This window comes from Grus americana, chromosome 5 (assembly GCF_028858705.1).
Source record: "Grus americana isolate bGruAme1 chromosome 5, bGruAme1.mat, whole genome shotgun sequence".
NCBI classification, from domain to species: Eukaryota; Metazoa; Chordata; class Aves; order Gruiformes; family Gruidae; genus Grus; species Grus americana.
The window spans coordinates 25,389,949-25,678,306 of record NC_072856.1 but is presented as its reverse complement, the minus strand read 5'-3'; the positions used below and the strand labels follow the sequence as shown (position 1 = coordinate 25,678,306).

Below are 288,358 nucleotides of genomic sequence, written 5' to 3'. Positions count from 1 at the left end.
CACTAGGAAGATCAATTTGTAGCAGACCCTCCCTCCATGCCCACACATAGCTTCATGGGGTAGAAGGGCAGATTTTAGAAAAATAGTACAAATCTACTCCATGGTCAAGATAATGACCCTAACAATTAGAAGCCAGGTCCTGAGTTGGAAGGGCACTTTTCCTGGAGCTTTCATTGAGTGCAACGCTGGGTCCAATCCCCCTTGTATGTGCCTCAGCATCAGCGACCCACAGTCCTTCACCAGTCCCAGCCATCTTCAGAGGAAAAGGACAGGCAGCAGCCACCTTAATCCAATTTCATCTAAGTATGTAATTAGGGCTGTACATCTGGGATCACTTTTTCTCCCCTTCAAAAGTTAAAAAGCTTTATGAACTAGAGGCAGGAAGGAGGGTTTGATCCAGCTTTGGGTGTTGAAAAATTCCTCTCATCTCAGCTCCGCCGTACGAGGCTCCAGAGGCTTGCGCTCGCCGTTTGCTGGCCCTGGGGGAAGCCAAAAGTTTGTGCAGTCGTCCCAGGGCTGTCTCATTCAAACCATTCCTCTGCTGTCTGTGCACAGACTTTCTGTTTCTCCCCAGTATACTCTCCAGGCCTTCTCTTACCAGGGTGGGACACTGCAGCAGTGAGCAGCTGCTCACCTGAGCATCCCACCAGGCTCTGGGGTTTTGCCTTTCCTAGGCACTGGTGTTTGGAGACACGTGCTTTATGGGAGATGTTCCCTTGCAATGTTTTGTACAAAAAGGGACATCTTTGCAATCAACATGTGTCCCTGTTGGCTGTCCATGCATGGTAAGATTCAAGAGAGGATGGATATTTTCAGAGATAGCAGAATTACTCATAATATAATACCTAATGTGAATGCATTACAGGAAGGTTGTCCAGCTCCCTGCTATAGGACAGGGCTTGTCTGGCCTGGCATTCACAGCCAACTTGTGATCTGTGGAAAAACATTTAACATTTCTACCTTGTTGTTAAAGTTTGTCCAGATAAACAGTTATCTGGCACTAGTGAAGGGATTAAAATTTTGGGATGGAGGGAAAAGATGAAGAGGAAGGACTGGGGAACATCATGCTGTGGATGTACTGTTGACAAAGAAATTCTCCCAGCAACATATGTGATCCAAGAGGGTTACTACTTTCTTCCTAGCCTTTCATAAAAGTATCTTTTACCCTTTCTAGTGGGACAACACTGAATCAACTGTTTGTGTGGCCAGGCATCAGCTGAGAAACTGGAAACTCCTCAGGCAAAATACGTGTGGGTAAGGACATCTGACTACACAGCCAGATATGTGGAAGCAGTAGACATGACTGATTCCCACTTGTCAGTATACTTCAGGGCTTAAACATACCATTTACTGCCAATAAGTAGGAGATCACCAAGAGAAGGCAGAGGTCATCCCACGTCTGCTCAAAGGTGTCTCTTCCTCAACAGCACAGAGGCTGGTCAGGGTGTACAGAGGCTGTGTGTGAGAGCTGGGAGGCTGCTCCTGTGGTTGCTCTTGCATTGAGACCTGCTGCATTCGCCAGACTCTCACATGGAGGTTCCGCAACCTCCACCACCGTTGGCTCATCATCGATTCACCACTGGCTCCAAATAAGCTGGAAAGCACAGAACACACTTGATTTTAAAAGTTTACCAAGAAGAAAAAAAAAATCTTTCTGACCCCTCCTTAGGTCTTGCTTCACCAGATTGACTGGGCCAGTCTCAGCCTTTATGGAGGCAAAAATACTCTCCTTTAATAGCAGCTATTGAGCCAAACCCTCAGCTGGTGTGACACTGTGCTTTCAAGGGAGCTGTGCTAATTTACAGTTGTCTTGTGTCTGACCTTCTTCTGGGGAGCAATTCAATGCGAAGAGAATGAGGATCATTGGGGAGTAACCTCAGCCTTTCTTTTAATATAAATCACAGAAGAGCAAAGTTGGCAACTGATGCTGATCAGAGAAAGCTGGTGGAATTGCAGCCTGCAAGAATATGCCCTTCCATCAAGACAAAGCCAATACTGCTGTTGTTATATGAAGAAGAAACCTGGGGAAAGGAAGGAATTTCAACAATGCCAGTAAAAAACACAAGATATTTTAACATTTTGGAACAGAAAAATCCCACTTTCCTTTTTGAAACAAAGTTTTGCTGAGATTTTTTCTAATTCATGCTATAGTTTATATTATATAACAGTTTAAAAATTTGAGATACAAAATCAATAGTAAGTATTTCAGTGAATCCCAAATATATTTTTCTGCAGAATTTTCTTTCATAGAGAGCTTAACCTGGGGAGGGTTGCTTAGATTTGGAGCAGAACCAGATTGCCAAATTTTGAACTCTTTCATGAAGCAAGCATTTCATCCCCTCCACTGACCTATTGGTCAGAAATCTTGGATTTCTTGTAGGAAAAAGGTGAATGCTGACTGCTACTTTCTCACTTCTTTCCATTCTTCCTAAACACTAAAGATGTCTGCTTTAGTTTTTGTTTGAGACTCGACAACCTCAGTCCCAGAGAAGTTACAAAGAAACTTGTCTGAGCAACTTACACTTACCCACTTAAAAAATAAATAAATTCAAATGCACTAAGCAAAGGATTACAAAATCAGATTTAGAGATAGACCCTGAAGAAACTTATTTGCAGATGGGCTTAAACTGTGGATAATAATACTGACTCACTATTATGAACTTCTTTGAGGTCTAGGGATAAAAGGGTTTATGTTAGTACTAGGTATTATTACATTTTATTGTTAATTTCAAAAGCTAGAAAAATGAGTAACAAGCAGAAAAAAAAAAAAAAAACCTTTCAGTAAAATTAAGGACTTAACCGGATAAAAGATCCCAAATGTCAACGCTCTGGCATTATGACTGCCTTTCCAGCCCTTCTTACCTTGCTGGCCGTTTTTAAACCTCTTCAGCATGGAAAGGGTCCAAAACCTGCAGGCACTTGGGCTTGAAAATTCATAGGGATTTTCATAACCTATTTCCTCTGCTGTAGGTGTTGTCACATATAACTTTGTTGCTTGTCACGCTGTCAGAGAGAGCCCCTATACACACTCTCACACACACGCTTTTCCTCCCATACACACTCTTTCCTTAACAGGTAGCACATACAGCACAAAAGGGGGAGAAAAAAGAAAGTATTGGGAAATCGACATCTGGTTCAAATAATTCCTCCTATTTAAATTTTTACTTAGAGAACTCCCATTGGTACCAAATAATTGAACTCAGTTATTCACAGCTAAAAATCTTGGTAGCACCATTCCTCTCTGGTTTCATGTGGTGGATTGTCACACCTAGGCTCCCAAAGGCTCACAGAGGATGTACGTTGCTGGTACTGCACAGCGAAAGGCAGCTCCCTGTTCCTCTCTGCCCCCTCCTCCCACAGGCAGACACAAAAAGATGCTGCCTTGCCTTCTCCCCCTCCTCTCCTTTATTAGGAGACGTTAAACTTATAACAAATACACTTCACAAAAAAGCAGTGTAATTAGCCTTGCTTTTTTTGGCCTGCATGTGTGTGGTAAAATGTCTAGTAATAGTTGGCAAGACTTCTGCAGGGAATGAGATTCCCATGGTTAGATCTAAAGCCCAAATACTTGGAACAAATTAACACCAGCCAAGAAAGTGAGGTTAATTACTGGAACACTTGGAAGAGGAGGTCTCCCTAGTCTGGAAAAATGCAATACACTATCTGCATGTATGGTATGTGGCCAAGCAAGATCTCTCCCTCTCTTTCTCTCTCTCACTTGCTCTCTTTCCTTCTTCTCTTTTGTGTCCCGACTATAGACAAACATCAGAGCCACTTCATCTTCCTCCGACCTGTTCTTCCATCAGGCCAGTGCCACCGATGCCCTGGAAGCTACTCAAAGCTGGGAAACACAGCTATTGGGGGCTGGATCTCCTTCTGTCTATGTTTTCTCATTAGTGGTTTTGCGTTGTTGAAAGGCATCTTCATTGGAGGCCCAGTATTCCAGCAACATGCCGCTTTAATCTGGGGTGGGCACTGAGGCTTTCAAAAACATAGCATATGACCCAACAGGAGAACAGTCATCTTCCCTAATATGTTCTTTGGAGAGCAAATCTGTAAATCCTGTAGGCCCCTAAACATCTGCCTTTGGTAACATTTTAATGGGGAAAATTTGCCTAGTAACCACATTGCCGTTGACCTTTGATGCGTGAGGAATGTATACAAGCATATGCCTGGGAGGGGGATGCATGTGTGCAAAAACCTGTTAAATCGAGGTTGCAAAACCACATAGGTGGAAGCTACATACTACACTTCAGTTACCTGTGCACCTTTAGGAGGGCTCCCTCATGTGTTTGCATTATTCATGACACAGCCCTCCGTGGCATGAGGACACGGCTTTTTTCTGTGGGATGGCTGCCTCACTCTGTGCTCAGGATGGATACTGTTCACTACAGGAATAGCTATTCAAGATTTTGTTTTTTCTTCATTGTTCAGTTTGTGACCTCAAGCCTTACTGACTGCGCACTATTCAAACCCTGCTCCGAAAACAACATCATTTTGTTTTCTCATGGGCTTTTCTATAGCACTCATGACAATAGTATCAAAGTGCCTCATAAAGATTAATTCATCTATTTTTGCTACAGCCCCAGGAGGCAAGTTGGTATTTTCTTCATTCTCCAAATGTTGAACTGAAAGCACAAGCCCTGTCTATACAATTGTGGATGCAGTTTACAGAGCAGCTAAAGCCATGGTGTCGTCTGTGGCCCCACGGCTGCTTCAAGCAATGCCTGCATGGTCCATCAGGCTACATCTGGCTTCAGCGTGTGCACTGCCTGACCCCCTGCCCATGCTTGCAAGCTTACAAAATTGAATCTAGTCTTGAAGGCAGCCTCAGGTCCTTTGACAGTATAGTCATAGTGATATGGTCAACAGCATGTCTACAAGATCAGTAGTAGGCATTAATTTTGAATCCTGTCATTGAGATGCCTAGGTCTTGATTTTTCCTCTTCCTTGTCATTAGCCAGCACTCAGATGTTCAGAGCAGAGTTCCTGCCAACCTCAGTCCCAGCTGAGTCCCCAGGGCCCCAGGCTGGGTCCCCAGAAAATGAGAACCTACAATTAGGAGCCCTCTGTGAAAAGTTCGCTGTAGGCAACAGGGCTTAGCATCTGTGAGGGCAAACCCCTCACAGCACTGCTCAGCTCAGGTCAAGTACAACCCCAGCCCTCCCATTGCTCATCCTGCTTCACCCACCTCCCACTTGCCATGACCTGCAACAAATGCAGCAGGAGTCCAGGGGCTGGTAGCCTCCCCTGTTTGGTGGAGCAGAGAAAGAGACCTGCAGGAAAGAGGGTTTGAGTGAGAGAGACCTGCAGGAAAGAGGGTTTGAGCATGTAATGCATGTTCTGCACAAAAGGATGGAATTAATATTGTGCAGGAAGACCTAATCCAGGTATTTCCTGACTTTTGAGTGATCAACTTGGAAACCTTGGTAATGTTCTCTAACAGAAGGAATGCCTGATTTGCTATGTTTTAAAATAAGCTATGTGGTAGCATAAGCATGCCAATGTGGTCATACCATGGACAGCTAACTACAGGGTTTGCCATCAAGATGGCAACTTTCTACTGCAGGCTGCCGTGCCAGGAGTTAAGCCAACAGAAGTAACAGATCCTCTTCACGTGGTTTTTCTAAACCTTATAACTTGGCCAAATGTGGGTAGTTTTTCACAGGGACAGACAAGGCCCATCCCCAACACAAAAGCCACCTCTTCTGCCAAGTGTCCGATTGCACTTCCAAAGCACAGGGGTTCTAGGGCTTTCCAAATAAAAGGTTGTAAAAAAAAAAAAAAAAAAAGAAAAAAGCAACAAGGCAAACAATGTATTTTTCCAGGCTTCTTCTCAGAAACACTATGTCATTTTGGCTGAAATTTCCGTAAATAATTCAGTTTGAGGCAAACACCCTGTACGTAAAATTTAAGCCCAGACAGTTGAAGCTGTCAAAGTTATAAACAAGTGAAAGAAGGACCCTATAACAGAAAATGTTAGTCAAACTTACTAATAAGCAGTTTCCTAGCTCTGCGTGTTGCTGTATGTGTGCATTTGCACATATTCAATATGGGCTGATACATCAGACTGACACTGAAAGCCGCTCCGGGAGTCTTGCCCTGGGAAACGGACCCACACTGGCGGCTTACTGTGCCACTTAGAAAAGAATATTGGAAAAGGGACAGGGAGAGGAGGCAAAATACATTGTAGTGGCAATAAATCAATCAGTGCAGTCTATATAGCCTGGAGGGGCTCTCTCTTTCTGCCAACCCAGCCTCCAGGGCTCTCCAGCTCCTTAGGCTAAGGAGTCAAGCGGAACATGGGCTGAAAGCAAGGAATTCATCTAGCCCAACCCTCATATCTAAGCCAGGATTAAACCGACCTATTCCTGAGCAATCGCCATCTAAAACTTTTTCTTATAACACGCCAAGAAGATGATCCCCAGTCCCCCCAGTGCTTAACTGGAAGTCCTTAGATAGCGTCACTCAATTTCAAACAGCTTATTTGCTGCAAACTGAACATATTATTTCTACCTCTGCCCAGAGTATCAGGTAGTATAAAAGATCATTGTCCTTTTCAGAAGCTTTACATATCAGAGGGCTTTCACATCACCCTCATTTTTCTCTCTCTTCTGAAGGACACATGTAGAATTCCTTTACTCTTCCTCAGGTTTTTTTGTGTTCTAACTCTTATTTTTCTGGGCTCTCTTCACTACATCTTTCCTGAAGTACAGTACCTAAAACTAGAGAGTCTTGCAAATAGGTGTGTACCAAAATCCATATCTAAGCAGCCCATCTGCTTACGGCGCATCAGTGTCTCTCAGCTAATGGTGTGTAAAGAAACTGCATGATTTCTATCAAGGAATCTCAATTCAAACAGAGCCAGGAGCGTAATTTATAGCTAAGCTAATATAGCCCAGCATTTAGGAAGATCTAGAATAAGGTGAGATCTTATGTCTATGAGCCTTACCAAGACTTCCCTAGTACTCTGGCCACAAAAGCAGAGTACAACTGGGTAATTACCTTGCATAAAACACTCATTTTGCTACATTGCAAAATCTGTTTGGTGGGGTTTTTTATGTTGTGCAACTGCATCATGTTGTTGACTCATGATCCTGTGTTTTTTTAACCAGTTTTGTGCTGTCCTCAACCTGGTCATACTTTTTTGTTCACATGGAAGGATATCCAAAAGCATTCGTGAAGCCAAGGTATACCATAGACACAGGTTTTATCTGTACCCACCAGACCAGTTACCATATTCAAGAGAGAATTCTATTTTAGGTTTCTTATCTGAAACCCCCTGTACAAAATTAGGACCTAGTATGTTTCTCAAGTCAATATATCATTGAGTATTGGCCCCTAATTATCAGAAATATGTCCATAGGGGGATCTGGTTACCCGACATTCCTGTTCTGTGAAGGAGATGTAAAGCAAACTGCCACAGCTCACAAAGTACACACCTGTGCAGTAAACAGCGAGCTAGTAGGGAGACGTACTGCTTTACATTCCAGTTTAGCCATCCTCCTAGGTGGAGGGGCAGCTACCTCTGCTCAGCAAATCATAGAATGGTTTGGGTTGGAAGCGACCTTAAAGATCATCTAGTTCCAACCCCCCTGCCATGGGCAGGGACACCCTCCACTAGACCACGTTGCCCAAAGCCCCATCCAACCTGGCCTTGAACACTTCCAGGGAGGGGGCACCCACAACCTCTCTGGGCAACCTGTTCCCGTGCCTCACCACCCTCATAGTGAAGAATTTCTTCCTAATATCTAATCTAAATCTACCCTCCTTCAGCTTAAGGCCATCAACCCTTGTCCTATCACTACATGCCCTTGTAAACAGTCCCTGTTTACATATACTTCATTAAGCAGTCCCTGTTTACATATACCTCATTAAATCCAACCTTACTGTGTTAGAACCTTAAATCATTTCCCTGCCAAGATATATCTATATGCCCTCTTTGCATTTCTGACTGTACTTTAAAACCACATTTATCTTGTTAAAATTTGCAAAGCACATAAGCACAATCATATACCCAGGAGATGCTCTGTGTCCTCTGTGATGTCCAGAATCTCCTACCTGTACATATATTAACATAGACATATGACCCTGCAGTTTTCTGTTAAAGAAAAAAAATGTTTCTGAGCCCTGTTGAGTTTAGTGAATCGACCACAAAGTACAGGAGGTTTGCAAGATTCCAGATACGCATGGAACAAAGGGAAAGGGAGGCAGGTACAACACTAATGTAAATGCAGCCATTTACCAGCTTCTTTTCCACCTTTTTCATACCCCTTTAATGAGGTGCTGAGGAAGGTGTTGGTCACACAGCAGAAATCAGCATCAGCTGCTGATGTTCTTTGCATTATCATATCCCATATGTTATGGCTATGCACCTCTGGAAAGAGAACAGTGACAAATGTCCCCAGACTTGCAATTGCTACCCATGGAGACAGCAATCCCAGGGTCTGGGCATACTCAGGGCCGGCAGGTTTGGGCACATCCTTGCAAGAGGCAGGGCGGGGGGAAACGTTTCCTTCCCAGCCTTTGAATGGTAAATCAACAGTCATCACAGCTGATCTGCATGGCTCGTGTGTGCTTGTGGACTGATCTGCATTAGGGAAGGGTGAGAAACCCCCTGGCCAAGCCACGAGTGTGATGTCCCATCGGCAAAGTGAGGGCAGGGGTAGGGGCTGCGGGGCTATAGAGGTCAGCTTACCAAGGCACGCAGAGATCCTCCGGTGGAAAGCACTGTGAGAGTGCAAAGCACTCTGATACTAGTATTACTCCATACCACTTAGTAGAAGGTAGTGTGTACAATAAATACATATTGCAAAATAGGTTTTATTTCCTTAAGAAATCATTTCACTCCATTCTCCAAGGTGTTGCTCAAAGCAAATATAGTTTTATTGCTGACAGTTTAGAGGAGCTGAGGCTGTTATTGCAGGGCTGGTGTGAGGCAGCTGTACTTGGCTCCTTTCATCACTTGCATATGGAGAACATTTTGCTATTAGACTCTCTCAAAGTCCAGCTCTATTTCCTTGAACCCCAGCTTCCAGCTTTGAGAAACAGAGACTTCCAGCACTGGTGGCATATGAGGACTAGGACAGGTATCCTTAGTTCAAGCACATGAAAGTCTTGACAGCTGTTCTTGGATTGAATTTGTATCTTCGTGCATAAAAGCACAAAAACTATTTCTTGGTTAAGCTCCCTGTGTGTAAGATAGGAAATGCCCACTGCATTCCCAGAGACACTACACTGAACTATTTGGCTTGGGCCCTGGCTGTGTTTGGAATCCACCGTCCAGATGTTCCTCCCTTTGTAAGCTCTGGCAAACAGAAAAAAGCTTGCCTTTGGTACGCCTGTGAGTGACCCTTCTTTAGATAATTTTACTTGGGACTTCCACAAGTCTTCTGAGAGCCTGCAAACATCTTTTCTTAATAACTGCATTACATCATGAGGAGCAATGTGCATTAGTACCAATTTGCTCTTCATCCAAGACGTCAGACATAGCTTTTCAAAGACGCTTTAGTTAAACCCCATAATCTCTCCAGTGGGCTGATTGGTACTGTTATCCTCTGAAGATGAGGGACCCAAGGTGAAGAAAGATGAAGTAACTTGCCCACAGCCACACAATATATCAGTCACAGAGCTGCAAACAGAGTCCAAGAAGCCCAGCTCCCAATCTTAAGTGTTAACCACTAGACTATGATCTGTACAATATCAGAAATAGCAGGAAGGACCAAGAGGCAGCTACATAACATGAGGAATTAATTCCGCTGGAGGGATATGGAAGAGGCAGAGGAGCAAAGTCCTAGTCAGCACGGGCTCTGCGATGATTGCTGCCTTACTGTTCGTGGGCAGCGGAGTGTGTCTCCCATTCTTACATCTGCCCTGGATCTCATTGATCTTCTCTCTCTTTTCCAGTTTTCCTGCCTCCTCTCATCTTCCCACAATCTCCCCAGATGTTTGTCTTTTCACATCTTTAAAAAGGGAAACTTGTCTTTTACCCAGTTACTTCTTCCTTTAACTCATATTTTTGGGGAAGACCCCTAAAATGCCTGTGGCTCTCCAGCTGCTTCAGGCAACACAGCTCATCTAGAAACATCAGAGTCCTTGGGAAACCAAGCTCTTAACCACTGTGGATTTAAATCCAAGCATGAGTCCCCCTTGAATTTAACATGTAGTACAGTATAATAAAACTGTACAGTATCTTGTACCTTTGTCAGCTGCTTTGTACAGAGAATTTGCATCAGAAATTCATTTTTCTTTAGATCTCTAGTCCAAAGAATTCTAGCCAGTGTCATCAGATTTTCCACTCTGCAGAAATCTCAGGAGGATTTTCAGAAGCTACATGTCATTGTGTATTTACAAGCTTCTAGAAATTCATGGGGAGCCATATGGCAAAAGGGAGAAACCTGTACAATTTGGCACCAGTAGGAGGACACATTTTACAAGCTTTTCAAGAGAAGTCTCCCAGATCGATTTCCAGGACTTGAAGCCAGACTGCCACTCAGCAAGCGAAATTTGAATGCTAGAGTGATGGCCAGGAAAAGTGAAAAATGGTTGTAAACTGTAAATCTGAATGACCAGACCTCTACAGCCTTGAATGAACTCTGAACTTCAGAATCAAAAGCCGTTCTGAGCTAGGCACTACTGCCAGAGCTAGTAAGCAGAAGGCTCAGAATGGGTCTGTATTCCATATTTTGAGTGAGAAGTACCATGTTGAATATACCAACCTTTTTTTTCCAAGAAAATTCTGATATAAAGCATTAGGAAAACTTGTACAAATGGGACTTTTCAGAGGAAAAAAGTCTCTGTTTACAAGAAACACATAGATTTTGTCAGAAAAACCCCAACTTGATCTCATTACAAGTAATACTAATTATAGTAAACTATACCATAACAAATAGCAGTGCATAGAACTCATAAACAACATTTCTTCTGCAAAACAGGACTATCAACAGCATACAGAATGAGTTTGACAAAAAGCCGTACTACTATATTTATTTTCCTTATTGGTCCTACAGTGGTGAGTTTTGCAGGTCACCCCTCAAAGCACTGGTGATTCCATGGAGCGTGTGTTCCTGGCTCATTGCTTCCAGGGGGAAGCATCACAGTAAAGCAATGTGGTGGGCCAGCAATTACAGAGTTAACAGACAGTGGTGTCTCCAGTGACTTCAGGATGCTTAAGGGAATGAGTTCCAGGACGGAATAGTTTTGATAGTGCTGTTTCTAATGGAGATATCGCAATGACGCCATTTATCAACGGGTTTTATTTCCCAGGAGGGTGGGTATAAACTGTATATGGCTACGAACTGCCCGTACTCTATCGTACGATTCAGGTGGTCATAGATCCCGCTGCCTGCTGAGTTAAATGGGGTCTTCGATAATAGCAAAGTGAAGTTTGGCCACCTGGTATTCATCAGTCCTCTTGCCATTTCACGAGTGTCCATTAGAAACCTATATGCATGATCCCTGCATTTCGATTGTTAGAAAAATTAGCTGTTAACCGTCAGGAAATGACCTGTTTCCCCAAGCACAGTCACTCAGACCCATTACAGGCCCTGTTCTAAGTCCTCTTCTTATTGAACACAGTTTACAAGAGGTTCACCATAATCCCTTTAAAATTAGATTTTTGTTCTTTTTTTAAGCCATTCAGATTATTACTCAAATAAAATCTTTTTGTCTGGTTGCAGAGAGAATGAGAAGCTGACACCAGGGTTGGCGATGTGGTATCAGACATGGCCGAGGGAGCGTTGACTGGAAATCTGGGGGGCAAAATAGCTTTTCACCAGAAGTGACTGATTTACAAAGCACATTTCTCACATGTGGGATGGCATTTCTGGTGGCAGTCGGGAAGAGGCAGAGAGAAGTTCAAGGGAGGACAGCCCCAGAACCCCAACCGCAGCAAACCTTCAGTCCCTCTTTGGCCTCCTTTGGACAGAGTGGGATGTGGCCCCTCTCCATACACCTGAGGCACATGGCTACTGCCCCTGCTTCCAGCTTGGCAGCACACTCTCTTCCCAAATGTGTTAGATGTCAAAGAAATATTCACTGAAAAAGTGAAAGAAATGGAGCCACGGCCCCATGGTTAAGCAGGGATTTAAATCCACAGTAGGTGGGCACTTCACCACCAGGCTTACTGAAAATGTTTGGCTGTTTTTCTCTGTTTCTAAGCGGGAGAGCAAGAGGGAAAAGGTAGACAAGGGTTTTGGAAAAAATATTTGTGTGGCCTACTTTCCATTTGGCTGTGCAACAGCAAAGAACATTTTTAAAGCCCTGAAATATTTTGGTTTCAGGAAATGCTCTCAGTTTAAAATTTTTGTTTCCTGCCTACTTCTCACCAACAGCACCTTAAGGAGATTGTCCTGTGCAGGTATTCAGTCCTGGATATCCCTGTGAAAAACTGCACGCACCACCCTGGGGAAACTGGGGACTACAGCTGTACGTCCCATTATAGGACATACATCCCAAACATGGGTGCTTGTCTTCAGTCTTACGAAAATACTCATTGATTGGTCTTGGACCCCTTCCCAAACACTGCGGGGAAAGCGGATGTAATGATTTCAGGAGGCTAAGCCTGAGCTCTGTGTAGAGGCAAGGTTTACATCTGGGCAGTGTGTGTATGGAGGGGAGGAATAAGGCAGCCAGAAAACATGGGCCCTTCAGGGTGCAAACTGAAAGGAACACAGAAAAATCCCAAACTGGAAAGTGTCTGTTCAGAGCGGAAACTGGTTCTGCCACCCTTCTCTATCTGGTCATTGCCCTTCTGAAACTCATTTGCTATGAATTACTCCAGGAAAAATCATCCCAGCAGCAGGCCAGCAGAAGCCAGGGTGGAAAAAAAATAGCTTAATTTCAAACTATAATTAGAGGATGCTGAAGGCAACACTTCAACAGTCAGATGTATCAAGCACTGGAAAGTCTCTCAGGAGAAGCAGTGGAAAGAGTATTGCTTCAATCATAGCGACAAAGCACTAAAAAATGCACACTAGGCAGAAATTTTGCTTTAGCTAGTGTTGGTTATCAAAAGGCAGGAAGCTGGTTCTCATGCCAGCAAAAGCAGACAGCCTGTGGCAGGGGGAAAACCATTTCCCACAGAAAGCCAGACCTCCATTTAGGCTCAGATACTGCACGAGGAGATAAGGAGTCACCCCGGTATTCAGGGAGAGCTATGGGTGATAGCAGCATGATGCTCGGCTGCCCCAATGCTCAGCACCCACTAGCTGCTCAGCCCATGCTCTCCCCAAACTGCCTTACACAAGTCCGGCCTCCCATCTTCAGCTGTACTGTCTTTTTTTTTTTTTTTCCAAGTAAATTTAATCAGGAGTTTGCTCTCATCCCTAACTCACTTCATGTGAACTTAATTTCCAGCTCTGATAGTTATTTTTAAAATGGGATTTTTTTTATTTTTTTTAAATGCAGTTGGGTTTGAAGATGAAGGAAGGAGGAGAGAAAATTCAATTAACTTTCCTTCCAGTGTTTCCGTATTTCTCGGGTGTATGGGAAAGACCATTTCAGGCATTAGAGAAGCTGTTTAGACTTGGATTGTACCTTGCCTGTCAGATCATGTAACCAGGCTTTTGGATTTTTGGACCTTACCCAGTTGGATGGATGATTCTGACACTCCACCAGTCCTCAGCAATGCCCATGGGAGTCCCCAGCTGCAGGGACAGTTTCGTAGCATTGCCACGGCCAACACTCATGGGAAGGTGTCACAGCCTGAAGTTGTTAGTAGGTATTTAAGAAAACACAGAAACAAGGAGGTATGGACTCACTATTTGCAGCTTAAAAATAGAAAAGAACTGTGGAAAATGTATGTATCTTATGGAAAATGGGTTTTTCTCCCTTAGTCTCCAGGACAAGGTTGCCCTTCAAGGGTTTTGGCATGTGTTTTTTTGTTTTTTAATATCAGAAAGCGTAGCTACTCTTAATCTCCTTGTTCAAGGGGAAGGAAGATGAAGAGTCAGTAAAGAATGCTTTAAAATAAAAACATATAGTTTAATATTGTTTTTGTTTCATTTGGAATGTATTTTAGTTTTAAAAAATTAGAGTCAAATCAAATAAAGTAGTTTTGAAACAAAGCTATTACATTCTGATTTGAACCAAAGTTCTAGTTGCAATTTGCAACAAAATAACAATTATTAATTTTGTAGTCTTTCTCCTTTTTTTTTAAAGAAACAAAAAAGTGAACTAATTTTTTTTAAATGTTCTTGAAGAAGAACATTAATTTGCATCCAATTACCTAGCTGACCAAGGGCATGAATTCCTAATGAATATTTTATGTGATCACCGATTTAACTATCTCTCCCTTGGCAGAGATGAACTTCTCTGGGTATGGTCCAGGAGACAGGAATCAGAGAATGACCTATTTCCATTACATTTGCTTAATTAATCCTGAGCAGTCTTCTGATGTGTTTTCCATTCATAAACGTATCTGAAATTTTTCCTTAACAGAAAATCAAAAATGAAAATGTGATGAAAGCCAAACAGATAAATCACACTAATGCAACACACCTCAATATTTTGGTGGTCATTCCTAGAAAATCTGTGTAACTTCCCATTCCTGTATACTTTACACAATATAGTCTAATATGTGGGGGTTTTATATTTCTTCCTACCTTCCTATCTTTCAGAAAGATGTTCAATGCTCCCTGATGATCCAAACTTCACTCCTTGAAAAAAAGCATTGTTGTTTGACTGTTGACAATTTCAAAACCATGGCTCTTTCCAGCACCACTTGCTAGTGGCAAGGAGACCAGGTGCACCTTGCCAGGGTCTCTCTCTCAGCAGGGAGCAAAATGAGATTCTTCTCAGACAACAGGTTCTTACTTGGGCTTTTTTCAGATTTTCTGAATGAGTTGTCAATTCAGTAAGACTGATAAAAATTCACAAAAACAATTTGGTGTGACTCAGTCATGCAGAAGAGGCTTATTTTGTGCATTTCTACTTACGGACTTCAAACCTGTGAATTCTTTTCTCCCATTCTTTGCTTTATCTTTTCAGGCTGCAAATGCTCTTGGGAAACAAGAGATTGCCTTTCTCTCCATGTCTGGAGCTCTCTTAGTTAGAGATCTGGCTAGAGCTCTCTGAGCTGACCTGGGGTTAGATGTAATTTGCAAGTTGGTCCCAAAGATTTCTACCCTCCAGTAGCAGAGGGCTATCAGCAAGCACAGATTTGGGAGGGAAGGCTATGAACACTGCAATCCCCAGTAGTGCTACTTCCCATAGCACAAAATGTCCTGATGGCATGACGTGACAGCAATTGGCAAAGCAATGCAGGCTTCCCAACCCTCTCTACATTAGTAGAGGTCTTCCCAACCCTCTTTGTAGCTTCCTTTCCTTTTCACCCTCTTTCCCTAGCGGTGCCTCTGCTGAATCTTTCCCTGGTACCTTGTTGACTCATTCCTTAAGCCATGTCATGCCATAATGATCCTAGTTATTGCTGCTGAAACTTTTCTAATAAAGTCATCATCATCACCATAGAATCATAAAATCATAGAATGGTTTGGGTTGGAAAGGACCTCAAAGACCATCCAGTTCCAACCCCCCTGCCACAGGCAGGGACACCCTCCACTAGACCACGTTGCCCAAAGCCCCATCCAACTTGGCCTTAAACACTTCCAGGGATGGGGCCTCCACAACCTCTCTGGGCAACCTGTTCCCGTGCCTCACCACTCTAACAGTAGAGAATTTCTTTCTAATATCTAATCTAAATCGACCCTCCTTCAGCTTAAACCCATTACCCCTTGTCCTGTCACTACACTCCCTGATAAACAGTCCCTCACCCGGAGCCTTCTTTTCTCCAGGCTGAACAATCCCAACTCTCTCAGCCTGTCCTCATAGGATAGGTGCTCCAGCCCTCTGAGCAGCTTCGTGGCCCTCCTCTGGACTCTCTCCAACAGCTCCATGTCTCTCCTGTACTGGGGTCCCCAGAGCTGGACGCAGTACTCCAGGTGGGGTCTCACAAGAGCTGAGTAGAGGGTCAGGATCATCTCCCTCGACCTGCTGGTCACACCTCTTTTGATGCAGCCCAGGACACGGTTGGCTTTCTGGGCTGCAAGCGCACACTGCTGGCTCATGTTGAGCTTCTCATCAATCAATACCCCCAAGTCCTTCTCCTCAGGGCTGCTTTCAATCCATTCCTCGCCCAGCCTACAGTTGTGCTTGGGATTGCACTGACCCATGTGCAGGACCTCGCACTTGGCCTTGTTGAACTTCATGTGGTTCACACAGGCCCACCTCTCCAGCCTGTCAAGGTCCCTCTGAATGGCATCCCTTCCCTCCAGCATGCCGACCCCACCACACAGTTTGGTGTCATCAGCAAACCATTTTTTAGCCTTCTGTCTCTCACTAACTTGCTTCTCTGCTTGGTTACTCCAGCAATGCTGTCCTTAGCTTTCACTCCCTATCACAGACCACCAGCACCTGCAGACCACCAGCACCTTCCTGCTGTGATCTGCAGTTGGGAGAGTGACCCGGGTCATGGCAGAAGTTCATGTACTTTGACATGAGACTTTTCCCTGAAAATCCTGAGCAGAGACCTGCTCCTGCTGGTGAATTCTCTAAGCTTAAACAGAGACCGGCTTAACCAAATGAAGTACCTTCCTTGCACTCAGTGATTTCCAGTGTCTTTTCTTCTGCTTAGAAATCTGTTTGTTGGGGAGTGCTGACCACCCACTTCCCCCAGCTAGAGCTGCCTGAACAGTGTTTTCCCTTCGCTTGTCCTCCTATGGTAGAACGCTTTGGAGGCTTTGCCACTACTCTAAGATACTCTTGGCAATGTGTGAAAATGGAGTGAAAATGCAGAAGCTGGTCCTGCAGCATGGAAGGTGGCTTAGCAGCATAATTGCAGCACTGTTATCAGTGTCAGTTCTCCCCTTGGACACTTCTGCAGGGCTTTGTCCTTGTTGACACAAAGCACTTTACAAATAATGGTAAATTAACCTTCAAAGCCTTGGTGCAAGCTGGGCAAGATTTGTCCCCACAGTACATTTGGAAAAACTGAGACATCCAGCAACAAAATAACTTTGCCGAGCAATTCTGTGGTAAATTAAAGGGAAAAAAATATGAAAACCTTCACTCTCAACCTCATGATCCAGCCATGAGCTATTATCTTCCATTGCTCAAGGAAAACAAAGGCATTATCCTGGATGACATCTCTTCTGGTCTCCAAAATTCGTTTTACTGTCCTCTTTGCCTGCTAAGCCTCACCAAAGCCAAAGATTCCCAATGGACATTTTAGGAAAGCATGGGGCAGAGGAGGAATGGAGCAGGGTGGCATTAAGTTTTATCACCCCCTAAACCGTAATACTTTCCTTTGCGTGCTCTGTTTCTTATTCACACGGCTATAAAATTTGCCACATCCGGGCGAGAACATCCCTCCGGTCAACCAGGCGGTGTTTACGAACTGGAAAAGGCGTTCTCTCACTCCTCACCGTAGGGGTGAGACAGAAACGTTAACAAGTCGCTTGTGGTTTTCTCTTTCCAGGTTGGGCGATCGGACCTCTCTTAACACCGCAGGGGGGACGTAGCAATTTAGGGACATTTTATACCTCTGAAGATTTGAAATCAGCAAATTGCCTGGAACATGTTTGATTTCCCCACCCGCCTCCCCTCCGCGGTGTCCCACCACGGAGCCTCTTGCTAGGGACATCTTGATGTTTGTGGTCTCGCGGATTCCTTGCTCTAGCCAAACACATTTCTTGTAGTGCTGGTTCTCAGCCCAGCTTGCTTTACATCATAAATGTAAAAATGTTTCTTTTATAAAAATAAAAAATTAAAAAAAAAAAAAGAAGAAACACACAACCAACCTATAAACAGAACATAAAAGCTGTTTAATGGAGTGCATAATGAAGCAGAGAGGAAACAGACTTGCATTGATTTTCCCTGACATTTCACCTATTAAATTATAAGCTTCTTAAGGAAGAGCCTGATTTTTTTTTTCAGTTAATTTAAGTCCTTTAATGAATAACAAAACCACTATTCTCCCCAGCGAGCTGAGGTTGCGTGATAGGCAAGTATCAAAAAGAAATAAGGCTTGAGTATGAAGACCCCCAGGAAAACATCCCTCCCTGTTTCAGACGCCCCTCGGGCCAGTCTGGAGGCACTTCAGAAGAGATGCTGAAGGGAAACAAGTTGGAGAAAACCCTATCTTCCAGACCAAATGAGAAAGTGAGACCTCGGGCCTGGTAACTGAGCTTTGCAACTTCTTCCACGGCTTTGGGCAAGCTGCGTGGACCCCCGATTACTTGCTCTTGCCCTCTGCACAACAGGAGCAGCAGTGTTGACCCACCTACTGAGGTTACTGGAAAGATTAATTAATCGCACAGGCGCTTTTGAAGGCAGTGTTCACTCCAAGAATTCATCTGGAAGTCCTCATGCAGTAGTTGAGAAAAACTATAAAGCACACCGCGTAGCTGGAAACTGGGGAGTAAAGGGCCGCCCGCACTGCAGCAGGGAGACGCTTAACAAGGGACAAGATGAAAAAAATAGCAGCGCAGCAGGAAAGTGAAAACACAATGTGGGATTCATTCCTTCGGGCACAAATGACTATTTTTAACGTAAACTCGGCCTCACAAGTCAGCGTTTGCCGCGGCAAAGCCGCTCTCACATGGAGCCCTGCGCGAGGGCATGGCTGGCCGAGTGCCGAGGATGCTCGGAGAGGTCGGGGTGAGGGTGGGAGCCCCACGCAATGTCGGCGACAGTGCTGCTGCCAGCCCCGCAGGTCCTGCCGGCACAGCCGCCCTGGCGCTGGCAAGGGGCTGCTGACGCTCGCAAGAGCCATGGCACGGCACAAACGGCAGCCTGGCTGCCCAGCAAATTCCTCATCTGAACACAGGCCAACTGATCAGCTGCATTAGGACACACTTTTTTAAAGCATGCTCGGCACTCCAAAATAAGGGGAAATTTTTGAGAGGCCCTTGGTTTCCATGCAGACACTGAACCCACGCATTCCCAGGGCAGCCCAGCGTGCGGGGAGCTGTCTCACGGCCCGTGCCGCACCACAGCATCTGCTCTGCAGTCGCTAGGCATGGTCGTTGCCCGTTTTATGTCTTGTATGACTACTCAGGGACAGCTGCACTGTGATAAAACTGAAGCTTTGTCTTACCAGCAGGTCAGAGCGGCCGGAGCAAAAGCTGTGAACAGACAGCTTCTTAAAAATGTGGGGTTTTTTTCAAAGTGAATGTTAAATAAACCCAGAGTAAATACTCTTCAATAGTAATTCTGCTAAAAAGAGTAAAATTCCCACTGCTGTCAGCAGTGCCAGGTCCTCAACCTGTTAACTTGCCTTGGGAGCCATATTTGTAACCCTGCAGAGATGTTCAAGTTTGAGGCGATGACTCTGTTCCCCCCAAATCCTCGGATGTGTCACTCACGCAGGTGACACAGCAGAGTGCAACTAATTCCTCTTGTGAGATTTGTGTTCTTTAGGGTCTGGAAGCACCACATAAAGTCTGCTTGAAAGGATTTTCTTCACACAGGTACAAGTTCTCCTCCAAACCACACAGAGCAAACCAAGGCATATAATACCAATCGGAACACCAGTTGAAGTAACTCTGACTTAACTGTGTTGTGATGGCTTACACAATTGTAAGAAAATAGCTGCATGCTCCAAAAACCATCCAGTACAGTAATACTGATTTTCTGGTTTGCCATGTACAAGTGACTCATTTCACTCCTTATGGCTAAATAACCTCAGAGCACTGTAAATCAGACAAACTTCATGAAAAAATAAAGCAAAGAATTGTTCCTAAAAGTTCATTATGTCACCAGACAACACAAGCCTTCCTTAAGGACATGTTTCTGCACTTCTGGAGACCTCGGTGGCCCAGCAGTGCAGGGCACGTGAGCTGTGCCGTTGCTGCTCCACACCACATGTGCCATCACGCAGGTGGGCGGTGATACCACCCCCAGCCTGGACATCTGGAGCAGCACCAAGCAGGGACAACGTGGGGAGTGATGTCCCCGTGGTCTTTCGCAGCAAGCACTCCAGGCAGCGTGCCCACCCGTGGGAACGTGAGTTTCACCGCCAGACTCCACGTGCGCCGCCGTAGCCGTCGCATCCTGCAGGTTGGCAAGGGCTCACCGGCCCCGGTGGCGTGGTGCAGCACAGCACGGCACAGGAGATGGAGCACTCAGCTATGTGACCAGGCCACTGCTTTGTTTGTTTTCGCATAACTTCTTGAACTTATTAGAAGGCTGGGGAAAGGAGCCATTGTTTTGCTTTGGCTGTGAGGTCCTGGATGCTTCGCTTCCAGGCCTCCGCCCCAGTGATCCCAGAGATGAGGACAGATCGAGGGAAGATTAAGTCAATGCCTTAGGAAATTTACAGCTGGGGCCCGGAAGAGAAGACTGTCTTCTCAGGAGAAAAAAGAAAAGTGTTAGTAATGCAAATCAGAATATGTATGCATGTGTGTATATATACACACACACATACAAATGCTGGTTTTCGCATTTCTGTGTAGTTATGTCTGCCTCCATTTATTCCTGTATTTCTCTATTTTAAGGTTCAGGTAGACAGAAGCAATTGAAGAGTTTTCCTCCCACGCATACCCCGCTAGCTATAACGAGGGAATAGCACCACTGTAAAAGATCAAGATTCACTGTTTCACAGCCAGTTTTTTTAAGTGCTTCAAAACCCCATGTGCTTACTCAGACTTTCTTGAAAATTGCTTGCCTCGAGGGCTCCTGGGGAAGAGCTTCAGCACAGCCTTATCTCTCTTTGAATAAGCAGACATCCCCCAGACGATGCAACAACAGCATTGCACCCTTCTCAAGGAGGTTTCTGCACAGCTGCAGCTCGTACCTCCTCTTTGGTCCTGCCCACCATCTCACTCACTTAGGACTCAAGTGGTGCCTGATCCTCTCCACTACTCCCCCCTTTTTTTTTGTCTTTTTTAAAGCTGTATTTTAAGAGCTGTTCAAGGTATAAATTGAACCACCAGACCATGGGTGGCCTGTAAGTCCAGGCAAAGGGGGAAGCTGCCTATCACAGCTGGGTCAGGCTTGTGCAGATGCTGGGTGGGGGCTGGCTTATACAGAGTGGCTGCTGCTTCCCAGAAACTTGTAGAAATTGCCATTGCAGGTTCTCCATGGTACTCTGCCTCCCCTCTTCCCTCTCCTGTGGCAGGAGATCCTCAGCCCATCACTCCTGGGCAGCAGAACTCAGGTTTGCCCATGCTGAGGTGAATCTGAGGGTCCCAATAAGCCCAAGTATCTGCCAGAGCCTGGGACTTTCCTGCTCTTCAGCACATTTGCAGAGTCCTTGGTGGCAGAGCAAGTCTGTTCTGAAATACCACGCCTTGGGGAACAAATTCAGGTATCTCATCTCGCCACTCAGTGATTTTGAGACTTTCTTTGTAGGCCCTTTAAAATTAGGGGCTCTGTCTGCATGACCCAGGGACCCCAGTAGAGGTTTCTCTTTAAAAGCAACATTTCTGATTCCATAGCTAAAATTTTAAAATCTGCTAAAACGTACATGCTGACTCAGATTTTATATGATTAGTATCCAGAGGAAAATCATTTAGCAGAGATCTGTTATTTTAGAGTAATGTAACAATGCCTTGTGCCCTTTACCCACTCCTGGACAAGGGGAATGAGTGTCATGTTAAAAAAAGCAAATTGCCTAGCTGCAAGAGCTCAGGCAGGCAACATGAAGCAAAGGTTCACAGGAGGCAGGTCAACCACAAAATACTGTAGTTTGGGGGAACAGGAAAAAATCAGACATCGGGCCAAACCTACCACGTGACCTTTCTTAAGAGTGACTGTAATAAACTTCAAATGATATTTTAGGGCGTACAGAAAAAATGAGTGGAATGCAGACAAGAATAAACATCAGAAATATGTTTAACCTGAAGCATAGAGGTCTGGCAAGCCCTTCTCATTTTCACTAAAAAGAAAATCCCCAAATAAACATGGTGATGGTGCCATCACATAGCTCCCTTTTTACTCCTGTGCCCCATGAAGGCCCAGGGCTTTCTTTGTGATCACAATGGTTTTACCTTTCCTCTTTGTCTTGTGGCTTACTGGGGGTTGAGTTTAAATGAATTTAGTGTTACAGCAGGCACACACTACACTTCTCGTACCACTACTGTAACCAAGGCAATGTGTTAAAAACAGGGGCTTTAATCCATGTTGTTTTGGGGGGAAAGTAAAATTAGTTATTTCATGGAATTAATATTAAGTTAGAATGAAGTCATGAATTAAAATTAAATTGAGAAGGTTGGACTTGATCTACCAGGTGATCAAAATGGAAATACTAAAAATAGAGTGGAAGGAAGGGGAAAATCCTCATTTCTCTTTATGCTATTACGTGTTTGTTTCACAAGAAGCACAATCCTTGAGCTTTCATTAATATTGGTATCCTTCTTTCCTCCATGCCATAAACTTCTGTGTCTCCAGAGGCATAGCTGCATTTTCCATCTCAGCTCCATAGCTCTGTTTCAGAGGCACGAGAGGCTCACTGTGCTGCTAGCGACGTGTTAAGTGCATCCGGAAGTTTACAGTTAAACAGGTACTCTTTCTAAAGCACAGTGCCAGACTTTGTGCCAAGAGACAGGCTCATTACTTTTATTATTTGCTATTATCAGCTTCCTTGCAATGGCATATACATGTAAATATACTGTAGCATTTCCAAATGCCTTTTGGGGAGCTGGATTGTATTCATGGCTGCTTAGGAGGTGAAGGCTGCTTGGATGGTTAAGGTGAGAGACAGTTCAGGACTGATGCCGTTCTCCTTAAAGCAACTGGGCTGAATACTGAGGCACTGGAAGCTCACAGGGAAGGAGGTATCCTGAAATAGTATCAGACTGCAAAATCCATTTGGAAACAATAGGTGTCTTCTCAAGAACGCCTTTGACCTGACACAGAACTGAACCTTTAACCACTAAATTGGGTGAGTTGGTCCAGGGCTAAAGGTGAAGCTGAAGCACTTGAGACCCGCATGGTTTGGGAAATTATCTAATTAGGACTTTTCAGCGGTGACGTCAAAAGGAGTTCCTGATTCCACAGCTGGTTTGTAACTGGCAAGGTTTTTGTGAAGGCTCAAGAGGTCTTAAAGGTCAGCCAGTCCCTGAAAGCTGGTCTGTTCTCTTCCCTATTGTGTCCTGTGCCCCCTGCTTCAGGACCCCTAAGATGCCAGCAGCAACTAAAACAAACCACAAAAATAGTTTATTTATCTTTTTTTTGCCTAGTGCACTGCTAGGAAGAAACATTTCCAGACTATGGCAATTGTCAGTTGTAGAAGAGGAAGTTCAAACATAATCAAAACCACTGGTGCATCCCAAACTCCCCAGGCCACAGCTGTTGGCTGAATGGGGTTGTTCCTGGCCTCACAGGCATGAACGTGGCTGGTGTCACGGCACTGACCAGGGTCCCCTTTGTGGTGGCCCGGAGAAGTTATTAGCCCTGCTGTGGTTTGCAGGAATGAGTATGGACAAATGAATGATAAATGCCATGTGATGCATCTGTTTAAGCTCTAACTCTCACGGCAGATAGCAGCCTTCTTGGCACTGTTATAGTCCATCCATCCTCCTCTGCCGGCCAGATGCAGGCCGGCAGTGTTAACTGGCTTTTCAAAGCCTCTCTCCTGCATCTCTCTCACACAGACTCACAGAACCACACTGCAGGGTGCACGTCTCTGTATCACAGCATCTCACTGTCAGCATGGGCTTCTCCAATCTCTACTAAAAGAAAGACTCTTCTGCAGCTAACTGTGTCTTTCCCTCTATCTCATACTCCTAAATCCTTTTTCCTGAGGTGCTTATTGTTCACTCAACCTGAGGATTTACAAAGCATAGGTCCATCAGGAGACTGCAAAGAAAAACTATGTGACAACTCAGCACAGCACTGTAATTACACAAGCTGTAATTGGAAAGACCATCTGAGTTGCTATTTAGAGGTCTGAAGAGGGACCATGACCACACCATGTTAGAGAGGCCTCAAGCCAAAAAGCTTTGGACAGAAGATGGAGGTTGGTTTAGGAATCTCACTTCCCCTTCCTTGTCTTTTGATTTGGCCTGTTCCCTGTATTTTATGTCCTCCATTCACCTCTCTCTTTTTTAGTGCCTTTGCTGCATTAGAGGCAAATGTTGAGTAAATGTTCCTTTGCATATTCTGCAGAGAAGGACTACTTTGTTCTTTGTCTGCCTTAACAGGCCCTGGATCTCTGGGTAGCATGCTGCCTGCTCCCCATGACTAACACAGTTTGGAAGGAACAACACGCCATCTCAAATGACTTTTTCCACAGTGGAAATGACTGGATCTGTAACCCTGGAACGTGAAAACAGGCAGCTTGAGTATCCTTCTAAGGCCAGATCCAGTGTTCAGAGAAGCAAGTTTTTATTAAGGGTGCAAATTTCTCTCTGAAATTCAGCCAGTTGAGAGAAGAGGCATCCAAGGCTGTGGCTTTCGTGTGCAACGGAGTGTGACAGAGAGACCCCCAACCTGCCCCAGTCCCTGGTGGTGTGCACACGTGCACAATGCAGCATGGAGCCGGGACAAAGCATAGTTTCTGTAGAAGCACAGCAGTGTTTCTGCAGTGTTGCCCTTGCCCACAGGCCAACGTGGCCACACTGCTTCCATGTTCAGCACTCATTTGTGCAGAGCCAGCTTCTGCCTCTCTGGGTGCAACCATGTGCTCCTGGTCCTGTTACCCAAACACCATTCACGAGGGTGATAAAATGATGCTAGAGACCATCAGCTTTGGGAATAAAAACAAATAGCCCCATATTTCTCTAACCCATCCCCAGCACACATGCCCAGCTGGAGACTGGTCTTCTTTGGTCACATGTGTGAAAGCTCAGGCCCATCAAAGCTTCTCACTGACTTCAATGGAGGCAAGAGTTGCCTCTAAGATGCCACCTCTTCTTGGGAGTGCATTCCTGAAGGTCTGTCTTTCTAGTTTTTCCTGCTTATGAAGGAACACTGCCCCTCCTTATTGCTCCTTGTACTTGGGGTGAGATGGCTCTAGGGCTAACAGAAATGGTGTATCAAAACTAGGTCCTAAGGCACAAATGGAAGCAAGGTGCTGTCTTCCGATTATGGGTCTGTCTTAGTGGGTCTGTCTTAGTACCTGGGGATTAGGTCTCAGTTTCACAGAGGCCGTCATCATAACCATCAATCTCAAGCCATCAACTATGAAGAGGTCTTGGAGAATTGGCCCAGAGGGCACAATAGAAAGGTGGATGTGATCTTACCCTGTTGCTCTGTGGATGGGAATTTGGCTTCTGGGTACATCAGAGCAGAACCTTTGGCCAGCACTTAAAGAATGAGCAAATCAACTATCTGCTCAAATTCTGCAAGATTAAAACTTCATGTTTTAAAAGGCAAAAGCCAGGCAAAAGCATGAAGGTAAATAAAGACAAATTAAATAAAAAAAAAAAAGCTGAAGGCAACTTTTTCCAAAAAAGTTTTTTGTTCTGCAGCAGTGGCCAGTAGCACTAAGCTTCTTTCTTGGCAGATCTTTCTTGGCTTTTGTACTCCCATGTTGGCTCAGGATGCTCTGCCTTAGGTGATGGTGTTGAGGAGACCCGTAAGACCAAGTTATATAAGATAGCCATGGGCAGAACTGCTGATATTTACCCAGACAAGGATTTTTCTTACATGTTGACTTCCAAGATATTCCAAAAATGTAGTGAGTGGGCAGAGACAGGAAGCTGCTTCTATAATTCTGAGGCCCAACCATCAGTCTTGTTTTTCTCCACCCTTGAGCAAAGAGGCTTCCCAGCTGCCACCAAGCCAAAGTTTATGTGTATGGAGGGAGGCTGAAGACAAAGTAGCATCTTCCACCACAGTTGGATTGAACTCAGCTCAGGCCCAGGTTTGAAGGAGCTGAACATTCTTCATTTCCAGCTGACAGCATTGACCAGCCAGCAATACAGGGCCCATAATGCATCAGATGATGTTACTCCATGTCTGGTACTGATGGTTGAGCACTGCCTAATAAGTGTGTGATACAGATCAGGGACATGGAAAAAAACTGCAAATGAGACACTAAGAATGAATGTGGGATGTAACAAATTGATTCTGTCTTCATGCACAGAAATCTTCCTTTAAGTGCTATTAGGGAGCCTGCTGAATATCCTGCTGGATATTTTTTTGTAAAAGGACACTCTTTGGAAGCAAATTCTCAGCAGCTTTTGCAGCCAAGACACACGTGGGTTTCTGAGTGGTCTCTGGATTACAAAGTCAATCAAAAAAGAAGTGTTGTTAAAAACTATCAGCAGAATGGCACCTTACCCTCACTAGCTTTTGGGAAGGACCTCTGCAGTTTCCTAGGGTGAAAAGGAGAGAAAAATAGGCTTGAAGCCCATCCACCCCCATTCACATGCCTGGTGCACTGTACGCTCTACATTTCAGGAGGCATTTGCAGCCCCTTGGATAGGAATCCCCATGGAAAGGAGGAAAAAAGGCATGCCCAAGAACAAGCCCTTTCTTTTCCAAAAGAAACAGCTCTGTGACAGCTCAGACAACAGTTGAAGAGAATAAATATGTGGACATGCATCTCTCTGTGTGTGTGTGTGTGTGTGTGTGTGTATGCATATATGCTCACATAATCACTACCACCAGACCAGTCACACTCATCACACGATGTACCCAATTCCCAGCCAAATTGGGGAAGGAAATTCTAGTTAGCTCAGATGACTTGGTGAAAGGCTTTGCTCAGGGAAGTCTTATTCCATCAAGATTCATACTGTCAGATGATGCCCTTGCTGCATGCCCTAGGATGCATAACGACATTTCCTTTCCTGCATGTTGTATACTTATTTCCCTTCCTCTCTCTCTTTTCTTCTTCCCCCAAAATGTGTCTCCCCTACTTTCCGGCCTGAAAGTAATCAAGCTGAAGCAAGATAGCAGGGTGCGGAGAGTGATCTGAGTCAACTCCCTTTATATCAATTTCAGTTTCTGCTGGGCGTTCTTCTGACATTTCAAAAGACTGCGATCCTAATGAAAACCACACAAGCTCTTGAAATTAAGTTAACTCCTTTTGTAAAAATGAGGGGCGGAGAGGGGAAAGAAAGGAAAAGGGAAAGAAAAAGAGAAAGGGAAAGTGAAGGAAAAATCCCTTACGTGTTGTATTGATGCATATAAGAACCATATTGTCTATCAAGCCACATTTTGCCCTATAAGCAAATACTGTAGTTATTGCAAAGCAGAAAAGGTACAATGATTTCCCCCTCAACCTTTTTTTGTTTTAAGAAACCATAGTGAAATAATTCAGATGGGTTTTTTGGTGCATAAAACAACTACTGGGTTTTTTTCATATCTCTCTTTGTATTCTTTTGTCCATTCATGAATCAGAAAGTTGAAAAAAATGTCTCTTCCTAATGATAGGGTTTCTTAGTCAGCACAAATTCAGTACTTTTTTGAATGTTACCCACTTAGATCATGAGTTATTTCTGTCTTCTTCCCATGTGTACAGAGCTTAGCACAAAAGACTCCAAATCTTGTCATGCCAGTGATTGCATTTGCAAAGTTATTGAGTAACAACTAATGCAAACTGAAGTAAAATAAATATTAACCACATACAGATCTAAAAGGAAGTTCAAGGGTCCCAAAAGCTAGAGGTGAAAAGTAAGTATACAGAAGGAGAGACAGTGGAAAAAGTCTGTAGGTTCCCTAGCCAGCCCCAGGCCCGCAGTGAAAAGAGAACATGCTGTTCTGCTTAGATCCCAGGAGAAAGGCTGTTTGAGTGACATTATTGGTGTATACTGAAGTGTAAGGAACACATCTATCAAAAAAAAAAAAAAAAGATAGATACATAGCTAAGCCGTTGTAACATTTCTTGGCTTATTTTTAAGCTAAATGTTCTTCAATGATCTTCTCTGGTCATAGAGCATGTGTAAAATGAATATCCAAAGCAGCGAAGTCCACTTGTCACCAGATTCCTCTTATCAGAGCTGTTGTGAGACCAGAAAAAGGGTGACAGTTTGGTCCCTCCCATTTCAGCAACCCCAGCTGGCCAGATGCCAGCCCATCAATCGAAGCCGGGGTTGGCAGTCACTTAGTCACTTGGGCAAGCACTTTCCTTAATGCAAGCAATGTATTCACCCACCCTATGTCCCCAGAAGTGTTAAAATTTCACCCCTGCATCATGTCACTTGGTGTCCTGATGGAGTAGTAGGGACATACTCTGGCAACTAGAAGTTTGGTGCTCAATCCTTTTCAGGCTGCCAAGGAATAACTAGAACCAAGCTTATCTGTTGTTGATCCTGACCAGAGGAGGGAAACCAGAATCAAAAATCATAAGCCAACCCTTGGCTTTCCCTGCCTCTCTATTATGTGGGCTTTTGTATGACCACTCCCAAAGAAACCTTTTGCTTTTTACATCATTTGTCAAGGATCACATTTTGAGCACTCATCAGATTTTGAGTCCTATGACTCTCCTTCAAGTGCTCACCCCTTGGTCCCTGTTGGAAAAAGCTCAAACTTTGGTAGAGTACAAGTCAGTCTGAAAGCCCCCACCCCACAGAAGATTTGGATACAGATTATGATTTCAGGCATAGAATGTGCTCAGTAGATCCACTGGTGTCAGTGGATTTGCTTAGAGTACAGGGCTATGGCCTTGCCCTTTCTGAGTCACCTTGTGGTTTAGATAACCATTGACAAAAGAATTGGAAAAGCCTTATCATATTCTTGTTTTCTAACCAACTTGGAGACAACAAAAGATGTTAACTACATGATGATTAGAGACCTCTAGCAGGATTTTGCTTGCGTTTCTCATAATTTCTAGTTTATACAATAGGAAACAACCTCTCATTCCCTGTTGTGACGGGCTCTGTAGATTGTGAAATCCTCCAGAGTTTCAACATGAGAATGTGGCAACTGCTAGCGCTACAGAGCTCAGACTCTTGGGCCTGAACCATAATGCCAAGAAAGCTGAAACTTGGAGTTGCCCCTAATTGTATGGGAATCATTATATCCATTTTCTTATAGTCAGTGTTATCCACTCCAATGCCAAGACAAACAGGGAAAGCAAAGTCATAAAGAAGATTCAAAGGTAAACAAAATTCCCCCAGAAGCAACTTTAGACTCTGGATCTCACCCAGAACCCAAGATGCAGAGACCATGGGTAGATGTGTTCTCCTGAGGTTTTTTAGAGCAAGTAAGTTGAAAGAAAACATGTCACCTTAAGGATGGAAACTTCAAAACAGGCATTTTCTCTCTTTCCATGTCTCCCTCCTTCTGTCTTCACCAATATCCTCAGGCGGCTGGAAGAACCACCAGGGTGATCTCAGTGGTAAACAACGTCCAACATGTTTTTCCCCGCTTTTGATAATGAGTTGGTTTCATCAAAGCTTGGCCCGTTTGGAGAGGCTCATGGGGAGTTCAGACCCACAAGGCTTCCTCCCTTGCAATGTGCTTTCAAAAGTTTCCAGGACAATGACATCATGAGAAAAATGCCTGTCTCATGTTGCCTAGACAAGTTTTGGGAGAGGTGTGCCTCTTCTCACTGCTTTGCTTCACTTCAGGTAAAGTGAGTTGGACACACTAGGCTCAATTCTTCAGAAAACAACAGCAGCAGCAGCTCAGCTGTCCAGAGGTGCAATTACAGCCCTTCAAGAAGTGGCCTGATTTCCAGACACCTCAGACAGCTCACAGCATTCCCCTGCGATGCACGTAGTTTTACAAACCTGGTGATGTAAATGGGAGGTCTTGGATGCTGAGCACTTTTGGTAACATGACCTGTAGTTATGTGATCTACAGCTTCTCTAGGTAAGGACCTAGTACACGGGAGGTATGGCCACTAGAGTGGCTCATGAGCTCCTGGCTCACCCTCCAGGGGTCTCACCATTGGAATCAGCTGCTACCTCCTTGTTCCCCATCTAGGTTGCACTGATGCTGAGACTGCGGCTCACATATAACTCTCCAATGTGGAGTTAAACTACTTAGCTCAAACACTGATGGCTGTGTAGCTGCAACAGTCTGGGATGCAAAGGAGGCCTGGGAAGGAGGGTGAGTGGTGGTGGCTAGCCCACACTGAGTTCCACAATGCTACAGCTTGTCCAGTTAGCAATGGTGGTCCTCCTGGCTGTAACAGAGGAGCTCAAAGCTTCATGGCAGAATAAACCAAAGTGCATGTTCCTGTCCCATGGACCTGGCCCTGAAGCTAAACCTAGGGGTTTTTTTTCTGCTGGTGTAAAGAGTGGAGCTGGGGTGGATATGCCTTGGAGAGCAGGGCTGGCTGCTGCTGCTGCCACAGGAAAGGGAGGAGTGAGGGGTTAGGCACAAATGGGTGGTGCTAGGATCAACATCACTCCTTTGGTAAGCGAAAGTATCTTTGGCTCTCTAAAGCTGTGATACAGGCAAAGGAGGTGGCAGCCAGAGTGTGTTGCTGCAAGCAGCTGCCAGCTTTGCCTAAAACCAGAGTCCTCCCTGTGCAAAACTCTCCAACACATTACTAGCACTAGACATGGCTAGCACTCTAGGGCAGAGGGAAGAAAGTCCCAGAAGATGACACTTCTGACCTGATGAAAGCAGATGTCACAGCAATGTAAATCAGTGGGGTTTATTCATATATATTAAAAGGGCCAATTCCTCCTCTCTCATATCTGCAGCCACACAGCCTGGACACAGCTCACAGGACTTGTGCACACAGAGCAGAAAACAAATCTGTAGCTCCAGAACCCTCAGAACCATGCAGCAGTTTGCAGGACTGGAACCCACTGATGATACCAAGGTTCCTTCCCAGTCACCATCTCACAGCTGAGTTAGTTCTCCTGCCAAGCAATTCCCACAGTCTCTGGCCATGACGAGAACAGCTGAAGAGCAATGAGGGTAAAGAAATCCTGTTCTCTGGGCCCAAAACCGGGAGATGTAGACTGCAGCATTCCCACTCCACTGCATCCCCTCCTCCCTCCAAGGTCTTGATCAAGTCACTTCATTTTCCTCAGTTGTCCTGCTGTAAGGCAAGGATAGTAATGCTCACTCCATAAGGGGAGATAAATGGTCAGTAATTATTTCTACACCCCTGCTGTATGTGCTCAGCTGAATCAGATCCAGCAGTAGTTGAGAGCCCAAAATCCAGTAAATAAGACTGTTTCCCTCTGAAAAGGCAACATTTGCCTGTTTTGCACAGCATCTCTTCCCACTCCATCCCTCTCTCCCGCCAAGCTGTCTGTCTGTTTCCCTCAAAACGGTAGGCTGCAGATCCCCTACAGAGTGATCCATACAATAGCTGCTTTTTTTTTTTTTTTTTTCCCCTGACTGCCACTGCTGTTTTCAGGTAGCTATCATATCTGACTGTCTGGTATGGCCATAAGCCAGCTAAAGCCTGCCATTGAGTCTGTCTGGTCAGGACTGGCTTTTCGCATATATGTTACTTTTGCAACATTTAATTTCCTATTTTATAGCTCATCATTTGTAGTCATGTTGCAACCCTTTCCATTTAGTTTTTGGGTTGACTACCCAGATCAGTACTGTATCATCTGTATTTTATCACCTCACTGTTCATGCCTTTTTCTGGAGGATCATTTCTGAATACCATGTACCACGGTCCCAGAAGGATTCTCAGAAGACCCTGCGGGTAACCTCCTTCTATTGTGAAAGATGACTATTTGAGCCTATTCTTTCTCCCTGTTTGCTTTAACTTGCTATTAATCTATGAGAGGAGCTTCCCTATTGCCCCAAGAATTTATATTCTTTAGTTAGCCTTTGTAAATGTTCTTTTGGAAATTCAAGCGGTTTAGGTCTGCTAAATTACCCTCCATCATGTACTTCCTGACTCCTTAAAGAACTTTTTGCTAGATTCACAGGACTTGCTTTCCTTCTACAAAAGCCATGTGTCTCATTATATTATTCTTATTCTTATGCGTATTAATTTCCATTGATTTTTATGGAACTTTATGAAATCTGCCTGGAACCTTTCCTAAAGTCTCGTGTCATGTTTTCCACATTGAGGGACTTAGATCTAAGTATTGGAATACCCCTCAGATCAGCACCCCCATTTGAGTTCGTCTCAGACTGCAGGGTGAATGCCAGCTCCTCTGCATCCTTCTCTTCACTTCTGGCTCCTCTTCTCCTGATACTCCCACTTGAGCAAGTGTCTCCACTTTAAGCAGTGTAAGAGCTGGGTCTGGCATGAGAACTGCCCACAACTAAACACATGGGTCCTGCTGCACCGAGAAACAGTCATTTATGGGGTCTGACAACGTAATGTCCCCATGACGCTCTCTTAAAACATGGGGATGCACAAAATTCCCTCTTATCATTGTGTTTTCTTCCTTTGCAGCTTCTTTAATTCCCCTTAGCATTTCTACAGACACCACCAAAGTTTGACAGGCTGATCAATACTACATCACAGCCCCACTAGTATTAATTGTCCCTAATGAGCCCCCCACCTCTCTAGAGTTCTGGTAAATAGAGACTCTGTGGTAGGTGTTGATGTGATTAGCCTGTTTCCCTTATTTGAAATTATGCTTTCTGTAATATAGAGGGCCACCCCCCACAAGCACTATCAGATCTGTCTTCCCAACCCCTGGGTGGTAAATTAATGTTGTCATTCATATTTATCCATGAGTAAGTACTCTGAAATGCAGACAGCTGAGGGGCCCCAAATGTCAGCCTAGACCATAAGCTCCCCGGGGCAGAGATGGCATCTTTACTGCGTATGTAACCAAGCTGTACAACTTTCCAGGCTTCGCCATTGCACTTGGTGAAGGGATTTGGCTGAACCACAATGTTCAAAGACTAAGTTGTGTAAATTTTTCCAATTCTCCAGGTTTCACTTAGCCAGCTTCAACGAAAAGGCTCATGAACCTCTCAGAGCCTTTTGATGAACTTCTGCTGAATTTGTGGATGGTCGCTAAAACATAACCCCAGATACATTTAACAGAGCTTCTGGGTTTGCAGCTAAAATTTAAATGTGTGTTCTTTCATCAGAGACACTCTTAAATCAAGCTGGGGTCTCTTATAGCACCATGTCTTAGTGATGATTCTGATCCACATGTGAATTTTGCCATTCAGGTCAACACTCTGTCAAGAGCAGATATTAACATATGTGGTTCTGCATCTGCCTCCCGCAACGCAGTGCTACACTTTGCTAACTTTCTCCAGACCCGGAAAAAGTCTCCTTTGCTTGGAGACAGCCACGGCACAGTGTGGCCAGATCACTTTCAAGTGACTGCTTTATCTTTCACAATTGTTTTTTCCTAACATCTCTTTTCCTCTGGATGAATCTGCTTATATAAAGTCAAAGCTCTGAACATGTTGTATTAGTTAACAGAAAAATTCAACATAGTTAAACTATGCCATAAGCTTCTTTTCTACCCCTTTTCTCCACTGTAGAGGGAGAACAAAGGTTCTGCCCCAAGAAGGCGGGAGGCAGAGGAGGAGGAGGAGGGACCAGTGGGGCTGGCTGCGAGGCTGCAGTCCTGCTCTTCCTGTGGATGCATGAGGAGGGATGGGAGGGATGGGAGGAAGGAAGGAAGGAAGGAAGGAAGGAAGGAAGGAAGGAAGGCAGGCAGGCAGGCAGGCAGGCAATATCACACTAGCCGTAAGGGTGGGTTAGCGGGAAGGAATCTACCTGTGAAATTTCTTCATGAAACCTCAAATTCACTGCAATAAAAAGACAAAACACAAAACCTACTTAGATACAAAGTGAGCACTGCCATTAAACAAACCATTCCCTCTGTCATGAACTGCTATCATTCACAGGCATTTCTCTCATTTTTGGAAGGTCCAGGGCCATTGGAAGAAAGGGTAGAAGATCAGTCACACGAAGACAGTGTGTCTTCCTATAACATTTGGGAGAAAATGTTACCACTTTTAGGCTCTGTAGATGGAGGCTAGCGGAGGGCAGGAAGAAGGAGATAGGTATCTTGTAAAAAGAGAAAATAATCCCCTGCGTTTATTTCTGCTGAACATAGGAGCATTGACTGTCATCTGGTTTTCTAAGCCATTGGGTTATGAGGGGCCGAAAGCAGCTTGGGGGGAGCTGGTGGTTAAGTGGCAGAACAAACATGTCGATTCACAGTTCACGCTACGGTGTGTTAAACAGCTCTAAGTAGCTTGAGGACTGCCTGAAACACAGCCCACGGCTGTCTGTCTTGTAACAGTTCATCTTTTATGGCCAATTTTCTACTATGAAACAGAACATTTATGGCACAGCCCAAAAAAAGAGGCAAGTGATTCATCCACATCCAAGATTTTAAAAGACAAGGTTGAGGGGCTTGGTTAGGTTTTAAATTATAAAGAAAAAAAATAAAGCATGAAAAGATCAGGTGGTACGTTTTGATCGATAGTGGAGGCTGAATTCCACAGCAGAAGACCTACAAACAATACCTCAGTACTTGTCTTCCACTTCTTTCCTTCCTACTGTGCCTTTCCCCCTGCCATCTCAAGAGTCACAACTCATCTTAAAGGTAGGTCACGAAACTGTACTGCTCATCTACATTTAGACATCTTAAGCAACATGGCCAATGTCGCATGAAATGAGGCGAAAGCACAAGACCAGTGTGGTACTTAAGTCTCATGTCATCCCTCAGGAAAACACAGGTGCAATTCAAAATGTGCAAAACCTTCCACCATCCAGGACAGAAATTGATTATTGAAGGCTGTTGGGACTGAAAATTATGCTACTGCCCCCACTTCCAGACACAGAGCAATAATGTTTCTTCTAAAAGAAAATGGTAACAAAGCACCATTAAACATATAAAAGCTCTTACAAGACCAACAAAGTTATTTCTTCAAGCAGCCTACGAGCTGGAGTTGCACAGCTTCCAGATGCTCCCCTTCATCTGGCTGCTGCCTCCCCATTGTGCACCTGCCTTTCCCTTTACCTTGTAAACAAATTATCTCCCACAAGCCAGGGCATATTTTTCCTCCTGTTTTAACCCATGACCTAAAAGCTTGTGATGGAGCTGTAAAAGCTTTTTAATGAAATGATCAGAGGTAAAATGACACAGTAATAATATACCCATCCTACACTATGTGTCTTATCTGAAAAACAATCACCCACATCATAAGGAAGCTCAAACAGCTGAAAATCCAGCAGATGATAGAAGGTCTGCCCAAAGATGCTGGGCTAAGGTCTGCAGAGACGTTGTCATGGGAATGAGGCCCAAGTGCAGAAAAAAGCATGCCTGTCTCAAATACTAGCAGTTTCTGCCTTTTTTCCTGGCATCTTCTCCAAAGACCTACAGAGGGGAAGGTCACCCCATGTCAGAGGCATGTTGGCTAGGTGCTGGTGTGAAGACCTTCCCTTTGCCAAATTTGCAAGTTTCAGCACTACTTTACTCATCGTCAGCTGGCTTGCATTCTGCTGTTCGAGGCTACCTATGTGTGTACATGCTTATGCATACACTGCATACCTGAATATAGTAGCGTATCTGTTTATTTTCTAGTACATGCAGGGAAGTAGCTGCATTAGACTAGGACCTGCAGAGCTGGGCTGGTGACTGCTGGCAATGCTGCAGGTAAAGAGCCCACAGCTGAAACAAGAGGTTTTGCTGCAGGTCAGAGATGTCCATGGTCAGAGTGAAGAGGAATAGTCCAGGTTACGCATTTTCAAGTGCTGGCTTCTGCCCATGTGCAGGAATGCATCGCAGCCACCACTGCAGGGCAGAAAACATGACCGTGGAAACCAATGCGGTATTTTGAGAACAAAATGTTCCAGCGTGTTTGGCTTATGATCCCTTGTGCCACAATCTGACTTTGTGGCTTTCTTTAGTCAATCGAGGCTGTAAAAAGTACATCTGTATTCTCCCACCAAAGGGTAAAGAGGTGGTTTCTCCAGCTCAAAGGGAAGGAGTTTATGAAATGGCAACATTAAGCAATGCCCCCCATTTGGAACCATACAAGGCTTGAACTTCAAGTATCCTGTAGATATATTAACCAGCTCTTATTTAAAATTAGTGTGGCTCCTATTTTCACTGCTTAGTAGGTCTTCTCTGCAGATAAGTATGATTTGGTGGGCACTTTGGTGGGATCCTTGCCATCTGTTCCAATGCCTGGTATTATCTACCCCCTTGTAAAGGGAGATTTAATGTTCATAATAAGAATATCCAGATGGCACTAAGGTAATTAACAATAAGGGACAACATGCTTCAAGACAAGCCAAATTCCAGTTGCCCGAGGTCTGGAGAAAAAAGAAATCTCTTGAGAAAGTTAGCCCAAAAATTGTCCATAAATTATTTTTTCCTTGTTTCTTATGAAGCAGTAGGCATTGGCCACCACCCAGTTTGTTCATCCAGCTAGTTCATCAGATCTAGCACAGGGATTTCTACAGTCAGAAACCAGGCAAACAAGTAGAAGCACCTCAGGACCCAGGGAAAAACCAAAGGCTGGCACCCCAATTCACTCTGATGCTTATCATTGCCTCCGGGAGGCACGGAGTGTCAGCTCAAGGACTTTCACTGCAGGAGGAATTCAAGATCAAATCTTCGGAACGTTGCAAGAAGGATAATTAATGTCCCCTGAATTTATTAAGAGATGTTAATTAGGACAAAAGGCACAGAAATTAAAACTCCACCTGAATTGCAGTTAAACCTTTCCCCTTTCTGCTCTGTACCTCATCCCTCAGCCTTCCTTCCTGCTCCCGTCCACCTTCTTTATTACACTTATCAAGTGTGCTTTCCACCCTACATATCCCCTCAGGGGAAGTTCTGCTGGCCCCTCTTCCCCCCTCCAGACAGCTCAGAGCCATCATTTCTGCAGGTAACAGTATGGCCCTGGATCTGCACCACGCACAGGAGATGCTGACGTGGCTTCTGCAGCCCAGCGGCATGTTGCAGCCCTCCCTGCTGCCAGCCACGGAGAAGCAGAGGTGGCCCCACACGGTGGCCCCACAGCTGGCTGCTTCCCATGACGCCTTTAATTCCTTCTTCAGTGGAGAGGATTTGAACAGAAGGTGATTGATTGTAGATCCATTGAGCTTTGCAGTAACACACTGCATCTTTGTCCATTAACTTCCTTCAATAGCTATCTGCCTGATCAAGTTATTTCAAAAATAGGTAATTTATATTTCTTTTCCCAAATGTACTAGAAGCACACAGCTCAAGCTGGTCAGAATGTCGATTTTCCTTGGTTTTAATGAGGGAAATTGGCCGTTGCAAGGAAAAATGTATATTTTCATTAAAATACGTCACAATTTTACATTTTTTATATTTTCATAGGGATGTAGGAATTGCCGTCACAGAGCAGCCTGAAGTCCTAACAACCTCTTGTCCTGGCTTCAAAAATGACAGGTACTTCAGAAGACAGTGCGGTAAGTGACATGTCAGATATAATCCTCAGATCTTCAGATGAAGAAATTGTTCCAGGTTCCAAAACATAGAGTCTAATGTCTTGGTCACTAAAAGATCATTATTAGTTAAGATAATGTGTGATTTATACTTTACTTTAATGTGTGACAGGAAAGGAACCTCCTAAAACATCAGTGAGTCTGTTGGAATATCAGAAGTTAAAGAAAGACCCTGGCAATGGTCATTTTTCCCTTAGCTTTGGGTTTTAATTTTAACCGGCTACATCAGGTACTTGATCAGGTTCTTTTCAAAATTGTTATTTTGAAATTTAAAAAAAAAAATCAAAAGGAAATCTAATTAGAATTTTTCCAAATAAGGTTATTAAAAATGGATTTCATATACTTTGCTGTCTGGAATTGATCTCATGCTGCCGCAGCAGAGATGCTCTGCCAATGACAGTCCTCATTTTTCCCCGGGGAGCACGGCGTGGAGAGCAAGCGCTCTCCATAGAGAAGTGGCAATGCCTGTTTCGGAAAGGTAGTGCTGCTCCTCTCCGACAGTGCCGCGCACGGCTGGGGATGGCCCTCTTCGGGGATGGGCAGCCTTGGCCCCTGCCCGCCGCCTCTGCCGAGGCAGGCTGCAAAGCACTGGGGGATGTGCTGCGTGCTGCCTCCAATCGCTCACACGGAGGGGAAGGACTGATGCGCTACAGCAAGCTTGAGGATTTCATGGCCTCTTTGGGCGATGGCTATCAGTTTCAGGGGCCTTCTCAAGGGGAAAATGCACCAATTTCATGCGGATTCTGGCGAGAAGATAAATTTCACAACGCTTCTTCCCAAGAGGCATGAAACCCATCAGTCATGAAAAACAGACCCCTATCACTGCTAGACTGGAGATGCCTTCCAAAGAGGCAGTTTGTTCAGGTTGGAAACAACATCCAAACTTACAGGATGCAAAATGCAGCCTCTGCAGGTTGCCAGACAGACAGACAAATTTATCCTCTGCTGAGCAGTCCTTTCATATTCAAGATTTCACCCTCCTCTTATTTGCACAGGTATGTCTTTACATCCCTTCTTTTCAGTCACATTAGCAGGGAGTCACCTCACCCGTCATAAGGGGTCAAAAGCCTGAGAACCCCTTGCACGCTCCTTGTCCAGTCAATGGAGAGAACCCGGCACCTCCACAGGGAGAGCGGTCCCCATGGAGCATGTTCCTCACGGGCGGGTTACTGCCAGGGGTGCTGGCCTCTGCATCGACCATACCTAGCTCTGGTCAGGCTCCTGGCTCAGCAGCGAGTATCGTTATAGGTAGGTGAGATGGAGATGGGGATGCAGTTAAGCAAAGACGACATGCTTCTGACACCTGAGGGCTCAAAACGGTTAGTAGCCCCCACCATTTTTTATTCTGCTCTTCATCCTCAGGCAACAAACCTTATTTTGCCCTGGGCTGTTCCTAATTTTGCCAGATGGACTACAGCTAGAGCAGTCAGCAAGGCAGTGAAAGACCGTCACATTGCACTGAAGACTTGAGCCTATCTACTTCTCCCAGGTCTCTAGGAAGGCATGTGGATGTGTACGAGACCAGGGAAGTAATGTGACTTTCACAGATGAAAGTTTATCTTCTCTGTTGGGAAATATTAGTGCTTTCCATCGTGACAGGGCACTTCAGTGACACCTCCATGCCTTGTTTCCACCCACGGAACAAGGACCTTCTGCCTTGCCCCACTGTGGCCAATGTGCAGAAGAAGAGATATTTTCTGCTTTGACAGATGCCAATAGCTGGACCAGGCAAGGGCTGTTATTCACCAGCACGAGGAATAAGTCTGATACAGTAAAACCTCAGGAAAAGTTTTATTTAGAGGAGTGAATCCTAGGTCTGACTAGGTCTGGGCAGACCATTTAGCTCGGCATTCACACTGCACAAGTGAGGGGTTCTCATAGTTCAGAATGAAAGTTGGGCTAAGTTAAAATTGATGACTTGGCATCAAGCTAAAAATTTTTAAGTTTTAAGGCAACAACAGAAAAGCTGCCTGTCTTTTCTTTTGTTCCAGCTCCAAATGCTTCCTCCAACTCAAAGCGATTGGGAGCTATTTATTTTTCTCCCACTTTCATTTTTTAACTTGTATATTTTTGTTAAAATGCATTACAGTTTTACACTTTTAAAACTATTCATATAATTGCAAAAAAAAAGTTTTTAAAGAGAGTCCTATTTTGATATTTTGTGAGTTTTTCCATCCGGCTTTTTCAGCTGAAACAATTTTGGTCCTTACAGAACTCCCTTTCCTTTTAATTTACCATTTGAAGAGACAGTCCACTTTCACTCCACTAAAAAACATTGCATGTCATTTTGTCTGAGACAACAACAGACAATCTCTGCCTGTCAAACAGATTCTGTCTGGCAACAGAGACTTTCAGAGGCTGGTTTAGAAGAGCAGGTTGCCCTTCTGGTATAAGGCACGTCTGACCTGGTACCTCCATGAGATCATTGTGCCAGGAGAGCATCAGAGCTACCGGCAACTCCATCAGAAGTAAGCAGGCAATGAGAAGAAACTAACCTGTTTCACCGCTCTAATTCATTGCTGCCTGCAAGGATAGGCACAAGGCAGCTGGGAAGAGAAGGGGCAAGACAAAGATCATGTTTAAACAGCTACCTAGACCTGTTGGAAATAATCAGGTTGTTTTTCTCCGGTGGATTATGCCCACTATGTGTCTCTGTTTGCCCTAGCCTTTTCCTGAGCTGAAGCCGAGAGATTTTTCCATGTCACGTCCCGGAGGAGTGTGTTAGAAAAGCAGTGTTTATGTTAAGAGACTTCATTAACATTACAAGTCAGGCTGTAGTACCCAGAGACTATCACTGGCTGAGCAGGACGGCGCAAACGAGCCCTTGTTCCTTTGCGTCATTGGCCCAAGCAGCCACCAGGCTGAAACCTAACCCTGGCTGCTTGCCTTCAGGGGAAAAAATAAGAAGGGTAAAGTAAACAAGGCCCCTGTTCAGCTTTCCTGAGCCTAGATGGGAATTGCTTGCAATTATACATCAAAACTCAGTGCTGACTCTGAGCAGGCTCAGCTCTGCTCCACTGCGGCTGTGACCATGTGGAGAAAATCCATGCCCACAGCTTGCAACCGCTCTGGCCAGTCTCCTCGGTCCTGGGCCACGAATCCAGGAAACTCTTAAGTATATGCTTAAATCTACCATTCCTCAGGACAGCACTGATTTGACACCAGCAGGGCTTAAAAGCAAGCATGAGGTTACAGGCTTTCCTGAACACACTTGCTTTAACGAGCCTAGGTCTCAGCCGTTCATTATTTTATCCTGATGACAGCTGAGGTTTGGGGTTTTTTGCCTGCACAGCTCCCTCCCACCTTGCACTCCCAATCCCCTCTCTCCCCTCTCCATCGCAGCAAGCTCAGCCATGCCGTTCCCCCTGCACGCCTGTCCCTGCTGATTCGTCCTGCTCAGAGAGCTCCGGCATGCCTCCCGCTCCCGCAGCCACACTGACCCCACTCCTCTCGCAGCACTGGCTGCTCCGCTGCCTCTCCTCCAGCAAGGAAACGTGGGGGTGGTGAACAGCTGCTGGCCTGCACCTAGAGCCCCCACCCTAAGCACCTGGCTGGGGCTGCATCCCCTCCTCTGCAGCTCCTGACCACAGGCGGCATCGGGGCGAGGAGCCACAGGCAGGAGCAAGGGCTCTCTGCACGTTTAGCCATAGTTTGGGGGGGTGATGAACATGTACACGGTTACACACAGAATTATTTAGATCAGCAGCCATGCACCAGGGGCTCTCCTCTCTGGTGCGTGGCTGCATATTGGGGTGACAAGAGTCCTGCAGCTGCCTGCTGTCCCACGCTCCCTGCCTGTCCCTGAGCAGCGCTCTTCATCCCCACCACCTACCCAGAAATTGGCTGCAGCCTCTCTTCGTTACAGCGGCACGCTCACCAACACCATGAGTGCCCTGTGAAGGAGAAGGCACAGTATGCCAGGGGAGAGAGGCAGCAAGAAGGCACCCTGGGGTGCAGGTGCACCAGGGTTCCCCGTGCCACCCTGTCCCCTCCTGTCCCACTGGCAGAGAACCAGGGCTCCCGCTGCCTCCTCAGCCCTCCTCACTTGCCAGGCACAGGGCCCTGTATGCACCCATCTAGGACCCGAAAGCCCTTGCTGCCCTAAAGAAGTTGATTTTTCTCACCTGTGCCTCATTCTTGGGAAAAGACAACTGATTTCCACCTGTCCTGTGAGTTTTAAAATTTTCCCCACCTCTGAACAAATCAACTGGATGCAACCAGGGGAAGTGTGTCAAACAAAAGCACTCCTGTCCTTGTCTTGTAGTCTCTGACATTATTTAATGCAAATATAAAGAAGTTCTTCAAACGTAGACTTGCGGAATCTAGAGATACTTGTGCTGGCTAGATTTTATTTAGATGACAGTAAAATTTAAGCTTTGGATTTGAAGCCACTGCTGAAGCAATACAGCCTTGTTTCACCATTAATTTCCCTTCCTTACCAATACTGCATAAGTCAACTAGAAAAGCACTTATGAACAGAGAGAGCTCTGCATGTGCCCTTCTTCTCTCTTCTCTCTTTTCTCTTTTTCTTTTCTCTCTTCTCTTCTCTCTCTGTCTCCTCTTTTCACAATTCATAATGATGCATTTAATTAATAGTAAATGTGCATAGAAGTTTTCTGGGGAGCTGTATGACAGCCACATTAACACCAGATGAGCCCAAAATTGTTTATTGTTATTACTGTGAATACCAAACTGAATTAAGAATGATTGATTGGACATTTATTGTGACTTGACCAAATATATACATATTTAATAATAGGATGTTTCAGAAGAAGAAAGAGAAATGCTGGCAGAAGAGAAATTCAAATATATTTGTCTCCTTTTTTTGTTGTTGTTCTTTAAAAAAAAGAACTAATTAGCTGAATTATGTGACCAGAATTTGAAAGAAACGAAAGTATTTGCTATGTTTCATACCGCTGCGCTAACCCAAGGTGACACCTACAGAAATAACTTGGAAGTGTCACTTGACAATCAATCGATTCCTTATGGTCACAAACCCATTTAAAAAAACTGTAGCACCAAAGGTATTAATAAAATTAATAGGGTATTTAAAATCCTGCTGAAAGACAGAACCGCATCGGGCCGGGAGGAAGCCAGGAGCAGAAGCGCCCTGCCCGGTATCCCCCGCGCTGCCTGCAGCGAAGCGCACGGAGATTCGGCACGTTCCCCCGCGGGGAGTGCCCCCGCACCGCGCTCACCCAGGGAAACAAAAAAAGCAGGAATCCTTATTGAAAAGATTATCTTTCCCATCAATAATCCCCCTCTAAGAGTTCTTTATTAGTAAACCCCATGGCAAAACCTGACATATTTACAGCTTGCAGTAAACTTTATGTATCTGCAACAATATTAATAATAAAGAGCCGGTGACCACAGCAAATCATTCCGGCCTTCAAAATGATCAAGTGAAAGCTTAATTGTACTGAAAACAGAGAGCCCTGACAAGTTGGAAATCCTTCCCACACACCCTTTCCAAAAAAGAGAACTTTACCGAGATGAAAAAAGTGTGTCGGAGGATTGGAAACATAAGAATACATATTTTAAAAAAAAAAAAAAAAAAAAAAGCGCCCAAGTCTGATATCACAGGCTGAGCTGAGACAGAAACCTGATCTTTTACATGGAATGGGCAACATTTGGGTCTGTTTTATGTGAATTGCTCCAAGCTGTTTTGGTTAGAAATGTATAGATTTTAAGGTAAGGCGCACCGTATAGGCAGTGCAGGTCATTCCCACTTTTGGAAGACGTTCCCCATTACTTTTCAGCTGACAAAGGTAGGGTCCGAACTTTTCTTTCTTTGCTGAGGAACTTATTTGTTTTAACGCTGAGCTGGATTTGGCAAGAGAGACACTTGCATTTTGCTGCCTGATTGCGCTTTTCAACACTCTCTTGTTCCCTCTCTCCCTCCCTCTTAAGAATTATCTCATTTTAGTCACCAACCTGCAGAAATTTTTATTTTCCTTGTTTCTTCTGCTGTTACCAAAAAAACCCCCCCACGCTATTTCTCAATAATTCTACAAACTGTCTCTGCTGGGGAAAATGGGAAAAATTATGCTGTTTAGAATAGTATTCTGGAGAGGATAAATCTGAAGAGCTCCAACTGGTTTTATTTGCCTTTCATTTTAAACGGAACAAGAGTCAAGTAGACTTTGTTTCTTATTAGACAGCATTCACATTTATGCATTCTTATTATGATTTCTTCGCTTAAAAAAATGGAACAATACCTTCCCGTCTTGCCAGTCAAAAATATTTCATTGTCTTTATTTTACTTGACATAATGGTTTGTGAGTATCTTTATACTGACTGAAAAAGAGATATATTCATGGTTGGGAAAAGGCAACTAGAAATGCCAAACACAGCATAAAATTTTTATAAGAATTGTAACATCTTCCAGGATGTTTTCTAAAGAGTCTGTTTCTGCTACGAAAAATATCAAACTTAGCTCCACTTTTATTGTTTCAATTATTTAAAACTAGATTTTGACAGCATCATATTTCTTACACATGTATGTTAAAACAAGGGGGAGAAATATTGCAATTTATTTTTTAATGGCTGATATGTCCCATTTGTTGATTCAGAAATTACCACTGAAAAACATAACAAGAAAGCTATAAACCCCTCTTTAATAAGTTACGTATTTATGCTGTGCTTACTTGTAACATTTTGGCTAATAATTATGTAGCCTTTTAAAATGAAAACAAAATGTCTTGGCCATGATGTTGTAATTACGCGTGGCGCGTTCACTCCCGTTCCAGAATCACTCCCTGCTTTATTCTGCTCTGATAATCACACAGCGATGGCTTTGCTGTGCGGTACTTTATTTTTTGTCTTCAGAGTATTTCTCCTCTAACAAGAGTTTGCATTTACACGGAGGCACATGTACAGACAAAGAGCTACAAATACACGTCGCTCTGTCCCCATGTATGCATATACATAGAAAGATCGATGGGCAGCAGGTATAGCTAAGTTTTACTACGAGAAGAAGAAAATCCTTCAGGAACCCGCTCCATTAATTCCCTGCCTTCCAGCCATACTGTTTCACCATTGGGGCTTGTGCGTTCGGCACAGAAACTTCCTCTGAGTTTGTCCCTCCTGATTTTTATCTGGTTTAAGCGTGAGGTTTTTTTTTTCCTTCGAGCATGGTGTCAGATCTTATTTGCTTGTTTGTTTTGTGTCATCATTTGTCACAAGCCATATTTTCACTAAACCCATTTTGCTGCTCTACAATATAGTTTGAAATGTGTGTGTGTGGTGGGAGGGTGGCTGCCCGGTGACTTGGTTTTGCCCACAACTATATTCATAAAAATAGACAGAGATTTCATGAAAAGGAGGAGGGAATAATTTTGTTTGAAACAAAAATAATGCAAGCAGCAGAGATCTGCTGCCTACTGCCCCCAAGAAATTACCAGAAGAGACTTGAGAAAAAGCGCCAGCTATTTTTGCCTATATGATTCTCTTTAATTTATTTTTATTGTCTATTATTATGTAAAGACACATCTGTCCATAAATAGATTGCATTACTTGCTTTCCTAATATAGCTCTGCTAATTAAATCAACCTCAAAAAAGAAATATTTTCTTGTCACATCTTCAGCTTAATTGCCTCAAACTTGGAATTAAAAATTGTTTTAATTTCAGCACAATGGGAAAACTCATATTTTAAAAAATAAAGTAACATTCTTTAAACTTATCATGATTTTCCTTTAGCCCATTAAGCTTTCTAATAATCTTGAATTGCCAATATGGCAATTTTTAAAGACGACACCACTATAAACACAGCCCTTTCTGTATACACATGCACATGCACATATATATATATATTCTAAAGGCAGGTTATAAACTGCACCAAGTTGGCAGCTGTCAGGAAGGTTATTTGTGGAGCGAGTGCTTTAGCCTAGGGACGTAGTGGGCTCTCAATAATAAGCGGGGTGGGGGGGGAAATTAATGTTTTCTTTAAATTAAGACTCAAACAGAATTGTTTTAATGAATATCTAGAGCTAGCAGAGGAACTCACAGGCTTCGGTTTGCTCCTACTCTAACAAAATTTCCTTTGTGGTTTTCACTGTAAGATCAAAAGGAGCCAATTAACTTTTCTATAAGGTAAACAAACGGGGAACTAGAAATATCCCAGCGAATGATCCGGCTGGCAGGGTCCAGCCTTTTGTTTTCCCTTTTTTATTTTGGTGCCATTTCCCCCCTTTCCAGGGACAGGAGGCGGGGGTGCCCCCCACGCTGGGGTCTGCGGGGACCCACGCAGGGGCTGCGCGGGCTGGGGAGGGCAGCCCAGCCTTGTCCCACCGGCGGCAGCCCGGCGGGGCGGGATGGGCGCCCGCTTCCCCTCCTCGCGCCTCGGGGACGGCGGCCGGGGCACCAGCCTGGAGCAGCCCAGGGCAGGATGACATGCAGATCTCCCCCGGGCACACTCCAAATTTTTAGATGCAAGATGCTCAAAGGAGGACAATATAAACTGAGACCGCTGTAAAATAGGGCAATGGGAGTATTTCTTCACCCTCACAAGCTGTGGTCTCTCCCCTACCCGCTGGCTTCGACAGGGCCCGCTGATGCTTGTGAAGCCCAACGCAAGCGTAGGAGCCCGTACAGGCTGAGGGGCTGGGGCACAGCTTGGCCGTGCTGCGCGTCCCGGTGAGAGACGAGAGGGCACACACTGGGTGTGCTACGGGAAACCCGGGGGAGGTGAGAAACAGCAAGTTCACAGGCAGACAGAGGGACACGGGAGAAAGGGCGAGGGAAGGGGAAACAGAAAGCATGAGAAAAATTTTCAGCCAAACCCTCTTCAGTTTTCTTTGCACATCGTAAAATAAAATAACCAAAAAAACCCAACACAAAAATATGGGGATCCTCACCCCCACCTTGCAGGTAACTGGGAAACCTGTTCTTTTTGATTTTTTTGTTGCAGGGTATTTGCTTTGCTCCCTAATGCTGCCTCGCTTGCTCAGTTAGACACGGAGTAGCTGTGCTGCGCTCCTGGGCAGGGGAACAGAGCCCTCGGGAGCACCCCTCTCCACAGGGAGCACCATGCCAATCCCCCAAACCATCCCTGGCTCTGGGGAGCAGCCACCGCTCCCCATCATCCCCCAGGCAGGAGAGCCCGGCCGGCTCCCTGCACCTCAGCAAGCTCACTCTGGTTTTAGGGAGCACCAGCTGTACTAATAAATACAAATAACGGAATGAAATCACCTCCCCCAGGAAAAAGAGGAGGCTTTCTGGAGCTCAGCAGTTATGTTTAACTGAAGTGGCCATTTTATCTTTGAAAGAGCCACGGAAACGGAGCGTCCCACAGGTAAGACAGGAAGCTGCTCGTTTTTGACAGGACTGCAGAAAAGCAGATACTTCAGGAAGGCGACGAGCCTTGCTGATGCCAACGCTTTGCTCCCAAGGTAGCTGTGGCAGAGTTAGCTGAGGTACCTCTGAGATCCCCACCACCTTGTGGTGCAGGGCCCAGGGGTGCTGGTTTGGGAATGATGAGGCTATGCCTCCAGCCCTCCCAGCCCCAGCAGTATTCCTGCGTGGGAGAGCAGCTCCCACCTCAGGCATCAAATTATCGGGGTGCAGAAGCCCCCAAAAGTTTCAGTGGGCACAATGTGTTGCCTTCAGCCTTGGGGTCAGAGAGACTGGTTTTGCAAAGCCAAGCAGGTCTTGGGCATCCCTGTGATGTGATGTTCATCGGCATTAATTGCCTCGCAGTGTCAGAGCTAGAGGTAAGAGCAAATTCAGTGGTAGTGACACCAAACTCCTTAGCTCTTGGATCAGATGCTGCAGTCGCTAGCACCATGGAAATACTGCAGATAGACAGGCCGAAAGATGCCAGGACACAGATGTGAGTCACATACTTTATCACTGTATAAATATCTCAAAATACTTCCAAACCTCTGAACAACACAGAAATGCAGCCAGCTCTGGGACGGAAGGCAGCAGACAGCAAACCAGAGCATTACAGACTAATGGAAGGATTTGGCGGGCTGCCACTCACACCGAAAGGCACCCGTGGTGTTTTGCGTCCATGCAAAACTATCTCCTCCCTCCCGGTAGCATCAGGAAACTGCAGAGCAATCCCCATCTGCGTGCCCTCCTTCAGTGGTGCCAGCCCCAGGTCCTCTCCCTGAGTGCCACCCTGGGAGCAGCGAGGCACGTCTGCGGCCCCGGGGCCCACGGGATCTTGCTGGCTTTCATTTCAGTGCCACAGCCTCGCTCAACAAATGCAGAGAGGAGAGTGATTTTCTAAGAGGTCTCCTCGTGCTGACGCAGGCTTGCTCCTGCACACATGGTTCAGGAGCACAGAGAGGGCTGGGCCCAGCAAAGCGTTTCTGCACCTGGAGAGCGTGCAGGGGTGCCCAGAGCAGAGCGCTCAGGGTCCGCAGGGCAAAGCAACCAACCCACTGTCCTTATGCACCGAGTGCTTTGGGGACAGGGGGAAGCGGGGTGATGACTGCATCTGAGTGAATAGATTGCTATTTTAACCCCCAAATGGGTTTCATTACTAGATTTTTTTTTTCCCCCTATTCCAAGGGGCAGCTAACGGTTTCTGGGGTTTTTTAGAACAGGCTTTCCTGATTGTGTCACCAGTAACTGAAATTAAGAGTCTCTCTGCCCCCCACTCCCAACCCCCACATCTTCCTGCCAGATCCCTTTGGTAGGGAAGGAGAGTTAGCAATATTCACAGATCCCAGTCATTAGGCCTTTCCTGCGTAATTTCTAAAATGCACTAAGAGAAAGGGGTGAGGGGGGGGGATAAAGAAAAACCCCTTTATTGTGCTGAAGCTCATAAATTCACTGCAGGATGATTTATAGCAGCAGAGCGTAGCACCTAACTCAAGTCAATGCAAGAGGTTAATATGAAAGGTTAAGGAACTCGGTTCTGGCTGATTTATGGTTGGTCTGTCGGCTTTTATCCTGACCACAGCTCTGCAACTGTAGCTTGGGACTCTACAAAGCACAAGAGGGGGTGGCGGTGTTAAAAAAATAATGTGTATTTAGACATTATCCCTGCCTATAAAATAAAGACCCCAAAATGCTTAAATGACCAAGGAGCTTTTGTATCACCACATGCCACTGCGAAAGCAAAGAGCCTCCACTCTTTTATTCCCAGGCTCCCAGACCAGAGGGGACTGCTGTGATCATCTTGTTTGCTTCCTGTATTACACAGGCTTTTCCCAGAAGCTGGGTTAAAGCATGCCTTTCCGAAAGCTGCCCAAGTTTGTCTTGAAGTCTCCAAGTGCCAAGAAGCCCATCTGCCCCCAGGACAGGTAGAGATGCCTTCAGTGGCAATGAAATGACAGCTTGCTCCAAGGATGAGCTGGTTTGACTCCAGCATCCAGCCATTGCATCTTATGATGCATTTTCACTTGCAGGATGGAAAAGCCCCATGTATGTAGACATTTCTGTTTGCAAGTGCAGACAGCCAGTGATCTCCCAACCTTTTCTCTCCGATAAGATGACTAGATCATGCGCTACACAGACTTCTACTATGAGATTTATTTGCTTGTCTTGCCAAAAATCTTTTCAACTTCCTCCAGTGCTTGCACAGCCAGAGTAGAGCAGAATTGGGTGCAAGATTTGAGTACCAAGCAGCCTTACCAAGCGTACAACCTCTGCTCCCAGCAATATGCAGTATTACTACTGGTGTCACATTGGTAGTATTTCCATTAAAATCCATGGACAAATTTGCTTTTACTTTAAAAAGTTCCATCATAATTCCACATACTACAAGTTTTTAATCTGGTGGTATTAAGACAGGCATTGTCAAGAAATATGAGTAGGCAGATTTAATGTAAGTTGACTTTACCAAGCAGGCTGTATTCTTGTTTGAAAAAGACAAGCGGTTCCTCTTACAAGACCGTTCCTGTGAAGCCATGTATTGGCAAAAAGCTTTTGTCCATGCTGTTTACCATAACCATTGCACTATTTAATCCATGACCGATATCAGACTACTCTGTCTATAGCTCCCTGAATCTTCTCTTTCAGTCCCAGACTTCATATTGTTTATTCTTGGAGTTTTGTGGATTTGCCCTAGATTTACCTCTGTGTAACTGGAAGCCCAGTCTGGGCAACTGGAAGCAGTTCTGTCTCACCATACGTGCCGGAGAAGGGACATAGCAAGGATACTTTCACAGTAATATTTTGCAGCAGTGATCCAAACCCACAAGAAATTCCTGTGCCTGTAAGTCTGTTGCTTTGTTAGAGAAAATTGCATTTGTCCTTTGATTTTTTTTTTTATAAGAGCATCTGTCTGTCAAAGGTTTGGGGAGCTGGGCTGCGTTAAGGCTCCAGCCCAGTACCGGCCATGAGGCTTTCCCGCTCAGGAGGGAGGAATAACTGGGAGCCAGAGACAACCCTCGGGCACTTGGTCTTCTTTTCTCTGCCGTGCAGGGTGAGGGGTAACTCAGCTGCCCCGTCAGGGCATGCTGTCCTTGCAGTGACTGCTGCAGCCCTTGGCCGTTCTGGTCTTCGTCTGTGCCGTGCAATAAACCCCGCTCCCACAATTGCCGTTCCCAAGCCGCTTTTCGAGCCGCTGCCTCCCAGCACAGCACGGAAAGGATGTTCATGTACCAGCTGGGCAAGCAGCACAGAGGGGACAGTGTCACTGTCTGTTTGCAAACGCTCCCTGCACCAAGGATATGCTCCTGGTCAAAAATAGCCTTGAGGTTTACATGCGTTGACTAAACAAATCATAAAGCTTTTAACCCCACTTGAAACCCAAATCTCCTGAGGATTTCTAATCAGAGAGAGAGAAAGGTATCCTTATGTGTTTGGGAAAGACATTATTTGTTTCTTAGCTGTGTTACTAAGCTTTTTGTTTTCACTTCATTTTCTTTTTGGTCAATTATGGTTGAATGAGCTCAGATTTTAATATCTGCATGTTTATGCTACTAGCCTCTGCTCCTGCTGCTTCTGGAGAATAGAGGATATTGGTTTATGACCCATATGAGGCACAGAAAGAGAGAGAGAGGAAAAAAGTTAACTTCAACTTTAGACTATTCTTACCCAATTTTTGAAGAACAACTCATGGGCATATTCCTGCTCTTGGCTCTTAAATGATTTGCATAATACTCAAAAGGCTTAAGATGTACAAATATTTTTAAGAGCTATTGTACAAAGGTGAAGTACAGAGTAACTTTGCTGAGATATTCTAATCTGGGAAGGTAGGCATTTGCATAAAGAATTGAAAATTTTGTACACAACTGGTAACATGCTTAAATGCTCAATATACAGTATTTCAAGTAAAAAAAAAATCATCGCTCCCTCTTGTCTCACCTTCCCTATCATCTGTTGACATCAATGGTTAAAGGCCTTGACAGAAAAACTAAATCACAGATTAAAAAGTAATACAAACAGAAAGCCTAATCCTGCTGCCAAGGAGCTGAACAGCAAGACTTTTATTGACTTTAGCGCAGGCCAGTTTGGGACCAAACACACAGAAATTAGGACAAGTCACTACCTAGGTTGTATGAACCAACACAAGGCAGTCTCAGGAGGCTAGGGAGAAGATTTCCTTTTGGAAACTTGTCCACCTAAACATTTGAAACACTGGAGTTTCATATGACTAAGGGCAGGAGACACTTCTCAAAACTTAACTTCCCTCACATACCTGGACATATGCTTCCTGGACAGCTCCAAAAAATATATAGATATCTCTTTTTAGCTGGTAGAAAAATAAACTCTGAAGTCCGTGTGCCTGTACCAGTTGCATATATGTGCATGTGTACTTCTTCCGGAAAGATGGGCTGGAGAAATGAGGTTTTTGAACACTTGTCAGAACTATTGCATGTTCTTGCACCCATCAGCTCAGATATTTCTTTACAGGTCACTGGTTTAATACTATGAGCAGCCACTGCTGTAGGGAGGCCACACTGCTGTACGTGGTCCTTCATACTCTTACCAGAGGAATCTCTCAAGAGTTTTAAAAATCAGTACAAAGACCTTGAATTGGCCTTTGGTTCTGTAAGGAGACAACACAAGAGGTGTATTCTCAGCAGATCTGAATAGCAACATCACTGCATTGAGCTTTAGTGGAGTTTTTTTTCTTCAGTGGATTAATTTAATTTCCAGATAAATTCAGTTCCCCATGATCCCCTATTTGCAGCTCAAAGGACAGGAACACAATCTTGCAGCCCTGGTCAAAACCACACCATTTTTCTTTTGCTGCTATAGTTATTTAGGGATTTCCAAGGAGGACAGTCTGAAAGGATCAGCTTAGCAAACTCAGGCTAGCTTCTGTTATCAAACCAAGGGAGTGCCTGGCAGCCTGTCATGTGCAGGTATGAAACAGAGGTCAGGGCCAAGCGTCCAAAAGGACACCACCAAATCATCCCCGCTGCCTCTTGCAGCAGGTTTCCTGGGCAGTTGCCAAAGCCAGGGCAGCAACTCAGCCTGCCAGGCTTGCACCCAGGGTAACACAGAAATGGCGTCCCTGAGGAGGGGGAGCTGGACACGAGGCAACGGATAGAGTTTCATTTTATCCTAGACCGTGGAAGTAACCAGACTCTTGTTTCCGTGGTATCTGTGAGGTCTCTGTTCATCCGTGCAGTTCAGTGATCTCATCCTCGCTGCTTGTCCCGAGGTAAAATAAATTTATGGATTTAAGGGGACTGAAGGTTTTTAAAACAAATCTCTTCTCGTCCCACAAGAAATCTAAAAAAAATCATATTTCAGCTTTCTGTTTTGTTTAAATGGCATAACACCACTCCATTGCCCTCCTGGAAATATCACCCAAGAGCTGCCTCAAATATGAGCTGGAAGAGTGCTGATGCAGTTGAAGTAAATCATGTCGGTCATCCAGAGTGAACTGTTATTCCCATTCTCCTTATAAAAAGAATATTAACCTAGTAAAAAAAGAAGAAGAATACAGAATAAAATGCTGAGTTTCTTGGAACTGGCTATCAGTCCACTGGGTCAATTTAAGGTTTTTAGTGAATATATTTCCTTCGTGCTGCTTGAGGCCTTGAAGAGGAACTACTATCCCTCTTCCAATATTTTGCAGTGCCATGTGTTACATTAAAAAAAAAAAATTCAGATGGACACATTCCTGAACTTTCTCCCCTTGTCCAGGCTGGCTGGGACTCTTGCTGATTCTAACTGTTCCAATGCAATCAACCCAAACCCATGCAGCCCTCCTTCTGAACAGCATTATTTTTAATGCTTTTCAAGCATCATTAGGTTTCTCCTTTTTTGAGACAAATACCAAGGAGTCAAATGCCTTGTGTGGATCACCATGATGTCATCAGAGGCATGCCAATTTCTCTGAGGTAAAAAAACAGCCTGGGTATTCAATGGACTAAGCCTGTTGTAGAGAATTCTGCTGGGAAGAAAGATGGGAAAATACAGAACCGGTGAAAAGATGTATCTTAACCCCTCTAGAAACAACAGGTTCCTATTTCAGACCCATCGGAGCACAAACTGATACATTTCTTAAAATCAATCAAAAATAGTATTTATTCACTGAGCAGATGTTCTCTAGTTAATAGCAAAGACATGTTTGATTAATACTGTTTTGCCAGCGTATTTAACAGCCTCGCCCTACAGAGTTGTAGGCTGCTCAACTAAATTTCTGTTCAAGAGAAGAGTGAAAAGAAAGTAAAGGACCAGTTTCTAGGTGTAAAACTAGTATTATCCTCATTGAAACCACTCATCAGCACTGAAGTCTCAACAGAGCAAGCAACTTGACATAAGGAAAAAATCTGATATTTTCCAGCCCTCTTCTGGCTGCAAATATGGTTTTGGCAATCATTGGCAAGGAGCTAAGAGCTGCTTCCATTCCTGTGAGCAGACAGCTTGCTGGTGGGCAGCTCACCAACACTGTGAGCCTATTGCTTCCAGTAAAGTAGACATGAGTTCACATGCACCTTATGCACACCTTGTATGACATGTGTGTGGCTAGGATTAGTTCAAATGGAAATAATCACATTAGCTCAAAAACGAAGATCAGAAAGCCTTATTGACCCTTATGGGCAGTGGCACCTTCACTCTGATGAGTGTGCTCAGGACCAAGTCTTGATGCTTGTTTCATACCACTGAAAAAACCAGAGGCCCACTGGAAAACACCATGGGCATGAGCAATATATTTTGGCCCTCTGTGATTTGTTTTTTGGTTGGTTGGTTGGGCTTTGCTGGGGTTGGTTTTACTGGGTTTTCTTTCCTTTGATTGCTTGATATGACAGGATGCAATGCAGAAGTCCACTCAGATGGCATGGAAATTTCAGAGAGTCACAGACAGCACAAAGTCCCTTTTAGGAGAAACAAGACTCATTCCTAGTAAGGTGCTGTGAACAATTATTCACAAATCTGTTGTTTACATCAAAATATAAGAAGTAATGTGAGATGATAGATCCCTCCACTTCTGGAAGTCATGACCATAATATCTAATTCATTAGATACCACTTGCTCAATGAATCTAATGTCATAAGCCACACATCACAGTGGGGGTTGAATCTACAGAGCAATCTTATCCATAGAAACCTCAGTGTTGGATGTGAACTCAGGAGTGAGGTTGGCCTGACTGCAAGAAGGGATTGAAATCACCCCTGTGCCAACCATAGCAGAACTGGTTGATGAGATTCAGTGCCCTCAACCCGGGGCTGTGAATCTTTCTGATTTTCCTGCTGAAAAGTGGGGAGAAGTGAATACCATATTTAAGTATTCAGAGACCAGAGAAACCCCGCGGAAAGGGGAGCACTGGTTGAGCTGGTTGAGCCTTCAGGGACCAGTGGAGTTTGTCCTAAGTGAGTGTGTGGAGGCACTGACGGTTCAGTGAAACATCACGGTAGCAATATGGTCAGTCTCTGAATCTGCTTGGGGCCTAGAGTGAGGTGGGGAGAGAAGGAAATCTGGAAAATCCAGATCTAGCCACAGCTGGATTAATACACTAAAAGGCAGAGACACAGCCATACTGGCGTGTGCCCAGGCTACTGGACAAGGGAACGCAAGACGAAGTGTGCCTTGCAGAAAGGGCAACCCAAGGTTGCCAACTGCATCATTTAAATCTGGTTACTCCTTAAGCCCATTGGCTTCTTCTGATCTGATGCACAAAGACGGGTTTCACGTGCTCTGGATGTGCAGTTCTCCAGGCTTAGCCCATGCAAAATTCACACACACATGCTCACTGCAAGCCTGGGATATATCTCTCATTAGTTAGCAACCTGGTTACTTAGTGCTGCTGCTCTCAGCACATTTTTGTTAACCACATCTGAATCAAGTCAAATTCAAGGGTTGCTACTTCTGGGTAAGCAATCAGAAGTTTAAATTGCATCTGGGTAAATATTCACAATTTTATGAGAGTTTAAGCTACTCTCAATGGAGTCAAGAGTCATCTCTTGGAGCATGCACTCTGGTCAGGAGATGCTGTAGCTTGTCTGGGTGTACCACCATCTGTCCTCATGGTTTCGTCCTTTTTTAGTGACAACTGTGGGCTTAGTGCTGGTGCAAGTGAAACACTTGTGGCTTCACAGGTGCTCTGAAAACTTTAAATAGCTCTGCCACGTACTTCAAACATGACTGGCAGCACTCCTAGTATCCTGCCCTGCATTATTTGGCCAAGAAGCCTCAGTCTTTAACTTCCAGACTTGGCTATTTTAACCTTGAGCCTCCATATATCTCAATCCTTTGGAGCATCCCACCACTGAGCTTTGCTTAACACAGGTACGGCTCCCTGGGGTGCTGTTCAAACACTCCAAGGGAGGAGGACATAATGAGAACCCATGGCAGGACATCTGTAATTTAAGCCAGGATTTGAACCCAGGCCTTGGCAGATGTCTGGGAGAATTTTGCCCAAGTGTGCTTGTTTTCCTCCTTTCTTTTTCCAAGTGTTTGTTTCCCAGTTTGCACTAAATTTTATTGAAAACATCAGGCTAATAGCAATGGGGAGAGTGGTTGAGTAGATTTTGCCTCTTTTTCCCTTTTCTTTCTGGAATGCAGCCATCAAAATAAACATTAAATACAAAATGCTGGGGCTTGAGTTATTACTTGTGAGGGTGCTGGGAGGGAAATTTATAGCAACATTACTGTGTTTTGCTAGAAATCTCTTAATGCACCAAAGTGGAGAGGTGTGTGTGTTTTTTATTAAAATGTTACACTCTATAAATCTGAGCAGCAGGGAGGACACAGGTGGCCCTGGGGCTCAGCTGACCGGACTGTCATTTCTAACTTGAGGAAGGTCTGTCTGACTGTCCTCCCGCCCTGTCCCAGCATCAGCACAGCCACAGACTGTCTCCATCCCAGACTGCAATAGCTGTGGAGGCTCTGCATTTGTTTCATTGCTGTAATTGTTGTTGCTGTTGGTTGTAGTCCCTCTTTTTTGTCCTTCCAATCTTTAAGCCACCAAAGATAACAAGTCACACTGAGTCCTTGCTCTTGCCTTGATAGTGGGTTTCCTGATGATGTTGTTCTGACTCCTCTCTGAGCTTTCTTGGTGACATTCTCTTCTGTCCTGGCTGCACTTGTGTCCCGATGAGAAGGTTTCCTGGGTGGATGACCCCTAAAAGCTGAGGATGGCTGCTGGGCAGCGGTCTCTCACTGTGGCTGAGCGAGATTGTTGGCCATGCAATTTGGAGATGGGGTGCACATCACCAGGGTTTCTGACTCAGTAGCCTAAACCACAGCAGCCTGTTTTTTGTCTGAGCTGCTGCAGCTTCTGCTGGCTCCAGGGGAAGATGAAGCAGCTCAGGATCTGGGGAAATCCCAGCCACTTCTGTCCCTGTGTCTGTCAGTAAGTAAAGTACTTCTGCCTGAAACTCAGGGGCTGGCTGAGCTGTTCACCTGGGGGGATGGCTGGTGCTGCTGAGCTGCTTGCTGGAGAGAGGGGCAAAGACCTGCAGGACTCCTGAATTCTTTCCCAGCTCCCAGTAGACAGCAGATTTTGAGGCTTAGTATAAGCTTGGGCAATTACTTGTTTGAGACTCAGTTTCCGTGCCTTAAAACAAGGGTGCTTCCCTCGGTGTGAGACTTTGCAATAAATAAGTGGCAACTCCTCAGCCTGCTCCACTGCTTGCAAAAATTCTTAGGTGCTTTCTATAAGAAAGAGCAACCCTGGGCCATCCTGTGGAGGGAATCTGCGAACCCTGTGAACCGATTCCTCCTTAATTAGGCATGGGTCTGACACAATCAGCCTTGATCAGATTTTTCTGTGGGAGCTCAAAAAAAAAAAAAAAAAAGGAAAAGCAGCGTTCCTGGAAGGCTTAAAAAAATAAACAAGGAAACGAGTAACAGAAAAGAAAAGGTCACAGTTATGGTCCAGAAGGCTCGAAGAGAGGCATCAAGCCCCTGCTAGGAATCACATCTGCTCGGAGATCCCGCCGCAGAAGCTGCGAGACCCGACAGTGCTGGAAAATTGAGCCCGTCGGGGAGCTCCGGCGGGGCCGGGCAGCCCGAGAGCCGGGGCGGTGTGTGCCCGTGGCGGGGCCGCCGAGCCCGGGCCCCCGCGGCCGCTAGTAACGGGACGGGGAGGGGGCGGCGGGGCGGCAGTCAGGCTGCGGCGTGTCCCGAGAGAAGAAGCCGTGCGAATAAGCCGAGCACGTTATTTGCAAATCCCCCTTGTCCTGCTCCTCTCTCTTTTCGGGACATTTGTGGAAGGGACTTTTCCACGGCTTGCCTGAACATTCTCTCCCCCCAAAAAAAACCCCGATGTTCCCCTTCCTGTACCCCTCCCCGAACGAACCTGCTGAAGAAAGGGGGGGAGGGAGGGTTCCCCGGCGACACTGCCCTGAAAACGGGCGCTCCGAGCCGCGGGAATGGGAGCAAAGCCGCTGCCGTGGCCCCGGGGCACGCGTGGGAGCGCAGCGCGGGCGCTCCCCGCCCGGGCCAGGAGCTCCGAGGCACGCTGCAGCCATTGCCCTGAGCTCTTTAACCACGGTGGGTCAGTAGATTTTGGCGCAAATCACACGGAAAATAAGTTTGTGCATGGTGCACTGACCGCCCAACCTGTTGCTGTGATATCTGTAATTGGGACGTGATTATAATCAGGAAAAAAAATCATAACGGTTATTGTTCTTAGCAACGGATCGGGAGTTGCTTTATTTGAGGAGATCTGTTCTTGTTTGGTTTAGGGATGGTTTTGGGGAGCTGTTAGAGCTGCTTGGAGAAAGGTGGATTTTTTACGAACGACCCGGGGTGGAAATATCTGTCAGAGCGTAAGGCGAGGAGAGGAACAAACGAAATTCAACTGTCGGGCTGTAACGGGGACGGGGCTGAGCCGGCCTCTCCAACGCGGCGACCCGAGGGCTCGGAGGCGCCGAGCCGGGCACCGCAGAGCGCGGAAACGGGCGCGGATCTGCCACCGCCTCTCCGAGGCCTGGGGTCGCCTTGCCCGGAGTGCCTCATATTTGTAATTAAAAAAATCCACGTTTCCCTGGGAGCGGTTCGCATCCGCTCTCGGCAGCAGGCACCAGCTGCTCTTCAACGAGGGATGCTGGAGGTGGGTCGCCGGGTTGGGGCACAGGCGTCCCCGGGGCCCGGGCGGCGGAGCCGGCTCTCAGCACCAAGCGTGTCGGGCTGGGGGCGAGCTCCCCTTCGCTCGGCCTCCCCGCCTGCCCCAGCGTGTGTAGTCCCCCCCGCTCCGCGATCCTCACCCCCACCCCCCACCCCACCCCCGCCGCCGCGGGCTGTCCCGGCTCTGCCCTGCTCGTAAAGGTCAGGGGGAGCCGCTCTCGCCGCGCTGACAGGTGCACCAACTGCCACTGGATGCCTTCTGCTCGGACCCCCCTCCTCCTCGACCTCTTTGTTTCGTGCGCAGGGCAAAGAGGACATTCCCAGGCCGGCGCACCCCACGGGGAAATGCCTCCCCCGCGGCGCATCGCGGCCCCGGCCCCGAAAGGTGACTGGCGCAGGGGGCTGCCCTTGTCCTGTCCCCGGGACCAGAGCACGGCGCTGGGCGCTTGGGGCAGTGGGTCGTCCCGGTCCCGTAGCACGGCCTCCCGGACAGCCGAGATGGTACCCAGAGCGCGGCGCCGCATCCTTCGGGCTCCGCTGCCCCGCCGAGCCGCCCGGCCTGCCGCCTCCCGCAGCTACCCCGGGCTCTGCCGTGCACCCTCCCGGGGAGACTCTGGCAGGAACCGCGGGGCAACCCCGGCCGCTAGCCCGCCTTGCCGCCCGGAGAGCCTGCGAGCCGCTCTGCCTTCCTTGCGCCGGGGCTTCCGATTCAAGCGAAAAATAGCCCCTGACTTCAGAGAGAGGTCTGGCAAGGTCACACGCAAACGGAAAGTATCGAGAAAATTAATAGCAAGTGGATTTTTCCCCGCAGGAGGGAATTTACAGATCGCCACTGAAAATTTCAGTGGTAGGATGGCATATTAAATACACACACACAGAGCCCCCTAGACGGTGTTCGGGGTACTTGGAAGCGGGACGAAGTGCGCGGCAGGGCTTCAACCCAGCCCGGCGCGACCTCCTAAGCCCATGCCAGGGACCGAGGGAGGCCGCCGGCCTGAGCCTCCCCTCCCGGCTCAGCCCGGGCCGAGGCACCCGCTCCGGCTGGGTGCGCTCCGCCGCGCCCGGCGGGACCCGAAGCGGGACGCGGAGCAGGGCGCGAGGAGCGCCAGGGCCGCCCCTGCTCCGCCTTCCCATTGGCTCTCACGGAGTGGCGTCATCGGGGGCCCCGGGAGCGCGATGCCAAAGCAGTGATTTTCCATGTTTTTCTGGGGACGGGACCGAGAGGGTCGGGCAGCTGCGGGGATCCCGGGCTCGCCTGCCGCCTGAGGCGCCAGCGCAGGGCACAACCCCCGGGCACCGGCCCGGCCGCGCCTCGCCGGAGCGGGCACAGCCACCCTTCTCCGGCCGCGAGGGACTCGGGTCTTGAGTGCAGAAGCGGGTGAATAAATGCCCTCCGCCGCCTGCAGCTTGAGGCGACCGCGGCACTTCCTGGAAAATAAAACAAAATTAAAACAAAATTAATCCCCTCCAAAAACCCCCACAAAACAAAAAAAACCCCAACAACAACAAAAACAGAAAAAAAGGGGGGGGGGCAAAGCTTGGCTAGAAAGCCTGAACGAAGTCCCTGCGGCCCGGAGCGGTCCACCGAGCCCGACCGCCGTCGGGAGGCGGGGGCTGCCCCGGGGCCGTGCGAGCGGAGCAGGCCGTGGCAGCTCTAGCCCCCTCCAGCCGCCGCCCCCTGTGCCCCACTTTCCCGGGGAAGGAGAGGAGCGGGTCAGCTCCATCTCTCTGTAAGCTCCTTCGTGACACGAAGAACGTGCTTTAATAACAATCGACATCGCATATATACGTTTATCCCCGAGGAAAGGCGCCGAGGGCAGGAGAGCAAAGCCCCCGCCCCGGCGCAGCTCGGGCCCCAGCCCAATGCCCGGCGGGCGGCAGGAGCCAGAGCGCAGGGCGGCAGGTACAAGCGGGACTGTCGCTCGGCAAGCTCCGCTCCCGAAATAAAGATGTAAGTTTCGTCCCGCTGGGAAGAAAAAAGAAAAAGAAAACAAAACCCAAAAGGTTTGGGAGATTAGCACGAATACTTTTTTCCCCCTCTCTCTCCCCCAGCAGTCGCCTTCAGATCTCGGTCCGCTACAAAAGGAGCCTGGCAGCTCTGAAGTGACCACACAAACCAACCCAATGGGGAAACAAACGGGAGGCAATTTCCATGAGCAGGGCTCTGCCAAAGAGCCGGGAGGGAACGGTGTGAAAGATCCCCCTCTCTCTCCATCCCCTTCCCAGTGAAATGAGCCCACTCCCTGAACCGAGATATTTACTCTCCCATGCCCGGATGGAGCGGGGAGGACCTGGGGTGCTGAACCGGGCACCCCGGAGCCGTGCCGTGCCTCGCCCCAGCCGACCCGCCGCCGCGCCGGCTGCAGCCGCCGGCACCAGCCCCGGGCCGGCCCCGAGCGGCCCTAGTCCCGGGACGACGGTGGAGGCTTAGGGAGGACACGGCGGGTTTCTCCCGGCTATGGCTGGGAAAGAGGAGAAGCGCATTCCTGCCTCCTCCCCTCGGCCCCCTGCGAGAGCCGGGCTCGTCCCCGCCGCCCTCCCAGCTGCCCGCTCCCCGCAGCCCCGCGCTGCCGAGCCCGGTGTGCAGGGGCCGGCGGGCACCTCTGCCTTTTCCCTGGACGTGACACAAGCGTAAGTGTCTAAACGGCACGGGAATAAAGATTTTTTTTTTCTTGCAGAGATCGAGAGGTAGGATCTGACCGCTATCGCCTGCCCCTCTCACCGGGTTCTCACCCGGGAGCGATGCCCGCTCCTGCCCCGGTGGAAAGGAACCGGCTTCTCGAAAACAAGCCAGGCAGGGCTGCCCTGCGCTGCTCCCTTCTCCCGGGGGTGTCTCCCAGAGAGGACACCTGGATCGCCCGAAGCGGGAGACCCGGGCGATTCCCCCAGCAGTGACTCCCCGGTGGGAGCTGCCGTCCTTAAACGCGGGACCAGTAGGCTCTCACCTGGGGTCCCCAGCCCGCAGCCCTGTGTGGGAAGGGACCCTCGGGACTGACCCCTTCCAAAACCAACAGCGACTGTACCTGAAAATGGTCTCGATATAAAGTACATATACATACAGAATTGGCAACCGGTTGCTGCGGAGCGCAGACCGCTCGGCCGCTCTTTCGCCCTTCCCTTTTGGAGTCATTTGGTGCAGAGACAGGGCAGGTTTGGGGTCATTCGGAGGAAAAATGGTGAGATCGGGTTTCAAGTGGTGCGTGTCCCTTTCTGCCCCTGCTCTGCCGATCCTCGCTCCTGCAGGCGGGGATGCTCCCCTCTCCCCGGAGCCCTCAGCACTCCCGGTGGATGTGCGGCGGGACCGGGAGGGCAGAGCCCCACCGCCGGACGGACACGGCCGCCCCGGCAGCGCCGCGACGCGCAGCCCCATCGCCTCGTTTAACGGGGAGGGCGGCTGCAGACTCCCGGTTTGCTTTTATGTTCACAAGGCTCCTCTCCGACCTAACGGGGGCTGGGGGAATCCCCCGTCAGGTTTACTGAGAGGACTTCACGCAAAACCCAACCCAGCCAAACGAAAACTGTCAGGAAAAGCGATTCCCCGGTTATTGCCCCCACCCCCTGCCAGATCGCCAGGTATTTGCGAGCACCCTTTCCCTCGGTAACGATTCCCGAATTAACCTCCTGCTTCCAGGGACACAAATTGGCCATTAGAGAGAGGGTTTTATTGCGGTCCTTTTCGCGGGGCTGCGGATTAGTCCTGATTGGGAACTAATAGACTTTTCGTTACAGTTTAATGCAAGCAGGGGCTGGCGGAGCGCCCCGACAGAGGCAGACCCCGGGCAGCCCTCCTTCGGCTCGGCCAAGCCGGAGTAACTCTGCGAGCCCCTGCACCGCAGCGCTTCTAGAAAAAAAAACAAACAAACAAAAAAAAAACCAAAAACCCCACAAACCACCAAACAAACAAACAAAAAAAAACCAAAACCAAAAACCCAAAATAAAACAAAAAATCATCCCCTGCCCGATCCCGGAGTCTCTCCCTTCAGTTTTTGTTCTGGCTGTTATTTAGCTCTGCCGAACAGAAATCCCGAGGCCGAGTATAACGCCGCAGCATCGAGGACTACCCTCACATCATTTCTTTCAGGCTGTTTCTTCGTTCGTCAGAATAATTGCTCGGGATGCAACTGGCTGGAAAACCCGTATTTAACGTGCTCACACCCTCAAATATTCACCGCCGTGAGCGCGGCGGAGAGTCCGCTGCGGCGGAGCCGGGGATGCGGGCGCCGGGGCGCTACCGGTAGGGGTGCGGGTACCGGTAGCGCCCCGGCTCCCCTGGCCGCCCGAAGTGGTTTTTAGAAAGGCTCTCCTGCATTGAGTTGGTTTGCTTTTTTTATTAAGTCGTGGAGGGGGGGGCTGCGGTGGGGTGGGGGAGCTTGGAAGGGGAGACAGAAACGACGAGGACAGAATTAAGCAAGGTAATAAAGAGAATAAGGAAGGCAAATCCGCTGAAAGCTTTCTTGGACCAGAAAGCTGAGCGAGCCCAGCGCTGCTCTGAGGGAGACTCGCAAAAATGGTTTGGAATCTAGTAAATTAATCCGTCTCTGGCTGTTTTTAACGACGACCTCGCTAGAAATCCCTTCTGCATCTGGGGGGCGGGGGGGGGGGCTGTTCTTGTCAGATCTGAGCTAATGAAAACTGGTCTTGCTCCTGGAGAAAGGCCCTGAGGGTAGGCGGCGGACACAGCCCCCCCCCCCGAACCGTCGCTCCAGGGGCCGCACCCCCGCCCTGCCGCCCCGCGCTCCCCCAAGCCGCATCCCGCTCTCCCCCGCGCACCCAGATACACACACACAGATGAAAGCCACGAGTCTCCCCCTCTCTGCACGGGGGGGGGAGGGGGAGGAAACCGAGGGGAGAAGGGAGGACGCATGAGCCGGGCCCCGGGGGGAGCCCGTTGGGAGCCCAGAGCCGCCGCCGATGCCCCGGCTCCCAACCCGCAGCCGGCTGCGCCACGGCCCGCGCTCCCGAAGTAGTTAAGGGTCTTCTTTTCTTCCCTTTCCTTTCTTTTTTTCTTTCCTTTCTTTCTTTCTTTTTTCTCTTTCGCTTTTTTTTTTTTTACTGAAGAACTGTGGATGTAGTTTGCGTAATATCTTTATTACTGAAAACTTCAAGGTAAGCGAGCAATAGAAACCAGATGTGGGGATGGGAGGAAGGCAGGGTAGGAGTAAGTGTAAGGGGTAGCAGGAGTTAACTGGGGGAGGAGGGGAATCAGGTTGAATGGCGGGAGGGGGGCACGACGGAAGGTGAGTATTGATTTATTTTTAAGCCCTTTTTGGGTTGCAATCGACCCCTCAAACCAAAAAGGGGTCCTGCCAGCCTCTGTCCCTTTGCAAGTTCACCTCTGGCAGTCCCAGAAGCCGGGGCCAATTTTGTGTGCTTGGCGACCCTGTTAAGATCCCTCCCTGTTGCCCTCCCGCTTTTGACCCAGTTGTTTCACACCTGGAGAGAGCACGTTTTTAGAGGTAAATAAATAATGACGGTCATAAACGTGCGGCGGGACGCCGCGGAGAGCTTGCCTGCCGATGTGCTGGGCGACCGCGGCACCGCCCTGCCAAGGGACGCAAAGGGCTGACGGCAGCGCTGCGAGAGCTGCCGACCCTGAAGGGGTTAATGGGGGGGGAGGCCTAAAGACATATAGCTGCGGGGGAAATCCGTATTGCCTTTAATACAGAGGAGGGGGCACGGAGGCGGGGGTCCCCGCAGGTGGGGGCAGTGAGCAGCGGAGAGGGCCGAAGCGAACCGAGCGTGTCAGGACCATTAAATCGTCCCCGGTGCTTCCGCCTGCGTGGATCTCACATCTATCCCTTCGTGGTGTTCATGTCATCTGTCTGATTTTTTACTTTTTTAATCATAAAAACTTTTGAAGTTGTTTGGGTTTTTTTTTAACGCAAAAGATATGACCTCCATCCCCCCCTGCTTCCACACACCCCCATACACATACACACACACCCCTTCCTCGGCCCCCTCCCCTCCACTGTCATCATCTACATATTAATTGGGGGAGAGGTCTCTTTTTTTTTCTTTTCTTTTTTTTTTTCTTTTTCCTATGTGTGGGGGGGAAGTGCGGAGAAGAGCCTCTTTAGAGTGTAGATAGTTTGGAGGGAGAGACGGAGGACAAGTGTGTGAGTGTGTGTGTGTGTGTGAAAGCGAGAGAGGGAGGGAAAGAAAAAGACCCCTTTTACTGTGCGAGATCTTAAGGGGGTTTGGAGATCTGGTCAGCTTTCAAGAACATCTGAATCCTCTTAGAGCTCCCTGGCCCAGCTGTGATTGTGTGTGTATGAGAGAGGGAGAGAGAAAGAGAGGTTCCTGGTGCCCCTCCAAGCGCATTAAGGACACTCGGGCCTTTTAATTTTAGGAATGAATGCTGATACTTGTGTTTCTTATTGTGATCCGGCTGCCATGGATTCCTACTACAACGCAGCCTCCCAGGGCACAGAAGGCTCCTCGCCTTTTAGGGCATTTCAAGCAAGTGACAAGTTCAGCCCTACTTTCCTGGCCAGCAAAGGACAAGGCTTTGGTGACAGCAGCACTAAGTGCCGGAGCCGCTACAGCCAGCAGGAATGTCAGTCCCTGGATGGCAGCGTACAGGCTCCCGGCTCCGCCGGGGCTCCGGCCTCCTTTAACAAATACCCTCCGCAGCAGCAGCCGCCGCACCTCTACATGCAGCGAGGCCCCTGCAAAACCCCCCCGGAGAGCAACCTCAAGCTGCAAGAGAGCAGCGGCCACAACGGAGCTCTGCAGGTCTCCTGTTACGGTGAGTCCTTGGCGTGCGGCGAGGGGAAGCACCGGGAGCGAAACCGGAGAGATCCCGGGGCTGGAAAGGGCCTCCCGGGTGCGGGGGGGGTGGGGGGGGGTGGGTGGCGAGTGGGGGTGGCTGGCCGGCAGGACAAGTCCTCCTGGGGTCAAGGAGACCTTGCCCGGCTCCGGCGCGCCGAGCAGCCCTGCCGGCCGCGGCGGCGGAGCGCAGCGCACCCGCGGGCAGCCCCATCCCGCCGCCGCGGTGCGGGGCTGGGGACCGCTGCGCCCCCCGAGTATCTTTATTCCCAGCCGGGTCTGGAGCCCGCGGTACCCGCGGGAAGCGGCGCTTCCGCCCCGTCCCGCTTTGCGGTGATTTTAATCGTAATTTCTGAGCGGGGCAGATGCGCTCCTGGAAAGCGTTAGCAATGCAGGGAAATCCGCAGTAAACGGAGAGAGAAACAGAAAGAGAAAGAAGGAGCGGACCGCCGGGCTGCGCAGAATATTCTCTATGGGACCGTCTTCCAGAGGGAGAATTTCTGGGAAATTTCACCGAAATCTTAATTTTACGCTGTAACGGTCTCTCCTTTTTTCCTGTCTCTCACTTTCTCCCCTAATTGTCACTCCCTTAATTGATTTTTGCCCGGCTGTAGATAACCCACTCGCATCCTCTCCGCGGGTCATTAGCGGCAATTAAGACACTCCCTTGCACTGGCTCCCGGCAGGACAGCCTGGAACGGGGTCGCTTCTCATGTCGTCTTCGAGCGTGGGTTTAAAAGGCTTCTTCGGGAGGCTTCCGCTGTATCGAGGCGATTAGGCAAAAGAAAAAAACAAACAACCCGTCCCCCAAAAAACCCCAAACCAAACAACCACCCTTCCAAAAAAGAAAAAAAGCAACTCAAAACAACAAAAAAGTCAACAATCAAACAAATACGCACTCCTACACCCTCCCCCAATAATTTTCAGAGGAAGAGAAAGTGGAAATGAAATCTCTTCCTCTCCCTCCCGATAATCTCTGTGCGGGCAGAGAGGCTGACCCGGCCTGGATTCAGCGCGTCGCCGCTGACGGGGGCGGCCGTGTCCCCATCCTCGATGAGCCGGTCCACCGTGACCCCGCCGGGCAGGGACACCGACAGGGCTGTGCCGGGGTCTCCGGGGAGCCCCTAAGACGGGCGGTGACTGCGGAGTGGGGGCGCTGGGAAGCCGGGAGAGGCCCGGGTCAGGCCGGCAATCCCACCTCTACGCCCTCGCCGTCATTTTGGGTACTTTTTTTGCCCACTTTCCCTTTCCTCCATCTCTAGACTTAAAGGCGGAGGCGCCTTCCCCCTGCCCGTCTCGTAAACCCCGGCGTGCCGGGCTGTGTCCAGGCGTCGTCCATCACCCCCTGCATGCAGCCAAGGTGTCCCCGCATCCAGGTCCACAGACCCGGTTCCCTCACACACAGGTGACTCCCTTCCCGAGGAAAGGGCATTAACTCCTTGCCAGGCAGCCGTGCCCGGGAGCCGCAGGCAGAGCCTGGAGTACCCTGCGCTCGGCCCTGCTGCCCGCTCTCCGCCGGGCCGGACAAGGGTCAATCCCGTCCCCCTCACCTCGGGCCGCGCTCTGCTCCTGCCTCGGCCCGCACGGCTCCGGCCCGCACCCGGGTGGCGCACCCCCCCCTCCCACGGGTATTTCCCCGCCGGGCCGCGGAGTGGCAGGAGGGCTCTGACTGGGGGGCTGCTTTCGCGCTTGTTCCGGCCAGGGCTTAGGCTGGGGTTTTCTCCCTTTCCTCTGCTCCCTCTCTTCCCCTGCCCCTTACCCGTGGGCGGAGAACCCCACGCCGGCGCCAAGGCACGGTCCGCATCCGCGGAGGCCTTCTGGGGCCAGGCCGGGGCGCACGGGGAAGGGCACGGTGGGGCCGAGGAGCCCCGCGGCCGGGAGGGACCTGCTCTCCGCTCCTGCCAGGTGCCTTCCTGGGCCGCGGCGGCGGTGCTTTCCCGGCCACCCTGCTATCCTCTCCCTGCTAACCGGCTCTCTTGTTGTAGGTTGCAAAGCCCAGGCTGCCGGCTTAGCCTGTGATGACACATTACAACCCCCGGTAGAGCCACACGAGTTTATCTCCCTCCCTAACACCACCGGGGTCCCCCTGATTTATTTTAAAGCGGGGCTCCAGGCTTGACTTCAGTGGGAGCCCCGCGTCGGTGGCGGCGGGTGGCCCGGCCCAGACCCGTGCTCGTTGCGAGCCCCGTGTGATGTGGCTACGGACGATGGGCTGTAATAAGAGACACATGGATCCGCGAGGGTAATTAATAGCAATAATAATAATAATAATAATAATAGTTAATGATTGAAGAGAGAGACTCGCTAAAAATAGCCAGATCGGGGGTTCGCGGAGCGACTGCAGCACCCGTAGGCGCCTTCTCCCAAATGGCTAAACCCACCGCGCCCGGCTAAAGGGACCGAGTCCGAGTAAACACCCTCGGCGTGGGTGAGAGCGGGGGAAAAAAGAGCCATCCTATTTTTCCACAGCGAGCATAAGCGCGGCCCGCTAACCCGCAGGCGGGATGCAAGGCGGGTGGGGAGAATTACGGGAGGGTTTTGCTAGGGAAGCCGGGGAGCAGGCGGCTGCCCCACTGCCTCCCGCCGAGCCCCCGCGGCCGCTCCGGTGCTGGTACTGCCGTGCGCGTTGTGCAGACGGGGAAACAGCGTGGCGGGGACTGCTGGTTCCCCTCCTTCCCGGTTGCCCGGAGCTGAGGAGGATGCTGTGGTGGTGGGACGTCGTGCCCGTAAGTCCCTCAATTTAAAAAGAAAGCCACCCCCTACCCACCCACCCCCGAAAAAAACCCACCCAAACCAACAACAAAACCAACAACCCCAAAACCGAGGCTGACACAACGGCAGGCTCTTCTCTCAGGCGGCCGGCTTCCCCCCGCGCCCAGAGCCGTGTCCGGAGCTACTGCGGGCCCATCGCCCGGGCCTGTCTTCGCACTGCCCGGGGGACGCCGCTCCGCGCACAGCAGCCCCGCAGCCGGCCCTCGCCTCCGCCTTTTCCCTTCTCGCTTGTAGAGCCGCCGGGCGAGGCCAGCGTGGAGTGGCCGGGCAGTGCGGCGGGGCCCGGGCCGGCGGGAGGCACGGCGGGCACGGCAGGCACTCCACGAGCCGGCGGGAGAGGGGGGGTGTGTGTGTGTGTCCCCTTTTTTTTTGTTTGTTTAATTTTATTTTAATTATTTGATAAACAAGTCGTTTCGAGTTATAAAAAGCCCGTGCCTGCCATCTATTGCTCTCGGCTTCTATTTCTAGATCTAAGCCCTTCCATTGCACTGTATGGATAAATATAGGCCAGGGAGAGCTGCGGCCGTAAATACACGGAGGACACGAGCGGCAGTCGCTGAAGTGCTTCCAGCCCGGCTGCTGGCATGGCCGGTGGCACCGGGCGGCCCTGGCTCCCGGCCGGGCTCCCCGCGGCCCCCGCGGAGAGGCGACTGCCAGCCGGGCTCTGGAGGGGGCTCCCGGAGGGGCTCCCCGCCTCCCTCGCCGCTCGCTCCCCTGCCTGCGCGCTGCCGACGGTCCGGCGGCCTCGCACGGCTTCCCCCGCCGTACATAGGGGTACGGGTTATCCCGCAGACCGGCACCGGCAATTAAAGTCGAAATCTTAAATAAAACCCCTCAGAACAGGTTATATATCTTGGCTTAGGAGGGGGAAAAGCTTTGGAGTGATTTATGTGCTGTAGTAATCTGACTTGCTATTTCTACTGCGTGGAGCTGAAGTTATATGTCTTGAAACATATGTATGCATATACCCATATACACACACAAATATATACGTATATTGCTGTCTAGAAATACGGGCTGAAAAAAAAAAATCCTGTGGGGAGTGAAGGCGAATGTGATGGCGATGTTTGCTCAAAGGAAACAGGAGAAAGGAAACGGGCTTTCTCTAACAGAGGAAATTCTTTAAGTGCCGGGTTATGCAAATAGCGACCATTTCTTTTATTTAGCGAGCAAATAAAAAGTGCAGCCTAAAGTGCGTTATTAATAGAAGTGCAGAAAGCAACTGCCGTAGGAATCAGCGGCTCGCTGGGTGCTTTTTTAAATTGACACTTTTAATGCATTTCTCCTCCTCCTCCTCCCCCGACTGTAATGTAAACTGCAGGCACGGCAGGAACGAGCTCGCTGGCGGTCCCCCCTCCGCCTCCTGTGAGAGACCGCTCGCTGCCAGGCGCTCGGGGCTCCCCGCGGCGCCGCGCAGAGCCCCCGCCGATGTTCAAGGGCTTTGCGGGGCTCGCCGTGCGCCGGGGAGGACTGGCGGCATCTGCACTCTTCCCCCGGCTCCAGCTCGGGGCGAGAAGGGGCCGTGTACTCTCCCCGGGACTCTTGCAGGGCTGCTCCACATCGGGCGATGCCGTGCCTCCCCTCCGGGGTCTGGGACTGTTACGGCCCCCCACCAGGCCTCCGCCCGCCCAGCTGCGTATCTCCGCGGGAACCGCTCCGCCACCGGCCCGGGGGGCGGCCGCTGCTCCTCGCCCGGCCGCGGGGTGCAGAGGGCTTTGGGGGGCTGTGGGTCATGGGGTGCGGCGGCCGCCCCGGTCCTATCCCCCCTTCCCTCTCCCCGCAGCTTTGATCTCGGCTCTCGGCTCCTGCCCGGGCCCTTCCCGCGGATAAAAGCGCCGGCGGGGAGGCAGGCGGGGTGTGCGCGGGCTCCCCCCGCACCTTGGCGGAGAGAGGTGCGGGGGGGCCAGGGGTGGGGAGATGCTGCTGCCCTGATCCCCGCGGGGAGCAACAGGAGAGTATAAAGGGGAGAAGTATGCGGAGGGAGGCGCGAGTAGGGAACCGGGGGAAGGGGGGACGGGACGGAACGGGACCGGACCTTGGCGGGCATCGGGCAGAAGAATCAGGCAAGCGGAGCCAGCGAGAGCGGGGAGGCGAGCTGGAGGGGAGCGGGGCGGCAGGGCCGGCCCCTTCCCGGGTGCTGCAGGGCCGGCTGCCCGGCGAGGCTCGGCGGCCGGCTGCCGGCGTGCTGCTGACGCCGCCCTGGCAATCGCCCTCTCTTTTCCACAATAGGGCCACCAGATCTGCCATTCAAGGGCTCCGGCACCCTCCCAGGGAGGGGAGGGAGCTCTCGCCAGGAGTTTGGCTAAGCCTCTGTTTGAACAGACACTCGGAGGTGCGGGATCTCTTCCGCGGAAACCTGCGGGATTTCCTCAGGGAGCAGGACGCGAAGGTAGGGCTCACGCTCCTTACCCCGGCTGCGCAGGAAGATTTATTCGCGGCTCTTTCCAAAGATGTTTTGCGCTTCTCTTGACTTGGACGGTAGATCTGGCTGGAAGCTTTTATAGGATTCCTGACCCGAGCTGTTTATAACACTCATGTGTCAAAGGACCGGGAGCCTCCCTCCCCCTGTATTCCTGCCGCTCCCTCCTTGCAGGAAGATTTCTTTTCACACTAGAGCTGTTTATTTTCGACTTGTCCGCTGCTGATTGGGATTAACTCCGTTTTAGCCTTTCACTTCTGCAGCGCACGCTTGTAACCCCAGCAGGACGTTACCAGCAACAAGAAGGGTGCGGAAAGAGAAAGAGTCTTAAAACTTTTACTAGTCTTAATTGTTTTGAAAGCAACACGGTGCGAAGCAGACGAGAAAAATACTGATGGGGAGAGAGATTTGGAGATGCTTACTGAGTGCGTCTTTTCCTAAGGGTTTGGTGTAGGAGTCCTATTAACAATATATGCTGATGCCAGATAGTGCAAATGAGCTGTGTGTGTGTTATCTGGAGCTGCAGGCTGTTTATTTTGTGCTGCCTTTTGAGTGTACATTCAGTGTGGTTGCATGACTAACTGGCTGGAGTGATTCACTGGCTGCTTTATGGGTGACTGCTCAAAACAAGTTGTGAATCAAAAGAGATTTCTTTGGCTGTGGTTTCTAACCTCCCAAGTTAAATGCACTCGGGGTTTAAGGGGAGCTAATGTGCAGACTTCAGTCCCTCAGATCTTGAAGATTTATTCCTTTTCCAAGCCCTTCGTTCAAAGCCACGATGAGTTTCCTTTTGTAAGAGGGAGGTGGTGTCTGGGAGGCTCGTAGCCAAGGTCTGCTGCTAAAGGACATCTCCAGCCGCAGCCCTGTCCATTCAATCACCCTAGTTCCCGGCTTTTTAGCCAGTTTCGCTCCCTGGAGTCCTTCAGTCTTGTAAGTCTTGTTCAGGGCATTTGGGTAGCTGTAGCGATTTCCCCAGGTAAAAAGCGTGATGCATCCTGTAGCAGTAAGGGACTTCTCTTCCCATTTTGCAGCCGGAAAAACTGAGACTCGGAACCTGCGAGTGGCTTGTGCAAGGTCAAACTGTCGCCGCTCACTGGCGTCGGTGTGACCTTCCCAGGGCCGTGGCTCGGGCAGGAGGAGGATCTCCGCGGGCTGGAGAAGGAGCCCACTGCCGCAGTCAGAAAACTCACAGAGCAGAGGTCTTGTATTAGATTTTGGAGGGGACTGAACTTAGGTTTCCCGATGGCCAGGTCTTTATTCAGTGCAAGAAACTGTAGCAACAGGTCTCTCAGTACATAAAGTAGGCTCAACCTGCCAATCCACACAAATGGTCTCATCTTTAAAACATTGGGCAACCTATATTGGCCAAAACAAGATGTGGGTTGGTCACTGCTTTTCAGAAAATGCTGAGAAATCTCTGCCCCAGAAGTCACGTGTTTCTGAGGTATTCCTCCTACACATTTGAAAAAAAAAAAAAAAACCAAAACCACTCCATCTCAATTGTTAATCAGCTTGGAAAGCATATGTCTAGTATCTTCATGTAGATACATTTTCAAAAGGAAAAGAGAAAGAAGTCTAGATTAGGAGAAGCCTGAGCAGTAACACAGCTAATATAAGACCCCTGTGACTTGAGAATCACTGACTAAGAGATGGATGGGAACATTTCATATGAATTAAACGTTAGAGTAATTTACCATAGTTACATGTCTGTCAGCTGCCTCAACTTGTAAATGAAAGTTCATAAGTAAAGCAGGAAAGCTGCTTACATATATTAAATAAATGGCCTCCACTTTATTTTCTGTGTAAGTTCAGATGAATCAATACTATTATACATATTGGTGATTCTGCTTGGTCATGTCTTCATTCATACTTGCACACCGTCTTCGTATTTTGACTGTTACATAAATAGGCATGATGTGAAAGATCAATTGTGATCACCGTGATACTTCTAGGGCCATTTTTTGATCAAAGAGAGACGGGTCAATGAGGAATAGGGGAGAAGGATGGAAGGAGGAAGGAATAGAAATGAATGGGAAGAGGCAAGGGAAGAACAGGAGCTATCTTGGAGGGATGATGAGCAGTGACAGACTGACTACTATTATGGAGAGTGGTCTGCAACTGATTTTATGGACTATATAAGTATGAATTTACCAGCATCAAATTCTTTATCTCTCTGTTGAGAATAGCTGTGATTCAATATTTAGTAGCTACTACCTTCAGGTCCCAGCAGGATTTAGCCATGACAAGCTGGTACGTTATGAGCTATGCTCTGTCCTTATCTGCACTGATCGAAGACCATTGCATTGCCTAACTCAGCAGTTAAATGCCAATTTAAATCTGATTTTCTGTTTTGTTTTCTGTTTGGTGGGTTATTTGGGGGTTTTTTTTGGTGAAAATGCAGTTTAAAGGTTTATCCTGTGCAGTTAATCTGCTTGCTGGAAACAGATGGTTGAATCAGTATTATTTCTAAATCTATTCTTTATTAGCAAGAACTATGTTCATTAGCTGTCAGGCAAGTGGGTTTTTAGCTGGTGATGGAGCCTGAAAGGTAAGCTGGTTTAGTTACTGATAGACATGCTGTACGCTGAGGCTGGGTGAAAACTCTGTGGGGATTGTGAAGGTAGCAACCACCTTTATTCAGTAAAAGTCTGAAAACACTATGAAACCAAAGAGGGGCAGTCAATAGAAAGTCAAGGGCCATCAGAGAAACGTTATCAAAATGAGGAACCTGAGGAAGAGATAGAACAAACATTTGGGCAGGCTTCTGTCTTGTGGAAATAAAAGAAAGTTGTAATGTCTCAAAATGACTCTTATCTGTTTGCTACCTACTGCATTTAGGGAGATGGAGCTTTGTGTGCAAACACCGCTGCATAAAACAAATACCTTGGGTCACCTCAGTTCCTGCTTGTAGTGAAAACTGCCTCCTCAAGACTCGGTATATTGGCTGACCGCTTCAGTCACGAGCGGTGATGCTGGTGTTGGGTAGGATGCAGTTTACAAAGAGGGAAACAGGGAACTGTATTAATTCTTTTGATGCAAGAAGGATCAGATAATAAAGGTGTTGCAGCTGTCTAACCTATTCAGGAGCAGTAGAAAGTGACAGGAATTTACATCAGAATCAAATCAAAACAAAACAAAATTGTAAACTGTGCACAGGGAGTGAGGGCAATATTGGGAATTTTCCCAGAAATGGTTGAAAACAATCTGAGAATAACTCTGTGCTGGGACAGTGCCCAGAGAGATCCAAAGGCACAGTTGCAAGACCCCAACTCCACGAGATGCTGGGGAGTGCACATGACACAGGATGTTTCACAGAAGATGTTTCACAAAACAGGGGAAATAGGAAAATGTTGTTCAGCCTGAAACTTAATAGGAGGCCTGAGTCACAGCAAGGTTTCTGAAAGAGTAGAAAATCATCTCAAAAAGGAAACCAAAGGATTATTGAGGTACCAGACTGCTGGGCGTGGAGTTGGTCTCAGGCTGTCAGGTCTGCCACCCAAGGGCTTGGGTCACCCGTAGGACTGGCCATTTCCAGCACGTGTGCTGTGTAACACAAACACGAGGAGGTCCGCAGCATTAGGTTTTTCCAGCCCCAGCAATGCCACTTGAGACAGGACGCCGTGGGAAGCCAACACACATCTGTGTGGCCAGCTGGAAAGAGGAGCCAGACCAGACAGAGCCCGACTCTGCAGCACTTGTTCACAGAGAAGAGCCTGAGGCCAAACGTGAGGGCACACTGGACTGGACCACGGTGCTGGTCTCTGTTTTGGGAGGCTGTGAGACCTTCTGGAGCAGTGTGGAGCACTTTTTCAGCCTTCCCTGGGATGGTGCATGCCCAGACCTTATCCTGGAGCAGAGTCAGGAGCACAACTGTGGCAAGGACCCATACCTGAGAGCTGAGAAGCACTGTGTTATAGACATAACCTGGCTTATCAAGATTTGGTCTGAACCTTCGTAAGCAGATTGGAGCCAGATATCAGTCTGAGCTAGACAGGACACAGCCAAATGCTAGAAGGCAAGAGGAAGAAGAGACCCACCTAAATTGGCAGAGATGCTGCAGACATTTTGTGTTCCTTATATCTCCAGATGCCAGTGAGGACTTCCAAGATAAATAGCCGATGGACCAATTGCTAGACACTTAGGCAGATTGTGGGGTAAGAGGAGGCCAGAAACACTCTATGAAGCTGTGGGATTTATGGCAGAACTTAAATAATGCATTTCAGCCCTTGAACAGGAGTCAGAGAGCTGCTACTGGAAGAGAGGGAAGCTGGTTGCTTTAAGTCATACCTGTGCTAGAGAGAAGAGTATTTCTGTGCAGTTCATACCACTTCAGGGTATTAGAAAAAGGGGACTTATGCTAGATAGAAAGCAATGGGGGATTGGCTACAACATCAAAGATGAGTGCAGCAGCTAGGTTAAGTGCAGCTTTGATGGGGAGGAGAAATATCCACAGAGAGAGTTGTTATAAATATATGGCTAGTCAGGACAGAGCTTCATGAAAATCTACTGAAAGGCCCAAACTCAACTCAGGAAACAGGGGGACTTGAAGCTGCACTTGCAGAGCTGGGTGATACTGGTTTTAAACTAGACTTGAGGCTGTAGCAAGGCTTTGTGGTGCCCAGGACTGGATATTAAGTTGGAGTTCAGAGCACCCCCTTCTTCCCTGTAGCCTTTAATAAGTTTCGTTTTGGGAAGGGTATTTTTGTGGCTGGTTGTACGGGAAATCCCCTTTTCCTTGGCCTTGGTGGCAAAAAATGTAGTTTTTGGTTGAACAACCTATTTGTCTCCATTTGGCAGCAATTCAGTTCAGAGGGATGCCCATGGGGGAAGCCAAGCAGCGAGGGGTTGCTGCATGTGTAATTAATAGGCATTGCAGCTGCTCATTCAGGTACTGCAGTTGCTAATTGAAACTAGACAGAGAGAGAGATGATGGAACAGTCCAAAATGGAGCTACCCCATGGGTATAAGGGAAGGCAAGGACTGGGTAAAGTGTCCTTGCTGGAAAGAAATGCATGCAGGAGACTGGATCTCCGGGATTCAGGAAAATGCTCAGCATAGCCAAGGTGGGAGGTGAACTAACACTGCATGCACATCACTGTGGTTGGTACTTTGTCAGTATCAGGGCCTTTCAGCCTGCAGTGTTTTATTTAAAGACATGGCTCATGTGAAAGAAAGAGGTTTGGGCAATCTGTTTGTGGTGCCTGCCTCCGTGGGCAGGCCCCTGAGCTGTCTTTTTGAGCTTGTAGCCAACTCTTGGACTTTATCTGTTGTCCTGGTTAGAAAAAAAGGCTAGCAAGAGCTTTGCTGTCTAATATGTTAATCAAAGGGTGCTTATGCCGTACCATTAATAGATAGTATCTGGGATGTGCCTTACTAGGTTCATTTTGGTTTCCACAGTGGATATCTGGAGGTGAAAAGGCTTTCGTGTTAGGACAAGTCCATCACAAACTGTAGCGTGGGTGTCCCACAATGTGTATAAGGCAACCCTCACTCAAGAGACCAACAGAGCTGGCATTGTATGGACAGCCATCCAATCCCTCCATTATAGCTGAGGGTATCCTGGTGTATGGTAAACCTTTTAATAGGAACTGATAATGTTTTATGAGCAGGCTGTAATGCACTCAAGGCTGCCAATCTGAAATTGAACCCAGAGTGAGGTGACCAGCTGAAAAGAGGTATAACACACACGCTGGGCAAATGCTCAGCCAGGGGCCATGGGGCAGTGCTTCCCCGATGCGAGGGAGGGCAGCAGGGCGCTGTCAGCCTGCCTGGCCTTGCAGGGCACTCATCCTGCTGCTGGAGGCTCAGCTGTGGACTTGCCAGGGTTACAAAAGCTTCACATGCTCCTTGTGAGAAGGGAAAGCTGCCTCAGTGGCCAGAGGAGAGCAGCTGGACATCTTCAGAGCAGAAGCAGTTTCTGTTGAACACAGCTGGGGGTGCTTGTAGGGTGGGGATGGCACTGACACGAGACTGAAGTCACCAAAGGCTAGTTCTGCCAACACCTTGTTTAAATGGCTTTTTTGGGGCAGACACCTCCCTCAGCAGGACAGCAAGAAAAGATTTGAGATCGCATCCTTTTTTTTTCTCCTTTCCTTCACAGTCTGCAGGAATGAAAACGCTCCTGCTTCATCCAGTAGATGTTGGTTTGCAAGAGCAGAGTTCAAGGAGCTAAAAGTATCCATCAAAAAGGGTCTTGGTATCAAACCAAGGTGTAATTGAAAAAAACCAAACCCCTCGTTTGGTAACCATATCAGCTTTGGAGGATAGACTGTCTTCAGAGTAGCAGGACAAAAGCTCTCTGGTCATGGTGGGAAAGCTTGAATTTAAAGATGAAATGTTGTATAGGAGATGGGGAAATAAAACAATGGGCGATGAGTATTCATGAGAGCTCATTATACCTGAAACATTCAAAAAGGAGGTTCTGAGGTTTCGGTGTGATGTCAAAACTGTTGGACATCTTGAGGTTGCAAAATCCTTAGTCAAGCCAGGAGAGAACTGGTTTTGAGGAAAATGCTGACAGATGATGGAAAATTACTACAGGAAATGTGATGCATTTCTTGCATATGATATATCTTAAAAGTGGGTCCCCAAAGATGGGGAGAAACCCTACTGAGCAGGGTCTCCTAGGGACCTTATTGTGATTCATTGCTGTTGATGTTGTTGGGTCTTTGCCTGAGATGGAATCTGCCAGACAATATTTGTTGGTAGCTATGGATTTCTTTAGTAAATAGCCTGAAGCTTATCCAAAAAGGAACCAAGAGGCTGTGATTGCAACCAAACTTCTAAGGGATGAATTTTTCACCATATTTGGGGACCTAGACATGAAGAGCGTGCAATAAGGCAGAGGCTTTGAGGCCAAAGTATTTTGGCAGGTTTGTCAGGTGCTAATAAATGCAATTGGAGGTATCCAGGATCCTACGGATGGTGGAGAGGGGAAGCTTGGCTGGTGCTGGGAGGAGGCACTGAGCCAAGTGCATGATGCTTGGCCTAGATGCCCCCACTTACATTGCCTGGTCTCCCAGTGCTGCTCCTCAAGGCCTTGGTATCTGCCTACCCCATGTCAGCATCTGAGAGACTTTAGTGCATCTTGCACGCCACCAGAAACCTGTGAGTGCGCAACTGAATCACGCCACAGATATTTTACATGAGATTGAGAGAAGGACCAGGACTAATCAAGCCCATTGTCTATTTTGTTGATTTTAATGACTTTCAGAGAAGTAGAAAAGGGAAAGTGCAGTCTGACCCCAGTCCTCCTTTTTAGACATTAGCCAAGAAACATAGCACACTCCTTGCAAAAGGTTCCTAAATTTGAGCCATTTAGTATGCGCTGGTCTGCCCTATCTGGACTCTGAAAAAATCAAGTGGAATGACTCGGGTTTTTCTAGAGAAAAACAAATGCGAGTATTGCCTCAGGCAGCATACGCATTCTCTGAAGTAGGCTTATGTGTGGAAACCTGGCTGATTCCACATCCTGTGGAGATGGAGAGATCAGGACCCCAAAGCAGATAAACCATGGTGTATAGCAACGTCCACATATGTGCATTATAGAGGCCAGTGGGTCCTGGCAGAGGAGGAGTTATATGGGGAACTGAGTGGGTCCCAAAAGCCAAGAATGCAGATGTGGATGTTGAGTCTGACAGAAATTAGCTCCCCACTGGGAAAAATAGGGAATGGCCTGGTTTAGCCCACAGATTTCAATAAACCAAAAAATTTTTCTGATAACTCCTTCTCAGGGGGTCAAAAGGAAAGGGAGCAGCAGCTGAAAGCCTGCAGTGGCATCCCAGGGGTAGCAGAGTCAGTCTGAGCTGGCTCTGTGAAAATGGCCTGACAGGAAAACACAATATGAGTATGTAAGTAGCTAAGTCAGTTGCTCTGACACTCTTCCTCCCCATCTATCTGAGATGAAGCAGGCCCATGGGCCTGGGTTCTGCTGGCAGGAGGCTGAGCAGGGGGTGGTTTTGCAGGGGTGCCTGGCGGTGGTGGGCGAAGCAGTTCCCTTTTGCTCAGTCCCATGCCAGACGTACTGACACAACAGTGTGACCATGGGCAAGCTGATGAAATCAGCAGATGAAGGCACTGAAAAACTGAAGACTGCTTGAAGCACATCCCAGAACAGGCTGGATATGCCCGGAGCAGGGGGCAGGGGTAAGCAGGGGACCCGGTGGTGCAGCGACGGTAGCAGCATAGCACCGTGGTTGAGCCCAGCAGGGCTGTCCCTGCTCACTCCTCGCCCTGCAGTGTCCTGCACAAAGGGAGGGATCTTGTGCCAGGCCACCCCTCTCCCAGGCGGGCAGCCCTGCTCCACAGCCCCCAGCCCTCCTGGCTGAGCTTTCCACTGGGGGCAAGACCCATTAAATAAAGAGATGGCATGCTGGCTTCCAGACTGTGCCTGGCTGGTAATAATCTATAGAGCTTCTCACTGTAGCATCTGAACATCACAGTCCATCCACTGACAGGAGGTGGAGCACCAAAGTTTCCTTTTCTGCTCATGTCGGATCATGTTCTTGACAACGTTACACACACACATACATCCCCCATCCCTCTCAGCTGGGAGTTGTTTTACAAAGGAGTTACTTACAGGGGAAGGTTATTTAGTCCAGTGTGTAATACGGTTTGAAGCAAATTGGGCTGTATAGCACTCATGCTATCCCTGTTTATAAGCCTCAGCTTCATCAGCTGTAGGAGGTGTCAATGGGGAAGAACAGTGTGATTTAATCTGATTTAGGAAGCTTCATCTTTGCTTTGGAAAACAGAGGACACAAGCTGCAAATACTCAGAGAGTCTCTAATTCCAGGCAAGCCTCTCGGTACCGGCAGGTGCAGCACAGGAGCTCTCTGACCCCTTCTTCGGGATGGAGAGCTTCTGCAGTTTCCTCTAGCACTAAAACCTTGACACCTTGGCTCTAAACCCCTGGCTTGTTGGAAGCTACAGCCTCGTAACTGTGTTCACTGAAGGAGTTTTGTAGTTTGGAGCCCCATTGTTTACATCTGACTGTATATCTTATCCTGAGAGCCTTATGAACAAAATGAATTGCAGCAGAAATCACACATTCCCGTACAGGCATGTTTGCCTCTTGTGAAGTCTGCAAAATCATGACCCAAATGTATGGTGAGATAGTAAATCTGAGAAGACAGTGTGCAAGAAGCCTCTTCTGAGATGAGAAGGGAGGAGAAAGCAACCTACTGCACCTCTCAGCAGTTTTCCTTGCAGACACTCTGAGCCCAAGAGCTGGGGATGCTTTGGGAAGCTGAGGCTAGCCAGTGCCTAGCGGTCCCACAAATACCAGGAGTCCTCAGACATTGGAAACTGATGCATGTATCTGTTCTTCCCAAATTTTATTCTTTCCCGACCCTTGCAGATAGGCTTATTTCTAAAGAGTGGAGGAAGACGGAACGGGTGAAAAGGGGTCTTGCTTACTCTCAGCTGGGAAACTCTGAAACAGTATGTACCTTTCAGACCAGTGCATTTGACATGTATTGGTTCCAGCCCATGTTTTATAATTGAGTATTTTATTCTCCTGTCTAGGCCATCCTGCCTGCAGTCACTCTTTCCACGTGCTTCCCACCTTGCTAGAAAAGGCAACTTTTAAACACCAAAGCTCTGGTTGTGGCACTGGCATAGGGATGGCATCTTCTTTAGGCAGAGCTCTTCTGAGCTGGGGGCTGTGTCAGCACGAGGACATCCACATGTAAATCAGAAATCTTCCAAAACAAGGGCTCTCCTAAGGGAGTATTTTGGGAGACAGGCAGCAGGAAGAACGAACACCCCTTGCGTTATGTTTGCAAATTGTGAGCCAGGTATGATTTTTCGAGGTCTGCCTTGGACCCAGGATTGTTGTTGGGATGATGTTTATGAGTAATCTTTGGTCAGCAGGTTGTGCATGTGTGTCAGCTGGTGCAAGAGGTAGGCAACTGAAAGGTGAACTGTGCTGGTGAGTGGAAGGTAGATACATGGTGGACACATAAAATAAGAGTCTTTTCTGTTCCCTGGATGGATGACCATCACTGGCAGAAGCATGTTTCTGGGGCAAATACTCCTTTTCACGAGTTCCTAAAGATGATTTCTGTAAATATGTGCTAATGTTTACTTGACATTTGCAGTCACTCATATCGATATGATCCCATCCTGGAATGTTAACTGGAAACAAACACAAAAGTGGGCATGAGATCAGCTGATGTGGATACAGTTTTTAATTTAGGCCGATTTTCATGGTCATCATCTTTCACGTAATCAGCCAGTTCTGCTGAGAATTAGCAGTGCTCCAGGAGCTTCACTGTTTCCAAGATTCATGATTTTTTTTGTTCTCTGTTAGGAAGTGTATTACCAGAGTCACTGTTGTTTGTGTCTACTGTCTGACACTTCCTACCAAAGTCCTGCCTCTGGTTGCTTCTAACTTAATCAAAACTTAACAATTTGGCCTAAAAGTTCCCACAGCAGTTGTTTGCCTCTGGCTGTTTTTATAATACTATTTTTTTAAAGTTCTTCTGAATCAATTAAGCTGTTTCCAAGAACCTAGCTAAAACTAAGCACATTTTTGTTTTCTCCGTGTCAGAAAAAAATGGCAATGACTTTTTCAAAAGTTCTGGTGCACTCTGCTGTGGAGCAAGGACATCAGGCTCACAGTGGAGCTGGGCTTTGGGTAGGAAAAGTGCTTCCTGTGTTTCCTCTGAAAAATTATCTAAGAACAAGCCCTAAGGATCCATGGTTCTCACTTGCTCAGTCGTGACAGCTTTGATTTTCGCACCTAAATACACTGCAAATTTCCCATGTTCTGGGTGTTTTTCCAGGCAGGTGTGAAGTCACTCTTCTTGCAGTGGCCGTTTATTCAAATAGATGGTCCAGCCTTCCTTGGACCCAGGCAAAGTAGGGGAGCACATAGTTTGATATAACTACAGACACGAGAAAAGCTGTATCTGGGGAAGCAGCAGAAGGCTGGGATAAGAAATCTGGATGTGGCAGAATGGTCTGAAGGCTGGGGAGTGTGTCAGACTGAAAGGGGGCTTAGGAATGGGTGGCAAAGATACAAAGGTATTGCATGATTCAAGGCATCTGAGAAGTATACTGAGGCCAGCAGGACATTCATCTCCAAGGTGCAAAAATATTAGACAATGCTAAGTACTTTATAAAACTCAGGCATAAGTATCTCAGAGCAGTTGTTCTGTGCTTGGTCGCTCTCCGTCTTGGTTTGCCATCCCTACAACATGAGCAGTAGTGGTGTCTTGTCTCACTGGGCTTGTGGCACAGGCATCTCTGTGCGACCTTCTGATATAGCTTGGTGAATGCTGCAGGAAGCCCAGAGGACACTACTGAACGGGGTGTGGATGCCATGCAGTAAGGCTTGCCTTCACATGCTGGATGATGAAAAGAAAATGGAGAACTGTTCACCAGTGGTAGGGATGCGATACATATGATCTGAAGATCCAGGAAAAAAGAAATATGTTAGAAAAGAAATACAAGAAAAGGCACAAAAACTCTTCACATGGTGCTCTCGCTGCTCATTCTCCTTGTGTCCTATAGACATGTTTGGTCCCTGCATTGGGTGTAATCGTGGTGCCAAGCAGCCAGGGGCCACCCCAGCTGGCAGAGGTGGCTGCAGTCCATCAAGTCCATCAGTGCTGGTGGAGCCACACTGCTTCAGATGCCATCCACAGCTACAACAGCGTGAGGGGCAAATGTCCTCTCCAGTCCAGTCTGTCTCCAGAAAAATTTGGTCCCAGAGTAGCTTCATAAAGGAATTCAGTGCTGCAGGTGATGGTGAGAGATCCACATCCTGGGCTGGTTTGGTCACCACCAAGTGCAGTGGCCAGACCCTGGTAACTTCAGTGGTCAGGGTCGAGTGGCTGGAGAACACACATAGGGCAGGCGGACGCTGTGGGAGTGCGGCTCGCTGGGCATGGGCAATCTGGGGGGAAAAGTGAGCCACAGAGGTGGAGAAGAAAGTAAAGGTTGAATTCTCTTGGCTCATGCAAACCTACTTCTTTCTTTTTTTCCCCTGGTGACAGTTAAACATCTTGCAAGGTGAAGTAGTCCTCAAGTGAAACGAAATCTCCCTTCTCAGGCCTCGAAGTGCATAATGCATAATTACTTGACAAGCACAGTTTACCCTTTGAGCAATTCACAGCTCCCCTTTCGCAAGTAAGAACACACTTTTGTGGATGTTTTCCTTGTTCAGTACTACCTAATGGATTTTTTTTTTCTTAATAACTGTCATTTGTCCTGCATCTTGCTATTCTCAACTCAAAATGAAAAATGTAAGTTGCTGGCTGTGAATACTATTCATTATTCCTTTACCAGAGGAATCTTAGACACATTCATCCCATTTCCTCTTCGTGCCTCATTGTCAATAAACCTTTGCCTTGCTGCTTCTGTAAATCATTTTCATCCCTTTTCTTTGTGAACCATGTGCTCGGGCTCTTGCACAAATGTCTCAGGAGAGTAATTGGCCAAGTCATGTAGTATCGTTTTTACTCCTTGATAAGCTGTCAAAACTTCATTAAGAGGAGATTATTAAACTGCACATACGTATTTTTTCTGGATGAAGAAAGCATTGCACTTAAACTGTGAAGCAAGCAGGGTTTCCCAATATTTTCCTGAGCAGAGCGGCTTGCACCAGCGGTTGGTATTATTCAAAAGACTTAGATGATCCTGGCTTCCATGGGAAACACGCACCTTATCTCTGCTGTGATATGAAGGATGCAGAGCTAAGCCTCCAGAGAGAAAAGTGCACTAAGCTGGGGGTTAGATTTCAGGGCTGAGGATAAATGGGGGAGAGTTTCAAACATCCTTCCCTTCCTCCCCATGGCCCCAAGAGAGAGAGATGCAAGGCGTGAGAGCGTAGCAGCCGCAATTGATGGTGGGCTCCCATCAGAGGCTGGAGCAGTGATTACAAGCCACTGCCATGGCGGCTGCTCTTTGTGACAAATGCCAGTGGTGGACGTAGACCCAGACCCAGGCTGGGGCAGGGGAGGACCAGCTGCCGCAGAGGCTGGAGGGAGCCTACAGAGGCCAAGAGTTTATTAAACTTCAGTTTAACTGGAGGTGAAATACGTTCCTGTAATGCAGGGCAACAGAGGTTAATGGAGTCCTTTCTGTAGACATTTTATGACACTCTTTGGGGATACATATAAGAAGACTGGGGCGTTCTGAGTAATTTAAATAAATATTTGTTTAGACTGTGTAAGGGCAACTGGAGTTTCCTGGCAGGTCAGTCTTAGATGGATTTTTTCTTTCTTTGCCCTTTCTCCCCAGCTATAGCGTAGACACGCTGCGGTTCACGGCCAGGCCGCACAGTGTAGCTATGTCCCCCCAACGCTTTGAAACAGCTCTCCCAGTCAGTGAGACCTTGAGGCCACTGTGCACCCCCTGTACTGCATGGGGGGCTCATGGGGACCAAGGACGACAGCCCCTGGCTAGCAGGGGTGGCCAGTGCCCTCAGACGCTGTCAGGAGTCCAAGCTTCCCTCTCTCCCTCGGCACCAGCACCTTCTTGGCAGGAAAACCCCACGGGGCTGCTGCACCATTCCCATCTCCTGACCCCACGGCAGGGAGATTTCATGCAGTGGGTCACCTGAGCAATGGAGTGAGGAGGGGTATAGAGGTTGGGGGAAACAACCTGCCCGATTAGGTTTGCTGTTAGTTATTTTGTCTTCATTCTTGGTTGGCAAATTCCCAGTTTGGTTGTGCTGCTTCTTGCTTCAGTTTGTGATTTTGCTGCCCTCTTTCTCTCTGCCAGTAAAAGCTGATGCCAGCCTGTCACGCAGTCCCGGTGACTGTGAATTGGTGGGTTTGGTAGCCAGAAACCTAATTTCTTTCTGGAACACTTCTAAAAGCCTAGTGCTTGTAGGAACATTAGCAATTCCCAGACCTGGCCAGCCTTGAGTTTTACAATGTGCAGTCAGAATGGAAATAAGTTTTAGCTGTGCTTCCAAGAATGGGCAGGTTTGGGGAAGGCTGAATGTTTTTCTTCCCTTGTCCAGGCCTTTCTTTACTAATCAGCTGTATAAAACTGAAGAACAGCAGAACTATTTTCTTAAAGAACCGGCCCAAACTTTGGCCCAATGTTTAAACTCAACCCTTTCTGTGGTTCAGTGAGGTTCAGCCAACTTTGGGTGTTTTCTGTTTTTACTTCAGCTTTCCCATCACTACTGCTTTCCAATTTCCAAGCAAAAATGGTAGCACCCAAACCCCCCTGAGATGTGCTGTACTTCGGTAGCAATGGGGCTGCTGCAGCATCTCATCCAGACTCGGAGTCCCCAGTTCTTCTCCACAGGGGCATCTGGGGGTCCACGTTGGAAAGCATGAGAAGCAGCACAGGAGCTGTGCTGGGCGGATTTGTTTGGGCTTGTCTGACTGCCTGTCTGAAGTACATAATGCGTCACTTTAAGCATAAGGGTAGTCCAGGGACACACATATGCTGCAGTGCTTTGCTGGATTAGGGCTGCAGGCTGGCTGCTTCAGCTAGGCAGAGCCCGCTCAGATGCCTCTCCAGCCAGTGCCTGCAAGCCTTTTGAAGTTCATCTGTCACTAATTTGAAACAGGACTCCATAATGCAGAGGCAGCTGAGCTCTTGCTCAGCTCGTGACAAAATGGCTCTAATCTTCCTCCTCCTGCCCCTCTGCTCTGCTGGTTATTTCAGGTTGCAGCTTCAGTCCTGTCACCAGCAGCACAAAACAGGCCACTGGAAGTCACCTCTGGGAGGCAGCTGAACTTCAGCAATGCATTGCTGCCTCTGCTGTGAAGAGGTTGCTTTTGCAAAGCAGCAGACGGAAGAATGCAGAGAGAGACAGACTGACGGACAGACCGACCGACCGATGGTGTGAACACTGTCCAGGCAGGCATAGGCACATAGGATGGGGTGAATCACTCTCCAAGCTGGCAGCAGGGAATTAAACTGTGCCATAGCCAGACATCAGAGCAAGGCTCAACTCCCTTCCAGCTGTTTTGCCTCACCAGGCCTCCCCACCAGCTAGAAGGAGCGTCCCCCATTCTTCTCTAACTCAATGGCTGATTTGTATCTGCTGTCATACGTGTTGCTTCGCTTGGCATGCGGTTAACGTGGAAGGCAAACACGTGTTGAGACTGTGGAAGGTTGCACCAGTGCCTTGTGCCTCCTCTCTCCCCGACCGAGCAGATGCCCTGCTCACCCAGCACCCAGTCTTGGATGGAAATTGTAGGGCAAATGTCTGGGGCGTGTTGTGGGGAAGAGGAAGGTGCTGACTGGTTGCAGAGGAAAGCTCTGGAGGAGATGACAACTTGCAGTGAAGAGCCCCCTTTTGTCTTGCAGTGCTCAGGCAAGGGATCTTTTCCAATCCTTGCGGTGGCCAAAGGGCATGGGTGAGGTTAAGATGAATACATAAATCAGCATCCGATGGGGAGGCTTATGCTCTTCCTTTCAGAGTGAGAGCTTGGCCCTAAGCCCTGCATCACCCTCATCTGTCACATCTGAACAACACTTCGTATTTCCACAGGCACTGAATGTCACTGCTTGCCATCAGCCCCAAAGCTCCCCAGTGCTTACCTTCCCCTGCTGCAGTTACAGGGCCTGGCTTCACAATGCCTCGGAGCAGGGAGGAGGGTTGAATCCTGGCTACCTTAAACACTGTCGCCATGTAACTCAGCTGGAGATAACTTCCAAACAGGGGAGGAGCAACCTTGCAACCTTGCTGTCTCTAGATTTTTCTAAAGGAAACACAACCCTGACAGAATTGGATGATCCTAAAATAAGGCAGACAGGTGGATGGGACAGATGCTTCCCCAGATGCTGACGGTCAGTTAGTGACACTCAGCTCAGACAGGAGCGGGACAGAGGCCCCACATGAGGTCAGTGCATCCAGGTGTCCAAAACCCTATAGCACCTGTCTGTGGAGAATGGAAGTCTTCAGCAAACAGCATGAGGACCTGCCCGTTCTGCCTTTCATTTACCCAAGGGTCTGTGGATCTTTTTGGACCTGGCTCCCAATAAACAGCTACTAGCCTGTGTGTAGGTATGAGTCTATGACTGAGACCATCCCATTCAATACTTTGTCCTATATTAGTGATGCTGATTTCTTTTTCTTGATGAGCTCCCATATTTTGCCTTATTCAGCATTGAGCCCGATCTTCAGAGCAGTTAGGTGCTCACATCTGGTTCTGAGGAACTGGAGAAAAGCCAAGACCCTCAGGTGACCATGGCCATGGCAAGGCAATGCAGGATTGCTTTGGAAGGAGACTACTTATGCAAAATGTTTCAAATTCAGAGCCAAAAGGAAACTGAAAGCCCTTTCAAGCCCCCTTCAGATCCTTGCCTGCTTCATCCATCTTCCTTGGCAGACGAGCACTGGTGATATATCAGTTCGGAGGTACTAGGTGGCTTTTGGTTCACATGCACTGTTTTAGGTGGAGACCCAAGTAGGACATAGCAGAAACCCACAATTATTTCCCAGCTGTTTGTGACATGCCTACAGTGGGAAATAAAAGAGACATTTTAAAATGCTGTCGCTGACCCATCTTGACTGTCTTACTTTCAAGCAGGACTTTGCATGTAGCCTGGCGTGCTGAAAACCCGTAGCTGACCACCCTCAGCCCTATGCTTGGGGCTGCATTTGTGGGATCTCCTGAGGGTCTGGCTGCCACTGAGCTGCACAGAGGTGGCTGTCACCTCCCTCTGCTGTCACTTAAAAAGCCATCTTGTGGCTGGTCCTGGCACAGCAGACCACATCCCCAAGGCACTGTGTCATCTCCTGTGGCCACTGAAGGAACATCTTCAGGTGTTAGAGAGGAGAGAACCAGGTCACTAAGAAATCAATGAGTTCATCAGAGAGAAGCAAGATGCCCAGCTCCAGAATATTTGGTATAAACAATAATCTCCTTTCATATTCAGTAGTGAGGAAGCTGTGATATGCAACTAAGCAGTTTCATTTTTCTCCCCATGGAGGCAATGGCTCTTTTCCTATATCACATTCTGGGAACCAGAAAGAGAGCCACAATTACAGAAGGTTGCTAGAAACAATTTTGTGTCTTCAAAATTTGTTAGTCAGCTCTTTCCTGCTGTTCAAATGAATGTGCCACATCCAGAAGGACTTGGGGCATAAACTGTGCCTTTTTGCTTTAGCCACAGCTTATATGAGGAGTTTTTAGAATTGATGTGTTTATATAAAAACCAGTTTTGTTAGTGTCCTTTAAATAACATGAAAGAGCAGTAAGCAGTGCATGTTGCCTTTATACAGATGGTGCTGAGCTCTCCCCAAGTAGCCACAGGGTGTGTGAATTCAGCTAATCAACGAATAAAGCAATACGTGCCCTCAAAAGCAGATGTTTGTATGGGGAAAAAAAGCTAGTTCAGAAAAAACCCAAGAGGAGCAGCAACTTCCACAAACAAATAACACACATGTGGACACACGCACACGTTCCCCAGGCTTGCTGTGAGGTAAACTTCTCAACAGTGCTAGAGTTAATGTTTATCAAGCTGTCTGTCCCCAAACCCACACAGTGGTTTACTCCAGGAGAACATAACCAGCCAGGCACAAGAGGGTCTAAGTGCAGCCAGGGCTGAGGTGGTTTTGACTCCTGGGGAAGCATCTCCGAGGCACGCAAAGCAGAGACAGAGCTGGTGACTTAAGTTATACACTGGCTGCGGGGCGGCAGAAGGCCTATGGAGCCATGGGTGCTGTGTGGCACCTTTGGCCATGTCCCCAGACTGCCTTTCAGGAGCAGAAGGAGTTTTTGAGATATTTCTGCTCCAGGCCTTAGTGTTGCTCCCACTGTATCCTCTCCTCAGAAAAATGTCTCTTCTTGAAGAGAGGGGCCCTAGGTGCAGTCAGGAGAAGCACAGTAGAAACACCTCTCTCTCCCTTCCTTCCTTCTACAAGTAGATATTCGTACAGGAACCAGTTCTGCTTTATGCAAACTCAAGGGAACTGCTGGTAGGCTGGATACAAGGAGATGTGTTCATCCTCATCCAGAGTTGAACTGGAGATGCTCCAAATGGTTTCTGCTTAGCAGCAAGGCTAACTGGCTTCCACAACAATGTCAGTGGCTTATGTCTTATGTAGACTTCTACCACTTGCATTTAAGAGGTGAATGTTGCCCAGTTTTACACCTCAGTTGGGCTCAAGAGTGAAGGTATGATCATTGCTAATAAAACCGGTGATTCTAAATTCTAGGTCTTCTCTCCATCTTTAAACTCTTCTCTAGATCTGCAGGTTGGAAGAGCACTCACTCCCTGAATGGAAATAAACCTAAAGATTTGGGCCTTTGTACCTCTAAAATCCAGATGCTCCATTTTATCCTATATAACCCAAAATATGGATATTTTTAAAATGATAGCCCTGTGCTGACTTCTGGACTGCAATGACAGACAGGAGGCAGAAGGCTGCAACAGACAATTTGGGAACAAGTATAATGGCTTCAGCATGTGTTAAGGCAGGATCACGACAACTGGATAAGGTTACTACGGCCGGCCAAGTCCTGGAGGTGTGCTGGCTGGGTTGGTGGTGAAAATCTTCCTTGGTAAGAAATGTAGAATACACTGCCCAAACCATATCTAGGCAAAATTTTAGCACTGGTATTTAAGCAAGAGTTGAGAGAATCACGTTAAGAGCCAGGACTGGATTTAAAAGGCTTTCTTAAACATCTGCACTAGAGGTTTTGGGTTTTTTTTAAAAAAAAAAGCATCATTGCTATGAAAAGTAAGAGTCAGACCACGACTGTGCAGGGAGGGAGAGGCACCATGAAATGGCCAGTGTTAGGAATCCATAGGGATCTGGGGATGGCAGGGGAGAAAACCCCTGGGCAGGAAGGCACGGCTCTGACACACGTTGTTTGGTGTGGGAGCAGAGAGGCTGCCTGGTGCAGCCACACGCCACCCGTGCCACATGCTTTGCATGTGGGTCAGCCACCTGTGGGCAGCCTCTGTGAGACACCTCGTGCCAGTAGGTGTCCAGGTGTCCCAGGCTCTGCTCGGAGCCCCCCAGGGCTGGGATAGCGTGGGGGTCCTCACTGAGACCGTAATAGCTTGGACAAGATGCTGCCGGAGCAGTGCATTAGCAATGCTAAGATCCTGCTGGCTGCTTTGCCTGGTGCCCAGGGCAAACAGCCCTGTGCTGGCTGTGTCCCTGGGTTTTGCTGGCCATGTAGCTGTCTTGCAGCCTTGTAGGCTGTGGGGCTGCAATCACAGGATCTATGTGAAGGAGTCTATCATGAAGGAGTGTGGCTTGTCATTCATGTGCTGTGCAAAGGAGACCTATCATTTCAAGTTGAGCCCAAAGTTGTGTGTTTGAAATGTCCCACTCTCCATTGCCATGCTTGCATGCACCAAGCTGACTTTGCTCTAAATTAAATTTCATGGATAAGATGATTGTACATAGAGAAGATTTTACTTCATAGCCCTCCCAAAACAGCACACTTCAGGAACAAAAGAGATATAAGCTGTGAATCCAAAGATTGAGACACCATGGTGAAAATGACCGTTCCCCCCAGGAAGGTGTCAGCAGAGCAGCACGATGCTTGGCTGTCCCGAGGGCTCACCGCATGGCCATGTGTGCAGCATGGTCTGTCTCCTGCACCCCCTTCCTCCTCCAAGGGCAGATGCAATGAGATTGGAAAGGCATATCCCCTCCAGGTGAACTGGGGATGCAGGTAGCTCTCCTGCACAAAGAGGAGCAGCGTGATGCTCGGGGCCCATGTTCCCAGCTGTCCTGGGCTGTCCCTGCCCATTGGCAACTGACACAGGGTGACTCAGGGAAGGTCTTGGAAGTTCTGATGGTCTAGCAGGCAGCCAAGGCACTGGGAGAGCAGGGTGTAAGTGTGGGAAGACAGAAAATATTCTCCTCCTACTGCCGAGGGCAAGGACGGAGTTGTAAGCAGTGCAGGAGGCACCAAGCAGTCCTGTCAGGCTTGTAAGGGTGCAATGATGCTCACATTACCTCCTTGTCACGGAGATCTTCACAACATGTAACTCAAGGTCTCTCTAGGTTTGATTAGAAACAGACACCCCAAACTTTGCACTGAAACTTTGAGGCCATCTCCAGTTACAGGAAGTCTGGGCATATCCATATGCAGATGTATGCAATTTGTTTCACTTCAGCAGTTAGCATGACTGTTTTGAGGTCAGGGAGCCTGTTCCTAGGGAATGAGAGTTACTTCTTGGGATGCTTAGCCAAGGGTGGATGCACGCCATCCCCTCCCTACGCCACCATCCGTGCTCCCTGCCTCCTGCCCTCTATCCCACTGTCGCTGCCCCTCTCACAGAGACAACTCATCCCTGCCAGTGCCCACAGGAGCTGGAGGTGAAGGAGCCTGTGGGAGCTGCAGCGTGGGAGCATGAAAGCAGCATGGCTGAGCCAGCAAGGAGGGCTCTGGGCTGGTGGCAGGCAGGCATGGGGACACCCACCATGTGTGCAGCGGGGACGGTCACTTGCTCCTCGGGGCTGATGTCTTGTGGCTGCTGAAAGTCCTGGGCCCAGCTCCCAGCTGCAGTTTGAGCTATGCAGTCAACGAAATTAGATTAGACCCAGAGCTTTTCTGTGTGTGTGTGTGTGCTTGTGCAGACCCTTCCCCACGTAGCTGAGCTGCTTGAGCAGATAAGAAACAACAGAGGAGTTCCCAAGAGAAGACTTCAGGTCTTGTGTTTGCTGCTGCTGGAGTCACAGGGGACCTGGGAGTTAGGAGGGCAGCCAGCACAAAGGCATAGGGGAAAAGGTACTGAGCTTCCTGACATCATAAATAATAAAAAAAAAAGGAAGAAAAAGTTTCCTGGAATACTTTTATTTATGTATTACTCCACCTCTGCTGACTTTCATAGGCAGTGGTCCATTGCTGCAGACTTTCTGGAACTGTTTTATTATCACTAGTTTTGAAAATAATAAATATAATGGCTGTAGCGTACAATTTACCCAGATTGTCGGGCAGGGCACTGTCTCTGGCCATTTTGGATGGGCCTGTCCACCTGCATACCCCAGGAACGGCAGAGCAACTTGGCCCGTTGGAGAGCACAGGTGCAAAGAGGAGGCACGGTGGCAGTCACCGGCCTGGACAGCTGTCCTGGTGCCCAGGGAGTATAAATCTTGACAAAATGTTCCTAAGGAACAAAGTGAAGAGAGTTGAGGTAGAAAACATCAGGCTTTGCTGAGCTTTACAGGGAGCTCCTCAAAAGCCTGAGGGAACAGTGTTAGAAAAAGCAATAGATCTGAAAACACAGTAGGGTAGTAGTGGCAGATAGCTCCTGCATCTCTGGTGCCGTCGTCCCAGTCCTGCCCTCGACTCCTCTATACTAACTGGGCAATTGTTTTTCTCAAATCCCTTTGATAGCTAATCCTTCAAAGCTTAAACCTGGGCCTTCCTTGCCCTCATACCTGAGAGTAACAGATACATTTCATCTTCCTGTTTTCATGCCAATCACCTCAATGCAGTCTTTCTGCTACGAAAGTGAGAAAAGGGCGAGGATACGTGCATCTTCTCACAAGCTTGCACATGGGCTTTTGGCTGTGAAGCCATGACAGAGCTGTTCACAGAAGGGCTAAACTGTAAATATACAGTGAATTAGGTGGTAGGATGTTGTAACAAGGGATGAGTGCTGGGAAAAATGGCGACTTCCAAAGACATGAGCTAAGATGCCTAAGCTGGAATTAATGACCCTGGATATGACACTGCTGAGGGAAATCTTCCGGTGGGGATGTCACTAGATGGTGGAGCTGTTTCCCAGAAAGATCAATCCAGGACTGAGACCATTTAAAAACAGGCTAATGTGAAATTTAAAAAACAAAAGATTAGCCAGTTGGCATGATCTTGGCTTGGTAAGGAGAGCACGGATAGGAAGTACCATTGCACCCTTTCCTTCCCAGACTTTTAGGAGCCGAGTGTAGCAGCTCAAGGTTAAACCCTGCAGTAGGGCTACCATGTTTTGTATTGAAAGATCCCAGCCAGAAGTGTGGGCAGGCAGGACACCAGGCTGCGCAGCACATGCCGGGTGGGCCAGCTGCTCACACAAATCCTTCTTTTTCTGTTCTGGGGACGGCCTGCTGCACGAAGCAGTGGCAGCAGGCAAAGGAGAGCCACAGCCACTTGTCATCAGAGGCACTACATGCCACTGGGTCCTCACCAGGATCCTGCTGGTATGGCAATGGTCTTCCTAATGAAAGGGACACCACCCTTGCTGGAGGCAGTAGGTGGGAAGGAGAGGACACCCCATCACAGCACCCTCTGCCTGCACCTGAAGGCATGCACACCTGGTTTCACTCATAGCTTAGAGAGGAACCAGCTCACTGCAGTGGTTGAAATATCCAACTCCTGCTTTGCCATACTGCTCTCGTATGTCATGGCCCGTTAATTATTAATTGCTCAGGGCAGTCAGGCAGGAACAGCCTCCAAGGCTGCAGTCAGACTCCTCTCGTTTCTCTCTGCCCCGCACACAGGCTGGATCATTTCCATAGGTGTCCCACACCAGCCTTTTCTGCGGCGCTGCGTGCCATTCATGGCCTCTTTGCCGAAAGCAGCGCAAGTCCTCGCAGAGGGCTGTGGGGGTGACTGTGAGGCATCAGTTGGGAACACTCTGCTGGCACACCATCATTACCTGGGGATGTATGAGCAGAAAACAGATCCCCCTGAGCGCACACATAGCTGCTATGTGCCCCTGGCTTTCTAGCATGTGTTGGTAGGGGTGCACAGATGGGCTGGGGACTAGGAACTGTCCTCTGAGGCCCAGGTTTGGGCCTCTTTGTCTTCACAGACCTCTCCTGTGGCCAGGACTAAGGAATGTAGTGCTCAGTGGGGTTCAGTTCCACTGTGGGTGGTGGGAGGGTGAAGGAGGGTCTCGCTGGAGTACATGCACATGAGTATGCCAGGCTTAGCCTTCCACCCATCTCCCAGAGGGGGACCAGGAGGAGCTGGCAGAGCTCACGTCAACCTCCCCTTCCCCAGCTGTGTTGTCACCCACAGGCTGCGATCAGCCCCCTTCCATAACAGCCCCCTCTTCCCTTGAAGAGAGCCCAGCCAGGTGCCTGTGCTGCCCCCGAGCTGAGCTCCAGCACCCACTGAGGCCAGCAGCTTTCCTGCACCCAGGGCAGCCGTCTGCCTTGCCTCGCCTCCCTCCTCTGCCTCTGCCCAGAGTGGTGTCAGCCTCTCTGCCTGCATTTGGGGGCTGCTGTCCAGCTGCCATGGCTAGCTTTAATTGGTTGAACCAATTAATTGGTTGAAAGATTTACATCTGTTTTCTTCTCTCTCTCTCTCTCTGTCTCCCCCTCCCTTCCCTACCCTGCTCAAACCTGCTCTCCTCTCCCCTCCCTGTCCTCCCACCCAAATAGGTAAGGAGAGCAGTTTGGGAGAGGCTGACTTGCAGCAGAGCTCTGACCCTTCGGGAATGGACAGCAGCTACCTCAGCGTGAAGGAGGCTGGGGTGAAAGTGCCCCAGGACAGGGCTAGCACGGACCTCCCCAGCCCCATGGACAAGGCTGACTCGGAGAGCAACAAGGGCAAAAAGCGGAGGAACCGCACCACCTTCACTAGTTACCAGCTGGAGGAGCTGGAGAAGGTCTTTCAGAAGACCCACTACCCAGATGTCTATGCCAGGGAGCAGCTAGCCATGAGGACAGACCTCACTGAGGCTCGTGTACAGGTAACGGGGGATGCCCGAGGGGTGGGCGAGCTGCAAACCAGCCCCTGATCTCTGGGGAATGAAAACATAAGCCCTGCAAATGTGTTGTCCCATGCCATGCCTGAGGTCACCTGCAGCCCCACCACAGCCTGCAGGCAGCCGAGCCCTAGCCAGAGCCCGTGCTGCAGGCTGGCACGCTGCTCCAGTGTGCTGAGGCACAGGGACAGGACGGGGAGGCACATCCATGCCTGATGCTAGTTGGGCTGGTGTCCTGAGCTGCACTGTTCACAGAGAGGTGTCTTGTCCTTCAGCTAGCAGGGCAGCAGGCAGGTAAGCCTCACCATCATCCTAAACAAATCTATTACAAAAACTACTTTCTTCAGAAGACTTAGCAGGGGACACAGGCTCATTAGTCTGAGTGGGAGGATGCTCTCCCACAGTATGGCCTCTTTCTGGCAAGATGGGGATGCAGAGCTGACCAGGACGTTCAGTACCAGAGAGCATGAGGTGATACAGGAGAGGCAGCTCTTGCTGCTTGCTTGGTTAAGCAGGCACTGAGACTGCACAGAGCCTGGTGATCTGGAGTAAAGAGGTGCTCCCACCATCTTGAGAGGAGTAGGAGAGTGAAACAGCCATGCTGCAGTCTCACTGCCTCCACCACACAGGTGCCAGCTCCCATGAACCAGCTCCCCTGAACTACCCTGGGGGTTCAGCAGAGACAAAATCCACATTAAAGGGAGTGAATGATTCTCTGAATGCTGGTCTTTCCTCTGAGTCAAGGTTAAACCAAAGGTCTGGAAGAGCTCAGAAGCATTTGCTAAAGAGAGCACCATCACTTGGAGTGGACATCTGCAGCTCATGCCTTGATGGCCATCAAAGGTCCTACTGAAGCTTAGGCTCTCATTCTCCAGTCTAGCTAATCCTGTGACTTCCGTCTGCAGGCATTTATCAGCTCACCACCCCCAGAACCTGCATTAGCATTGAGAATAGCTGGCGTGTGGAGGCATCTGATTATCCTCTCATACCAGGAAGACTCCCAGGTCCCAGGCAGCCCAGCTTGCCCTCTGCTCTAACCTTTACAAATTGTTGTTGTTAATAGTCAAAGCAGTCAGGCCAGCATCCTTGCATAAGTCCACTTTTCTCTGTACATTCACTAACAGTTTCAACTAGCTGCAGGATTTTTCTTGTCTGCTTGCCTAAATTGGTTTGCAGGGCTGGTGTGCTCTTCTTCCCCACAGCTGTTTCTCTTCAGGCTGGATATGGCTGCATTTCAGTAGAAAGCAGCGTGATTCCCGTTGGTCCTGCACATACGTGCAGAGCACTGCGGGATGGGCAGAGGAAGGCAGCACTACAAACGTCAGCTCTTTACTTCTGCCACTGGATTTCCCAGCCCTTGATTTCCCAGGGACACATCACAAGTGCTGATTGGGGTCTCCTGGGAGGCCAGGCACAGCATCGGGTTACTGACTGCACAGTCCATGAAATTCCTTTTCCTCAGGAATGAGAATGAGGTGCTGGAGGGTGGCGAGCTCCTCCTGCTCGCCTCTGAGCCAGGGTGTGCAGCTAGCATGTCCCAGCTAGTGCGCAGGGCTGGCTAGCAGAGCCAGGGCAGGTGAGGCAGATGCAATCCACAAGTTTATTACATATGACCCACAATCTCAGGGTTTTTTTTCCCCACTTTACCCTTGGATAACACTGTGGCTGGGGGCAGAAGCACTTCCCCATGCAGCCAGGAGGAAATCTGGCAGAGGGAGGGGGCAGCCTGTGGGTTTCACCCTGCCCTGAGATAAGCGCCCCAGCAGCCTGCCACCATGGGCAGCCAAGAACAGCCTCTCTCCTCTCACGACTGCCAGCTTGCACCTCTCACTTCAGATGGCGATGACAGGGCTCGTGTAATGGAGCAGCTGAAAGACTTGTCAAAGTGGCTTGGCCGCTTGAGCACTTACCCCAGGGTGAAAGGGGTTAGCACTTGCATTTCACTCCTTCCCCCAGCCCCACTGGGAAGGACCCCATCCCTTGGGCTGCAGGCTGGCACCCAGCCGCTGGCACCCAGCCACTGCCCCATGACGAAGGGCTGCCACACCATCAGTAGAAATGCTGGCTCCCTGTCACTGGAGAGCGAGAACCAGCAGGCTCGTATCAAGCGCTGTGGGTGCTGGCTGGGCTCAGGGGCACCCCAGGTGCCAGGTATTTCATATGGGTTCCCAGGGTGCTGGGGCTGCCAGCTGGCGAGCTGCTTAGCCTCGGCACAGTGGTGGCAGTGCCCGGGAGGCACGGGGACACAGCCTGGGGTGGCGCAGGGCTCTTCTGATGGTGCGGGGCTGAGCTTCCCATGAGGGAGGCTTTCAGGACTAAGGCCTTAGTGAATCACCCTAGCACCTGTCTCCAGCTCAGGGTTGTGTTATAGCGTGTTTAGTCTTGGCTTTGGCCTCCCACTGCTCTGGGCAGCTTTGCTTTGCGGGGGCCTCCCCATGCCAGCACTGCAGCACCGAGGGCATCAGCTTACAGCTGAAGAGCAGGCACGGACATGGGGCAGCAGCCCAGGAGACCGATGGCGAAGCGAATCCCTACTGCAAGGACCAAGGACCCAATCAGGGCCAAGGCAGAAAGCGGAAATCACGAATAAGCCACGAGTCGCTTACTTCTTTCCTTCTGCAAGCCAAAGAGCAGCTATGTACTCAGATGCCCTCCATCAAGCTGGCAGGGACTCTGGCTGCCGTGGGATGTCTGGGCACACACAAACTGCAGCTCCATGGACTTTGAGGGGAGCTCAATTGTCCCCCTCCTAAGGAAGGTACAGTCCTCTAAGGGGTGGGTGAGTATCCTGTGATAATTTCATGGAGGCCACCTTCAGCTGCCTGCAAGACTGAACTAGGCAAAGCAGAGCGGGAGGAAGGTGAGGTGCCCAGCAGGTTTGAGGTGTGATGCTCCCTCCCACGGCTGAGCCAGCTTTTGGCTGGAGGTCATCCCCTTTGGCCAGGCTCAGCTCCCTGAAGAGTGCAACCAGCCGCTGCGCTGCAGGCAGGAGCAGATGCGGAGCCCGGACAGGCAAGTGGCAGCTCTGTTTTTTCCCATCCCTTTCCCAAGCTCACGCTTCATTAGTGAAATAGCTGACAGAGATCTTGGTGCCTGAAGAAGAGCTCGTGCCAGTAGTGGGCACAGGGAGGGCCATGCTGTCTGTGGAGTGGTAGCATCCTGCAGCCTGATCTCTCTCCTGCTCCGTTTCACTGCCTGCCTTGGTCTCCAGCTGTCAGTGCTGGTGTCCGACAATGCCAAAGCTAATTCCCCCTGCAGTGCTATGCAACATTTTCCCTGATGCCCTCCACGATCTTGCCCCTTGTTGCCAAGTACTATTAAGCTACTGCAGGTCCCTCTTTTCTGAAGTGGGAGCCATGCGTAAGTCCTGCGCAGAGGCAGAGCCACCCAGCCAAGGAGAGGCTGCTAGGGCTCAAACAAATCTGCAAGGGTGTGCAGCAGGCACTGTTTTCATGCAGGTCCTACGCAGCGTGCATATCCCATTCCTTTCTCCTCCTCTTCCATGTCGGGGGCTGCGAAGCCCCAGAAAGAGCTCCTGCTTGGTACCAGCAATTGCCTGAGCTTCTTCCAGCCCATCCAGTGCTGCAGCAGATGTCCGAGGTGGTGACACTAAAGAAACATGGCAGGCACACATGTACATTCACATGTGGCTCCTTCCCCTTGCATGCACACACACATACACGCCTCCAAGCCCATGCCAGCCTGGCCCTGGCTGTTCATCTCTCTTGGGCTGCAAGTATCTCTGCCTCCTGGTCTGCCCTGTGGCAGAGGAGAAAGAGATGGGGCTGGAAGGAGGCTTCATGGCCAGGGAATATAACCCCTCAGCCAGCCCCCCCCTCAGAGCCAGCATTATGATTGCTGGGACCATTAATGAAATATTTTCGGCGGTGACCCTGTGATGCAGCAGGGGCTTGAAAGTGAGAGGGAAATGTCAAACTCTGCTGTAGCAAAATCACCGCCTCAGAAAAAAAAAGAAAAAAAGCAAAGCAAGAAGTAATATATCTTGATCCCTTTTCCCCCATAAAACCCTGGGAGGCTGGTGGAAGGAGCGGAAAGACTGAGCTAAGCCTGCAGGAAATTAAACATGAAATGAAAACAAGCTCAAGTTATTCAATTCTCTCATCCCAGGCTCCAATTTCCCATTCCAGGCCACTGATAAAATGGTGTCCAGTTTCAGCACTCAAGGATGAATTCTGGCTCTGTTCTTGCAGGCTGGAAAGCAAAGGGCTGGTGGCCATCTCTGGGAAGAGGGGAGACGGCCTGGCCTTTAGCAGAAGGATGGGGTCCTGGAGACAGACAGACAGACAGACAGACAGACAGGAGGCTGAGCAGAGGGAGGAGAGCAGCGGGGCTGGCGGACAGGGATGGGCAGAACAGATGCTGTGAGGCTGCTGGGGGAGAGCGGGAGCACATGAGGCTTGAACGCGGTGGGCAACTCTTGCCTGTAGCCGGGCAGCCATGTAGCGAGGGTGGCTTGAGCACAGGGCATGGGGCACCAGGATGGATCCGGCCCTGCAACTGCCACCAGCCCGCTGTCACGTGTGCAGTGGCTAGCCTCACCCCCCCATCGCTGCACTGGGGCAGGCCGGAGAGAGGGGAATTCACCTTCTTCTTTAACTTGGAGGAAGGATGAATGCAGCCATATAGTCCCCAGCCATGGCCAGAGGGGCCTGGGTGAGGTCCCAGTTCAGCCCATCTACCCGCACTCTGTGCGGGGCGCGTGGGGCTTGGTGGCAGGGCCGGACCGGCAGCACCGGGTGGGTGCCAGGGTGGCCGCAGCAAGGCAGCGAGCAGAAGCCTCCTGCTTTCTTTGTCTTAGGCTGTTCCTGGCCTCTCCACCCCCCTGCAGCATGTCAGCTGTGTATGCATATGGATTTAGGTACCAGCATATGGCTGAATGTTTATGGAGACATGAAACATTTTCTGTTCTGTAGATTTTTATAGGGCTGATTGGGTACATCAGGGCTTATCAAAGCATTGTCTGCAGGAGTCAGATACATGACATTACCCTACACTCCCACTCTAATTGTTAACACTGAGATGCAGCCCGCAGCAACTGCTTATCCCTGCACGAAGTACCCCATCCTGACTCCAGAGGACACGCTGCACTGACTGCTGCAACCTCAGCTGTCACACCATGTCCCAAAGCTGCTTCTCTTGACGAAAGGTGACAAGCAGTGAAAGGAAAATGGACTTTTGTTGGGTTTTAGATTTGCTTTTTAAAAGCAGGTGTCTTCTAAGGTTGAGGAAGCCAAGAAATTAGGATTAGTTGGTTTTTTGCTGACATCTTCGCATTATACATTGCCCTGTCTGCCCTGTTTCCCCTGGAGCACTGGAGAAACCTGACTGCAAGATACCAAATGGCCTAAAAGGTCTTGGACCAGAGGAGAAAGGCGAACTTTAAAAAGAGATCCAAACCTTGTCGCAAGTGTTTCAGAGCAGTGGCTCACTGCTAGCCCTCAGAGCATCTCCAGTGCCCCTGGCACCAGCACATGGACTGAAGACACTCTGCAGCCTAACAGCTTCCCAGCCCACCAGCTGCGTGGGGATTGCAATTTGGGAACTGCCAGTTTAAACCCTTTTGCTCTGCCAGTGCCAGTTAAATCCAAGGTGTAAAAGAGAAGCAGGAGAGGAAAAGCCTGTGCTGGAGACACTGTTCCACCTCAGCCGGCCCAGGGAAACCTCCCAGTGGCTTCGGCAGGGCAGCTGCTGCACTGTCCTGGGGAATCCAAGCGCGCAAGCCCTGCGCTGATGGCTTTGGAGGTTGCACTGTGGAGCCAGGCACCACCGTGGAAGCCTGCGCTCAGCTGCCCCACTCCCGGGCAGGTGCCCCAGGTGGGATGCTCAGGTGGGCTCCCCTGCACGGCAGCGCAGGTGTGCAGCCACGCTGGCGGGCAGGCCAGCCGGTGCCTTCGCCAGGCAGAGGAATGGCCGCATATGCCTGGCATATGTTCGCCCCAGCCTTGTGCACAGCCAGTGCTCTGCTCCCTACCTGCTCTCCACCCCTCTGTGCACAGCGGGGCCTCCTCCGCCCGAGGAGGAACCGGGTCACCACCGCTAACTTTGAATCTGCAGATCAAAGCGGCATGATCTGGGCCAGCCCTGGGACTGGCCTGCAGCTGGGCTGGAGCGTCTGTGCCAAGAAGATGTAGAAGAAAAGCAGACAGATGCCTGGGGCATCAAACCTGCTCCAGTAGGACGCTCTTCATGTGCAGCGTGTGCTCAGCTGGGATAAAGTTAGGACCTTTCTGCTGGTTCTTTTTGCACCTGCTGAAAATCCTCATAGGGTTTTTGACTTGGGGTGGGGGGTTAATACCAGGTTGCTGCTTTGGGTATGGCTAGTCTGGCTGGGTTGTGGATGGCCCATGCCAGTGACATTGCCATGGCCGTGAAGCAGGGCACTAAACCCTACACCATCCACAGCCCACATGGGGACAACATGCCCGGGTGCTGCACTGTCCACTCCCTGCACCGAGCAGACCACCGCACGTGGCAAGATCCTCAGCTGCCCACTCGTATCGTGGGGCTGGCTGCAGTGGGGATCTGCGAGAGGCCAGCACGAGGTTGCCTACATGGTGGGGGGGGAAACTGAGGCAGGATAGCCTTAAATGACTCTTCCATCACAAGCAAGAAGGTCGGCTCAGACCAGAAACCACAGAACCTTGAGCTGATGCAGGCTGCAAATGCCACCGCTCTCCTGCCCCCCCGAAAGCTGTCCTGCCGCCCCTACCCTGTGCCGAGTGCCCAGCTTGCCCCACTATACTCCAAAGACGTGAGCTTCCCACCCGGTGTCTGGTTTCCCTAGGTCCCTGCCAAGCAGCGGAGCTGCCCCACGGCCAGGCACAGGCAGGGCCAAGCTGTTCATTACTGATGCCCCCCCCCGCCCCACGAGTCACCGTGTAAAACTCGAAGCAGAACCGAGCGGCGCTAGGACTGCTCCTTTCATGCACTGGCGTGACCTGCACAACCCAGCCCCTGGTGATCGCCTGCATCTCTCAGTGCCTTCAAAGCGGCTCTTGATTGATGTGTTTCCCTGACTCACAAGCTTCAAGAGGCTTTGAAGACACTGGGCCAGGCTCTGATCTCTCTTATGCTGATGCAAATCAGGAGCAATGGTGCTGACAACAGTGCAATAATCCACACTGATGTCAAGCCAGTAAAAATAAGAGCAGAAACAGAGTTTTGGTCTTTCCTCTGCCTTGAAGGGATCTGAGCAGCACTGTGAAGCAGAGAGCTGCAAACCCTGCAAAGAAAATTTGGTGTAAAGCAAAAGACGTGTAACTCTGTAGAGGGCACGTGTCCTTTCCTGCGGCTAGGGAGGAAAGGTGTGTTATGCTTTTTATTTTTTTTAACAGTTTAGAAAAATAAGACTGAGAGTTCAGTGAGAAAAGCAAGCTCTCAGCCAGTGGCACTATCATAGCCAGGATTAGGCTTGGGGAAAGCCTCAGCGCTGCTGGTTTCAGCCTGGCAGCAGCACACATGGATGTATTCACACTTCTTGTCTGAGGCTGGCTGATGACATGAGAGCTGTGGGCAGCCCCGGGTAACACTGATTTAGGGGCACGAGGAAGATGGATTATCCCAGGGCAAACCAGGCTGTGGGAGGCAAGAGCTGTGAATGTCTCTAGACAGGCAGGACATCAAAAGCTGGGCATCGTTTGTCTGGGGTGCTCTTAGTTTGGGAGTGCAGGCTGGCCCCAGATCCTCCTGGGTACGCAGGGAAGGATGGCTGCTCCCCTGTGGCGCTTGTGTGCAGAGCAGTGCCCTGTCCCTGCCAACGCACATCGACTTGCCTGGTGAAGCCCTGTCTGCTGGTGGGGTCCCCAGGTCTGCCAGGCTCCCAGCCACTGCCGGCCGCCCTGTTCACAGCCCCCTGTCGCCCTCTCCCCAGGTGTGGTTTCAGAACCGGCGAGCAAAATGGCGCAAGCGGGAGCGGTTCGGGCAGATGCAGCAGGTCCGGACCCACTTCTCCACTGCCTATGAGCTGCCCCTGCTCACCCGTGCTGAGAACTACGCCCAGGTGAGCACATCACCCCACCCTGGTCCATCTCTCCCAATGCCTTCTGGACACACCGCCTCTGCTCCCAGTGCCCCCAAGTGATGCTTTGCTTCTCGGGTTCATCCACCTGCCCTCAGGCAAGGCTGCAAGAACACCAAGGCTGTATTGCCAAGCACTGAAGGGTCAGGAGCTATTTAGCTGGGCGTCCTGCCCAGCTCCCTCATGCCCTGGCCCTGAGCAACCATCTCTAAAGCAGACACCAAGCCCAGCCCTGCGTGACATAGTGCAGCCACCCTTTGGACACAGGTCACTCTGCTCAGCATGTCCTAGTACACTGTCCTCCTCCCATCACGTGCGCTGCCACCCACTAACTTCCTACTGGTTTGGAAGAGGTTGCAAAGGCTATTCCATGTGTAAAAAAACAGCAGTTCCCAGGAAGGCTTCCTGTTGCCATGCCTAGGTTTCCATGCCCCTTCTTCAGGCAGTTGGACAACAGCAATTTTCCCTGGCAAATTCCCACAGCTGTCTCCCAGGGATGGGCTGTGGTACCCGCAGCACCTTGGTGACGTCTGGGGATGCTTCCTCTTCCTACCACCCAGAATTTGCTTGAGGGCGCAGTTCTGCAGGCGTGATGCTCTGGACCCAACTTGTCCTCACAGATCTGCTGGGAGTCCTCCCCCTCTGACACCCCGGCTGTCAGCTACCTTCCCAGCCAGCACCGCACCAAAGCCCCTCGCAGCCAAGCCAAGAGCGTTTGACCTCTCTCCTGCTTGGTGTCTCCCCTGAACTGAACAAGAAGCCCTTATAAAACAGCTGAGAGATGCCAAAGCAGCTTTTCAAGCAGAGGACACTCTCAGCAGCCTTTTCAGCACTCCATTCTCTTGTCTTTGTAACTTACACTGCTCCCTCCCTCCACACTGCCCTCCTCTCCCAGCCTGAGAGATCAAAAAAATGAAAAGCAATTTGCGGGAGGTAAGAGATCAGAGAGGGCCCAAGGGCGAGCAGTGCAGCAGGGCGGTGGGATGAAGGGCCCTTTGCCCTCCTGCTCCAGCCAGCTGCTTGCCTTGTCCCTGCTTTCATCCTGCATGCCCATGTCCGTCCCCACCACCCCGACACAGCACACCTACTCCTGCTGGCAAATACTGAGCACCCCCCCCCCCCGCCTCTTCTGCAATAGCATTTTATGAGTGACGCTGCAGGAGCCCAGACGGCCGTGCGAGGCAGCCCCGAAAGGCTCTGCTCTGCAGCAAGGAGGGTGACGCTTCTGCAATGGGGAGCAAGCCCTGCTGCAGAGAGGGGCAGGGAAACTGCCTGTACTGGGGGCTGCAGGCAGCTCAGCTCCGATGGATATGTCTGCGTGGTACAAAAAAGCCTTTGCCTGTGCAAAGCTACCCCCAGCTGGGGCAGGAAGGCAGATCAGCAGTCTTGCAGCAGCTCCTTCTGCCTGTTCCTTCTGTAGTGGGTAGGCCCACAGAAACACCGTGGGTAGCACCAGGTTTTCTGTACTGAGAGCAACCCTGCTCCAGAAAGTGCTCATGGTGCAAAAAAAATAAAAGATAAATGGCTGGGAGGGGGAACAGATTAACAGGGAGATGCTATGTCAGAGGAGGGCACAGTTCTGCTTCCTTGTGAGCTAGTCTCCCGGACTCTCTGCCCCTGTCCGGGCTAGCATATGGACTTTGGAGGGGACCCACTGGCTCCAGGAGGGCTGTGGATGCTGCCGGCGGGGGCCAGTGTACCGCATCTCACAGCACCAGCTGCCCCTCATGCACAAGGCTGCCCTGATGCTTCTTTTCCCACCCCCAGATCCAGAACCCCTCCTGGATCGGCAACAACGGAGCTGCCTCCCCCGTGCCCGCCTGCGTCGTCCCCTGTGAGACGGTGCCCTCCTGCATGTCCCCCCATGCTCATCCCCACGCGGCTGGCGGCGTCTCCGAGTTCCTCGGCGTCTCTGGCCCCGGCAGCCACGTGGGACAGACTCACATGGGCGGCCTCTTCGGCACAGCCGGGATGAGCCCTGGCCTCAACGGCTATGAGCTGAACAGCGAGCCGGACCGCAAGACCTCCAGCATCGCTGCCCTGAGGATGAAAGCGAAGGAGCACAGCGCCGCTATCTCCTGGGCGACATGACAGGGTTGCAGCGCAGCGCCCACGAGACACGGAGAGAGCACACGGGGACAGCCGAATAAATCCATCCGCTTGGACTCCAGACAGCAGTTGCCTCCTCGGGGATCTGAATGCAGCACTTTTAGCTACCCTAGGCATATAAAGTACATATGTTAACGTAAGTGGAGTGTTTCCAGCATGAACACGGCAGCTCCCAGCTTCCTGGGATCAGGCGGGGAGAGGGAGGCTGTGGAGCAGCACTTCTTCCAGCGAGATCTGGGTTGGGATGCATCCCCTCTCACTGCCACCTCCCCAGTAACCTGGGCATTTTTTCTCCCCACTCCTTTTTCTGACACCAGTTCTGCTTTTCCAAAGAGCAAGAGCCCGCTGGCATTTCAGCGGCTCCCCCCATCCCGTCACCCCCCATAGACACACAGACACAACCTCCCCTCCTAATTTGTCGACAGTGTTGCTCAGATCTGTTCTGCCCTGGGCAGGGGACTGGATGGGGACTCTGGCACCAGCAAAGAGACACCTCTGAGGCTGCTCCCGTCCTCTTAGCAGGAGCCACGGCTTCCCACAGCTGAAAGGGGAACAGGGTTTGGAAGATACCTGAGGCTAGAAAGCAAGCAATATTATCCCGTCTCCTTCTACCCTGTTTCCTCTCCATCTTGCAGTCTGAGGTGAAGCATGGAGCTGTAGACGCCTGTGAAGGGGATGCCTCTCTTCCCAGCATAGCATGGTCACACCACGCTGGGCATCTTTGCCTGCTCTCTGGTCACCTGGCTGGAGGTGCACCCCAGCAGACAATAGCTTCCCAGCACAGCTCACTGCCCCAGGGAGCGCCTGGTGTTTGCTTTGCCACAGTCATGGTCAGTGTTGAGGCTCATGTGCATGGTGAGGCAACAAAACGTTTCCTCTGGCTTTCACTGGGTTGGGAATTACTCTCCTCAATTTAGAGACAGCAGGTATGGGAAGGGAGTACAGTTGCTGTGTAAATCCACAGGTCCACAAAGAGACTGCTCTGAGAAACAGCTCAAGCACTAGCACATGGCCATGGTTGCGTGAGGCCATCGTATTCCTCATACACCTTGTCCTGGGGCCAGAGAAGTGCAATGACAGCCCCTCCATGCAGCCCTCCATCCTAGGGCCCCACTGCGCACAGCCTCTGTGAGCATCTCGGGGGGTCGGGGGGGGAGCAGCACAGGGACCAGGCTGGGAAGGGACACAAGGTTGGTCGAAGCAATGCTGCCCCATCTCCAGCCACCTCGGATCCTCTTCATCTCACAGAGGATGCAGGAGACACCAGAATTTGCCTGGTGTGCCTGAGACAATGTGTCTCCCCACTTTTCCCTCCCAGTGCTCTTACCTGCACAGCACTAACTGTTAAGTAAGATCTCCTTTGCAAGGCTAAATCTTTTACAAACTTTTCAATGATCTCATAGTGCCAGGAATAATTTTGGAACGTCCTTTTGCCTCACTGAATTAGCAATGTGGCTATGCAAGCTCAGCTTGAGCTGAGGCAGCCGTCCCCGAGATTCAGAAGAGAACTACAGGATTTTACTCCCATAAAAATTTGTGTGTCACCCTACCCTCCTTCATCACGCTCAGTGTTAGGGGATCTTGTAGTTCAAGGTCCAGGAATATTTAGTGGTCTTGGAAAAGGCTCCAAATAAGCTACAACCAAATGTCAGGTTTCAGGTTAACAAGGTATACAAGTATTTCTATAGTGCCTAGACTGCCCTACGCTACATAAATGATACGCCATTGCTAGATCAAATGTCATATATATTTATTGGAATAAGAAAAGACCAGTAGTACTGTCTCTTTTCTCTCCTCAGAAATGCTAAGAGGTGCCTCCCTTGGTACTCAGAGGGAACCAGTTCGCATTTAACCACACCGTGCGTATGAGCAGGGCTTCTCCCATCACAAGCTGCCAGGACGTATGTCCCAGCCTAAACATTCAGCTGAGCAAACGGGCCTGATTGCTTAGCTGCTAAAAGTGATGCTGATGGCTGAGCCAGACAGGATCGCGCTGACTGGTTGGAGGTGTACGTCACCCCTACCAGGCACCCCAGAAGCCACCGAGGGTCCCGGGCCACCCAGGGACCGGTGGCAGGAGACGATGTCTCCAGCAGATTTTGTGCAGGCAGCTGAGCTCAGTGTCGAGAGCATTTTCTAAGGTACATCGGTGAGGGGGATGGTTCCCACGGTCAGCAGGCAATCCTGTGAAGGGCCGCTGCCCGAACACCCCAGTAACATTACTGACACGGCAAATTAGCAACAGGCAGAGCTGAGGAGCAGGTGGTGGGGCGGGCGGGCGGGCACATGGGAACGGGTCCCACATGGCCTGCAGGTACCGAAGGCGGCTCCGACAGAGGGCTGTAGCCATTCAAGAGGTTAGCTGCATTCCCTACTGAAGTTAAAGGGTAGCTTTTCCTCATGGACTTCCGTGGAGCCAGGATTTCACCCGAGCTGTTTAACAGCCCAGAGGATTAAGCGCTGTATCCCTTGTCTTGTTAGAGAGAGAGGAGAGTCTCCTGGCAGCAGACTTGCATTTACACAGGCTTGGCCCCCACTTTCTCTCACCTTAAAATCCATGTGCAAAGCACATGTTAGACTCGCTCAATCTATTTTAAATGCTATCACACGTGCCCGGTCCTGAGCCTGCCTGAAAGCATCACGAGGCGAGCGGGGATGTTGTTCCCCGGAGCCCCTTGCTACAGGGCTTCCTTCCCACCCTGTGCCGCAGGCAGCCCCGTGGATTGCCAGCCTTCGCCTTGCCTCTCCGGGTGCTGCCGCTGTACCGGCATGGCCCCTTGTGCCCACACCTGTGGGCCACGCCGGAAGGCGCTCTCCTCAAAAGCTTCCAAATGCAGCTATTCAGGAGTTTTAAGCTACGTGCATCTGTATTTACACACATTTTTTAATTAATTTAAAAGTTTTTTTAAACTAGCTGTTAAATTAACAAGAAAAACTGTATAAATATATATATATACTTTTATATATATATATGTATCCTTATCTAGTCAACCTGCGGCTACTGCATTTCTTAAGGGTCACAGGGTCAGTGCTGTTCTTGCAATCTCAAGTTGCCATGATGACGCCTTTTTTAATTATTATTATTATTGTTATTATTTTAATATCTTTCAACTCTATTTATGACTTTCTTCTCTATTTATTTCTTATTTAGTATTTTACTTCTGTCCACACATTGAGTTGCGATTCCCTGGCTTGGACTTGCCTTTGAAGCTGCAAGTTTCGTCCCCAGCCACCATCAAAATGTCTCACAAGCCCCAGCCACCCTGACACCCGCCATGCTCATGGTGGCATCCTCTGTGGGTGCAGCGCCTGCAGCACCGGCTAGCTGGGCTCTCTGAGCTGCCCTCTCCAGCCTCACGGAGGTAGCAAAACGTTTCTCCCGAGCAGTCCTGGCCCTGGCTGTGCAGCAGGTACCCTACAAGGGGGCTGCCTTACATTGCCCATGGTTAGACACACCAGAGACGTCACAGAGCTCTGAGAATGGGAGGATGTAAACAGCGAGAGCAGCGCAGGTTCCCAGCACCTGCTTAAAAGCGGTGGGGTACCACTCGCTGCCGAGTACTCGGAGGCACTTCTTGCCTATGAGCATAGTTAGTGCTTTGCTAGCAACTACAAACCAGCGGTGAAGCAGGCTTGGGGCTTGCTGGGCCCTGCAGGGTCCAAACTCCACAGGCTGCTGTGCCTGAACAAGCTCATGGAGAGGAGTGAGATGGGGGCCAGGTCAGCCCCCAGCACATCGCCTACCACCAGCACTGCTGCCTGCCCACACTCCTAGCAGGCTCCGGCTGCCTCCTCCTGAACACGCTACTCAGTTCAGGTCTCACTGCCCCAGCACATACCTGGGTAGAGCCCATGGGGAAGAGGACCAAGACAGCAAAGTGAAGGAGAACCAGCTTTCCTCTCCTAGTCTGGAGTGCACGGCAGCGCGTGAGAGAGCGTGCATCCCTGTCAGAGCACGCATCCCTGCCGGGGCACACATCCCTGCCGGAGCATGCCTGGCTTCAGCCATGAGCGTGGGCAGGCTGTGAGGGGAAGGCCACACACAGGGACAGCGTGTCACACCTGGGGTCGCAGAGCTGCAGCGCACGTGGCTTTACCTGCCCCATCAGCCGTGGGGATGCAGCGCCAACCCGGGCTGGGTGTACCTGGTGTGCTGCCCAAGCGGGAGCTGACGCCTGGGTTTCTCTGGCGGTGGAAGCATTTTGGGGCAGGGAGGTGCGTTTCCCTGATTCCCAGAGTACACCCAGACCAGGCAGCAAGTTGTAAAACACTCTTCAAACAAAGGCAAAAAGGTAGTTTCCTGGAAAAGGTTTGAAAAATAATCAAGCAGAGGCAGAGCCCCGTGTTTATTTTGCTGCTCTGACTGACACAGCAAAAAGCAAACAGACCGAAGGAGAAATTGAACCCAAATGGGAAGGGGGGTGGAATCGGATGGAAAGTCATTCAGTCCTTTGCAGCTTCCCAAAGGGAGCTGGGAGGAGGCAACGGCAACGGAGTGGCCTTGCACCCCCTTAACTCTTTGCTGGTAACACGGTTCCCCACTCCCCCACATAGCTAGGTAGGTAGGTAGAGCTAGGACTTTTGTACTACTGATTTTGAAGGACAGTTTTCAATGTATAATAATATATCGGTTTAGGTGTGCAGTGTTTGAAAGAGAGACTGGGAGAAAGAAAGAAAACAAACCTCAATCAATATTATTGTTTTTTTGTTGTAAAATATTGTAACCTTTTATAAACGCAAACTTTTTTTTTCTTTAGCTTAACAGCCTGGGGTAGAACATATTAAAAAAAAAGTTTTAAAAAAGTTCAGGAAAAAAAAAGAATAAAAAAAATCATTAAAAATGTTGCCATGTGAGGTTTGTGCCATGCAATGTTATTGCCTATGCAGCCATGTATTACCAGTTCATTACAGTGGAATATTAAAAAAGAACAAACAGTCTTGCAGCTTGCTTCTTTTTACCTTTTTTTTTTTTAAGTTATTGCTTTTTTGTTTTCTTTTTTTTTGGGGGGGGGGGGAAGGTGGTAGGGTCTGGCATTTCTGGGTGCCAGTTTTCATTTTTCCAGTTTTTGAAAGGAGTGGCATTGCTGGGAGGTACCCTGCTTCCCAGCCGCCCCGGGCAAGGGGGCATAAACACTGTTGTTGTTTTGGTTTGCAATAAACTCCTTCTCTTCTCTCCTCTCAACTGCAATCTGGCTGGTTTGTTCCTGACTCATGACAGATGAAATGTGATCAGAGGGGCCTCCAAAATCTCACGTTAATTGAAGTTGGCAAAAAATACTAACAGTGCCCTTTTGAACTGCTGACACAGTGCAGAATGGATTAGCTGGGGGTAGATTAACAACAGGTGGCAGCTCATGGGCCGCTGCCTCTCCCCGTACAGAGATGGTTAACAGCCAGCAGCCAGGCGTGGGAGCATCCTGCCAGCCAGCTCCTGGCTAAGGAGGGTCTCTCCATCTCTGAGAGCGCTGTTTGGCATCGCTGCTGGCCAGCACAGAGGGCACCGTGGCCGCAGGGAAGAGAGAAGGATGGTCTCCCTTGCTTGCTGCTCAGGAGCTGCTGCTTCTGGCAGAGCTTAAGCCTTGCAGGGCTCCTGCAGGTCTCCCAGCCCTTCCCAAGCAGTCTGTAACAAGGCAGCAGGTAATCCATCACGGCTGACGCAGGGACAAGTGACTTGGCAACAAGATGCCATGGAGCTGGGGAGCCTCAGCCACCCAGCTCCCCGTGCCACAGCACCACAGCACAGCCGCACTTGAGGCATCGCAGCACGAAGTCTCCTGAAGTCCAAAGAGAAGATACCCGGGGCTGGCAGTGGGGGGACCTTCCCCCACCAAAAGCGCTCCTTTCTGTGTTCCCGCTGGTCCACCCACACTCCCTCCTCTCCCAGCTCGGCTCTGGCAGAGGCCCCCAAGCCTCAGCCACCCTCTCCTCTGCCGCAGCTCTGCCAAGCTCCCCAGAGGCGCCTGCTGGCAGCCAGACGCTGCTGACCGTGCTGTAGGGCAGACCGAGCCCTCTGGGCTCCGCTTCTCCCCACACCAAGGGGAGGGCTTGTCTCGGCCCCACGAGTTCCCACAGCACGTCTCTTGCCCCATCCCAACATGGGGAAAAATGGGTTCTGGTCAGGCTCTTTCTGCTGTTTTCACTCCATAAACTCAGCTGAGACTGCCTTTCCCTCAGACTCCACAGAATCATCGGTGCCAGGAAGAGCCCAAGCTCCTGCACCCAGATGCTGGGTGAACCAGAAAGTGCCCTTTGTGTTCAGGCAGAGCCGAGGAGGTGCCCAGCAGCTGTCAACAACCCACTGAGACCCGCAGAGCCTCTCTGGCCTTTTCATCAGTTAGCTGGGAGCATCAGCTCGGTTCAGATGGAGCATGGCTGTTTTCCATCTCGCAAAGAAACGGATAATGCAGGTGCTGTTGCAAGCTTATCCATTCCTCTCACTTGTAGGAGAAAAATTCCTTCCCTCCCCAAGCACTCAAAGCCAGATTCTCCAGATGTTGGCAAAGCTCAGGCTGTTGAGAGCCTAAAACCAGTTTCAGTAACATCCTGGTTGTATGGGTTTACATCAGAAATTGCTCCTGGCCTGAACATTGCCAAAGAGCTAAAAAGTCTCTCTATGAACTCTAGACAGTGGCAGATTAGAAATGTACATTCTTTTCTTGAAGCTACACTTTCTTACTGGCATTACAGGAGTTGTTTAAAATGGACTGAAAAATTTCTTTCTGGGAGATGGGGCTACGGCACCTAGGCTAACGCATTCCTTCTCCGCTGGAAAATACAACTTTGAGGCAGGGCAAAGTTCGGGCAGTTTTAATGAAAAACAATTTTTTCTTCTTGTAAACTAACAGATTTACCTTTTTTCTTCCTCTTTTTAAAAGCAGGTTATTAACCTTTACGCAGATGGATGTACAGTAATCTTCTCATTGGCAAGAAAGGTAACAGCCATGCAAGGTGCATCTGCTTATGGCCAGCTGGAGCCCACATGTATAGGTGTTGCATTTAATCTGAGACAAACAAGTGTTTATTATTTGTGAAAGGATCTTCCACTTTCTCTTGCTTTTCAGTTCGTAACTTACTCATGGGGCAAAGACAGATGCTCTGAGTTAGCAATCTGCTCCTTTCGCTGCAGCCTTGCTGAATTCCTGGATCTCATTTTACGGTCCTTTCTGCTTCAATCCTTTTCCCCTGCCTGTTTGTATGAAGTGTGGCAAAGGGGGTATTGTTCCTGTCAGACTTTGGCTGAAGGCACCCAGCACTAACTGCGCCTACACACTGCGGAGACCTGGCCCTCCCTTCAAAAGAAATGTTTCACAAAAGAAGAACCTGGAAGTTTTCAGACAGCCAGACCAGCAGGTGAGAAACAGTGGTTTTCTTCAGTACGTGGCTATATGGACATGCAGAAGGAAACAAGTGTGCATAGGGCCTTTGGTTTGAATATCTCAGGTATCTTTCCAGGGGACTACAGGCTCATCTACTGGACGAGCAGTAGAAGTGAGATGCTTACGCTGGACAGGAGGATATCCTTAAGTAGCACTTTTCACCCAGTCCCAAGGTTTGGCTTTCAGTTTTACAGGTTCCCATTGCTGCACAGAATGGGGTGGGGGTAGAAGAGATAAATTTAATCCTTAAAAGCACAGGGTGCAAGAGCAGCCACATCTCACAGTCATACATGGAAAACCTCACGCAGGTCTGTACATCCCAAATTCTTTGTTGGGCAAATGGTCCAGCTTTCACCTTTTCCCAATCCACCACCAACTAAAATTTAGGTTAAAAATCCAATAGACGTGACTTAATAATTAAGCTAATATTTTCTTTTTCTTAAGACTCTGTAGAAATAGTTACAACAAGGATTATTTCTCTGTATAGATGCCTGGTTCTCCCCTTGCCCATCTTATCTGTTTTCTTCCCCCCTGCATACAGTCTGGTACTGAGCACTGATTCAAGTTCATAGACCTAATGAAATCATGACCAAATTGAATTGATCTCAGTCCACAGTCACTGCAGGGTTGTCATGCTTATCTGGAGCAGGAGTATTTCCTATTTATGCAAGTAAACAGATATTTAGAATGAGTAAAGGAAATTGGAAGAAGAATTACTGGATCCTTTTCCAGACAAATGAAGACAGTAAACAGGCAACCTTGCAGGGAGAAGCTTTGAGCTCTGCTGCCTGTTTTCAGTCGGAAAACTCCCCGTGTACTGCTAGCTCCATGCCACTCCACTTAATTGCCTCAATTGTCGCTGTTATCCTTTAATGGGAAACATAACTCGCTTTCAAAGCAACCACAAGAAGCTGCAGACAGGGGAATCCTGAAGATCAGCAGAGGTGGGACTGCATTACAGCCATTTCCATCAGGCTGAAATTACACAGAGTGTACCAGGAATGTCTCTAAATAGCTTCAAGCCAGGGCAAGCTGAAGCATGCTGACACTGAAAGTCAAGGCTAACGATCCTCTACCTTGGTACTGAGCTACCTAAAACTCCAAACAACCAACAGTTCAGACAAAGTGTGGCCGTTCTGCTAAAACACAGGCTTGGGATAACGGTATTCAACCCTGGTTTTACCCACACAACTCCTCAGGCTTTGGGTATATCACAGCTTCTCTCCATTTGCTTATCTGCAGTAATAGGTAAGAGGCTGATCTTACTCAAGCAGAAGGACTGTGAAGCTCAGTTTATTGTGCTCAGATACAGTGGTGGCAAGCTTCATAAAAAGAACTTGTGCAGTCCCACATGCACTCCCAACAGCATGAGATATAACTGAAGGATCCACGACTCAACAACAAAGCCAAGTCTTCTACCTGATTTTTCTGCTAAGCAAATGCCATCTCTCCCTACAAACCAATGTTAGCAAGAGGTTTGAAGTGACTATCTGCTTACGGGATAACTTTCAGATCCTACAGAAAGATGTAAAGAATACTGTGTTTAGAGTTTTCGGGCAGTTTTTGACAGAAATAATTTCTTTCAGTCTAAAAATAATAAAAAAACAAAGCAAAACAAAACAAGACAATATAGGTGGAATGTTTGCCTAGTATTTGCTCTGATCTCCCCAACTCTTCAGGGCCAGACTGAAGTTAGCAACTGGACCAGCTCACTTTCTAGCATAATCTAACACAACTTTGCACAACATTGGGGTTTTTTTTTTTTCTTCCTTGAAGTACCTGGAGGAGACTATCCATGATTGCAAGAACTATCTGTAGTTTACATTTTAGTTTACGAAAGAACGTGCTTTGCAGCAGTCCCAGTAAAATTTAAACATGCAAGTCTTTAAGAAGAATGATGAAAAAAATGATACTCACTGCAAACAGAGAGCTGCCACCAGACTGAAGCCCACCATCTCAATGACTCAGCTAAAGCTCTTTTCTCAAAAGCACAGTTCTTCAGTATTTGCTGTCTCTCTTCACAAACAGAGAAAGGATCTGTTCCCTATTTCTCTAAGATAAATGCTACTGTCAAATCTTGGCAGAAAATTAGAGTAACAACTACTCTCTCCAAAAAGGTGACTGGGATGAATTCGTGCAGAGCAAACTTCTACTTCAAAGACAACCATCCAACTCCAGTTATGAGAAAGACAAAATTTGACAGAATAATTGACAGAATAATATTGACAGATCTTTCTAAAGTACACTGTGGATATTCAAGTTTAACACAGATTTATGTAGCAAAACAACCTGTCACTGCAATTCTCCCTTCTAAATGCATCCATGTTTCCTTGTGCAGCTCCAGAACTGAAATACAACAAACACTCCATGGATTTATTTTTTAATATACCAATATTAACCTTTTTTTGATAACATATATACAATGAAAAGTTAACAATTATCTTAATTTAAAGATTGACAACAAACCCATTCCAAATCAGACATACAAGAATATCTTACTTTTACAGATTTTGCATTAAGAACACAATTATAAATGTAGAAGGGAAGGAGGTCACTTTACAAATTGTTTTTTTACAGTCAATTGCCCAATTTTCTCTGTGGCACAAAACAGAGACAAATTACCATCTAAATGAGATGGCCCTATAAAAGCAACTGTAAAACGCCAAAGGAACAAAACATGATTGATAGGGGTCACTGGGCATTTTGTGGAAGGGGAATCCACTCAGATGCTTTGGGACACAGGCACAAGGACCTGTTGCCTTTTTACTGACCCAGGACTATAGATCAGTTCAGGAAGGTTGGTTAGGCTGTCCCCACCATCAACTATTTCCAATCCTCTTTGTCTTTTAAGACTGTGCAAAATGTGTACTTTCTACTGGCTTACTGAGAAAGAACCAAGAAATCATAGCAGCTTCACAACCCTCTGTAAGGAAGATGTAACTCAGTTAAACTGCTAAGGCCAACTACCAAGCTGAGATCAGCCTCAAAAAACAGCCAAAACTGAAGTGACTACTGCAGTGTCACAGCTACCCTTTTAAAGCAAACTTCTCAAGGGAAATGTGCTGGTATCTCCTGATGCTCAGGCACCAGGACATAAATCAACAGGAAGATTCAGAAAGAAAGTTCATGTGAATGAACCTGAGAGGCTGCAAAGGAGAAACAGCGAGTGACAAACTCTCCTTTATCTTGTGATACCCACTGTGCAGACAGCAGTTGTCACTGCAACACCTATCCTCCTAGCACCCCAATACCCTCCTCCCACAGCAAGTCAGGAATGAAACAAAGACTGCAGCAAAAAACATTTACTAGTAATTAAACGTTCCCAGAGAATCGGATGATACAGTTTACAGGCAGATCCCAGGGGAGTTATGAAGTGAAGCATCCCCTCAGAGCTATTGTTCCAATATGATTTTCATTCACAGCACATCCACTGCATTGGGCAATAAGATAAGTCTTAGTGGGGGTGAGACAAATAGGAGCAGATGTTTCCTGTTTCTAGCCTGACTTTCATTTGGTTTCTGTCACTGCTGCCTATCCAGCTTAGGAGAGGGGGTGAACCGTGATGCCTAACACTTGTCCTATTGTTTGGGGTTTGGCAAAATCTGAGGAATAAGGTTGCTTGCAGTGTAACAGAGAAACAGCCCATCGAGTAGGATGTCTCTCTAACTGGCAGCAATGGAGGATTCAAAAGACAGTGAAATCACCCTTACTTGGTAACAAACATTGTATCAGTGGAGCTGGAACAGAGATTCATTTCTCAGCCTAAACTGGGATCATCTTTATTATCGAAAGGCAGGAGGTAATGGTCCAGGCAATTTCATTTCTAATTTTGCTGCATTTAATTTTCTAATTCAGGTTAATTTCAGTATTGAGAAACAATTCCAATGCTCCTAAGAAATGTAAAGCTTCTCCAAAAGCCTTCCTAAGCTGTATGTTTCAGTGGCAGCCTGTGGCAATGGCTTCCTTAGTTAAATTACAAGCAAAGATCCAGCAGTTTTTCCAACAATGGTAATTTATGGGAGTTTGTAAGTGTGCGTTAATAGTGTCTTGCACATACACATATCCCTGCACATTGAAGGTGTAACTGGGAATTTCTGTAAACTGAAGCGTTTTACAAATCGGTACTACAACACACTGCTTGCTGAAAAGAATTCAGATGTGAAAACCTTACTTCATAGCTGTTGCTCCTATGTATGGCTACGATGTAAAACTGTAACCTGACTGCTGTTTTGATAATGAAAATAAAAAAATACAGTAAGAGTGAAAGATACATCTTTTTCTGTGTAATACAACCAGCTCTGATACAGAATCACAGTCTCTTGCATGGACGTGGCAGAAAACCTGAGATTTATGCAAGAAGAGGCGTAAGCAATTGGAATTCTGTCCTGCAGGTGTCTCTGCTTTGAAGGAGACCATCCTCCCGGCTGCTTTGTGTCTCAATTTACATCAAAATAATTTAAGTAACACAAACTGTTTTGTCCTTTAAACCACATGACAACACACTGATTTTTGTTGGTGATGTTGTAAAAAAATAAACATGTCTCACTATGCAGAAAAAAGAAAAGTTTGTTACACAGTTACTTAAGCCAACAATTAAGCTCAGAGGCCCACCAACTGCACAGGCAATAAGCTCCTCCCAAAAGAGAGCAGCTACACATTGCAGACAGTTGCTTTGAATGGATGGATGCTTACAAACCAGAGAACTGCAGCACATTCGATAGAAGAGGTCAGTCATGCCAGCCAGACCACGTGGAGCGAGATTCTGTTTTATTCTTCCAGGTGCATAGCCTCCTTTGGAGAAAAGTGTGTTTGACATTTATGGGAGGACCCATGAATAGATTCAATCATCTGTGAGCAACAGAGAAGCAGTTGTTCAGCTTTCCATTACATCTTTGTGCAACGTAAAGGGGAGATAACATACCAGAATACAACATTAATTCCCATCTCCCTCAGATGTAACCCACTCTCTAGCGACTTTTTTCTTCAGGGCCTTATTTTCCTCATAGCACCTTTGCGGCCGTCTTTTTCATCATTCAGGTTTGTCTCACAGCTGCCTTTACAAGCTGCCGATATTGGGAAAGCTCTTCAGTTTCTCAGGAAAGTCATCTTTGTACAGAACAGGGTCAGCACGGTGCTCCACCACTTTCAGAGGCATGGTCCCAAAGACAGAGGCAAACTTATTGATGCATTCAGATCTGGTAAAAGGGAAAGCAGTTTAATTAAGAACCCAAACAACTGGGCTGGCTACCAGCTCCCACATCAGCATAACTGGTAGAAACCTTCCCTCTTACTCTTGTAAGTATTTCAGCCATCCTGGCTACTAGTAAATAAAAAGAGAGCCCCACTGCAGAGAGAACTGAAAAGAAGCTGGTGTTCTTTGATTTATCCATTTAATCACAGAGACGAGCAAGGGGATGCTGGGAGCAGCACATGTGCACATGGAGGTCAAAGCTTCCCTTCTCCCTCCCCCTAGAATTCCAGTCATTCTTAAAGCAATGTACATGCTGTAAACCAGAACAGATTAACTGCCAACATGGCTCTTAAAGGGCCACTGTTGGGTCAATTTGGCTCACAACGAAGGTTTTGCAAAAAACAAGCCTTTGTGAAAATGGAGTTCTCAAAAAAAAAAAAAAAGTCTCTTTTTTTTCAGGCTTCTTCAGAGGCTCTATCTTTTCCCACAAAAATAAACATGCCTCAGCGTATAGGCAGTGCTGATTGTACTGTAACTTAAAAGTGAAGCTGAATAAAAACTATAAAATGAAACCAACTAGTTTATTTTCCTTGTCTAAATAAAGAGATACTGAGCAATAAGACATCACATTAGCACAAAAAAGATCAGACTGTTGATGACTCTTTCAGTTTTAATAATCTCAGGTGTCAGTAATGCTGTGGAAGGGAAGAGCCATGTGCTTCAAAAAACAAGCAAACAGATGTTTAACCTTACATCGCTCCCTTAACTTTTTCACTGAAAGGCACAGTACCTGTGGAAGCAAGGCAGGGAAAACTTGGCTCATCTCACCTCAGCCAGCACTCAGCTAACATTAACTACATATTTTGTAAAACAGCTTTTATGACCTTCAGATACCAAAAATTGTGACCACAGTCCCCAACACATAACATGAGACAGCTACAAGAAAACAGGTCACATTTCTTTTGCCATTCAAAAGGGAAAACAAAAAAGAAATAAGTACTTCGACTCAGCTACAGAGGCTGATGTGCTGCAGGCAGTCACAGAGAAGGTCTCTCGCTATCCAACCACTGCACCCTCTCCCGACCCCTTCGAAGGGTTAGGGGGTCACTATGGCTCCAGGATAATTTTCCTCAACAGCCCCGGTCAATCATACCAACTGAGTGTGACAGTTTTGTGATGGGGACTGCTCAACACTGCCCCAAACACTCTTTTGAAGTAGATGGGACAGCAAGACTGGTTTTCAAAAGTAATTCTTCAGCCTCTGAGCAATCCCATTGCTCCTTCCTTAACTAAAGTAAATGAATGGAAAACATAAAGCCTAGGTTGTTAAAGTGGTACATCTCTACATAGCTGTTTCAAGCTATAATGGTCATATTTCAGGCCATTTTCTGGCCTGAGAAAAGTGTCAGAAAACTACTTCATATAGGTGATACTTGAATAAGGTATTTAATACAGGTAACTGCAGATATTTCACTTTCTACTACCTTCTCATCCCCTCATACTTCTTCCTACCTCCAAGATTCCAATATTTGGACTAGAAACAAATGAAAAGGAACTCAGAATGTAAGAGGAAACTGTGTGCAGGGGAAGCAACCTCTAAACCTGGCACAAGCACTATTTGCTCCAGGGTAGCACAGATCTGAAACAGCAAAGGAGCCATCAGTCAGGACTGAAGCAAAAAGACCCAAGTAGCTGTTCAACGTCTGCAATAACAAGGTGAACCATTGAGAGGGTGAGCTTTGGGCCCAGGGCACAGACACGTTACAGTAACAGGCAGAGCAGGAACTGAGTGTTTTCTTCAGGAACACTAAGTAGTTTCTGTTGCCCTCGTGAGGTGCCCAACATGAGATACCTTAAAGTCATCTGATTCTCAGATAAGGACAGACTTCCAAATCATCTGTTACTTCTGAGAAATGCAGCTATCGATAATCCAAGCTGTGAGTACTGGAGAAGTCTCGTGGCAGGAAAAGCACAAACTTCACAGGCGAGGAGGTAGATGCACTGGGAGATGTGCATGTGAGAAGTTTGCACAGCTGCTGGCCCTCAATGGTCTTCTGGAATACAAGAATACTTCTAGTCTACTGGTTCAAATCCTGCCTCTGCCTGTAATGACTGAAAGACATTGTAATGTAACAGCTGCTTGGTGGCCGGTGTGAAATGAATTAGTTATCTCAGCCCGCTGCCTGGTAGGCAGGTGTTCACATCAGATCAGCCATTGTCACAGCCGGAACTAAGCAGCACCCTCAGAGCACAAGACAAAACTAAATGTATAGCGGAGACACAATTGACCTCTTCCCTCCAGAGGTTATACTCCCAAGTCAAAGATGAGGTCTTATGAGAAAATATCAAGATGGAATCCTTCTACAGCCAAACTTATTCTGATGGCAATACCATTCAAGCATAGCAGTACAATATCTTTAATGACCAGAAACCACTTCATTGTTACAGAAATGAAAAAATGAAAAATGTAAAAGTCGGTATGTTCTAATCATTCTGGCTGAATCAGAAAAGTTAGTCCTCAGGAAATATCAAAGATCAGAAACAGGCTTTTTAAGATGAAAGACATGTCATACACAAGCCACAAAATGTGTTTGAAGGAAAGTTGCCTGTTTCCAAAAATTTCATCTCCTGCACTGAACTAAATCACTTGAATTCCAAAGTCTTTGCCACTTTTGGACAATATAAACCAGAAAGGATATCTAGAACATTAAACATTCAAAGCTAGGTAGCCAAGAGAATGTAACGTGTCATCTGAACATGGAGGGAAGGTGTTTTTCTTGGCTGTGTCAACAGTTTTGCAAATTCATACTAGCAGAGGCACGTTTGCATCCAAGAATTATTAATTTTTTTCCTTGCTCTGCCGACAACATGCAGTTGTGCTCTACAAAGAATTAAGACTGTGTGAACTGAGAAATTGAGAGCCCTGTTGCCCCTGGCAGACTGGGTGAACTTCATGTCTGTTAAGGTCTCTCTCAATCAGTTTCCTTTCCCTTATAACCCAAATATTTTTTGGCAGGGTAACTGCAGCTGCAGCCTCTGGCCAACTGTTACCTGGTCAGTTTGCCTCTTAGGGAAATGGCTTCCTATTTTAACTGTAACAAATATTTACATGTCCCAAATAAAACACTGCTGTTAATGTTGCTGCAGAAGCAACTCAGCCCTTTGTTGTATCTACTGTACAGCCAGTTGCCCTCTAGGCTGCATTTTACAGAGTTCTCCATTTTTGAGAGCCAGATGCAAAGATGCTAAATGCAGAAAAGTTGTTGCTACTGAAACAGCACTCGTAAATATAGGGATTATGAGATCCTCCTACAGCTTCTGCGATTTAATGTAAAGGCTAACCTAGGGCAAGAAGGGATTCTTGGTTCAAAGCTTTCTGTAGTTAATGTATTTTAATGATGGAGCTTGATAACCCTGGGGATTGAAGTCTTTTATTTATCTCAGAAATTGCACATCAGGAAGAATAGCAGCATTGGCTTTCCCATGATTCACTGTAAATATTCTTGAGTATTGGTAAAAAACCCCTAAATCTCTTAATAAGAGACAGAATTCAGCTGTACCATCTTTCCTTTGTCTCTGCTGAGAGTGTCAAAGGCCCAACAGAACTGGTTAGTAACACGTCTCTCCTGGACAGACCTCCACAACTGACTTCTCAAACCTTTTACACTTAGAAAACAATCATCAGGCAGTTGCTGGGCATCTCTCTGCTATTTCTGAACCAGAAACCTAACACTAAATGTTGTGCATGGCCATGACAACCCTGATAAACTGTTTGTTTCACAAACAGTAGGTTGATCCCTGGATATCCGGGCAAGTAATTAGCTTGGACTACCTGCTCGCTATTTCTGAATGCTAAAAAACAAGGAGTCCGGCACTTTGGGAACCTGCAAGTGAAGCTGATAATGGCTTTTTGGCTGATACCCCTGGTATTGTTCTCAGTACCCAATACTGCAAAGTTATCTGTACAAAGTTATTCTTTTATGGTATGACAAAGATTCCCTGATGCACGCACTTTTTCCATTCAGCTTCTCTCCTGACCCTGAAAATAGATAGATACACACACACACAATCCTATCTATATGAGCCATAAGAGCCTTACTCACTGGTAAGTTAGGAAAAATTGCTCTAGGAGTTGCTATCATTTATTATCCACTTAAAATGAATAGCTAGCTTAGAAGATTCAAAAAAAGGAACCCTTTCAGATTTTCAAATAACTCTTATATTGAAGGTAGATAATAACAACACATGGCAAGAAGGTATTAGGTGTAGCATTCACTTTCAGTATGATATTAATGATCTTCAGAATGAAGCCCGAATACACCCAAACTGTATATCCCCCCAGATTTTCTCCTGCACCCAGACTCTATCCCAGCATGTACTCCTGTGGCTGGGCAAATAAAAGTACGTGGATTTGCAGTCTATCTAACATTTCCCACAACCCAGTTATCTCCACTGTTGGAAACTACAGAGAAGCAAAGCAACAGTTTAAACATGTTCTCAGTAAACTGTCAATGATACTTTACTCTGAGGATACAAGGATTGCTATAGACATGGAAACATGACCTTTACCCTGCATCATAATGCAGCCGGAGCAAAAGGCACTTTTTAATCTTCTGCTTTTATAATGTTTACCTTAATGAGAACCTAGTTCATGACTAAAATTCCTATGTGCTGTTGTAATACTACTAGTATGATCATAGGAAAGCTCAACTGTCTTCAGGTAGTCCATCCTGTAAGCCAGTGCAGAATTGCTAGACACAGGACAACCTCCATGGGGTATGTTTTACATCTGACTTGTGTGCTCCTTTTTTTAATCCAGCCTTATTATACATACAGTCTAAATACTTTGTCACTAACCTTGGCAGTTATGCTCTTCAATGCTTGGCATGATGCTTGGTTAATAATCAATCAGCCAAACTATAGATGTGTGTGTGTTGTATAATGTGTGTTTACACATCAGACAGATACATGTAAGCACTATTCTTGTAAATAAGCTCCCAACCTACTAACCAGTTTTGCATTAGTTCACTGCATACATTACAATACATAAATATCATTTACATTGCTAAAGACCAGTGAATGGATACAACACTTTAGATTTGCTGAGTACTGCAGAGAAGGACAGAAAAAAGCTCACTGTTAAGATGATAACCATAGTAACTGGTAAGATAATTATGTTATGTGTCTCAGTACAAATATGAAATGGCCTATTTTAAATGCAGGTCAGATTTTTTTAATTTTGTCACCTCTTCTGCTGGTCTCTTTCAGCACTATGGCTACCCCTGCTTACCTACCCCATCAATTCTATGGCTGCAAATTATTTTTCCCAAAGTTTGCAGGAGAGATGCAACAGCCCAAGAAGCCTAAGGTGAAATGCCTTTGTCAGTCCTAGATCTCAGCTTAATTTCACCTAATTACCAGTATGTACATTTATTGTCAGATAATCCTTTTCAAACAAGGGTGTTGAACAGCTTTGTAAAAGTGAAGAAACTTTCCCTTATTTTACACATTCAGAAACCAAGGCAGATGGAAGTTTAGTTGTCTTGGTCAGTGTTGGGAAGCCATTTTACTGTAAAGCAGGGAATGCAAGTCTTATCCTTACAAACTTTCAGTATTTCACTCTAAACATTCACTGCCTTTCCAAATACATACTTAATTTCAAAATTAAATTCTCACAAAAATATAATAATACTGCCATTGTAGAAAAATGTGTCATGCAATTGTGCAGGCAAATGCCTTTCATTAGTGGAAGCAATGTGCTTAACGATCTTTGGAGGAAAGACAATGTACAACCATCAATTCGAATAACATTATTAATAAATTTATATCCTTGTTACTCTTTGGTAAGCTAGCAACGGGCTGGTTTGAAAAAAAATAAATCTCATACTCATTACAGTTGATGTTCCATGGTAAACCAGAAATGTGGTGTTACTGAAAGTACTGCCAACAACCTGAAATTCATTTATGTGTCCTATATGCTTTACAGCAAAGCTGCTAAAAATTGTGCCCTTCTAAAGTCCTTTCTTGTCGTAGTCCACTTTTCAGTGTCACATCATCCATTGTAGGAATGACTTATGCTGATCAAATCCAAGTGACATTCTTTCAAAATTAGTAATTTACAGAAATATAATCAGTGAGCATTTCTGATCCTAATTTAATGAGGCACAGGTTAAGATTTTAGGGATCAGAACAAGGCAATCAGAGGAAAAAAGGGTGGTCACTCACCTTTCCACCATGTGTGTCTGGTCCAGTGATAACCCATCAATTGCTGTGCATTCTGGACATTTGAACTTCTTCCGTGGGGTCACCTGCAGAAAGGCATGCCAGATATCATCAAATATCAACAGAAGGGACATTAATCTCCTTGCACAGAGAGCAGCACAATACCTCTGAACATGCCTGCAGTGTAAGCTGAGCTCTCAAAAAGGGGGGGGGGGAGGGTGTTTTAAAAAAAAAAAAAAAAGCCACTCCATTTCTCCATTCAGCTCCATCTGGCCCAGCTGACTACAAAATTCACAGGGGCCCAATAAAAATGGCTTGGAGGGGTTTTTCCTTCTGTAACTGAAAAGAAGTGGCGATGACAAGCTCCTTAATTCCTGTTTAATGACTGTTTTCTCACTGCCAAGGTCCCTGTATAAACACCATTTGTTCTTGCAGCCATAACAGCGATGAAATATAGCTTCCCATACTTCACCGTAACGTTAATCCAACAGACGCTCTTTTGCTCACTCCAGTTAATAGCTGACTGGCAAACTCTCCAAGACTCTCCGAATCGCACAGAGGTGCCAAATTACTCTGCTGTGCCCTCATACAGCTCAAAAACTTTTTCAGCAAAAACACACACTTTATCTTCTAAAGACTTTTCTAGGAAATGCAGCCACCAGTCCCAGTAAATGATGATGGACAGATGGGAAAATGAACCCTGCTAATTGAAGTAACGCCTGGTGGCCTCTAAATCTCATTCCAAGTTGACACACTTTGAAATGAATGTACAGAGTGAATGTCCAGACCTGAAAACGTGTCGAAACATGTCAGGAAATTAATTCAGGGATAAAAAGTTCATTTAAAGCTGATCTTGCAATTAACATTCTTGCAATTAACATTCCTATAAATCAGCTGTTGCCAGGCTATGACAGAGCGAGCTGCAGACAGTTGGCAATTTCTTTCCTCTAGTGATCTCAAATAGTTAAAATATATGTATGCGGGCATGTATATATACACACACATATATATATAGCGCTATCCTTTAAATTACCTTTTTTATACCTCATCTAGATGGCTAAAATAACCACCAGAAACAACTGGTAAAAAACAATTCTCTGTTCCCAGTTAGCATAAAAGTTTTACTAAAAGGGCTTTTCTACCATGGAAAGAGAACAAGACACCATACCAGGGGTAAATGAGAGAGAAAGGAAGATGAAGTAATATACTGAAGCCCACTAAATAAATTTATATGAGTATGTACATCATAGTTTTAAACTTTGTAAAGCTAAACTGCAGAAAAGTCCCACCTTAATGACTGATTTGCCAGTGACATTTGCCACTAGAAAATTCATGGCAATATCTTCACAGTTCATATGGGCATCTACCCAGTTCTTGATGTCTCCAGGCATTTTGTAGGTGTAAAGGTAGTTGAAATACTGGAGGATAGGGGGAGAGAGAGAGAGAAGATAATTTTAAATACAGTAACTATAAGACTCTAAATATTTCAGTCACTGAACAGCAGGCAGTTGAGGATGGATTATGGGCAAACTCTGATACTGCCTTCAGCCAAGGACTACTTTAGCAGATAGAAAATAATTTTTGGGTGCTTAATTGCATAATTACTCCTTTCCCGACCAGCACACAGACTTCTTAACAATCAGTTTTCTTTTCTTAAACTCCTAGCTATAAAGCTGCATTCACTGTAAAATTCACTATGTAGTTCCAGGTCATGCAGAGACCAGAACTGGCCAGAGTTCTTCTGTTAGTTCCTGAAGGTAAGGGTTTTACTTTACAGGCAGAGACAAAACAGTTGTTTCCACAGCAACTGAAAAGGAAAGAGGCTTATGGAAAGTTTGCAACTGGATCTCTGATTGTTGTAGAAAACAATCATGGCACCACAAAACACTCACAGATCAATGACAAACACATACAGCTCTTTAAAAAAGGTTCATGATGTACATTAGTATACTACAAGTTGTGTATCACCTTGTGATAAAACGCTGCCCCAGTGAGCACCATTGAGACTTCATTGGTCCATTCTGATTCATACTTCCATTTGTTCATCTCATGGTCCCAAAGATGCAGGCGGCCTGGATATCCAACCAACCTGTCCGGGAACTCACGCCAAACCTGAAGAGAAAAAGACGTGACGCTGTGCTAACCAAGCCTGCACAGCAAGCAAACACAAATGTGTGGATGCAACAATCTACTTTGGGAGGGCAGAGCTACCGTGGTGGAAAGACCACTTCAATTCTTCTAAGTGCCAATTCTTGAAATCGGAAACTGCCTGGAAGAAGGATGAAAAATCCCAAGCTTGCTTTGGATCCTGCAACTCAGGGAAGGAAGCCATACCCCACTAAAGCAATACTAACTTCCTTGTAGAGAAATACAACCGACTATTCAAAAAGATTTTAACACTAACTAAAACCAAGCATGACTGGAATGGAACTTTTGATGTTAACTTCAGTAGAAATGGCTACAACCTAACTACTTTCACAGCTGGCTTTGGATCTAGCCAGCCTGCTTCCTTCGATAGGAACAGGCTTAAAACAGGCTTATATTTTAATATTTCTGGTATTCTTTAGTGGGTGCTCGGATGGATCTACTGCTACATGGAAGGCCTCTTTGCCCTTGACTTGTTCCAGACAGCTGGATACAATCAAGATACCATCCTTGTCACTCCATACATTATTTTGTAGCTGACTACAGGATCAAACACAGTAGACCAGAACAAGGAGAAGGGCATCATTAACACAACCCCAGTTCTCCACACTGCTGGCCACATTAAATAATGCACAATTTTTGCATTAGGAAGAAAGGGAGAAAGGATTATAATTATTTAGAAGGGTCTGAACGCTATTTGCTTGCTAAATACACAGTATGTCTTTTTGCTGATCAATAACAAAGTTAGTATTTATCTGCATTATTTGCAGACTAATTACTCAAAATTTGTCCTTTAATTCAAATAACTGCTAAGTTTGTTGGAAGAATGCGAGTCTTGACTCTCCGATACGCAGTGTTAGGTCACAAGAGTTTCTGTTTCAGGTTGGTAGTAACAAACACATACCCAAATTTCATTGTGTATGCAAGATCAACAACAGCAACAACAAAATATCTCATAAATCCCCAACACTTCACTAGCAAACCTCTTTTCTCTGTACAAAAGGCAAGGGAACCCTACAGTTGAATTTGTGGTAAACAACGTCTTATCTGGAATTCCACCATCCTGCAAACTTCACCTTGTCAGCAGTTCACTTTGGGGACTTTTTACGTGCCAGTATGTTTCAGTTGGGAAGTCTGGATTATAAGGACTCTGTGCAAGTATTTTGTCAACGTAAATATGATAAAGCAATCAGCTTTAACTTACTGCTTCTGCATCAACATTTCTGTGATTTTGCATTACTATATACCTTTTCATCTATACATCTCAACACATTTTATTGCTGTCAGTTAATATAGCTTCAGAATCCCATGATGAGAGCAGTTATTATTTCAAACGTACAGATGAGGAAACCTGCCAAAAATCATACAGGAAACAAGAATGGGAACCAGATCTTCTGACTCCCCGACTTGTACTTTCTCCAGAAATCAATCTTTTTAGACAGTTCTAGGGCACAAGTACTGGGAGAGTATTGAGATAGGCCAACGCTCTAACACAGAAGGCTCTTGAAAGCAGAGATTATTTGGAACTCAAGGAAGAGAATCCATAGGACGTTGTTACAAGTTGGTACCATCAGATAACTAAAAAATACAGATTTTCAGCAGGCAAGCCAGTGAGGGCTTGAGATACCTTTGTTTTTTTGTTCTTTATTAATGATTTTGACATCATGTCAAAATAGGTATGGCAACTTCATCTTCCAAAATTTTATTCTTCACTCTCTAGGACTCAAAAAATTAATGACTGAATTTTAATATTTTTTTTAAACCTGGCTATTAAAACACCCATCTCCCAGCTTTTGGAAGGCACCACCACATAAGCTACTGAGGCTCAACGAAGGATTTGACAGAACAGTACAGATCTGCACTGTACTGGACCAAGAATTCTTGTAGAGGGAATGGCATGCATATTAAAGGCAGCTGAAAGAAAGATTAAACTCAGCTACTGCTTCCCAAGGGACTTCAGTGCCTTCACAACAGACAGCTGTAGATTCATATTCCTTCTCGTTTTTGCTCTCAGTGTCATCTTCATCTTTTATGTCCAAACGACATAAAGTAAAAGCCAAGTATAATGCATGTCACTCATACAGATTTCTTTGTACCACCGTAAAGCTCAATCCTACCCTGATTCTGGCCTCTGAAAATTGTCAGTTCAATGCATCTAAAAAATAACTTGGTTGATTTAAACAAAGATTCCTTTTAAAAGTAATGCTATCAGTGTCAGTGGAAAAGCTTGACTTTTTCATTATGTTCATCACTAGTTCACTCAATAGTAATTCCCAGAAAGGCTCCAAATAGCTGCATCCAGCTCACTGCCCAAATCCATACATATGTTTTGTGCCAAAATTAATATATACAGCTACTGCTTATAAGGAAGCTTTCAGAATAAAAATAGTGGTAAAGATTCTGACAGTACTCTCTATTTTCACTACCATCCATTTTCCTGTTTGATGGTTGCCTATAATTTATTATTCTGTTAGGAATACATTCCATTTTAGCCAGTGATCTTATTAGCTTTCTCAGACTAAAGAAGGATAGCCTGATTTAATACTGGTAAGGGACACATCCAAGGAAAAACATATTGCCAAGTGAAGAGGAGGTATGCTTCTTTGCACACAACACTATTCCAATGACTCTGCTAGACAACCCTGAAGATAAATATTTTTGGACAAAGCATCTCCCAGAGGAAAAGTCAAACGGAAGTTCTGACTTGGTGGTTTTACTAAAAATCTTGTAAAAGACACCAAGAGAAAATGATAGTAATTTTGTTTCCAAGTCGAGTTCCCCAACTGACATAAAGAGTCTAGCTAAAACAACCTCCAGTCTCACCTCTCCACAGTTCTCTCTGCCTCCTAGCCTCAACTATTCTGTGCTGCTTTGCTGTGCCATCAGAACAGCTGTCACAGCTCATTCTCCATGTAGCCAGAGGACAGAGAAGCACTTCCTTTTCCAGAATATACTCCGATATTTATGCATTAAATGTATTAGACTATATTAAATCAATGCAACTTCAGGAACTGGCTAATTACAACTAGAAAGTTTTTAAATTTAATAAACAGAAAAATAATCAGCATTTCCAAAGCTACCATGGCAACGTTGTAAGAACAAAACACTAACTATCCCCTATAAATGACAGAAAACCCAATCAATCAGTATTCCTTCTTTCCTCCCAGAGCCTCATACGTTTAATTCTCCCCAGTCCTCAAAGGGATGGCTTGTACTATTACTAAAACCCAAAACACAATGTAAACACAAAGCCCATTAAAAGATAAGCAATGCTTCATGTGCACACAATTTGTAAAATAACTTCAATTTGAAGAAGAGCTTTGGATGTGGTCAGATTTACCCATAGTAAGCAGAGTTATAGTATTCCTCCTACAAAGGAATGCTGAAAAATATACTTTTAACAGTCAAAATGGGTATGGAAGAATTCTTCTAAAGAAGGCATTCAAATTTTATGATGATTTTAGCCTAGTGAAATCTGCAATTCATCAGAGTGTTGATTTTTTTAAAAGAATGCCAGAGACATGAAGCACTGAAAAAAAGCTCTGAGAGTAAGATCATCTAGCAGAAGGCAAAAAGCTTCTAACAGAAAAAACACAAACTTAGCAATGCACCAAACAATATTTTCTATGAACAAAAAACATGGAGTCAGAGCAATAATCCCAATTTAGATTATTTCTATTATTGCTGTAATAAAAATACTTTGTCTTTGAAAGGACAAAGTGCTACATAAGTACGTAATAAGAAATCTTCATGAACTTTGTACTTGGAAACTGCTACCCCCACTTTCAGGGTGACAGAAATGCTAAGCCATCTGCCCCAAGGCCAGCTGAGACACAGAGGTAGGAACACTATGACGTGTGCTTTCAGTCTCGCATTTGAACACCAAACATTTCAGGAGCAGCCAATGGCTCTGCTTTAATTTTTTTAAGATTATGATAATCTAAATACTTGCTCCTTTTCTTGGGTTGCTCTGATACTACCTCTGTGAACAACAAAGATCAGTAAGCAGGGAAAAAAGTCTCGCCCTAACAGGTTTTTTTTCCAGTGCCCCAAGTCACGCCTGTGATTTCATCATGTAACTTAACAGAAATACTTTTTTCAAAGTCAGAATGTCATAAGTATTCTTCTGCTACCTTAATACAGCAGCACACAGGGAGTATTTTTCTGCTTGCTTCAACAGATTTACGCAATGTCATAAATCACTGTACCATAATAGTTCACTTTTAACAAGTAAAAAATGTCTGACACTTTGAGTGTTACTATAATTTTTTATGGCTGAAAGTGTACAGAGATCAAAGTTTTCTGTTTTTTTTAGGCTTGCTCTATACATTCAGACAAGTCTGTGACAGAGGGGGTTTTGCCACATGTTTAAATGTAAAGTCTCAAGGATGTCAGGAGGAGAAAAGAAAATTACTGAATGTCACGTTTCCAGCCCTTCTTATGACCAAAGCAGAAGCAGACATACTTTTAAAAGAAAACTTTCTAGTAACATTATATGCTGCTACTGTTCCCTCTGGATTCCCCTGCAAATGAGTCAAGATCTTGAGAGATACTTTACTGGTAACACACATAAACAGATAAATAAATTATCACAGGCTGAGGACAATTTAAACATCTGGGAGCCAGCTCAGGCCTGTCAAGCAAGTCACAGGCACTCAGGGACAGGAAAGATCAATCTTCAGCCCCTGATTTCTGTGCCAGAGAGTAGGAACTACATCACCCGCCCTCTATACAAGTAAAATTGTGTATTTATAAAATAATCCGCTGTGCTTCTGTACTCAAAGACTTTTTATTAATTTATTTTACAGGGGGGAAAAAAAAACCAACTATCTCAAAATATAAGAATTTAAACTACCCACAGGTTTGCCTCAACTATCTGCTCAATAAGGCATTTTAATTTTCCAACGAAGTGGCTGTGTAGTAAGCTGAATTCCCAGCATCAAAATGGAATAGGATTTATAATTAAAGGCAAAAAAGCCTGCAAAAGAAATAGTTTTTCGTCTGCCAGACTGAACAACCTCATGTCCAAACAGTTACATTCACACACTGACTATAAGGACTGTTACTCAGATAGTCCCTGCAACCAATGTATATGGTCCACAGAAGACCAATAAATTAGCAAGCACAGTCCAACAGCTAGACCTGGGGATGAAGAGTTGTAAGTCCCAACTGCCACCTAATAACAGTGACTACAGGGGAATTCACCTTGACTTTTCTTTGCCTCTTTTTTTTTTTTTCCCCATGAGGATAACCCTGTCCTTCCTAAGTGACCAGAATCAATATATGTGAAGTTACAGATATTCTCCACTGAGGATGTTTAAATTAAGACTTCAGACATATGAGCGCCACAGTTCTACTTCTCGTGACTTCTGGCTGACAGAACTGAAACTCAGCTGCAGTTTGAATCTCTGCATTGATGCCCTCCAAGCCTGCTTTGCCAGTAGCAGAGATTCATTTGGAACTACTTACACAGTCACTTAGGATTTTACAAAACTTATTTTTATTTACTTCGAGACAGCTTGATGAAAATGAAAATCAAACTGCAAATGGAGCCAGGATTTACACAGCATGCACTTTATAGTTTTGCTATCTTTCACCCCATCAGTTCACCCTCAAAACCAGTAGTTATAGCACCAACACAGGAAAAAAGTAAGTCAACTTGCACAACTTCCTACACTTGGTTGCTCTGCTTTTGCAGTGCAGTGCTTAAAACATTCACTGTAGACAACAGAGTATAGAGAAGGCATAAGTGGCTAAAAAACCCCTTCCTTCAATTGTCTTCTCTTCATTCCATCTTTCACACTTCATGTATGAACCCGATACTCTTAACCTGGCAAGAGAAGTATTTCCTTTCTGGAGACACACATGATATATTAAACCTCTGTCTCCACTACTTAACATCTTTGTTATTACATCAGCATATCTACATTACCACAAGTCATTTACTGAGTCCAAAAGCTCGTTACTTGCTAACAGTCTCTTTCACTTGAGAGGGAGAAAGAGCCATATTTTACCACATATGTATTAACATTAAAGAAATACTTCCAACATCTCTTAAAAAATATCTTCTTGTGTTAACAACTACACTTAAGATTGTTAAAAAATGAGACAACTATCACATTTAGTTTGCTTGTTACCCTTTAGAAAAGTGGTTTTCATTATTTCACTCAATTTAGATAATAATTTCATGTTCTAGCTCTCATGTATGAAGCCCGGTGTTGTTTTGCTCTTGATATTGCAGGTACGGGGTGACTAAATAATTAAAACCTTTCTTAAAATATATTCTATTTTCTAGTGTTCCTGATCTGTTTACAAATATAGCATGTTTGTCTTAAATACACACATATAACAGTAATGTCAGATTTTGGACTGTCTCATATACTGAAATACAAATGGAAGACAAAAATTAACTCATTCAAACCAAAGTTTTGGAAGGAAGACAACAGTGTTGCTTTAGGTAAGGGCATTTTTTAACAGGCAACTAAAATACCTGTGAAGACTTTCACCTCTTTGTACTGCTATGGGTAACTGATTTGGACAAACTTTCTCTTCCGTTGATGCCCTCATTACAACAGCAGCTGTTGAAGCTTTGCCATTTCAAGCATATGACACGTGTCCCCTCCTTGACATGCTTCAGTTCCTCTTTTCATTGCACTCCACCTTACTTTGGCATGTCCTCAAGAGGCCTCCTCTGTTCTCAACACTTAATCTCTGAAACTTGTCTTGTCCATCAAGACACATTAACTTGGACAGCACTTCTGATTTTTCTGAAAACTGTTTGAAACTGTTCAGAAGAATGCAGTTCACAGTCTCCAGACTGCTGCCATTACACCAATTACACAACATTTTCTGGAGTCTCTTGGCATCACTGTGCCAGTTACTGAAAATTTTCTGTTAGCTGACAGTTTTTCCATAAAGTAATGACTATTTGTAAAAATATTTCAGTCAGCATTGAACTGTTACGGTAAAGAGATGCAACAATCTGAATAGCAGTCTGTGCAGTGATTCCTCCACTTTACATACACACACGATGTTGAAGTGGAAAGTCTAAGAGACAGGAAAAATCCAATTCTCTTACCTCATAGCCAAACTGGAGTTCATCTGAGGTTAGCATAATGATATCATCATCAATAGCCAATACCGCTTCTGTTTCAATCTCATCATAGGGGAAGAAGCGGTTACTAAGCTTGTTTTCTGCAGTCCTAACAACTTTCAGGGGAACACGAATCTTTGGCCAGAGGGAATCTAGAGAGAAAAATTAAAAGAAATAGAATTCAATATTATACATTGCTTCTTAGCTTCTCTTTACTCTTTTTTTCTTCACATCTTAAACAAAAGCATCCTAATGGCCAATTTACACCTGACTTTCAGTTAGGCATACATGTAAGCATATGAAGGCAAGAAATAGAAGTTCAGCTACATTTCCCTCCTGTGCTCTCTACAGAGAGCTTCACAGACAGCTATATGGGGGATAGTTGGCCCAAACCAGCAGTCTGCAATAATCACATAACGAGAGTCAGTGATACTATGTATTGGTTTAGGATACACAGCAAGAAACGATATTTTACTCAACTGCAACTATTTAAAAGAATTTGAAGCAGCAGCATACAATCACTGACTGCAAGTCTAGGGTCACAAAGAATTTGAAAAAGAATGTTAATTCTATGAAGTGCTGAGAAAAATAAATTTTATTATATCAATTAAAAATCTAGATACACCTAAAATGTTAATCACTACTGACAGTTAAGGAGTAGATTCTGTGTATGAGTAATTTACTTCAAAGTCCTAAGTGACAGTGATAAATTAAGCTAGATAAATGCAAAAGGATTCTACTTGTGCCCTACAGAATCATTACAAGTAGAATAGAGCACTGGAGTACATAATCACAAAAATTCACAGGTTAAATGATGCTTTAACTAGTAACAAAAAACCCTGTAGTTACAAAACTGGATCCAATTCACTCTACAACGAGATTTGATTTCCATTTTGTGCTATGTATTTAAAATGCAGCACCTTAAGAGTCACATTAACAGTTTCAGCAAGGCTTCTGTATATATTAAAAAATTTTCAAAATCCTTTTCTATTGCTACAAATGTATAACTGCAGGCATAGGTATAGAGCACCAAGCTAAAAGATACACAACTAAGGACCCAATATTAAACATTAATTCTAAATGCACATATTTAACCATATACATTTTCTAGCACAAAGCTTAACAGTAGTCATTATTACTGTACAATGTATCTCAAAAGAGCACCAATTCATCAAAAAGTAGTTTAATTAATAGCTAAACAAATAGCTAAACAAGTACAAATATGATTTGTTGGTTTCCTCCACCTTTCACAATAAACATATATTTTAATGAAAATTTGAGAAGAAAGAGAGCGTTGTAAGATGAGTCTAAGTACCTTGTCAACAGTAGACAGATGAACACTTGAGTTTCTTGCACTGGTGAAATGGAGGGGATGGCAATGGTATATGATACAAAAAATAAGCAAAAATATTTTAAATCAACTACAAAGTGACTGCTCAGAGAATTTATAAGTTGTTCTCTGTGTCAAATGAAAATGTGTGTAAGGATACACCCTGAGGGAGGTGATCCTTCCCTTCTGCTCAGCACTGGTGAGGCCACACCTGGAGTACTATGTCTAGTTCTGGGCTCCTCAGTACAAGAGAGACATGGACAGCAAAGACCCACAAAGATGATGAAGGGACTGGAACATCCTTCCTATGAGGAAAGGCTGAGAGAGCTGGGTCTGTTTAGCCTGGAGAAGAGAAGGTTCAGGGAGGGTGTCATCAATGTGTACAAATACCTGAAGGGAAGGTGCAAACAAGATGGAGCCAGGCTCTTTTCACTGGTGCCCAGCGACAGGACCAGACGCAATGGGGGCGAACTGATATGCAAGAGGTTCCCTCTGAACATGAGGAAACTTTTTCACTGTGAGGGTGACTGAGCACTGGCACAGGTTGCCCAGGGAGGCAGTGGAATCTCCATCCTTGGAGCTACTCAAAAGCCGTATTGAGATGGTCTTGTGCAACCTGCTCTAGGCAACCCTGCTTGAGCAAGGGCTCGGACAGGATGATCTCCAGAGATCCCTCCTAAGCTCAGCCATTCTGTGATATGAACTGCCACTGGGGCTGAAGCCACTGAAATTTTCATCAGTGATCTGAAATACATATAAATTGCCAGTGCAATTTGCAAGTGACACAAAGCCTGGAGACATGAAAAACAGCGAGGACAGTAAGGTCATACAGAGCACTCTGGGCTGCTTACTAAACTAGGTGCATCTGAACAAAAACCAGACCGACACAACTCAACACACTGTTAAACAGTAGAACCAAGGCAACTTTTTCCCTAAAAGCAGCTGCTGAAAAGGATTAAGGGGTCAGAATGGACCTTAGTTCTCGGCATGCTGCTGGGGCAAAATGGAATTGCGTTACGTAGATGGGCAAGTAGTAAGAAATGGGGCCGGGGGAGTGGAAGACAATTTTCCCTGTATGCAGACATAGTCAGCTAGATGATAAAACACTGTTTCATTCTCGTGTTTTATTTTTCAAAGCATGTTAAAACACTGGAAATGGTGTAGGAAAGAACCACTTATTTGAGGGCAGGAGAAAATGCCTTATGGTGGAACTTGGAGATCAATCTGTTTAGCTTATTAAAGGAAAGAATGAAAAGTGGATTTGATTAACATGTACACAGGAAGAAAAATGCCACATATCTTGAACCAACTAGAGAAAGACATAACAAAAAACAATGACTGGAATCTGAAGCCAGGCAAATTCAAAGTATAAATAAGGCAGACATTTTTAATAGTAACAGTGGTTAACCTCTGGAGGAAGTTAACAAGGACATCAGCTGATTCTGTGCATCTTGTCTTTGAACAAGACGGGGTATTATTATAGAATATGTGCTCAAGTTAGAGAGAAGTCACTAGATTGAAAAGAAAGGTGAGGTGGTGACTCATGACTTACAGGTCAACCCACATGATCTTACCGTCCCTCCTGCCTCAAACTGTATGAGCCTATAAATGCGTACAAGTAAAACTTGCTCCCAGGAATGAGTGTCCACATCCTCATTGCCACTGGGCCTCTCAGATTTAACAGCTCACACAACATTCTTAAATAAAACACAGAGCTGCACACTGCTTAAAGACACCAGAGTCAAAATACTACTTCACTGGCAAAACAAAGTAGTGTCTCCAGACCACACCAAGAGTCTTCAAAAGTCAGTTTTTCTTGGAGCTGTACTTTAGAAAGAAGGATTGGCATGCATGGGTGGCCAAAAGAAAGGAGAAGAAATACAAAGCGATATCTACTGGCAAAATTTGTATTGTTTCCTGCCCTGAGGTTTTTCCTGTGAGATTGAAAAAGTGACTGTAAAATCTACCTTTATCCGGGTGGTCTTGCAGACCATGGCCTGTAGTTGACATGTATGCAGCTTCTTGTCCAGTTTTACTGACTTCTTTTCCTTCTAGTACAAGGCAAGAGGCATCACCCCAAACACCGCTGCACGCTTCAGTAGCTCGTAATAGTGATTAGTAGTCAGTTGAAAGGATTTAACCACGCTACTGACGGGCGCCAATAGAAGGCACAGTCACCCAGCAGCTGGGAAAACACAGCAAGTGGCTTGGGGCCACAACAAAAATGTTCAAGAGCTATCGATTCCAATTACAGTGCAATGAGCTCATTCTCAGCGTTGCAAGGTCTTTGAAATCCCCTGCTTGAATCATAATCTGAAACAATGATTCCAGTAGGACACCACTGAAATTCAAAAATTTTCATCTTACTAGTCAACCTAGCCTCAGGAGGAGGTAACACTGTGTGCTGGTTTTGGCTGGGATAGAGTTAATTTTCTTCATAGTAGCTAGTATGGGGCTGTGTTTTGGATTTGTGCTGACAACAGTGTTGATAACACAGGGATGTTTTAGTTACTGCTGAGCAGTGCTTACACAGAGCCAAGGCCTTTTCTGCTTCTCACACCACCCCACCAGTGAGTAGGCTGGGGGTGCACAAGAAGCTAGGAGGGGACACAGCCAGGACAGCTGATCCCAACTGACCAAAGGGATATTCCATACCCTATGACGTCATGCTCAGCATATAAAGCTGGGGAAAGAAGGAGGAAGCGGGGGGGCATACGTTCGAAGTGATGGCGTTTGTCTTCCAAAGTAACCGTTACGCGTGATGGAGCCCTGCTTTCCTGGAGATGGCTGAACACCTGCCTGCCCATGGGAAGTGGTGAATGAATTCCTGGCTTTGCTCTGCTTGCACGTGCGGCTCTTGCTTTACCTATAACTGCCTTTATCACAACCCATGAGTTTTCTCACTTTTATCCTTCTGATTCTCTCCTCCATCCCACCACGGGGGAGTGAGTGGGCAGCTGTGTGGTGCTTCATTGCCAGCTGGTGCTAAACCATGACACACTGAACAACTGGAACTGTTTATTGCGAATTAGTACTCTCAAGTCAACTCACTGGTTTCTTACTGGTTTGCCATACAACATGCGAACATCCGTGTTTATAAGACAGTTACGTGTACCTCACAAAGACACATCATGGCCTCATAAAGACTGTAGACTGTTTAATGTTTGCAGGCTACTTAAAGACCTTAGGCTAATTGCCTATAATTATCCAAATATAATCCCAGTATTGGCATCAAATAATTTTAAACAGCTTGCTAGATCCCCAAGAGACTCCACTGTCACAAATGTTTCAGTAGCCATACGCATGTAAGCATTAGTAAATTTGTATTTATAAGTATCAACAAAATTTACTTTTTATACGTGTTAAGTACTCTTTTATTCAGGCTTTTCTTCCTTTCACATCCACTACACACACAAACACACACACACACAAAAAAGACAATCAAATTGCAACGAAGGTCTTGTTGCAGTGCAGGAATACACTGAAATAATAATTGAAACAGAAAACTCACTAGGATTGAAAAATAATAATTCAGAAAAAGCAGGCAAGCATGGACATTTTAAACTTCTAGCTCTTTGGAAAATCAACTGTTTGGTAGCTTAATAACAGATATGCCACTTGCATAAAAATATGGTAACAGAAGAAGAAGTAATGAAAAGTGTATGAAAAATTAAAGCATAATCTAATTATAATTAGCATGCATCTCAGATGTCAGTAAATCCTGTTAAATCCACATGATTTACTAAGTTCTTGGAAAGTCTCTCAAAATGACCAATTCTCAAAAAGAGGTAGGTTACTGTAAAATATTTGTGCTTTGAGAAACATAATACAAAGTTTCTGAGAGGTACTCAACGACTTCTTCGCCTCAGTCTTCACTGGCAAATGCTTGAGCCACACTGCCCAGGTCACAGGAGGCAAAGGCAGGGACTGGGAGAATGCAGAACCGCCCACTGTAGGAGAAGATCAGGTTCGAGAATATCTAAGGAACCTGAAGGTGCACAAGTCCATGGGACCTGATGAGTTGCATCTGCGGGTCTTGAGGGAACTGGCGGATGAAGTGGCCAGGCCACTCGCCATCATATTTGAGAAGTCTTGGCAGTCCGGCGAAGTTCCCACTGACTGGAAGAGGGGAAACATAACCCCCATTTTTAAGAAGGGAAAAAAGGAAGAGCCAGGGAACTACAGGCTGGTCAGTCTCACCTCTGTGCCTGGCAAGATCATGGAGCAGACCCTCCCGGAGACTATGCTCAGGCACATGTAAGACAAGGAGGTGATTGGTGACAGCCAACACGGCTTCACTAAGGGCAAATCGTGCCTGATAAATTTGGTGGCCTTCTATGATGGGGTTACAGCGTTGGTGGACAAGGGAAGAGCAACTGATATCATCCACCTGGACTTGTGCAAGGCATTTGACACTGTCCCGCACGACATCCTTGTCTCTAAACTGGAGAGACATTGGATGGACCACTCAGTGGATAAGGAATTGGCTGGATGGTCACACTCAAGAGAGTTGCAATCAATGGCTTGATATCCAAGTAGAGACCCCTAATGAGTGGTGTTCCTCAGGGGTCAGTATTGGGACCGGCACTACTCAACATCTTTGTCAGCGACATGGACAGTGGGATCGAGTGCACCCTCAGCAAGTTTGCTGACAACACCAAACTCTGTGGTGTGGTCGACACACTGGAGGGAAGGGATGCCATCCAGAGGGACCTTGACAGGCTGGAGAGGTGGGTCCACGTGAACCGCATGAAGTTCAACAAGGCCAAGTGCAAGGTCCTGCACGTGGGTCAGGGCAATCCCAAGCACAACTACAGGCTGGGCGAGGAATGGATTGAAAGCAGCCCCGAGGAGAAGGACTTGGGGGTATTGATTGATGAGAAGCTCAACATGAGCCGGCAGTGTGCACTTGCAGCCCAGAAAGCCAACCGTGTCCTGGGCTGCATCAAAAGAAGTGTGACCAGCAGGTCAACGGAGGTGACTCTCCCCCTCTACTCCGCTCTGGTGAGACTGCGTCCAGCTCTGGGGGCCCCAGTACAAGAGAGACATGGAGCTGTTGGAGAGAGTCCAGAGCAGGGCCACGAAGCTGCTCAGAGGGCTGGAGCACCTCTCCTATGAGGACAGGCTGAGAGAGTTGGGGCTGTTCAGCCTGGAGAAAAGGCGGCTCTGGGGAGATCTAATTGTGGTTTACAAGTACCTGAAGGGGCCTACAGGAAAGATGGTGAGGGACTGTTTATCAGGGAGTGTAGTGACAGGACAAGGGGTAATGGGTTTAAGGTGAAGGAGGGTCGATTTAGATTAGATGTTAGAAAGAAATTCTTTACTGTGAGGGTGGTGAGGCCCTGGAACAGGTTGCCCAGAGAGGTTGTGGAGGCCCCATCCCTGGAAGTGTTCAAGGCCAGGCTGGAGGAGGCTTTGGGCAACGTGGTCTAGTGAAGGGTTTCCCTGCCCGCAGCAGGGGGGTTGGAACTAGATGATCTTTAAGGTCCCTTCCAACCCAAACCATTCTATGATTCTATGAATTTGGACTTAAATCAATGAATGGAAAATATTACCATTTTGGAGAAACTCTGAATATGACATTAGGGTACCAGTTACTCTGCAGCATGCAAAATGAAAGAAAGCATAAGAATACTTGCTGCCTAGAGGCTGATCTGATGCTGAAGGTTGCTGTGCCTACAGAGATGGAAGTGCATGGGAGACACCTGGGTAGCCACTTTGGCAGCCTGAGCAAAAATGACCATCAGAAAGGACAGCAGGCTCCATGCAGAGATCCAAGTATTCAAAATTAGCCCTGCTGCAGGAACTCCAAAATAAATATATAGACAATGAAAGACAAGACAACAGCTACTTCAGAAGTCAAAGTTTTAGAATCCATCAGGAAGGTTAAAACTGTCTATGTTTATTTTAAAAGACCACAGAAAAAGAGCATTTGTACTTTTCTTTTTTACACATACGAGGAACGTGGCTTAAAGAGAAATTAGAGACAGAGTCTGTCACTTCTGTAATATCATACTCCGAATTTTCAGATAGTGCTTGGAAAGTTGTGAGAAACCTCATCACTAGCCAAACACATAGGGGAGAAATTCTCAACTTAGTAGACTTTATTATAGCCAAGGTAAAAGCAAATGCTTTATTCTTAGAGGGCACTGCATCATTTAACAGAGTATGACAAAGATAAAAGAAGCCCAAGACAAGAAGGTAGATGAAGTCTTAGAGGACAGCATGAGAATTTTTAAGCATACAAAAGTTAAAATGCATGTTTGGACTAGGAATTATTCTTGCTACTTTTAAAACCAGTGAGGACTTTCTGTGATGCAGCAGAAGACAGCAGTAAAATATAAAAATAAAGCTCTCTGGAGTGTCTAAAAGTCTATGTATATATGGAGTCTGAAGAGAATGACAGGCACCTCCTATCGCACATCGTACTGAAATAATTATGAGAAGGGTGTTTGAGTAACAGTTACACTTGCTCTTTGGCAACAAGACTCAGGGCACTCTTGGCACTTCGTGCTATTTAGGACTACTGATGCACTGATTGCAGGAGCTGCCCACAGAAGACAGCATGTGGTCTTCTAAACACAAAATCAGCAGTTTCCCAACTTTTCCAAATGCAGCTTCCACTTCTAATGGACTTACAATCCCTAACCACCACATACACAGCTGTACTTCTGGCCAGCCCACAATCCCACCATTACATCCTGCAAGCCCACATCTCACAGCAAATTTTTCAAGCATGATTTCAACATAATTTCCACAGACTGCAGGATCAAAAAAGTGTCATAATTACATTCCCATTTAAAACACTCATATATGTAACAGCAGCAAAACCTGCCATCCTCTAAATATGCATTTCTCATCTACAACTCCCAGTGAATTACATGAAAGACATAATGAAGAGAAGGGAGGACAATCATGAGAGAGAGGTAACTTTATTTTAACCTAAAGGAATACCCTCTCACACCAAAAAACTCTCACTTTCCACACCTCCTTAGGCTTGCCATCAGATGTTCGTAACAAAAACGTAAGTAACATAAGCTTGCAAAATGCTTATATACAAAAAGGAATTCTTAGCCCTGTTTCTCAGTTCTAAATGAACTGTTACATCATACATAAAAGAGGGATCATTAAAAATAACAGAGTAATATTTCTATTGAGTGTATTATCTCTTTTCAGAGAGAAATGGCACCATCATGTTGTTAAATGGCATCACTCTCTGCATCCTTGCTTCTGAGAACTGGGAAATTAATAGCATCTGAAGGGGTCCTTCAGCAGCAGATGCATTATTATCTATCTAGTCAGCAGACATAAGTGTATTTATATAGGAAATTACTTGTTCTAATTATTAATCATCCGTTTCCAGTTTCAACTTTCAACCTATGGAAAATGAGAATCAATACAGCTGCTGTACAAAGCTAACCAATATTCTTGGGACGCCCATTCTAAGTAGTATCAAGTTCAAAAATAGCAGGTGATACTTGAATGCAGATGGTTTGTTGCATTTGCAATTGGAAGCAGCAGGTAAGGATAACAAGGAGGAGCTGGAAATAAAATGTACACTCAATAGCAAGAACTGAATGCTTGCCAGTATTAAGAGCAATATGACAAATTAAAATTTAAAAAAGATCCACTTATTGGCTAAAATAATGGCATTTTGATGACTCATACAAAACTGCTCAGTAACAAAGTAACAACAGCTAGGAGTATGTCATGACTGCTGATAACCTGGCACCAGAGTATTAATTCATATTAACCTCAGGCTTCCAACAACTGTTATGGAGCCCACTTGGAACTGTAAGAAGAAAAAACCTTTCCAGAAGTTGTGCAAGGTACACTAAGATCATTGAAAAGATGGCAGAAAGCATCTCTAAACATGCTCCTCTGTATGTAACAGAGGAGTTGCACAGAATCCCACACAACATGCTCAACTCTCATACCTGATCTTTTATAAAAATTTTTATTTGATGCTCATTGTAATTGGTCTATAGTAGTTTGTATGAATTCAACTAATTGAAGATGGATGACGGAAACCTAACAAGTACTTTTTCAGTCTCAAAGACTGAATGGCAGAACTCAGCTGGAATCTTAAGTTTTGAAAAACTGTCAGAAAATAACATCAAGCATGTCACATCTATTTATTACCAGAATTCCTTCAATAATGGCTGATTGAAAAAGTCTGTCCAGGCTTTTCAACTGCTTCAACTTAGAACTATCTGTTCAAAACAGGTGCTTTCTACTTACATTACAATTTTTCTATTGGTCTACTACAATGCATGGAATTCCTCTTACATAACAAAATAGAATACTGGTTTCTACGACATAATTTAGAGCCCAGTTTTGTATGCTGGGTTTTTTAAGCTAACTTCCTAAACTTCCTTGGGAAATAACATTCAAAAATGTTCATTAGATGATTCATGGAAGACTAAAACAGTGATCAATTAGTTCTCTAGCTAATCAAGGAATATGGCATTAAGTCCATCGTCAAGAAGCCAAATTAATTCAAAACCTAAAGAGAAGTTAAAAAAAAACATTCCTAGCAGTGCTGACCATTAAAGACACAGTATACAAAAAACCTGCCACTGAAGATTTCTGAATTATTTTTTTAAAGTTAACACTTTCTTAAGATACAGTAATCCAAAGGATTCCTTATCACCAGTGTTTTATATCAATGTTGTCCATTCATAGTATCAAATTGAAATACAAAGATGATGATTACAGCAACACCCATTAACTCTTATAGTCTGTATCTTATTCCAAGTTTATCAGCAACTTTGCTCCAGGAATGACTACCAATACAACTACACAGCAAGTGCACATTCTATTTCTATCACAGACTATTTTCCTGAATTTCACAACTAGCAATTTAGACAAATACCAATGAAAGGGCAAAAGTATTTGGCTGATGGAGAAAATGAAAAAAACATCCTGTCTACACAAATATTCCCAGCAGCAGACACCTTGGACCACAATATTTATTTTAATGGATGCAGAGTAAGTGACAAAAAAAAGTTTTTTTTCCCATAGTATTTCAAAGCTTTTAATCTTTTTATAAATATTATACAAGCAGTCATGGGCCTCCTGACATTACTGCTGGGTTGACAAGCTTCTTGCATACCCTGTACAGCTCAAAATACATGCAAAACTCAAAGACACAGAGCAGAGATCACATCCTCTAAATACAGAGAGCATGTAAGATCAGCAAAATGATTCTATAAAGCTTTAAGGTTCCAGATTAAAATTATCATTGTATGTGATATTTTCTCTCTGCTATTTCACATAGAAGATCCAACATTTTTACCATCACAAGGGACTCGCTTTGAGAAATCTGGCTTGCTGGGGGCTGATGGGATCCGTCTGTCAGAGAAGGGGAAAAGCATCTTCAGTCACAGGCTTGCCAACCTGGTGAAGAGGGCTTTAAACTAAAATTGCCGGGGGAAGGGAACCTCAATCCATCCGACTCCTACCAGTTTGATGCCAGTGCCAGCAACAGAAGCCCAGAGCCTGGACAAAGATCACAGGTCAACAGGAGAACACTTGAAGCACAGCACAAAGGAATTCCAGCCAGTAGGTCATCTTCATTGACCAACTTAAATGCTTCTACGCAAACACACGTAGCATGGGGAATAAACAAGAGGAGTTGGAGACCTGCACACACCTGCAGAGCTGTGATCTCATTGGCATCATGGAGATGTGATGGGATAGCTCCTATGACTGGAGTGTTGGGATGGAAGGATACAGGCTCTTTAGGAAGGACAGGCAGGGGAGACGAGGTGGGAGTGTCGCCCTCTATGTCAATGACCAGGTGGAGTGCATGGAGGTCTGCCTGGGGGTGGATGAGGAGCCCACCAAGAGCTCATGGGTCAGGATTAAAGGCAGGGCAGGGACCGGGGACACTATAGTGGGGGTCTGCTACAGGCCACCTGACCAGGAAGACTAAGTGGATGATGCCTTCTGTAGACAGATCGGAACAGTCCTCATGGGGGACCTCAATCACCCCAATATCTGTTGGAGGGACAACACAGCAGGGCAAAAGCAATCCAGGAGGTTCCTGGAATACATTGATGATAATTTCCTTCTTCAAGTGGCAGAGGAGCCAATGAGGAGAGGTGCCATGCTGGAACTTGTTCTCACCAACAAAGAGGGGCTGGTGGGGAATGTGAAGCTCAAGGGCAGCCTTGGCTACAGTGACCTAGAATGGTGGAGTTCAAGATCCTTAGGGCAGCAAGGAGGGTGCGCAGCAAGCTTGCTACCCTGGACTTCAGGAGAGCAGACTTTGGCCTCTTCAGGGATCTGCTTGGTAGAATACCATGGGACAAAGCTCGGGAGGGAAGAGGGGCCCAAGACAGCTGGTTAGTATCCAAGGATCACCTCCTCCAAGCTCAGGAGCGATGCATGCCAACAGAAAGCAAGTCAGGAAAAAAGGCCAGGAGGCCTACATAGATGAACAAGGAGCTCCTGGACAAACTCTAATCCAAAAAGGAAGCCTACAGAGGGTGGAAGCAAGGGCATGTAGCCTGGGAGGAACACAGTAATTGTCCGAGCAGTCAGGGATCAGGTTAGGAAAGCCAAAGCCCTGATAGAATTAAATCTGGCCAGGGATGTCAAGGGCAACAGGAAAAGCTTCTGTATCAGCGATAAAAGGAAGACTAGGGAAAATGTGGGCCCTCTCCAGAAGGAAACGGGAGACCTGGTTACCCAGGATATGGAGAAGGCTGAGGTAGTCAATTTTTGTCTCGGTCTTCACTGGCAAATGCTTGAGCCACACCACCCAAGTCACAGGAGGCAAAGGCAAGGACTGGGAGAATGCAGAACCGCCCACTGTAGAAGATCAGGATCAACACCATCTAAGGAACCTGAAGGTGCACAAGTCCATGGGACCTGATGAGATGCATCCGCGGGTCTTGAGGGAACTGGCCGATTAAGTTGCTAAGCCACTATCCATCATATTTGAGAAGTCCTGGCAGTCCAGTGAAGTGCCCACTGACTGGAAAAGGGGAAACATAACCCCCATTTTTAAGAAGGGAAAAAAGGAAGACCCAGGGAACTACAGGCCAGTCAGTCTCACCTCTGTGCCTGGCAAGATCATGGAGCAGACCCTCCTGGAGACTCTGCACATAGAAAATGAGGAGGTGATTGGTGGCAGCCAACATGATTTCACTAAGGGTAATTCATGCCTGACAAATCTGGTGGCCTTCTATGACAAGGTAACATTGTTGGTGGATAAGGGAAGAGTAGCTGGTGTCATCTACCTGGACTTGTGCAAGGCATTTGAAACCATCCTGCATGACATCCTTGTCTCTAAATTGGAGAGACATGGATTCGATGGATGGACCACTCAGTGGATAAGGAATTGGCTGGATGGTCACACTCAAGAGAGTTGCAATCAATGGCTTGATATCCAAGTAGAGACCCCTAATGAGTGGTGTTCCTCAGGGGTCAGTATTGGGACCGGCACTACTCAACATCTTTGTCAGCGACATGGACAGTGGGATCGAGTGCACCCTCAGCAAGTTTGCTGACAACACCAAACTCTGTGGTGTGGTCGACACACTGGAGGGAAGGGATGCCATCCAGAGGGACCTTGACAGGCTGGAGAGGTGGGCCCGTGTGAACCGCATGAAGTTCAACAAGGCCAAGTGCAAGGTCCTGCACGTGGGTCGGGGCAATCCCAAGCACAACTACAGGCTGGGCGAGGAATGGATTGAAAGCAGCCCCGAGGAGAAGGACTTGGGGGTATTGATTGATGAGAAGCTCAACATGAGCCGGCAGTGTGCGCTTGCAGCCCAGAAAGCCAACCGTGTCCTGGGCTGCATCACAAGAGGTGTGACCAGCAGGTCGAGGGAGGTGATCCTGCCCCTCTACTCTGCTCTTGTGAGACCCCACCTGGAGTACTGCGTCCAGCTCTGGGGGCCCCAGCACAAGCAGCTGTTGGAAAGAGTCCAGAGGAGGGCCACCAAGCTGATCAGAGGGCTGGAGCACCTCTCCTAGGAAGACAGGCTGAGAGAGTTGGGGTTGTTCAGCCTGGAGAAGAGAAGGCTCAGGGGAGACCTTATTGCAGCCTTCCAGTACCTACAGGGGACCCACAAAAAAGCTGGAGAGAGGCTGTTTACAAGGGCGTGGAGTGATAGGAGAAGGGACAATGGCTTTAAACTGAAAGTAGATTTAGATTAGATTTTAGGAAAAAATTCTTCTCTATTAGGGTGGTGAGGCACTGAGATGGTTGCTCAGAGATGTTGTGGATGTCCCCTCCCTGGAAGCGTTCAAGGACAGGCTGGATGAGGCTTTGAGCAACCTGGTCTAGTGGAGGGTGTCCCTGCCCATGGCAGGGGGGTTGGAACTAGATGATCCCTTCCAACCCAGGCTATTCTATGATTCTATGATAAGCACTCTGAAAACTTCAAAATGTTTGCACAAGACATCTGTGTTGCTCATACATCTGTCTGTTGCAGTTGTATTTTTTCCTAAGACAATGCTCATTTTAAGTTCAAAACCAAAAGATTAGACACTTGGATTCCAGTCTCACCCAAAGCACAGTGTTCCTACTTTGGCACACAGATTCAGTAATGACCTCAAAATACACAGTAAAGCTTACACACCTCTTTACACACCTTTGCCTATGTGTATTATCTCCCTCAAATAGAAAGTATGGGGAGGCAGTGTGTTCAACTAAGCAAAATAAAGGCCAAAGCATGGGACCTTCTTGAATTTCTTCCTTGCCCTGAATCTGAATTACTGAGTGATGGTGAAGACTTCACCTCTGTGTACTCCAATTTCTAAAGCTGTAAAATGGGAATGACCAGTTAATCTACTGGTTATATAGCCAGGATACATACATATTTCTAAATGTTTTGAAAGTACTCAGATGAAATTAAACCTAAATCAGCAGTTTCCTTTATTATTTATATTTTAATATATTGATATTTTATTTTGATTTCAAAGTAGACACTTTCTAATTAGAAATCTCAGCATCTACTTAGTAATGCCATGAATAATACTATTTACATAGCACTTTTAAATTATAGGTCTCAAAGCATTTTATCTAAGACAATACTGTTGTATTCATTTTACAGACATGGAAACTGAAGCACAGTAAGAAATGAGTTGTTCCCATTTAGCAGGCAGAAGTTGTGTTTGGTCAGTGTCCCAGCTACAAGAACTATCTACCCAAGAAAAATAATTAAAACTTTTTTTTTTTTCAGTGCTCACTAGATTTGCAAGGAGTTTGTTTTCCATACACTTTGCACCCTCCCTGCACCCGTTACCTTTCCATGGCGCAGCTGCCGAAATCAGCTACAGCCTCTTACCCGCACTGAGGGATGCTCAGCAGTACTGATGTCAGAGTGACCACAACTCAGCCTTGTCAATTGTCTGACAAAAATCACCATTACTTCATTTTCAGATCATGCTGACAAATATATCTTTTCACTCAAACTTTAATAAATGCTGAGGACAAGCCCAAAAGAATTTTTATCTTACAGAATGTCACATTTATTGAGGGGTGCAGCATCCCAAATTTTGTACAATATTTAGAATAGCATATTTCATTTTTATTCTGTTTTCCTCTTAAGTCCTGAGTTTGCTGAGTTCCATTACATAGAGGCATTATTACAAGCACATAAGCATTCATTAAAAAAACAAAACCAAACCCCCCCCCCAAAAAACAAAACCCAACACTCATTTTAGAATTTGCATGTACTTCAAAACTTTCCATTCCTAGGGACAGATTCCCTCTATTCCCAATACATAGTGCTTCGATAACAATAACATTTTCAGGTTGGGGTTTTTTTTTTCTCTGGGGTTGACAGAGGAAAGAAAGGAGCAGCCGCATGTCATATTTGCGTGGCATTATGCCAGCTATCTCAGGAGACCTAAATCCAATTCTCAATTTACCGCACATAATCACTAAGGAAGACAGCTCGGATGTTCTTCACCCAACCCTCCCACTTACACATGGAAAACAAAACAAACACACAAATGGTTGCAATGACAAAAGCCAAGATTTGCTTCTGTACCAAAACGTGTCCCTTACATGGGAACGGCCAGGAAATACAGCACTTGATGCTCTGGGAGGTTAAGCACCTCAGCTTTACTATAACCAATTAAAAGCGAATAGCCATAAAAGTGCAGATACTACTGTAGGGTAATAAACCAGACTTTATCAGTGACAGTGGTGCACATTACAAACTTCAAACTCATTCCTTGCTCTAATCCATCAGAAACTTCCTGGCTTTAACAGGCTATAAACAGCAGAAGCTTTGAAGTCCAAGGATTAGGATCACTAATAGACTGAACGAGAGACTGGCTGAAGAGCCAAGTGGAATGTCCTGCATGGATCTGGAATAAAACAAGTTAATTTAATCAAACTGACCTCTCTCTAGCCATGGGCCAAGAGATTACAATGGTTATAACAGCAATAAAGGCACAAAGGACACTAGAAACAAATAGTTATTTGCTTCAATGCAGTGCTTAGGCTAACATAAGGGCAAAACTGCCTATGCTTTCAACTGTGCTCTCAAATCCACAATTTTAAGCTCTACAGGCAAAGGCTGGGTTTTTTTTTTTTAAATTAGTTTCTGACTTAGTGTTAATCGAGGCAGAAAAAAAATTAAACACTGTAATTTTCAAGAATTTCTAAATGCAAGATTAATAGAATGATTAAAGAAAAGATCATTCTAATGATTTATTTCCTTCAACTCTCCTGTATCTCAGTCTCACCCAAGGGAAATGTGGAAACAATCCATTTCAGTTAAATCCACCTGCATTCAGTGCTCACATAACTGAATATAACACTAGGCATTTTTGCTTTCAGAAAAGAATTTCTTACTGCAAAAATTCCAGTTATTATCAATTTGTACACACCACTTCTCACTCTAAAGGACTGAAATACATTTAATAAACCACTAAACTTGAAGAGTTTAGCACAGCAGTATTACCAAATGCTTTTTAAAGCAAACAATAAAGCAACCCTGCTTTAAACTGGAGCAAGTTGCCAAAATGGCAAATGAGCCAAGTGAATGGTAGCAATAGCTTGGCTCTGAGAAGCTGTTAGAAGATGGTAAATTGAGACAAGTGGTCAGGGATTAATTTTTACATTGTATCTTGCTGCTGTGCAGAATAGCTAACTTCCAAGAGTGGAAAACTGCAGCAGCTGAAGCCTCTGAAAAGAGAATTAGAAAGCAAGGAGTGCTAACGACACGCTTCATTCGCTATGGAAGACAGAAGAACCCACAGGGTTCCATACCACCAAACGTAGCATTTTTTTTTAACATGTATTCCTACAAGGCAACATTTCTTCTCCCACAAAATCACCACATTTTCAGATGTATGTACAGCATATGGGAAACAAACTCATTTACAGCTACTGTATCTACAGTATTTAATCAAGAATGAGAAGAGGAGGCTTTAATTGCCCAGAACAATGCTCAGGATTTTAGTGCTAGCGTTTGGACCCTGGAAGAAGCTCATCCTAGGAAGCAATAAGCATGGAAATAAAATGAGCAGCGTTGGAGCAGCTGTCTGGCACCAGAGAGGATTACCAGAGGCCAAGCCTAGCTACCTTCCTTTACACAGGGCAATGCCTCCTGGCTCTCCCATTTACTCCACAGTGATTTTGTGAAGGAATTCACCAATGTCAGGACCTATGCCTCCAGCTGAGGACCTGGGAGAAGAGTAAGAGCAGTGTGATCTCGTGAAGCAAACAGCCCAGGGATGGAAAAAAGGGAGCTGGTGGGAGACAGAGCAGCCATGTCATGTGCAGTGGTGTTACATGGAAGGAGACAGAGAAACATAGGATGAGGATCCTGGGTTTGAAAACGTAGGCAGCAAGCTGTGAGGACTGGGCAGCCCGAGGTCCTGGCATGAGGGGATACAGTACAGCAGCATGCCAGGCCAACAGATACCCTCGCCAGCAAAGCACACCTCAGATGCTGAAAATTAAACAAATTAATTCAGAGATTTACAGCACTGAGTTCACACTGGAGTCATTAATATACTTTTGAAACCAAATAGTCTTCCAAAAATCTACACATTTAAATCATTTGGGAAAAGGTCTATGAATGTGCCCTCATTTTCCAATAACCGTGAATTAAAAAATGTAAAATATCATGCAGACGTCACCAGACTCATTCATAAAGACTATAAAAAGCAACATAGTATCATATGTGTTGGAAACAGAAACATTTAAATAAAGGCACATATGTCTTGTCTTACTGGTCTAGCTGTATTTTCACAAGATATTCTGGTGGTGCAGGAACTTCTTTTCAGACACCCAAAACGTCCCAAGTTTTCATTTCATCAAACTTATTTTATAGTTCCAAGCATTCAAACTACTTTGCTGCTTTGAACCACATTTGCCTTAGAAAACAGTCTATCAGAAGTAGTATTCGCTGCAATGAGAGACTGTCTACAGAGAAATAAAACCAAGCATTGACAAATCAAAGATGGGTCTCTCCTTACCGCTCCCCAAAATAAAAGTTAAGGACAGAAATGTTTCTGTAACTATTGCATCTGCTACTTTTGATTCAGGAGTTAGCACCACAAACACTGGTACGCTTTTTTCTTTAATTCTACTTTGGCTTTCCTCATTTCAGTTTCAAAAACATCGCCACAAAAAAAATTTCCAAATTTATTATTTTGAAAGTAACCATGAAATAGTTTTTGAAGACATATTAATGAAGTAGAAGAGAGGTCATGCTGTAACAGGTGCAAGTAGGCATGCTACCCCCAGTTTCACCCTCCTCCGCCACACCTACCATGGGGTCTTACCTTCTGGTGGATTCTTATTCTGGTTGTTCCAGACAACTAACAATTTGGATAGACTAGGCACTTTAGACACCTCCGTGATGACGCGGAAAAGGCTCTCCACCCGGTCGTAAGTCAGAACTATGGCTGTGAAACCTTGGGACTGAGGTGGGATCAGTGGAAGGAAGAGTGGGTTGCTCACACTGCTCCATTTCTGTGAAGGACAACAAGAAAACAGGAAAACAATTAGATTAAAATGAATTATCACAGTAGGGAGTAATTGTTACAGTAAAGCGTAATTCACATAGCCAGGACCTAACCATCAGGTTTGGAATTTGTTCAGATCAGGCAAGTTGACTCTCCAATTCGGGCAAAAGTGGACTTCAGCAATTTTTCAAAACATTTATTCCAATCTCTGTTTTAATTTAATTACATTTTTGCCCAGCCGTAGTGTTGCAAACAAGAGCGGTTTTAGGTAGAAAATAGAGTGGAAGAGGCAGACAGATTTGTGGAGAAGGAAAACCACGGTGAATTTTGAACCCAGCTAGCATGACTCAATTCTCATTTACTAATGACTATTTCAAGACATTTGTATTTATAGTGAGGACCCAATAAACAAAGAGAAACTTGATCAGCATTATAATTTCAGAAGTGAAAAAGAGTTAACAAGGAAAATCAAAGCAGCAAATACATAATGTACTAGCTTCCACAAAACTCTGTTTATTCAATGGTGAAAAAAACAACTATTGCATTAAAAAAAAGAGGCATGACATGCAAAGATGCATTTCAGAGAGTTAATCTACTCCTCGTGAATTTTAACTAGAGCATCCCTTTTAAGACTTTGAAGGTCTTACTTCAATACACTGCCAGCATAAGGAAGCCAGCTCAGCTGGCAAAAGACAAGACAGACAACTAAATTCTCACTGAATGTGCCAACCTCCTTTGGAGCCGACAACGTGGGGGAGGAAGCAGTGAAGGGACCATTCGACAGGAATGAAAGCGCCGGCATTTCAGTCTCAACTTTTCCATTCCAGCTGACGTTCCAAGCAGGGGTTGGACAGAGAAGCAAAGGGAAAAACAAGACCTTTGGGGACGAGGTGAAAAGGGGAGTTGGGAAAGCAGAAACCGAGTGATGCTGTTTTGCAGGGAAGTCTTGAATCCTAGCCTGTAAAAACTATGAATGCTCAGAAGAGGTTAGTAACTGCCAGCAGTTTACAGAAATACTGCGAGAATCTCCAGCTAAACTCATACTATAAGCCTGCTTGTCTTAGAAGCAAAGCAAGTTTTACAGACTCAAAGTTATCAGCTCATATTTGCAGGAAATTTGCAATTTTCCGTTTCCTTATTTAGTCTTTGGGTTACTTTATACACCCAACAATCACCCTCATCATGTTTAGTGGTTAGACACCTCTAACTAGAATAACTTCAAGGACGAGGAGAAGAGAGAACCTATTTACTAAAAGAGATCATAACATTTTGACCATTTTGGCAAAGGAGAAAAAAAAAATAGGATATGAATATGATTTCCTTCTTTGAACACATCAACACCGAAGGGGGGATAAATATGTGAGGTGCAAAAGAGACACTTAAACACAGCACTGGCACTGTTTTATCCAGGATGGTCTAAGGGTATGTTCCAGGTAAGCATCTGTCAGTAGGAGTAATACCCTTCAGTAGACTTCCTGAAATAGTTGGAAATACAGACTAGTCTTCAGCTACATGTACTTTATCAAGTCTGATACAAGTAGCTTTCAACATAAACTGTGAGGTTCCTAATGGAAAGCATGAAGTTCTAGTTTTTACCCAACAGGAGTAATAGAATAATGGAGAAATAGTAGCAGCATAATATGGAACTTTGGTTCATAAAAGGGACACGGCTACCTGTGATAGCAGAGGACTACATTCAGTAATTCAGACAATATCTATCCATTACTTTAGCAACTGATATGTGCAGAGACAAATCTGCTTTCGGATTATTACATTTTCTAAAATTAACAGTTCTATAGATACTTTTGCTAATTTTACAAGATGACTAGTGTTAGAAGGGGACAGTCCTCTGATTTTGTTCCAGCTTCAGTAATTCCTACAGCAAATCACAATCTAAATGTTACCAGAGCATAATCCATCTCATTAAAGCTTTACAGACTCATTTCCACACAACCCCCACCTCAAGACTGCTATTACCCAAATGACCCTTATGACGTTGAGTAGCTTCTTAAAACAACTTTCAGAAACCTCTTTCCATTAATATCTGAAGCAGAGGTTTAACATCATACTCAGCAGTGTGCCAAGAAAATCTTATGTTTCTGCCCTACAAGACGCAGTAACTGGTAATCTACGGGCAATGCTGTATTTACTACTCATGGGTGAGTATTGCTACTTAAATTAATGGCTCCCACTTGAAGTTTAGCTAGCAACTCTTTCTCTCTGGCCACAGCATTTCCTAACAAATTACTTGCTATAATACCCTTGGAAAATTATTCTTCCTCTACTATCATCTAAGACTATTTTAGGTACTTCCAGGAAAAAAGACAGATGCATGTGTGTGAGCAAATGCATATGTGCCTAGAAAATGATCGTGCCTTCTCTTAAAAACCTAACTTTTAGGTACATCACTTAAATTCCAACTTTTACTACTTTCAGAAAGGCATGAAAATTCTTCCCTGCTGGTTCTAACATAAGGAAAAATAAGGCAACTTTTGAGGTGTTTTTGCTCTACTAAAGGATGATGGAAGGAGGGAAAAGCCTAATGGATGGGAGAACCAAGCCTCTCATTTGAGAAAAACATTTCAAAAAGGCAATTAAGCATCTCTCAAGTGCCATTAAGAGCCAACCCCCTGCTGCCTGCCTGAAGAGTGTGTCTACAGTCTGAGACCTATTGACCCCACTTTCTGCAGGAAATCGGGCAAATTCAAGCCTCCATAATTTGCTAAAGTCTTCCAGATTTCTGCTTGGGAAAAGCAAACCATACAGGCAATTAATTCAACAGCAACCTAATTAAATCTCCATTATGGCAGCAAAGCATGAAATGGATAATGACATAGGGATGGGTTCTCCTAGTCACTGCTCAAGAAACCAAGTGAAGGAACATTTGCTCCAGACCCATCTTTATTAACATTCTTGACAGAAATTCACAAGAACTTTCACTCTCAGAAGAGCAAAGAGCAACAGTGGATTGATCATCCATCATCCTTCTTTTACAATGGGCTGACACTCAACTACGGATAAGACAACCTTTCACTCTTGCCCTGCCAGCTAATATCATCAGAGGACCCAGGATAATTAATCTAAGATTGATAGGTTGTTTGATGTGAATAATTTTTATGGGCAAAAAGTATCAAGTTCAAATGCCAGTTTCGTAAGAGTACTCTCATGTCACTTAAGTCTTGCAGTCTCAGTCGTCTGACAGCTCTTTGCAGTTCACATGAAAAGTCAAAGTAGTGGAACCTGAACGACAGTGAGAACTCAGGGATAGCCTGAAGCTGGGGAGAGAGAATTCATAAATGGGTATGTATGGAGGGAAGGATTCAGACTGATGTAGCTGTCCTGTACATGCTTTCCCCAAGTGTGCATGTGTAATAATGCCTTAGAAATAGGGCACCTTTTTTTACTATAGATACATCAAATATTGCTCTCCCTCTTGGTTATTAAAACCAACTTAATTCTATTTTAGGAAAAGTTAATACATTAAGGACAAGGTATCAAGGGAGTTGAATTCTTATTAAGTTGGATGCTTAAGGTTGGACTCGATGTGGACTCTTCAGGTTCAAGTTAGCAGAGAAGTTTTAAACAGACTGTTCTTAGCAGGATACAAAAGTGAAAGAGATGGGAGCTTCAGGACATCAACGAACACAACTGGACTGAGAACTGGCCAATCTCTATAAATGCTATGGAGCCTCAAAGGTATTGGCAAAATACCAGACATAACTAAGACAGAATCCTACCCCAAAACTTTTTATTTGGGTGTACACTGAGTACCATTGAAAGAGACTTGAAGACAGACACAGCAGACACATTACAAACTGCATCATAGAATGGTCTCTAGGAAAACAAGGCTGTGAAAGATGTCCCATATTATAGGAGAGAGTCAAGTACTTCCCAGCTATCGTTTAGTGGGAAAACTCAACAATAGCATTTCAGAAGAATAAAATTTCACTGCTCCTATGAACAAGACAGCGGGTTTTCCTCCCTGTGTATTTTATTTTCAACAACTAGATTCAGTGCTTGTTGTAACCAACATATAGGAGAAACCACACAGTTTGAACAACAACTCACTGTCTTTTAAAAGCACAGAGGTAAGGACAACAGTGTGTTAAACAGTAGCTAAGCAGTTGTTCTATACATCTAAGCAAAACAAGGATATGTATTTCCCCTGTCTCTGTGGGTAAGGCTTTTTCAGCTGGGTTGTTCTGAATATCAATCTAACCTCAATGTGGTTTTAATCATGAATTACCAGACTAAAAAAAAAAATCCTTGATTTATTCTATTTTGCTGCAATTATTCATGACAAGTTTCTATTGAATACTTTCAGAAAGTGTTTCATCATGCTTCCCATCCTCAAGTGGTCATAGGGCAAAACCAAAGGAATTAACCCTCTCTACTTCTCCAGAGCCAACCACAAAGCTTACATTCTGCCAAATCACAAGCCAAGTTGCAGTGGCCACCATTTCATGTTTTGACGAAGATTATAAACCCTCCTTAAAAACATTTTAGCCACAAGACACACAGGAGTTTCTACCTATTTCTTCTTGAGTGATGAAATCTGATACCATCATGAATTCTGATTGCCAAAATACATCACATAACTATAACACTGTTATTCAGCATCTTTTTTTTGTTTTGTTTAGCCACTTAAATCTAATCAGCTGAGCTGTTCTAACAGAATCTATTGGCTGAACACATTCTTTGATATAAAAACTCAGCTTCAGGCTCACGTATTCAACTCCTTAATTTCAATAATGTGTTAAAGGAATAGATTTGCAGTAGAAGAGGAGAATTATCAAGAACTGAGTTCATATTTACAGTTGCCATACTACTTATACTTTTTGGAATCCCTCCATCAATTTTATTGCCATTCTTTTGTAAGAATAATAAGAATATTGTAACATTATAACCTTAATAAGAATATTCAAGCAATTTGAAAGAGAACGAGGAAAAGGAAAAAGGATTCATGTTTTTCTGGTTTTTTTTTTTCATTCCCTCCCCCACTCCTGCCCCAATATAAGTCAATGTAGTCCCTCCTGACCCAAAGAACCCAGGGTATGACACAATCTGAATTGGGAAAATGGAGCTTAACATACCTTTCATGCTCCCAAAGCAAGAAAAGACAGGGAGTACTGAAAAGATGACTTGTGGAATCCAAAGCAACAAGGTCCCATTATTTTTATTTTTAAAGTTAATGACTCCCACTACATAAAATAAAGCTGCCCAGTTATGAACTCATAGGAGGCACCAGGCAGTGCAACAAACAAGGTAAGAACAACGAGACTCTCACCTTTGGCCAGCAAAATTGTATAGTTTCTTTGGGTGCATCTCAAAATCAGCTTTGGTAAGATTAAAAACACTTGTATGTTTAGGTGTCTACTTTTAAGCTAACGACAAAGCAAAAAGCTCTTTGAGAAAATAAAACTCAACAGTATTAAATGGTTAGGCATAGACTTAAGAACTAAAATGTCATTCAAGTGAAATATATGAAATCCAGTTTCCTACTCTGTCAACCAAATCCAAAAATCTGTTGTTCATGCCTCAAAGGATATAATTTACAATGGAAATAAACCTACACACTAGATACTAGCCACACAACGTAGGATATCTGTGAGGTTATCTATCACTGTGTAAGAGAAGAATCCTAATCTCTAGGCACGTAAGTTAAATAACCAACTGTTAATTCATGTTTCACACAGGCACGCAAATATAAATATTTATAGCTGAATACACATGGTAAACTTGTCCATAATATCAACAATGGAAAAACATATCAATAAACTGAAATTCATTTAGTATAAGAAACAATATCTATCTTCTAACATGGTAAATAAAGTAAAATGTCACCCAGCTGATTCAAACCATCACACAAGGTAGCTGGAAATACAGCAGGAACTGAAACTAATATTGTTAAATGGAAAAAATAACAGATGTTCATTGCCCAGAAAAGTACTAGCTTCTTCTCATTGACAGGTAAATAAAAAGTGTATGTTAATATTTGCTTAATGCTTTGAAGATGAGCAATGGTACTAGGATGGAAGTACAGTTATAACAGTAGCATTATTTGGAGACTGAGGGCGGTAAAACACTGGTCAAAGAGCTTAGACATAGTTTAATTGTTCAACAAGTGTCAACTGCCTGGTAATTGGCAGAAGCCCACAAAGTATTCTGTAAATGAACATCCTACTTAGGCTTTGTTAAATGAATGGCACTTTTTGCACCGAGTTAACTTGGCTATCTTAGTTTAAACCAAATGATGGTGCGGTTTTCTGGCTCACTGGGAGAAATGAAATCTGGTATGTTTATTGTTCAGCATACTGATATTCTCAAGTGATTACTAAACTATGGTCTGTATCATCCAAGGTCAAAGCTCAAAAGCAGCCTCTGACAAAAAAAGCTCTAACGTTTTATAGGTCTACATTATGAACAGGCCTGAAAGAATTTCAACAAAAGCGACCAAAGAAATCTGGAAAAACCCTAACTCATTTTTCAGAAACTCATCTATGTTAGCAAGGTATGAGGCAAAGTAAGAGGAGAATTTAAATAATCTACAAAGAAGCATAAGCGAGAAAGTAATTTACCTCTATTAGAGCCTAACAATGTACTTAATTGGAGATAGCAGATCACATCTCAAACCCAGGTCATTAGTTCTAATCTAGCCCAAACTGGTAACCATCAGAATGCAGACTGTAGAAGCGGTCATTTTCTGGTTTACTTGAATGTAACTGACTGCACTGCCTAATGGGTGACGGCTGCACCAAGAAATACAAAAGGCATTAAACTCCTATCATTGCAGTAAAAGACCATCTGAGATGTAAAGGACTCAAGTGGTCCAGGAATTAATTTCAGGACCCCAAAATATAATTTTCCCCTCTTCATTAAAAGGAGGAAATATCTTGCAGTGCATTTTTATTGAAAGTACTATTCCATAAAATATTAGCATGTTATATGCTACAAATCTTCCACTTCCTCAACAGGATAGTGGATGAGTAGGAAAAAATCCACTTTATAACACATTTTTTTTTCCTTTAGAAAAGACCAATAGTCTTCAGTCAACCCATACAAACAGATAAGACTGCTTGGGACCACTTCCTCAATGTAATGTACTAAGTACAGAATTAACTGCATATGCATTTATCTTCTTAATTTTTAATTCACTCCAAGTGAATTAAAAAAAACTCAAAAAGAAGGCAGCACATAGAAAGAGAAATTGTCATCCAACTGTAGAAGAGTGCAGGACTGCCTCTTTTGGCAACAGTACCTCCTTATATAGTGGTTTAAAGTGTTTAGGAAACTACAGACAATGCAAGGTGAGCTGCTGTTTCTTTGTGTTAAGACTTGAGAAATATATGGGGAACAGAAATAAAGCTAGTAATTTTGTCTTCTTATCAGAGTTAGAGGACATAGTTGCCATCTTCTGCTACCTCAGATGCACATATGTTCCTGCTTTCCAACTATAATGTTTCATCCAGGCTTACTAGAAATTGTGACAATGCTATGAGTGGACGTTAGGCACGAACTTAGATGAGAAACACTCAGGCTCAAATGAATGAATATTCCCCTGACAGGCAGACACCAACTCCGGAATTTCAACTAGCACAATTATTTAAAAAAAATATTAAATTTATTAGCAGATATTGTATATATCATCACCTTCTAAATTGTCTGAAGTTAGAAATTAGCTGAGCTGTGAAAAATATGCTCCCCTATAGACCGCAACTGTAATATGCCCTCACCTCAAAGAGATAATATATTCACGGGGAAAAAAAATAAAATAAATCTCACAGATAAATTGGAGAAAGCCCCAGTTATTTGCTTCAAATGAAAGAACAAGGGTCAAACCCAAAGACTATTGCTGACTTAAAGAAAAAAAAGTAAAGAGCCTAATGGAAGAAAATGTTCATACATGTTCAGAGTAGCTATCAAAATCCCCATTTAAAGATACCACAGGATTGTGTACTGCTGTTCTACAAATTTAACTGCTCTTGAAAAATTCCCGATCTGAATTCTATTTTCTTTAACTGACCCTCTCAGAAAGGGTCACAAGCACTCTGTGTTGCTGGCTAATACAGAGCTTACACAGCCCATAAAGGAACTTTTAATGACATTTCTGTTTCATATTGAAGCAAGAAATGAATTCATGCACATATTAAGCAATTTTCATAGACTAAGATAAACATCAAATTCTTTCAACTGAGACATAAAACCACCAAGGAACTGACCATTCGTAGCATGAGAGAGGCACGATACGAGGTGTTAACTCCAACGTCCTGGACAAATTCCAGCCCATCTAATCGCAGTCAGCTTTCAAACTTTACTTTGCAGTTGCACGTTGATACAATATTCCTGCTTACTTGTACTGCCCCAGCACGGTACTGCTGTTATGTGTTCCTCCACGGTTTCAGAGTTCTGTTCTGTATGTTGCTGTGTCTGTGGTCATAAACCTTCTGCTTAAGAACCTCTAGGTTGAATGACTAATATAAATATTTTTCCAAGTATATATTAAAAAAAAAAAAAAAAGAAGAGCCTGCTTGTTGCTTAGAGTAAGATTACTTCCCCAGAAATGGAGGGGTTTCTGGTATAGAAGAGAACCCAGGAGAAGGAGTAATTCTAAAGTCTTTTTCTTCATTTTACTAGGTGTTTCAAGCTGCTTGTTTTGCTAGCATAATCTAAAGGTGTTAAGATGTTCTGATCCCCTTCTTGCGCAGCTTAATTTCTTCCTTAAATATCAACAAGTGCCACGTTTGCTCTCTAGGCAATGACAACAGTAGATTATTAATGTCTGGCAATGGAAAATCTTCTGAAACCCAGCAATGACCTTCTAACTCTTTGTCAGCAACTGTTCACACTCTATCGGCCTGAAGAATTTAAAGTAAAACCACACTCTACTCCTGAGCACCCCTACCCAGCTTTCAGAGAAACTCTCTCTAAACCATCGTAAAGTGAGACAATTAACAAGTTTGTTTTTATTAGAAAAACAAAACTATTTTTTATATTTTGACACAGAGAAAATTAACTGATTATGAGTGAAAATCATCCCAGGCTTTTATATAGTAAAAAATCAGAACCAGCTGCTTGGTGCAGAAGGTTAATTACTGCTCCAGTGTTTCTTCTTAACAGAGGTGGGTTCAACCAGTGAAATAAGAAAAAAAAAATCCACAGCAAAACTTTGATCATCAGTTTCTGTATAAGAGAAACTATGTAGAAATAACATGGAGAAAATTGTAGGCATAGGAATAATTAGCTATTTCATCAGAATTACATGAAAAAGCCTTGCAGATTGTTTAAGGTCTTCAGTATTTCCACTGACTATTTCCAGTGTAGTTAGTCATTTTTAAGAGCATAAACTGACACTAAATTCAACAGAAATAAAGAAGTGTGTGTGTATGCATGCATGAAAAATAAATAAATAAACAGGCAAGCAATTTAGTGTGTGCAACAGCAAAAGTTAAAAGTTTGCATTTCACCACCAGGACATAAAATGAACTGTTACTTATTTTGCCAGTGTCATAAAATATATTAGCTTCATCTGTGCAAGTTACCAACACAACACAAACACACATACACAGAATTATTACCAAGTTTCATGGTGCATACCTTTTATACGAGAGGAAAAAAAAAACAAACCCACAATTTGTTTTATGAGTGAATCAAACGTATTTACTTACCACAGCTGGAGGATCATTCCATTCTTCATAAGAAATGGCAGCATATGGGTAAATTCTATCATTGATAATCTGAAGAGTAGCAAGAGCAATTGCTTTCATCGACCGAAAATATGCTTCCCAGAACCACCTTGCCTGTAAAGAGAATAAAGTTCACTTTCACACTGCACAGATCCAGTGCTTATTAATGAATTTTGGCTTGCCATGCACAATCTGTTCCATGCAATCTACAAGTCAGGTGGAAATTAAATTAGGAGGCATGTTTATTGTAGCTGGGATATTTTCAGAGCCTGAAGGCCTCAAACCCAACCCCACCCCCCCAAAAAACCCAGGATTTATAGCCAATAAAAAGAAGCAACAGCATTAGTTTGCAAGTGATTAAATAGAACAAGAATACTTGAAGGAATCAGTTACTTTCACACTTTTATCATATGTTTTCCTCTTGAAAAATGTCAAAAACAGTTTGACTATAGAACAGAAGAAATTGTTTTTATAGTCAGTTTTTCCAAGGCAGAAAAATCCACAGTGCAGCTAAATAGCCAAATAAAAGCAAGCAGCTTCAATGGTGGAACTTAAAAGTCACCTTTTAACATCAATATTAGTGACAGCTGATCAGTAGAGAATTTCAATACTCATGAACCCTACCAAACAAATACCTTCCCAAGTCTTACAAAAATAATTAAAATTATTTATACAAGTAAATATTAAGATTTTTACATAAAAGTACATGCACGTGCCAATTTGTTAGAATCATTAATCCAGGCTAATTTACAACATGGGCAGTGTAAAACTGCTGAAATGAAGCATGTGATTTTCTTGCACACTGATGCACTGAATTTCACAGATGAGTTGTTTTCAAGCTACGGTCCTATATGGCCAGTTTTAATCTTGTCCCAGTTTCTATGTAAGACAGAAATGCTGGAAGAAAAGCAGGGGTTTGGAAATGAAAATGCTGACTTACCTGGTTCTGTTAGACACATAAACATACTTTTTAAAAGCCTAGATCCATCAAATGATCCTGTAGGACCCCATCCAACCCAGAAGGAAACACGCTTTGCCAATAAATGTAGTTCAAGTGTTTTGGCCCAAGAGATGTGAATTTTTTCAACCTAATTTTTCTTCAGGAAACTCCAGCACCTTGAAGTGTACAGAAGGTAATTTACTTTGCAGTCTCCCTGTGGTTCAGTATCAACTATAAGAGTATGCGTTTGCATCTAGGTTGTAGAACAATTAAAACAAAAGACACTTTTTTGATAATTAGAAGCTTAAGAAGCTTTCAGGGCCAGAATACAACAGCTGAAGACAACATAGAAATTTGGGCAAGTGCTATTTTATTCTTGCTATGGATTCCTTAAATATCAAAAAGGCTCTACAGCCAGGCTGGTTTTGATCACGTGCTATGAGAATATTAAATAATATTCTTTGGAATATTCAGTTCCTGAAGGAATACCAAGCTTTTGGAGGTACAGACTTTAAGATGAACCAAAAATAACTCTAATTTAATTGTTGTTAACAAGTTGCCAGTCATTACTTTTTAATAGAAAAGGTCATTACTTTTTAATAGAAGTCAAAGAGTGATTCCTAGATGTACTTTGTGCTGGAGCACTCCTAGGCTAAATAACAGTGTACAGGGAAGATTACAAGTAGGGAAAATGCAAACTCACAAGTGAGCTTGCACATACTCATACATATGCTACCCTGTACCTTACTTTGAGTGTAAACTATAGGATTCAGAACTAAAGACCTGTTGCCAAAACACTGGCCCTAAAACTCTACTCTGTGGGTAGTTTGTAAAGCAGGTTCTTCAGAATAGTTCTGTTAAATATTTAAGATGAAAAAATCCATGTTACAATTTAAAAAGCAAGTAGGAAAGAGCCAAGTGTTCTCAGGAGCACTAGTTTCATTGTAAGAAAATGTTAACAACCATAAGCCTTACTATTTCAGAGTATTTCAAAATTTTATTGAGACTGATCAGTATGTCCAAAAATTACACTCCTCTGGAGCTTATCATCCACAAAGAGTGCAAAGCAATTTCAGTCTAGAATGAAATCACTTCCCTCTCCTTATTTCTCTCCCTGGTAGGACTTAACAGCTGGGTAACAGGCCAATTACCAAAAACTTAGAACAAAATGACCATTATGTCCAACTGTAAAAGCAGAAGAATTATATAAAAGGTAAGAATAAATAATGTCTGCCTTCCTAAAATACCAAAAGACACTAAATAAAGCAAACACCACATGCTAAGCAAAGGCTTAAGTATTCCTTTCCCTATGCCCCATTTCTTAAGAAAAATGTATTATCTAGAACTCAGCAACTGAGAAAATCAGAAGTAGATTAAGAATTAAAATTGACCAGAACAGTGAACCTCTCTATTAAAGTATCCTAAACAAACAAGAGTAAGAACACAGATTTCAAATTTCATTTTCACATTAGGCAATCGTTTAGAACCACTGCTATAAGCAGCATTAAGTAGGAAAGAGAAATTATTTTATGTAGCCTTTTAACTTTATAAAGCAATTAAGTAGCTATTAATTGTGTGAAATACACACAGGACTGTGTATTTCATTGCTATTAAATGACAGCATTCCTATACTGTTCTAACTCTATGACTGTTTATTAATACTGTAATATCTATGATTATCTAGCTTTGTAAGACTCAAAGCTGGTTTTCCTCCTTTGGCAAAACTAGGATGGATCTGATCTAGCTTCTCTTTCCTGAAAGAACGCTTGCAATGTCAGGCAAGATTACACCTTTATACCAGAAGCAAAACTGGAGAAGAGGGCAGAGGGGGATTTACTTTTTATAGACTAATATTTATGTAATTAATTTTTTGTAATGAGCTAGAAAATGTTCCCACAGTTGGTTGTAATTTTTTGGAGTTGTATTTCTTTAAGGCAGAACTCAAAACCTTCTAAGGGGATTCAAAGTCTCCAAACAGATGTTTCAGGGTCTCATTACTTCCTTCCCACCTTGTTTGCTTTTATAAAGCAGAACTGATTAACATGGCTTGCTAGTGTCTGCTGCTCAGCATGCTAAGTTACTAAACATTTTGGGAAAATTTTCTATTGGGAAGATGTATGTTGATACCATTTGAAATGTATTTTCTGCTCTACTTGGTGTGGTTGAAAAGCTTATGCTGGAATGTAACAAATACCTAGGGGGGGATAAAAATACCATGAACACGTTTGGGATACAGGAGAGAGAAACAATAACACAAAAGAAAAAAAAAAAAGAAAAAAGAGAAAGATCTGTTCCTGACTCCTATGCCAACTTTCTTAGTGTTCTTATATCGCTTTTCCAAGCTGTCCATTTCTCTTTTCCATATCTATGAATTCAGAAGACTAATGGCTATACACTCAAGAGTAGCTTTAATACACTGGGTAATGTTTGTAAGGTATTGCAATTGTTACATACTAATTAGAGCTATCTGAAAGCCTTTCAGTATCTTGAAATAAATGATCCATAATTATAGCTCTTGTCTTCCACATAGCATTGATTATACACAGTCTACAACTATCATATCGTCAGGCTACCATTCCTTGCGACTTGAACTGAAATTAACTTCTGGTACTCTAGTAGTCTGCTTGATGAGGTTTCAGAATTTTCTAAGGAAACACACTATGTGGACCACAGACTTGTAGAGAATGCTAACTTTGTATACACCTAAATACTGCTTAGGTCACGGGCAATCTAAATTGTAAATAGAGATCAAACATGTACTTTGTACAACTGCCAAGACGACACAGATGAACATATGTTAACCTTTGGGATCTTGTTCTGGGTGTATAGCTTACCAGGAATTGCAAACAGGTATTTAAGAAACACAGCTTCTCTTCGCCTTCTAAATTTCTAGATAAATAGAAAGTCTAGAACAGCTACAAGATGAAAGACAGAACATGGTTAGTCTTTATAACGGTTTTACCACCGTGTGGAAAAGTCAAATGTAGAGTACTGACTTGACTGAGAATGAGAAGTACATGATATTATTGCATTGTCCAATGGGTTGGAAGTGACTAGAATCTCTTATAATACAATAGATTTCCCACAAAATTAATTCACTTAAATTCAATTTCTGCAGAAAACTTTATAAAGCCTAAGACAGCTTCACCACGGAAGCCAAACTCTCCCCTCTCTCCAAGTGGTGAGCTCCGCAGACCAAGGCCACAAACATGAGCATGCCAGTAAGTAGTTCTAAATTGGTTCCCTTTCTTCCTCCCCACTTCCAACTGCTGCATCCTCCTTAGATGGGCCATGAAAACCCACCACTTTCTGTGAAGACTAAAATTGCTTAATGTAATGTAGAGGTATTAATTTATCTCTACAAATACATATGTCCACTTAGAGGAACTCTAGCAATATGTGTAAGACAGAAGAAAAAGGTTAGAAACTTTGTTTAGTTTTCTTACTTGAAACTGTAGATGGTACAGGAAATTTTGTGTTCCTTCAACCAAGTAAGTTCAATTTCACTTGTCAGTTCCAGGATTTTGTTCAGATAGGCTATGAAGAAACTAAACTGACAATATTTAACACATACCGGTACAGGCAAGAGCTTGGGACGGAAGCATTTGCAGTTATTTTCATAGGAGACAACATGCGGTGGCCCACAGCAATAGGGTAGCCTACTCACAGAAAGTAACATTTATTTAGGTAAGGTGTTATTTTCCTTGGAAATAAACACACTTGGGGGCCTAGCATCTCTTTATAAGCTCTTTACAAGCCAGCATAGCATCAGGTTACAAAGTCCATTCATATAGTGTTTATAAGTTCTAGTGTTAATGCCACTAATGGTGCTCCGGTGTAGAGTGCGAGACAGATCAATGTAAATCTTTTGATTAGTTTGTGAAAAGAAAAACACTGGGCATGAGGGAAGGAAAGGAATACTTCTGTAACATTTAAATCAAGGGGAAACACAGTCCATGAAAAGAACTTTCTAGCCTCCTGTCTTTTCACAGCCCATGATTTGGTGGAGTTGGTAAAGTTAGCAAAAGGGGAAAAAACTAAATTCTCAAAAGAGCAGTAAAAGTTAACTGCCCATAAACCACCACTTCTCTCAGCTTTTAGGTCAGGCGCCATGATGCTGCAAGATTTTGCCCCACTGCAGGAGTTCAGTGTTTCCAAAATGCCTTGAAAAGGTTTACAAGGCTTTGAAATATAACTATTTTCACACTGGCTGGGGTGACTCAAATGCTCTCCCCTTCTCAACAGCACTTGGTGTTCCTGGTTTTTACTCCCTGACCAGCTGGGTTAGGGAAGTCTGGCCAAAGCAAAGAGCATGGCCTAGCTGCTGCAGCAAGCATTGGCCTGGAAGCTTAGTTATCTTACTTTTAATCCTGGTTCTGTTACTTATTTTCAGATAAATGCTTGACATTCATTTGAGTTCTTGCTTCTACTTCAGCGTCTTGGCAGTATGTGTAATATTCACCGCAGAGAGATATTGTGAGACTTAACCATTCTAGACCTTTCTAATTTTGGGGTGGATAGAAGAACAGAAAACCCCCCACCATTTTATCCTTTCATTATTTGTAATAAGAAACCTTAAACTAATAAAACTAATATTTAGCTAACCAATGCTACCAAAGTAACTGACTGTGGCAACTCTTTGCTACAATGTGTACCTTCAGCAGAAATAGAAAAGATATTACAAGAAATACCAACAGCTCTGCTGTGTATCTACAGCTCTGGGCATGGAAGTTCGTCCACTGAGACCTCAGGCTCTTAAGTTACATGTGATACTGTAATATAATCAAAGGTTAAATCTAACAAGTTATTGCTCATCAAGTAAGCTACTATACTTGGTCACAGGTAACTACCGCTCCATAACCTCTTTCCATGGTGCAGTAGGATTAGATAGGCTACTAAGGTTCAAGATAAACTGAATTATTATATATGTGCCCCATACTAAAGATGCATATGAGGATAGCTGATGATACGTAATAATCAGATAGTAAGCCTGAGCTCTCAAGCCCCCTTCTTCACTCCTCCAACCCCCCAGCAATGTAAAATGGGACTGAACAGAGAGGAACAAGCATTTTATAAGAAGTTTCTCAAGACAAGTTTTGGGTTCAGACTGAGGACCCTATAACCCCAAATTCCCACTTTTTTCTGCCTATGAATTGTAATCTGCCCCCTCTTTCTGGACAGTCTACAGCTGGTTCCCTGTTCAACAACTTCTTTGCTGATCACACATATCACTTTTAGTATGCAGTTCTTCAGCAAAGATGATACCAGCTGGGTCAGCCAAAACCAGTGCCATCTATGTTTCTTTACACAGGCTATGAGAAATTCTCAGAAGATTTTATACTAGGAAGAATTAGACAGTAATTTGTTGTTTCAGGAAAGCAGTAAGAATTTGGGTTAAAAAAAAAAGTGCTTATTTGTTTAGGACCCTTAGCAGTGTCACACAACCAAATTCACATCTAAAGCTGGCTGGCTCAATCTTTTCTCTGTAATCAGTGCAGAAAAAAAAAAAAAAAAAAAGAGTCATTCAGAGAGAAATTTAGAGCTCTGGTACCTTAAAATACCTCCTGAACAATCAATTCTCCTCTCATTAAGGAAGCATGAGAGGACAGAGTAAGTGACCAGCTGTGGGTCACGATCCTTCTTCATCTTAAAGCCCCATCTTCAAAAAAGATCTCAGGGCCCTCTCATTTTCCCAGAGAGGTACAAAGATTTGAAATGAGAAAAACCAAGAATGTAGGGTACATTTTTGAAAAATAATTCATGTGTTTCAGACTACGGAAAAACGTAAGAGCCATGCTCTGAAAAGCTGGCTCACTTTTGGGGTGCCAGTACAATTACCCAAAACAGGAGGTAACCTCTTTAGAAATTGCAACCCAAAAGTAAAAATTAGATTCTTGTCCCCATACACAGACTACTACGTGGGAATTTTAAGAGTTAATCCATTAAATCAATGCAACACTGGTAAAAACATGCTAACTTGCGTAAAACTGAAAAGCTTTCTGAATTATTTTCACATTTTATAGAAGATCTGCTTAAAAGCATCTTTCAAATTTGACCAAAGCTGGTTGTGTTGTGTCTATTTGTCAACAAGGACCTACCCAAGAAAGGCAGTATAGGCGTTGTATAAAGAGTGCTCATAACATCAGCATGCCACTTGTAAGGCTAAAAAATGGGGGTAGCAAGGAGTTGCACTTTTGGGGGTATCTGATCACTTCAGATAAAGACTTAATAATTCATAATTAAAATAAAAAAACCACCAAACCCATAATTCAACACTGAGTTTTCCCAAAGCTCAAACCAAAACTTTCTCCAGAAGGGAAAAAGAGGAATGAGCAGTAGAACAGTGCAAGGGCACATACAGTTTTTCCCAGTTTAACTAAGGTTTGCTTCTAATGGAACAGGACAACTTTCTTTCAATATTGTTTCTGAATTTTCATTCCATCTTTCAACTCTTGTTTCTGAGCTATGCATGATTCCCAAGTAAATATTTATCTATTTAACTTATACAAATTGTATGAGTGGCCTATAGAGGAATATTCCTTAATTACAAGGCACTTCTGAAGGATGAGCAAGCAAAACGATAATTTTTATCATTACAGTCCTACATTTTAAGAAAAAGATTGTAGACAGACATTTTATGGTGCTGGTTTTTATTGTAAATCAGTCTCAAAAAATACCTCTTCAAAAGTAAAGCAGTAGGTAGATTTAATCACCTGGCTCAATATTCTCCACTGTAGTAATTTCAGCCATGAAACAAGCACATTTGCCTACTTCAGATACAATAGAGTGTGAAAACTAAATCTTTTCACTACCCAAATTTTTTTTTTTTTCTTTTTCAAGCTGCCGATTCGTACGAGGACAGAGGTCAGAGTTCAAAATGCTAGTCTTACCCTTCAGATACCAGCCACTTGGGAGTAACTCACTTCTCCTGGCTCTCAGTTTTATTGCTGTAAACTACTTGACAAATGCTGACTCATAAGAGCTAAGGGTAAAGGAAAATGTTAGTGCAAGCTCAGATATTAATCTTAAGCTTCTTGCACTGTAGTCTTCCTCAGATTCTCCTCTTTGGTGTTTTGAAAAGAATCATTTATATTAATTATAGCAATCTATACGTAACATAGGAGAATGGGTCTTTAAAACATACCCGTTAAAGTTAACATTTTGAGTCTTGCTTCCATACTTTTAGGTGATTTGTGGAGGGTTTGGGGGTTTTGTTTGTTTTGGGGTGTCTTTTTGTTATCATTTGGGTTTGGTTTTGGTTTTTTTAAGGTTTTCATCTTGTGTTATGAACAAGAACATTGCTCTGTTTAAAATCTGGCTCAAATATATGACGCGGAAGCAGCTATTTTTAATAAAATAGTTCTCATTCTCTCTCATGAAATGATAACATTTTATATGGTTTTGAAATCCTGCATTATCTTGACCCCTAAAATAGAGATTTCTGCTACTTCTTGTCCTAGTGATAGTAACTTAGTTTTAAAAATAGCAAGAACACAAGACTTGAATAGACAAAAATACCACTTAGCACTGGCATTCTCCCCTCCCTCCACGTATTTCTGCACCTCAGAATTGCTTCTTTGATTAATGAGTATGTCAACTTCACAACTCTGCTGTAGAAGGCAACATCGCACCAGCTGGGAAACCTGACTTACTGCCCTGGTACCCTACAAATCCACTGCCAAACTACATTTCAGTTATAGAGCCAACTAATAGGTATCAGCACTACAAGCAGCAAGGAACCACTCCATTCTCGGCTGTGGCTGGGAGTTCTGTCGCAAAGCATCCCGGAGACAGAGCCAGCAAAGTAAGCAGCAGGATGACAAAAAAAGCAAAGCTTCATAAAGCACTTAGAGCTTTAAAAACATGTAATGTAAAAATGGCCACCATTTACTGAATTCCCTTTGCTCCCAAAGAGCTTTCAGTTCTGTCTTGCTATTTACAGGCAAACAGCATGTGTTGACACCACAGAAATAATACAGCTGTAAGACAGTAATATAGATCCTACTCTGACTTCCAGATAGTCATATCTCCATAATCATCATTGATAATCATGTAAAGACACAAAAAATAGCCCACACTCTTCCCTCCAGTTTCCAGGGCTCCCTAATTACTCCAGTTTCACCAGGCTGTAACTGTGAAGGGGCAGGCACACCTAACCTGAGGAGCAGTCAAAATTACTTGGACCTGTACCATCCTTTTTATGATGTTTGTCCTTTGCACACTACCTGTTAACAACATAAACCAGACCTACAGTGAGCTAGACTTATGCTATCATTGGTTCAACAGCAGTCTAGAAAATAATAGAAAACAAATATGTGTATGTAATTGCAGGGAACATTCAACTACTATATGACCACAAGTTGGGGAGGTGGGGGGACATTTTAGCCACATTTCTTGACAAATGATGGACAGCTCCTGAAACTGAAAGCAATAGGTTTCTAGTCCCAGGGGTATTGCCTTCAAATATGTCTATGTTCTCAGGGTAGATCGGTTTTCCCTGCTGCAGGCGTCCTGCTGAGAGGTGAGGTCCTAAGCAAAACACAGGAATCTGACTGCAAGCCTTTGAGGTGGCAGGAGCCAAGGGAGGTTCAAAGACAAGGCTGGCTGGTGGGCAGCACCTCCGAGTATTGCAGAGGTTAGAGGTTAGTAAAGCAGGAGCCACTGGCCAATAAAACAGTGTTTGGAGAGCCCACTCTACAGATAAATTTGGGATCTGTTTACACCTTTCCCAGCTTTCTGAGTTACACACGCTGATGCTTCCCACTGCGATCTTGTCCTATGTCCACTAGCATCTCTCGTCCTCAGCAGCTGCCCTGCTCTTTGCTAGTTGGCTTTATAACATGGCTAAAGGATGCTTGAAAACTTTTAATCAGCATCCAGCTTCAAAAATAAATAAATAAAAGCACAACTGCTTTTAGTTGTGTCAACTGCTGCAACAAGATCCGTCTTGTTTGAGATTTCCCATGACTGCTGTACTAATGCTGGGAGAATAGAAGTTTAAATTCCCTTGATTAGAGAAGTTAAACACAAAGCAAACCTAGTGCCAATCACACACATGAAAGGACAGCTTTTTCAAGCAAGAAAAAAAAATCTAGGTAGGGTTACCACCATATTATAGCAGTCAAAAATCAGCACATACCTCAGTTTCAGAGCTTAAGCTCTATACCAGGAAGAACTTGCCCTTTTGATGAAGATATGTTTTGCTCAATTTCCTGTAAGCTATATAGTTCTATTTTATATAAGCATAAACATACACATATTCCCATACACACAGTTCTCAACCTTGGACAACTTTCACCACAGACATTACTGCCAGCATTGCTTAAATACAGACATGTCTTACTGACTTTTACGAGGATAAAAGCTGAAGGACTGGCAGTCACGGGGTTTTTTCTGTATCTATGGGAAAAATTCAGTTTAGGACATGGTGCTGCTTTTTTCCTATGCACCTTAAAAATAAGCAATGACAGCTCAAGCTATGTAAAAATACTTTATCCTTCATGATTCAAACTGTGCACGGCTGTATGGATGTCTGATGAAATAGACAAGGTGATTAATAATTACTGGTTGTAATAATACTATGTGATGGTCACAGTGCAAAGGAACAGGGTTAAAATAATTTTACATGGAAAAAATAACTGATAGACATCAATAAGAGTTATTTATTTCTTCTTTATTACATCTGTAATAGCATGCTGAAGAGGAATATTCTTTACAGCATGAAGCCAAATTTTGTAAAAAAGAGAAGTAATCTCAATGATAAACACTAAAGCTTAATACAGAAGTCCTTGCTATCCCCAAAAAAGATGGCAAGTACACCAACTAGTGTTTGCAGTTATTCTTTATTAAACTTTAGCTTCACCTGAACAATAAAAAAAAAATCCAGAGGAAGGAGTTGTTTTCCCCCTCGCCTTGATACATACATAACACAGCCTCTGCAATAGATGGAACTCATGCCTCAGGAGATTCCTTGGAGCACTGGCTACTAAACACAGGTAGCAACAGATCAGAAACAAAACAAGTGGTGAGGGGAAGAGTCCAGGGTTTGGTGCTGCTAGCTTACTGAAGCATTTGAGACAGATTCAGGATCAGGAAAGCTTTTCCCCAATGCCTCAACAGGCACCATTGATATTTTTTTGCTTTTGTGTGCTACGCTGTTGGGAAGCATTTTATGGTAGACATTAGTATCCTGGAATACGGACACTCTCTATAATCCTCGTCTCCAGAGGGTCTACAGAGATTTAAGCCACCAGGATAAAATATGCATTCAAAGACAACTAATGCCAGGTGCCATTTTCATTTCTAAAGCGCATTCAAAACTGTCAGCTAATGGAAAAAGTAAAAAGAAAAAAAAAAAAGAGGAGCAGAGGGGAAAGGTAGGCACCAACCCCCAGATACAAGTTACACCATTTGCAAGCCAAAGGGCATTACAGTACATCCCTAGCACAGCCCACTTTTCCATTTGAAACAAAGATACAGAATTTTCCTATATACAGACATCTAAGAAACTGTTAGATATATCTGCATAATTTACAGACAAATATTAAAGGAAAGCCATCTAAAGATTATCTGGCCGCAGTTTGTTTCTATGGAATATGTAAAAAAAACCCTTTGTGACTTAAAAGCCAAACATTCCTACTATGCTGTAAGATACATTTGATTTAGTCGTTAAAACAGGACCTAGGGCTTCTAAATTCCATTACTAATATTGTGACTTGACCTTGTGTAATTTATGCCTCTATCCACTCATTAGTAAAATGGATCCAAGACCAAAGTGTATTTACTACTAGTATTTAATATACTCACTTGCAAATTACTACATCAATGCAGTGTATTTATAATATATAGGTAAATGCTAAAGTTTTAACACTATCAATAATGAAGGGCTAAGTGGAGCAAGTGAGTTTGATAAATAAATGTGATGTGGTACAGACTAAGCAGCAGCAAAGGGAGAGCACAGAGTAACAAAGAATGAGTGGAACACCAGGAGAGATGCTTAATCATCCATTTATCTGCAGCTAATTACTTCATGTGCATAACAAAATATTTTCAAATATTCTTTCTAAAAGAAGTACATGCCTTTCCAATTTTTGGATCATCTGGGTTTATCTGTAGTCTATCCAAGCTGTGTATAGCAATGTGCAAAGGGTAAGTATCAAAAGTCCACTTTGCAACAACATAGACTTAAAATACAGACTCTTAGAATGTAATCTTAACCCCCCCAAACCAGTACTGTCTTAAAATAGCATAATTTCCCTCTTACAGTTGAAGTTTAACCTTTTGCTGTTTAGAGGCTGCAAACCTAGATACAAAGGCAGCACTGCATCCTATAAAAACTGAGGTGCCGATTGCTCTCAAATTTCTGAGCTCTTTCTCAGATATGCCACAAAGACCACTCTGCAATACAACAAGCATAAAAACAGTTTTCTTCTTTCTGGAAAGCAACAGGGCAGGACAGACAACAGGAAAAAAAAAAAATCTAGGATAAGGATACTCTCCACAACCAATGAAGAGGGGAGGGGGGAGCAATGAAAGCCTCATGTATAAATGCCAAGGATTCTACAACTCCCCTGGTGATCCTGGCAATAAGCCAGGAAAAAGTTTTCTCTTCCCTTTGCTGTTTGCAGCAACAAATCTTTCCTCTGGGGGAGGGGTGAGAGGACTGGAACTAACTTCACTGCATCTGATAAGATGGCAAATTGTCCAGGCCTGACATTTATGGGGAACCCGGAGCTCCACTGAAGCACTCTGGGAGGATTAAAGCAGGGTTAGCCTCTCCAGTTGCACTCCTTAAAATGCTACAAATGGCAGGCAGATGAAAGTTCGTTTAAATTTGATAATGATGAGTCTAAAGAACCCCGAGACAGAAGCAGTCCCCTGTCAGAGAAAGAACTGCAGCTGGAAGTTGAATATTCTCATTAAAAGAACTTGTAAAAATCTAACTACGGTCAAAGAGCTTCCAGTGTCCAGATACTGAAATAAAGTTTTGTTCAATTGTCTAACAAGAACTAAATCCCAACTCTTTTATGTGAGCTGCACCACCCACAGGAAAACTCCACCACCCATTTGCTTTAACTCTGTCCAGGACCCTTTCGCTGTAAGAATGGGATGTTTCACACGCCGGCAGTGATTGCCTGGAGCCAGCAGAAAGGCTCATATAGCTGTCAGCAAGCTGATAAGAGCTGAAATTACTCTACAGAGCCCTCTTTAAAGAAGAGCCAAAGAAGCACATTAAATGAAAGGGAGGAGGGGTCAGAAAAGCCAGCCACTCGTGTTGTTTTAACATGGCACTAAAACAAGTCATTGATTTATGCATGTGTCTTCAGCTCTGTTTGACCCAGAGCCTGAACTTTTCTTCAGGTCAGGGCTGAGGCACATGGGATGTGCACTAGAAAAACCACAATAGCTTGTTCAGGTATTCCGACTGTGGGAACAAACATTGCAAACTACATGTTTTCTATCCATATTTTTTAAACTGAATTTACATCCCTTTTTAGCTTTTAATTGTCTACACAGGTTGAAAAGATAAGAGGCTGTGATAACCTAAAACTTTAATGAATAAAAATGAAGAATGTTGCGTAGCCACCATTTGAAAGAGTATCTTGTGGGACTTCAGGAAAGTGAATTATCCATGCATCACAGTCAATATATTCTCACTGAAGTGTTTGGTGGCCAGTGAAATTAAGATGCATTTTAAAAACCACTGATGATCTCACAAGTATATTCCACAAGGTATTATAATACGAAGGTCTCCTGAAAACCTGAGTCCTTAAGTTGCATCACTGTGACTGCACCAGGTCTGACCGAATGGCTTTCTGCTCCTCTATTCTGTCTCCGACAAAGATGCGCAGCTGTTACGTTAGGAACTCCCCCACACAGACACAGAAAGTGTAGGGCACCACTTCCCCAAAGTAGTCTCTGGCTCCAGAAGTCTGCAATTCAGGAACTTCCTAAGCGTTCGGGTATACCTTTGCATTCATCTCAGACAGATTTTCCTTCTCTGGATTTCTTCATTCACCCTTTATGCTAATGAAGACCCTTCACCCACACAAAATGCTGAAGCAGCGAGTTCCACAGATTACCCACTAGTTCTCGGAAAAAATTACCTCCTTTTTTATTTTTTTAGACCAGATTCCCGATAATACAAGTCCTGGGGAACATCAAATGAAATTGTATCAAACAACGTACAGTCATTTCCATTCACTTTCTTCATGACCTTCTTATTTTATAGTTCTACATTATATTCTTGCTCCTCATCTTACCCCCAATCATTCATCTTCAAGATGATCTTTTCAAAGTGACTGCAGCTAGCTGACAGGCTATCACTAATTATGAGAAGGCTGTTTTTCCTTTCACATATCCCATTTCTTCAATCTATAGTGAATTTTGTCACTATCATTTGATCGTGTTATACCTGAATTTCTTTGGCCTAAAATGTGCCAGTTCCAAATAAAACCTTTCCCAAAGCAGACTTCATAAGGGGTAGCTGCAAGGGTTTTTCTATTACTGTTAGCTTGAGCTGCAAATTTTCCCTTAAAGGCCATGTTCTTCTGGGGTGCTCACCTTCTACATGGCTGCCTAATTTTATGGAATTTACCTCCAAGATCTCCACCTCTCTAAGTTTGGTTGAAACTAGACAGTAACAGAAATCGGAAGAGAACTCCGCATACGCTTTGTATGTTATCACACCCTTGTTTCCCTAGGAAACCAGGATGAAAAGAATTCTGCACTCAAGAACACCAGCTCTCCATTCTTGTACCAACAGAGCTCATGAAGTCATCCCATCTTCCAGACTAGATATTAATTCAAGATTTTTATTTTTGGGAGGTGGAGAGTGTTATAAAGTCAAAAAGGAAGAGGCACACAAAGCCTTCTTTTGAAAATAAATTCCTTACCTTATATCCGTTCAGTGAGAAAGAATGCCTAAATAGAACAGCTCTTCCATTCCCATTGCAGAGTACTTTCATATTCTGATCCTATGCCTTAATGAGCCTATCCTATCTGTGCTAAAAGACTTCCAAGTTGTTGATATTTAGTGAGGAAAAACATTTACAAAATGTCTGTGTATTCAGATAGATTCATTTCAGAACAAGAAGGGAAAAAAGCACAGAAGCTCAGATATAAGTTGTGGAAAACTTTCATATAAGTTAAGATATTTGTGTATCAACTACAGTGGTGAAATATGTTTCTAGAGATTAACAGGCTTTCAAACAAAACATTAAAAGAACCCTTCTATTGGGAGGGAAATTATACAAGGCATGGGATCAGCAGATACCAGCAAAGTTTTGGGTTGCTTTTTTTCTTTACCTATTTTACTCTTCTTCAGGAGCAAGAGGAAATTTCAAATTTCATTCTCCATCTTACAAAGTCTATTACATTTACTTCTATTTCTGGCTGCTCCACTCTACAAGTTTGCTATTACCTGGGTGCTGGTTTGTGGGGCAGAGAAAATGAAAGCATAAGGATGCAGCATCAGGTCTGCTGGATTAGTAGCTGTGCAGCTGAGCTGCTTATTGATTTGCCTCTGGGCATTTCGGCCAGTGTTTCAGACTCCATATGGAACTATTTGTGAGAGGGGGATGGTTCAAGGAAGCTTCAAAGAAAATGAGAATGACAACATTACTGTAGAAAACAGACAAGACAGCAATACCAGAGATGCATAAGTTTCATCCAGACTGCTATTAATTTTAGCAGCTCAACTAGCAGAGGCTCTTTTTGATGGTCAACATGTTGTTTATAAGAGCTATCATATGCTAGTGTCTTGTTCTTATGGACATAGGCTATACATGTAGTATTGAAAATATGTAACAATTTTTCACTGCAGCATAGACTAGGCTATGAGCACAGAAAGTACTCCCTTTTGCGAGGAAACACAGGAAACTAAACCAGGAATCGTTGAGGGCAAATGTTCTGCAAGTTTGAACAATAAAAGCGTAAGTTAATACGGCTAATCTCCAGAGCTCTCAGCACAATCAGGTATAATGCAGGACAGTAGAAATTAATTCTGATTTCCCACACTCCAGCTCTGCTCAAACCACTAAACCTCTTTCTTGGTTTATACCATGTACTGTCTGACAGAACAATTGAGTAAAACAAAGCTGTATTATAGGATATCACAGCCCAGCTCATACCAGCCATAGATCCTAGCAGATGACAACTCCAAAGCTAAAGCACCTGTATTTTATCCTATTCATGACAGTATTGTGTGATGCTCATGATCAGTGTACAAACTATAAGAAAATATTTTTCAAATACAGGTTCTTACATATTTTAACTGTAATTTGTCTTTAAGAGCCTTCCTCTTTTCTCTAGCACGTGTATGGCTAGAAGTACTTCCAGAAACAAAGCAAAAATTAAGCACAGAGAAAAGTTTACTCACTAAGAGCAAACTATTTCAACTTGAAAAAAAATTATATATACATATATGTCTATATGTACATAAATTAACCTTGATGCATGATCTCCAGAGAATCAACTGCAATAAAATACTGCAAAAAGAACACCTAATCAAAGAAAACTGGCAAGCTAACACGACAAAATTTGTTTTAATTATGAGGTTTTCCAACTAAAAATAATTATGTCATAATCAAGACAACTACTGAAACCAAAGTAGTTGGACAGCAAGGCTTCAATCCCACAAAGGTTATCAGACCCAGAGAGTCTGATAGATATGATGAATGCATGCTTCATCCTACTAAAAACTAGGAGAAATTTAGAGCAAGGATTTGTTCTCTTTGGCTAAAAAGAGGATGATCTCAACCATACTCACATCAGAACACATCAACTGGTTTCTTAATTTACTGAAAAAGTACGTTAATTGACAGGTACTGGCAAAGCATGTTTCACAAGTCTATCAAAAACATAATGTCTAGTGGAATTTTATGTGCCACAAAACCAGTTTTTGAAATAAAACCTAAACACATCCTAACTGCAAAGGAAAGTAACATGTTGTAAAAAATTTTCATACCAATTTTAATAAAAGCTCTTTGCAAAGATCACTTTTTCCTCATTTTAACATCAGTTATGGACCAATCTTTCTGTAACTGCTATATCAAGCTCCAAGTGTTTCACAATGTAAAAACAAGAATGAACACGATCATTGTGATCTAACTATCTTTGTTTCCATCTAGATAAGAACAATGCTCAGTGAAAACTAGAATGGACTGGTAAAAAACAAGCATACCACAAGATCAGTTTCAGTCAGTCCTCTTCCACTTGACAAAAAAAAGCATAAAAATACTGTATATCAAGTGCTATTAGACCTTGAAGTTGACTGAAGCAGTAAAACAAAGTGGTTTAAATATTGAGAAATATAGGTTACCTGCAAAACAAGAATATTTTGAAGCTTTTGTTGCCCTTACATGGCTAAGCAGAATCAACAACTTTTATAGATCACATCTGAAAACATGCATAAATCACTGCAGTTCACTTGCGTTCTGTAAATGGGTATTAGTTGAGTTTCATTTTAGTAGTTTCTTGCCTGGGAAACAAAATCAAGCACTTATGACAAACTCGCTTTCTTTCTGAACTACCTTTAGCACCTGCCTCCTCAAAAGGTTAATTCCAGCTTCAAAATCTCTCTTTTCCTATCATCACTTTAGCTTTACTTTGTGAATCTTTATTCATTAATTCCTGTACATTGATGCTGAAAAAAACTGGGAAGACATTTTGGCTACCCAGAAAGTCCTAAGATACTTTCCAAACCATTTAAATCAAAAGACAGGAAGTGTGTAACTGCTCCCAACTGTGGGGTTGATGAGGAGGAAGGAAACAAAAATCTGTAGCACAGGTGGAATATTACTGCATATTTATCAGTGAAGAAAAACAATCAGGTCTCTGGGAGCCATACAGTCTCAGTCACCATATCGGATAGCTAGAACACAGAACCATGTATCAAGTGAATTTCACAGGTGCTTGCATTGGGACTTTACCTTGTAAAGACAAGTGACAGGACATGAAATGTATGGATAAAATGTTTAAGTAACCTCAATATGTAGACAGAAATAAATTCACAAAGACAAGAGAAAGACTCATAATTTCATCCTGATACACCTACTACCAAAACAGACAACTATATCCTCAACAAAAAGATGTGAGAGGAAGCTTTAGAAAAAACGTATTTCCCACCTTCAGTCAATATGTTCAGTGATGCTTTGGACCCGATGACAACGACTACTGCAAGCCATCTATAATCCAACAAAATTCACTCTAGACACAAACTAGAATTGTATTCTGGGTATCAAAATATTTTCTATTTTAACTTAATTTTATGGAGTTATAGATAACTAATAGATCATCTGAATTAAGGGGGTTTTTGTTGGTTTGTTTCACTGTGAATGTTTGGGGGGGTTTGTTTGGTTTTGTTTTGGTTTTTTGTTGAGTGCATTCTCTGCAGGAGAACACTATCCTGAAATGATTATTTTACGATACTAGTAAAATGGACAAGAAAATCAGTGCACACTTTAACAGATTATTAATGTCGGTTTTAAAGCTTTATTAGGCAAACCCCCCTAGCGTTAACACCTCTACATTCATGTCAGAGAAAAAAAGAAAACAAAATCATGTTTCTAGAAGCTGTAACAACAAAGCTACTTTTCACCTGCCATCCCTGGTGGCAACTTGGTGCTGCCAGTGGGCAATTTGTGTGAAGGGACTAAAAAGAAAGTAGACCCCTTGTCCTGGTTTTCAGCTGGGATAGAGTTAATTTTCACAAGCAGCTGGGAGGGGACACAGCCAGGACAGCTGACCCAAACTAGCCAAAGGGGTATTCCATACCATGATGTCATGCTCAGTATATAGGGAGGGAGCTGGCTGAATTGCTGCTCAGTACTGACTGGGCATCAGGTTCCAGGTGGTGAGCAAATTGCATTGTGTATCACCTGCTTTGTATATTCTTTTCTAAGTACCATTGTGGTTATTTTCCTCTTCCTTTGCTGTCCTAGTCAAATGTCCTTATCCCAACTCACAAGTTTTACCTGGGGCGGGGGGAGGAGTGAGCAAGCGAGCAGCTGCATGATGCTCAGCTGCCGGCTGGAGCTAAACCACAACACTCCTGACGGCTGCTGTGATATTTGCAGCCTCTCTGTACAGAGAATGAAGTGAAGCTGGCAACAGAATTTAGGCGTGTAAAGATTTACCGCTAAATTTGAAAGTCTATTTTCTCCACGCATATCCAGTATTAATATACACTGGGCAGCTTTTAGCACTGTCTAGGTAGAAAGGAGAGTGTTGTAGGCTACACCCTGAAAAACCGTGCCTTGGGTCACTTTTTACAAGGACCACACAAAAGATGATTTTGTCACTAAAGTTGTGTAAGCGAATTTCAGAAACATGTCTTCACAATTCTTGCAGAAATTCGACTACAGAAATCCCATGCATCTTTAAAAGCCACCCAAGATCAGATAGTTTACTTTTCCCTCCATACCTAGCTCTTACTCCCTCTATGCCTCAGTTCCTCATCAGGAAAAGCAACGGCAACAGCATCTCCCCACATTCTGAGTGATTAAAATTTATCTACAAACCAAAGCTCACATGAGATAAAGACTTCTTTAATACAATTTAAATACCACGTAGAAAAAAAGAATCAAATATACACTGAGATTTCATCAGAGACATGTTAATACATGAGAATAGGAAGTACACCTGCATTCAGGGAGAGCTTCCACTCTAGTGTGCATTAAGAAAGCAGAGGGCACACAAGAAAAATGGAAACTAATGAAAGTGGAGTTTGACTACATTGGTAGAAACTGGCAGTCGCCACTCGTGGCAAATACCACATCTTTAAATGAAAAAGCAGATAGTCAAAATCTCAATTTCACATTTCAGGAGATCTGTGGCAATCCAGGATGGGGAGGCTTTGATCATTGTGGATACTAAAGATCCTATCATATATTTCCCAACAGTATGTACATTAACATAGTAGGTTGGAGAAAATCCCCTCTGAGTACCTGAAGTCTGCCTAACAAAGTGTTCTTCTGCAATTGAAATCATATGCAATATTCTTAACTTCCAGACCTGATGGGTAATGTAGTACTGATCAACAGCTGCTCTTCAACCCGTTTAGCTGCACCAGTGATGCGTAGAGACACACGTTGAAAAGTAATGGTGAATTAGTATGTTTAGCATAAAGAAAGAAGAGCTGAATCATCAAAATATTAACATGAGAGTACAATGGATGCTTCTGCATTCCAACAGATTTCACAGTAAAGCAGGTGTATGAACCTACTCTCCAACAATAAATAAAGGAAAATAATTTAAATACAGTACATTATTTTACCTGTCTTTGCATCTCTTCAATCTGTCGCTGGGGAACACTCTGCAGAATACTGTACATTTCAGGCATCTTTTCTTCAGGGATGACAACAGAGGCCCTATGAGGAAAAAAAGAGAAAACAAATGATGAGAAGTTGTTCTACATTAAAAGATGTCAACAGCTTTTCCAACCCAGAATTTTGTCCTATTCTAGTAAGACACATTCAGAAGATATTAGCAGAAAGAAACAGCCTTCTCTCAGTGCAATTAATTATTCGGTAGCTGTTCCTTCACAACACCAGCCAGTCTGCCCACAGATAATGCCACAAAAGTCTGTGGACTGATCTACACAGACAATCTAATAAATATGGAAGAGACACAGACCCAGAAATCCTGAATTATCATCTCTGGATTGCCACTGACTTGCTTTCAGCTGAGATTTTTGGAGTGCCCAAACAGTAATAGCATGTACAGTGCTATGTATACAAATTAGTAATTTTTGTATGTATTATCCGAAGTTCACATAACTGGGCATAGTGCATGCATGGAAAAATAATCTAAGCTCTTAACACAGTGTACTCAGCTACAAAATAATTATACCTTTCAGTCTCAGATGAGCTTATGAATCATGATACGATATAAAGAATTTTAGCATTTATGTGATGCAATTTTTTAGCATATACTTTTCTTAAAAGAGCCTGACTGCAGACCAGTCCTCACAGAATTCAAGCACAAGGTAATAAAGCAAGTCTGTTTTAGAAAATACATGATCAGCTATAGGATAACCAAATGCTCTGTCATCTCTGCCTCATTTGTTTTCCTTTCCTATTTTTGATGCATAATATATTAAGGGCAAAGACTGTACGTATCTTTCTCTGTATTCTATTCCCTGTAACCCCCAGCACACTCAACTCATCACACAGATTTTATTCAAATCACTGAATGCAATGAAGTCTCTTATGCAGTGGTTCAATGTACAATAGTGAGAGTACAGACCTCTTCCAGTCCAGAACCTCAGAGAAAGGTAAAATGTAGGAGTCAGCAATGATGACTGGGACACAGCCAGCTTGAAGAACATCGCTTAGCACAGCCTGTCCCAGGCGGGCTCCACGTAGAATGACACAGAACGTAGACTCCTGTCAACAAATGGTACCCAACACACAGAAGAGGGAAGAAAAGAAAATGTTAGATTTGCATTATGTGTGTGTATGTATGTATGCATTATGCTTACCTGCCCTCCCCCTCGTAAAAAAACAAGTCAAAAGGAAAACAGGCTTGCTCCGTGCAAGCAACGTATTCTAAATTACTAGCTAATTCAAAATAATTATGCAACTTTATCTTCCAGAGGCTCAAAAATATCATGAGTGGAGAGACAATGGGACTATTCAGCTAATGGGACTATTCTATGCTTTATTTTAATGGCCAAACTTCAGAATTCTGAGAAAATTCAAGGGGAAAAGTTAAACATTTTGAAAGTTTGGCCTAACAAGATGAGCAACGATCAACAAGAACTTATTGAGTACAAACTGTATGAAGCCAACCTAATGTTCTTCCATTAATCCAGCCCTATGGATAGCAGAGAAGTAACAGATTTCATATCTCAACTTTAAAAGGCATTTGACATCACCTTTGGTAGCATTTTCATAGGCAAATTAAGAAATCATGGGCTAGATAAAGCCATCATCAGCTTTATAGTTACATAACTTAGAGTTACAGAACTCTAAGTATAAAAGCAGTTAGTGGTGGCTCACAGGTAAAATAGCGATGGACCAAATAATCTCTCCTAGGTGAAACAGTATTCAATGTGTCCCTTAGTTAACTGAGCAGCAGAATTAAGAGCATACTTATTCGATCTGACAATACCTATGATTTTGTAGGATTAGCAAGCATAATGGATAACGGGATTAGAGTTTGACATTATATGGATAAATTGACTAAAAAAATACTGATACATATAGGGTTCAACACTTAGATAAAAATAACCAACTGCACAAATATAAAGCATGAAGTAACTGGCTAAGTTTTGCACTTTGCAGAAGGGGACATTTCCTACAAAAGGACAGGAACAGAAATGGTATTCACGTGTTCAGTAATGTTGTGCTGTTGAAAAAAAACCAAAACCAAACCACTCCACCCACAGGTTTTATGAGAATGCAAAAAGAAGTACAATCTAAGAGACCTGAAGTAATCACTAACTCTTCTCAGTAATAAAAGACCTCAGACAGAGCAGTGTGTTCAGTCTTGGGCAACACACTTCCAGGGGTTTAAAAAAAAAAAAAAAAAAAGGATGATTACTTACCTTGAAAGCAGGATCTACAAGGAAAGACTGACTATACCAATACTACTTATTCTGAAGGAGTGAGGCCAGGAGGAAAACGGCTAAAGGGAGCTTCAAAGATATGGAGTGAGGGCAGGAGGAAGATGGCTAAAGGGAGCTTCAAAGATATAAAAAGTTGTGGTAAAAAGGAAGAATATAATCCACTTACTCATGTCCACAACATACAAGACAAAAAGCCATGAGTTTAAACTGCAGCAGAGAAGACTTCTTGACTATGCTGCACTCACCCTATAAATAGGGACTTTAGTTCTCACTGACACTGAGGAATCTTGCTACAGATTCAAGATCGCAAAATAAACGCTTGTAGAGTTCAGCTAGACAAACAAGGAAAAAGCCCAAGTCAGTATTATCCCTAAGTCTAAGAAAGAAAAATTATAAAGTTGACACAGGGACTTCCACAGATAAGAAAACATCTTTCCAGCTTGCATTATGTGGCCTGAGGAAAAGGAGCCAGGAGGCCCAGCAGGGCAGCAAGACATCAAAACAGAACTAGGAAATACAAGGGGGTTTGCTGGCTCTTCACTTGTTTCCTAATGCAATCGTAAGACCTGTGTTCATACCCATAGAGTACTAAAAGCCTTGAAAATCTCATCCAAGAGAAGACTGCAAACAGGAAGCATTAGCAACCCAGAAGCCCAAGAGTCTGTCTAGTAGGAAGCCTGTAAAGGCAGCGCTGGAAAGGATGAACTGTGATCACAGTCCCCCTTCCTCCCGCTCTCAGACAGGAAGAGAAGGAAAAGAAGGGTGTGGGAAATAGAAGGAGTGGAGAGAATGAACACACATTTTAACCACTGACTCACTAGATCACACAGCAGCAGGTGGAAAAGACTCTAGTAAGGACTGGGAAAGAAGAAAAAGAAGCCCAGATGTGGACACACATGCTCATCTGCCCAGATAACCATTTTTCCTGTCTAGACAAAGGTTACTATAAATACATCTCCTCGCATCACCACTGTTATCAGCCAGACATTCCAAAGGGAGATGCAGGGCTGTGCAAAGGAAAGTTTTTTAACAACCTCAGCATGTGTCAGCTCTCTTCTGAGTTATAAAATCATATATGGCAAGATATAGATTCCCTGACTTGCTATCCTTGAGCAATCCAGTCTATACATATAAGAAACAAAGCAAACAAGTATTTTTTTTTTCCTTTTGGCTCAAAGTTTAGGACTCAGGATGATCCTTTCCTCCCTCTCCCCCCTCCTCCACATGGAATTTTAAACATATTTCCTACAAAACATAACAGGAGGGGTGGAAACTTTGCCTTTCCTCAGCTTCTTTGTTATTTTATCATTATTTGCTGAAGTTCAAAGACAGATTATGTGTTGGTGGCCACAGACGGAGCACAGTGGCCTATGGCATAACTCACTTCACCACACTGCATGCCAAAGCACCTCTCTGTTAGTGAATTGCCAAGAGGCACAGGGGTCTGAGAACACTATCTAGTTTTATCTTCACTGACACATCAAAAGGCCTCTGGAAGTTGGGCGAAGGCCATGAAACACGTTTCACCTAGATGTTTTCATAGCTGCATGCTGACAAGTCTTCTAGCTCAGTCTGTCATATCTATACAGAGAATTTTGTATGGTTTAACTACTAAGCTGCATACAAGAAATACAATCTGACCAACTCTCCTTAAATGTAGCGCTCTTTTTGCCCCAAAATAAATCCACGCATAAGCTCTTTAAAGTTCATTTCAATCTTCCTTCCAACTGACAAAGCCATCCTCTACTCCAAGCTTCAGGCCTAGAAGCAAGGCCTGGACTGCCATATGTGAGAAATCAATTCCAAATTCATGCCTGCTGAAGGTCATTTTGCCAGTTGTTCTGGAGGGTGTAGATTCCAATGTACTTCCCCAATTTTAAAGTGAACAATTTTGTCTGGCCTCCAAAAGTTTCTCCTCCCATTCCTGCTGGATTTGGCAGTATCTTTGTATCAATTTTTTAAGTTTACACGATGTTGTCATGTGTTTCTAGAAGACCATCGTGACCAATCTCACAAAATTGTAATACATAAGCAGTGTTTTCAAATTGCAGTGTAGTCTGCATATCAATTTGAGTACACAGCTCTTGACTCTCTTAAAAATAAGAATAAAGTTAGGGTATAATATCCAAGCTAACATAATGAATTATGCAGTTACAAAACATAGCCAGCAAGCTAGCTAAAACCAAGGAAGTACCGTACCAGTGTTAAACAGGTACAGCTCCACAGCTAAGACAGTCACCAAAGGGAAGAGAAGTTTGCAGGAGAGAGCGCCTTACCTGAAGCACTTGAGGATAATCAAAAACTTGATTCTTGTGACAGCGTTTGCGAACAGCAGGGACCCCATCTGACAGATTTGTACATTTGTCTAGGATCAACACTGATTCCCCATTCTCAGCTTGAAGAGCTTCCAACTCAGAACGGTATTCTGGGTGCAGAGCCATTTGAGATGACAGAATGAAATACCTGCGAGGACTGAGAAATCACAGCCAGGTTACCTGACAGCCTGTGAGTTTACTTCCAAGATGCTCTAGAACACATTTCCTTCCATCTGGGAAAAGCAGAGCAAGATTAACTAAATGTGGACACACGGCCAAGACTGTATTTTCAGACAAGGCTGCAAAGGGTAATGATGCAATATAATTAAATCGTGGATAGTAAGTGGCTCAGCATTATTTACAACTTCAAATAAATCTGTACTTGGGAAAGAGTGCTTATTACATTAGAATAGGCACTTGCATTATAACCTCTATTATAAACTGAAATAAACATAATTTAGCTACATATTAGAACAGCTTGCTACTGGTGCCAGGATTGTCTGTTCTTTTGTTTGGTATTTGTGTACTATAAAAAAGTAGATAGGACACTGAATGCTGCTGCTAGTTTCTCCTCCCATGTATTTTCTCATCAATTTTAATTGAAAAATGATGTTGAACTGACAACTCAGCTACTCTTGTGCTTACTTAGCCTTGATATAATGACAGTAAAACCAGGACAAGCTCATACCATTAGCTGTGATTCACTTCTGTCCGTTTTAGGCAACATAAAGCAGCATTTCCAGGACAAAGTTGAAGGCCCGTTATCCCATTCACTCTCAACTCCTACCATGTTCCAAAACCCATTAATATTTTAAATGTGCCTTAATACTAGATGTTAATTCAGACTAGATATAAGAAAGAAATTTTTTTACAATGAGGGTGGTGAAACACTGAACAGATTTCCCAGAGAGGTGGTAGATGTCCCATTCTCAGAAACATTCACAGTCAGGTTAGACAGGGCTCTGAGCAACCTGATATACTTGAAGATGTTCCTGCTCATTGCAGGGGAGTTGGACAAGATGGCCTTTAAACATCCCTTCCAACCCGAACGATTCTATGACTCTATGAATACTGAAGTGTTTCAAGACACTAATTAACACTGGAGGTAAAAGACACAGGAATAGTGTCTCAAATTGGGTGCTCACAGCTTTAAAAAGTTATGTTCATGTTGGAAAATAGCACATCATATAATTATTATACTCATTCTGATCTACTTTGGTTTCCTTTTTAAAGGGGTCAGCTAAGTCAAAGTGTTCCACCGCTCCCCACTGAAAGGAATACACAGCGACTGCCTGCCCTCATGCTGCCAAAAGAACACAGGAAACACAAGGCCTGCACTTAGGATTCCAGTTCTACTCCACGTGATGCTATCTTTAATTTACAGCTCAGAAAACACATACAAACACACACTTTATAAAGTCAGACCTCTCTGGCTGCTCTTCTCACCTATTCTACTCATTTTCATGCTGGTCACTTTAGTTGCTTCAATTAACAGATGAGACTTGCATAGAATTTTTTTGAAACATTCTTTTTTCCCAAGCGTCCAGCTGCTACCAACTTGCTACCAGCAGCTCTATAGAAAATATATTTCTATCAGAGGTGGATTTAAAATATTTTAAACTCTCCAACCAAAAAGCAGAGTAAATCAAAACCCCTCAGTTCAGCTCTGTAGGAGGAATAAAAAAGGATTTGCCTTAAAAAAAAAAAGAAACACTGCTGCAAATGAGTGATAACAAATGCCTGTAACCACCCAAAAATTATGGTTTGTTTGTGTATACGTTTACAACCAAATTTTGCCTTGAAACTCATCATCCCATGACACTCAAAATCTAGCTATCAAATCTTGCTACAAAAGAAAGTACATTCCACCTCCCAGGAAGTAACATAGTAGCATACTGGAATGTAATAATTTATCCCAAGCAAGCCTAAATTCTAAGCATCATTCCCTTGTCACACTCCTGCATAAAGCAATCGAACCGCAAATGCGTTTCAATTAGTAATGCTAACTGGCCACTAGATGGTACTCTGGAGACTACAGTCTGTTCCTCACAAAAAACCAAAACCAAACACAACCTGGAGAACATGGAAGCTCCACCAGTCACGTTCACTGAATGCAAACTCATGCATTGCATCAGCTCCCACATAACAGTTTCCCTTATCTGACCTAAAACCACACATAGCATTTAGCTGACTACATGAACATTATGACTGCATCTCTCTTTACAATTGGTTCTATACATGTTGAAGACTATCATCACGTTCATACTTTCCAGGCAGAAATGAAATACAAAGCGCACTTTCACTGTCTTGGACTGTAATAATACTTGAGATCTATAAAGAATCAACTGGGATGCATCCAGATGCCCCTACACTGGCCTGATCCGGGAGCATCGCAAGCAGGAACATATAGAGGTGTGTGAACAAAGGAAATCACTGCCGCACAAGTTTGTCCTGTGATTGACTGCGATATCTTACTTGGAGCCGCCCACAGCAACAGCAAGAGCATTGCCCTTACCAGAGAAGACAATTGAAGCCGAAGTACAATAATTTTTTGTGTCTGATAGCAGCAGGACCCTTTCAATCACAGTTTTCAACTTTAATAGTTCATATTCTCCACAGGATGCTGTCAGAAAAAAAAGACCTAAAATTTCTCCATTTCTAAACTTGATCTTCACAATCAATGTACAAGTCATTTACCCCCATTGCCTCAGTCCCATCTTTTAAACCGTAACAGAGGTAAGACCTTGCTTGCTACAGGGAAATGTTTTCAGCTGTGTAATTAAGAGGCTTATGAAATATTAAAAGCACAGTCTTTCATAATCAATTAAAACATGTCTTCCAGGCTTCTATCTACTCTTGTTCTGAAGACATGAATGGATTAGAGAAACCACCACTTTCCAGTGCAGCTCATTTTAATGGCTAATTACATTCTCTGTTAAAATTAGTGCTTTACTTCCACCTACAAGGTTGGGGGGGTTGTTTGTGTCTTACTCCATTACTTTAAAAAAGAAATAAAATCAGTATTCTAAGCTCTGGATGTAACTATTCCCATAATCAAATCAGCTCTCATTCTTTGTTTTCGTGAGCTAACACACTAATCTCAAGATTCGTTCTGTAAGAACTTCTTCCCTTCAGAGCTGTATTTACAGGTTTCTCCTGTTCCAAATTCTCAATGTCATTCTGAAAGGACCTCAGAACCACAAAACCATCTAAACTGATTTACAAAGAATGTATACATAAGAGGTAAAGATCACATCCTTGCTCCTATTCTCCTGCTACTCATTCCAAGTTTGCACTGGCTGATACTGAGGCACTCATGTTGATCTCCATGATCCCTTCTCTTTCTTTAAAGTCACAATGGAGGTATAGCACGCTTCATTTATCATCGCAATAGCAATCTTCTGCCATTACTTCACTTTTAAGTATCCTCAAATAAATTGTCTGAAGCGATCATTTATTAGGGAGTCTATATTGCTTTGAATTACTGCCCTGCTTTACTTAAAGAAACCAAACATATTAACAACTACTTTTATTTGTATCTGAAATATCTTGTCAGCTCACTAGAAACACTGTCATATTTCACAGTTCAGTTTCTGGAACGGGAAAAAAAAGAATCACTCCAAAAAAGATCCTCCATTCATAACTACACCACACATTGGCAGATGAGCCAAGGCCATTAACATTGGACTCATCATATATTTTAATAGTAAGAGCCATGCATGAGCCCAGCAACTCTTATAAAGTTGCCCAAGCCCACCAACACGTTAGTAGCTGTATTTATATTTTATCAGCATCAATATTAAACACGATATTGAATATACTTTGTCCAATTCACAGGAATTGCTTTACCCTGGTCCTCTTTCTGGCAGATCCACTTCCCCCGACAACGGGCTGTAAACAGGAATACTGACATCATAGCCTTGCCGGTAAGTCCATGTGGAAAAGCCTCCACCAGCCAGCAGAGCTCTGAAAAATACAAGAAAGTGACTTTAGAGTATGCACACCATTCAAACTCCGAGCACATATGTTTACTGATTGTCATTTCCAGAACATCAAGAAGATGCATGCTCTGAGATAAGTTTTTCCCTCAACTTTTGTCAGTGACATTTTCCATGCAGTTTTTAGGTTCACTTTAGTTTTTGTGAACTGGGCTTACTGCCAGATTAGGTCTAGGCATCAACAGAATGCTTACGATTGCATATGATCACTGAGGAAAGGATCATTTTTGCATTAATATAAGGAAATTTAATCTATTGCAGTCATAATGATAATTTTGCACTTTTGCAAGCTTACATGTCCTAAGTCAATTTTAAAGAAATATATTCTTAATTATTTATACTAGTTAACATATTCCTTGATGCCTGCACTAAAATAGGGTGCAGCACAGCTCTCGAAGTGTTAGAGACAAGCTATATTTCAGATACAAGTCCAGGTACAATATCATAGTATTTTGGCAGCTTACGGTAACTCCGGACTTCTCAGGCTGGAAAATAAAATGTAGTTATTTGCAACTGGATTTTCAAAGTGATCATACAAACTAGCAAAATTTATTTTGGTTTTATATTTCACAAAATGCTATAAACAAAACTAACTTCCAACAGTAGAGGCTGCTTGGTTCACTTAGTGATGGAGAGCATGGGAATCATCAAAGATTGATAAATTAAGATGTAATTCAACCTCCCAACAGGATGACCCTGATTGTCTGTGGCTTTTCCTAGATGGGACCACACAGAAGAGCTTTAAGAGACAGAAGAGAACAATGTGTACAGAAGAAAGCAATGCATCATTCACAATGCCAGAAAAAAAAATGGGCTTGTTACTATCTCCTATCCCAAACCAGGCTTCTTTGAAATACACTAGTAGAGGACATGAGCTTTTCAGTTGCCATTTCATTTCCAGTGACCAGGTGGCACCATAAACACATCATCTTATTTCCAAAAGAAGCTCAGATTCAGCTGCTTTAGTGAGACTTCTCAGCTGATCAAACTTTCAGACCTTTGTCAGTAAACAGCAGGGTGTTGCTATACTTTAAATTGCCCCAGGGATAGTGGGTCTGCTTAAGGTAACATATGAAGTAGTTTGGAGAAAAATATTTCTCTGATTCCAGTTTCTCTCCTCTGTGGAAAGAAGCAGAACACAAATATACCACTACGCTTGGCACTACAGAAAGGATCTTGAGGAGCTGTACCCATTGTAGCAGCTATGATTACAGCGAAATGCTTTATTATCACAAGCTTGCATACTGTCACAGTTCAGATGGGGGGAGGCACACGTCTCATCAATAATAAGATTACACACACGAGAACAAAAAGGTGAGACTGGAAGAGGCACTGACAATCCATTAGCTGATATTCTTGTTTTCAGATATCACTGAATGAAATCCTTAATACAGTGTTTGGAGAAGCATATTTTCCACAGCTGTTATACAACAGATTATCTTTATACTTAATTATCATCCAAGACCTATCATTTGTTCCCATCAGAACATGACACCCTGGATAAACATCAGTATGTTCTGCTCATTCTAACCCCCATCAGATGTCCCACAGGATACTTCACTTCCTGCTCTAAGCTGCAGCACAGTTGTTCAGTGTTCAAACACCACGATTGCACTTTGCCATAAATGTGACTTCACCCAAGTAGTCAAGCAAGCAATCCTAACTGTCATTTAAGAAGCTCTTTGAAAATCCCAGGCTCTGGATTAAAGATGTATTTCAGCTTGATGACAATTACAAAATCAAAACGACTTGCACTTTATTACCTTTCACTCAGAACACAAAATGCAGTAGGAGCAGAAATCAACTCGAGAACAGGATGATAAATCAAGTACATGCTGAGTGAGAATTTATGTTCCAAATCAAGTGATTATTTTGGATTCCTTTCCAATGCTCCTTTGCTTTGATGACATGTACAATGGTGCTATGACTAGGTCTCACCCTTGATGCTGCATGTTCTATGTCTTATCCATATTAACTCAGTCACAAGCAGGGAGAAAAAACTGGCATGGGTATTGCTGTTCTTGCACCTCATATCCCCCTCCTCTTTTTTTAACCCCCCCCTAATTAGGAAACTACAACCAGATTGTTTTAATTGGATCCGGTGAAAACATGACAACACCTCATCAGCCCTGAGAAAGCAGGTGTGTGTCATGCAGATTTTTACCTATATAAACCCACAGGGAACCAACACCAGTTAAATAACTCCACTCAGATTTTCATTGTACAGTGCAATAAGGGAGGAGAGATATTAACTCCTAATGTACTCAAGAAAAATAATCTTTAAATTGCACTGATCAGTGAGAAATGAGCCTGTTCTTGAGCAACTTTTCACTGCTTTTCAGGTATTGATCCTTCTTTCTCTCCAGAAAGTGCCCCAACTGGTCTGTACTCTAAATGTTTCTGCCCAGCTGCCATCATCATCAGCTTTCTGCCGAACTTCACAAATCAGTGAAACCAAATTCATCAACTGAAGCAGAATGAAAAAGTATCTTAGTTCATATGTTCAATTCTACAGCTACAGAGTAGCTTTACAAAAGAAATCCTTTCATCCTCATTATTGTACCAAATTCAATAGCACTTATTAACAAATAATAAAGAGCTTATTTGTTAAGTTTTATGGCAGGAGATTACATATGTTACAGCAGCTAATACCAGCAACATAGCCTCCGTGCCCACAAGGCATTCTTCCATCTTTGAAATTATAGAATAAAGCACTTTTACGCTGTCTTTGAAAGTTGGATTTGAAGATTCAACAAACAAACAACCCCTCAGTGACGTAACTTAGCTAAAGACTTTTCCAGATGTAAAAATATCATATAACTGAATTCCCCTTTGCATATAAAGATCTTATTTAACCTGGATTAATATTCTGCAGCAAATCAACAGAACACAACTCTATCAAACCACATGATCCACTACCATTCAACTATGTATGATCTCAAATATGTGCTAAATTGTGAAGGCAGGCCACACTCCCTGTGCAAACTTCACAAATATTACCTGTGTATTTCATGAGCGATCTACAAAATCCCACAAATCCAGTCTTTCTGGAGTTGTACTGGTGCAGTTCAGACCAGTCATTCAAAGCCAGCTGAACTCTGTCAACATACCTTCATATTGGCCTGCAGCCTCTCACCCTGTGACACTATGAACAACTGTCCTTCACACTTTGTTAACTACCCATTCTGTCACACCTGTGGACGTTCCCAAATTAAGAAAACACACACAGGTCGCTTGTTCTGTTAGACACAACCTAAGATTTCCAGAGGTCTCCAAAATCGTACTGTAACCTCATACTGCACCACTTGGGCCCTTCCAGGACTAGGTCCACACTATTGACTTTTTCACAGATCCTTTGTCTTCGCACCTATGACCTGTAGTACAGGTTCTGTACTACACTGAATACAGTCTACCTTTTGGCTGCCTACAAAAAGGAGTTTCCACCTTTTCTCCATCCCAAGCACTGTTATTGCCTCTCTTATGTATTACAGCTACTGATTGTACAGCTGCAGGGTGAGTCAGTTTGGCAAGCTACAACAACAGCTGTATGCCAAAAAAGATTTGATTTTTTTTATTCAAATTACTCAGCTTTCCATGTTAGCATGACAAACACCTAGAACAAACACCTACCAAAATATTACATTTCCTGCATATTAAGCCAAGACACATAAGGCCAAATATAAATGGACCTTTGACACAAAAAAGTAAAAAAAAAACCCAACAGTTGTGCAGTGTAAGAAATCTACTGCATTCAATTAATAAATCTACTTCTTTGATAGACACGTGCATCCACGAACACACAGTCCCAGAGCAGTCCATTCCATTAAACAGAGTATTGTCAAATGAATATTCCCCTTAAGAAGTATAAATCTTAAGATAACAAACACAAGTATTTACTAACAGATTAACAGGTTTGGTTATGTAAGAATGACGCTTGACTGCCCTCTTCAGGCTAACTCACATGCATATAACATTTCATACAGAGAAGTAAAAAACTAAAGCGTTACTTCACAGTCAGTGATGTAATTACAATGAGTAAACTTATTCTTTGAACATGTCCAAAAAAACCATGTTCTGTTCTGGCATTGAAGGATGTTTTAAATCGTCTTTTGTGCAAAGAAATCAAGATATACTCCATACACAATCATCTTAGCAAAGATCCCATATCTCAGGCAAGATTTTGTTGACATTTGGCAGAAGAAAGTTAACCTTGACCTTCAAGGGAGGGACTAGTTACACGGGACCTAACTCAGCAGAACTAAGCACATATAGACTAATCTAGTAGAAACATATTCAGTAACAGTATCTAAGCTAAATAAGTTTCTCTTACTCATATTACAATTTTTTTTTGCCTTACAACCTTCTTTCCTCTTCCAAAAGTAAACTATTCTGTGAGTGAAAAGTCAGCTCAGGATTCACACTTTTTAAGTTTCTGACAAATATTTTCAAAACACACTTGTCAGAGAATAACTAAGCACATTTGTCAATTACTAATACAGTGTAATTGTTAAGATAACAAAAACTATTGAAATTCAGCATAGTTTTGTCAAGTAGAGCAGCTGCGTTAAAATGCCCTCGAAGCATCTGACTTCTATTAGAAAGTTGCAGCTACAATCAATCTTGAACTTCTAATTTAAATCAAATGGCATGTTCTGTAAAGCATTCAGGTTCAGTAACACACAAGATACAGGTCTAACCGCAAGATTCTCTGTCCTTACAGCAAGCTCAACAGTTAGGAGCAAACACTGCCAGCCCCAGGATGGGGCTAAACTGTCAGATTTCAGGAGCAAACACTTGTCCTATATATGACAGGGACTTCTTTACCTCCCTTTTTTGAGAAGAGATGAAGTCATATTCCAGCTTTGTAAAGGTTAAGGAGTATGCCCTTTGCTATCAGCTGCACTTCTGAGCTTGTTGCTTCTTCAATGGCTTTTAAACCCAGATCTGTGGATTCAAACACAGCACAACACGTACCTATCTCTAGGAACATCTAGAGCAGTGTTATAATCTGGTGGCCCTCCAGGCAGCATATTGAAGAGCAAGTGGTTTGTGCCTCGATCCCACCTAAGGCAAAAGAAGAAACAGACAACAATTAGAAAGGTGTTCTCTACGTATGGATGGTATGTTCTGTCAAAGCCTAGCTCTGGCACTGACTCACTGCATCTTCCCCTCCAGCATTAACCTTAGTTTTTTTCCACTTTGTGTTCTTTAAATTCACACACTCAAGTTTCAGTAAGTACCTGGATAACTGTGCCAAAGCCTGAGCTGTCTCCTTGATACGGAGCGCATTCTGATTGAGGACATCTATGGATGGCACAAAAAGGCAGGCCCGATTGACATCGTCAGTGTAGAATTCACTGTCAGAGATGGCAGTTAGCAGCTCATTGTATTCCCTGGAAATGGTGTTGCTCACCGACGTCCCATATTCATCCACATACTTTTTCAGTGAGTAGATGTATACCTTGATTTTGTTTTTGGGATTGAAGCCACATCGATAGACATCAAAGCAGGTGTGCATCCTGCAGCTGAGGTCCCCCCGCTCAGGAATGGGGCTATCAGCAGGCAGCTTGACCACAGGCACATCATGGACACTGCGTTTTTCAACTGTCCAGTCACTGGATGACTCAATGGAATGAGGCCAGAACTGGAACATTCCTGTGGCAATGAGGCCAAGCAGAACTATGGAAAAGAGAGTGATGTAGTAGATGCGATGCTTGGTTTTCATTCTTGGGATGAGGGCTGGACCCCGGGTGTTATATTTGGCCGACGCACACATAATGGAATCAATTATCTCTTGTCTCTACAAAATAGAAAGAGAGAGGTTTTAGGATGAACTCTGGAAGAGACAGTTATCACAACACAGAAAAACATCCAGTTAACCCTTTCAAGTGAGGTTCTTTGCCTCAGCAGATTACAGTAAAATTTCTTCAGATGCTCACGTGTCCCACCAGAATGTAAGATACCAACTGGGACTGCCACTTGGCAAGGACAACATGAGGCTGATCTGCTGGGCCTGGTTTAATGAAATGATGTTGACCAGTTAAAAACCAGAAGTCATAAAGCGCCCATGGCTTAGGCAGCAAGGGGAGGAGAAGAAATCTCAAACACTGCAGATGCAGGGAGTCCTCATAGGTGCCACTTCACTTACGTCTGAGTATATTCATAGTGAACACTAATAAAAAAATAAAATGCTCATCTACAAGTGAAGAGAAACAACCTGGATACTCCACACAAAGGGTTTATAACGGGGCATCACACAGAACTTAGGATCATGTACTGTAAAGGTTGCTTTCAAACTGAATTTTACAGGAGCCCCAGCATATCCAACTAGAATCATGCTAAACTACTTCTGGCAAGAAAAAGGAATTAATTTGTCATCTTTGTCAATATGGTTTCGGGGGAAAAAAGTGTTCTGTGAGCTGCTGCTGCAGCCACGTTAACAAAAGCATTTAAATAATACTTCACTGTAGTCTGAATAACACTTGTAGTGAAAAACATGATGTAATATAAAGTATCACAGAGTCATGCAACTACTGTCATCTTTGATGTTTCTTACAAGTTTTTACACACAGAATTGTGGTTCCTGTGAGAGGCAATTTATATTAACTACAGATTGAAGAATCAGCTATTTGTTGCATGCAAAAACCTGTATAGGTTTTCAACTAAAGCTTCCAACCTGAACTCTCCACAGTGGAAGCTTTTTAAAGGTAGCAAGCATGTTTTTCCTGAAGAAGAATGTGAATGGTATAATTATGTTTTCCTTTTGGACATATGGGATGTTTTCTTGCTTTGAGAGCATGAAAGTAAGTCTGTCAGTCAACTGTACAGTAGACAACATATATGAATAAAAGAAGTATCGTTAAGGCATTAAATGGTCTTTATAACGAATTGGATTATGTTTATTTGGCAGCTCTTAACAAAAGACAGAATGGGGTGGCTAACACATGAAGTGATTGCACTTACACACAGCAGCACAAAAATAATCTCAGACACTAGTAAATATTCCACTTTTAACAGTTGCTCTCATCAATTTATATTCACACTCTGATTCTGAAGACAACTTTTAGAGACTACTGTACAAGACAATACACATGTGATGCTGTTATCAGGACAGATGCCAGAATACTGCATTACTATCAGTTTTATAACTAAAAACTTTCCATACATTTCTGACAGTTAACCACGTTATTCCTCCTTCCTGAATATAGCACCAGAACCACCTGCACTATGACAAAGATTACACATTTGCAGCAAGCATTTGAGTCACTCAGCAAAGCTGTCCAGACCCAAGCCTGGGGCGGGGGGGGAACCTCAATGAAATGTAACTCTCCATCTATGGAATCGCTTAATCACTTTTATACTGCACACTTGGGCAACCTGCAGCCACACAAACTAGCATTTGGAGTATTAGAGTTAACAGGAATAAGACAGAGCAGCTAAACAGGTGGCAAAAAGATTCCGGGATGTAACAGACGCGGTAACAGCCGCCTGTCGAGGGCCGCCACAGGCTCGGGAGGGCCCAAGCCGATCCGGGCGGCGCACTGCCCGGAACACAACCGGCAGGAGCTCGACCCTCCGCGGCTCCCCCACCTCCTGCTTTCCTTGCCCACCCGCAGCAGCCCAGTGGACGGAACCGCCGCGGGCAAGGGGCAGGAGACACGGCACGGCCGGGGCTGCCGGCAACACCCGCGACAGCCCAGCCCAGCACGGCACGGCCTGGCCTGGCCTGGCCTCCCCACACGGGGCCGAGCCAGAGCGGGCCGCGACCTGCCGCCCAGACTCACCTCCGCCCGCAGTCGCTCGGGCCCCACCGCCCGCGCCGCCAGCTCGCTGGCGGCCGCACGGAGCGGGGCTCGCCCGGCAGCCACCGCCGCCGCCAGCCCCTCCTGCTGCCGCCGCCGCCGCCGCCTCCCGGCCTGGCAGGGGCGGCGTGCGCAGGCGCAGGACCCGCCGGCGCCGCTACCCAGCCGCGACCGAAGAGCGTCACAGCCCGGCAGCGTCACCGCGAAGGGCGCCCCGCCGCGGCGGGAGGGCGGCGCTGCGGGGGGAGGTCGCGGCCCCAGTGCGGGCTACGGGCCCGGGCCGGGCCGGGCCGGGCCGGGCCGGGCCGCCGTGCTGCCCGGCAGTCGAGGCTCTGCCAACACCCACCGGGTGCGGGGGTTTAACACCCTTTTGAATTGAGCTGGGACTTTAGCCCTGGTTTAGGGAAGAAAACCGGCGTTTTCAAACTGCAAACCTTTCCAGGCCAAGGCCATGCCCTCTCCTCCTGCCCTACCTCACCTTCCTGCCTCCACAGCCCCGGGTGCTACGCCCATGTACAGCCACGATACACTGTGCCAGCTCCTGGCCCTGGCTCCCCTCTGAAGCCAGCTTTACATTTTGGGGAGTTTTCTTGACTGTTGGTGATCTTCCTTCCAGCACTGTGCCAGATTTAGCCCCCCCCTCCCCAGTGAGAGAAGCCCGGCTGCAGGATTCCGGAAGGCCTCTTCCCACCGAAGGGGCACCTCCCCGGTCAGAAGGGGTGCTGGGGCAATGGTAGTGTTCATCTGGGTGTACAAAATCTGTACCGATGAGCCACCACAACCCCGTTTTTCCATACGTTTGCATTCCTGGCTCACTTTCTTCCAGTTCTCTGCACCTTTCCAAAACTGTTTTGAGCTTTCTCATTGACCGAGGACTTTTGGGTCACGTGTCACTTTCCAGCCTGCTGGATCACACTACTTCAGTGAGAAAAAAAACCCCAAACCCACACCTTTCCCAAACTCTTCTCAAGAGTAACTTGAACCAGCCCCTCTCCTGACAGAAGACAGAGCAGGACAAATTTGTTGCAAAAAACTCCAGCTGTGCCAGAATCACAGACATCAGTTTCACTCCCAAAAACAGAAGATGACTTTGTTTGTAGGCAAACTGACCCTTTGCAAAAAAAAAAAAAAAAAAAAAAGTAGGTAAGATGCTGCAGCTGAACCACACACACTGCAACCACGCAGCGGAGATGTTTCAGCAGTACCAGTGTAGTGTCCCTGCACGTGGCACCCATGTTCTTCACCTTTCCCTGCTCTCTGGGCTGATACCAGCAGACCCTGAGTATGTTCAGTGCCACTGAGGTGAAAAAAAGGACTTCTGTACATCTCCCACCTGTAAACAGTTCTCACTTGTTTACTGTCTCTCCTCTCCTGCCAATATGAAGACAGATACGGGCTGTTTGAGGAGCAAGTCCTCTGTTTAGTAAAGCTGCAGGACTGTAGGGCACGTTGCAGCAGCCATGGAACTACCAGAGCTCAGCAATGTCCTGCCATGTTGACTTCTCCTGCTGCAGCCCCTTCAGCTGCCTGACTTCTGGGCCAGAAGCATCTCTAGTCTGCTACCTGCTTTCTGCTGCCTGGGATACAAGGCATGCAGGATGGGGAGACAGGCCAGGTCTGGTCTTATCCTGTAATCCTTGGTTGTTTAAAAGACTCCTACAATGTGTATCTCACAGTGTCAGCTTTTGCTGGCCTGAAATGTATTATTCCCCTCTTCAATTTTTCTTGTATCCATTTTTATATATTTGTATCTTATGTACAATGGTGTACTATCCTATGATGTATATCTGTGAAAGGATGGGGGATTGTACCTGTCTAAACTGAGTCTCTCTCTCACACACACACACAGAGTACAGTGTTCTTAAGGAGGCTTGACTGTCAGCAATGGATTAGTTCTCTTTCACTTCACCTGCCCTTGGGAAAACTGCTTTCTGCAAAGCCGTCCACATGCACGCACAGAGACAGCTCGGTACTCCCACAAGAAAGGAGAAACGCTGTCACTGAAGTGCTTTCTTGTCTTTCTCTCAACCTCTTCTAACACACGTTGCATAGCAGGTGATGTAGCACTCTCCTCAGGCTCACTGCTAACTTCTTCATCCTGTCTGTGACATTCAAAGCCGACAGCAGAAAGGACTCAGATCTTAAAGCGTCTCTTCTGAGCTGGTACTGGCTTTTTCCTCCTCCCTAGTGCAAGTTACTAGGGTTTGTTAGAGCATATGATGTATCTGGTTTTAACCCATCAGCTTGAAATTGCTGCAAGCTGCCCCATTCATAAACCAGAGGCAGGAATTCTCCTTCTGGAGGGTGACTGGACAGTGTCCACTTTTATGAATCGGAAGGGGCACCATTCGTGTTGGGGCTGCTGGGACGAGCGCGTAGATCTCTGCAGCAATGGTGTGGATCTCATCAGCGTGAGCCTGGAGGTGACTGAGCTGGGGAGGGGGACGCACAGCCCTGTCGCATGACGGGGACACTGGCTGGTCCACGTGCGGCCGGGGGGGGCTGGGGGCCGCCGAGCGCAGCCTGCGCCAGCCCATGCAGTGCCCACAGGCTCTTCCTCTGCCTCCCTGCTCTGTCAGGGAGAAGAAAGTGCATCGAATCAATTGTAGCTGAAACGTTTAAGGAGGCTTGATGATCATTTCATCCATGTGGGAAAATTTGGAAAGCAGTGCAATTTTATTAGAAGGTAGAATTAAAGAAATGCAAGCAGCATCAGCTATTTTATTTCAAAATAGCAAGAAAAATGGAGGATGTAGTCTGCTCTGATAGAGATTTCCCTGAAACCACATCAGGGAGCCTGTTTATATTCTAGTGATGTAGCTAAGCCAGACAAGTCTGCAGCACAGCGTCTATTTTTAGACTCCAGGTTGCCATTTATAGCTTGTAAAAATATTCATCAGCATCTGGATAACAGGCTATCAATTTTTATAAATGCACAAGAGAAATCAGATATTTTACCTCTCTCTGCTTTGCCCTTTTATGTCCTACCTTATATGACTCTTTGGGGGTCATCTGGGAATTTGTTTTTAAGGGCTTTACCATCACGCCATACATTTGCCTGCTGTCGCATACAGCATCATGTATTTTCTACTGGGATGATCAGTATACAGAAGAGAAAGAAACACTCAGAGACCCTTCTGATACTGTGTCTCATAAAGCAGCTGCATGTGAGGTTATGGTGCTGGAAGCACATTCTGAAAACACCTTTATAGTAAAAGGAGATAATTTTAAAAGGTAAATATGAAGGGGAAAACTAATGTCTTGGGGACATCTTTTATGTTTGGCATAGCATAACTAAGAAATCATAGCTCAATTTTTTTCTTCTGAAAAAATTGTTAATGGCTACTAGCCATATATAAGGTATTGGACTAAATGAAAGAGCTTCTAATGTAAGAAAAAGCAGAATATTGTAACAGCCAGGTCATTGCCTTGGTTCACTATTTTGGTTTATGTCTTACAACCAAATGATGCCCTCATTTATATCACTTGAGTTTATAATTAGTCTGATCAATAAACTGTGTCTAGCAGCCCATTGCACAGTTTTATCTCTTGAGCCAGTCCATCATACACCTCCAGTGCTGCTGGTTTGTGACAGATGCCACTGGTCAATACAGTGATCTGCCTGATGGCTGTAACTCTGCGTCCTCTACTGCTTTCCTGAATTTAAGGGAAAAAGAAATGTAAATATACTTTGGAGGTCTGCTGCTATAACTTACATTGAAGGATGTGAAACGTGAGGATATTCAGTTAGGCAAGTGTTTCCTTCAATAAAATGGTAATGTGGGAGAAACATGCAGATAGAAACACTCTGTCAGTGTACTCCCCCTCACCCCCCGCTAAAGTTTTCAGCTGTCACGGTTTGCAGATGCATTAATCTTTAATCAATTGGATGCTTTCTGAAGTGAGGTATTCAGGGAAAGAACAGGTCATGACAAGCGTTCGCCTAGAATAACCACGTACTCGTGCATGAGCTTTGCCATCAGACCTTGCTGAATAGCAGCAGGGAATAGACAGAGACCTAAAAATAGCCTTTCCTTGCAGTGTTTTTCCAGACTATTTTTGATTCTTCATTTTGATAAGGTCGACTGGCTATTTGCTAAAAATAACCAATCCGGGCAAACTGAGGACAAAAAGTAGAGTATTTATAACCATCTCAGACTCTTTAGTACATTTGTTGGCTGCAGATAATCTAGGATCTTCTCATCAGTTGGTTGCCAGTGTTTTATGTAAGTTGGCAATAAATAAAGCATTAATTGGAATGAAGAACGAGTGTATCTTGCCACTCTGATTTTCTCAGATGGAATACACATCTCTTTGTGTATATATATATGTCCTTGCAGGTTACTGTGCCCTGTTCTTCTTGATGTGGACTGAATTGCTACAGAAAGAACCAAAACAATTCCCTGTTATGACAGCCAATCTTACAAAAAAAGCTGCATATGCAATTAAAAGTGCAAAAGCAGCTTTACCCTTTTGCACACCTGATACTTGAGATGCAGAATTTTTCGACGGGTGATTCATGTAGCTTCCTCCATGAGAAGGTTTTTATATCCAGCTCTTGTGTGCCACCATCTCGCTGATGAAATGACATCACCACTCTGCCAGCAGCACGAGAGTGACAGAAGGGTTCTGTAACCAAGTAACTGGAGGAGGACTGCAGAGAAATTGTCAATATAAATGATAATTTGACCCCAAGGCAGGTTTTAAGAAACTGGGTGGGTTTGGCGATGGGGAGGGAGCACACAGCAGTCAGCCCAGCTGCACGCTCTGTTGGATGCATTCTAATAGAGAAAGACAACAATTAAGGTATTAGCATTTATTTAGAAAAAAAATCTATCATACAGTACTTTTGAGCAGCTGCCTTTTTTCAGTTAAGGTAGAGAACTATTAAGCTTTTAGTGAATATTTTCCCTTACAGATATCTTGCTTGGGATCTATTCAATTTCTGTAAGGGAAAACTCATCTTCCCAGATTCATTCCTTAAGTGTACATGATCCTTCATAAATATTTAGAATGGGCCCCACCTATGCTGTTTGCTTAACTGCAGTGTAACACAGGTTAATGAATTGGAGATTCATAGGTTCTTCTCTCCCACAAACATGGACACATCAAGGATAGACTTGAAAAGTATGTTAGGGAAGTTTCTATGACCAAGAGCTGTGTTGTACAGGCAATTCCCACCTCTAACCTGAAAAAGCTGAACATTTCTCTGGACCAGAGAGAAAAGAAGGAAAAAGAGAGAGACTGGAACATGGCAAGGACTGTCAAATCATCTAGGATCCTCTCTGTGCTCAAATGATTTATAACCTGAACACAAAAATTCTATGCAAAGTGGATTTTATCATCCTGTTTAATTACAGCGGACACAAGCAATGAAGGCACAGTGTTATCTTGATTGCATTTCTTATTTTAGACAAAATGCAGCAAATTTTAAAAATATAAATCTGACTAGCCTCATCATTCTCCTGGAGAAACTGGCTGCTCAGGGCTTGGACAGGAGTACGCTTCACTGGGTAAAGAATTGGCTGGATGGCTGAGCCCAAAGAGTTGTGGTCAATGGAGTTAAATCCAGTTGGTGGCCGGTCACCAGTGGTGTTCCCCAGGGCTTGGTATTGGGGCCAGTTCTCTTTAATGTCTTTATCAATGATCTGGACGAGGGGATCAAGTGCACCCTCAGTCAGTTTGCAGACAACATCAAGTTAGATGGAGTGTTGATCTGCTTGAGGGTAGGAAGGCTCTACAGAGGGATCTGGACAGACTGGATCCGTGGGCCGAGGCCAGTTATATGAGGTTCAACAAGGCTCAGTGCCAGGTCCTGCACCTGGGTCACAACAGCCCCATGCAATGCTACAGGCTTGGGGAAGAGTGGCTGGAAAGCTGCCCGGCGGAAAAGGACCTGGGGGTGTTGGTCGACGGCCAGCTGAACATGAGCCAGCAGTGTGCCCAGGTGGCCAAGAAGGCCAACAGCATCCTGGCTTGTGTCAGAAATAGTGTGGCCAGCAGGACTAGGGAAGTGATCATCCCCCTGTACTCAGCATTGGTGAGGCTGCACCTTGAGTACTGTGTTCAGTTTTGGGGCTACAAGACAGACATTAAGGTGCTGGAGTGTGTCCAAAGAAGGGCAACGAAGATGGTGAAGGGTCTAGAGCACAAGGCTTATGAGGAGCAGCTGAGGCAACTGGAGTTATTTAGCCTGGAGAAAAGGAGGCTGAGGGGAGACCTTCTCGCTCTCTACAACTCCCTGAAAGGAGGTTGTAGCAAGGTGGGTGTTGGTCTCTTATCCCAAGAAACAAGTAATAGGACAAGAGGAAATGGCCTCAACTTGTGCCAGGGGAGGTTTAGATTGGGTATTGGAAAAATGTCTTCACCAAAAGGGTTGTCAAGCATTGGAACAGGCTGCCCAGGGAAGCAGCTGAGTCACCATCCCTGGAGGTATTTCAAAGAGGTGTAGATGTAGCCCTTAGGGACGTGGCTTTGTGGTTGACTTGGCAGGGTTAGGTTGAGAGTTGGACTCAATGATCTAAAAGGTCTTTTCCAACCTAAACAATTCTATGATTCTATGATCATTTCAGGTACTGCTCTGTTTGCCTACTGCTTGACAAACTGGTAAAAGAGAGAAATGGGGGGGGGGGGGAAGGGGGAAGTCCTTAATCATTTCTCTATCAATTTTGTTTGTTTGTTTTTCCTGTAGAGATTTGCCACACAGGAAGACCGTTAATAACAATGATGAGAAATAGTGAGCAGAGAGAGCAGCTAACATGGAGGTAGCAGAAAGAACAAACAATTTCTACAGGCAGAGCCTGTGTTTTTTCTGTCAGGGTATTCTTACAGCAAATAAGAGTTGATTTAACTTCTATATAGTTATACACAGGACTTTCTAAATGTTTACCAATTCTTTTCAACCAGTAAAGGCCATTTTAAAAATTTATGGGGTTTATACAGTCAAAACAGATGTTGCTTTTTCCAACAGCAGACTTATAACATCATATTTCTCTCTAGCCTCATTTCCAGATATTTTGAGTTCCTGTGACCAAATTAACATTCCTCAGTGGAGAGCTCCTCAGGCAGGTGTTAAATCTGAAGAAAAGCCATGGAAAAATATTCCATTCAACAAAGTGTGTATCTGTCCTGTTATTTTGAGTTACAGCAAGCTCAGATGGAAGTGACTGTGGGCCATAATATATTAGCTGTGAGGATTTTGAAAGTGTATTACACCCTCTTTCCCACACAGAGGTGTGCTTTTCTAGCTGCTTCCACACAGAGACAGTACGATAAACCCACTTTCTGAGTGGTAAACATCTACGGGTGAAAACCTTATTATATTAATTGTTACTATTTTATATTAACATACTCCAACCATAGGAGTGACCAGAAGACCAAAAGAAAAGAAAATGAGGAGCAATTAATGGGTTGAGTTTGATAAAGGAATCCCCTGAAACACCGCTTCAACTAATGCCTATACAGTCTTACCCAGGTCTTCAAAGAGCTTTCCCCCTCAATTTTTGTTGCTGAGACCCTCCTTGGGATACATAAATAAGAGGGGGCACATGAGTAAATCCATTTGTGTTTTGGCTGTACATCTCACCTCCCATTCCATTAAGACCTGTCCTGTGCTATAACTTTCTTTGTAGAAACCCAAGAGCAAATGGCAAATAAATTATAATAATCAATGTACTTAAAGATACTGTACTTGGACAAATGCCAAACTAATAAGCAAATATAATGCTTATAACTATCCCTTATAGTCATCTTAACAATCACCTCACCAACCCTGCCTTATCGCTGGCATCTGAGAGAGGGACTGGTTACCTCTAACAGCCACCAGATGCAGCACTATCTTCTCCCCAGCCACTGGTCAGACTCTCCTTCTCACTGTCCAGGCAATTCTCCACCATCACTTCACGAAAATGCAGTCACATTATTTGCTACCTATGCCTTGGTAATTTGGTTTATGATATAGACATATGTTTTTGTCACTCATTATGACATGCTCATCTGCCCAAATCTATGATGCCCAAGAACACACCCAACAAAGCCACAATGGTACCGCTGTAAGTCATCGATCGCTGACATCCCACCTCACAAAGTAACTGTAAAATGAAAGCTGTTTTACCTGAAGATTGAACCAAAGAATAATCTGAATTTTCTGTTAACTCTCAATACTACCTTTCTCTTACATGATCTACAGAGAAGAAATCTAAGCAAGATGCATGTTTTTCAAGGGACCAAGGATTTTTTCCCTGCCTTTCCAATTTCATATTGGAGGCTTGATCAGAAGAGTGGAAGATGGTTCTTCACTTGTGATCAGCAAATTCCAGCTGCTTTGACAGCACAGAAGTTAGCCTAAATTTTATCTTTCACCTCTCTAACTCATTATATAAACAGATTTCATAACGCCACCAGGATGAAACTTGCTTACTATTAGAACAAATTACAGGAGGAAAAAGGCACACTTCTATTCAGTTTTCATGGGCAATTTCCTTGAACTCTGGATTAATATATATGCAGAAAGACAAGTTTAAAGTCCCTTAAGATACCTAAAATTTTATAGTACCAGAAATTAGAGAGCTTTGTATCTATGAAATAAGCTTTCCAACTGAAATACTTTATCACCATCATAGAGGAAACAGTGTCTTTTAAAATGGAAAAGAGAGGAAAGAGAAGAGAATACCATTTAGTCAAAAAATTACCCTGCAAATTGACATAGCTAAAAAAATGCCTTAATTACCCTAATAACGGTGGAAGGTGCCACCTTGGAAGCCTGTGGGCTTAAAGGAGGTACACGTAGCACGGTGGCACAAGCAGCATTCTCTGCATTGTCCTGCCAATATACCTCACTGCTAACCAGAAGGGATGAACTTCCAGGAACAGGAAGGCTGCAGAAAGAACATCTACTTTCAATCGGTTCTCCATTCTTAGCTCTTTGTGGACACTGTGTCAAGACATCAATGGATGCTGTTTATTTATATGAATACAAAAAAAGAAAGATAGAAACAAAAACAGGCATTTCACCAGCCGAGTGTTGTATACTGTCTGATCTGAGGTTAGACTGGAAACCAGCTCAATATGAAAAGCTTCACAGAACTCAGACTAGATAACCACAGTCCTAGGAGCCTCACCCATGCAGATGAACCTGTACACATGCTTATCTACTCTTTGCTGAGGCTAAGTTAGGGCTGACACTGGGTTCTATCTCCCAAAAACACCTCTTTACAAAAGCAGTCATCTTCTGGCCCAAAAATAGTTAGTTAGATCCGATCATCATTTGGGAAAAGGGAAACTTTACACATTTTAACAATCTCAAGCCTCTGTCTTCCCGGAAAGCGTGAAATAAGAAGCATAAAAAATGACATCACAGGACCTTGTAAGAGAGTTAAGAGCTTATTCATTAGAAATGAAATACAAAATACAATGATGCCGCAGGACAGGGGGCAGCAGGCGAACACGACCCCCGCCATTCCCCACCCTCACCCCAGTCCAAGGAATGCACCTATATAATACAAATTAAGAGATCTCAAACGGGGGAGAGGAGGGATTTTACAAAGTGATTTTCTTGCTATACAGAAAATATATTATTTGCTGGAAGTCACTGCTGAGCTGTTAGGGGTCCAGGGTCAGTCATTGCTCAGGACACCCCCTGAAGGCACACTGACCCCTACTGCTTCCCCACCAGTTTGCTGAATACATCGTAGATCTCTGGCTTTTCCTGTGCAAACTGCTCGGCTGTATTTTTCTGTAGCCAGTCAGATGAACGCATCTGTTGCTGCAGAAGGCCAATGAGGTCACCAAGGTTGGAGCTACTGGCACAGGTAGGCTCCTGGTGGCGGGACACAAATATGACTTCATCTGTGCTATCTGCTTTGCCATCCTGATCTGACTGACAAGGCTGCTCCTTCTCCTCAGCCAGTATCTCCTGCTCCCGCTCTTCCAAAACTTTGCGGATCCGTTGCATACCTGCAGTGGTATAAGGAGGAGAAACACTAGTGGATTAGTTTACCCACAAGCATCCCCAGATTGGTCAGATCCAGAAAAAATTTGGAGGATGGAAGGAAAGGGAGGAAGAATGAAAAAGACAAGAGGATAATAATAATAGAATAAGTTTAGGATTAAGGAGAGGAAGAAACAGTGCTGCAGGAATTCAGGAGGGAAGAAAAAAAGAAGAAAACATTACTCACCTAACTGTAGCCGGTGGGTCTTGTCAGCAAAGATGATGCGGAACCATCCCGGCTCACTGCATTCAAAAGCTTTACCGCAGGACAGGAGGACCTTGTTATCCAGAAAACGCCTCCAGAGCAGCATCTCCTCCTCAAATGTGCCTGTCCTAAGGTACTAAGAGAGTCAGCAGAAGGGCCAAAGGTTAGTAACATATAGGCTAACTCACTGAGATCCTCATGAATTTGTGATTCCCATGAGGTCTGCAAAGGCCAGGGGAGACACCTTTTACCTCTGGAGTACAGCAGTTGTGATATAAAGGAAGAAATGGGGAGGAAAGTAGCTTGAGAGCAGTAAGATTCCTGCAAGGAGGGAAATGCACAGACAGACGAAAGGAAAAGAACGGACAGAAATACCAGGCAGCCCTTCCCTCTGCTCATCAGACAAATTTGTTAAAACAAAATGCTTATCACAATATTAAACTTTCCTCTAGATACAGATGCACCAGGTACCTGCCCTCATCCCAGGTTCCTAAGACTACCAACCTTTCGGAAATCAATCCAGACAAAGAAGCCTGCATTGCGGTTGAGAAAAGGAACCCCAAGTGTCTTCAGCTCATCTGTCACATACGTATGGGCAGCTTTTAGGCGGGCATGGTTGGCCCTCAGGTACACCTGGTTGATCCAGTCTGACCAGAAGAAGAAGAAAAAAAAAAAAAACAAACCACAAACTGAGAAAGAGTTTAGATCTGTTCAAGTTTCCAAGACACTCACAGTGCCTTTTTCCATTTCACCCTTCATCTCCTGTTTTTGTTTTCTGTTTCCTCAAATAGCAAAAAGAGGGACAAGAACTATTTAGCAGTTTCATGGCTGTGCAGAAGAATATGGTCTTTACCTTCCTGTGGAAGTTTCCCTACATTCATAGCTCTCAGTTGTTGTGGACTGTTAGCACTCCATCCAGGCAAAGCTAGAAATCCAGTTCCATTTCCTTCGTCCACAAGCCTGTATTCTTTGTTTCCGCTCAGCTGGTTCTACACAACACTGGCTATTTCTATACAAATAGCTATTGCACTTGTTCAAAGCTGCTCCTCTAATTCTGCTGATCAGGAGCTCTCCAGAAATGGTTCTTTTCTGTAGAACTGTCAGCCTCATGTTAAATGGGCACCTCTGGGATTACAGAAGACTGTCGATTTAAGTGTACAAACAGGAGACCACTTGGGAAAGTAAGGGGAGGGGATCCCCCGGGTACCAAGACACACAGAACAGCAGAGGATCATACACGGAGCTACTGACTCACCTCTGTCTCTAAGGAGCTGGGCAACCTTGTGCTGGACAGGTCCACAGACCCCATGGAAATAACACAAAGAAGCCACTGCATTAGCAACATCTTGGTTCTCTGTATATAAAGTACCAAAACGAATCCCAGAGACAGCAAAATCCTGCAGAAGACACAGAGAGACTACTTTATTACTTTATTAAGACTGGGATCCTATTACTACTGCCTTGTTCTTTCCAGCATGAGGAACCTGAGGACACTAGGCCAACCCTACCAGCCAGGAAGCCACGGCGTGGTGGCCACTAGCACTCACCTTGCTTATTCCCCACATCACGTGAGTCCGCTGTGGATCAGGCAATCTGTATGTAGAAGGATGCAGATGGCAGTTAGTGTCATAGGTGCTGAAGCTTTTGAATCACCAGTGCAGCATTGCAGAAACAGAGAGGCAGCATTACACAATGACAGGCGGCGCAGCACAGAACATCAGTCAAGTAGGGAAAATTCAAATCCAACCTAACTTTAGAAGCTAGGAACTCCCCAGAACTAGTTTTAGACACAATTTTTAAATATTTCAGATACACAGATACTTGCAAGTGCTACATTTCATGCGCAGATTTCCTGCATATATGAAGCTTGTACATATAATGCCAGAAATCAGGCCTGTGCCAATGTATTTGCCAAGAATTAAAAGTAATTTTCTTTCTTTCAAACCCCAATATTTTGCAGGAGCTAAAGTTCTTCTTTTGCAATGTTGTGCATCCAAGCCCAGCAACACTGGGCTCGTACTTAACCAAGTGTATTTTATTTCCTTGCAACTGAGCACAAAAAGAAAGATGGCACCACTGGTGACAACTAGAAATTAAAAAACAAAAACAAAAACCAAAGAAGCCACACCATATTTTTAAAAGGTGAGATTCGAAAAAATTTTCATCTCATTAAATCGATACATAATAAAACCCATTCTCCAGTCTGTAATAACACTGTGATCCGTGACTACTGTATGAAAAAAAAAAAAAAAAAGAAAGTAAACAGCAACAGAAAGTCTTTACAGGCATCAACAGAAATGTGGGAAAGAGGTAACAATCTTTAGATAGGAAGAAAAGCATCACTCTCAACAAATGAAACATTTCTTTCCAGTTTTGGGGACTGTCACAAGCAAATACTGAAGCACACACTGAAAAGCACACCACAACAGGAAACTAACTACCACTTTTTACTTGCTAGATTGCACTTGACAAAATGCATTTGCCATTCAGAAATTACCAAAAAAAAAAAAAAAAGAAAAAAAGAAATCAGTGTAAGGCAGATTCAGAATTTGCTAGCTCATGACTTAACTTCCAGTCACAAGTTCTCAGCAAGGCATCATGTTGAACTGTCACTGGAAGATGGCCAGGGAAGTAGGAGCTGATTTTACCTGTCCATGCCTAGGACACTGTGAAACGTGGCTGATTCATCAAAAACTGACAGCATGTAGATCTCATCTACTATCACATGCAATTCATGTCTGCAAAAGGACAAAATAGAGATTACGAAAGAAGGATGCTTCTGGTTTAGAAGCTGAGATAAATTCAGGCATGCAAAGACTCGCTAACAAGGTAAACATTCAGTCATTTCCAATGCACTAGTGAAAATTAACTCCTGTATGTACTACTCATCTAGAATAAGTTGTATCACCATCCACTCAGAATCTCATGGATTCTGAATCTCTGAGAGTATCCGTGATCCACGATGAAGCTGGGAACCCATATTCATATATTTCTTTGCCTGTGCAGATGCAGAGAAACTGAGAGGAAAGGAATTCAGCTTCCTACCAGAGAAGCACAGCACCACAGTGTTTGCTATGACCACCAACAAATAAAACTTGTATTCCTTGATTCAAGTTGCTTTGCCACTCCAGACGACTACACGGTCCATGTTCCCTTGCCCCCAGCACTCCCCTCTCCTCTCTTAAGCCCACTGCTGCGTGTGAAGAATAGACTGTTTTCCTGACTTCAAAGATATTCACAGATAAATTCAGGGACAGTGAGTAGTCCACCCGATGCTGGAAGCCATATCCAACTCAGGATGCCCAAGCCTTCCAAACTGACATACCTTTTAGCAAATTCCAGGTAATCCCGTAGCTCTGTCAAGGAGTAGATGTCCCCAAGGGGATTTTGGGGATTCAGAAGAATTAAGGCCCTTACAGTGACACCCTGCAGAACACAAATAATGTAGTATTAAGTATATTTTCAATCCCTGTACTTCAGCAGTAAGTGTGACACAATTCCCTTTAAGCTTCCACTGTGACTTTTCACCTCTAAGGTTAGATTTGTATGAGAAAACTTTTAGCCTCAAATTAAGCGTTTTTTTTTTAACAATTATATCACTTGCAAAGTGAACTGAGGAAAAGATTATAGAATGAATCTATGATTTTGAAAAGAGGGAGTCTGCCACAACTGTTGCCATCTGATCAACCAATTAATGAGAAAGATGCTTTCACATGTTCTCAGCATGGAAGAGAACTTTATCTGAGCTGCATCAGTAATGGGGAAGTAACAAATTACTGAAAATTGCCCATGAATGAGGCAGGAAAGACAGGACCTTGAGCTATTTGGATGCAAACTGTTCTCTTTTAGAGCACACTTGGATGGAGATGTCAGAGCTGGTAATGATCTAAAGATGCAGCTAAACATATACAGGGCTTAGGACAATGTCAAAACTCACAGACTAACTCTTCAGAAAGGTGATACTCATCTGCATTTATCCTCTAGATTTGCACCTCTCTCCCTCCTGCAAAAACTCTCCGCAGTCTTAGTGGATTCATCTGCACTACTGTGTAGAGCAGCCAGTTTTGGGGTAACTCAGCTGGCCTTCCTGAAGGAGAAACCCTGGGTAATCCCTACGTTTTAGTGCATGCCCAAGTACATTTTTTGGGGGTGACATAAATGAGTTCCAGTGCCTTGCAAATGGTCTGGTACTCCTGGTTTATCCTTTCTGCTGTGACCAAAATTGGACAAGCACAACACCAGGGGATTCCCCCTAAGACTGCCCCTGAGTTTGCAAGCAGCCTATTCTCAGGTGGTCTACAAGGACAACCGGAAAGCCAGGTGCTAGGTTTTGAAAATATTTTGATCTTTAGGCCACTAAAGGACCTGGCGTCTCAAACCTATTGTAGACTTAACCTGTAATATGAAGCTCAGCTGCACTCACCTCTGCCCGGGCATCCTGCAAGGCCTTTTCCAGTTTTTCCACTGTAAGCTGAAAAGGCCGAGTGCTTGTTCCAGTAATCTGAAAGACATCACAAAGGTAAAAAAGGCCAAGTTATTTCAATAGAGTCTGCCTTGAGCCAATCCCCTGATGAATGTTCCTGAAAAGAAAATAAAACCCCAACAATAATAACCTAGCATCCATCTTTTTATCCTTTTATACTACAGAGAGAATAAATAAATAAATAAAATCAAAGAAATGTTCATCATAGACTGGCCACACACAGAGAATTCTCTGGTTATCCTTGAATAACTAAAAAAAAAATGCAAGCTCTCCATCTGCTCTTCCACCCTGGGACCATCTTTAGTAAGACAGCACATACTTCTGTCTCCAAGGCTCAAAACGTCCATTTTTTCCCCTCTCAAGAGCCTTTATTGGGAGTAAGATACAAGAAAAGGACAAGACTGGAATCTAGATTTTGGTCTCGAACAACTTTCTTGTAAATTATGTGCCCAGTTTCCCAGCAATAAATTGGGGAAATGTCCACGGGCTGCAGCCTACCCTTGGCTCTGAGGACTGCTTTCAGAGGTTCCCCAAGCTTGGCACTTTCCAGTATCAATTATTTTTTAACTACAGAGGTTGGTAGTCCCTTCCCTCAGGTCTTACCTTACTGTCTAAATAGGCATACACCAGCTTGACATTCCCATAGAGGAAGACACTCTGGGTGATACCACCATAAAAGGGAGTAGCAATCAGAACAGCTTCTGGAACCAAGGAAAAAAACCTGGTTACCAACAGGTCACAGTCTTTCTCTCTCTTCTAATCTACTTCAGCTAAACATGAAAGCTTTTTTACAGCTGTGCCCTCTGGAAGCACTGTAATGTTACTGCCTTTTCCTCTACTTTATTTTTACATTAATTCTTTAATCTTCTGCAAGAACTCAGGTAAACATAAGTACAGCCCACATTTAGTTTAACAACTAAAACAGGGCACCACAAAAACAGTGAAGGCAGATAGGGCAAGATACCAAGTGTGAGTGTGTGACATCTGCAGACCACAGAGATGACAAATTCCACAGCACAATCTTGCAGGAAGCAAGAAATTTGCAGTAGGCCAATGCCAATTCCACTACATCATTTCCAACAAACAATATTTAAACAGAGTAACACATTATTTCCCAGCAAAAATAAACATTAAAAACATCTTCCAACCTTCCACTTACCCCCTGGATCACAAAGGACCGTAGCTAATGCAGAAAATAAAGAGCCGCAACCATTTAAAACAATCACCTACAGAAGAAAGAGAGAGGCTAGTGATAAATCTGTCCATAGAAAGACAACACTATAAAATAATAATTTCTGACCACATAACTGAAATATATTTTCTCCCCAATACTCTAACATGGATGTTTTTCCCAGAATGTTCCTGCTGAAATCCCACTTCTACCAGAAATACCTTTAATCCTATTCTTTGCTTCAGAAACACTTTGTCCCGGTGCTGTTCTTAATTCTAATAAGCAATTTAGAAAAAGAGTAGGCTTGAAGTAGGGAAAAAATTGGGGACCTGTTCTGAATGGCTAGAAAAACAAAGCTAATATGTGTTATTGTCTCTTTGTGGTAACAGCAGCTCTGACCTCCTGCCAAATTCATACAAAAGTGGAAACCACTATCTCGTACAGGAGCAAGTTTGACTCCTGCTTCTAGAAGACAAATGCTTACAGGTCCCATGAGCTTCAATCCACGTATGAGGCAGAACGTGCTGCCTTGGAGAAGCAGTGATCAGCAAACTGATCAGTGGTAACTTCACTTCACGTGAAATATGGGCTTCTGCTGAATTACTGCAGCCAGAAAAGCAATGGCTGCACCAGCTCCTGCTGCCTTCTGCACTCAGCAGAGGCAAGAGTCCTGGATCTCCCAGCCTGCAAGTGTCCCAAGTCAGCAAGTCCTGCAGAGACTTGGGTCTTGATGCCTTCCTTACAACACTGCTGCAAAGTTTGAAAAGGTCTGGTTTTACAGGCTAAAACTACTCTTGCCTCAATTACAGATTTTTGTCCTGAGGTGTAAAACAGCAGAACAGGACGAAATTAAACTCGACTGAAACAATGGGAACTCTTTATCAAGGCTGAGGGATACAGGCACAGTAGGTCCCAGAGCTGAATAAGGACATGAAAACATAAAGCTCCACTGAGAGCACTGGCATTAGGAATTGGCACACAAAAGTAAAACATGAGGCAAATATACAGCAGACCCGAAGTGTTTTGGCTGAAGTGTGCATCATAAGCTACTGAAATGGCTATGAATCAATCTCATTTACATGATAAAAGGCTGTCATCTTACCAAATCATTTGTTTAATTAAAAGACGACGAAACCGTTTAATAACAAATGGCAATACATTAAAATAGACACCAATGGAAAGTGGGTTACCCACATTTTCTGCCTTAAGAGGTGCAGGAGCCTTGCAGTAATAGGTCAAAAATCGAGCCACTTCCTCTCGTAAACTGAGAAAGACACAAAAGCAAATATTGGTACAGCTTATTCTCCAAGAGGCTGGTCTTCCCCAAGTCCACATCTCAGGAAAATAAAGCCAGGGCACAGCAAAGTCTGGTGAAAATAGCTAGAAAACAGAAGAGCTCAAGGCCATGCCACAGACATGACTTTTACACACGGCAAAGGTGTCACAGATAATGTCTATAACAGTGCATATGTTTCTGATGAGCTTTAATCAAGGCACAGAAGAGAAGATTAAAGTCCCCACGTGTTCACTATGTTTCAAAGAACTGTTTGGAGTTACCTAATTTGTTAATGTATACACTGCTTTTAAAACTGTTTGCTTTAGAAAATTTGCATCTTCTCTTACATAAAAGGATTTTTAACTGGATGAACTGGTAGGGCAGCTAATTTACAGTTTTGCAAAGAAAAAGATGATTAAACAACCTAGAAAAATTTTAACTAGCGAGTGTAGCAGAAGCGGTTTATATTCATCCATTCTGCTTATCAGACAAGAAGTCAAAAAAGAGAAGCGTTAGAGAAAAGAGATGACTTACAACATATGTCCTTTCCAGTCAGGATACTGAAGCAGTGGAGGCTCCATCAGATTCATATCAGTCTGTGTCAGCTGGGAGCAATAAGGAGAACCATTAAAAGCACAATCATTGATATCAGAAACATGGAGATAAATGGGATCCATGTACAGACACATACCTGCATAGACACACACATACACACACATGCGTGACTCCAACAGTTGTAAAACTGGATTGAGAAAGCCACTGACCATCAAAATTAATGCAGCTTGGAGAAGTAAGGACCAGCAAACTGATCAGTGATAACTTCAGGTTATGTGAAGCAGAGGCCTCTGCTAAGTTACTGCAGCCAAAACTTTGCTGCAGAGATCTACACAAAGGACGCAGAATGGGCAATACACATGATGCCCATAACCAAGACACCTGCAGAAGACTTTCTCAGCAAATCAAGCAACCCAAAGAGTCCCAAAGAGTGTTTTGCCCAAGCTCTGAGGACAACAGCTTGCAGCTGGGAAGTAAGTCCCAGTTGTGAAAGCTCGGGTCTAGACTGTCAGAAAGAGACAGAAAGGATTTTGAATCACAGTTAGGTATGTATTTTCTTTAATAAATTTTCAATATATTATTTTTTAAAATTAATTCTAGCTTTTGTTTAGGTCTCTGTTCCAAGTTACTGCAGCTCCTTCAGATCTATAATTCTGATAAGTTTTGGTAAATTTTAAAGCGTAAAGGGAGCTTTCAAAAGACAGGAGAAAATTTAAATTATCTTCTTGATAATTCTTCCCCATGGCAGGTACTTTGTTCCTTATTAGGAGTTCATTCTGATCTCAAAGACTGATTCACCTGAACTGCAGAGCCCTTTTTAATGTTTATATTTAGATAAAGTATGCACACTGCTTTTATCTAAATATTTTCAAGGTCGTAAATATCAGGGTTTCACATAATCCAGTTCTATGAAGTTGCGAGGGAAAACACAGTGGTGATACGGGCAGAGAGAAGAGCACATTTTACATAAACAAAAAGAAAATAAACAAATATTATGTACCATATACCTTCCAAATATTTAATGGCAACCAAATCTATGAGTTAATACTAGAAAAGGTGAGGGTGGGTGGACATGACAAGTAGGTGATAGTGCAAGGGAGGAGGGAAATTCAACATGCAGTGGGAAAGTTTCTCACATAATAACAAAACCACAACATTCTGTATTGGTGTTTTAATAACTAGTGCCAAGCTCTGGAGTTTAAAGACACTGTCCTTATCCCATGCAGAATTACAACCTGATATTATGGGATTAAAGTTCCTTTATTCATCTGTAGATGTTCTTGAAGCCTATGTAGCACAGAACTGTGCCTCCTTAGATCTCTCTCCTAAACTTATCTAGAGAATGCAACATAAAACGTATCAGCAGACTTGGCCAAAAATGACTATGTAATAATAAAGGGGAGAACCCTTAAAGGTAATGCATTAAGGGCTAAGGAAACCAGATGGGCCAACTGAAAGGAAGACCATCCAAGATCTCATGCCACAAAATATTCTCTAATTAAGGGTCAAAAGTTGAAGACAGAAATCTGATACATTATTAAGTGGAAACAGTAAGTATTTATTGTCCCAAATAGCAATAAATTATTTGCCTACAGTCCCAGCCGTGCTTCATTCAGTGAATCCATACTGTAACTCCAGGCTGCAATGACTGGGAAGCTGACAACAATATCTTTGCTCAGCGTGTTTCCACAAGCGCGATGGCTCACTATAGCTGACCAAGTCTTAACTCATTTTCATAATAAGGGTAATTAAGATGCAGCTGACTACCATCTCCCTCTGCACTACTTACTGCAGGCTTGGTGTTAGTTTTAAGGGGAAAGGACAGCAAAGGAAGGAAGGTACCACCTACACAGCCTAGAAGGCACCTTTTTCGTGCAGGCAGCAGCTCTGCCTTACCTGTTCTTTTAGCTGGAAGGCGGAGTGGTGGGGTAGCGTCCCCCCGAGTCAGTGGAGTGGCGGGCAGAAATAAAACAAGGAACATTTTGAGGGTGGGAATTGGTGGAACGGGAGCAACCATGAACTTCAAACCGCAGAGGCCGACTGTCCGACCCTGAGCCACCTTCCCTCCCCACAGACAGCTTCAGGTAGGAGACACTGCCACCTGCCCGCCTCACACGCTGCACCCAGGCAGCGATTTTCAGGGAAATCAAGAAACACTCCTCTACAGCATGGTTCTGTTGTTTTCTTTTGACTTTTTCTACTTTTTGAGTTGTACCATGTGTTTCATGCCTCTCCCTGGTGCAACTGAACAAAGTGAGCAGGTAGCAGCTCACTCATCTGACTTTGAGATATTTCAAGAGCTGCCGCCGTTCACTGCTGCCACCCTCACACAGTTCAGAATTGGGTGTCCAAATTGTGTGACATTATAATGGACAGATGTGAAGATCCTAGAAATTAAATAGAATTCAAAACTATTTTCAAAACCTCTGTATTAAATCAACTACTGTCAGCGGGAGAAAATAAAATGTGTCTTATTTTCATTTAGTTTTCTGAGCCAAGTACATCCCCAAAGGGAAACCCATCAAGAAGAAGAACAGAAAAACACCCTTGTTCCTATCCTCCTGGAAAAATAACACAAATAAATGTACAAATAGCTGGATTCAAAAGTGACTTCCAACAAACAAAAAATTCATGACAAAAAACTTTACCAGAGAAACCTGAGCAACAGCAATAACTCCAGGAAAGTGCAAGCACTAAGGAGGAACTACACAGCAAATTCAGTATTTCTTTTTTGGAACAGAACTTACCCGCTTAGACATCAGGTCAAAGCAGAGCTTATTCTCACTGGTGCCAAAGTTTATTATACCCTAGAAACAGAAATATTTTATTGTTTATAGACAGAAAAAACATGTGCATATATCACCTTCACTATCACTTCACTAAATTGCCTCCAAAAAGCTTACCAAGGAAAAATCAAAACACAGTTCACATAAACTTCACCATATATAACTTGAGACACGTATCTGTGTGTGTGCATTTACATATATGTATATATCTCCCAGGCACTCAGCTTCTTAGTCAATAAACTGTCTGCAAATGAATATGTACTAATGGTTTATACTTCTTTACAGAATGTGTTTAACTTAATCTTGAATTCACTCACTGGTATGTATCTAATTACAAAAGAAACCCTAAAACAATTCTGAGAAAACCAAGGTTTACCCTTCTGCAGCAATTTTAAAGAAGGTTTTGGATACATTTCTTTATCTAAAAGCATTTGTTTATCAGTCATTACCAGTCCACTCCACTGATTTGCTCAGAAACCACATAAACATGTAGTCATGAAAAGTGGTTAAAACACTGAACTTTCCCCTCAGTTCCAGGTTTAGGATTTGGCAGTGCTTATTTAGCACTACATTAGATCTTGCGGAGTTCAAATCTACTAGCACATTTTCATTATTGGAAGAGGTTGGGTAAATAACTTTTCAAAAATGCGAAAGGAAATCTAAGCAACTGCAGATTTATGAAGTTACGAAAGTACAAGTCCACTTCTAGGCATTTGTTTAAAAAGCTACCTCCTACATAAACAACAGTTGGTAGAAGAGGCAGTTTGTGCCTCATAATGCACCTTGTATCAAAACCTTCGTTGTGGTTTTCTATCTTAAAAATCTAGTTTCCACCTCCCAACACAGTGTGACTAAAATCAGGGCTAACAATAAAACATTTTAAAAGTTTCAAGTAGTTCAGTATCTGAATGCAGGATTTATTTAAAAGTAATCCACATTTAAATCATTATTTATATTCGCTATACTTGTTACTCAGTAATAACTTGCCATGAAGTATTAACACACAGCCTTTGTGCCACAAGGGGGGTATGATGAGCTACTTACAACTGAGCAGCCAAGTGTAAACAGGCAGAAAAAGTGCTGAGTGTTAGTTAAAAGTAATTAAAAAAAAAAAAAGGTCTACTACTTAGTTGTTGTATCTCCTGCACCCATCACCTGCAATAAGCAGGTATAATCAGATAATCAGACATGGTCTTCAGCGGGCAAGAGGAGATGAGGTGAAAGGAGGAACAGGAGCTCTGTTCCTGAAGATTTCTTACATCTTTCAAGGTCTACTACTGCTACTATTTCCCCAATAGGGAAATCAGACCGTGCAAACCTGAGCTCAACGTGACATTCATCTCTGATATATAGAAATCTGCAAAGCTACTTTTTCTTTCGCTTCCTCAAACAAACAGCTTGACATGCCATGTACTAGTGAGATCAAAAAAAACCACCCGCACTTTTAGCATATCTGTCAGCAAACCTCTAAGAAAGTTTTTTTCCTAGCAAGAAAGCCAGGAAAAGACTTTGAGGCTCTCACTCACATTGGGGTTCTTGTCTTCATCATACTTGTCAGCATGGTAAGCTTTGTACCCTTCCTCAGTGGAGCCACGAAAAATGTTGGCAATGTTGCCACGAGCAGAGAGGTAGGGGCTTCTCTGGAAGTCACTGGGGTTACAGAAGCCATGCATGTCAACCCGCCTCTCGGTGAGGGGCCGAGCCCTCATCTCTTGCAGGTCGCCCCCTCCTCCTCCCATTCCTGCAATTTCAGACAGTGCCTGGCTGAAGTCCAAGCCCCGAGGCATTGCAACGGAGGAGGAGGAGGAGCCGCTATGGTTCTGCTTTAGGATGCTGAGCATCTGAGCAAAGACATTGAACATGCGAAACTCATGCTCCCGCTCCAGTTCAAACCGGCGCTGCTCCAGTTGCATCCGACGCTCCTCCACATCCAAATCTCGCTGAAATCGGCGTTCTTCCATCTGCAAAAAGCGCTCTTCCATGGCCCGCTGAGACGTCAGGGTCTTCAGCAAGAGATCATCAAGTGGGTCCTTCATGCGTTGGCCTTTCCGCTTTTTTCTCAGCCGATGCAAGGCAGAGAAGCCGGGCCGGGGAACCACGTTCTGGATCCGTGATGAGTTTGCCATGTTGGGCTCACTGAAACCTGTGAATATGTAAAAACAAGGAAGAAAAGTTAAACAAGCAGCAAGTAAAGTGGTGTGGACATGTTTTGCTGCCTTCCCCTGCCCTTCCTAGTAAACACCCTTTGACCTACTGCAGGGTTTTACAAGAGAACCAAAGTAAAATCTGTCGGGTACATCTTGGAAGTATGCGAGTTTGTTTGAAGTTTGTTTTTAACTTCACACATTGGGCACCCCATTACTCTGCCAGCCCCAGCCCAAGCTCTGTACTTGGCTTCTGAAGTAACCTTAATGATCATCAATTCCATCCACTGGGCTAAGCAACCACCACGGTGAAGAGGACATACATAGCATTTCTTCCTGATCTCGGACATTAACCTCACGCTGGATATCATATTCTTTCCAATCATGCTGTGCTCATCCATCAACCTGTCCTAGACTGGTGTGAAATCCCCCCGATTTCCAGATTGCACCCTTCATGGCAGCCAAGCAACAGCCCACTGCACTTTCAGTGTAGGAGCCTCATCTCCTGTAAATTGATAAGCTGTTTCTGCCAGTGACTTTCAAAACTATCTTCCGAGTCCTAATGAATAGCTTAGAAAGCCAGCCAATGATTATTCCCAAGTATTCTTCATTGTTGAGTGTCCTAAAAGATTAGATCTGGAAAATATTTTAAAAGAACGCAAGGGAAGTTTCACCTGCAGGTTTATAGTGTAGCCATGGCAGAAGAGGGTCTCCTGATACAATTCAGCATGAGGACTGCAGACAGCCCTGGTGATGTTCAAATGATACCAAAAAGCATGCAATTTTTTTTTTCAATAAGGTAAGTACTGTCAGCATTATATGCAGAAATCTAGCACAAATGCCTAGCCCAGCTTATGGCAGACGTGCCAGCCCTTTGGATTTCATACACAATATTTAGCCTAGCGCAGTAATTTTATATTTACCTGCAGCATGATACGTTTCGGGAATGACCAGAAGACTACGAATGCAGATACCAGCCTTCTACTTTAAAGCTTTTTGGGACGTGGAAAAATAAGGATCCAAACGTCAGTGTGAAAACCAGGTGTCTATCTCTGCACCAGATATAATCTCTCTTTCTGGGAAACCAGGCAGAAACCTTATGCTGGAATGTAAAAGGCTATCCCTACCTGAAGGTGAAACACTGGTTTCAATGGGAATCTCCACCCTGGAGATGGGAGAGTCGTTCTGGGCCCTCTCCAAGAAGGCTCTCTCCATCTCATGTTCTTCAGGGGAGCCCTGCTGGTAAGACATGGATGGTGGGGGCTCTGGGGTCAAGCAGTGTTCATCAGAGTTCACCTCCTCACATTTGATTTCCATCAGTTCAGGGTGCTGGGAGTGTCCAAAGGGCAGGGCCGAGGAGGCGAACTGGTGATGGTAGCTCTCCACCATGCTGCCCTGCAGCACCTGCTGAGCCATCATGCTGCCGCTCAGGGAGCTGTAGGCCAGGGCAGGCCGGCTGGTCAGCACCCGGTCCATCACCTCATAGAACTTCCACGTCCGGCCGCCCCGCGGGGCCTTGCTGTTGTCCTTGATCCGCCGGTATTCCAGCTTCATCTTCTTGATCTTCTCGCGGCACTGGTCGCCCGTCCGGTGGATGCCCTTCTCCCGCAGCACCTCGGCGATGCGGTTGAAGACGTGCTGGTTTCGCAAGCAGCTCTCCAGCTCCATCTGCACCGACTCGTCGGCCCAGAGCTGCAGCAGCTCCACCACCTCAGGGTCCGACCAGTTACTGCCGCGCTCGTACTTCTTCCCCCGAAAATCCATCGCGCCCGGGCCCCGGCCGCGGGACGGCGGGGCGGGCCGGGGGGTGCCGGCGGCGGGCCGGGGGCTCGGCCCCCGCGCTGCCCAGCCCCCCCGGGCCGAGCCCCGCCGGGCCAGCGGCGGGAAGGGGCGCCGAGGGGGGCCGGGCGCGCCGGGGAGGGGGGGGAGGCGGCGGCGGCGGCACCGCGGGGGCGCCCGGGGCAGGCTGCGCCGGGGGTCCCGCCCGCCGCTCGGCCCGGCCCGGCCCCGCCCGGGCGGCGCACCTGCACCTGCCCCTGCCCCCGCCCCGCCCCCGCCCGGGGGGCCGGGCCCCCCGCCGGGCCGGGGCTCTCGCACCTTGGCCCTCGAGGGCGCCCGGGCGGCCCTGCCTCCCCCCAGCCCCTAGCGGGCTGTACGGCCGCCGGCACGGCTCGGCACGGCTCGGCACGGCTCGGCTTAGCCCGTCCGCTAGAACCGGGCGGAGCGAGCTAGCGGGGAGCCGGGCCGGCATGTTCACATCCGGGGTGACGCACATGCGTGCAGCCTTATTCCGGGATAACTTTAGTCCGTGCCAGGCGCTCGCAGCGCTCCCGGGCCGCGCCGGGCCCCCTCCCCCGCCCGGGAGGCAGGCAGCACCGTACCACGCCGAGCCCTGCCACAGCCGCCCCGCCCCTCACCGCGCTCGGCACCGCTGGCCCGCCCGGCGCTGCCAGGCACGGCTCGGCACGGCCTCGCCCGCAGTCGCGCACCCAACCCCCGCCCCCGGCCCAGGGCGAGGCGGGAGCCCTCGGGAGCCGTGCTGGCGGGGGCAGGGCCCCTCCCCCCGATAGGCGATAGCCGGCGGTGAAGAGACCGAGACCGGTCACGGTGCTGCCGCTGAGCTGCTCCCCCGGGTCTGGTTTACTGGCGGAGCGGGTCGCGGGGTGCCTGTGGTGGGACGCGGGCCCGGCTTGGCTTGAGCTGCCGCGTGTGCGGTATCGGGCGGTGTTAGCGGCTGTCCCGGCAGGTCACTGCCTGCGGTCCCCGGACGCCAGCGAAGGACTTCTGCCTCCGGTGTGGCTGACTGCCTCCCGCACCCAGAGAGCTTAGCAAGCAGCGGCTATGGAGGGACCAGGCATTACATCAGGTCACTCCTCTATTTACCGCCCCCCCCCCCCCGTCAGTTACTCGCATGGTTCAGATCCTTCCAAGTACCCCCCTCCCCGTGCTCTGCTACAGCCCTGGATGGGGTGGAGGACTGCAGAGAGCAAATGCAGGATTTCTTACTTTCCCTCTGCATCACCAGGTCAGATTCCTGACAGGGATCTGTAATCGCAGCACTCAAGTCCTCACAGAGCTGTCCTGCCGCATCAGCCGCGAAGACGGCCTCAAGCCGCGCTGCAGGACGAAGCATGCTGCACCGTAGCCCACAGGTTTGGAAATTTCAGTCCAGACCCGAGCCTGGCAGGATAGGGACTGAGCCCTAAGGCAGCGAGTATGAACATAAACCCAGTAATTTATGAGAAAAGCAGAATGAAACACAGTGTATCCGTATCCTGCATCACAGTTCTCACATCTGGTGTACAGGTTGTGAAGCACATACTGGGTTCATGATTTTCCTTTGAGATCAAAAGATAGCTTCATTGCAGCACTGTTTGGGGTTTTTTATCCAACTCTTACTAATTCCCTCTGGATTTTAATAAAGCATTCACGGCCTCTATGATTCCATTTCTCAGCCTGTGAAGTGGAAATAAAGATCTTTGTTATATTTTGTGAAATACTTTGAATACTGTCGGGGGTGTGCGGGGCAGGGAAAAAGACAAGACTTAGCTTTAAAAATGATACTACCTTTCCTAATAACTTCTGATCAGATAGTAGTTTGGATTTTTTCCAGTAGTCTGCTTAACTAGAGTTTGTACTTCCACACCCCCATAAGAAAGATGTGATTATCCTTTCCTAGGGTTTTTGATGGGAACAGCACTCTGTTCTACAAATACAGACTTAATTATGTAAGGACATTTACATTGACTGTACTGGAGTACACAAAGAGTGGGGCAACCATGAATAGAGCCATTGGTGATATAAGCTTAATAGTAAATATAAATAGCTTAAAGGCAGCATGGAATAGTCCTTTTAAAAAGCTTTTCAAAGAAGCCCGAGAGCCTGGCTGCAGCCTGTTATACCTGAGGGCCATAACTTAGCCAGGCAGCAGTAGAGCATTCTCAAAAGTAGCTCGACATATGCTCTGGCTTCAGAAAGAGCCACTATTTCAAAATGCAAGCATTAAAAGGGATGGAACCTAGGTTCATGATATAAAAAAATAATAATAAATCTTGAACTATTGTTCATGGTTCGGTTGTTTCCACCTTTTTATGCCACATGAAGTGGAAACCTTATTTTTTAAATTAAATTAAGGGCTTCCCTTGCACTCATGCAAGTCAGGCACGTATGGCATTGAGGACAAACATATCACATGGTGTTATATTGCCGAGATGATTGTTTGAGCTGCCAGTTCTTTGAGCTGCCTTCCCAATTCAGATGGAAAAGAGGACTGACTAACAGGGGCTGCGTTCTCAAAGTGCAAGAAGTGATGGTGTTGAAATGCGCACAGTGCAAGCCACTGAGAACTGCAAAACCGAAAAGAAAGACTTTTATTTTCTGAACTGGTTTGTATGCCTATTTCAGTGACAAAAGTGTAGGCGCCACCTAATTTGATGTATCCAGGACACTTGTTTGACAAAAATCCCTCTTTATCTCTCCTTTTCATGCAGCAAGCTCAGGAATGCAAACCAAATACTGTCATAGAGTACCTTCCTTATTCTCAGGGAATTTCATGCCTCAGTTTCGTCTCAGCAGATGACAGCCGAGTGCCACAGTCACGGGGCACTCCTTCCCTGCGCAAATGGTGTACCACAACTCCTTTTCTAACAAGTCGTGACATGCGATCCCGAAAATACAACTTTTAAAAATGGTGTTAAGCTTCACTATTTTGTTAAGTTTACTTTACTATAGGTCTCCAAGTCATTGATGCAACTAGTTGACGATCAGCTAAATCTTAGATAACAGCCATCAGAGCATGGAACTTTCCTGCCAGTGTCTGTAAGCAATGATATTCAAAATAAATTTTCATTAAAGTTGGAGTCTAGCTCAATGGCACGGTCACAGATGGCACTGAAATGAAAGCCCCGGAAGCCGAATTTTCTGTTTATTTCCAGCACATTTGCAAGTTGAGCAGAGGGGGCCCACTGCATATCAGGCCTTCAGCTGGGAGATGTGATAACCAACCATCACAGTGGTTTTGGTAAGGAAAACTTTCACAAAAGCAAACAGAGGCCTTGCAACTCAGTTAAATGTCAGACAGTAACAATAAATTCTTTTGTTGTAACTACAGCAGCTCTTTTTTAAAAATAATAATAAAAATCCTTAAAATTAGAGTGGCCTTCGTGCTGCAAAGAGGATGGCTAAAAATGAGCAGCAGTTTGGGTTAGCATCCCCGCGATCGTTGTGCTCTCTACCCCTCTCCCAGAGAAAGGCATTCGCATCCCCTCCCAGCGCAGAGGCATTTAGCAGTTCCCCTGCTGACACGCCCCGCGCTGCAGCTCTGCAGAGCAAAACCTCTCTGGCCTTTTGGCCCGCGCCCAGCTCCACCCTGCGGGAGGAGAGGAGGGGGGATGGAAGGGTTTCTGGCAGCCCCCCGCCCAGGCGGGCGGCTCGGCGGCCAGCGCGGTGATGGGAGGAAGGTCCCTGCAGAGGGTGCTCCAGCCCCGGCTACTTTCCTCCAGCTTGTGCAGGACACGTTGGGTCTGCAACCTGCTTCGGGTTTTTGTGGGAACCCACGGGTGGGAAGGAGCGCATGCAACCAGAGGGACCTTGGCACGTTGGGAATGCAGCAGAGAGAGATTCAACCAGAGGGTCAGTTGCCCGGCAGGCCTATTTTCCAGGAGTTCAGTACATGGCTGTCCACGGTTCGGTATAAAAGGAACTTTCTGCTGCAGTGGAGTAAAACTCAACTCTTTTCAGCAGCCTCTGACATGGAAAAACGACGCTGGTTAAACTCTTACAGTGCGGTAGATCAGAGGAAGGTTACTTCCCTGGGATGTGTAGTGGCTGCTGGCAGCACTTAAAGCCCAGCGCTGCCACAACCGAAACCACAACCATCCAATGCCTGTTTCCAGACTGACTCAGAGTCAGATGAGTTGAGCAGACTCGGGTCTAGCTCCGGAGAGATGACACTGGTAAAAATTCTTCGCAATAATTGCGGTTTAGAAATTAAAGTCCAAATAGACCGTTGAGACAAAAACGTTCTTGCATCTACCTAGTTTGGTAGATAATACAAATAAAGATGAGATTTTGCCACTGTTATTGGACAAACCACAACAAACTGAAGCTCTCTTAATTCTGTTATTTCTGGATCTGAGCTGACACCCTGGCCAAAGATGGTGCAGAAGACCACCCCCAGGCACTGTCTGTTCTGCATCTCATTCTCCAGATTGCCAAGGGGCACTGAGCAGCTGAAGCCATCAAGCAGCATTTATTTTTACATTCTTTAAAAATTGTAGAGAAGTGCTGGAAAACACCGTTTCTGCTTCACAAAGTTTTTGATGTATAAACCTTATTAGTAATATTGATTATCCACTCAATCCTCCTGCAAAAACCCTCAGCCCAGCCCCTGAAAAACCACAAAATACCAACTGAAATAAGGCACCTACACAAAAACTAAAGCACGATCTCATATGTACCAGGATCTTCCTTCCTAACTCATTATGAATTCTTCCATCTCTGTCTCTTTCTTTGGAGATGAGTTTATTTCTCACTGGTTTTCAGAGCAAGCAAGCCCCGACAACCATTACAGATGCCTTCTCTTAGGATTCTTATTGCACTGGCAGGCACAGCAGGGGTACAGTTGGTCTTGTTAAATTAAGACATCATTTTAATAAGCAGCTTCAGCACACGGACATGAGAGACGAGAAGGAAAAGTTTCCAAGGGACACATGCTCCCAACACGTGCCCAAAGGGTTATTTAAGGTACTTTACAGTAAAGCCCACAGAGGGCAGTAGGACAGCCTTCAAAAAACTTTTGTAAAGCAGAGCTGGACAAGGAAAACTGCAGAAGGAGAGTTTGGTTATTAAGCACCTAGATTTTTCTGGGACTGATTTTTTTTTTTTATCTAAGTGTCAATTTTGTAACTGATTAAACAGCACGTTGTGTTTTCTGTGAAACTCTGGGCAGACCCACAGGACCTGCCCTATTGCGCACAGAGGGAGCTATTGAAGCGCTGAGTGTTTTCCACCTGCACAGTCAGTGTAACATCCACTCAAACAGCTGAGAAACTGTGTTTTTCCTACTTCCGGGCAAATTATTTTGGTAAGAGCCAAGCCTGCTTACTCATCCCATGCAACTAGTTAATGGTATTCCCTGGAGCAGGAAGCGGTGATTGGGTTCGGGGTGTTCTAAGTACTGGCTAACCCTGTGGCACGTAACAAACAGAGTTAAAGTGAATCTGAGTGTCAAAATTCATATGTTCGAAGGATTCAAGAAAGGAAATGGATCCAGATTCCTATGACCAAGTCTACTTCTGCAATTCCAGCTCTGGACAGGACTAAAATGAAGAGAAACCAATTCTCTTCTTCAAAGATACCTAAATTCCTGTAGATTCAGCTGCCATAATACAATTTCTGTAAGTCGTGACTGAATAAGACACTATGCTACGGATGAAATGGTGACAAATTCCAGGGCAGGAGCAGATTGCACTTCTGCTAAACTGATGAGCACACCACAGTTAACGGTGCCTGATGCCCTGGGCAAGAAATCAAACCCAATGTGTCTATTAGGGCAAACAGATTTAACTTTCCATATGACACTGACACTTGTCATGCTGTATGTACAGGAAGCTCTTGCAGTGCTCCACGTCCTGTGCATCTCGCTGCTAAGGCTTGCCAGGCACCTTGTGGCCAAGGCAAGCAAAGGCACTCATCGCTTGCAGATTCACGTGTAGGTTTAATTTCCTTGCAGGACTGGTTGAAACCTTCCTTTTCTAAACACAGAGATTCTGCATTGCCCTAGAGAAAGAAACCCTGAGAGAGTTCACCATGAAGGACACACAGTGCGGCAGCTGATGAAGTGACCTCTGTTTGCAGCTTCTTCATGGTCACTGATACTGGAAGAGGACTTCAAGGAAAAAACACGTTGAAGAGAGTAGAGGAAAAGAAGAGGTACTGGCTAAAGCTGGAAAATGAGCACTCAAAGTTGCTTCTCTCTTGACATGCTGTTTATATTAGCTGGTCAGGCATTTTTATTTGTCTGATTTTTTTCTTTTTTGGCCATGGCTGCTTCTTGGGCTGGCTCTGGTCTGTACTGTGAGTTCTTTGCAAGGAGACATGCAAATGTTTTCTCCCTCTTTGCTGCCAGAAAACAACGTGGGTCATTTCAGAACCAGCAGACACTGAGCCAGTAACCCTTCAGCCCCTTTTGTGGCCTCCAAACTCACATCTGCAGATCACAAACATCTCAGCTTGATAAGATAAGGTTACTGTTTTTATCACAGAAACTTAGGTGTTTTGATGGTATTGTCCTTTATCCTGGAAGATATCCTTTATCCTGAAAGGGATATTAAAACAGTAGCTAATATGCTCAGGAACACAGCAACAACCTGCAGGGATATATGTGTTGCTATGTTGCTCTACAAAATCAGGAGACGCTAACACCAAAATTGCATCACTGAGGTAAATATAAGAGATAAAATTCCCCAAGTAATGACACAACAAAACCAGGTATCAACCCGTTTTCCTCCCTGTGGCTGGCTGGACTGTGCCCTTCAATTGCCATAAATTTTTTTGTCCATCTAGTTTTAAATAAGGTGTATTCAGCATCTGTCACCATTTGCCTTCAAAAAGAAAAGCCAAAGGCAAGGAGAAAAGCAAGCTAGCTGGCCCTTATCTGATGCTAAAGATAGACACAGAGACTTCCATGTTTGGTCTGATACAGAAAATGGTCATGATTAAATTTCTAGATAAAACCATGGGTGAGAATTCTTCTGTATTTTAATTTATAATAGTAAGGAGTTTATACTGCTTCTGCCTGAAAAAACTACATGAGCTGAAATTGGGATCTTGTTTCCTGTAGCATGGCTAAAAGCCAAGCAGGATACTTCTAACGTGCCCCCAGCAAGACCTGTTCATTCACACTAAGTCTTTTCTAACCGTGGGTCTGCGTGTGTGCGTCAGTGTAGGGTTTTTTGCAATTACAGGAGAAATTAAGAAAATTTGCAATTACAGGAGAAATGAAGAAATTTCCATGCAGTGTGAAACCAGGTTCATAAAGAAGACTTTCCCACAGAGCTGTAATGCTGGCGTGCAGCACCCACTGCTACGGGCGTCCTTGGTTTTCACAGTGCTCTCTGCCAGTGCAATTCAACCCTACGTGCCGTAGCCCTGCAGCTATTCTGCTCCAGCCTCTGCACTGACAGCAGATCATCGTCCTCATCCTGACCTTCTTTTCTGCTCTGGCAGGCCTGAGAATAACAAACGACGCTGACGTTTACTGGTAGCCTTGTGTCTCAGGCTGAGGCCACAAAACTCACATCACTGCTTGCCTTGAACAGAGAGCTACAAAGGCAGCATCAGCGTACCCATCCAGCTCAGCTGTGCTCAGCTTCTGCTTTCCTGAACCAAGTATAATCCTCAAAAGGGAACGTTCCCCTCTCATATTGTCAGTGCTATCTATCCTTTCTTAGTAACTGCTAATAAATAGTCTTTTTTTTTTTTTTTAAATCTTTCCTTTGCAGTCAGTTCATGAGAGCTGGAGACCTTTCTGTTCTCCTTCTCTCATCCTCCCCATCTTGTGCAAGAGCTTCAGTGATGTTGCCCTTAAAAAGTCAGTAACTGGTCCCAGGAACATTGATTGTCCTTGTGTAACTACCAGTGCACTCAGAAAACAGCCTGAGACACTGTGGGGCAACATCAGTCCTGCTGAACGGCATAACGCCAGCTGCCTGTGCTGTACAACTCTTCAGTCCCTCATCCAGCTAAGCTATGTTTATCTGAACTTGATGTGGCCCAGAAAAGAAATGCCAATTTTTCAATACTATTTTAATGCAAACTTCCTGAGAACAGGCCGGGGAAATCATCGCTGTCTGGCTGTGCAAGGGGGTGAATGACAGGGAGGTTTTTGAGCTGCCTGATATATATTTTTAAGTAAGGCTAGCAGAAATTCTATGCTAACATTTGAATTCAAACAACCACATTGGACTGATTGCGGTCTGGAAAGGAAACATATCCAGAAGTTAGAATAGCACAAGGATCTGATACTTTTAAGTAGATATTTGTCAGTGCTGCTGAGTCTGTCTTCCCTTCAGAGTAGTGTGTGGATGAAAAAAAATTGGTCAGGGAAAGAAGTGGTTGGGATGGAAGTCAGTTCTCCCAAGACTGGAAATCCTTCCAATTTCCCACATGGACCCAGAATCTGAATTCCCTTTAAGGCTGGTGGCCCCCAGACACTTAAACTGAAGCCAGGGAGAGGATCCTCTTGTCCTGACAGTTGTGCAACCTGTCATGAGTATTTGGAGAATAAAATAAGGCAGAAACAGTCAACAAAAGTCTGCAGGTGCTGCTGCTACCTTTGTTTCTAAAAGGGCTACCAAGCACCTCTTCTTTTCTTATTGAGCGATTTCTCCTGCCCCTGCTGCTTGTCTGGCACAGACTGGCAGGGACACTGGTCTGTTCCACAGCAAGATTAGCAATAGCTTGAGATGGGAAGAGAAACTTACTTTCCCAAAGGCTTGTGTGGTTTTTACAGCTATACTATATGGGCTCTCTGTTGTTCTCTTCTGTTATTTCCATCTCTACCTGTGGCAGCACTACTGTGACATAATTCCTGGAAGATGTAAAGTTTTTGAAATCTCCCATAAAAGACTCCCAGCCTCCCTAAGCAACCTGTTCAGTGCTTCACTACATTTGGCATGAGAAGGGTTTCCTAATGCCTAACCCTTATCTGCCCTACTACAAGAGAAGCTGTAAGGGAGAATTCTGGCCCGGTCTACCACTGACACAGAAAACTGTTTTGTCGTCTTCCTTTCACAGCAAGTTGAGGGGTTAGCATACAGCCTTCTCAAGAAACTCAAAAAATGTAGATAATATCTTCTCTAGACTTCTGATTATTTTTGGTTTTCTTCTCTCAACTCTCAAACCCACCTACAGCTTTTGGGAAATCTGGCATCCATGATTAGGCATAACACTTGAGCCAAAACCCCACCAGTGCTAAGCAGAGAAAGGAGACTGTTCCAGAGACTGTACTCGTGTCTGTCTGTCCTAGGATAATGTTAATCTCTTAACAGTAGCAAAGCATTTGAAACACAATCATTTTGTGATCCCTTATAACCACTAAAACGTTCCCTACCTGCTGTCCTGCAAGCCATTGCCTACCTTGTATTTGTGCAGTGCATTATTCATTCCTATTTTGTGCCTTTCCATATCAAATATTTATCCGTTTGGTCCTCCAGTGCCTGAAGACCCCTTTGAATTCTGACCCAGTTCTCCCATGTGCTTGCATGCCCCTCAGCATGACACTGCCATCACATTTGATAAGCATTACCTCTGTTGCACCTACGAAGCCATGAATGACAAGAGTGACTGACCGGTGGGCGACCCTGCAGTTCCCTCATTGCTCCCTTCCCATTTGATGCAAACCTCCGAGGGCTGTTCAGTGAACAGGCTTCTCCATGGGGCTGTGCACCCATATTCCATGAGTTTCACCTAGGGTGTATGTCCGTAGCTGGCTTATGAGTATAATGTGAAGAAGCATGGAAAACCTTACCCAACTCAGAATATAGGGCATATCCTTTTTCTTCCCTGGTTGGTTACTCTGTCAGAAAAAAAGAGGGCAGACTGCTCTGATAGGATTTCTTCTTGACAGGCCTGTATGCCTGCAACTTATCACCTTGTTATCTTCTATATGCTTACGCACGGCTCATTTGTTCCACTTTTTCCAGGAAATGGGCTGTCTACTACCCAGTTCTCTTCACCTCGTTCTCTCCTTTCTTCAAAGGCCATCATTATACGCACTTTTTCCTACATTTTGTGTTCTCATCTATTTCCCGTGATATCTCAGAAATAAATCTTAACGCTTCCGCAGCTGTCTCAGCCAGTTCCCTCAACACTGGACTTCATCAAGTGAACACAAAGATGTATCTAAGCAGTGCCTCAGCAATCCTTGGATTGCGCTGTGTGCCGAGCAGTGCTACACAAAGCCAGCTCCGATCTGTCAGAGGTCCCTTCCCTCCTACGCTGGTCCTGAGCCAACCCAGTCCTCAAGCAGAACAACCACATCAGCGCAATGCCAGGTCTGACCTCATTATCTCTGCCAGACCCCACTGTTTGTTCTCACTCCCTGCGTGACGGTGGTGCAGACCCATCCAGGAGGCTGCCACAAAGCTCATTAGATCTGCTGGTCCTGGGCTGGTTTGGTCCAACATGCAGCGCTCCATCCCAACATCCAGTGTATCCTCCCCTACCAGCCAAATAATGGTGAGTTGACTAACAGTCATCCCACTACGCTGGTCCAGTTCCAAAAACACTGGGAGGGAAAAAAAATTACTCTTAGAAATACGGCTGTTGGCCATGCCAATCTTGTTTTCTGCTGTAAAGTAGGTGAATGCCTCATGCGTGTTTATGACTGTAACCTTACAACACAGTCATGCAACTTGCTCCCACTTTACATCTAAGAAAGAGAGGCACAGAGCAATCCAGTGACTTGTCACAGGTCAGAAAGAACATGTGCAGAAAAGTACCAACCAGAGATGCTGGCTGGCTGTCTTCTCCGAGTTCAGTACCCCACAGCAACAACAGCATCATTTATCCAGAACTAGGATACCCCAGAAATTAACTATACCCATTGTCTAAAGCAAACAAAAATAGCTCCCCGTACCTTACAGCTGAAGCAAAACACAGTTGCAGTAAGATACTAATATTTTGCTCTTACCTGTGGACTTTGCTGGCAGAAATAGAAATGAGCTGTCAGACAGCCAGTCAGATTTTGCCTTATGATCCTGGGCACAGCTGCAATTATAACTCTGGCAAAAAGGCTGAGGAAGTGCTCTTTTGTGTTTGTTTACTTTGTCAGGTGTGTTCATTAGACTCAGATTGCATCAAGGAGCTCCCAGAAAAGCATGTGTGAGAATCACACCCCCCCCTTGCAAGGTTTTCCCAATCAGAGGCTGTGTCCTTGCGCCCTTGGCCAGGGTCACGTGCCTTCCTTGCAGTATTTAAAGAGCAGCATGTGCGCTGGTTATCAATCATCAGGTGTGAGCCTTCTGGGGTGGAAGAGAACATTCAGAAATCATAGCTACTGCTAGAAATTTCTGAAAATCAGATTCCTCAGAGGCTGACGGGGTTTTATTGTGTTAAGGAAAAGAACAGAGTTTGTTTTGCAGTTTTTGGCAAATCTTTTCTTTGAGAACTCAATCTCAGTTCAAACTGTACTGTGTTCAGTTATTTTAACTATGATGTTTACTGAGCTGTTGTTAAACAGTGATTCATTCTAGGGAACTTCACAAAAGGTTCTAAAAACATTTAAGAAAATATTTCTCGATCTTCAAGTGACAGGCTGCTCAGCTACTCACTGGTCTACATGTCAATAACAATCAGATGTCAGTGCCTTGAAGAATGCCAATGCTAACAATGTTTGCCACCAGATTTGCAAAGACTAGAGGGTTTCTGCTAACCTGAGACTGTTATGGCAAATTCCCATCCCAGAGCCTGAGGGAATACTTGAGACTCCTCTTTCCAATGCTAAGAAATCTCTGGCAAGTTGAGGCCTGGCACCCTTTGCAGGGACTCTCAAGCCTGCCAAAAGCCAGTCTCTGCTGCTGACATGTTGACATCATTTTCCAAATATGATACATGGTGGGAGCAAAAATACCCTGCTCTCATTTTGTAAGTAATTTTTAAAAATAGTAGGTAAATGTAGTGCCAGTGAACTGAGTCAGGGTACTTGTGCCCTGCATACATCCTAGAAGGAGCATGTCATACTCAGTTGACAAAGGAAACTTTCCCCATGCTGCCCTGCCATCGTTGCACAGCTTGAAACTGGTGGGTGACTGCAAGAGATGAAAGAAATTCTTTAGTCTCTATTTTAGTCTTCATTGCATCTGGCAAGACTTCAGAAAGGGAACTGCTTTTGTGCCATGGAAGTTGTGCAGCAGAAACTGAGCAGAGGCCAGTTCCACCTAAACCCCCCATCCAGACTACTGGAACGTATCCAGGCTCATCGCCACCCTTGCTGACACAGGAGAGGAAATGGAGATCACCGGTAGTAAAGACGTGAGCTGCTTGGCTTGAACTTGAGTCAGGTGTCTATGACCAAGACTGTAGTAGCAGCCTCCATCCATTGTAAATCAAGGACAGGTGGGAGAGAGGAAACATGATCTCACCCGCGGTACTGTCAAAGACATAGGAAAAAAAAGGCTTCGCATCCCATTCCCAATTTCTCAGCCTTTCAGTCTGTCCTGTTATCATCTGACTGTACGGTCCAGTAGTATCTTCCCCACTCTTAAGAGACTTTGCTTTGAACCCAAATTTGAGCCTACCCTTAAAAAGTTATCTTCCTATCCATATTTAGTTCATGTCCCTTCACCTCTTCTCCTCTGCAGTTTTGGATCCATTGCAACCGAATACGGTAATTATCAAGGAGGACACACATAAACCTTCCCTTTGAAATGTGTGCGTTATCACCATCTTTCTTCCCTCTGCTTTCCCATTTTTCAGTTTGGCTGAAACTGCTTTGATTCAGAAGTGACCAAAATTACAGTAACTTTTATGAAGGAAATTAGTTACACTTCAAGCCAGTTATTTAGAAATGATGAATACCACACAGGAAAACCATTAAGACTGTTGCTGTCTCAGAGGTCATGACTGAAGCAGGCTGTTCATCCCCCAAGGAAACCTGCCTCTTTCCAATTGGAAACAAGAAATATTTTGGCAAGCAGAGGCAGCATACGTGGAAGTGCATTCTGCCTGTGCCCAGGCTGCTTCAAGTCTGATGGATAAGATTTCATTCCCTCTATTGCCATGAAACTCCTTAAACTTCACTGAACTCAAACATACAAAAAAGAGAGAAATCAGAGTACAGTTAGGTTCAGAGAGGCAGCACAGATTTCCAGACCAGCTCTCCTTGTTAGTATACTTTGAACCTCTTTGCAGACGGAAGGATGCCTCTTTCAGAAAGCACCAGAATCTGTTTAAGCTAATATTAATCTGCTTTGATAGTAGTAGCTAGTTCTAAACCATTCCAAATCTCATTTGCGTTACCAACCTTTGAGGCAGGGGCTTTGCTAAATGGCAGTGCTTGCTTGGTACCCAGGAGGCAGCATCATCTGTCACTTACATGTCTCCAGGAGCGGAGGGCACTGGCACGGAAGACCTCCTGTGCCAAAGCAGGAGTCACCTCTGAGCCATGTTGTCTCACCAGGCTCCCTCTTGTGCTCCAAACCATTGGGGGAGGAGTGAGAGATCATTGCCATCTCCCTTCCAAACTCAGGTACAAGCCACGTGCCTGTCCCACGTGGAGAACGCGCCAGGTGCTCCCAAGTGATGCTGGGGAAAAAGCACAGGTGATCCCCTGATTAAGTGGTCAAGGTCTGGCCTCTGGTTCAAAACCAATTGTAGTTATTTACAGAACAATTTGTAAGAAGAAAGGAAGAAAAGAATTTTTATTTACAGCTTTCATATATTTTTCTCCATCAGCTGCTCAGTTAAAAGAAAAATGTGTATGTTAATATCCACAAAAATATGTAATTCCCTGAGGTCTGTGTATCCCCCATTCCAATTAATAAAACCAGAAATTAAAATCAGCATCTGTTTTCCACCAAAGATTTTATTATCAATATATTGAGATAGCAAACATTCAAAAACAGTCATTCTGACTTCTCCTTTTCCAGGAGACTTGCCTTAAAGCTCCATTTTTTGAGAAATAATAATAAATTTGTTTTTTCAGGATGTTAGTGAGTTTAGACTCACTGCACTTCTAGCTTCACACTACCAACACGAGAGCTAGGAATGCATTATTTAAATATGAATAAACAAACACTGATTTCCATGGAGCTGGAGCATTAAGAAAAGCACAAACTATCACAAGGTTGACATAAAAATCCAGACTTTGGCAGTGCAGAGCTGGTTCACTTTCTTTCCCATTTGCATTCAGTCAAGCTGTTGGCTTAGCTCTCCCTCTCTCCCTTTCCCTCCCTCTCATCCACTGGGAATATTTATTCATGTATGACCAGGCTTCAGATGTTTTCCATAAGACTGATGCGCTAACAAGTAAAATGTTGGGCCAGGCTGGTGCAAAGGTATTGTACGTCTGTGTAACTAGTAGTGCTATTTTAATACTTGCCTGTAGCTCAGAAACAAACAGTGGGAGCGCCTGATGTTGCCGATCATGTGTCTTGGGCAGAGGCTGGAAGCAGGTGTGCAGTGTTTGTCCTCCCTCTCCCAAACTGTTTCAAGACCTTGTGCCAGCTGACAGGCAACTGATTAGATAGTGTTGTCCTTATTCAATTAGAGAAGTGTTAAAAACCTTTGTGATGGGCAGGAGGCAACTGGAAGACACAGCATGCTCTAGCCACTACCAGGCAGGGCAAGCACATGCAGGCAGATGGGCTTTGTCTTGTCTCACTTATCTGGACATGAAGGACCCTCCATGTGGAATTACTCCAGCATCACTGAGGATAAATTGGACCTTTTTCTCCAGAATCCCATTTGCTTTCAATTTCCTCTACTGCCATCATGTCCAGGACATGTGACAGTGGAGGAGAAAGAGCTGCTTTCATGGACATGTCCAAACTGAAGGATTGGATCTTGATTCATACAAGCACTCATGTCCAGAAGCTACTCCAAGCCTCTGGTTCTTTTTTCAGACTTTGTGCTCTGGTTCACAGCCTCTGTCAAAATTACCTACAACAGTGAAAGGCAGACAGTCCTAGCTGTCTGCTTTACTCCTCTGCTGAAGGTCATCACTCCTGCGGGCTGTGGTTACCTCTGGCAAACTTCCGGGTCAACTTGTAAGAGAGGTTTAGAAATGTCTGAAACGTTTGCAGGTAGAGTCACTGGTGCCAGATTCAGAATTCATAATAGTAGGTGACATTTGTCTCAAGAAAGATGATCTGTACAGCACCTGTACTCCAAGTGAAGTGTGCTTTCTCATGATTTCTCTCCGTGTTCATAGAAAGTATAGAAAGATTTAAAGAGGAATGTGCTAAAGAAACACAAAGATGCTGATCTTCAGTGAAAGAAGTTGATCTGTGCCAGGAGGGGTCCGGGACCCTACTGGCTTGAGAAATCGGCACCACACTGTGAACTTTCAGTGGTCTGGGGTTAGAAATGAGTTGAGTATGGTGGTACCTTCCTCTGATAGGAGACTCAAGTGAGATGCTATGTTGATCACAATGGTTGACGGTTTAAGCATAGGCTTTTCCCAGTCTGCTCCAAGACTGCTTCATAGAAAAGGTGTAATACATCTTTTTCTGCACATACTAAATAATCTCATTTTATTCTGAGGGATAGTCAGAGCTTTTTGGTGACACAGCTTCATTGCTTTCTCCTAAATATTTAGCTGTGCAAGCTCATGCTGTTCAAGTCTGGAATGTCTCAAGGTGGAAGAGGGAAATGAGACTGCCTGGAGCTGGGCCCAGCATTTCTCTGGCAAATGTACATCAAAAAAACCAAAACATTTACAGACATAAATAAGAGACTAGAGATCAGAGGGGAAGAGGAGGGGGGAACCCAAATCTCTCTCCCACTGTGTCCAGCTTTAACTCAAACACAAATACTAGAGATGGGAGGAAGGTGGCAGAGGAAGAGGAGAAAACAATACACAGAAAAGAATGTGAAAAAGCTGTACGATCCAGCACAATCTCAAACCTGCCAGGGATACAAATGGAAATAAACAGGTAACAGTGCGTGGCCTTTTATGCGAAATCTTCCATTCATAGGAATTCTCTTCATTTCTGCATGACCATGTCTCATTGGTCTTTTTTCCCACCATTGGCTGATTCTGGATTCACAGATCCTGCCTACAGTTAACCACAGCAAATATTTTCAGCAAAAGTCACTTTGCATCTCACACAGTATTGGAGAAGAAACTTAACAGACACCTACCACGAGAAGCCCCAGAGCTAATAGCTTTATTTCAATAATAAAATTATCTCTTTTAATCCAGCATGTTTAAGACAAGTGGAAGAGGATGCAACCTTTCATCTACAGATCAGAAGGGAATTAACTCCATCTATCTTTCAAACTTCACTTTTCTTTCTGATGTGGTCAATGAGACACTAGCTGTGGTGGTGGCTTCTGGATGGAACAGAACTGGCCCCTAAGAACATGATTAAGATCTGCCACTAAAGAGCACCAGGTGAGAACTTGATCACTATGGCCTCAAGAAAGAGTCAAGGAGATGGCAGAAACAAAAAGATTTGATCTCATTTTGGAGGTGTCCTAAGATAACAATGCTTTCAAGGACTTGGAGTCAATGTGTTATGTTCTTTTAGGGAATTATGTCTTTAACTTACTTTCCATGAACCCAAAACCTCACTGTAGCCATATGTTTTCTAGAAAGCAGAAATGTCTGTGAGTTGCTGTAGGGGTGACTCTCAGAGATGCATAAGTAGGTGCTGGTATTTTTTTTCTAGTTTCCCCATAATTAAGTGATATTGGGATAGGAATGCTAATCCACATAAATTCAAAATACCCACTTCAGCAAAAAGGCAGCAGGTGGAAATCTGGCTTAAGCAGTTATTTTTGGCATGGAAGTATCTGAACTAGGGTTGGCATTATTTACCCCTGACATCAAGAAACGGCAACTGCAAGTCTCAGAAGGTCCTAACCTGCAGAGAGAACTGGGCAACAGGAGACTAGGAAAACTGCCTTTACTAATTTAAAAACAAAATTAAACCACTTACAAATTATTCAGTAAAAATATTGCTCAAGTTTCAGCAGTGGTCAAAACCCACCATCAATCTTAAGGCATGCTGAAAAGATCACAAAGATAATACTGAAAATATAACAAAGTGAATGATAGTAGTCCATCCTCTGAAATAACTGTGTTCAGTTTTCTTTTTCAAAAGAAACAGCCAACTAAAAATAGAAAAAGATGAAGGAGGCACTAGGAAGATTGGAAAACTGTCCATATGAAAACATAGAGGGATCCAAAGAAATGGTTCTTTTAGAAGAGAAAGAGAGCAGTATAGCAAGGATATGAGAGGGCAGCCATGCGTAACTGTGGAAGACATCATTTAGGCATACCCAATGACCTCACTTTAAAACGTAAGACCCAGAGAGCACCCAGTTAAAGCAGCTCCAAGTGTCCCACCCACCCACAGAGCTTGCTGCTCACTAGTGAAACAGATAGAGCTGAAGCAAAGTATTTTGAGTTACAATGTGCAGAGCACAGTCGCACAGATAGCTCCACAGGAATTTGAAAGACAGGGACCTTGTCCTGAGAACTTGCTTGAGACAAAGTGCTTGCAGGAATGCAAAAAATCCAGTGGAGATTTATGCAAGCAGCAGAAGTAATCTCCGTAGTTAAACATGTTTATTAACGTGGTGCTACCCAGTGTCTATTTTAATAGCATTTTATGCTGCTCTCTGAAGCAGCGGAGGCTGGGCCCAGTGAGTGACGAGCTCTTGGTTGAAGCCAGGGTGGCAGTTCCTGCCTTTCAGTCCTGCTAGACTGACACTGCACTGAGATGGTGCGGTACACCCTGGTAGGCATTTCATTTTCTAAACCACTTCCATGAAGAGAATTCTTTTTCCCCGCCCCCTCCCTTTTTAGATCCCAGCAGTTTTCCTTCATCCTTCCCATTGGAAAATTCATCAGTATTTTGCTCAGGGAAGTGCCTGCGAGCGGTACCTGCTGCAGCAGTGGACAACGGGGCAGCCTCCTGCCTGACTTCCCTGAAGCAGCCGAATTTCTGCTTCTGCCGCCTCACATTTTTGGGAGAGACAGCCTCACATGCGAGGTCCATCAGAGGGGCTGCTACTATCCACTGCTGAATTTGAATTAACAAAAGGCTTTTTCTATTTGTCATTATTCAACGACTTTAGAATTTTCAAGAATAGAACAAATTGTAATGACCAAATTTCTGCATTCACGACAAACTAGCACCAACAAAGGGGATAATTAGTCAGATGAATTAGTCTGGGGAGAGGGAGCCAATCTGGGAAGCGTGTGTTTAACAGAGCAATCACGCAGCTCTAGGGATGGGCTTGCGGGTGGGTATTCCAGGGACTGGGGGAATTATTGAAGCAGCCAGACCAGCAAACAGCTGCAGCAACAAAAGCACAAACCAGATACCAGGCCGTATGAGCTCAGGAGAAAATACGAATAAGGATCCGACGCTCAATGAGGCATGGGATGCTGACGTCAACAGTGTTGCACCAGGAATGCGCTTGGCCCCTGTGCAAACCCAGCTCCACCAGAATTCCCCCTGCAAATTCCCTGTGACTCCCATCCAAACCCTCTGCCGTTTGGAGATACTGGACCCTTCTTGTGTTTGTCTGTCAGGAGTACGAGGGGCTGAAAGCCCATTTTCCACTTTGTGTCCTACTGCACAGAGTACGGCGTCCATAGCAATTAAACCCAACCAGCTCAGGCCGCTTGGGTCCCAGCAGCTGAGCGAAACCCAGCCTGGAAACATCTGAGGCGCCACTGGTTTGGGGTTTCATTACAAACTGCAGCAAAGGCCAGGTCTGCTCAAGTTCACAAATGCTTTGTCAAACTGGCTTTGATCAAGTCTGACTGTTTTGAGAGGAAAAAAATGTGCAGAGAGATCCAGAGCCGGATTTTTTCTCAGAAGACTTTGTGTGGGAGAACTTAGTAAATATCCAAGCAGCTCAGGCAGCCAGAGGTGTCGGGAATTTCGCTCCCATTTCCATGGGTGGGCTGGGTCGCAAGGCAGGCTCTGACCTGGAATTTCAGGTCACAGTTTGGGCAGGAACCTGAAAGTTTTAATCTCTATAAGAATGAGCAAGGAGGACCTGCCCAAAGCCCCCTTCCAGATACAACTGCATCAGAACAATAATGAAGCCAAACAAATGCTCGGATGAGGGTTTGAACTTGGCAAGCTCAGCCCCATCTCTAGAACCTGCCTGGCCTGGGGCACTTGCCCTGTGAGGGCAACCTTTCCTCTTTGACTTTTAGCTTTCTATAGCCTGTTAAATATTGTAGAAGACAGGGCACCATATAGAGTTTCACAGCTCTGTGTCAGATCCCTGAGGACACCAGACACTGAGAAGAGCAAACGTGTTTCAAACCCAGAGCAACAACAAACCTCTGACCTGAGCTTTTTGCATTTTCAGGGGAGGTCTGAGCCAGCGGAGGTTCTGGCAGGAGGCAGCAGCTTTATGCCCACCCTGGTAGCACAGCACGCCGAGTCACGAGGGACATCTGCTCTGCAGAGACTCCATGTTTCGATGGGTGCATTGCACGTATGGCCCTGCGGAGCATATTGCAGTATAAACAGAGAGCAGATGGAGCCTGAGTAGCCCATGAGACTTTTCCACAGAGAGCCAAAGAGGAAGCAGTGACAGCTGCTGTCCCCAGGGGACCTCCCAAAGCCCCAGGCACCACCACTCTACCCATAGACCTGGGAAGAGGAGCTCTGCCGGCTGCACTTACCCTCCTCGCCACCCCTTGTTTGCTTTGTGCTAAACCAGGAGGGAAGGTTTTTCCCTTTTCTAGTCTATTCTTCATGATCCAACCTCTCCCCTGGTTGACTTCTGCTCTCCTTCCCTTCCCCTGTGCTCTGGATTTCACCCAGGCGTTGCTACCGCATCACGGAAAATACCAGTCAGTGCTTGTAAGTAGCTGAGATGATGTGCAAGGGCAATTCTTATGCATCACCCCTGTGCCTCAGCTTAACAACCTGGACTCATTCAATCGGAAATGCAGGCTTTAGACTCCACAATTTCTACTGCAAATAACAATCTGAGAGGTCTTATGGGTCACAGAGGCTGCCAGAGAGAATACTCACACTGATTATGCAGTTAGGTAAAGCTAGTGCTTGCCAAGGGAAAAGCTACTCCAGGCCTTCCAAGTACACTAATTTCAAGGGATTCACCCTTACTCCCGACAGACTATCTGTTACGAGGATTAAAAGCTACAGAAATAGGACATAAGAAAAGTAGAAAATGAAAAGTGGGACAGCCATATTCTTGACCTACTCTATTATCTAATTGCTTTGAAAATTAGAACATTGAAGCCTCTGCTAATCATTTGTTAGGTTTTTTTATTATTATATACTTTGTCAAAATATTTGAATACATGGTATAGTTTTCACTCACACTTTCAGGGGTTACAGGAAAAGAAAGGTCTCCATATAGAGTGATACAGCCAGCATGGGAAAAAATAATCTCTGCAGCGTGGGAAGATGGAACTGAATTTAAAAAAAAAAAAAAGTTACTGAGTGAAGAAAAAGGGGCTGAACTGCTTTTGCCATGAGAAAAGGAACAGAGGAAGAGGGATAAAGGAAGGAAAAGAAGTAGGACAGAGCTCACTGGGGAGCACAGTAGCCAACCTGACTTGCCAGTACAGTGGCACAAGTGCAGCAGGGGTCCAGGACCTAATTTGCTGTCGCTGGGGGTCTCTTGCCCTAGATCTGGTGGGGTCAAAGCGTTCCTCAGCTAATCCTGAAAAAGTCCAGTCTGCAGTGGTGGGGGGAGGGATGCTATTGTGCAAAAGATTTTTTGACAGAATCTGAGGAAATACTTCATGTCTTGAAGGAGAGAAGGGACAATCCTTCTGGTTAAGATCTGTGGATGATGTCCTCTGGGATACTCTTGCTCAGTTATGGTTAGCACATTACCAGTAAGACATTATCAAAGTGGGAATTCAGAGAAGGAAAACCAATGGGAGAGAGAGGACCGAGCTAGACTGTCAGAACTGAGCTGTCTGCCGTTTGGCTGAGAGACAAAACAGATATGCTAGTAAGTCTGCAAACATGGCAAAAATAAGCAGAAGATTTTTTTTAAGCATGTGAAAAGGACTTAACTAGAAAGAAAAGATTGACGTGACTGAAGAAAGATCATGTAATAGAGTAGGTCTGAAAGCTTCAGGACAAGAGTATTTTTCAAGTTAGACTGGCCAATATACTAAAAAATCCTGCAGAGGGACTGGGTTTGTTTTAGCAGAAGAGAGGACAGGAGGGAAAAAGTGTGATCTGTGATTCTGGGAAGTATCAGAGATCCGTTTCATAGCGTGTGAGGAAAGGATATTGGGTCCTTGTGTAATTTCAAAGACCTAAATTCTTTTTCTGGAGTACTCAGCTCTGATGGTCTGGGGATGTAATTCCATTTCCTGAGTGAGGATTTATTGGGAAAGAAAATGTAAAGAACAGCACTGCATCCAACTCCCTGCTGTCTAAAAGCCTGCATGTTTCCACAACAGATGTGGCATTTCTTAGTTGCCCACTGAATCCCACCTCTTCACCCCACTTCATGCCAACCCGTCTGCTCCAGCCTGGAGCTTGCAGAAGTTACTAAACCACTCAAATGCTTAAGTAACATAAAAGTACACGTGATAGAGGAAAGGTTGCGTGAAGGCATCTTTCTTCACCAGCTCTGTTTACCTGTCCAGCACTTCCTGTACTTCACCCCCCTAATTGAATTCTGACCTAAAACAACCTGTGTTTTTAAAAAAATCTTCCACCCAAGTGACACAAGTAATCATGCTGATTTCAGCACGCAGGAAGAAACCACTCAATGTAAGCAACAATAATGAAATCAGGCCCTAAAAGTTTAGATTAAACTATGGAAAATTGCACTAGTGACTCATTCTGCCTGGTGACTCCTTGTTTAGGACGCTGCGAAATACAGCTCTGCTTGGAGATGATCTTTGTATGTGAGTCCACTAGGAGGAAGGATGAAGATGTACAACACCATCTGTCAGACGAGAAAAGAGAAAACTTGCAAGGCATGTCGGTGTAATGGGGCAGTGAAGTGCAGCAGATCTGACTTCTTCCCAGGGTCTGTCCAGATTTCAGTCTCTGTGAAATCTTTGAATCACACCAGATCAGTAACATCCTGAAAGCAGCCTGTGTGTGTATCCAAACAGCTCAGCAGTTCAGTCCGTCTGCTCAGAGTTTAGCACTTTGGAGTGCCCTGGCAGTACAGCATTAGGTGGAAGAGGAGAGCTGGGCAGGCAAATGATCACCATGTGGGTCCAGCAGCAGTGTACTGACAGTCAGAGACATAGAAAGGGAGGATTCATTTTAAAAAAAAAAAAAAAAAAAAGTGGGGAAATGCCTGGGCAGCCCTTCTGAACCCACAAAGCAAACAAACATACTTAAGCCTTTGCATTATGTCTCAGCACAGGGCTGCACGCATGGATTTCCCAGCAGCAGTGTCCTGGGCTGCACAGTGCCTCCCAGCAGCAGCTGGGAAAGCAAGAAGTGCATCATTCATCTGAAGGCAGGCAGGGTGGCAGGTCACCCAGCCCTCCTAGAGCAGCTGGGGACAGGGGGACGTGGTGGCAGCCGCTCTGCAGAGGGGGAAGGGAGCTGCCCAAACAGCATAAAGCACTGCAGTGTGTGGGAGATGGGAAGAAGTAAAGCGCTTTGCTGGCTTTCACAAGAAGGGAATAAAAATGACAAAATGAGAGCCTTAATTGCAGAGTAGAGACTGTGATCCCCTCCGCTCTACACCCCTGTAGGGATGTGCCACGCAGATGTCTCTGGCTGGGGTGGTTGCCAGCAGGGCTTTGCAGAGGGCTTTGTCTCTGGATGGGGACTGTGCACTGGCAAAGAAATTACAGCGTTTATGCGCTTGGTAACTGCAATTGCGGCTGCAGCTTTATGTTCCTGTGTTGCTAGAAGACAGCTTGTTCCTCCTTCCCCCTGCCTGGCCTTCGTGAGGAGGATAGGGACATTATCACAGGCTGAATAACAGATGAAGAGAGAAAAGACCGATGAGTAAAAGCACAGCTTTGACATCCGAGGCGGAGGTGAAGGTATCCCCATAACACACAGGCATCACACCTACAGGCAGAGTTGCTGAGAAACAAGAGAGCCAGAGGCAGCAGCTGCAGGGGGAGGAAAGTAACTGAGGCCATGGTGTCACCACATCCTTCCTTGGACACTTTCTTTGGTGCCTGGAGGAAGGTCACTGTCACGACAGCAGGAACTGCGATCCTCAGTATTGTTAAACAAGACAGATAACTCAGAAGAAGCAGCACCTCAGCAGTCCCGGGGTGCATGAACTGAGCGGTTCAGCTGTCTGTGGGTAGAGGAAGGTGCCTGAACAACAGATGTTATTGTGAAATTCACCCCTTTGCCTGAGGACAGCCCTGAAACCACGAACCGCTCACCTCTTGTTTTGCAGGGTGATTTTTTCACTGGGAAGCAAACAGCCAGGTGTGACTCACCCTCCCAAATACGAGCTAGCCCTCAGGGTCAGTGGGTGCCCCTGTGTCACTCCCCCCAGTCACAGTGCTTCCCTAAGCCCAAGAGCATTTTGTACAGCTGTCTGCACCAAGAAAGGGAGATAGCGCTGCTATACTTTTGCTGCCTTGCCTTTAGCATGAGAGGAGGTGGGCTGAAGCACTAATTAATTAAATTTTGTTCTGTCATGGACTATTTAAAAAAAAAAAAAAAAGAGGAAGTAGTGTTGCGGGTCCCCCTGAGGCTGACATTTTGGAATATCTGGCAAATTGAAAACATTTGGATTCAGATTAAGTGAAATGTTTTATTAGGTGGAAAACAAATAATTTCCCTTGGGGAGCATTTTCTACAAAAGCCAAAAGAATCAGACAAAATGTCTGGATTCCCAAGGGAGCGGAGACTGTGCCTGGGGCTGCAGAAGAGAGGTGGTTCTGCGTGGGCTGCACCAAGCAGCTGGCCATGGAACCACACTTACTCTGACCTCAGGAGTTACTGGAAATGAAGTAAAGCAGCTTCAGAAGAGACAGTTAGAGGGCCCTATTACCCAGGGCAGAGTAGCCCCGGTACTGGTTGTTCATCATGTACGAGGGAAGCCCAAGTTCATGTATTTTTATCTGCCCCATTACCCTTCCCATTAGAGAGTCCTAATCACCAAACCATCAGATAATACTACCTATGTCTTTCAGGTTTCTCTTTTGAAGCCATCCCACCATTTCTACAACAAAATATAATGGAGACAAGCATAGCACAACACCTGGTGACTGAAGCACCTGGGCATCAGTCTTTGCAGAAGGAGACTGGGACATGGGGATCTCACACCAAAAGGTCTTCTGCCCTAGTGAGTGGACTGGAAACCCAACAGTAACTGGCAGTCAGTTCTGCTTAGGATCGCAGCCTGAACGACATGAAACATCTTGTTACAGAAACAAAAAAATAGGTTGGTCTACATTTCAGCTATACATAGCTGAAACAGTCTGCTTATTTTTTCCTAAACTAATCAATCGCTTTGAGCAATCAGGTATTGCAATCTTTGGCAAAAAGAAAACAAAACCTGCTAAGATGGAGCAAAAAAGGAACATGCACATATTTCTGTTTTTTCTTTCTCTCATAGCTTTGCATTAATTATCCTTGCCTTTGGTCAGTGACCAAGATGGACACACATTTTGTTGACCACATGCAACTTTGTCAGTAATCTTTGAATAGGCAAACCAACTGTGTGGCAGAACCCTAAGTTGTGCAGTACCAGGCAGATGCGCAATGCTCCCAAAGAGATGGGAGCAAAGCCTCCTCTGTTCCACTGATATGTGGGATCAACAAGGGTGCTGCAAATGCTAGAAGGAAGGCCAACTAGATCTTGCATAAACAGCATCAAGGTCCTTTCATGTCAGCAGTCAGCACCTCAGAAAATTACCTCATGACAAGGTTTTTGGGGAAAGAAAAGTTCTGCACAGATTTCTAGCTTCCTTGACGTAAGTGCTTGCAACACACGGTTACTGAACATGCTCTCCTTCAGGGCCAATTTATGCTTGTTTTAATATTCTTTCCAAAATATCTCATTGGGGTCATGCGAAGTGCTATGCAGCCAAGTCAAGTGACAAGCATCAGCATGTTGTCAGTATATGAAAGCAAAAACAAACCTTTTTTGAAGGAATTAGAGAGTCTAATGACTGAGCTAATCTGAAACACTTCCAGAAAAAATTGCAGCTGGTAAAGGAGAGAAAATAAAGGGTTTTACCTCCAGTTACTTCCCTAGGTAGAACTCCTCAGCACCCCAGATGCAAAGCCAAGCATAGCAGAGACAGCAACAGGATGGCCAAAGCAGGGATCTGGCATCAGAACATGCTATTCCCAGACAAGACTGACTAGTCCATCATTTCTAGCACAGCCTCAGATAAAGCCGGCTCCCTGTGTTGCCTTTGCCATCTGTATAATCAAGAGAACAGGTGGATTTATTGTACTTCCAAACCAGTAATGACTGAGTGCCTCACAAGCTGTACTGTATTCTCACTCCTGTGGGACAGGAAGGTACTACCACCCTTGCTTTGAAAATGAGGATCCAAGAATAGGTGAAATAAAACTGTTTGCCCAAATTTGCACATAAAAGGAATGACAGAGCAGCTGACTCAAACCCAGTTGGCCTGTCCCTAGGTCAGGACTTTAATCCTTAACACCTTCCTCCCAGCTTGACCTGAGATTTGATTTAGAAGGTAAATACTGATGGATGTGGGTGAGTTTTGCATTTACCTTGTAGGACTGCAGTTCTTGGAATTCACCTTGTTAAGATCTCAGCCTCTGTTTACTTACGGGCAGCAAAATTGCAGCACAGAGAAACTAAGCATCCCAGAGCTAGTGTAATTTCAATATCCTGTGAAGCCCCTTGGAAGTGAAGGTGGTAGGCATGCTTTAGAGTTATAATATTTCAGCTTTTATTTCAATTTGTAAGAGGATAAAACTGCATAGAATTGGGTCACAGGATCTCTTTGGGCAATAAACTTCCCTAGAGGTTTAGGTTCTCTGGGGTGGGTTTTTTTAAGCACTAAATATACCTGTGACCAAATTCCCAAGAAAGTAACATCTCCTGAATGTAGAAAATACAAACTTTTTGTTGTTGTTGCTGTTGAGCTTCAAACTTGTTATGTAGAGACAGAACACAGCAATATCTTATCAGAGCCTGTAAAACAATTTTCTTTCTTGCAAAGAGTTTTAGAAATGGCCAAACACATTCTGCGCTTAGTCTCCACTGAACGAGCCTCCAGATCCTGTGTGCAAGTAAACCTCAGTATACATTGTATTTTATACAGCAATAAAAGCAACTGCTATCTGCGAGTTTAGTGGTTGTCACCACATCTCCAGCCACATCTACTCAAAATCTCAGTAACAATAAGGTGGAAGTCAGCTCTCAGGCTAGCTGAATAACAGGATTCCCCTTCTGTAGAAGTTTTCAATAGTTTGAAATGCAATTTCAGATAGGCATTAAAAAAGGTTTGCAAGTTTCCTATGATACAGGAATCCTGTAAAATTTTATTTCAGAAGCACCAATACATGGTGTTTGCAAAATATTAGATGTACCCCAGGACTTCAGTAGCAGTTGAGTAAAATTACCATAGTTGGGTTTTTTTTGGGGGGTGGTGTGGTGTGGGTGGGTGTTCCACTATCACTGCTGCTCAACACTGAATAGGGACAGCAAATTTATTTGGGAGTGAGCACCAACAAAATTGAAGAGTCACATCAGCTTCATCAGCCAAGTTTCCAGGTTCTACGGGACAAGGCAAGTCCCATCTCAGCCAGCCAGAGGGTGCCAGGACTGTGCCTACAGGGCAGTAATTCAGGGGCAGACCCTGGAAGCTGTGTTTCTGTGCAGCACTGAGACCAAACATATGATACAACAGGCAAGTTATCCAACAGAATACAGACAATTAAAGTTTGTCAAACCACATATGTTTCCATGAAACATTTCTGCTTCAGCACATAGTCATTTTCTAACTGCATCATCTTTGCTGAAACATTCCTAACAAGCTGTATTCAGTTCTGCTTGCTCCCAAAATTACAATTTCTCCTCATACAGGCTACATCAGAGTTGTCATTAGGACCTTATCAATGCAGATCCGTTCAGCCTGCAGATGGACAATCTAATTCTGTCACTGGTAGCATCAGCTGTAGCAAATCATGCACACGTGCTCCCTTAACCAATTTGTCACAGTACTTAAACGTACTGGGCTGCACTAAACAGACAGCATTGGCCAGCTCTGCAGCTCTTCATTAATTACTGCAGAGTCATAACCTAGCACAGGTAGATGTTTTTCAGAGGGGAGCCACAGAGATCAACTTTGTTTTGGAAACAGGCACCTGGACAGTCTGTAACAGTACAGGACAACTAAGAAAGAAAAACATGTTCCAATTAACCACTAATGACTGACTTTGTGTCAGACAGTGCTGAACAAATCAAACCTAGAGCCTGCAGTATTTAAGGAAAAACATGAAGCAATGCACTGAGGCACTATAAAAGGAGGCAATATAGAAGAAATATAATTTCTGCATCCTTTTACAGTACCATCTAGGAATGCACAGTACTTGGTACAGCCACAGTATCGAGGCCACTGAGCTCTCACACTGCAGTAGGCATCCTAAGAGGCAAATGACTGAATTCTCTATTAACTTGTAACAGAAAAAACAGCCACCTTGGTTCCCATGATTGAAGAGGTCACGTCAGTGCGTGAGGATCATCAGGTCCCCACTGTCACAATAGCCATTGCTGGCAATCAGGGATGCTGATACCCAAAGCAAAGGCAGAAACAACAGGACAAAGTGATAGGGCCTCCTAGATACATTGCTACATCTTCATATATGGTATGAGAGCAGCCATGAGCACAGCCTGCTCAGTGACCTGCCCCCTCATGGATAGCCCCCAGCCTGACTGCAGAGTAGCCTAAGAAGTGTGGCCAAGCACATGACATCCCAGGAGATGACCTCCAGACCCACTCTGAGATCACATCGGAGTGCTCTTTCAGAGTCCTCCAGATGCGGTGGCACTTACACTTCTGAGTACTCTTTGGAGCAGGGATTGTTTCTTGCTATTGGCTTGTGTCAGGTTGAAGCCTCTGGATGTTACTGTCAGGGGGTGGTTCTAGGACCAGGAAGGCCTGGGTCAGCTGTACTAGATGCATTTGAGTAGATGTGTGAATGCACTAAAGACATTACCATGGCTCACTGAGGGCAGGTAAAGCCCGCTGTTCCCTGCACAGTACTGGCACACACCGTATCAGGGACCCCATTTCATGCAGCAGAAGGAAGACGGTGCCATGGGAGATTTTCTTCCACAAGTGCAAACTTAGAAGAGTTAAAACAAGAAGGTCCTCTGCTCCAGCTGCATAAATAAGAATATTTCCATGCAGAACAGGACTGAAATGGAGGTTAGATAAGCAAGGCCTTGGCAGCAGGAAAAACAAACAAAGCCAGTCCCTGCTACACCCACTGAGAAGCAGCTTGTTTTGCCATCAGCAGTTTGTGACACAAGACCTACAAAGACTCACAGGCAGGCAAGACCAACTCAACAAGGTTTCTGTGAGCCCAGCCAGGAGAAGTGGCTCCTGGCTAGGATTATCTCAAGCTGGATGTTCCCAGTGTTGTGACAGGAGGGCAAGGCTGCAGCTGGTCCAGGTGGCTCAGCAGCACACCGGAGGGAGATGTTCCCAGCCCTGGGCAAAAGGCTCACCTGAAGGCCACCCTGGTTTCTATGCACTGTGTCAGTTGAGAACAGGGAGCTAGTTTAATCAGACCACACAAGTTCATGGCAATCTTTATTCCCCTCAAAGAGGCTTTCCTCTAATAACAGTCCATCGTGGGCTCAGGTGGTGGAGGGAAGCTTGGGTTCTTCTGCTGAGATCCTAACACTAAGCTGAAAGCAAGAGGTATATGGGACCTAGGCAGATGTCAGAGCGCTCACCTCCCCACACCTCTCTAAGTGATCCCAGAGGTCCAGGACAGAGGTCTGGGATCTCCCCAGCACCCTCGCAGAAACACTTTTTGTGGCCACACGTGGAGAAGCTGCAGCCTGGCAGCCTCGTGCTGCTGACAGCGGTAGCGTGGCTGCACTGAGCCCAGCTGCACCCACCAGCCACCTCTCCCCTCTGGGACACCTTGGCCTTTACGCTGTGGGGAAGCTGGCTGATGAATAGCTTCTTGGCTGAAGGGATGATTCAGATACAGCTCTATAGGAAACTCTCGTGCTATGACAGCAGCACAGAACACAGCATCTGTTTGCGGCTCCTTTCCCCTCCCGCACCCTCCTCGGCTCTCTCCCTCTAATTTTATTCCCAGAGCCCAAAGATTGCTTTTAACAAAGACAGTTGAGTCATTTCCCAGCCCTGATGTGCCATCTACCAAATGCTTCAGATGACTGATATCTTAGGAAAGAATCCAGCCTGTTCCCTTGCTGCACTTCGTAAAGCTGCTGAAATGGAGCAATTATACCCAATTTCTGTGACAAAGAACAAGAAGTCCTGTCATTATCACAGCTTCCCCTTGGAAAGGCAGTGGGTGAGAGGAGGAAATACATGAGCAGTGTCACAACAAGAACAGGCTGATGCATGCTGCGAACTGCAACCAACGGTGAGTCTGCACGGGGAATGCATCTCTTCATATGCAGAAAGAATAAAGCCCATGAGAGATTGACCTGGCCATTACGGGAAGGCAGTGCTGTTTGATGGTGGGCCCAAGGGAGCAGGGGTGACCCTATAAAGAACCCACTACTAGATAGCTGCCACTACACCTGGGGCCCAACACTGGGCTCTCTGTACAGACTCCAGAGGGACATTAGACATGACACACTGGACTCCCCATGCCTGGGCTCAGCAGAGCATGGCATACCCAGGACCTCCAGGACAGGCAAGGCAGCTCCATGAGGAAGTGCTTAACCGAGCATTACTCTACCTCTGGAGTTTCAGCCCAACACCTGCCTCTACAGGGACAAAATGCTGACAGACAGCTGCCAGGTAATCTTCATATGAGACAACAGAACATTTATCCATGGCTTCACATCCACCGCAGGAGAACGCATATACCTTCAGCTTTTATTCCCTCCCATACATAGTCCCATAAGGGATGCCAAAGTTCAACAGAGGAATGGCCATACCTGTGATCCCCAGGCAACGCTGGCATCTGTTGTGGATGTTGTCAAGGCAGTGCAGATAACATCTTGCTGAGCACTTCCCCAGCTACCTCAAGCCACCAAAAACTACCCAGTGCACCCATCACACTTCTGATATCAGTCCCCACAACTCTCCCACCCTTTCTCCATCACCAGTTTCTCACGCACATAACTGATCTGCTGTTGCCTGGATCAGAGGATGCCTGGTGTGCTCCAGCATGCCTGCATTCTCGTGTGTCTCATGGCAATGCTGGGTCCTTTCATGGGAGCAGGGAGGGAAGACAACAGGCAGAGTGGCTGCCAGTAACGTGGCTCTGCCTCTGCTCTCTACTCTACACAGGATTCGTGTACAGCAGTTCAGAAACCTCCAACTTTGTTCAGCCATAGCACAAGGCTGACAGAGGAAGGACAGACAAGTAGAAGAGACAAGGAAAAACTCTCAAACCTGAGCTTCCTCACATGTCCCCTTGTGTCTGAATGCACAACTAATACTTAGAAGAACTTGGATGTTGTCACAAGTTTCAACATGTGACATGGGAAATCTTTCACTGACCTGACCTCTCCCTTTGCAGGGGGTCTGTAACACTTCAGCTTTTCTCTTCCTACTTTCCCACCCCATTTTCACTGCCCTCATATTCTGTTGCTCCCCACTGTCCTCCTCCCTTTTCAGAGCCTGTATCTCTTCCAACTCACCACATGGACTTTTGAAACATAGGGACCAGTTAGACCTCAGCCAAGTCCTCTCTGTCTCATGGCTAAGGCTCTCCCTGCTCCTCTCTTATGAACCCAATGAAACCCCTTTCCCCACTGACTGCTGTCTCCAGCCCCAGGCAACATGGACATGTACACCACCAGCCACTGCTCCTCACCTTTTCCTGTTTTAAGCTCGAGTTAACACCATATAGCCATGCGAGTCCCAGGCATACCCTCCTGCTCCATTTTCATTAGCTGCTGTGATTTGCTAAGGCCCGAGAGCAGAATAAAGGTACAAGCCTACACTTAGGTGCCTGGAAAGCTATATGCTATTTGTACTGTTGGCAGAAGACTGTATAAAGAAGTCAGCACGTGCTCATGTTTACAGGTTTGAATGTATCCCTTGGATAAAACCCATGCACACCTTCCCAGCCACAAAGGACAGTCACAGAGAGCAGCTATTTCAGGCATTTTGTGTCTTTTAGCAATATGAATACCCTTGGACAAAAGTCACCATCGCTCTGCGGCAGGGTCACTGACACAGCCTTGCCAAAACCACAGCAAAGTTTTCTTTAAAGATAAGTGCTTCTCTCCCCAGAGCAACTCCCTGCCTCAGACACCAGTGCCTGTCAACTCATTTCTCTGTTGTCATCTGAAAGAAGGAATAACAAGTGAAAACCACAAACCAGGGTGGCCTGGGAAAATTTTGACAGTCTGACAAAGGAAAGCAGAGGAAGTATCTCCTTGTTTATACATTTTCAGATCTTCGAATAAATATTTCCCTGAAAAACATCGTGACTTCCTCTAACCAGATGAAGAAAAGAAGATGTCAGCTTGTATCTCATCAGATTTTCTGGTGCAAAAGCCAAGCTGGGTATTTAAATGGATGATGCCATTCAGTGACAGTAATGTCCCTTTTGCAAAGCACAACCTGTATTTAAACACATAGACTAAACTAAACCCACCAAAAGAACAGAGTGTTCAGAAACTACAAGCCACCCACTCAACCTTGCAGATGCAAAACAACTGAACCAAATGAGGAAGGCAGCTGGAGCACGATGCCTGGCTCAGGCAGCCTTAGTAAAGCCATGGCTGTATCAGATGTGGTTGAAGGGCTGCAGAAACACAGCCCCAGAATGTGGTCCCCCATGCCACCCCAGAGGTTCCTCTGGGAGAGGCCAGGGGTCCCAGCTGTCTCCTACCTCTACTGTGCTTCTCTTCTCTAGCATCAGAGCACATTTCTCATCATGAAGCATGCTTGCAGAGCTGCAGTACTCCCTGACTCCCTCGAGTCCAGCAAGTATACTCTTGGCCTCTGTTAATTTAGGCACTTCAGAAAGGGCAGCAAGACTGATCTGGGAAATGGAATGGAAAGCTTGGACAGAAATAGGATAGAAGATCTCAATAAAGGGTATAACAACAGGATTACATGCAATCAGAGGACAGAGCAAGGGAATTTCCCTTAGGTGTTAAGCAAAAAAAATCCAAGTCCTGATGAGGGTGGTCAAGCAGTGCAACAGGCACCTGGCTGAAATCATCATTCATAGAGATATTCAGTAATCAACCAGATATGGCCCAGAGCAACCCAATGTGGCTTTGAAGTTGGTTCTGCTTTGAGTGGATGGAAGGACCAGGTGATCTTCAGAGATCTCTTCCTACCTAAATTAGATTCTACAAGTGTTGGATCACAAGTTACCATTAATTATTGGAATAAAACAAGAGCTTGAGAATAGCTATTTACACTATTGAGGAAGGGAACTGTGATCAGGGTGAAGAAATCAAGAGCAGGAAGATTTGTAAATATTCTGTTATTAAAATAAACATGATCAAATAGGTTCTATTGAAATCACAGGCCAGTTGCATGCCTGACATTCCTAATATTGCTGGATGCATCCAGGATGGGAACAGCAGACTGGGGGGAAAAGGAGCAGCACCTTCTTCTGCTTTCAAGAGATGACTTTCCTTCCTACCATCCTGCCGCACATCACAGAGGCGAGGGCAAGGATCCACACTGGGAGGAGGCAGCTCCCTGTCTGGCGCCGACAGGTTCTGGCAGACAGGAGTGACCTCTCCTGGAGACTGCCAGCTGGGTAGTCCTGCTCCAGGGACGGCTGGAGCCCAGCCACAAGCTCTGGTTGCCTCCACTTGGCCAGAGCATGAGACACCCCTGGCAAACCTCTACAGGCACTTCAGTGCCAGCCACATCCCCCAAGAAACACACCTCACAGCAGACACCCTTGTTAACATCGTCAGCCTGCGGAGAAAGACGTCTTTTGCAAGCACACTTGTTTTGTATTTGACATGAGCAGGATTACGTGATGAAGTGCTCTCTATTTCATCCATAGATACTGAGTTCTTTAAGCAAATGTTGGTATAAAAGATATTTAAATCTGCCAAGCCTATTTTAGTTAACCTTTCATTGGAGCAGGGTCAAATGCAAAAAGGTGACTGTAGAGAACAGTGACAATTATTAAAAATAGTAACCTAATTAGTCTCATAATTATATAATTACAGAAAAATTGGGGTTTGGAGGTACCTCTGGAAATCATCTCATCCAAGCTCCTGCCCAATACAGCTGTGATTAGGTGGTCAGGTTGCTCAGGGCCTTGTCCGGTTCAGTTTTTAGTATCTCCAGAGACAGAGATTCCCTTTTCTCTCTGGGCAATGTTCATATCCTCTCATGGGAACAGGCCTTATTAACACAGACTTCATCCCGTATTTGGTGAGATCACTAGTTTATTTAATGCAGATAACTGTATCAGTATTTTTACATCAGGAGGCATTTTACAGCCTCACTTAGCATTCTCATATAAAATGAGCAATCTGCAAAATTGGTATTGCTCGTAGGAAGCAGGTATCATTAAGAATGATACAAAAATGGTGGGCTTGGAAAGACAAGGAGCATGCTCAGCTGTACAGGCCCACCTAGAACACTGTCCAGCATGACAAATTCATTTGTACAATATGGTGGTTAATACATGCAAATTGGGATCATTCATATGGTAGCAAAGGATGGTGACAGTTACATGTGTACAGTGAAAGACAGTCTCTTGCAAAGTAGCATCTCCATAAAGGAAGATTACAAATCTGACTGTACCCAGGGGTCATGGTACATAGTCGGTTAAACACGATCCCTTAACATGATACTGTCACTAGGACAAATGTGATTCTCAGACATACAAGCAAGAGATTATCACATAATAGCAGAGAGGTGGCATTACCTCAGTATTCAGTGCTGTTGAAACAGCATCAGAAACTACTACACTATATCCAAAGAGAAATGTATGGTTGTATGTCAGTGTTCACAGTTTAAAAACAACACAGAAATTGTCGAGTTCAGGAGGGAGCTTCAAGAAAGATTCAGCATCCGGAAAACATACTTCTAGCAAGAAACTTAAGAAGGTCAATCCAAGTTTATCCAACAGAAGGTCAAAAGATGACTCAAGCACTGTCTATAATTACCAGCACAAGAAGAAATGATTAATATTAGGGCTCTTTAATCAGGCAGAGAAAAAACCAACAAACCAGGAATATAATTTGATGCAGTGGTTGGAAACAGAAGCCAAGCGAATTCAGATGAACTATAGGGAGCACTGTTTAACAAAAGCCATTAACCATTAGAACAATTTACCTAGGGATGGGGTAGAGCCTCTGCAATTTGAGGTCTTGAACTGAAGACTAAACAGCCTTTTTTTGAAGATACAATGTATCTCAAGAAATGTTGAAGCAGAAATTATTGGGCGAGATTCATTGTCAGAACAGATAATCATAAGGTTCCCTCTGGTCTTAAAAATACGAAAACTGCCCAGGAAGAATGGCAAAGACCTCTGAAAGCACTGAAAGACATCAGAGCAAATTGTGTTGTGTTACAGAAGAGCTTTTAATTACTATTAGAAGTTACAAAAGAAGGTGAAATCTTATTTTTAAAAGCCACAATTTCTTTAATAAAGATGAAAAATCCAGTGAGAAAATTCTTCATGTAGCTGCCAACAACTGAAGGAAAAAGAAAGGACATTTGTAGAAAACAAAAAAGAGGACACAGAAGTATTGCTTTTCTGCAAAACTTGAGCATAAATCCAAAATGAAGTCAATCAAGATTAATTTTGATGCAACTAAGAGCAGCATCTGGCCTCTCCTTTTAAACAAATAAGGCAGAGTTTTGTATTCTCATAAAATCAAACACAGAAAACAAAGAAAGGTCTAAAGTTACAATCTAGAGATTGCTAAATATCTTTGGGTATGCTCTGCCCCGTTTTTGAGAGTTGGCCTTGTGTCTTTGCATCTTTGCAGAGGCTTTGCGGGTGCAGAATACCACCAAACCAGCCACTTTGTGCTGGTGCCAGTGATAACTCACAGCTGCGGGCTGCAAGGGAGAGTGAAGTGGGCTGGCAGAGAAACGGCTGGGAAGCGTGCTGTTTTGATGTGAAACCAGATGGCATTTCAATGGTGTTTTGCTCTGAGATTTCTGGGTTCGCTCAAATCCAGGAAACTCAGGAGGAAGGAAACCATAAGCAGATGAAAACATACCCAACTAAGAGTTTGCACAAGCCTCCCTGCGCACAGTCCAGGGAGAAATGTACCCTTGCATCTGCCCGCCGGAGCCACATTGGGACCCAGAGCAGAGGAGCTATGCCGTGAGTCAGGACACGCAGACAGTGGGAGATTTACAAATCCAGCTCCTTGGACAGATGGGAAAGGAAACAGGAACTCAAAACAGAATAATGCTTTACAGAAGATGTTTCTTTCTAAAATAAATCCCAAAAAACCACCAGCTGGTTCTCATTTAAGCCTGCAGATGAATAGATTTCAAGCAGAAAAGCAGCAACAGATGCCTTGATGCTGCTCTGCAGGAAGCGGGGAGGCAACTGTCCACACCAGACTCACCACTGGGACTTCTGACCCAGGAGGTTGTGCTGTGTCAAGCTGGCCTGTAGCAGGGGAGCTACACTCTACTGATGCCTGTTGCTGCTTCTTTCCCAGCCCCTGGACACATCCCTCTTGGGAGGCACGGGCCATGGTTGGGTTGTGGGAGCCGGAGGAAAAGGCTGTCCCTTCCTTTCACACCCTCACAGCTGCTTGCAAGCCCAGCAAGGGCTGAGGGAGGCACAAGAAGAGACCTGGCTTGGGACAGCCACAGGAGGAAAGCCTTTCACAGGTCCCTTGAGAAGGGAGGACAGGGCCTCTGCAGGCTCTCAACAGTCTTTTGGGGACAGAAAGCAACACTGGTCTGCCAGTTACAGGTTTTACCTACTCAACTCTGCATAGTTTTTCACAACTTACACATAAGGGAAAACAGCTGAGGGCCATAGGCTCTCAGGAAGCACATCACCTTCCTTCATGTGCAACCAACCTCCACATGCACCTTCCTCCATGTGCTAAAGCCTCCCTATCTCAGCAAAGGAAGAGAGTGCCCCCCCAAAGACCAGCTCTGCACAGGCCCTGCTATGCTCACTCTGAGCACCTCTCCACTTGGGCTTCAAAACTTTTTTAACCACAAGGGTTCAAGTTACATCAAGTGACAATGACACACAGGAACCCTGGGCACAATCCAATCAGCCAAAGCCAAGCACCCCCTGCCCAGGACTTACCACCTCTCAACCCACCATCCTCAGTCATTGGAGTCCGCCTGGCAGAGCAGCAGCAGCCTGGGCAGCTTCAGCCATGAAGCCAAACAAATAGTGAGTTGGCTTTGCAAGATGGCTGCATATTTCCTGCATATCCAAGGGCTATCTCAGTGCCAACAAGAGGGCCTGCAGCTGCTGTCATAGCTTTTACAGGACCTGCAAAATCCTCCCTCAAAGGAGGTGTATATAAGGAACCTGCACTGGCCAATTAGTTACGGCAGGGCCTTTGTTTCCTTGAAGAGGCAACAGGTGGGTTGAGGAGGTACAGGGGACATGTGTGCATGCTACGGAGGTAACCTCATCCTTTCTGAAGTCTAGCCTGCCATTCCTGCTTCACAGGACTCTTCCTGGGGCAGCTGGCTCTAGGGGTGCTGCAGGGTTATTTGGTACCTGCTGGAGCTGGGTCAAACAAGGGGAGGCAATGCAGGCAGGGATGAGCACAGCGGGTTCATGGCAATCACTGTCTCTCATGATGGCAGGCTCCTGTGGACTTTCCAGCCATTCCCACTAGTGCCACAGTCAGCATCCTTTAGTGCTAAGTTTAGATCATAAGCTTTCTGGGATGGACGCCACGTGAATTTGTATATAAAACAGAGGGAGAGCACATACATGCTTTATATAAACAGTTATCAGAGTAAGGAACTCTACCACAGTTAGCATATCCACAGGTCAGCTAGAGTTCTTGTTATGATTGCAAATGATTTCTCAAGTACAGTTCTTCACATCAAGGATGTGCATTTTAAATATCTGTAATGTATTGTGCACAAATACATCACTATGTAAACTGTACACACACCCCTGAATACTCCTCTGTTACGTGGTTACATTTACCTCAAGGTCTCTCCTGGTCAACAATCTTCTAAAAGCCTGCACACTTTTCAGCCATCCTGTTCCAAGAGCAGTCTGGACTTGCTTGTTAATGGCACATCAGCTTGTTGTGACAAATCAAGAGGATTGATTAGCTTTTTATGATTCTGGAAAAGCAGGTTATGGTTTCTTTGAGACTAAATAGTCCCATTTCTCTGACTGTTCCTGCCACTGAACAGCTACCTGGCACAGAAAGCTGACAACCGTGGTGAGGGAGAGGGCCACAGAGGAACGCAGGAGGAGCAAGCAGTAATTCTTGCACTTGTTTAGAGCTGGACTAAAAATAGAGGTTCTTGAACCTCTTTCACTGTAAAAAGCCTGCATAATTCAGACAAGTTTTACCAGTAAATTGCAGCTATAAAGGAAAAACCCCACAGCCTTAAAAGGTCTCTTGAAGCCCATCCAAAACAGTGTTCTGTCCAAGTGCCCTGAACAAGAGGGCAGAGGAGGAGAGGGTGGGAAAGCAGATGCTAAAGGCTGCTCTTGCCTGGCAGGGAAAGAGCAAAGTTTGCCCCCTGCCTCTGAGCTGTGCCTACCACGGGGACAGCATGTTCGAGCACTCTGGGCCCAGGGCAAGAGGCAGTCCTTTGCTTACTCATTTCTGTTCTGCCACCCCCAATACATGCGCACATCATGTACTGCCTCTGCCTTGGGAATTGACTTCTACCAAGGGAACTGCGGGAAGTGATGATGAGGAATCTTTGCTTGCCAGACTGCAATGCAAGCCTTTTGAGAGAAGTTCTGCCCCTGGTTTTATGCAAATGCCCAAAGACAAAACCAAACCTTAAGTGTATTTGCAAAAAAAACCCCACCCCAAAACCCAAATACAACCCCCAGATACACAGACATCACTCCTCTGGTTGCTCAGACCTCCCCTTTGTTTCTGCAACCCTGTGCATGTAAGGAGTTGACATTCTCTGTCAGTCTCCTGTCTTCAAGCCTCATTTCTGGTTTTCTCTCCCTTTATTCCATAAGCCCCTGCTTGCTTCCTCCTTCCTTCTCACGGTCTGCTCTCAGCATTTCCTCAACACAACAACAAAGGCAGTGACCTTCTACAGAAGATGATGTAGTCAAGGGTGAACTCTGGCAAAGCTCATCCTCTTCTCATTTGGCCTATAAAGAGTTTCCCCACAAGTACTCAGTTTTAATTCATCAGCTACCACTTTCAGATGTGCAGAGATGCAAACCTCCTTTAACTCCAAATGTTAAATACATTACATAAATTCAATGTCTTAAATGCTCCCATCATGAGGTGAGGAGCAGCACCTATCCCTGAAAATAAAGATGAGAGAATACAGCTGAGCCAAGATGAAAGAGATGGGTTTATTGTCCAGTCAAAAGCACTGCGGCACTGTTAGTAATCACGAGGGTACCCAAGCTTTACTATTTAACATACATATCAAAACCAACCTCCATGGCAAACCTGTATCAGAGTAAATTCATCTCTGTAGTGAGGTAAAATGGCTCTGAGGCGGCAGTTGGCACTTCAGGCTGTGAATGCAGGAGTGCATGGGTGGAAGGGTGTCTCTGTGACTCAAACCCGTTGCTAGGACCACTAAATGGCCCTTTCAGCTTCCCCTGCAACCATTTGGACTGCTCTCTCACACTCTTGGCATCAACCCTACCTGAGATGGAGACGCTTTCATCTCCATTCGCACCAGGGATATTTATTGAACTAGTAAATCAGCAACAGCTTACCCAAGGCTCCAGCTGGCACAACAGGCAAGGCACCAAGGTGGGAAGCAGCCAAGACAGTGGGGCAGGGAGCCAGGAGTGGCTGCCCCCTCCATGGGACTGCAGGTACCGACCCTGCTGCCCTACTTGCTCTTGGCAGCCTGGGCCCTTGCCGTGCCCTGGGCATGCTACCATGGTGCAGTGCCTAGAGGTGTGCAAGGAAAGATGCTGCTGGGGTTTCCCACCTGGGACTGCAGCATCATCACAGAGCCAGATACATTGACAGGAGGTGGATCGGATTTTTCTATTAAAGATCCACTTAGAAATAATGAGGGAAGCCCAGACAGGGAAAACAAGCATGGTGACATTTAGCAGACCAAAACTTTTCCACCCTCATGATAAACGAATGAGTCTGGAGGCAGTGAGCAGAAGCATCCCAGCTCCCTGCTGCAGAGTGAATCATCCTATACTCTTCCCACAGCAAAGTTTAAAACCACTCAACAGCCAAACACGTCGTGGAAACAGAGTGAAACAGAATTGTCAGGAGCTGGTAAGGGCTGATGTTTGGTGCTTGCTGGGACTCTATGCAAACAAGTTAAAGGAGCTGTATTTCACTGGAAAAGTGTAACTGTCCTACTGGTGTTGAGAGGATGTCACACAACTGGCAAGTCACATTTATCGGCATTTTTCAAGCAACAAATGCACAGGTCACAAGACCCTGACAGTGCACTGATGGAGGTCAACAAAAGCCACGAGGATGGTCTAGTCAGCCTTCAAACTTGTAATAATTGGAAATGTGTGCTACCTGCTTGCCTCCAGCTGAGTCTCCTTTCCTCTTGCAAAGCCAGTGAAATTAAATAGGGAGAATAGGATTGGCTAATATTCCTTAAAGGCTTGTTTCCATCTACACATTAACATATCCGGTCAGTTCAGTTACTACCAGGCTTTACCGTTTTAAATAATGAAGAAACTGGAACTTAGCAGCATTATGTCATTTCCCATCTTGCCCTGCAATGTTTATCGTGACTGGCAAAGCACATGAATTTTGCAGATTGGAAAATATGCAATGGGGTCTCAGGTGGCAGGAGAGAGAGAAAAATTAACAGGTACCATTGTATTCTTGGTGAAGTGCAACAATTTCCCCGAGCATAGCAAAGAATTTATCATTCTTATGCTGATGTTTGGCTGGGATCAGGGATCTAAAACTGCCTCAGGTATCACATGCCCAACAGACCTTCTGCATAGTACTTGCTTGTGAACCCCTTCTGATCTGTATTTCAGATGCTTGGATGCTTGGTTTTGAATACAAGAGATATCAATAGATCAAGACCAGATCAAGTGGTCTTCAAAGTCACTCTGACAAATGCTGGAGGACAACAAGACATCATGAATATAGCAATATTTTCCTAAATTTCTCTTATGTCAACCTCTGTCAGGCCCCAAGATCTCTCTCAATCTCCACCCTTCTGTTGGCTCTTTCTCCTTTGCCTGTTACCCCTTGCCCAGGGAAATCAGTCTGTAGGCCACCACACATATTATTCCTAAAATATTTTAAAATTAATTTAGAACTGGTGAAAGATGACGGCCCCAGAACCCAAGACAGATCTGTAAGAGCAGTAGGGCAAGCTGCCCAGATACTGCCCATTAACAAAATGCCTTCAGGGAAAGGGGAAATTTTATCTTCACGGCCCACTCCATGTTTGCTTCCTTGGGAATGCCAATTAGTGTTCAATGTGGCATTTTCTAAAATACAACTTTGAACAGTTTATGAACTCAGCAAAGATTGTGAACTCACCAGAGACCACCGAGTGGCCATGAGATGACTGTCAGCAAGGATTTTCGGACACAATTAACCAAGGTCATGTTCTAAGCAGTGACTCAGAAATGAGTGGCGCTCTAACCTTTTTGCCCGTCTTGCTTCTTGCCTCCTAATGCTTGCTAAATTGAATCTGAAAACATCCACACTGATGACAGGCACAAGAGTTCTGATTCCTGGGAACAAGTGTTGATGACAGGGGAATCGCTGGTTTTAGCAAAGCACTGGTTCCTGGGCTCTGCTCCATCGGATGAATGTTTCCTTATTATGTCCCCAAAATCCCCTGGGCAGGGGAACATGCAGTAGAAGCACACTCAGTTATTTTTCAAAGATTTTTCCCTCTGGGCTGTCAAAGATCTGAAGGAGCTGGCGACCAGCCCACTCTTATTCTGATAAATGCTATTTGCAACTAAAATAGCCTCTGAAAGCTTGTCTGAAGGGGAACAAGCAGTCTTGTTCAGAGATGCCATTAGCAGGAAGATGTGGAGAGGGCTATTCTGAGGGCTGCTTATTTTTGGTTTTCACCCCACTTTGTCATTTGCCCTGACCAAAGCAGAATGAGATTATTATTAGCACTTGGGGCACTGTCAATGGAAGCAGCAAACAGACTCTGGCCAAAATTCAAACTCAAAGTTCCTCTGGTTCTTCATCGCTTCCCCTCCCAATGATATGGACCCAGGGAATCTGGGCTTTAGCCACCATGTCCATCAGAGAGCATGAATTCTCTGCTGACGACAAATAGGCGATACATCTGGAGCTAGGCGCTGGCCATCTTTTTTGCCCACATGATCCTGCTTTCGGTCTTTTGGAAATCCAAATCTTCCCTTCACAGCTAGCTGGAAGTGAGGGAGATGACAGAGTTTTAAGGGTTAACAGAGGGAAAGTGCTAATTTCCTGCTACCATTTTTAATCATTAAATAGCCATATGCAATTAAATGGTCGAATTGGGAGGGAGAGCTGAGCTGAGGCTGCTAGGAGCCAGGTGCAGAGTGAAAAAAAATGGAGTCTGTGGTCTTAGAAAACAAGCTGGGTGGCAGCGGTAGGGCAGGATTTCCAAAAGCTCATCCCACTACTGTAAGACAGCATCTGACAACAGCGCTGGGAGTTTTGCCACACATTGCACTGGGAGCAGAGCAAGTCTCTGGGCCCAAAGTTCACCCCAAATGCATGTTTTCACTGTCACCAAGGTTAGCTGTCATAGCTCAGATCTCTGAATTAATGCTTCTCAGATAGGACAACCCCACCAGATCCCAGATAGGCCTAAAAAGAGGAAGATGGGGATCTTGCCTTCATCTGCTGAGATGGTTGGTCTGTATCCCCACTTTGTCACCACCACGGGTCTCCCCAGCCTGTAGACCAGGTGCCCGTTACAATCTCAACTGCTCATTAACACTTCCCAACCTGCCTAGGGTTAGGTTAGTGTACCTTGTCAGAGGTTACAGCATCATTGCACAGAGCAATATTCGGGCTTCAGAGTGAGGTGAGTTACAGTCTGTTTCTTAGAATCATCTCAGAGTTTTGTACTAAGAAATTCCCCACTGCAGCAGGGACGGAGGACACCGGGGATGCTCTTAATCTCTCACATCCTGTTCCTGTGGCACATCAAAGTTGTTGTAGCTTTTGGTCCTCTGTGCTATAGGTCTGAAGTTAGTTTGAAATAAAAGCACTGTGGGCAGAGGGTGCTCCGTGACCTGTAGTGGGAGGGATGCAGGACACAGGCAGGAAACTCTCATCTGCCCTTCCAGAGGTTAGGATACTCAATGACAAGTCGTCTTTAAGGTGCACCATGTCTCAAGAGCTTTGCTGTCTTTCCCAGTTTTCTACAGTCTCCAGACTCTTTCTAGGCTACAGGGGAATGTAGCAAGCCTAGCCTTTCCTTCTCCTAGTTGATATTCCAATAATCAGCAAGCCATGAACAAAAAATTCAGTTATTGCTGAAACTAATACTGCACCTAAGGTGGAAAGCTTACTGCTGCTTAATAGCAACAGCCTTCTGCCTCCACGTAAATGTATTTTTGCATTGAAAGACTTCTACTTTACATATTTATTAGTCAAATAGATTCATATTACAAATAAGGAATTAACAAATTATACTGTGTATGTAATATAAATGAATGTACAATATTTTCCCTTGAAAGTATCATGGATAACCGTAATGAACTTAGCCCAATATGCCAACCTGACCCACTTCTTAGGGAAGTCTGCTGCCTCCCCTGGAGCCCAGGTTAAAGATGTGATGAGAAGACTTCCTACCCTGGTACAGCCCTCAGATTACTATCCATTATTGATTTTTCATGTAGGCAGCAATGAAGTTGCAATAAGAAGTCCAAGAGTGATCAAAAGAGACTTCAGGGCCTTGGGACAACTGGTTAAGGGATCAGGAGCACAAGTAGTCTTCTCCTGTATCCTTCCAGTTGCAGGGAAGAAACAAGAAGACCCAGTTGATCAATACCTGGCTCTGTGACTGGTGTCACTGGAAGAATTTTGGGTTTTTTGATCATAGGTTGGTCTACACAACACCAGGCCTGCTGGTGACAGATGGGGTGCACCTGTCTGAAAGGGGGAAAAGGATCTTTGAGCAAGAGGTACCAGGGCTCATTGAAATAAATTTAAATTAGTTTTAAAGGGAGAAAGGAATAAAACTAGGCTCACTAGAGATAAGCCTAGGGGCAGCACACCAATGTTTGAGGGACAGTGTGCTAGTGAGGTCCTTCAGTCTGATCCATGATGGGTAGCACCGTAGCCATCTCAGTGGAGGTAGGGGATGGAGATCCATGTGGCAGCAAAGACGCAAGAGTTGTCCATGTATTAGAAACCACAGAAGCAGCTGAGAAGAGTCATATAGGAATTAGGGCTCCTCCCCCCAGAAAGGTGGTAGGATCAATAGCCCAACTGAAGTGCATCTACACCAAAGCACACAGTCTGGGCAACAAACAGGAGGAAGTGGAAACCATTGTGCAGCTGGAAAACTATGATGTAATTGCAATCATGGAAACATGGTGGGATGACTCACACAACTTGAGTGCTGCAATGGATGGCTATAAACTCTTCAGAAGGGACAGGCAAGGAAGGAGAGACAGTGGGGTAGCCCTGCATGTTAGAGCATGTTTTGACTGTCTAGAGCTTGACGATGATGATTAAGAGGTTGAAGTGTTGAGTGTAAGAATCAGGGGAAAGGCCAACAAGGCAGAAGTGGTGGGAGTCTAATACAGACCACCCAACCAGGATGAAGAGGCAGGTGAAATATTCTATAAGCAGCTGGGAGAAATCTCACAATCACTAGCTCTTTTTCTCGTGGGAGACTTCAATTTACCAGATGTCTGCTGGAAATACAATACAGCAGAGAAGAAACAGTCTACAAGATTCCTGGAGTGTGTGGAAGATAACTTCCTGACACAGCTGGTGAGTGAGCAAACTAGGGAAGGCACCCCACTGGACCTGTTGTTTGTGAACAGAGAAGGACTTGTGGGTGATGTGATGTTTGGAGGCCGCCTTGGGATCAGCAATCATGAAATGATAAAAGTTTTTGCTTCCTATAGAAGTAAGGAGGGGGGTTAGCAGAACTGCCACCTTGGACTTCTGGAGGGCAGACTTTGGCCTGTTTAGGAGCCTGGTTGACAGAGTCCCTTGGGAGGCAGTCCTGAAGGGCAACAGAATCCAGGGAGGCTGGTCATTCTTCAAGAATGAAATCTTAAAGGCGCAGGAGCAGACCGTCCCATGAGCCAAAAGACAAGCCGGTGGGGAAGACGACCGGCCTGGCTGAACAGAGAGCTTTAGCTGGAACTCGGGAAAAAAAAGAGAGTTTATGACCTTTGGAAGAAGGGGCAGGCAACTCAGGAGGACTACAGAGATGTTGTGAGGTTATGCAGGGAGAAAATTCGAACGGCCAAAATCCAACTAGAACTTAATCTGGCTACTGTCATAAAAGAAAATAAAAAATGTTTCTGTAAATACATTAGCAACAAAAAGATGGCTAAGGAGAATCTCCATCCTTTGTTGGATGTGGGGGGAAAAATAGTGACAAAGGATGAGGAAAAGGCTGAGGCACTCAATGCCTTCTTTTCCTCAGTCTTTAATACTAAGACCAATTGTTCCCAGGGTACCAAACCCTCTGCACTGGAAGATGGAGACAGGGAGCACAATGAAGCTCTAATAATCCAGGGGGAAATGGTTAACAACCTGCTACACCACTTAGACACACACAGATCTATGGGGCTGGATGGGATCCACCCAAGGGTGCTAAAGGAGCTGGCAGAAGTGCTCACCAAGCCACTTTCCATCATTTATCAGCAGTCCTGGCTAACCGGGGAGGTCCCAGTTGACTGGAGGTTAGTGAATGTGAAGCCCATCTACAAGAAGGGATGGAAGGAGGATCTGAGGAACTACAGGCCTGTCAGTCTGACCTTGGTGCCAGGGAAGTTTATGGAACAGATCATCTTGAGTGCCATCACACAGCATGTACAGGACACCCAGGTGATCAGGCCCTGTCAGCATGGGTTTATGCAAGTCAGGTCCTCCTTGACTAACCTGATCTTCTATGACAAGGTGACCTGCTTAATGGATGAGGGAAAGGCTGTGGATGTTGTTTGCCTGGACTTTAGTAAACCCTTTGACACCATTTCACACAGCATTCTCCTGGAGAAACTGGCTACTCAGGGCTTGGAAGGGCATGCTCTTCACTGGGTAAAAAACTGGCTGGATAGCCAGGCCCAAAGAGTTGTGGTGAATGGGGTTAAATCCAGTTGACAGCTGGTCACAAGTGGTGTTCCTCAGGGCTCAGTACTGGAACCAGTTCTGCTTAATGTCTTTATCAATGATCTGGATGAGGGGATCAAGTGCACCCTCAGTGAGTTTGCAGACAACACCAAGTTGAGCAGGAGTGTTGATCTTCTTGAGGGTAGGAAGGAACTACAGAGGAATCTGGACAGGCTGGATCGAGGGTCCGAGGGTATGAGGTTCAACAAGGCTCAGTGCCAGGTCCTGCACTTGGGTCACAACAAGCCCATGCAATGCTACAGGCTTGCGGAAATGTGCCTGGAAAGCTGCCTGACAGAAAATGACCTGGGGGTATTGGTTAACAGCTGGCTGGATATGAGCCAGTAGTGGTTTTGGGCTACAACATTGAGGTGGTGGAGTGTGTCCGAAGAAGGGCAACGAAGCTGGTGAAGGGTCTAAAGCGCAAGGCTTACGAGGAGCAGCTGAGGGAATGGGGGTGTCCCATCCCACTCGGTGGGTTAGGGTGAGGTTAACTTTTTAATTCTCTGAGCGGTAATCCAGAGTAGCAACAATTACTCTAGAGGTTCAAACAAATCACAAATTTACTTAAAACTCAGTGGAACCACAAAAGATAGAGGCTTGGCAAAAGTCATAACAATACTTAAAACTTAAGTAAAGGCATCCCTCCAGTGTTTTCAGAAGGCCACTCAAAGCAAAGCTCTCGTGTTGGATGCGAAATGGGGTGATGTGCCCACTGCATCTGTCAGGGCAAGCTCATGGCTGGAGCTGAGCTGGCACGGGGACGTGCTCCAAGTCCAGAGGCCTTCTAGCTCCAGGCAGACTTTGCCAGATGCCCTTGGTCTCCCAGCTGATCCCCACTGCATGGGAGAAGGCCACTGTTGCATCTGTCTGCCCCTTCTGCAGCGGTGTGTCCACCTAAAGAGCTTGTGATGTGTGAGTACACCTCAGCATGGAGCAGCTGAGCTAGTGGAGAAGGCAAGAGGTGTTCTTTAGCCTCCCTCTGCTCGCCTTTGGGCCAAGGCCTGCTGTCCTGCGGTTTGGCACTCCAGTAAGGTGGTCTTGAGTTCTCAGAAGCCCTGTCAGCAGGGGGAGATGCTTAAGGGCTGGTTGTCGACAAGCAGAGGAGGAGAGGCAGGCAGGCTGCCTTACCTTTCCCAGCCCTGGCTTTACTGTTTTGTCACCTCTGAGTCCACTTTTGGTTCCCATCGTGTATGTGGGAGCCTTTTTTTGTAGACGTCCAGTTCCACCTTGGGGAATGCAGCAGGACCTGGTGTCTGTAAGAGAGGCAGGGAGGTTGCTGTGTACAAAAGGCAGGTGTTCGTTCTTGCCGGGTGCCCACATGGGTTGCGCGAGTTGAGCTGGGTGGCCAGAGAAGTGGTGCGAGAGGCATGGAGCGATGGGAACAAGGGCACCTCCTGTTGCCCTGCAGAGAAGCAGAGTTCCCTGAGGAGGAGGGAGGTTTCCACTAGTGCCGATGAGCTTTGCCCCACCAAAACTGTTAGTGTTGGAAAGGGAGGGACTGCAGGTGTTGGCAGAGCCTCCCCTCTGCCGCTGTGACTGGCAGGAGAGCCAGGGGACCTGTGGCTCCTTGGGTTTTGCTGCCAGTGCAGGGAAGTGCTCGTGAAGAGAGGCTGCAGCAGGTGTTGGAACTCTTCTGCCCTGAGGAGAGCAGCTGAGCTTCAGCTGCTGATGTGAGAGAGCAGAGAAGCATAGCTCACCTTGGAGAGGTCTTCAGCAAAGCCATTGTGCTTACTCTTCCCTTTCATGGAGTAGCATGGGCTGGCGTGGGTGTAGGCTGTGTTGGGTCCCACCAGCCTAGGCAGGGTGTAGGTGCCAGTACCTGGAAGGGCAATGGGAAGAGAGCACGTGTGAGTCCTGCAGGGAAAGGAGCAGTACCAGTGTGGGAGACAAGCAGCCTGCCAAGCCTGCTACCAGGAGCTGGAGGGATGCCTCGCCCCTCCTCCCATGTCTTCTGTGGCATGCAGAGTATATTGGCAGCTCCAAGCCCAAGTTGCCCGTTCTGCTGTGGGATGAGAGAAGCTGGTTCTCTGGGACATCAAGCAAGCTTGTCCTGCTGTGCAGGTTTTTCTCTAGGCCTGTTGAAAAAGCCGCCCAGCAGATTTTCCCTGCAGGACACGCAGGCTATTCCCTCACCTGGAGCTTGGTCGGAGATGACGACCTTGTTCCAGAAGGCGATGGACTGCACCAGCGCGCATTTGTAGAGGTACTTGTTGGCCTTGTTGCCTCTGCCCCTAGGCGAGGAGAAGCAGAGAAAAGCAGTGAAGCTGGGCTCTTTTCCTCAGGCCAAAGAGAAAAGGTCAGGAGGAGGTGCTCAGCCTTGTTTGGTTTTGGTCTGGAAACCTCTGAAGCTCCTTCAGGATGCGAGCTGCTGGTTTTGTATGCCGGTAGCACAGGGCAAAAGGAAGGCATATTTCTCTTGCCCCAAGGAAGTGCTGGAGAAATGGGACTCCCTTGGCCCAGGAGTGATCTCGGTCTTAACCTTGGGAAGCCCGCAGATGCGCTGCGCTGGAGCCATGTACTTCCCGTTCCTGGTGAGGGCTGGACGTAGTAGTGAGGACCCGGAGAGCAGCTGTCTGCCATGGGTGGTTTGGCCCTTGGAAAGGTGTAAGCAGGGGCTTTGGTTTTGGTGGGATTGTGATCCCGGTAGCCTGGGAAGAAAAGCCTGTGAAAGGACACCTGCCTGCAACTGCATAGTTAAAGCTTGTTTCAAAGTCGAGTACTTGGAGTTGCTGGCCTCAAGAAATTCCCTTCCTGTGTGACTTTTTCCTCCCAGAATGATACCAGCGGGCCCATATAATGGTACAATGACTTCCCGCAAGAACAATGTAGGCATGGTGCAATTAATCGGAATATCACCAAAAATGCTACGGATACGAAGTATTACACCCTGAAAGAGTTGCTAAGCTAACTTGCAGCAAATGTAAAGAGCGCATCTGTGAAGTGTTGCTTTCCCGAAGCCCCGATGGGAAAGAAGTTGAAACTGGACAGCTGTTACAGAGGAGGAAAAGAAGAAAGTGAAAGAGAAGCAGCAGAGAAGATGGAAAAGGAGGAGGAGGAGGAGGTGGAGAACAGGAAGGGAAGATGAAGTAGAAGAGAAGAGGAAGAACGAGAAGGAGAAGAGGAGGAGAAGACAAAGAGGAGGAGGAGGAGGAGAAGAAGGAGAGGAGAAAAAGAAAAGGGTCAGGCGGGAACAAGAAGCCTGTAGTAAAGGCACAGAACGAGGTTCCTGCCATGTGCTCAGGGGTTCAGGTGCTGCTAAGGCCTCCTCTGTGCTCAGCAGAGTCAGGCAGCTGTTTTCCAGGGCTTTCCCATGAGCAAGCTGAGCCTTCCTCTGGCAGGCCCGTGTCCTTGCTGCAGCTGAGAGCATGGAGGCTTGGAGCAAAGGGGAATGGAGCTGTGGCTGCCTGTCCCCCAGAGGCAGTGGGTGTGGGGCACCGCCCCTTGAAATGGTGGTTTTCCCTGTTGTCCCAGGGACTGAGTGCCTGGGTCCCGGGCTGGTGAACTGGGCCATGATGGGGCCTTGTGGGCGATTGTGGTGGGTTGACCCTGGCTGAGGGCCAGGTGCCCACCAGAGCCGCTCTATCACTCCCCTCCTTCACTAGACAGGGGAGAAAAAGTATAACGAAAAGCTTATGGGTCAAGATAAGGACAAGGAGAGGTCATTCACTAATTATCGTCACGAGCAAAACAGGCTGAACTTAGAGAGGGAATTCATCTAATTTATTACTAAGCAAAACAGAGTAGAGGAATGAGAAATAAAATCAAATCTTAAAACACCTCCCCCCACCCCTCCCATCTTCCCGGGCTCAACTTCACTGCCGGCTTCAACCTCCTCCCCCCTCAGCGGCACAGGGGGACGGGGAGTGGGGGTTACAGTCAGTTCATCACATGTTGTTTCTGCCGCTTCTTCATCCTCAGGGGGAGGACTCCTCTCATCGTTCCCCTGCTCCAGCATGGAGTCCCTTCCACGGGGTGCAGACCTTCAGGAGCAGACTGCTCCGGCGTGGGGTCCCCCACGGGGTCACAAGTCCTGCCAGCAAACCTGCTCTGGCGTGGGCTCCCCTCTTCACGGGGCCACAGGTCCTGCCAGGAGCTTGCTCCAGTGTGGGCTTCCCATGGGCCACAGCCTCCTTCAGGTGCCTCCACCTGCTCCGGCGTGGGGTCCTCCACGGGCTGCAGGTGGAATCTCTACACCCCCTCATCCTTCCTCCACGGGCTGCAGGGGGACAGCCTGCTTCACCATGGTCTTCACCACAGGCTGCAGGGGGATCTCTGCTCTGGCGCCTGCAGCACCTCCTTCCCCTCCTTCTGCACTGACCTTGGTGTCTGCAGAGTTTCTTACATCTTCTCACTCCTCTCTCCGGCTGCAAAAGCTCTCCCTAATTTGTTTTTTTTTCTTCTTAAATATGTTATCACAGAAGTGCTGATTGGCTTGGCCTTGGCCAGCGGCAGGTCCGTCTTGGAGCCGGCTGGCATTGGCTCTGTCAGACACAGGGGGAGCTTCTAGCAGCTTCTCACAGAAGCCACCCCTATAGCCCCCCCACTACCAAAACCTTGCCACGCAAACCCAACACAGCGATGAGGCCTGCAGGTGCCCACATAGGCTCCGTCCATGTTGGAGCAGGCCACAAAGCCTACAGCCTACGGCAAGAGCAAGAGAGTTGCTGAGGGGCTTCCTTGACAGAGGCCTGGTGTGAAAGCTCCCCCGAGAGGAGCAGCACCTTTCTCAGCCTTGGCCATGGGACTTGGGGTGGTTGAACTCATTGAGTGCTACAGCTCTCGGTCGCAGAGTGCGGTGAGGGTGAGCAGGAAGCTCTTGGTCATGAGAGGTTGTGGTGTCAGCTGCCAGGTGGTCTTGAGGAGATGCCTTGGCTCGTCATGGATGTCATATGATGCTCCTGGCACCTGTCATATGTGCTTTTGTATCATACAGCTGGTTGGGAGCTGGGGACGTCCAGCTTGCAGGGCCTGACCTTCATGAGGTCTGCACGGCAGAAACGTACAACGAGGGAAAAACTGATGTGATTTTTGTGCTTCATCTAGCAGCCTTACATTCTTATGCTGTTGGGCTCACATAATAAAATGAATGCACATTTGAACACTGGGAATTTCCAGTTCTTGTCTTCTTTTCCAGATGTCTCTTAATCTACATTTTTTTTCTTGGGGAGGGCAAGTTGGGCCTGGTGTTAGTAAACAGAATTCACTGCTGGGGGCTCTCAGTTAGCAAGGTTTAGGAACACCTCTGTGGTGCCACTTTGGGGAGTGGAGTTTGTCCTTGGAAATAGAGGCCAGAGAGGCCGCCTTGCCTATGGTGCAGAAGACACTGTGCAGACCTGGGTGTACTTTCTAGGTTACGCAAGAAAAGCTAGATGCCAGCCACAGATCAGGAGCGTTTTCCGATTTCTCCCCGATAAGTCAAATGTCCTTTTTGTCACGGGTTTCTCATAGGAATAAGAATCGTGAGTAGGCCCAGGAGGGTTTTCTGTATGGGCCTGGCTGGGATGCAGGTAATCCTTTTTCATCACAGCCTGCACGGTGCTGTCTCGAGTGCTGATAGCACACGGATGTTTAGCTATTGCTGAGCAGAGCTTGCGCAGAACCAAGGTCGTCTCTGTTTCTTCTCACTCTGCTGCCCCAGCAAGATGGCTGGGGGTGGGCAGGAGGTTGGGAAGAGACACAGCTGGGACAGCTGCCCCGACCTGACCGAAGGGGTGCCCTGGACCATACCATGTAACATCATGCTCAGTAAGAGAACCGGTACTGGGGGAGTCTTTCCAAGGTAGCCATTGCCCGAAGACGGCTGGGCATCAGTCTGTTGGTGAGAGGCACTCTGTGTTTGCTATTGCATCAATTCGTAAAGACATGGTGTGTCCTGTTTTGGATTCAGGCCTTCAGGACTAGTAAGTGCTGAGGTTTTGGTGGATGTTCAGCCTTAGCTTTGCCCTCTGTGCTCTGGCACTACAGCAGATTCAATATCAGGTATTGACACGGCTAACTCCATTACCTGCAGTAAGCATATACCTGAATGTAAAATGCATAAATAAAATAAAAAAGAAAATGTATTTAAAATGAAATACATAAGTAAAATTAATATAGATCTATAAGAAATAATGAATTAAATTACTAAATAACAGCTCCTGGACCAATCTGCTTCTAGGATTAGGGTATGCCCTAAATAACAAACCTGCCCAGATTTGAGCAAGCTAGGAGTGTCCTGCACCTGCAGCATGGCTCTGACACAACCCTGCCGGTCAGTCCGGGAGAAGCAAGAGCCATTCTCCTTTGACCACAGTAGCCTCAAGAGGTCTGTGGAGGCCCCAGGGACATGTTGAAAGCTTCTATTACTCTGCACAGCTGCCCACACACCTGCTGCACCCTCATGTACCACATGTTCATGTGTAGGGGAGCTTGCCAGGATAACACAAAATACATCCCTAATGCACAGTACAATTCCCCTTTGTTGATTATAGAGGCAAGGTCCACTGATCCAGATAGACTACTTTCTTACCTGACAGTTGTACTGGTCCACGGATAGATCCATCCTGTTTGGGCTTGGACCCCCTGTCACACCAGTCCAGTGCAAAGCTCTTCTGCTGCAAGCTGGTCCCTCGTGGAGAGTGCAATGTGCTTCAACCCGCATTGCCTCCTTGCTGACTATCAGCACCTCCTGGGAATTGTTTCCCATGATTGGCTTCCTACCCAAGAGAAAAACCCTAGATCACACTTGTGGAAGAAGAATTACGTCCAACCCCAGCCTGGTACCCCAGGTTCATGCCCTGTAGACAGGACACTGAGGTGCATCAAGTGCTCACATTGCTACGGCCAGGCATGAGGCTCTTGGGAAAGGATGTGTGCAGGCATGGAGAGGGAGTTGTACTTCCCACTCACACAGAGAGTTTGGCAGAATCAAGAAAAAACCATTAACCACAACCCTCATCTCATCAGAAAATCTACTCTATTGACTCCCTTGTTAGAAGGAGAAGTCAGAAGCAAGGCCCCAGTGAGAAGGAGAAGCCTTAGGTCTACCATGCAGTGCCCTGGCTGTACTTTGCACTTCAGAAGCCAGTATTTGGTTTTATTGCTAAAGATACAAAGATATGTGGGTTCCCAGTGCATAAAAAGCATTTTGTTCTTTGCACTGATCAATGATCAGCAAGCAAGCAGAAATCCGTCTTCTAAAAGCCTTTTAGGATCCCCATCTGCTAGAACCTGATATGTGAGGAGCTGAGGGTTTATGTATTTGGTCCCAGGGAACATTGCACAGAGGGAGAGCTGCCAGCCATTAAATAACAAAGCCAGGTCGCTGGGACACACGGAAAGGATTAACAGGCACCATTTATCTTGTGGATTTTATTTGCTGTCTGCTTGTCCCAGGACAACTAACTGCAAAGGAAGCCTGACCTTAGCTCAGATATGGCCCCGCTGAAAGGGTGGGGAGCACAAGGCGGGTCTTGAAGCAGGCTCAGTGGTACAACTGAGGGCAAAACAGGTAACAGAGGACACTTTTCATGTGCTGCCCATCTGCACAACAAGACTCCCAGGGCCCAACCTGCTCTTCCAAGTTCTTTCACAGCCTGATACTGTCAAGCATCATCTTTTTTCACACCATCACCTGTGGCTTCCCTAGGATCCAGAGCGGTACCAGCTTCCACAGCTTGTCACAGACTCAGCACTGCTGGGTATCAAGTGTTGACAAATATTCCCACAGTGTCCAAGTCTTTGTAACATTAATCTCTGTTTTCCTCTATCTTACACTATTTTTTCTGCATCACTGTCCTTGTTTTTGGCTGGGATGAAGTTAATTTTCACAAGAAGCTGGAAGGGGACACAGCCAGGACAGCTGACCCAAACTAGCCAAAGGGATATTTGACACCGTATGACATCATGCTCAGTATATTGGGGGGGGGGGTGGTGTGAGTGGAGGGGAGGAGCTGGCTGGGGGGGAGGGATTGCTGCTTGGAATGGGCTGGGCATCAGGTTCTGGGTGGTGAGCAAATTGCATTGTTTATCACCCGCTTTGTATATTCTTTTATTAGTATTGTTGTTGTTGTTTTCCTCTTCCTTTGTTGTCCTACTAAACTGTCCTTATCCCAATCCATGAGTTTTACTTTTTCTCCTGCTTCTCCTCCCCATTCCAATGGGGGAGAAAAAGTGAGTGAGCAGCCACGTGGTGCTCAGCTGCCAGCTGGGGCTAAACCACAACAGTCCTTTTTGGCGCCCAACATGGGACACAAAAGGTTGAGATAACGACAGATCTGACCAGAGTGTGTTAAAACAAATTTCTTACATGCATTTATTATATTAGGTAAACAGTTACTGGTCACCATGGTATGGTGTTTGTTCACATAGTTGCGTTATGTAAATCCATACTTGCTGTATGTATTCCCTGCGGTGCTGATTATCACCTCTGGGAGAGGGATCAGGATTCTCATTTTGCTGTACTGTGTAATACCAATTTATGATACAATAACATCACTGGTCATGAGGTTAAGCTGGTATTTGTGTCTGGCATCACTATCATGCCCATACCTTGGATGACATCTCTCAGAACTGATTAATAATCACACCCAATCTATGGGAAAGACAGGAGGGGATACTTTCTCATGCTCTTTCACCTCCCCTGTTTCCTTCAAGCTGGTTACAGCAGCTTTTGAGAATTTTGAATACCCTTGGGATGTTCAAGCCACCATGCTCCCATTGTTATGTCTCCTGAATGTGCTTCAGGTCTTGTTTAGGGTTACAAAAAATTCTTTTAAGAATACCACCCAGAGATCTGCCTTGAGGCTAGATAGTCTTGTGTGGCATGGCATGGCATGTGGGAGAATATGGGCAGGTATCTAGAGACCTTCTCACCTCCAATGGTTTGGAACTTCACTCCCGAACAACTACAGGACCCTGATGAAGTGATAGAATATTTGAAAGTAAAATGCTGTGGTTGTTCCAAAGAGGCACAACTTACCGCACTGTGGTGGGCCCTGGTCAGTATCTACCAAACACTGCTCGGTATTAGGCAGCACCCTCAGGGGGAAGAGAGGGAAAACAGACCAACAGGCACTGTGGCTACTCGAACCCCAGTGACAAGCACTGCAGCTACTCAAACCCCAGTGATACGGGTGCTGTAACTGAGCCAAAAAAACCAACCTGTGCTGGTATCAGTTGCCCCTATACACAAGAAGAAATACACCAAAAAAAATCAGTTCATTTAGTAAGGGATGACGATGAACCAGGACCATCACGAGAATAGGAAGAAGAGGCAGAACCAGAGGTAATCACCTGATCCCTGTCCCTGAGTGAGCTGAGAGATATGCAAAAAGATTTCAGCCATCATCCAGGTGAGCACATCATTACCTGGCTGCTCTGATGCTGGGATAATGGGGCCAGTAGCCTGGAATTAGAGGGTAGGGAAGCCAAGCACCTGGGATCCCTGTCCAGGGAAGGGGTCATTGACAAAGTGACTGGGAGAAAGACACAAGCCCTTAGCCTCTGGAAGCGACTTCTGTCAGGCATGAGGGAAAGGTGTCCAACCTTTCAAGGAAGATGTTGTATGTCAGCCAGGCAAGTGGACCACCATGGAGAGAGGTATCCAGTACCTAAGGGAATTAGCCATGTGGGAGATGGTTTATTATGCCCCAGACAATGTGCAGTTACCCACAGAGCCAGATGAAGTCCAGCGCACACAACCCATGTGGTGGAAGTTTGTACAGAACGCACCATCGTCCTATGCCAACTCATTGGCAGTAATGGACTGCAAAGGCAAAGAGGCACCAACAGTGGATGAAGTGTCTGGCCCACTCTGGCAATACAAAGAAAGTCTCTCTTCCTCCCTCGTCTTGGCTGTGGAGAAACTGACCCAGAAGGTCCAGCAATTCAGAGAGGCTATGTCCTACTCCCTACCCATATGGACCAGTATCTCAGCTATTAGGAGTAGGCGTTCTTCTGCTCAAGAGAGAGGATATAAAGGGTACACGCCACGAGGCACCCTGTGCTTTTACCTGCGTGACCATGGAGAGGACATGAGGAAGTGGGATGGCAAACCTACCTCGACCCTAGAGACACAAGTACATGAATTCCAGGAAAAAAATGCCACTCCAGTTTCCAGTAGGCAGTTCCCCAGACAGAGTAGAAGGGCTGATCTTACTTACAATCCTCTTGAAGAGACTTCTAATCCATTTTTACAAGAAGTGAGTAACGAATACGATGACCAGGATTAGAGGGGCCCTGCCTCCGGCCAGGTAGAGGAGAGGGACAACTGGGTTTATTGGACTGTGTGGATCCGATGGCCTGGCACGTCAGACCTACAGGAGTATAAGGCTCTAGTGGACGCTGGTGCACAGTGTACCCTAATGCCATCAAGCTATGAAGGGGCAGAACCCATCTGTATTTCTGGAGTGACAGGGGCATCCCAACAGCTAACTGTACCGGAAGCCGAAGTGAGTCTACCTGGGAATGCCTGGGAAAAGCACCCCATTGTGACTGGCCCAGACACTCTGTGCATCCTGGGCATAGACTACCTCAGGAGAGGGTATTTCAAGGACCCAAAAGCATACCGGTGGCTTTTGGTATAGCTGCCTTGGAGAAAGAGGAAATTAAACAGCTGTCCACCTTGCCTGGTCTCTCAAAGGACCCTTCTGTTGTGGGTTGCTCAGGGTTGAAGAACAACAGCTGCGAATCGCTACCACAACAGTGCACCAGTGGCAATATCGCACCAACCGAGACTCCCTGATTCCCATCCATAAGCTGATTTGTCAACTGGAGAGCCAAGGAGCGATCAGCAGAACTTGCTCATCCTTTAACAGTCCCATATGGCCAGTGCGAAACTCCGATGGAGAGTGGAAGGTGACAGTAGACTATCGTGGCCCGAACAAAGTCATGCCCTGATGAGTGCTGGACATGCTGGACATGCTCGAAACTTCAATATGAACTGGAGTCAAAGGCAGCCAAGCGGTATGCTACAATTGATATCGCAGATGTGTTTTTCTCAATCCCTTTGGCAGCAGAGTGCAGGCACAGTTTGCTTTCACTTGGAGGGGCGTCCAGTACACCTGCAATCAACTGCCCCAGGGGTGGAAACACAGCCCCACCATTTGCCACGGACTGATCCACACTGCACTGGAACAGGGTGAAGCTCTGGAGCACCTGTAATGCATTGATGACATCATCATATGGGGCAACACTGCACAAGGAGTCTCTGAGAAAAGGAAGGAAACAGTCCAAATCCTTCTGAAAGCCGGGTTTACCATAAAAACGAAGTAAGGTCAAGGGACCTGCACAGGAGATCCAGTTTGTAGGAATAAAATGGCAAGAAGGGTGTCGTCAGATCCCAATGGATGTGATGACCGAACCAACAGCTACGTCTCCACTGACTAGCAAAAAGGAAACACAGGCTTGCTTAGCCGTTGCGGGGTTTTGGAGGATGCATATTCCAAATTACAGTCTGATTGTAAGCCCTCCCTTATCAGGTGACCCAGAAGAAGAACGAATTCAAATGGGAGCCTGAGCAACGACAAGCCTTTGAACAAATTAAACAGGAAATAGTTCACGCAGTAGCCCTTGGCCACTCCGGGCAGGACCAGATGTGAAAAATGTGCTGTACACCGCAGCCGGGGAGAACGACCCTACCTGGAGTCTCTGGCAGAAAGCACCAGGGGAGACTCGAGGTTGACCTCTGGGGTTTTGGAGTCAGGGATACAGAGGATCCAAGGCCCGCTACACTGCAACTGGAAAAGAGATATTGGCAGCATATGAAGGGGTTCGATCTGCTTCAGAAGTGGTTGGTACTGAAGCACAGCTCCTCCTGGCACCCCGACTGCTGGTGTTGGGCTGGATGTTCAAAGGGAGGGTCCCCTCTACACACCATGCAACCGACACTACGTGGAGTAAGTGGGTTGCACTGATCACACAGTGGGCTCGAATGGGAAACTTAAGTCACCCAGGAATTCTGGAAGTGATCACAGACTGGCCAGAAGGCAAAGATTTTGGAATATTGCCGGAGGAGGAGGTGACACCTGCTGAAGAAGCCCCACTGTATAATAAACTGCCAGAAAATGAGAAGCAATATGCCCTGTTCACTGATGGGTCCTGTCGCATTGTGGGAAGCATCGGAGATAGAAGGCTGCTGTATGGAGTCCTATATGACAAGTTGCAGAAGCTGCTGAAGGAGAAGGTGAATTGAGCCAGTTTGTGGAAGTGAAAGCCATCCAGCTGGCTCTAGACGTTGCTGAACAAGAAAAGTGGCCAGTGCTCTATCTCTGTACTGATCCATGGATGGTGGCCAATGCCCTGTGGGGGTGGCTACAGCAATGGAAGCAGAGCAACTGGCAGCACAGAGGCAAACTCATCTGGGCTGCCCCATTGTGGCGAGATATTGCTGCCTGGCTAGAGAAGCTGGTTGTGAAAGTACGCCACGTAGATGCCCACGTACCCAAGAGTCGGGCCGCTGAGGAACATCAAACAACCAGCAGTGGATCAGGCTGCTCAGATTGAAGTGGCTCAGGTGGATCTGGACTGGCAACATAAAGGTGAATTATTTACAGCTCGGTGGGCCCATGCCACCTCAGGCCATCAAGGAAGAGATGCAACATCATAGAGGGGCTCGTGATCAAGGGGTATACTTAACCATGGACGCTATCACATAGGTCATCCGTGAATGTGAAACATGCGCTGCAATCAAGCAAGCCAAGCGGTTAAAGCCTCTCTGGTACGGAGGACAATGGCTGAAATATAAATGTGAGGAGGCCTAGCTAATCGATTACATCACACTCCCACAAGCCCACCAAGGCAAGCACCATGTCCTTACAATGGTGGAAGCAACCACCGGCAGGCTGGAAACATATCCTATGCCCCATGCCACTGCCTGGAACACTATCCTGGGCCTTGAAAAGCAAGTCCTGTGGTGACATGGCACCCCAGAAACAATTGAGTCAGACAATGGGCACTCATTTCTGAAGCAACCTCATAGACATCTGGGCCGAAGAGCATGGCATTGAGTGTGTGTATCACATCCCCTACCATGCACCAGCCTCCAGGAAAATCTAACAATACAATGGAGTGCTAAAGACTACAGTGAGAGCAATGGGTGGTGGGACCTTCAAACATTGCAATACACATTTAGCAAAGGCCACCTGGTTAGTCAACACTAGGGGATCTACCACTCGAGCTGGCCCTGCCCAGTCAAAACTTCCATGTGCTGTAGAAGGGGATAAAGTCCCCATAGTGCACATGGAGACTATGTTAGGGAAGACAGTCTGGGTTAGCCCTTCTTCAGGGAAAGGAAAACCCATCTGCAGGATTGCTTTTGCTCAAGGACCTGGGTGCACTTGGTGGGTGGTGTGGAAGGATCAGTAAGTCCAATGTGTACCTCGAGGGGATTCGATTTTGGGTGAGAATAACCAATAAACTAATTTGTATGATGTTAATTGCTAAACAAGCCTGCCATTTTATGTCATCACTACTACAATTGCTGTATGCTGTATCAATGGTATTACAGTAAGAATCACCCAAATTAATGAAGGATGAACTTTGATGAAACCAAGTAAAATGCAGCGATGATGGAACTAGAACTGGCTTCAGCAGCCGGCACCCAGCAACTTCCTCAAAATCGACATCTTCAACCCGCAGACCATGGGCATGGGCCACACCAGATACATCAGCCGCAAGCTCCGGCTGCAGCATGCAACAGTCCACCACCACACACCATCACTCCTGCCCTGAAAGACTGTTATGACAGATGGAGCCCAAAGTCGTGGATTAAATTAATTCAATGGACATTTTAGAGGGATGGCCCATAGATTAAGGGAATGGTATCTCTGTGTGTGTGTGTATATCTCAAAGACAGGAAAAGTGGTGGTGATTAATTGTAGGATCTGGGCATGAAGTAGATGGTATAGAATAAGGGTTGGATAATGTCCTGGTTTTGGGCTGGGATAGAGTTAATTTTCACAAGAAGCTGGGAGGGGACACTGCCGGGACAGCTGACCCAATCTAGCCAAAGGGATATTTGATACCATATGACATCATGCTCAGTATATAAGGGCGGGGAGCTGGCTGGGGAGGAGGGATTGCTGCTTGGAATGGGCTGGGCATCGGGTTCTGGGTGGTGAGCAAATTGCATCGTATATCACCCGCTTTGTATATTCTCTTATTAGTATTGTTGTTGTTGTTTTCCTCTTCCTTTGCTGTCCTAGTAAACTGTCCTTAGCTCAATCCATGAATTTTACCTTTTTCTTCTGATTCTCCTCACCATCTCACCCAGGGGGGAAGGAGTGAGCGAGCAGCTGTGTGGTACTTAGCTGCCAGCTGGGGCTAAACCACGACACTCAGCCTTCCTGATGGGAAACAAAAAGGAAAAGAAAGACAGCTCTGATACCTTCATGTTGCCTCTAGGAAGAATCCTTCTCAAAATGCTCAATTTTGGGGGAACAAATAGCACCTACCTCACCTGGCCCTTTGAACTTTAAACATTTGAGCACCAACAGTCAATACCCCAAAATACCATAAGGTAATGCTGCTCTGATTTTGTTTCATGGGAGAGAAGCAGAGTGGTACATGGGTGATTATGCTAAGAACAACACATTTGAGGTTCCTGGTCTTTACTTTCCAGCTCAAGAGCATTAAATGCATTTACTCACACCTCCAATTTTCCTACAAGTATTGGGAGGGCTACAAACAGCCCTCTGCACATTCAGCCTTGTCCTGGACTAGCTTGTCATTCCCCTGTTCCGGCACCTAAGTATGAAAAGCCTGGGGTGAAACCTTGGCTCACAGGCATGCTGTGACAGCCAAGAGGAGCCCTAAACTCCTGCCTTGGCCTCCTTGGGCATAACCATGATAGCACCTGAGCCAGCAGGAGCCCAGCCTACTTGGGACACTGCACTTCAGCAAACCCCACTTGAATCCCTCAGTTTATTACATGGTCACTCGCAAACTCCTGGGGAAAGAGGAGACCCCAGAAACTTGCTTTCCCCCAATCTGGAGAGGTATTAAATCAAAGTCTTAGGTTAAGTCCTTATAAGGCTGCAGCTGAAATACAGTGAGTACGATCCAAGAACAAGCAGTCATAATTTGAGTGTTATTTGTGCTCTTTTTATGGCTTTCAGTTGTAAGGATGACAAGCACTTGCTCTGTGTGTTATTCATAGGCCCCTTCTCAGCAAGCCAAGGGCTGGTTTTGACTTGTCAGAAGTGCCTCTCGGTGCCACTGCCATTAATGGCAACCACCTTTTCCCTCTGGTTGTCACTTCACTGCTGGCCAGCTAATATCCTATGCTAATTATCACTTACTAGTGCGTGCATATATAGTATTCAAATACCAAGAAACCAGAGACTTATTTTCCACACACTTATTAGCCACCAAAGTGCCATAAAGTCCCACCTCTAAAATCTTGGTGGCATTTCAATTTGAGATCTGCCTTCTATATACTGGCCATCCCTAAGAGTCGTGCCCACTCCTGCGTTTCAGCCAGTGCCAGAGACTGCGGTTTCATCCACGTAGAGAGGTTTTCAATGCAATGTCTAGTGCGGGCACACAGGTGCATTGGAGGCATGTCAGAGCTTGCACATGGCTTTATGTATGCTGCATAGGGCACACATGCTCTTACAGATTTACTTACAGAAATGCATGGAAATCTGTGTGCAGGGCATACACTAAGCGCATGTGTTTCTGGATGGCATGCGGAGCTGTGCGTGTGGTTCGGGTAAATATTGATGCAACAGTTTTCTCCGCGGTTCAGTCTGGCCACATCAGCCCCAGACTACAAGAAGTCTTTGTGTTCAGCTGGCAACTCTCGCTGCAGCAGGGGCCAGCTGAGTCACCTCCAGCAGCACAGCCACCCAGCAGCAAAACTGGGCTAGAAGCGGCTCTCAGCCTCTGCAACTTCTCTCACGGAGCTACTTGCCCAGCTTGTCTTTTACTGCACACATAGGACAGTTGTATTCTTTGAAAGACAAACCCTATGCCATGAAGACACATTTTGGATTCAGTATACAGATGTAGTGCCAGGGTAAACAAAGCTGCGGGTTTGTGTTCAGTGCACTCGAGCAGGGGGTGCATGTGACGTGCCGGGTTTGTGTTTAGCACACGCATTTGTAAATCGTGGATAAAACAAGAGTGTTTTGTGTAACCATGGGTAGATCGTATCCCGTGTTTTACAAGGTGTGTGCTTGTGTGGGTGTTTGGGCGTGTTTGCAGGTGGCTGGAGGATCTCCAAGGAGCTGTAACACAATGAGAGCAGCTGTGGCTGGGACTATATTAACCATGCTAGATGAGCAACACAAAAAAGGTCAGAGCTCTTCCTGAGTTTTAATCAGGTTAAAGCATCCCCAAAGGCAGGCAGGGCTAAGGCACACTGGGCTTAGATGTCTGCACCGAAATACTTCAACCAGAGCCATGGCCCCACAGCTCGTGAGTGAGCAACGTGCACCCTCAGGACAGGCGAGTGCCTGTGCCTGTGCCGCGGGCTGCTCCCGTGCTCGCATGCAGCCTCCCTGAAGAATTCAGGTCCTCCTGCCTTTTGCCAACAACAAGGAAGCCCTAATGCTTTCCTATTATAGCATCATTAAATAAAAAGTCTTAACAATGTTTTTTAAGGTCTGAAGACTCTGACAGAGGCGCTTGAACAATTTTTACAGGAGCTATTGAAAAGGTTACCTCAGTCCACTGCCTCTGCTGATGTGCGGCAGCATGCATTTCCTTCCAGCCCTCTGCCTTCGCACCCGGCTCTGTTCACTGGGCCTGAAATCAACGGCAGCTCCTAGAGTTAGACAGAAAAAGAGGCAAAAGCAATCCCCTCCTGAAAATGACTTGCTCTCTGGTGAAAGAAACAAAAGCAAAGCACTTTGAAAATTTGACTGTAGCTGTCGCTTGGGCATCTCCCGCTGCCCTTCTGCCTGAGGCCCCCAAAATGATCTGGTGCCCTCCCTGCTTCACCAGCACCCTTCCCAGCAGCGCTGCCTCATGGGGCTGGCGCAGCCCCAGGGCGAGAAGGGTGATGCTCTCACCCACCGATAGAAGGGCAGTGTCAGGCTGCTGAGCTGTGCCTCCCATGAGGCACGGCTGCAGGAGAGGCAAAATTAGATTTTTCCAGTTTTAATCAAAAGCAAGTATTTAAGCTGGGCAAAAAAAATTTAACACAGTGGAAAAAATAAACAAGCAATTTCCTAGCCAGCCCCGCCCCCCCCAATATTTTGACAGGAAATATTCACTTAATATCTTTAATTCTTCTATGTGCTGTGGCACTTGGAGATAGGAGGAGAGATCTCCATAATGAATCCAACATGACGCAGAGGTTTTCAGAGGCACGCACAAAGTGAAGCACGTGGAAGGCCTGATTATGGCTGGGGCTGTGTCTGGGGAACCATGAAATGAGGATGGGGATGGGAAGAGAAGCCTCGCCCCGCTCCGGAGCACTGGCATCCCTCACCCAGGCAGCCTACGTGATGCTCCCACCTTGTTAGGCATGATGGAAGCTGTTGGCCGAAGCATGTGGTGGCCGGGACACAGCTGTGAGAGCTGCTTTCAAATCAGTGCCACCAACAAACGGAGGGAGACAGTAAAAATAACACTTGCTCTGAGAACTGTGATGTACTTTACAAGCTGCTAAGGAGGCCGAGTCTGACGTGCTGTCCCACTTTAGTACACATCAGGCTGAGAGAGAGATAGCAAAATGGAAAACATGAATCTGCTGGGGTTACAGAGACAAGCAGTCGCTGGCCTGTAAATCAGAGTTGTGAGCGCAGGGAAGACTGGGGAGCAGCAGGCAGGCAGCGCAAACATGAAGTAGAGTTATGGCTTTCTGTGAAGTTTGTTTGCTTCGAGACGATGGCAAAAAGAGCAGAACATTGTGCGATGGATGGGGTGTGCAGCAGTGGGAAGAGGTGCTCTGCTCTGCAGGCTCAGCACTGCTTCCTTGGGGCAAGTTTTATTCAGCTAGGAACACTAACAAACCAGAGCTTCGCAAAACAAAATGTACTTGGGGAAGGCTGAGCTAAACATTATGTCAATCCTATTTATATTTTGAGGAACACAGCTGAAAGAGGTAGCTTTCTGTGGGCCAGACAGCATATACTCCTTTAACGACCCAAAACTGGTGTTTCACAGGGACATGACTGCAGGACGTGCAAGAAAATAGTCCCCAAAAGTCCTGAGTCCTGCCCTCCTTTTCCACACAGCCCTGCCGACATGCAGGGAATGAACTGGCACATCCTGGGAGGAGCTTGGCATGTACCACCCAGACTGCAGCGAGCCCAGCAAAGCCCAGAAGAGCCAGCTCGCTGCAGCCTGACCTGGTGGGTTTTCCTTATGCCCCTCAGGTCCAGCACAGTCTTAAGATGTTCACAGAGGACATGGCAGCATGTTGCAGGTTTCAGGTCCCAGAAGTCTTCAGGGTGGGCAGGATCCAGAAGGCTCCCAAAAGCCAGTGGATGGACAACGGACTGACACTTCCTTGCTTTAACAGCAATTGGGTGGTTTTTTAAATATGAACAGTATTAAAAAAAAAAAAAAAAAAAAGCCTGAAGGTCCTGTCAGAGAACTGCAAACAGATCTTGCAGGACTGGCTGCAGGCTGAAAGCCAGCAAGACCTCACAGTCCCAATGGTTTCCGTAGGGAATCCTGTCCCTGCCCACAGTGCACCAGAGACCCCTGCGATGGCAGCAGCCTTCCTCTTCAGCCTGCCTCCCACTCAGATGGTCCAGCTCATCCAGGGAGGGCGACCATCCGTCCCGCTCTTCTGAGGCTGCGGGTCTCTGCTAAAGCGCAAGGAAACCGCAGGCACAGGTGTCCTGGGCGAGCCAAGCAAGGAGGGGACTTGGAAAGCCCTGAGCAGGAGGGTCCAATACGCTCAGCAACACTGGGACCCTCTCCAGAGTTTCACTGGACTCATCCAAGCCCAGCAGATAAGCCGCAGGAAATGCATCAAGCCAAGCTACAAAGATCAGCCAAGACCTTGCACAAGTCTATGAGGGTGTTTGTGTAGGTAGCAGGGGCATCACACGGTGACAAGAGCTTTCAGCCCATCATACGTGAGCTAGGAATGTAGTCGATAAAAATAGGTGCTGCACATTTGGTAACAGTAGGGAAAAGCACAATCCTGGCTTTTCACATACAATCCCAGTCTACCTGTTATTATTGTCTGGGCTCCAGCAACGAACCCCGAGCCAAATTCTAGGGTGATTTATTCGTTGCTTAGTATAATTCCATTTATTAAGTGCAGTTACTTAGTCATTGCAAAACGTGGCCCAATTCTTTTTATTTGAACATTTATTTTATTTTTGTAATCATGCCCCCTGAAATGTTAATCTTACAGCCTATAAAAAAATCTATTTTCTCTAGCAGGACCAACATGACATTTGGAAAGGAACCATAAGCTGGCACTCGACTTCTGCTTTATTTAGATATGTTCTGGAGGTGGTGCTGATGCTCACTTTAAGATCAGTCTCCAAGTGCCTACGCAGGAATTAAGCACAGAGTAGGAAATAAAGCACACATCCATAGGGACACGGACATGGGAGGACAAGCACAGAAATCTCTGCTTTCTGCTTAGAAAGCTGAATTTCCAATTGCTTGAAAGCAACCACACACACACACACACACACACACACACACACACAGATGCATGCACTGCAGCACCAGGCATGGCATTGCTGCAGGGCAGAGAGGGGCTGCACAGGGACACACAGCCTCTCATCTCAGCCCACCTGCCTGCAGTGCCCAGCCAGCTGGGTGGCTCAGAGCAACAAGCCTTGGGGGCTCCTGCCTGGCTCCTACCAAAAATTTCCCCCAGTCTTGGGCTTAATGCAACATTTGTGCAGCAACCACCACAGCCTTGAGCACCTCCCTCCAAGGCAGGTATCAATAACATTCTTGGAGGGACCATGCCGGCACTCGCTTCCCACCGGAGGCGTGATGCCACATGGGGAAGGGGCGGTTGCTCCACCACAGCCATGAGGACTGCCCCCGGCCAAGAGCTGCCCACTGCCTGGGGAGCGTTGGCAGGGGATCGGCACCCCTGACCTGCCCTTGCTTTGCCCAGACAGGCAGCTGCAGGGTCGCACCAGGGACAGACCGGGCAGCTGGACTTTGCCCCAGAGCAGCGCAGGCAGCCAGCACTGCTGGGCAGCAGCCCAGGGCTGTCTGGAGGCGGCTGCCGGTCGGGTAAAGGTCCCTTGTCCCGGCTGCAACCATGGCCACGTGCACAGGCTGCAGATACATCACCTGGGAATGCCCACCCAGCTTCTGGCCACCAGTGGTTTGGGAAGCCTCTGTCCCCATGTGATCATTACTAGCTCTGCATAAACCTTTGCCTAATTGCTTTTTGAACGGGCTAGTCCTTTTGGCATCCACAACATCCTTTGAGAGTGAATTGGGTGATTCTGTTATTCACTGTGCAAGAAAAGTGGTTCCTTTTATTTGTCCTAAACCTGCTGTCCAATAATTTATATGCTGCTCCAGCTCTTGTATTGTCAGAAATAAATATGAAGTTCTTCACTGATCTTCATAAACTATTCATGAATTCCTGTATCTCCCTCCTATCTTCCTTTCTTTTTTTTTCCCCAGACCAAAAGGTCCTACTCTATTAAATTTCTGTTCAACAGGAGGAAATATAGGTACTTTTTTTGAATTTTTTTTTTTTAAATAACTATACCTAAACAAAATATTCAGGATACCAGAGCACTGTCATTTTAGACAATTGCCAGATTAGGATTTTTGTTTTGCTCTTGATTTCTTTCCTAGTAATTGTCAACATTTTTATCACTTAATGATTACTGAGTAGCAAGTTGACTTAAGACTATTCCCAACGACTCCAGCATCTCTTTCACCATCAATAATTGCTGCTTTAGAGTTCTTCATATTGAATATATAGTCAAGTATATATAGTTTACAGTGTTGCAGGGAACAGACTTAGCTTTTCTGATACTGCCTTATCCTTGAGTGTTCACTTTAGTCTCCGTTCAGCCAGAAGGCCAAAGACCTTCTAGCTAGCTTCTTTCCTTCAATGTGTTTGCAAAAGTTTATAGCAGAAGCTTCCAGCCTTTTACAAGCCATTCTTCAAAATCTTTTTTTGAGCATGTCTTCTTATGATTTCACATTTAACATCTCAGCATTTATGGTCCTTTCTGTTTTCCCCCTTTGGACATGACTTATGCTTTTTGTAGGATATCTTTTTACTTCTAATAATATTCTTTAATCTACTATTTAACTATGCTAGCTATTTTTATTCTTTTTGAAAAGTCTTTCTGGTAGTTAAATTTATCATGGACTCCTAATATCCAGAGCCTAGATATCTGCAAGCCTTTTTTACTCTTTTGACTTCTTTTAATTTTCATCCTTGAAGCTAAGGCTTCACTATAGAGGATGGGGGGAGGAAGTTTCACCCTACAGAGCTGTGAAATTTGAACACTTGATGCTGTCTATTGTGAAGTGCCTCCTCATTGCATCTGTATACTTCTTGAGCTAAATCAAGAACTCCTTGAGGCTTGTAGGTGCTCAGACTTGTTGCTCTAGGAAGTACTGATTATAGTACCAAAACATAGCATCACCATCATTACCTTTTGTAATATTTACCCGATCTGTGTGAGGTTAGGTGAAATTTCTCATTATTGCTTTATTGGCTACCTTTGTACACAGAATAGCTCATCCATTGCAGCATCCCCTCTGGGTGCTCTGTATCACCACCCTAGTCATATACTGATCCTATGGAGGCATGACATCTCCTTCTGCAAGGACTCTGTGGGACTTGCTGGCACTGTTGACTTAGCTATATTGTTTAGCTCAGGTTTTTTTCAAATAATTACTCCTCCCCTGGTTGACCTTCTCAGCCATCACATTCCTTGTATGTCCTTCTGGTCATCTCCTTTCCACTAAGCTCCTGAAGCAACCACATTTTGGCTCAGACATGATGCCACCCTCTCCTCTCAGATGCTCACATGAAGCCCTCCCTCCTCCCTGATCCAGACTCACATTCATGCTGACAAAATAAGCCCTTTCCTAACATAGAAACACCATGGGATCCCTGCATTGCACAAGGAGGAGAGCCACCAGGCTCAGGTCCCCAAGCAAGGGCATGGGACACCTGAGAAGGCCACATGCAAACCTGGTAATGTATAAATACAATTCATCAGCTTTCTCAGCCTGAAATCCTAGCACAGTTCATCAGCAAGTGGCAGGACACTTTTTTCTCCACCGTTCCCAAAAGTGTGTGTCTCCCCAAAGGGCAGGTGTCTCTGGTCAGCCAGGGGCTGCACACAGCCTCCAGTGGGTGACATGGGGACTCTGGACCAGAGGGGCTTGGGCTCTGTGCGGGGGTCTCCAGCAAAGCAAAGCCTCCTTCTTTGGCACAGGTGATCTCACCACGTAGCTGTGACTTTTATAAACCATGACATCACATTGCTGGGCATTTGTCCTTTCAATAAATCCAAGTCCTCTCCATTCACCAACCAAATGCATCTCCCGTGGCTGCAAAGCAACAGACCTCCATCTGCAGGGATTAATGAATCAAGCCTCATCAGTTCCCAGTCTCCTACAGAGAAACTGAGGTCCAGAAAGAAGGAGTGTGCTCAGGGCCAC

At 45.3% G+C, this 288,358-nt stretch overlaps 3 protein-coding genes, 1 long non-coding RNA gene and 1 pseudogene across 14 annotated transcripts; 1 reads left to right on the top strand and 4 right to left on the bottom strand.

Annotated features, from left to right (window-relative positions):
* The first annotated feature begins 64,004 nt into the window (after positions 1-64,004).
* ALX4 (ALX homeobox 4) lies at positions 64,005-105,595 on the top strand. 3 transcript variants are annotated; one of them, XM_054827395.1, is made up of 5 exons: positions 64,376-64,401; positions 65,036-65,148; positions 92,888-93,198; positions 101,105-101,233; positions 103,019-105,595. In XM_054827395.1, the coding sequence occupies exons 3-5, from the start codon at positions 92,944-92,946 to the stop codon at positions 103,340-103,342; spliced, it is 708 nt and encodes a 235-aa protein (XP_054683370.1). In that variant the 5' UTR covers positions 64,376-64,401; positions 65,036-65,148; positions 92,888-92,943; the 3' UTR covers positions 103,343-105,595. The 3 variants fall into 3 exon arrangements, with proteins under 3 accessions (XP_054683368.1, XP_054683370.1, XP_054683369.1); XM_054827393.1 differs by lacking the exon at positions 65,036-65,148 and having other exon boundaries at positions 64,005-64,401; XM_054827394.1 differs by lacking the exons at positions 64,376-64,401; positions 65,036-65,148 and adding an exon at positions 69,472-69,582.
* Positions 105,596-113,100: 7,505 nt separating this feature from the next.
* EXT2 (exostosin glycosyltransferase 2) lies at positions 113,101-196,120 on the bottom strand. Its single transcript, XM_054828053.1, has 14 exons — positions 195,956-196,120; positions 193,412-193,971; positions 193,146-193,235; positions 188,023-188,139; positions 184,135-184,330; positions 180,535-180,674; positions 179,564-179,657; positions 159,330-159,461; positions 149,482-149,671; positions 131,373-131,539; positions 124,118-124,261; positions 123,439-123,567; positions 122,153-122,235; positions 113,101-115,931 (listed from the first exon to the last, which is right to left on the bottom strand). The coding sequence occupies exons 2-14, from the start codon at positions 193,945-193,947 to the stop codon at positions 115,793-115,795; spliced, it is 2,157 nt and encodes a 718-aa protein (XP_054684028.1). The 5' UTR covers positions 193,948-193,971; positions 195,956-196,120; the 3' UTR covers positions 113,101-115,792.
* A 9,218-nt stretch (positions 196,121-205,338) lies between these two features.
* On the bottom strand, positions 205,339-233,834 carry ACCS (1-aminocyclopropane-1-carboxylate synthase homolog (inactive)). 9 transcript variants are annotated; one of them, XM_054828048.1, is made up of 16 exons: positions 233,679-233,810; positions 221,588-222,037; positions 217,964-218,580; positions 216,399-216,458; positions 213,631-213,701; positions 213,015-213,084; positions 211,809-211,875; positions 211,253-211,350; positions 210,590-210,667; positions 209,492-209,592; positions 208,815-208,904; positions 207,714-207,759; positions 207,422-207,563; positions 206,671-206,813; positions 206,149-206,302; positions 205,339-205,927 (listed from the first exon to the last, which is right to left on the bottom strand). In XM_054828048.1, the coding sequence occupies exons 2-16, from the start codon at positions 221,712-221,714 to the stop codon at positions 205,629-205,631; spliced, it is 2,163 nt and encodes a 720-aa protein (XP_054684023.1). In that variant the 5' UTR covers positions 221,715-222,037; positions 233,679-233,810; the 3' UTR covers positions 205,339-205,628. The 9 variants fall into 9 exon arrangements, with proteins under 9 accessions (XP_054684023.1, XP_054684022.1, XP_054684025.1 ...); XM_054828047.1 differs by having other exon boundaries at positions 233,607-233,764; XM_054828050.1 differs by lacking the exon at positions 233,679-233,810 and adding an exon at positions 231,276-231,414.
* A 32,906-nt stretch (positions 233,835-266,740) lies between these two features.
* On the bottom strand, positions 266,741-270,777 carry LOC129206734 (outer dense fiber protein 3-like; annotated as a pseudogene).
* Positions 270,778-271,520: 743 nt separating this feature from the next.
* Positions 271,521-282,549, bottom strand: LOC129207312 (uncharacterized). Its single transcript, XR_008577425.1, has 3 exons — positions 282,443-282,549; positions 280,015-280,122; positions 271,521-271,819 (listed from the first exon to the last, which is right to left on the bottom strand). It is a non-coding gene; the product is annotated as an uncharacterized LOC129207312 (long non-coding RNA).
* Positions 282,550-288,358: the final 5,809 nt, after the last annotated feature.

Excerpts from the sequence above, each read along its gene's own strand:
- ALX4 (XM_054827393.1), top strand. The coding sequence starts at position 64,005 with ATGAATGCTGATACTTGTGTTTCTTATTGTGATCCGGCTGCCATGGAT. Across the intron at positions 64,402-92,887 it reads TCTGCAGGTCTCCTGTTACG|GTAAGGAGAGCAGTTTGGGA; the intron begins GTGAGTCCTTGG and ends CCACCCAAATAG. Across the intron at positions 101,234-103,018 it reads GTGCTGAGAACTACGCCCAG|ATCCAGAACCCCTCCTGGAT; the intron begins GTGAGCACATCA and ends TCCCACCCCCAG.
- EXT2 (XM_054828053.1), bottom strand. The coding sequence starts at position 193,947 with ATGTGTGCGTCGGCCAAATATAACACCCGGGGTCCAGCCCTCATCCCA. Across the intron at positions 193,236-193,411 it reads GCTTTGGCACAGTTATCCAG|GTGGGATCGAGGCACAAACC; the intron begins GTACTTACTGAA and ends CTTTTGCCTTAG. Across the intron at positions 115,932-122,152 it reads CAGACACACATGGTGGAAAG|ATCTGAATGCATCAATAAGT; the intron begins GTGAGTGACCAC and ends CCCTTTTACCAG.
- ACCS (XM_054828043.1), bottom strand. The coding sequence starts at position 220,345 with ATGGATTTTCGGGGGAAGAAGTACGAGCGCGGCAGTAACTGGTCGGAC. Across the intron at positions 207,564-207,713 it reads TGATGTGGGGAATAAGCAAG|GATTTTGCTGTCTCTGGGAT; the intron begins GTGAGTGCTAGT and ends TGTCTTCTGCAG. Across the intron at positions 206,303-206,670 it reads TCTGGATTGATTTCCGAAAG|TACCTTAGGACAGGCACATT; the intron begins GTTGGTAGTCTT and ends TGACTCTCTTAG.